At 35.5% G+C, this 288,358-nt stretch overlaps 1 long non-coding RNA gene across 2 annotated transcripts; it reads right to left on the bottom strand.

Annotated features, from left to right (window-relative positions):
* Nucleotides 1-22,081: 22,081 nt before the first annotated feature.
* LOC145673832 (uncharacterized) lies at nt 22,082-186,562 on the bottom strand. Of its 2 annotated transcripts, none has more exons than XR_014128827.1 (5): nt 186,023-186,562; nt 154,125-154,350; nt 147,941-148,087; nt 137,313-137,577; nt 22,082-22,470 (listed from the first exon to the last, which is right to left on the bottom strand). It is a non-coding gene; the product is annotated as an uncharacterized LOC145673832 (long non-coding RNA). The 2 variants fall into 2 exon arrangements; XR_014128826.1 differs by lacking the exon at nt 22,082-22,470 and adding an exon at nt 32,124-32,574.
* Nucleotides 186,563-288,358: the final 101,796 nt, after the last annotated feature.

Below are 288,358 nucleotides of genomic sequence, written 5' to 3' on the forward strand. Positions count from 1 at the left end.
AAAACCTCACGGACGATCAGACGGTCATCCAGACCATAACGCACACAAATATCATTCACACAAACAACGAAAACACCCTGGATTAAATCACAATTTACTTATTTTTTAGAATACTAATATATAAAAAAATAACGAAGGGAAATGAACACAACACTTAACACAGAATATGTGTGATGATTTTCATCACTGAAATCAGACTTTGCTTTTCTAATGCACTGTAGCCCTTTATATATATATATATATATATATATATATATATATATATATATAAGATTATAATTAAAATTTCACTGCAAATGCTTCTCTCACACCTTGACGCACTTGGGGGATTAGCACTGGGGGAAAAGTTGCCGAGACAATCCCACGTAGCAATCCAGTTGCTGCGCCAAACAATCCTGAAGCGTAAAGACGAGTCTTCAGCAAATTAAAAAGGAAAGTTTCCAAAGTAGAATGCTGATGTTGGAGGGCGCGTATATAACTGACATGTACGCACAAGGTCTGCGAACCTGGGACTTCACTAGTCAGGGCTAGCCGTAAGAAAACGTCCTTCACCGGTTAATAGCTTGTGCCCCTCAACACAAAATCAGACTTAATTCCCGACGCAATGTGCGTGGTGGCTGCACAAAATACCGGAGTCAAACTCCCTGAGCGCCAAAGCTCAAGGTACGGGTTGCAATGGTCAACTGAAGAGTGTTGGCAGTTCATTCCAAAACCCACTCAGTTAAATAACCTGTGTGCACATGCAAACAGAATACGGAAAATAATTTATGTTAATTTTAGTCAAGTGCCCACAATGCACGAGACACAGCGATAACTCGGGAGTGAGAAAGTATAGATAAGACGCTGCAAAGCAACGTGACCGGCGTCACTTGAACATCTGGTCAGCCAGTATTTCTCTAAACTACCGCAATATTTCCATAAGCGATTAAAGAATGCACTTAGTTCAGTTCCCAATAACTATAGAATATATACGGTGCATATAATAAGTCAGGGAGAAACACTGAAAAGGTTTGTCGCTGACAAATTTTCTCACCGGAAGCAATGTTTTAAATATATATATGAAAAAGCAATGAAAGACTTCTTTGTTCAGTTGTGTGGGAAAGAAGCAATTCCCACCGAAGAAAGAACTGATTTGCGTCGCAGAATAAAGTATAAATCGAAAAAATAATCACTGTCTTTACGAAATATACAGAGTGTCCACAAAAATACTTTTATAACCTGGTGGCGGTTATAGTATTTATCTATATGCAGTATTGTATGCTCTTTATAACATAACATCGCTTACCGGTGATGTCAGCTGACCTAAAAACAATAATGTATACTATATGTTTCCATACTGTAAGCAAAATAACGTGATTTGCATTGACAATGTATCATTATACAGAAAACCTGGCAATATCTAAAATACTAAGCGCCATGTTTCTCAATCCAAAAACCACCACCACCACGTCCGTGCGCTATCTCCACTTGCAGTGCGTTGTTAATCCCGCTGATCCGGGGGTAGCCCACCCCATTGCCGACTACACTTATTTTATTTTTTCAATCAGCGTCATCTGTTTTCCAATCGCGTGCACAGCATTAGTGTGGCGTGGCATACCACGTATATGTGGCATGTGAAACTTCCGCCCGCTGTTATAGTCGGATGCCGCACGCGCACACGGCCGAGCACGGTTTCTCGTTTACACCCGCGCCGGGAATATAAACGGTTGCGCGGAAAACGCCGCGCAAAACGGCTTCACATTAACATGCTGTTCTTAAGGGACAAGTTGTCATATTTTTCGTACACACAAAAAGTGTATCTTGCATATCTTATACCCGTAAGCTGTATACGGTGTGCAGTGACACTCAAATGTTTCCCGGCCTATTTACAAATATCAGTATATATATGTATGTAACATGTAAAATATAAATGAAAGCGTTTATGTTATCGTACATATAAACTTCTTATATTTTTCGCTTACTGTCTGATAATTCCATTGATATGACCTATTTTTAAGTATGGCTATATTTTGTTACAATTCTACTCACATGCAGTATTTTTCAAGTATGATGATATTTTGTCACAATTCTACTCACATGCACTATTTTTAAGTATGATGATATTTTGTTACAATTCTATTCACATGTCTTATTTATAATCTTGATATTTTTCGTACTAGTGATATTTGTAAATAGAGGAATTAAGATATAAATAGTGCATTCAAATATGTTTATTTTTACCAGTTACATTCTTATAAAATATGTCGTATATTCTTTAAGTATTATGTGAAGTGGTTTCACTTTTGTTCGTTTTATACTGAAAAGAAAATTTGCACTTTGGAATCTTTAACCATTTTGCTTTTTTATTCGTATTGCATCTACGCGTACGTAGACATTATTATTACTGTATACCGGTCATGCTCCAATATTTACTATACCGTTTTTTGCTCTCCTAGTTTTATAATAAACGCCCAGATAACTATCGAACTAATATACTATTAGTATGACATACTTCCTTCATATCAGTCAACTGATAAACTAAGTAGTACAAAGATACAGGAACGTACGCAGGGGGTCCCCCGAAATTTCGATTTGTGTGTAAATTTAACCTAATTTTAGGGATGAATTTGAATATAAAACACCCTCATATTAAGTTTGGCCACCTACCGAAATAAATTTCTGCATACCCTACTGCATACATATTATCTGTTAGCAACAAGATGAAGCAAGCTAAGTATAGTTTATTTCAAACATTAAGTGTCACCTTTTACCTTAATAAGCAAAGAATATAATCATATAGCTATCCGTAAATACGATAATACTGCATTCTTTACTTGTTCAAACAAAAAGGTAACCCTTCAATGCATTAAAGATCTCTCTCTCTCTCTCTCTCTTATTACCACTGAGAGCATATTTTTTGCTCTTAGTATTCAGGAGATCCCCCAAAAATTTTTACGGTAGGGATCTAAATGAACTATAATATGGGTGAATAGGATCCCCCTAATTTCTGCCGGATCCCCCTTACATTTTTTGAGTTGATTACTGGTTTGGTATAACGCCCAAGAATTATAATTTATTTCTTACTACAGTTGATAAATGTATTCTTAATCTCTAACTCAATATATCACTTATTTCAACAATGACTTATGGAATCCAGAGATTCACAAATAATCTGTACTAATTTCTATTGTGTTATTTATACTTTGTATTCGTATTCTTGCGAAATCAATTTTAATTTTGTCCTACCATGTGTGGCTAGTTCTTCCTAATGCTCATTTTTCATTCAAAATTCATTTGGGTACACGACATGGCTACCTAATTCTTATATATAGTTATCCATTTCATATTCCTTTCCCTATATTTCAGAACAACATACATGATTTGTTAAGCTTGAAATTCCTCGACAAGAGATTTTTAAGTGAATAATAGAAGTCCATTCCTTTAGTTTACATTTAATTTCTCCTGGATGTGATTTTGCTATGTTCGTACATATTTCAAACCACTTCGTATTCCAACAGCGTCTATATATTATTATTTGATTAATGTTTATCATTTGATGCAGTGCTACATTGCTCACATCTGCTGCTTGTGGTCTCTCCACCAGATTAACTTAGTTCTACAGTGTTTACTTATGGTACATGAGGTCTCTCCACCATGCTGATTCAGTGGTAGAGTATTTCCTTGTACTACTTGAGACTTCGTCATTTAATCTTCAGCATGCTGACTCAGTGATAGTGATTTCTTGTGCTGCTTGAGACTTTCTCATTTAATTTGCACAGCGGTCATCCCAGATTTCCCTCTGGGGTGTTCTTACTCATTAAATTTTGAGATTAAATTCCACTTGATTTATCTTTCATCATCAATAATTTCTCTTAATCAGTGAATTGCTAACCTAATTAAAATAAGTAACTATATTGCTTATGAAACATTCGATTCCCGGCGGGAGCTCATGTGGTTCGGATTCCACGTTAATCAGTAGGTCCACGTCTCATATAGCCTCGCTGCTGAACGGGGCGCTAAACCAAAATCAACTCAACTGCTTATGAAACACTGAGGTTCAATGCCGCTTTCACAAAAGTTCTCCACAGACATATCTTTAGTCAACTGGATCTTCTTTGTACTGCGAGATCCATCTTAATATTGTCCTCCCATCTCCGCCTAGGTCTTCTCTTTTACTGGTTAAAATTTTGAAACAGTTTACATCCTACCTACATGACCTGCCGAACGGCATCTCCTAGATTTGATGATCCTAACAATAGTAACTACATAATTCATCGTTATGAAGTTTCCCTATTTTCCTTATTCTTGGGTGAAAATATACGTCTCAGAAATTGCTAGCATACTCGTTATAATTGTTTAACTAGCACTAGAGTGACCCACGTAGCGTAGTTGCTAACGCTAACGCTTTCGGTGCAAGCAATCCCGGTTTTGATTCCAGGTGGGAGCACTCGGTCGAAAAAGTGTAACAGCATTTTCAGATCGGCCATCTTGAATGAGGTTTTCCTGGGTTCTTCTCATTTACACCAGGCAAATGCCAGGGTGGTACCTAACTGATAGGTACCCAATCCTGCACTTTCCACGGATAGTGTGCTCACCGAGGGACGTCATCCCTCAAACGTGACGAGCTCAATGTCCATAAGATACCTTGATCCCAAAAATCTAAACTCTACATCCTAACTAGTACTACTGATATCAACTGTTACTTCTCATCGAAACTATGTTCTATCTGTAATATACATTTGCGCAATATTATACACCCTCACAAGCTGCCAAAATTATGAAATCACTGAAAGTATTGATAATATCTAAACTTTTTTGTTCTGAACTGATCAGATTTATCACTTTTTTCATTAAAAGATTCTAGTTTGTTTCACAAATCCGCGTTCTTTTTTACACCCACATTTCTTCAAATGAATAAATTCTCCCATTGAAAGGCGGTTATATTTTTTTTTACAAAGAATGTAATAATTTAAGTAATTTACTCACTGATCACACATTTGCTTTGGATTATCATACGGTTTGATTGAAGACAATATTTTTAAAACCGAAACATATTTAGCGTAACGACAAACACGTGATCAAGGCACTGTGTTATCCTACCTCTATAAAATTTAATGACTCACAAGCTATAGCTCACGAGGGTAAGTAAGGATCAAACTCAAATTCATTTCAACGGTCTTAGGATTTCCTTATGAAAGTTCAAACATACTCTATAACGATGAATGAGTCGAAGCCAGAGAATACTAGTCTTTACAGTTCGAACAAAAACACATACATATCAGGAACGAAAATATTTTATTTAATTATTAAAGAAAGAGAGAGAGAAAAAGCATGACATCAGATATTCAAGTGCATGGCCAGCATGATTCGATTTCAGTTTCTGCTAATTAAACATTGTGTTCGTCCAACACAATAAGAAAAGAAAAAAAAAGCTTTTTTAAAAACGAAAGTGTAACATAAGGATTTTTTCTTACAACAGCGCAAGTGTGACAGGACACCATGTGATCTGCATATTTCGAGTTCAACTATCTATATCCGTCACTTGCAATACAACAGGGATCTGTGAAACCCTGTCAGAATTTTTGCTGATATAAGAACAATACGACGGAAACCAAAGAACATATTTATTGCATGCTATATTTTTACTTAAAAGGCAATGTTGAATACTATTCAAAGAAAAGCTTACCCTCGAATCTAGAAATCATGTAAAAAGCGTTACAAAGTTGCTCCTACTACCAGTACCACTTTTCATTTTTCTTGAAAAGAACCAGACATTCCAATACAATAGCTGTCTTCCTAAAACCAGCTCATAGAGGGGTGCAGGAGTTAGAAATGAGGAGTTATTCAACTCACAATGCTTTCAGCTAAATTTTTTTTTCAAACTTACAAAGACCTTCAACCTTAATGCTATGAATGTGAATCACTTCTAAATCAAAACAAAGTATCTTTTCGTTAGGAGCAATAAGTAAATAAACAATATTTTTCATTTAATTTAGTCAAATGTTTACAGTTTTATGTAATAAGGACGGTCATCACCAATTTCAGCATTTGATTTTCTTTTCCTTTTAAAGGACATCCATCTTAACTGAAAATTATAAGTAAATAAAGTAAATAACCTTTTCCTTCCCTCATTTCATTAGCTGAGCATTTAACGTACATTGCGAAAAATGTTTCCTATAAATCAGGTCTCATATGCTTACAAATCAAAACAATAATAATAATAATAAAATTTCTTCATGTCAACATTTGACAAAGATAAAACCGACTTGAACCAGCGGTCGGGTTCGAATCCTATGTAATGCTGTAGGTACATGTCTCATATAGCTTGGCTGTTATCATCAGATTCTAAGAGGAGTCAAAGTTCTGTAAAAAGAAACAATCACCTATCCAATATAATTGTTCACTGTATTCAGTCACACCTGTCTAGATTTCTACACAACAATGTCTTTATTGTTTTCTTAATCGCTTTATGACTGTGTACTTTTCATGTCTGTAGAGCCGTGCCGGCCTTGGGGAGGTTTCTGGGGGAGGTGGTTTTATTACCCTGTTATTTAGGTGCTTAGACGGGTTCCTGGAAAAGGTTGAGTGTTAGGAGGGATGGAGTAGTTTCTAGAAAAAGGTTGAATGACCTGTATTACATGATTTTGATAGGGGTTGCTTCTAACAGCTATGCTGTGATCAAATTAATTATTTTCTATTCTTTCATTTTTATAGGAAACTTATTCTTATTTGTATTCTACTAATAAATTACTCGGGGCAAATTGTATTGGATCGTTTGCTGTGCAAACTCCTTATTTGTTGGATCGTATGTTAAAGCATATTCCATAGAACAATCTTTGATTGTGATCATATTAATTCTGTCGTATTATTTAATGCGATCATTTGCATAGCAACTTATATTTTGATGGATCGTTTGCTGTGCAAACTCTTTGTTAAATTTGATTGTGATCATATTATTTTTTCCCAAATCGTATGCTAAAGCATACTCGTTGTTAAATTTGATTGTGATTATATTATTTTTTACCAAATCGTATGCTAAAGCATACTCCATACAACAATCTTTGATTGTGATCATATTAATTCTTTCGTATTATTTAATTCGATCATTTGCATAGCAACTTGTATTTTGATGGATCGTATCTTTTTTTCATTCTTTCGCTTCATTAGAAGCTGATTCTTATTTGGATTCTCCTAATAAATTAGTCGGAGCAAATTGTATTTGCGATCCTATGAAGAATGTGAGCATACTAAAAAGCTAGTTGTTAAATTTGATTGTGATCATATTTTTTTTCCAAATCGTATGCTAAATCATACTCCATAGAACAATCTTTGATTGTGATCATATTAATAAATTTGTTTTTTCGTATTATTTATAATAATACTCGTTGTTATAAATTGGAGGGAATAAACTTTATTCATGCGGGACACATTGTGGATTCTCCGTCTGAAAGACATCGTGTACGGAATATGTATACTTCGGTACGATACGCCATTATAGTACATATACAGAGCGTGGTACTTTCGCTGGTGAACTCAAGACATGAACTGAACTTTTCGCGCGCTTTTTGGAAACTAGATGGGCGAGAGTGAAAGATGCCGTTGTCGGGTAACAGGTGCATGTTAACACATTCGAGACGGAGCCCGCCACGTAGGCGGGCTATATTTTTTTGTTCAGTGGACGGAGCCCGCCTACCCGGCGGGCCCATGGTTTCGTTACTTTGAATGGCCAACGCATGTCCGTAGGTGAGTTTCAGCTTCTCAGTTATACTTTGTGTTGCCTCAAGTACTTGTAAAAAAAATCGAGATGGCAGTGCGACCAGTCCAGAGTGAGAGACTGTTTCCGCGCGAATTTGTCAATTGTGCATCAATCGATCAGCTGTGATTAATTGCTCTTGCTGTTTAGTAGCTTCTTTTTATTCATAATGGACTATTTGGGCGAAGAAGGGATACGAAATATACTATACCAGATGGATTTGGATTGTGGACCTGAAATCGATGACTCGGACAATGACCCGGGTTACGTGGACGATGATATTATGCAAGTTCTTTTTTTTAATTTATTTATTCGGCAATAATTGGAACAATAAAGTTTTGGCATGTGGACAAAAGTCTGTGTTTGTAATATTCCACAATATACTGCGATGGTGTGTTCAAATATGGAGCTATCTATACGGATAGACAGTGGCGTATTTAAAAAAATATTTGAGGGGGGTTGAATTAGAAATGTTATTTTATAGAAGTCGCGGATATTTTTACGTGCCGCGTGGATATTTTGTCGTACCAATGTTTCGAGTTTACAGGCATTGATAAGAGAGTTTCGTGCATCTGCCTGTTTATAGCATTTCTCTAGATAGATAGTGGAGTGTCTAGAAAATATTTTCTGGAGCTTTGGGGAGAAATATATTTACCCGGAATGTAAAGTCTGTGCAGCTAAAGGCAAAGTTTCCACAGTTAAAAGGGTACGAAAAGAAACAAGCTGGGAGTGTGCTCAATGTTGTGTAGTATGTATGCAAGATTATTTCAATAAATACCATGAGAGAATCTTATATGAAAAGTAAAATGACATCAGTTTATAACCAGACAATTTTGTGCATGTAATGCGTGTAGCATTCAAGTGCAAGGCTAATTACTAAAACTTTGAAAATAAATGCCTTGTAGATGAAAACTTTTGAACCTCCAAATTTATATAGGTTGTATCGGTTTTGATTGATTACTAATAGAATAAAAATAAGTATACTCCAAATAAATACTTGTCCTTGTATTTGTGAATTGAATGAATGTAATATTTTTTTGCAAGGCGAATTACTTGTTTGTTATAAGGAAAACGTAATATACAGAATGGACCATATCAACATACAATAGGATATATAGAAAGTCGACATCATCAACATACGTAACTTCCATATCTTGGTTTTATCGGTTTGATTTATTTGCAGCACAAATCAGCCTTGCACTAAATTCTTAGGGTAAACTAATATTTGGCAATTTCAAGATATCCAATCACTGTAAGGTTCTTGTACTTCATTATCAATGATGTAACTGCTTGTAAAGGTTATTAGTACCTCAATATATGTACCTCAGTATTCAATTGTATTGTTCGTCGGACTTTCTTATAATTGCAAAAAGGCTCATTTATAACAAATAAATAAAAATATATAGATATGAACAAATGATTTGAGATTTGTGTATTAAACAGACCTAAGTGTATATGCTCAGAAATGAAAGTGTTTTTAATTGTATTCTTTGTAGCAGATTTTTTTACAAAATTTCAAAAACATGGCAAAACCGCCGTCCTGAGGTAGAAACCACGCAAAGAGAGCCTCCGACTCGAATGTGTTAAAACATGAAGACAAATACAAAGGGAAACCGACGCCGTGTCGAGTACACATCACAGAGTGCCGACAGAGTAATAAAAACAAGTTTGGCGCCAGGGTAGGTGAACACAAGACATTGTCGGTGGAGAACACAAACAAGATTGAGGTTGTGGTAGGTAAACATGCTGAATCATGCCCCTGTGCTAATTGGCAAAAGAAAAGAAGTTTGGCGCCAGGGTAGGTGAACACAAGACATTGTTGACGGTGAATACAAAGAAGATTGAGGTCGTGGCAGGTAAACATGTAGAATTATACCTGTATGCTAATTGGTAATAGAAAAGAAGTTTGGTGCCGCGTTAGGTGAACACAAGACATTGTCGACGGTGAATACAAAGATTAAGGTCGCGGTAGATAAACATCACGGAATACCGACAGAGTAATAAAAGCAAGTTTAATGGCATGGGAAATGAAAATAAAACCTTGTCAGCGAAGAATACAAAAGAAGTTTAGCACCACGAATGGTGGAACATGACGTGACACTGAACGGAAATACAGAAGTACTGTTGATCCTGTTGAAACATGAAGCGGTACTGAATGCGAATACAATAGAAGATTGTCACATTGATATGATACCGAATGCAAATACAAAAGAAGTTATGCAGTATTAACTGTGTTGACCCTTTTCTTTGTACGTAGATGACATCTGATTGATTAGTACAGGATATGAATAACATTATTGAGGGAATACCGTTGTAAGATGAGAATGATCGTGGCACAGTGTAAATAATTTGATGATGTTGTTTCAATAGAATGTTTGATCAAATAAATGATAAACGAGAACATAAATGGAATGTAAGTATATGTTTTCTCCGTCCCTTATACCTATGAAAAATTGTATAGAGAATTGGGAAAGTACATGTGAAAATATTTTAAATGATGTAAGGGAAGTGTTTTAAAGTACCATGTGATATGACGTCAAAATAAGTTTTCCTTATATATGGGGTATGATGAGAAGACTGGCATAGTATCATCATCCACTCGTCAGCCAGTATAGTACAGCGAGAAATTCAACTTTGCCGCGAAGTAGATTGGGATTCTTTATTTGACTATGTTGAATCTCCCAACAAAAAGTTCAAATCGAATAGAGAATCTCCGGACTTGTTTATTGATGAAGAAACTTGCTATTTTTTTCCGGCTTCCCAGATGTTATTATAGAGGAAGAAATTATTGATTTAAGAGAAGACCCAATACTAATTCCAACTTAATCTGTTGGATCAAGAACACCTTCACCAGTACCAATAGCAGGAACACCGGAGCAAAACTTTAAAGTTCCATCGATAAAGTGAACACTAGCTGAAGAAGATGAAAAAAGACCAACATGTCCTGATTTATTTAATGAAGAAGAGGAGGAAGAAATTTGTTCTTCAGTGAGATAGATGAGTGCAAACCCAGCACACCATCATCAACTGTTTCACCGCTGGATTTACCAACTTCACCCCGAAACACCCCACTGGATTTGCGTGTGCAAACGAAACAGTGCCAGTGCAACTGTAGTAGTGACTTTGTAAGTGAAACATGTGTTAAAGACAGTATTTTATAGTGGGAACCGAATACACTTTTACTTTGCGTGGGATGTGTCCTAAACTATTTCAATCAGTTTGGCCACAGGTGTCTTCTTGTGAATATATTAACTCTTGAAGCAGAAGCATGGAAAATTATGGCCAGCAAAAATGTGAGAGACAAAGTGTATGAAAATTATGTGAAATCGCATCTTACTAACAAAAGAAATGAACATTTATTTAATGAAAACTATGACAACTTATTAAAGAACCAAATTATACTGAAGGACTAGTGGACATCTTATTAGAAAAAGATAGAAACGCTGCAAAGTGATTTCTTTTTTGTATATAATATTATCTGTATATATTATTTTCCATAGTTGTGTTTGTGTGTGTATGTCTATGTGTTATTGTGTTTGTACATATATATATTATTTTCTATACTAGTTTGCTTGTATATATCTTTATATTAAAATAAATATATACAAATTTTATTTCTTGGTTTTTATTTAATAAAAAAACTTCCCTAAATAAAAGGTATCATTGGTATTTTACAAGGTGAAACTTATTCATGCTTTCTATCGTTTACTCTTGGAAACTCGTTTAAAAATTGGTATTTGATGAGTGTTTTATATTTTTCTTGATATTTACTAATACTTTGAAGTATTTAAAAGTTTGATGAGTATTTTAGATTGACTTCTTTACAAGTTTGCGATTTTCGAAACATAGTTTGCGATTTTCGAAACATAGTTCCTCAAAGTTTGTGTAACAAACAAACATACCTTGAATAAGAAGAGTTTATGTAACGAAAGATCCACATAAATAAATAAGAACGGATTTGTGCAACAATTATTTGATGGATTACACTCTATGAGTATTGTGTTAACAAAAGTAAGCAGAGTTTTTGCAAGAATTTTTAATATATTCACAATCATAGATTGTTCAGAGCTTCCACAGAAAGTTTTCTTAATATATTAACAATAAAAAATTAACACCGACTTTGCAATGAGAAACGATTTTCTAAGTTCACACTTAAGTGTCCTTAGCATTTTACATAGTGATTATTTAACACTACATAACTATGTTGATGTAAGAGTATTACGGTAAGTAAAACGAAATAATAAAATAATAAGATTGTTCAGCGAGTAAATTTTACAAGAGAATAAAATATTAACATTAAAAAAATTAATACCGACTTTGCAATGGCAAAGGAGAATATATATATATATATATATATATATATATATATATATATATATATATATATATATATATATATATATAAAACAGAAACTGATCTAATAATGAATTTAAAAAACTCAGTTATATTATAGTGTGATTTATATACTTACCTTACAAAGTGCAACAAGTTTTCACATACGTGTAATATAAAATGCAGAAAAGTGTTTTTACAAACGCGAATCATAACATGCAGAAAGTGCATGTGGTATAAAATGCCGAAAAGTGTTTTCAAAAACAAAATACAGAAACGTAAACTCAAATGCAAGTTGTCAAAATAAAAATGTAATTTTCAAAATTAAAAATGTAAGTTGTCAAAATGAAAAATACAAGTTTAAAAACAAAATGTATCTTACAAAAATGAAAATGTAATTTTCAAACTTAAAAAATGCAACTTGTCAAAATGAAAATGCGATTTTCAAAAAGAAAAATGCAAGTTTAAAAACAAAACGTAACTTACGAAAATTAAAATTTAATTTTCAAAATTAAAAAATTCAACTTGTCAAAATGAAAATGCAATTTTCAAAATTAAAAATGCAAGTTTAAAAACAAAATGCGACTTGCGAAAATGAAAATGTAATTTTCAAAATTAAAAATGCAACTTACGAAAATTAAAATGTAATTTTCAAAATTAAAAATGCAACTTGTCAAAATGAAAATGTAACTATCAAAATTAAAAATGCAACTTAAAAAATTAAAAAAATACAAGTTGTCAAATTTAAAACGCAAGTTGTCAATATGAAAATGCAATTTTCGAAATTAAAAAATGCAAGTTGTCAAAATTAAAATTCAGTTTGTCAAAATGAAAATGCAACTTTCAAAATTGAAAAAAAGTTTAAAACAAACTGCAAGAACGTAAACTAAAAACGCAACTTTCAAAATTTGAAATGCAGCTTGTCAAAATGAAAATACAAGCTTAGAAAACAAAATGCAGAAGCGTAAACTAAAAATGTGAAGTTTTTTTCACATGCTTGCATTATAAAATGCACAAACAAATTTTATGCACGCGGATCATGACATGCGGACTTCTTTTACAAAAATGCGAAAACTTTAATTTTTGTTATAAAAATGCGAAAACTTTTTTCATATGCAAATGTTAAAATTTTTAGTTGTATGAAATAATTTTCAGAGAAAATTTAAGTACGATAATGTAAAACGCATTTACACATAAGAAAGCTTTAAAAACATGCATCTAAGAAAATAATAAAAATGAAAACAAGTAATATACAGTGATAAAATTTTATTTGCAAATTACAATAAGATATATATTTTACATACAGATACATTTGTGATTTTAATAATGTTAACATTCCTTGATATACTGTTTAATACAATCTATACTTATATTAGTATATGTACAATTACATGTTGGCCAATTTATTGCTGAAAGTCTTTTATCTCTTGCTTTTGTTAATTTATACACTTTGTTTTTATTATTTTGTAATTGATTAACAGAAGAGCTTTTATTTTCCATTATTACTATTTCACAAGTTTAAAATTGCATATTATATTGTAAATCTTTTTGTAAGAATAACTCTGTAATTAACTGAATATTGTCTTTGTTTAACAATATGTTGTATAATGCGTATGTAAATGTCTAATCATCAATTTCAATATCACAATGCATTGTTGCAAATTCTTCATATAAGTCGTCAAAAACCTGCACATTAACCATAGCACGCCATGCATTATAGCATAACATATCATAGTCTAAAGTAATACACTGATATTCATCTAAATTAGCGCGGTTTTCAAACTAACCGTAACACTCAAGTTTATGCTGTGGTTTCCAGCGTGCAATACATAATAACACGCACTGTTCAACTATAGAAAAAGAAGAACACTGATATTCGCAATGGTCGAACACATTTAGGGAAGGACATTTGTACTTACAGTATGGATTGTTGATACACATTTTTATCGTGTTCAAGATATGCTTCTCTTAAATCACAAATATGATAATCATTAAATGTAATCTCCTGATATGTATAGTTAAATTTGTTTATAAGATGTGGAATAATATTTACGTCTATATATTTTACATGAATCTTTAGATATTGTTTTAATATTTCTTCACGTGTTGATTTCTTAATTAGGAAATTCCACACAATAGTATTTAATTCTTCATCACTTTCACTTACACATTTATGCTCAGTTTCTTTCTCACTATGAATTGCACAAGTTTCACAAAGTAATGGTTCAGAAAGTTTATATTCTTCTAGTAACCGTTTTACACAAACTTCACTTACTTCATTAGGAGTACAACCACACTTCACATCATTGAATATCAGAATGTCATTAGAAATTGTATTTTGATCTACCACTACTACTTCCTCTTCAAAGGGTATTTCATTTGGGTATCTGAAATTTGTCTATACACAGCATCGTCTATGATAATTTCTTGTGTTGGATAAATAATCTTATATTTCTCAGCGTCTTCTTCAGGAATGTCAGGATCATTTGGATGTACAAGAATAATTCTTTTCTTTCTCGAGTTCAAAACGTTTTTCACGTGGTGAAATATATTAAGACTTAACATGTTTACTTTGCGATAAGGAAAGATTGGTTTCAATTTCACCTTTCCTTTTCTTATTATAAAAAGAATATGTTCTTACTTGTTTAACATTATGCAGGTCTTTATTTATTTTTCGCTTTGCATCCGCTGAAACAGCTACCTTTTGACTGTACATCTTTACAATGTATCAGTCACTTTATGTGTGCTAGTACAAGTACACGCATGCGCGGGATTTATAGTGCAAGGGTAGGACATGCGCGAAACAAATGCGCAGAAAATAAGTATGAATATTTTAAAAGTTTTTCCCCATTGCAATATTTGTTTACGTATAGAATTAGATTCTATGTATTTTAAATATCAAAAATATTTAATTCGCTACGTCAGACTAACTGCACTTTTATTTTGATTGAATATAATAATTTAAGAATTACATTAATTATATACATGATCTTATGAAAATATAGTGTGAGAAAGCATGATTTTTATTCATACAAATTTAGTTGGGTGACAATTCAGTATTTGGATGTTACAGTACTATATCCATGAGTAATGTTTCATGATACAACACATATACACAAAGTAAAGAAATATACATGTAACAGTAGACATATACGTGTAACGGTTGACTTATGTCGCACGTGTATGGAAGAAGGTATCAATGATTGCACACGTTGCGACGCCGAGCGTGCCTTAACAGACACATATTGTACCCCAGAACTTCATAAAGCGTTAAAGGCCGGATATGAAATTCTGCAAATTATTGAAGTGTGGGAATTCGAACTGTTCGGTTCTGAGGATCGTAAATCACCTAGTTTGTTCCGTGACTACGTGAATTCTTTCCTCCAAACGAAGCAGGAATCTTCAAGATTTCTACCTCGTGTCAAACCAAAGGAGACAAAGAAAAATACATGAAAGAGTATCATGTACATGAAGGAATAGAATTAATGGAGGATAACATTAGGACGAACCCGTGCATGACACAGTGCGAAAAACATTCTACACTTCAATGTATGGAAAATGGACATAACGATTAGACTTACTGCAAAACAAAAAAGTCTTACTTGCTGTTAAGGCAATGCCATGCTACGGGTGTGAGGGTAAACACTGTATTATATGTAAAGTTACTGCAGATGGTATTTTTGCATTTTGGCTGTGTACCGGCTATTGTATTGAAAAGTTGCAAGTCCGCAAAAGATATTGTTGATATGTACCGTGTGAACTTCTTTCGTCAAGACAATATGCTGGAAGCAGCGCGTGAAAAATTTAGGGAATTTGTGTCTGCAAGGAAGATTACAGGCTTAACTGATGATGACTCCAACGAGTTATTGGGTGTTTTTCCGGGGGCTAGTACGAGTTTTGCACCAGAACATAGTACATGTTCTACATTGGAACCTACATTGTATGGTGCAGGCAAATGGGATTACTTTCGCATTGTCAATAGTAAAACTACACACTATCCTTATTTTGTTCTGCGTGGAAAGAAAGTTAGCATTGAATGTATGCGCACTAGTGGTATCGAAGACCCGCAAACATATGTTCGCTCATTATTCGAATTTGTACAAGAGCATACGCTAAATGACGTCGATGATGATATGTATATCGGTATTACTATTAAAAGTTCCGCGTCAAAATTAAACAAACCGGTGTACATGACATGACGTCCTAAAAAGGAATTGAACCCCGATATATTGTTCCATCCATTTGAAAATGTTTTAAATAGTAATGAACATTTGGAAGGAAGGTGGATCCACATTGCTAACCCATGCAAGGGAAGGAGTCAAACCCGTGGATCAGCCAAATATGAAGATTATGCAACGTTTTTGGAAAAGTGTGCCATCCCAATGGAGAAAAATGTCTATTGTCTTCTAAGGCTATCATCCTCAGAATGGGTAGGGCTGATCAGCGTCGTAACTACGTGTACGAATTAAAGAATCATTTTCAGCGAGTATTAAAACAGGCCAAGGAATTGTGCAATGATGCTGATGTTACTATTGAGCATCAAAATGGTTGTACTATTGCTGATGCGTAAAAATTCCAAAACAAACTAACCTCTGAATACCAGATGGTCATTTATGAGAAGAACAAAATGAGTTAAGAGTATAACATATCCGTGAATTAAAGCTGACAAACAATATTTACATCTTGTATGAGGACACGTATGACCAATTGATAACTAACATACATAAACGTTTGGGAGCCAATGGTTTCTTTTTGTGGTTATTGTTTGTAGGATCTTAAATGTATTATAGTGAACATCTTACTATCACTTATTTAGTAAAAATTGTCTATTCATTCTGACATTATGAAACTTTTAACAGATGCTAACAACTCCTCAAGACTTATAAACACTTATTTCCCAAAATAATTCTAGCAGAGGAGTATTTTTCAATATTTTAAATTGGGTTGTACAACGGGGGACACTTCTAAATGGTACAGCCATATGGAGATTTACGGCTAAGGTGTACCATTTAGAAGTGTCCCCCGCTGTACATAGTTTTCATTTTGTATTGGTGTTAATCAGTTCTTCTTTTGCAACATTTACCACTTTCTTCGCATCATTATCAGAAGAAATGTTTAAAATTATCGCACTATACTGCTGTATACAGTAACTATTTTCAACTTTCTTAGAGAATTACAGCAGTTATTAATAGATTCATTTGTTATCAGTTTTTACGCTCACAGAAAAAAAACCAAGTCATACCAAATCCTTTTTACACTTTGTATGTGTAATACACCTACAGAATACTGACAAGATCATTCAACGAAACACAGTTCTATCATTTGATGGATTTTTTCAATCGTGAACACATTTCAATTTTTTTTCTATTCATAACATTGTTCTTAACTTAAAAAATCTTTTTGCAAGAATATTTTTATCAAATGTTTAAGAAATGTATCATTGTGAACTGTTGCATAAAGTACCGTCATGCATCTTCTGAAACTGAAGCACAATTTCATCTTGCATTCGTTTATATCCGTAATAAAACTCATCATATTTGTCTTCAATATATTTTTTATCTAACAGAATACAGTTATGGTTTATTTCGCTCTCTTGTACATTTACTGCAAGGTACCAAACTTCTTCTTTTAGATTCTCACATTTGAAACGTATTTATTAAACATTGAATGCTTATGCGAATGTTATTGCAGTAACAGAGGCACACGTCTTCACTGCTAATTTCATTAGACATTTTTCAATTCTAATCTTTAGCACTGACAAAAAAAGAGATGTCTATTCAAACACTTTTTTTGAAAATATTGTCTTTTTATATAAAACAGTACGAAGTTTTACCATACTGCTTGAAATACAGTCACACATAAATTCATCCTTTCTTAACTGCTGTATTTATTTACTTTACTGACTTCGTTCTAGAACTTTCACCCGATCTTTTATTGTTTTATTTTATTTGGAAGACTTACTTAAAACAGGTTTGAACAAGTATGACCCTGAATCTTGCAGTTTGTATTACCAATAGGGTACACTCTTTCATGAATATGTTCACTTTAAAAATACTTTTCTAAGTTCAATGAAATATTTTGCGACCGAATATTCACATTTCCGCTTTCACAGTATTCACTTAATTATTTTTCAACGTATTTGTGTTCACAGGACGAATTCACATTATATGGTGAACCAGTAATATTATATTTTAATTTGTTTCCGTTTTAATAAAGATTATCCCACATATACTTTAATATAAAGCATTTAAAAGTTAAAGAAGAGGTTTCAATATTGTCTGTCTACTAGATTCTCCTATCCTTAAGTAGTCTTTGCACTTCTCATTTTCCACTATTGATTATCTTAAGCTGTACCTATTCATCATTTTCTTACTTTTGACAAATACTTAAGTCTCTCTGATGCTGAGTTTCCTACTTGTCCACACTCGTCCCATCCTAATAGCCACTTAAGCCTTAGCGGTTTACTCCCCTTTCTGTTTGCTTTTGGCATTGCCTGCAATACAATACGCTATTTTCTGCGTAAAATTCAGCAGAGTTGTCAACCGGATGGGGGTAGTTGTTCTACAAATGCACAAAAGTATGTGCACAGATAACTACAACAAACAATACCTGAAAATAATACTGGTCATAGGCAAGATCAAATGGTAATAATAAATTGTTTAAGGATCTGGGAAGTGAACTTTGTGCCGGACAATATTGTGTTCGTAACTTTTCTTGGGAATTTTCCCGCTTTCCCTCACAGTTTTCTTTATTTCATCATTTCCTTTAGCCTAACCGACATAAAAGTGGGACGTAAAACTCAAAGACTTCATTTATTTCATTGTTTAAGGAGAACGAGAATGTTTGTTGGCATTTGTTAGTGTAGGTTGCGAATATATCTTGCACTTGCACTTGCTGTCCAAATCAGCTATTGTGCTACAAACTCATACAAATTCTCATATTCAGTTGATAAATCTCCGAATGCTAATATTGATCACAGTGCAGTACACTTTTTATAGATAAATAGATACTGAGACCTTCATAGCTAACATGTCCTTAAATACTGATAAGCTCAAAGAAAGAAAGAAAAAAATCTAATTCATAATAATATTTATAGTAAACTGGGGAAATTATAAAAGTTTCCAACATCACCCTCTGTCCCCTATCCTTCTTACGTCCAAATATTTATTTCATGAAATTGGATTTTTTTACGGATAAAGTGTAGTATATCGCCTATTTATCTGTTTTCTCAAACATATATGTTGTACAATCAAATAGCTTTATATGTAATAGGGTACACATCTCCGATGTGCTAGTTTGTGATTCGATTCCCAACACTCATGTTTTCCTTCATTTATTCACCGTATATCAGGTCTAACTTTGAAGTGCTTACTTATCATTATTTAGTGTTCAAACAATTTTAACAAGGAGTCTGCTACGCATATGCACTCTAAAATAATACGAAAAATTACAGTGAGAACTATGAAATTGTTGACAAATCTATCATTAGGTTAGCCACAGCTACGTATTGCTTATGAGGAATTCAATTGAATCTGCAGATCAACATGTTGGGAAGAAATAAAATGATGTGAACTATCAAATTGTTGTAGAGAAAGATAGAAACATATATCGCAAAACCATGAAGTTTATTGAATACAAACTTTTTGTAGACTGCATTGGCTCAGTGGTAGTGACATCCTCTCCCTCTCTCTGTACTTCTCTCTCTTCCTCTAAATGTATATTTTGTTTTGTTTTGATTGTCGGCATTATTTATTTCTCTTAGCTTACATAACATAAGGAAAGGAAAGGAGATTAAACTGAATGATCCATGTAACTTAAATGATAAGGCAGTCAGAATAATTCCAAACACTATAGCTAACCGCTTAGCGAACATGCTTTTACCATGATAAACCTGGCTTAGTTCCCGGCAAAATGGTTGATTCCACGTCCCATATAACCTCACTACTAAAAGTAATAAGAATAGTTTCTCTCTTTGTTCTCTAATGTCAAGCTTGCCTATGAGACGAGACGAGATGAAACAAGAGTTTGTATGGTTAAGCGGATAGCACACATGTCTTTGACATCTAAATTTTATTCGTACATACATTTTCTAATTTCACTTTCCATTTATTTAACAAGTAGCTCTTAATATGTTCATAGACTTCAGTGGTTCGAAGCAATTTTTATCGTGTCACAACTTTTAGTATTTTCGAAAACTTTTTACAACAATTTTTTAAACGTTAACACTCAAAGAGTGTTCTGAATTTGCAAAAAGCAAATGATCCAATTTAAAATAAATAACACAAAAGAATTCAAAAGCTGAGTTTTAATAAAAACGAAATAACACAAAAGCAGAGCTTGAACTCTTAAAAATTCAAATCAATCCGTCAAGATAAAGTTGAAAAAGCAGATGATCCGATAAAAATCATAAGTCAAAAAAATCAATAAGTAATAAAAGGATTCGATTCCCAAGTGGAAGGTTTAAAAGAACTTCAAAGTCTATCAGTTTACTGTCTAAGGACTACAAAGAAAATAGCTTTGATGATGGTGAACAGGATGCTAAACTCCAAACAAATTCATACATATCAATGACTATCTTACGTGAAGTATTCCTTAATCCTACCACGCAAATGTGATGTCAAATAAAATAAGATCGTTTCCACATTACGCTCACAAATTCAAAACCAAGGGAGGTTTATACCAATTAAATGTTAGAATGAGACTAGACATACAACTTATACCTTAACGTTCTGTCTTCATGAATACATATTTTCAAACTAATTGTTGAACCAAACTTCACCTTAGATGGATGAGATCCCGGGTTCGATCCTTGGCCAACTAAAATTATGGCTGAAAATATCGTGTCTGTAACTTTTTTTCTTGAGCATTTCTCAGCGTTCCTCTCACAGTTTCTTCATTTCACCATTTGCTTTATTCTTACCAAAATAATTGTAGAGTGTCAGATTTCATTTCATTTTAATACACAGTCAAGGGAAATCATTTCAATACATAGCGAAGAGAGAACACTAATTATTTATTTAACTAGTAAAGAATCTGATTTCAAATTTCAATATAAGACAGCAGTGGGTCAGTAGTAGTTTTTGCAGTCGTTGGGAGTACCCCAGTTAGACTTTGTAGTGAACAACATCGTGTCCGTGAACTTTCTTGAAGTTTTCCACTCACTTTTTCAATATTTTCTTTTTATAAGACGAGACAACATAAAATCATTCATTTTTCATAATTACTGTCTCCTTTAGCCTAACCAACTTTAAACTTTGATTAGTTTACCACAAGACAAAGATAAATATTACTGGTGAAAAATCAAATAAGCAATTAGCAATAAGAAAATACTGCTTCAATTCTCTCTCTTTTCAATTGTTTTGAAATCTTCAAGGTTTGTACAGTATAGTTCCGTGTACAGTTTGTTTTCTATTGAAAAAATCATGTAAGTACCAATTAAAATTGTTTCATGGCTAAGTGGTTAGTATGATCGTCTTGGCTAACTGGATAGTACATCAGTGTTGGACATTTAATTTTTTTATTTGTACGAAAACATTTTCTAATATCACTTCCTAATGTTCACACTCATCGAGGAATGGATTCCCGGAGATAGGTCATGTAGCAACAGATTAATTCTTACGAGGAATGTTATACTAAGGATTTAGAAAAAAATAGAGCCTTCTTGCTGAAAGGAAGAATAAACTCAAAATTCAACGATTCATAAAAAAATAGAACTTGCAATAATTTTAAGTATATATAAAAGAAGAAACCTTATATGTTTTGCACAAAATGAATTTTCATTACATATTAGTTATTGAGACTATTATCAAAATACCTCTCCACTGTTAAAAAGTTAGAAAGGTTTTAAAAATTCATAGGAAAGAAAACACAAATTTCCCAACACCCATCCAACAATACACAATTTATTTACAAAATATTTACATATATATATATATATATATATATATATATATATATATATATATATATATATATATATACAAATATTTACACCCCACAATTACTTCACCCCCTCTTCCTCTTCCTCCACTTCCTCTTCCATCACTTCTTCCTTTTCTTTTTTCTCTTCCCTCACCCTCCCCTCCAAATCCCACTTCACTCCTAAAATCTTCACACTTGATTCTTTCTCTTTTTCTGATACATAAAGTTCCAATATGATATTATTCACACAGTTCGAACATGTGTGCCACTTTCCCTTATAAATGTTATTAATGCAACTGTTAGATAGGAAGTATGATTTTCTCTGCCCTCTCTCTTGTATTTTTGTGTACAATATTCAATACAAGTCATGGGGGTACTACAGGGTGATGGTTTGATTCTTTTTAAAAGAAATATTCTCAATTTTCTTCGGCATTCCTCTGAATTACAAGATGATGCGAATGGTTGTGGGTGCCCTTCCATTTTTCTGCAAAATAAAAAAAAAAATAAAAAATGTTATTAGTACAACATATTTTCACCAAATTATTGTTTTTAATGTGCACAATATATACTTAATAGAAATAGTAATTCTGTTATTCTGTCCACGTACGAGAATCAGTTTTTTAGCGTACAAAAAAACTATAAGAATATCTTTAGTTTGCAAGAGCTATGTAGGATTCTGGGATAGTACTTCATACATTTTCGAATTCTCAATAAATCTGTACAAGCAAACTATCTGTGCTGTGTATGATCCAAGCCTAATTCCCAATAAAATGTTCATATAATTCGATTTGAGCGTTACAATTCTCAAAATCTATAAGAAATACCGTTACTAAAGTGCCGTTAAACTTAAGATCAAGTCTAGTGTTCCCTCAGAATGTAATCGCTAACGCTCTCACATTCAGTGCGAGTAGTGTTGTAAAAAAAACGGTTTTTTTTCTGTGAAGTTTTTTTTCAATAAAAAACATCGTTCTTTTTCATGTTTTTTTCAAATGACTGTTTTTTTTCTGGCAACCATTATTTATTGATTTATGTTGCAGATAATTGAAATAATCAACAGAACTTGAGTCGAAGCCCTCGTAACTTACAAATCGTTCGTTTGTTTTTACCTATACTAGCAAAATTGTGTGATTATTCCTTTCGCATCACAAAGACACATCAAAAAAGTAGCTAACAAAAGACAATAATTTATAAAAAGTTTAACTATAGGAGGTATGAAATTCTAGCGAAATTGGTATGACAATTGTTAGTACATTAATTTCAAATATTAGATACATATTATGTAAGCACATGTGGAGCCTATTTTATTCATTGTTTCAAAGAATATAACAATAAACAATTCAGTATACATGACATGACGTACAAAGAAGGAATTGAACTCTGATATATTATTTCATACCGTCTTAAATACTAGGGAACACTTCATTTTCATGGATTCAGTAACTTTTTGGGATATACACTGCAAATCCCAGTAATAAAAGGCCAGTACGTTGATCTCACTACACACCCTGCTGAACAACAACATATACTGTTCTTGGAAGGTCAATAAGAAATATGACAAAATGCATAAACAAAAAAGCATCCGGAACGCTACTGAAGAAAGCAGAAAAAATAACCACTGACGTGAATGTAGAGATTCAGGACCGATGCGAGTGCTGATGTGAAAATTTTTTTAGTTGGTACCATATATGAGATTACTTAATTTTGTCATCATTACATAGATACACTTTCTTATTTAAAAAACTGTTCAGTATTTTTACAGTGTAATCAATTATAACAACACTTGTTTCACAAACTCTGCTTATGTTCTCTCGTGTTATTTATAACACTCGATGTTAATTTTTTAAATTTCTAGTTATATACGTACGACGTTTTCAAGTATATACCTTATAAAATCTTTTTCTGGGAATATTTTTATTAGTTCATTACTAAATTCATCATTTTCAATTGCCTTTTCATATGTATTAAAACATTGTCGTAATGTTGTGAATGTTTTTCCATGGGATTTCTGAAACTGTTGTAAAATTTCATCCTGGATGTCGATATCAGTAATTAAACATATCACTTTTGTTTTTAAAATATCCTTATGAATTACAAAGCATTTATGTATTGCACTTTGTTTATAATTGTGTGAACACACATCGAACAGTAACAAAGTTCTTCTCATAGGATGCCACAAATGGAACGTTTTTATTAAACTTTGAATGTTAATATCATTATTATTATGGCATTCGCACACGCAAAATGTTTCATCCGACATGATTTGTCTTCTATTCAGCAATACGTAGAAACAGTTTTCAAACACAATCTTTTTCTTTTGTATTTACATATATACACAAGCACAAATACGGGTAAAACTAAGGAACTGACATACTAATTTCATGATTTTAACGCTGTATTTATATATACATCTTGTTATGACATCATTGAGCAAGTTTAGCGGAAACCCCAATTAAAAATATGCAACCAATATCTTTCATTCTCTTTTAAGACCCCGTTTTAGAATGTAATCTGAAGTTTTTCTTCAAGAACTCCCTTTTTAGAAGTCTGTAACGTTTTAAAATTGTTATTCAAATGGTTATTGAAATGTATTTTAGCAGTATCAGTTTACGAAAACTTTATAGCATATACTTTTTCTTTGTAAGCGCACACTACTACTACTATTATAAATAATAATAATAAATTGGTAACCTTAAATTACGAGAGTTATTTTTGAATAACTAACTGTATGAAACATTGCATCGAGCTCTCTGTTAATTTTTGCTAAATTACATCAACTGCTTTATTGAAAAAAGAATTTAAATTTGGAACTAACTCACTGAAATAATCTTAACAGTAAGCACAACGGATGTGGATATGAAAACAAGTGTCCGTATTAGAACACCGCACGTATGAATGAAACTTCTGCTACGGGAAACATACAAGAGTAAGACAGTCAGGTAGCATATATAATACTAAAGTTAGAAGCTCGTATGATAGCGAATTAGTAAATATACTAAGGATATATTCTAATTTTAAAAAGAAGAAAAAAGAAAATACTTAGACATGTACATGGGATAGAGAAAAAACGAAAGACTCCAACTACCATGAGACAGAAATACAGAGCAAGGTTAGGTGAGGTTAGGTTAAGAATAGAATGAAAGGGAAAAAACAGAAAATAGATTTCTAATAGACCAACAAAAGCATAATAAACAAATATCAGCAAATACCTAGATATTTAGGGAAATAGACATAAGAACAGAAATAGACAGCAACAGACGAAAGAGAAATAAACAGAATACACATACGTAAAGAGATGGAAATAGACAGATAGCTAAATAGTCATGAAGAGAAAAGGAAATAAAGAAGGCGGGAAATACACATATAGTCATGTAAGAAGAGAGGGTGGTGAAGAGAGGCAAAGAAGAAGAAAGAAAATCTCCAAGTTGGAGCGTCCACTCAAACGAAAAAGGCTAAAATGTTTGCGTTATGGCTTGCGTGATCACACTGTAACGAACATTACACAGACTGAGACGTTGTCGTATTATAATAAAGATAGAGAATTTTTGGTTTTCGAAATCTTTGTAAGAAATATTAAAATGTTTGTATGTATAATTTACCGTTTTCAGAACTAATACCTGATGTACATCTTGTCTTAAATAAATCTTGAAATGGTGATGTGTGGACTTTGTATTAGTACTTCTCATGTAATAAGTCTCAAAGGGTATGAAATTTCGTGAAAAGTATCCGTCGCCATTACATACTGATTCAATGTGAAGTTGGAAGACTGCTTGCAGTGGTTGATTGACAGTTTTTCTTATTACTATATGTTCTACCTAGCAGAAAAGAGAAAACAGGCAAAATTACGGTGGCTACAAAATCCGAATGAAGTAACTACACAAAATTTCGCAGATATCAGGCGGGAAACTTCCAAAACTTTTAGAACAAAGAAACGCGATTTTTTGAAAGCTAAAATTAAGGAACTTGAAGATAATAGTAAAAATAAAAATATTCGGGACATGTATAAGGGGATCAGCGAATTTAAGAAAGGCTATCAACCTCGTGCTTATATATTAAAGAAAGCTGACGGAACAGTTCTCACTGATACGGATAGCCTCTTAAATAGATGGAAAGATTTCTTTGACGATTTGCTGAACACGCAGCCAAAAACTAATACGCGTGGAGAAAAGGAGATACACACCGCAGAACCGTATATTCCAGAACCCAATCGAATAGAAGTAGAAGCCGCTATAAAGAAATTAAAGAAACACAAATCTCCGGGTGTGGATGAAATTCCGGCTGAGTTAATTTTAGCTGGAGGCGAAAAATTGTGGAACAAGATACACAAACTCATTCTCCTTATCTGGAACAAGGAAGAATTGCCACAAGAGTGGAAAGAATCAATCATTGTTCCAATTCACAAGAAAGGCGACAAAACTGACTGTAATAATTATCGAGGCATTTCTCTTCTGTCAACATCCTATAAAATCCTTTCAAATATTCTATTAGCAAGACTGACCCCATACGCAGATGAAATTATTGGAGATTATCAGTGCGGATTTAGACGAAATCGATCAACTATCGACCAAATATTTACCATTCGCCAAATACTCGAAAAAAAGTGGGAATACAATATCCCGGTACATCAACTATTTATTGATTTTAGAAAGGCTTACGACTCGGTTAGAAGAGAAACATTGTACAACGTTCTCACAGAACTTGGAATACCGAGAAAGCTAATTAGATTAATTAAGATATGCTTAAGTGAATCCCAAAGTAAAGTCCGGGTAGGAAAATTTTTGTCCACGAGCTTTCACGTCCAAAATGGCCTGAAACAAGGAGATGCGTTGTCGCCATTATTATTTAACTTTGTTCTGGAGTACGCTATAAGGAAAATCAAAGATAGCAACCAGGGCCTACAGTTGAACGGTATTCACCAGGTTATGGCATATGCTGATGATGTAAATTTAATAGGGGATGATAGGAGAACAGTAGAAATAAATGCAGAGATCTTATTAAATGCTTGCAGGGACATGGGTTTAGAAGTAAATGCAGAGAAAACTAAATACATGGAAGTGCGTCGGGACCGTAATACGGCAAATTGTGGGGGCGTTAAAATATTAAATAATACTTTTGATAAAGTGGATACTTTCAAATATTTAGGATCAATATTAACAGATGAAAATCATATTCACGAAGAAATTAAATGTCGACTAAAAGCAGGGAATTCGTGTTACTATTCGGTTCAAAATCTCTTGTCGTCGCGAATTCTGTCGAAGAATTTGAAGCTTAAAATATATAAAACGATAATCATGCCTGTTGTTCTGTATGGTTGCGAAACATGGTCACTTACTCTGAGGGAAGAACATAGACTGAAAGTATTTGAGAACAGGATCCTGAGAAGAATATTCGGACCCAAGAGGAACGAGAATGGGGAATGGCGGAAACTTCATAACGAGGAACTACATAGTTTATACGGCTTACCCAACATTGTTAGGGTCGTCAAGTCTAGGAGGCTTAGGTGGGCAGGTCATGTAGCTAGAATGGAAGAAAGTAGAAACGCTTTCAAAGTCTTGACTGGAAGACCCATAGGAAAACGACCATTAGGAAGACCTAGGCGCAGATGGGAGGATAATATTAAGATGGATCTCGCAGAGATAGGAATACAAAGTAGAAACTGGATGCAATTAGCTAAGGATAGAAGTCAGTGGAGAGCTTTTGTGAACGCGGCACTGAACCTGCGGGTTCCATAGGCCATAGAGTTAGTTAGTTAGTTATATGTTCTACACCGTTGCTTTCCATTCTTTTTAAACACTATCACATGTTTAATGATGATTTTAAATTTCCATAAGAAATGTCCTTCAGTTCCTTGATGGTATCCATACCAACACTACAACAGTGACATACCAGATTGCCTAACATCAGAGGATAAAATCGAAAGCAGAGTTCAGTCTAATTTTCTCTATAATTTTGACAAATATACCTCTAGGTTACATTGTATTTCTCATGCACTTGACATCCTCCCGCGTACTACGTTCTATTATATAATCCACGTAACTGCACTTCCTCAACCAAAGTGTATTGAAATTCCGTGAATCAAGTTCCACTATGTTTTCCGTAACCAACAATCCTATTCTCACATGTTCCATTCCCACTCTTTCTTGTCTTGTGACGTTTCTGTAATTTACTTGCGACGTATATGAGCACTTTATCTGTATCCATGAAAACTCGTAACTTCATTAAATTATTTTCAATCTTTTGCAATTATTTATCCACATAACAATAAATAATATATGTATATATTGCAAAAATAAATAAAATCGATTCACGTTACAAAAAATATAGAAACCGTATCACGGCTTCACCCCCCGGACCTTTAGTGCATCAGTCAACCATTTTACTCGTTACTCCACAACAGAAGCTAACACGGTTTAATATCGAAGTGTGGTACCCAAATTCTTGCCCCGTGCTTGTACAATAAATATTTTAATTACGATAGTACATGGCTTCTCTTATTACCAGCACTGTTCTATAAAATTCGCTAACCTCATAATATAAATTTATTTTAAGTGAATTATGACTACACCAATTTTCTCTATCATTTTGACAAATATACCTATAAGTTACAACGTCCTACCACTCCGAAAAACATATATACACTCCTATGTTTTCTGTAATCAACAATCCCGTACTCATGAACATAGTAAAATTATTATTATTTTCTAACGACGTTCTATCCCATTCTCAATTAACTTTATCCTGCAAACACTCTTGCGACATCCTCTGAAAATTTACTTCTGACAGTGCTTAATCTATATGTTATAATAGCCATGAAAATTATTTATAAACAAACTTCCACGGAATAAAAAATAAATGCGATTCACCTTACAAAAATACAAAGAACAAATTTTCTATCACAGCTTGAGCGAGGATCGAAGCCCGGAACTTTAGTGCATCAGTCAACAGTCTTACTCGTTACACCACAACGGAAGCTAACGCGGTCTAATAACAAAGCGTGCCACCAGGTAATTATCGTATCAGCATTTATTTTAAATGCAATTTACTAGTGTTTTCCTTATTAATAATATCAGCTTATATTTCTGCTTTCAATATAATGATCATCTCACATTCGGTGTATGGATTTCTTTCAAACATGGAACGTTCCATGTTTTTTTTATTACTATGTGTTTAAAAACTTGGAAGAGAAGTTTGTATATTAAATATGTTTCAATTAATAAATTTTCTCACCACATGCAAACTAAAATGTTCATCCGCTATCCAAGTTTCCTAGAAAAGGATACAGTACATTATTTAAATAAATATTATTAAGGTTCCATCACTGCAACCCACACCCACCTTCCTTTTCATGCCCGAATTAGTTTCATGAAATTAGAATTTATTTGTGTGGATCTGTATTCTCGAACATATATGCTGTACGAACATTTATCCTCATATGTGTATATACATATAATACTAATACTCTGATGTGGTCCCCCTTACACTTACGTTTACGTTCATCCACCTGTCAAAACTTATTCTTTGCATCCAATAGATACAAAATTTAAGTCTAGTTCTTGTATACTTTCTGACTTTAAGTTCTTGAGACCATTCATCTTGCTACCATGTAATGGTTTTAGCTATATGGCCTACAATATCTGTCAACCCTAACTTTGTGGTGCACTGTTCAAAACAGAAAAGGATTTCCAAAGAATCATCACTATGTTAGGTATAACTCGGTACTACTTTCAGGAATTCAGTTTTGATTAATTCTCGAAATAAACGGTGTAAGCTATCAAATTGTTACAGAGAAAAGTAGACGGTAAGAACCATAAAGTTAAGTATATTTAAAAATTTTTGCAGAGTGTAGTGAACAGCCCTTAGTTGCATTGGCATTATCCATTTGTTTTAGCTTAAAACATAATCAATTCCAATAAACTGAATAAAAATTAAGTGTTAGAATATTGAAGATAATTCCATACACTATCATACTTCATCTATAATTAACCGCACACACCTTAGTATCTAATTTTTATTTGTAAGAGAGTTTCTATTCCATCTTAAGTTATTGAGAGTTTGATTCCCGGGTGCACTTATTATTTTTCACGAAGAAAATATTCTGAGAATTTAGAAAAATAACCGCGGTGCTGAACATCATCATTAATACTACCATTAAAATCTGAAGTTCTTCTTTGGGGCACCAGTGGCTCAGTGGAAGAGCGTTCACCTCTGGTGCTTGGGGTTCCACCATTTATTTGAACATTTTCATGACAATCATCAGGTTTGCATTCTTTTATAATTGTGGTGGACAAACACCGTGTGCGTGGGTTTTCTCAGGGTTTTCCCGCCACTTTCTATTTGTTTTTCAGAGTTTTCATAAAAGCTATAATACAAAAAAATCACCGTCTCCTTTAGCCTAACCGACGTAACAGTGGGATGTAAAACTCAAAGATTTCATTTCATTTTTCAAGTTTTTTCTTAAATCCAACTGGATAAATGGTATATCTATTATCAATTAACATTCAAGTTATAATTTGTCCTTCTACACTGAAACCCTTCATGTATGTCAACCATACTTTACCTTAGATAGAGGGATATTTAACCATAGTTCATTTAGATGGATCAGTGTCATCTCAGTTTTATTCCTTGACCAATAAAATTGCAATAGACATTATTGTGTTCTTTTACAAGTTTTCTTGAACTCTTCATCCTACTATTTCTTTCATCTTAAAAACGAACTTTTTAAAAAGTGATTTCATATAAAATAGCCTCGGTACATAAACGCAAAATGTTAAATCCGCAATTTCAAACCCAAAAAAAAGATACCTAATTATTTATTCAACTAATTAAAAAAACTAATCTCATTGTATATTCGGAACTGTTCCCTGCCAGCAAGTAAATTTTAGCGTTCGCACGAGAAAAGTTTTCGATTTTCTTTACATTGTCTGCATAAATATTCTCGAGGTTCTCCCGTTTCCTCCCAGTTTTCACTACGTGTATTTTATTCATTCATCTTAAACTGATCTGCTCTGAGTTAACCAAGAAGTAAAATTCAAAGATTTCATTTTTTCTTTCTTTTTAAGTTTATTAGAAGTATATTTTCAGATATGCTCTGTAAACATTCATCAAGAATAAAATAATTAGTAATCAAAAACTTTGTTTTCCATTAATTATCTTAAAAGTGATGAAAACACAACATAGCAAATCGTGAAAGAAATAAAAAGCAAAGCCGTAAAAGACATTTCTAATAATATTCCATTATGAATCTGTAACCTCATTCCTATAGAATATCAACTAAATTTTTCTGTTTCTCATTAATTCTGACCAAGAATTTCAAATAATCCCGATTTTTTAAAAAAGTATTAGTTTATTTTCTACTGCAGAAACAATAGTAAGTATCTAGTGGTTAGCGCATTAGTCTTTTACAAGTAATTTCTATTTGCACAAAACACAGTCTGGTTCCCAATGCGAACTCATGTGATTCGAACTGCTGATAAAAAAGTCTTGCCTGCTGACTTTTAACTTTGGGTTAAAACAAAAAGAGTGATAAAATATTTTCAATAAACAATTAAATAATGGCTAAAGAAGAGGAATAGTGAGTTAGTTTCACCCTACAATTGTATATATTGGTCAAAGAAGTAGAGGGGAATCAAACTAGTTACTCCTGAAACTCAGGTGCAGTTTAAAAAAGTTTTCCTTGGTGACTTAATTTTGGGTTAAAACAAAAAAAAACTGTAATAAAATATTTTCAATAAACAATTAACTAACAGTTAAAGAAGGGAATCAGTTTTAGTTTCACCCTACAATTGTATATATTAGTCAAGAAAGTAAAAGGGAAACGAACTAGTAATTGCACACACTGCAGCAAAATTAAAAAAATTCTTGCCTGCTGTCTGTTAACTATATAGTGCACCAACCTTTCGTAATGGAAAAGCCTGACGTTTTTCTTTCTGCTTCTTTTTAAAATTCTAACAACAATTGTTATTACTCTATTATCAAAATAACCTTTTATTGCTGAAAATTCATCCTTGCGTTCTTCAATACTTTGCAGTTAATAAAAGACATCTACATTTTCATTACACAATATTTACCGATATAACTTCAATATGACCAGCAAAAAAGTTACACATTTATGAACTTTGTTAGGAAGGTTTAAAAATTCAAAGGAAAGAAAACTCAAATTTTCCCTTCACCCACAAAAACATTCATTTATTTTACAATATATTTACAAATCTTTATAACACCAGAATTAGTTCTCCCCCCTCATCCTCTTTACTTAGTGCTTCCTTCTCTTCCTCTTCCATTTCTTCTATTGATCCCTCTCTTTCTTTCCACCCCCACTCACGCCCCTCGAAATCCCAAGGTAGTCCTAAAATTTCTTTTTCTCTCAGTTTTTCCTCTATCATTTCTCATTATTATGCTTGCTAGTTCAAGGTTAACACAGTTGTTACATACGTGCCATCTTTCTCGCGCCTTTTTTCGTGTACATTCATGTGAAAAAAACCGAAATTAATTTAAATTCTTTATTCTCACATTGATCATGATAAAAATCAGCTGCTGTATATTCTTCAAATTCGATTTCAAAATTGCTAACTTTTTCTTGAGCCATTATCTTCTGCAAAATAAAAAAGAAAGAAAAACTAATTACAAGTTATTTTCAGCAGAATGGTATCAATTATAATTATTCTTTTAATAAACACAATATATTCCTAGCTTGCAATACCAAATCTGAGGGGGGCTACTTTATTGTATTTGAATTGTTGCTAAAAGCAATACAAAAAAGTTTTCTTCATATGTCTCAGCTAAACTCTCATAAAAAGTTAAACTTCGTGTAGGTCCACGCTTCATATAGCATCGTTGCTGAAGGGGACGGTAAACTCAAAATCAATTCAAACTTCACCATTGGTAAAGAATTACCATATATGTGTTTCATTGTTATCGCAGTTCGAATTTGTTTTCCAATGACCATTAATAGGTTCATGTTTTATATAACCACGCTGCTGAACGGTTGGTTAACTGAAATTAAGTTACCATGTACCGCTAATAAATCTTACAATATGTTCTTGAATAAAACCTGCCACGTAAAAGACCCGGGTTCAATCCACAATCGATAATATTTCCGTGTTCAGTGCTAGCGGGCCCGGGTTCGATTCGCGGTGGTTCCGCATAGTGTAATCGCTAAGGCTCTCTCCTTTGGTGGAAGCGGGGTTAGTTTCAATTTCCAGTGGTCCCGCATAACGTAACCGATAATGCCACCGCCTTTGCTGGAGGAATACCGGGTTCAACTTCCGCTAAAAACTAGCGCTCCCCTCGAGTGCTGTAGTAGCTAACGCCCGTGCGTTCGGTGCAAATGAACCAAATATCAATTCCGGTAAGGCATTCAGGAAAAAAAGTGAAAGCTTTTTGCGTCAACCAACCCAAATGAAGTAGATTGGTTACTTAACTACGAGCGCAATTTCCCCCTCCACCCCCTAACTACCAAAAATTACAAACCCGTCACTGACCACTGAACTTAAATAAAGAAGATGAGAGCAAAGTAGATTAGATATTGTACACTGCGCATATGCTTTTATGACACTTAAAATCATAAAAACTTACATCTAAAAACTTCATCTTAATCTCCAGTTTATAAGCTTTCATTTGACACTTGAATCATGAAAATCCATTAATAATTAGCTTTAAAAACTCAATGAGAAGAAATACATACAAAATACTATATCTACTTCGGAACAGGTGATCTGTCACTGATTCATTTGAACGATTCCAGTACCAGGACAGGACCGTCCAATCCGATTCTCTTTCCTTCTGTTCACGCCAACATACATATATATACATTAGCCTCTTCCTTTAACAGAACTTTTTAGCTAGCAGCGGACAGGGAGCGCTGTATATACCGATGACGTCGTATAATACTTGTTAGACAACGTCATATATACACATTCAAGTACTCTTTTTGTCTTCACCAAAGGGAGCTGTACTGATGACGTTGTATAATAGCTGTTAGACTGCGTCCCTGAATTCACAAAAAGTATCTCTCGAGTTTCTTTCTCTCCTTCCTTCCCATCAACACTCAGTGATAAACTACATGATATGAGATACCATCTATTGAGTAGGTGAGTAACTTCTTGATCATAGCCATCTAGCTGGTAAATATAGCTAAAACATTAAAGTTCAAAAAAAAGAAAAAAGTCAGTGTCTCCAACTCAATATATTTTTTTCGGAACGTTCCAGGATTTTAATTTTTCAAGATATCGCTTTAAAACATATCGGGATGAATTCACCCCATTACTAATAAATATGATAATTGTTAAACATGAGTTGGCAACACTTGCAGACCCACCCCCAAAATAACGTTATTATTTAATACCTCGGCCCCTAATTAACCGATTTTCAAAATTCAAACGACATTCGATAGAGAAATAAATTTACCATGTTCTGAATGTATTGTGGGTTGCATACCTCTAAGGATACTATTTCGAATTTGTTATATCCGTTGTTTATTAACCGATTTTCAAAATTCAAACGGCAATCAATAGACAAATAAATTTCCTATCTATCGAATGTCTTATAAATTGCATAACTCTGAGGATATAATTACAAAAAACTGAAATAAATATCTTATTTATACATGTATCTTTAAAATTTAAATGACATTCAAAAGTACTGCTTCTCCTTATGCATTGTGAATGTGTAAAGATCTCAGTTTTATGGCTTTATCACCATAAAACACTTAGAAAATACTTAAAATTACAAGTTCGGATATTGATAATGGAATCTTCTGTTAACCTCGTTCTCTATAGGAAACAATGACTTCTTAAACTCTGTCCACTGATCGTAATTCAAGCTGAATAGACAGCCGTTAATATCAAAAACCACTTGAACTTCGGTTTGCACATTTTTCACAATTACATTAAACTTATTAGTAAGAATGAACTTTTTGGGGGGATCCATTTTTAAACACTCCATTTTTTACTTATGACAACATATTTTTGTTCATTTTCGTTCATTTATTGGATTTACATACAGAACTCAACAGTTGGATAATTACCTTTTAGACCAGTGTATTTGATTTTTGTTCCATCTTTAACGATCTCATCAATCATTTTATCTGTTAAGTGTTTTGTAAATCTAGGTGGAAGAAAAGCCTTGAACTTCTCACACTCGATTAATATGCTCTTTCCAAACTTAGTTTTAATCTTTTCCATTTTCACAATCTTATATTCTGTATTTAATTCTAATTCTCTTAATCCAATAACCTCTTTTTGTTCAAGACTTCCAAGCTTGTTTAAAAAATCAACGTGTTTTGCCATCGTATTTATTATATAGAAAATCAATCTTCAATTTTTATCCTCACCAAAAAAGATTAATCATTTTTGTCAATTTCGTTTGATGGAAAAAATTCCATAAAACAATCGTTAATGAAAACAGTTTGAGGATGCAAGGGTATCTTTTCGATACCCTTTAAAGTCGCTTATGGCTAACTGATAAAGGGCCAGTGATACTGGCTCTTAGATTCTTGAACCGTAAGCGGTGAGCAAAACGCTCACCCTTAAAATCTCTATATGTCCGTTGATATTTTGTTAACTATCTAAAACTCTTCAACTACTTTCTCATTCTTGGGATCATATGTAAAGTTCTTTGGCCCAATTAAAATCGCATAACATATAGTATCAGCAGCCACAGCTTCTGCAAAGTCTACAACAATCTTTATGTTTGTTCTCTCATTTACCGACACATTCTTCCTCTTACTGCAATTAATCACATAAATTGGTCTGTTATCTATAAACTCTTTAGGGTCATAGTACATTTCGGTGTTGCCACATGTTATTCTCTTAAATGCAGTATAATCTTCGTACATCTTGAAATAATCCTTGTTAGCAATATCTAAGTTTCTTGATTCTTTTGGAAATACCTCATTCCTCCCATTCTTAAGATAGATATTCTTTACCTTACAATGATCAAACTTACTTGCATCTGCTGTTTGTTTGCCACTTCTATCAGTTTGGAACATTACAACTACGAAATCAGGCATATCAAATTGTCTAGAATTAAATTGAGTAGTAACATCAAACTCCAAGAAAGAACCTGTAACAGTCTTTTGAACACATTGATAAGTATGGAATGAAAACATGATTTTTGGTTCTTTAAGAATATTCAACTTTAACTTGTTTTCGTAATTAGATTCGTATTCAACAATAGGCATTCTTATCTCCATACTCTTTATTGTTATTTTTCCATCATGAGGAGGTGCTCCTGATCCAGTCCATTTGTACAAAACATCGTTATTGTTGTTAGCTTTTGTAAATGTTATTCTCAACCCACCTTTCCACATAACCTCTTTATAATCACTTAAGAAGCCTGGAATTAATCTTAATGGATACAAAACACTAAAGTCCTTTCTTAGACCAAGTTTATCATCTGTTTCAAATCCTGCTTGTTTTAGATATTCAACTTCTGGTTTGGAAATCTTTAATGTTCCGACAGCTGTAGATGTTATTCCTGGTAGTTCAATCTTATCTATAACAACTCCATGCTTTCTAACCTCAATTTGAGAAAAGAAGAATGGGAAGAAGTTATCTACAAGTTTTATAGTATAATTTGCGCCAAATGTTCCTCCAACTGATGCACCAACAACCTCAAAAGTCATATGACAATCTGCTTTGTGTGGATGTATAAAGCCATCGCCCACATTGAAATCAAACTCAATATCTTTGTTAGCTTCATTCAAATTATTAAATGTTCTTGTGTTAGCTTTAAAACTCTGTAACTCGTAACTCTCAACACTATCTATTTATTATAAAGAAAATCTTGAAACAACGCTTTGATGGGATATGTCCATAAAAGAATCATTGGCCCTTCACATGTGAAGGGCATATTAACAATCAAAAAGTTATAATCCTCATCCCAAGTTAACCTTAGCATTCATAGCAGTACCAACTCCAAAAGCAGCTAACCGTTCACCAATTGGCGCGTCACTACTAAATGCTCTTTTCCATGCTTTAGTTTCTAGTTCCTTATCTGCAATATGTCTCGACTCTGTATCTTTATTGTCTCTGTAGTATATATCGTGTTCTTTACAAGCCTCATCTAATGGGTTAATACCTTCATCACCTCTCTCTAACCTTTCTTGAAGCTTAGTCCCAGGCCCGCAAAATCTAAAACCTGGAATATGTAATTCAAATGGGAGTTTATTAATCAAATCATTTACTAATCCTTTCCCAAGCTTCTCATCATTCCAGAATCGTGGTGGTAATGTATTTAAGATCTTAATCAAATACCCTATACCTTTTGGATCATTAGGAACGAATTGTTAAAGCTTATTATTAATCATACTCACTATACCTACTTTCTCATTGTAAAAGTTATGATTACCAGCCTTTTCTTCTCCATCTATAACTATTAGCCGATCAATTAACTTTCTCACATCATCCATCCATATATATTCTTTAGGTATCTCTGTATATTGTTTAATTCCTTCACCAGTCCTTTTAGGTGTCATGTTCTTTTTAGGAGTTGGGGGTAAAGTTGGTTCAATATAATTATCCCAAATAGGCTTGATAATATTAATGTACTTTGAACCTCTACTAGATGCTACCTTTTTATCTCGATTATATTTTTGGAAGGCAGCATCTGAGTCTATTATTATTTCCTTGTACTGTTCAAAATCGTCATCATCATAATCTTCAATGGTTTTACTAGTATTCGTCGTTAACAATTCCCATAGACCTTCTGTTCCTTTATAAGTTTTACCATTAATTATCAAATCATCACCATTCACTTTAACTTCCAAATTTCCTATCTTGTTTATTATTTTTCCATCTTCTTCTACAGTTCTTATTCCAAACACAGCATCATTTCTTTTACTATTTCGTCGCAATCTTACCAAATGACTGTGCTGTTGTTAAACGTTCTACTCCTTCCACTTTGTCTTCAATTTGTTTTCTCATTTGTTTTATTTCTCCCGTTATAGGCGTATCACTACTACTTGGAGAACTATCATAAGTTATCTTTTTAGGTGTTTCTAGTAGACTGGGATCTATTGAAGCTGTCTTATGTGCAACTGGAACAAGTTCAGTTATTAGATTTTTATTTTGTTCTGCTACTTCTTTGATCTCACTTCCTAAGGTTTGAATAGCATCAATTACAGGTTGCTCTTGTGTCTTAAACTTATCATATATACCTGCTCTTTCTTTCTTCCAAGATTTGAAGCCCTTTATCAAGAACTCCTTCGACTTAATATTCTTATCAATTTCTTTCTCATCCATTTATTGTATAGCAAACGAACGTAAATAAACGCCAAAGAACGTCGATAAACGTCAAAGAACGTCAATAAACGTCAAACGTTATAACGTCAAACGTCAATAAACATCAAACGTTTAAGAAGTGTTTTATCTTGTTCCTATACTTACCATTGTTTACCTTCCTTGTCATATCAATTACTATGAAACCATAATCTTCTTGCCAACATTTTGAACATATCTCTTTAAATTTATCATAAGGCATATCTCCTCCAACAAACTCATTATACACATGTTTAAGATTAGTATCATCCTGTCTGAATATGCATAGGAAGTTAACGTTATCCCTTATAAGCTGTTTAGGTACTTTTGAATATGTTTGTGCAAGATAGAAACAGTCTAAATGTCTATGCCTACCTCTTGTAAAGTAATTTCTAACAGCATCTTGATTCTCCAAAATGTAATCGTCAAACACAACAACAGAGTATTTTTCACATTCATCAATAGGTACAATAGAATCATTACCGCTTAAGAACGTTGCTATATGCTTCTTAAACTTTAGTTCTGCCTTTTCAAATCGATCTTTTAACTGCTCATACTTTGGCTGATTCATGCTTTTAGAATATATGTAGAAGTAATTATTGTTTAACCAACCTGGCTGTAATAAGAAGTTAAATAACAAAAACGTCTTACCAGACCCAGACGAACCCACTATAAGGCATCGAACATCATCAGGTATAAGCTCTCCATTTCTTTTCTTAGCTCTTGTTTCTTTTATCATCTCTTTTACATCCCAATTAATAGTTTTCTTACTCATTTATTATAGAGAAAATCGTTCTTTACAGACGTCGGGAAAATCGATGGCTGTTGTGTAGATGTTAAAACACTTCGGTTGTTATCCATCTCTTAAACTCTTTGGTTTTGGGCTTCTTTGATGATAACACTAAGGAATACAGACCAGATTCGTTGATGAAGATTGTATGAGGCTGTGAATTGACAGGTAGCGTTTCCTGTACAACCCCCTTTATATGTGACAGTTGTGTTTTATCATCTTCGTCTACATGATCTTGGATGGCGTTTCTGGGCTCTCCTCCATCAATCGAACCAAGCATAGTCCTGAACGCCACAATAGAGAAAATCATCTCTTTTATGATCTTATATCTTTAAGTTGTTCTCTGATCTTAAGCAACGTATCTTTTATATATTCGCCATCCATTTCGCCATTTAATGTTATTATCATCTCTAACTGTTCTTTAAATGAGTTAATACAAGTGACAATGGTTTTATATTCGTCTTTTGTTTTGCTTATGTTTAACTTCGAAGACAAACCTGTTATTATAGCACTTCCAGTTGCAAGAGACGTTGTTAATATTGAGTAAATTGTTACAGGTATAAAAATATTAATAAATCCAGTTGTTGCAGAAAGTATGACTGATAACGTGATCAAAGAGTAGTATGCATATTTAACAATTCGTAGTTTTCTCTTTTTCTTCTTTAAACTGTATTCTAACTTTCGAATGACATCTTCTATTAACTTGATTACTTTCTCTCTTGGAATATCTCTAGGTAAATCAAACTCGTTCATTTATTATATAATAAATGGCTAAGGTATTTAAGCTAACGAGTGATACTTCTGTTTTAAAGAAGAAACTCCACTACGAATTAGACAACAGGAACAACTATTTAAGTATAGGACTAGTTGGGTTTTACAGTACATATCTAACTCCAAACATAACAACAGAAAAAAACAGTTTCTCATATGGTGATAGACAAGTTTTTATACCAGAAGGACAATACAACTTAAACAGTCTTAATGAATATTTAAAATCTCAATCCATCAACATAACATTATCAGAAGATCATTTAAGAAATAGAGTTAAAATTGAAACTGATAGTAATGATGTTACAATTGGGAGTATAGGCACTGTCCTCGGGTTTAATGTTTTTGAAGTTTTAGAAAAGAACAAAACACATATTGGAAGTAAGTTGCCAAAGTTTCATCCGTTTGATACTATAAATGTTCACTGTAATATAGCAGATGGCATGTTTGTTAAAGATACAGAATACACACATAGAGAAACAGGAATTATAGCATCATTCAAAACAGATGCTGAGTTCAAACATAGTATTATTTACGAGCCTACTTATCCATTATTTTTCCCTATATCCAAAGACAAGGTTGATAATTTTGAGATAAGGATAACAGATGAGAATGATTCCTTAATTGATTTTGGTGGAGCAACAACAACTGTACTTTTACAAACCAAGATTTTCTCTTAGATAAATAGGAAGATGTGTTCTATTAAAGGTTGTATGTTTAGTGTTCCTTATAACGAACTAAAGGATTTAAATATTGATCATGTATTAACAAAGAAACAACTTAACGATAAATCTAAGAAAATTAAAGAAGGTAAAGGAATGGATTTAACTTTAACTACTGCACAAATGAAAAAGATTAAGAAAGAGCAAATTGGCGGTTTTATCTTTACAATTCCAGCCATTCTAGCAGCTTTAGGAGCAGTTGGCTCATTAGCAGGTGGTGCAGCAGCGATTACTAAAACTGTACTGGATGCTAAGAAAAATAAACAAGAACTTGAAGAACAAAAAAGACACAATATGGCTATGGAAGAAAAGCAGGGAGCAGGTAAACCAAAGAAGTCAAAAAACTAAAACCATTGACCAACTTCGATATAGAGAGGTTGGCTAAAGAACTAAAGATAAAACGATTTAGAGGTGTATTTATGAGTGATGAACTACCACAAAAACCCATTGTACATAAGTGTGGTATAGTTAACCTTGATAAATCAGAAAACATTGGTACTCATTGGATATGCTATTGGAAAGATAACAACATAAAGTACGTGTTCGATTCTTATGGTGGTGTTCCTCCTAAACAACTGGTACAATATCTTGGTACCGAAAACTTCTTTTACAATGACGAACGAATACAAGACTTTAACTCAGTTATATGTGGTCATCTTTGTGTTAAGGTTTTAAATCTTCTAAATCAAGGGTATTATTTTAGCGACGTTATGTATATGATTAAAAATGATTAAGCGCTTTTATGGTTTGTATCCATAAAAGTTTTGCTTTAAGATAAATATGGAAGCTATACACAATAGATTTTTAGATTATTTTGAGAAGCATGAGGATGAACTAGATGCACTAGATAGATATAATTTTTATCAGTATTTTCAGGATGTTAGCGAGATAGACTTAAAAGATAAAAACAACGTATATAATGTTATTGATTTATGGAAAATGCTAATACCAAAATTTTTGTACACGGAAGAAGAGTTGGAAAAGTTACGTCCAATAATTACCTTAAAGGACTTGTTGTCGAATTATAGCTCTAGACCATTACAATGCAGTAATTGTGGTAGTAAGTCATTAACAAAAGGTATGAGTAGTTACATTTGTGATAATTGTTCTGTAGAGAGTGGTTGGGTTTACAGTACTTGTGAAGAAACGAAAGCTGCTTGTGCGAGAAAACCCTGGTACGATACTATAAAAAGATTTAAGTTACAGTTATCTCGTTTGCAAGCTTTACAGGATAGAATTGTACCCGAAGAGGTGCTCAAGGTGTTAAATGATGAACTTAGAGATATACCAAGAGATTTAATATCAACAAAAGATGTTCTAGAAGTACTAAAGAAAAACAAATACACAAAATATTATGATGATGTCTATTTAATACATTATCACCTTACCGATCAAAAACCATTAAAATTACAACATATGGAGGAGACACTTATAGACGACTTCGAAAACTTACACGAGGTCTTTAGGGAGCTGTATCCGGAAAGAGTATTGTTTATTAACCTAAAATGTGTATTGCACTATCTGTTGAAAAAGCATGATGTTCATGTTGATATTGATTTTAAACACTCACCTAAACAAATAGAGATGGTAAAGAAATTTTTGAAAAACTAGGATGGACATTTTCAGTATAATAAATGAGTATGGATATATTTGGTAATGTTAAAGATAGAAAAGGTGATGTTGATATTAGTGAAGAAAAATTAAAATTGTTGGAGAATTTAAATGATGTTGTTAGCGTAAGTCAACTTAGGTCAATAGAAGCCCAATTAGAGAACGATAGAAAACGATTTGAAGATGCATATGAACGTTACAAGACACATACATAAAGAAAGAAGATATTGAAAAGGTTAGGATGGATACTACTAGATTGATTATGCAAAAAGAAACCATGCCTCTACTATATCGATTAAGAGCTAAAAACGTTAAGGAGCCAATCTTTAGAATATTTGATCTCTCTAATGGTTACAAATTTCTCTATAATGGGAAAATAATGCACATGGACTTAAGTTTAGATAAATACTTTCTAGATATATATTTGGGTGATACTTTGATTAAAGAGATACCTTTTGACTTTAAGAAGAACGATATAATTACGATTAAAGCAAATAAAAATTCTGCTATGGAGGAAGGACAATTATTGTTTGTTGTAATGTACATAGAAAGAGAGCTTTCCTAAAGACGTTTGCTATATAATAAATATGGATATCTTTGGTAATGTTAAAATGACATCAGAGTTAGATAATACAGCTGTGAGAAAAGATATTGCTATGTTAAAAGAAGAGCTTAACTTCATCAAACGGAGTTATGTTATAGAGCTTCATAGTCGATTGATATCAGAAAATGTTGAAACTCCGTTCTTTTTAATACATAATCTATCTATCACATACAAATTTCTTTATAAAGGTAGGATAATGCATATAGAGTCATCTTACAATACGTATTATATAGATATATATTTAAATGATTCTCTAGTTGAAACTTTTCCATTGCACTTTAATACAAATGACAAATTAGCAGTTAGACCATCTAAAGATTCTGATCTGAAACATGGTAAATTACTATTGCTTCTTATGCATGTAGAAAGAGAAGACGAAGATAGTGATGATGATGGTGAGAATGTTGATAGCATAATATTAAACAGCGATAGTTATTGATTTTCTATATAATAAACAGGATGTATTGTGTTAAGTGTAAGAAATCGACAGATACGAAGAAAGATACTATTAGAATTGAACAAACAAAGAATGGAAGATATCTAAAGAAAGGTATTTGTTCTGTATGTGGTGTTACTAAAACCCAATTCGTTAAAAAGCCTGATTGACTAGAAGAAGGTAAAGGTGTTAGAGAAGACATTATAGAAGAAATTCACAAACCATCTAGAAAATACTTTGACAGATTAAGTGTAGTTATAAAAGGTATCGATGATCTTTGGCAAGCTGATCTTGTAGAAATGGATAGCGGAGTATTAAAAGGTGTTTCCAAATTGAATAAAGGTTATAAGTATCTGCTAACGATTATAGATGTGTTTTCGAAATATGCGTTTGCTGTTCCTGTTAAAGATAAGAGTGGTAAGAATGTTACAGAAGCATTCGAATCCATATTAAGAACGAGAAAACCTAGTAACTTACAAACAGATCAAGGTAAAGAGTTTTACAATAAAGAGTTTAAGAAGTTGATGGATGAAAATAAGATTAATCACTACTCAACCTATAGTGGTAAGAAAGCTTCTGTTGTTGAGAGATTTAATCGAACACTTAAGCAGAACATGTGGAAAAGGTTCACGACACAAGGGAACTACAAATGGATAAAGATATTACCAACACTAGTTAAAGAGTATAATCATCAAATTCATAGAACAATTGGTTAAAAAGCCTATAGAAGTTAATAAGAAGAATGAGCGAGCAATATTGGAGAAAGTGTATCAAAAAGAATATAAGCGTGTTAAGCCTAAATACAAGTTAGGTGATCATGTTCGTATAAGTAAGTCGAAAGGGTTATTTGAGAAAGGATATACACCTAATTGGTCAACAGAAGTATTTGTTATTAGCGAAGTTATTCCATCTAATCCGCCTACATATAGAATTAAAGATTTAGAAGAAGAGGATGTGCAAGGTAGATTTTACGAACCAGAACTATTAAAGGCGAAACATAAGGATGAATACTTGGTAGAAAAGGTGTTGAGAAAGAAAGGTGATAAAGTATATGTCAAATGGTTAGGTTTTGATGATTCACATAACAGTTGGATAGATAAGAGTAATGTTGTAGTGTAAATATAAATGTTTGTCTTTTATGGTTATTATGCCATAAAAGGATAGTTTAAATGAGATAAGGGGGTAACGAAACGATACCCCTCATAGCATATTTCCGGGGTCGGTATTTTCGACTGTGGAAATTATCAAAAAATAAGTGGACCGAATTCGGGCCGATAAAATTATTAAAAATTAGCAACACAAAAAACCTCGAAGTCCCTGGCGGCCACTTCAGAAACTCATCAATACGTTGAGTTTTTGCTGGCTTGGATGTAGGCCAGCTAATTTTTGAATTGATAAGATACTACGATTAAAAAAGCGTAGGTTGACTTTCCAGCAGACGCTCTACTTATCAAATAACAGGAGGAGGCTGGTAACGAAAATGAAGATAAAAATTGAAGATTTCTATATAATAAATATGGGTACTATGGATAGTCCTCTTAGTTTAAATGATATTTGTTACGAGCAGATTAAAGATGATTATTGGTACGGTTTGTTTGGTGACTTTAGACTGATTATAGATAAGAGTACAGGATACTTCAATGCTACTAAACTGTGTCAAGATGGTGGAAAAAGGTTTGATCACTGGTTAGAAAATAAAGGATCAAAAGAGCTCATAGCATACATTTCCAAATCCGGTAATCCGGGTCTAGAAATTATCAAAAAAGTAGCAGGCGGCAAAGGAGAAATATGGAATGAAATAAGAGGAACGTATGTTTGTAAAGAATTGATTCTAGATATATCACGATGGTTATCTCCAGAGTTTTACCTTAAATGCAATCAAATCATTATCGACTATTACACAAAAGACTTTAGACAATATAGAGAAAACCAAGAAGAATTGCAATCAAGAGTAGAAGAGATAGAACAAGTAATGGAAAGATTAAAAATAGAAAACGAAGAACAAGCACAAGAAATATCAAAACTCAAGTCAATAGCTGCAGAACATACAGAAGATCCAGGGAAAGTACACAAACTAGTTATTGTTAAAAAGAACCTCACGGCTGGTCAGCTTCAAGACATAGTAGACAAGTACGACACAGACAAACATGATCAGGTTAGGCGTTACGAGTCATACAAATATTGGGTTGGAAGGGTTCAGCAGCGTAACGTCAAGGCAAGACTCCAGTGTCTCAAAGAAAAGTACCCAAGAATGTCAGTGCTATCAGAAACCAAAGATCCAAACTCAGTCAACCTCCTAAACAAAGTCAAAGAAAAATACAGCTGTGTTGTTTCGTATGGCTGTCACGTGGATATTGAAGGAGAAGACGACGAGTTTATTGTTGACTTGTTTTTGAGTATAAGGTTATAAGTGTATCACGTATTTGTAGTTATTGAAAAGGTTTTATGGTTTCGTCCATCAAACCTAACTAAACAAGGGAACTAAACAGTTAGCCTTACTTACATAGAAGTTTGGTCAATCGCATCACACCGTTTAAAAAATGAGTACGGCAAACACCAAGATTCCAAATACGAATGGATCCAGTGCTTAGTCTTAATGACATTTGTTACGAACAGATCAAGGACAACTATTGGTATGGGGTTTTTGGCGACTTCAAGTTGATTATAGATAAGAACACTGGATATTTCAACGCTACTAAACTGTGTCAGAGTGGTGGTAAGAGGTTTAGACACTGGCTAGAAAATAAACAATCTAAAGAACTAATAAGGTATTACGATGAGAAAACCGACTGCCGGAATTCCGGCGGTCGCTCTTCCATTTTTTATTTTTCAAAAGTAACAATAATTAGTGAAATTATTAAAAATTAGAATCGCATCCTTGAAGGTAGGCAACCGGTTATACATGAAAAAATAGTACTTTTTCAAAGCCGGTGCGGGATATCTGGCGTCGACTACGAAGTAACTGAGGATAATAAAGATTCTAAAGAGTTATTAGATTACTACAACAAACTTCGAAGTTCCTCCGAATGTAGGAAATTCAGAGCTACAACTGGGGTCTACCAGCACTGGACCCCTTTCAAACATACAACTTTTATCGGGCCGATGAAATTATCAAAGAAAACCAGCTTCCCAGTTTTATAACAAGAAATTAGGTGGAGCAGATCTGCACCACCAAAACACAAGTGAGTATTGTTTCAAAATAAACAATCCAAGGAATTGATAAGATACTATAATGAAAAAACCGGTAGCTGGAATCCCATCGGACGCTCTACTTATCAAATTGTGGGGATGACTTTAAGATTAGTAAGAAGTAAGAAACTGCTTGAATATTATGATAAAAAAAATTAGCTGAGTCGCTCCAAAACAAAGTCACATACAAACAAATCAAGGTCCCGTTTTCCAGGACATTGTCAAGTGTCCTAATACACGCGTTTAACGAAGAAACACAAACAAACTCCCGAACGGAAGATTTTCCGGTTGCAAAATACATCATCATCATGACACAAAACAAAACATCAGAAGACAAGCTTGTTTCAGAAAAAATAAGAAGCGACATATGCATGTTTGAAAGGGGTCCAGTGCTGGTGGACCCCACGAAAATGAAGTTAAAAATAAAGATTTTCTATATAATAAATATGGGTACTATGGATAGTCCTCTTAGTTTAAATGATATTTGCTATGAACAGATCAAAGATAACTATTGGTATGGTATTTTTGGTGATTTCAAGTTGATTATAGATAAGAGTACGGGATACTTCAATGCTACTAAGCTGTGTCAGAGTGGTGGTAAGAGGTTTGATCATTGGTTAGAAAACAAACAATCAAAAGAATTATTAGATTACTACAAAAAACTTCGAAGTTCCCAGCATGCTGGGGAATTCAGAAACTCATCTTACACAGTAAAACTAGCTGGTAACGAAATAAACAATCTAATCTCAGGAACATATATGTATAAAAAGATATTTCTCGCTATTGCTTTATGGGTATCACAAGACTTCTATGACAAATGCTATGATATTATCGAAGACTATTTCGTTTCTAATTTTAAACAAATTCAACAAGACAATGAAGAGTTGCAAAAAAGAGTAGAAGAAATAGATCAAACAATGGAGAGATTGAAAATTCAAAACGAGAGCTTAAAAGAAATTGCAGCACCATATACAGATGATGTTTCAAAAGATAATTGTCTAATCATATATAAGAAGAACAAACCTAATGATCCTTTCCCTTATTATGCTATCAGATGTCAAAAGAGAAGCCTATATAAGCCTCTTAATGAAGCAGAAGAAAAATATCCGAATCATGTAATAATATACGAAAAGTTTAGAGATCCTAACAGTATTAAGCTATTCAACCTAATGCAGCAAGAACTAGATATTCGTAAAGGTAGGGGTAATGAGTTTTGGACGCCACTATCAGAAGAAGAATTGATTAAAGAAATTGATTGTTTATATGATAGGTAATTATCTGATAATTAAGGTTGATTTTCTATATAACAAATATGGAAGCACATTTTGATTTATTACATGATAGACTTGAACTAATTCATCATGATCTTAAACTCTTAGCAACACTACTAGAGAAGCAAATACTGTTAAAGGAAAAAGAGTTATTAGTAATGCAACAAAAAACATCTGATTTGAGTAGTGATGATGAATACAAATATGGTAGTGATGATTATGATGATGATGATGATGATGATGAGTAAGTTTACAAAAATGATTTAATTTTAATATGTGTATATGTGACTTTGATGGGTTATTCCCATGAAAGCCGTGTTCTGATACAACGCTTAATATGTAGACAATGGCAGGAGTGTACAATGTTAAGCGTTGTACTAGGACAAATGAAAATGAACTGAAATAACCCGGTGAAGAGTACTAACGAAGATTTTCTATATAATAAATAAGATGAATAATTATAATAAATTTACTGTAGTAGAGTTAAGGCGCCAATGTAAAGAGAGGGGAATCAGAAGATACTCCCGATTAAGAAAAGCAGAACTGATAGACCTTCTTAAACAACATGATGATGGACAAAGCAGAAGGCAGATTAGAGATATATTTCCCTTTAAACAAGAAGTAATTGAAGAACCAAGAATCAAAGTTGAATCACAACCAATCGATGTAAAACTTAAAAGCACAGCATTCAAATCAAGATTAGAAACATGGAGATTTATAACAACTTATAAAGAACATGATCCTCTAGAACTATATATCAATTCAACATCAAAGGCTTTAATAAATAGATTGAACATCAGCTTACAAAAACATGGATCGTTAAAGGCTAATCTCCTAATAAGCTGCCAATATAAGAAAGGTAAAGAGATTCAAGACATTTACTTCAACATTAATAACAAAGAGGTATTCCAATCAACCAATCTAAAAGAATTCATAAGTGATGCTAAACAAATATTACGAGCAAGAATGGATGAGTTCCAAGCTAAAGGTTCTGGATGGACTCTTACAAATATAAACTACTTAGAGTTAGCTCTTAATAAATATGCACCATATAGAGGATCATCATATATAGAACTACCAAAGGAAATCAAAAGAAAACAAGCAGTTATCAATGTAAAGAATAAAGATGAAAAGTGTTTCTTATATTCAATAGCTTCTGCATTACATCCTGTTGAAAAAGATCCTCAACGACCACCAAAGTACAAGCAAGTTGTTAAAGACTTAGAAACAATATTAAAAGATATTCATTTTCCTGTAAAACTAAGTGACATCCCAAAAATTGAAAGACGGCTCAATATATCATTTAACGTTTATACATATAGTGATGATGGAAAATATACAGTATACGTTTTATATCATACTAAAAACAAGAAAGACATCCATGTGAATTTATTATATGTAAAAGAACAAAATAAAGACCAAGTTAAAACACACTATTGTTGGATTAAAGATCTAAGTAGATTAGTAAGCAGTCAAATAACTAAATGGAGAGCTCGAAAATACTTATGTGATAGATGCTTGTTATATTTTTACTCACAAAGTGCATTAGTTAAACACGAAAAAGATTGTTCCACTCACGAAGCTGTTAAGATAGAAATGTCACCGAAAGATACATACGTTGAATTTAAAAACTATCAATTTACGATGAAGTTGCCATTTACAATTTACGCTGATTTTGAATGTCTGCTACATAAGGTTATGGGATGTAAACAATGTTATCCGGAAGATGAGTCATATACCAAAAAATATCAACAGCACAAACCATCTGGGTTCTGTTACTATATTGTAAAAAGTGATGGAAGTAAAACTAATCCTGTTGTGTATAGAGGTAAAGATACGGCAAAAAAGTTCATAAGAATGTTAAAGAAAGAAGCTAAACAAATATCAAACATATATAGTCAAAATAATGAACTACCATTAACACGTAAACAGATAAAGGAGTTCAACCAATCCGAATCCTGTTCTTACTGTAAAGTAAAATATACACCAGAAAACCACAAAGTTAAACATCACGATCATATAACAGGAGAGTTTGTAGCTGCATTATGTAACAACTGTAATTTGAAAGTTAGAATACCTAAGTTCGTACCAGTGATTATACATAACTTATCTGGATATGACTCTCACTTGTTTATAAAAGAGCTAGGATGTAATAAAGAACAAATAGAATTAATACCTAATAACGAGCAACGCTACATATCATTCAGTAAAAAAGTTGGAACTATCAAATTAAAATTCGTAGATTCATTTAGATTTATGGCATGTAGTTTAGGCAAATTATCATCAAACCTAACGAGAGAACAAATGGTGCACACACAACACTTCTATCCTGATGAAGAACAATTTAACCTTGTAACAAGAAAAGGTGTTTATCCGTACGATTATGTTAACAATTGGGATAGGTTTAGAGAAAGAAAATTACCACCAAAGAAAGCATTCTACAACAAGCTTAACAACACACATATAAGCGATGAGGATTATAAGCATGCAAAGAAAGTGTGGAAAACATTTAAAATTAAGAATCTCGGACAATACCATGACTTATATCTAAAAACCGATGTGTTGTTATTAGCAGATGTGTTTGAGAACTTTAGAGAAACATGTCTTAAAGCTTATGGTCTCGATCCAGCTTGGTATATGACAGCACCAGGTTTAGCTTGGGATGCAATGTTAAAGATGACAACTATAAAACTAGAGTTATTAACTGATTACGATATGGTATTGATGATAGAGAAAGGTATAAGAGGCGGGATTAGTCAATGCTCAAAAAGATATGTGAAAGCAAACAATAAGTATATGGAAGATTACAATAAGAATAAAGAAGATTCTTACTTAATGTATCTAGATGCCAATAACTTGTATGGGTGGGCAATGAGTCAATATATGCCGTATAAGGGATTCAGATGGTTAAGTGAAGATGAGATAAGAGAAATAGATTTCACAAATATACCTGATGATTCTGATACTGGTTACATATTAGAAGTTGATCTTGAATATCCTAAAGAATTGCATGACTATCACAAAGACTACCCATTAGCATCTCAAAACATGTGTCCACCTGGTTCAAAACAATCAAAACTCTTAACAACCCTATATGACAAAGAAAAATATGTAATTCACTATCGAAACCTAAAACAATGTCTTTCACTTGGATTAAAACGTATCAAGATACATCGAGTAATAGAGTTCGAACAATCAGATTGGTTAAAGAAATATATTGATTTAAACACGCAGATGAGAACTAGAGCAACAAATGACTTTGAAAAAGACTTCTATAAGCTCATGAACAATTCAGTTTTTGGAAAGACTATGGAGAATATTAGAAAGAGATGTAAACCTATAAAAATAGAATGTGATCCAACAAGAGTAGAAAAACTAATTGCTAAACCAAATTTTAAAGATAGAATTATTTATACTGAGAATCTATGTGCGATCATAATGAATAAAACAAAATTAACTTTCAATAAACCAATATATGTTGGAATGAGTATCTTAGATCTATCGAAATATTTAATGTACGACTTCCATTACAATGTGATGAAACCAAAATACCAAGACAAAATAGAAGTATGTTATACAGATACTGATAGCTATATATATCATATCCAAACAGAAGATGTGTACGAGGACATGAAAAACTACATTGATTACTTCGATACCAGTGACTACCCTAAAGATAACAAATATAAGATACCACAAATCAATAAGAAAATACTTGGCAAGATGAAGGATGAGATAAAAGGTACAATCATAGAAGAGTTTGTAGGTTTAAGAAGTAAGATGTACAGTATAAAAGCACCTCAAATAGATTTAACAGATAAAGACTTTAAAGGTAAGTTCGATAAAGAAAAGTGTTGTAAGAAGGCTAAAGGTGTTAAGAAGAGTGTTGTGTATAAAGAACTTTCATTTAACGAATATAAGGACTGTTTGATTAGCCAAAAAGAATATTATAAGAAGATGAATTTGATTAGAAGTTATAAGCACGATTTGTACAGTATAGAAGTAAATAAGCTAGCTTTAAGTTGTGTAGATGATAAGAGATGTGTTTTAAAGAATGGGATAGATACTCTACCATGGGGACACTATAAGATAGAAGAGAAATAGTTTTAGATTATAAGTTTTTAGATGTAAGTTTTTGATTTTAAATGTCATAAAAGCATATGCGCAGTGCAATTACCCAATCTACTTTGTGCTATCCTTCTGTGTTAAAGTGTAATGGTCAGTGGCGGGTTTGTAATTTTTGGTAGTTAGGGGGTGGAGGGGGAAAGTGCGCTCGTAGTTAGGTAACCAATCTACTAAATGATTTTTTTTCTTATTCATATAAACTACTATAGGTTACAACCCACTTCCTTTCCGAATACTGTAGTCGTCAAGGACCCCTCAAAACATAACATGTTAAAACAGTTTTCTATACCAAAAAATCCTATATTTCAATGCTATTGCAAAAGTCAAATAATTCAAATTGTTTTCCTAACAACAAACATTGTTTATACATAATTGTTTATTTTAAAAAGTGGAAAACGCATTCACTTCATATGTTTACGCTCTGTACTTTAATTTTAATTCCCCCTCAATTGAACAAACACTATATAACTGATTCCAATAACTATATTAAATAAGTGTCTTAAATGCATTAATATTACATGGGTTCTTTTTTTTCATGAAATACTTCATATTAAATACTATTATTATTAATATAAAAAATTGGTACTACTCGTGACACCTAGCGATAGAATTATGGTTTAGTACAAGACGAGCTGTTCTAGAGTGATGACCCGTGTTGCACATTCTCTATAATTTTTATATATTTTAAGGTAAAGTATAATATTGTTTATTTCAATAAATGCTATATTTCTTTTTTAACCAATAGTTAATATTTAAAGAGGCAAAACATGTCAAATTTTCTCTGTCCTACCTATAATATTAAAACATTTTAATATCCCCATAAATAGGCGTGTATTTTCTGGTAATCATTTCGACCATTGGGGTGAGTTCTATGATTCCGGTAGTACAAGTATAGGTGGAAAAAACTTAGTATAAATTTAAACTATAGGTTAAATAAGTGCTTTACTTTGGGAAAACCATCTAGCATAATAAATAGTCTTCATTGATGGAAAAGTTTAGGTGCACTACCTAACAATACTGATAAAGCTGCCCTTTTTCAGTGGAAAAGGTACGGTTCGCTTTGCGGAAATTATTTAGCAAAAATAAATAATCTTTACTAATGGAAAGTCTAGGGGAGACTAACAACAAACACTTGCATAAACACATTTCTCTTAGCGAAACGTGTATCATCACGGTAGCTTTCTCCTAACAGCATTTCATATGATTGAAATACAAAGTTCCATATTACAAAGGGAGTTCTCATCAGTACTTCTCCAAAGATATAACACTCATAACGCAAAATTTAATTTCAATTATTACTAAAAAATTCAGTTGGAAATGCAATATTCATAACACAAGTCTGAGCACAAAAAATTCAATGCAAATCCACGTTAATCAAAATTACTTACAGCTCCTCCGTGGCTAAGCGGTTAGCGTATCGGCTTTAGCGTGGGAGGCCCGGGTTCGATTCCGGGCGGAGGATCATGTGGTTCTTATTACTTTTGATGCATAATGATATTCTGAAAATTTAGAAATAGCCTCGCTAAACTCAAAATCTATTATTATTATTATTATTATTATACAAATCTTTCTTGTGAGAATACCCACGTTCAATTCCTGATGTGGGGTTCATGTGGTTCAGATTCCACGTTCAGCTGTACGTTCATGTCTCACATAGCCTTACTGTTCAAAGAAGTGCTAAATTCACAATCAAATATATTATCATTATTATAACCATCTTTCATGTAGGAAACCCGAGTTCAGTTCCCGGGGTGAACTCATGTGGTTCGGATTCCACGTTAAAAAAATGAAATCTAAGTTTTACGTCCCACGGTTATGCCGGTTAGGCTAAAGGAGACGGTGATAATGAGTAATGAATGAAATGGTGGAATGAAGAAAGTGGGAGGAAACGGGAGAACCCCGAGAAAACCCACGCACACGGTGTTTGTCCACCACAAAGTTCACTTGGCGGGGACTGGGATCGAACCCGGGACCCCAAGCACCAGAGGTGAACGCTCTACCACTGAGCCACCGCGGCCCCCGGATTCCACGTTAAGCTATACGTTCACGTTTCACATAGCCTTCCTGTTCAAAGAAGTGCTAAATTCACAATCAAGTATATTATCAATATTATAAGTCATCTTTACTGTTGAAAACCTAGTTTTCATTCCCGATGTGAGCTCATGTGGTTCGGATTCCACGTTAGGTTGTAGGTTCACGTCTCACATAGCATCGTTGCTAAGAGACGCACTAAAGTCAAAATCTATTATTATTATACATATCTTTGATGTGGGAAACCCATTTTCATTTCCCGACGGGTACCTACAAAATATTGCCTCGCTGTTAAAAGGTACGTTAAATTCAATTCAATTCAACTTTGTATGAAATAATAACATTCACTTCTATCACACGTAATACAATAATAACCTCGAAACAAGTTTCTCTTAAAATATAGTTTTCCCATATTTTTTTAAAAAAATACTCTGAAAGAGAAACTAATTAATTGGATAATCAAACAAAAAACTAACTGTTTTAAGTTCAAACGGTCGAAGTCAAAAAAACAGCGGAAATCCAAAACTTCAAAAAAAAAAAAAAAACACGTACTGACTTAGTATAAAAAAAGAATGGATAATAGGTAATGGAAGGTTTTTATGATCCTTTATTTCGTTATTTGCTGGGGGATAAGAATTTCAAATTTTACTTTTGTATGTCCATCATTTAATTATTTTATTGCGTTTAATACGCAATGCTCGCATACACTAGATGTTTGTACTCTTGTATTCTAAGGGCATTACTCTCTGTACGCAATCACTCATTGCAAGTCAAAATTCGCTCTGACTAATGTACCAATATCGTATTTTCGTGTACCAGAGGACAGAGATTTATCTCTGACTAACTTATTTTTCAATTCACTATGTGTATTACAAAGCAATAAACATTGATTTATCTCCAAGTAAGATAGTGATAAAGCATTTGTCATATCTTCCTTGTTTGTGTTCCAAGGGACTAAAAAGTATTTTCGTTAATCGTGAAACATCCACTTATCTTATTTAGTCTGATTATCATATCAGATTGTTTACATGTTCTCATTCAAAAATCAACATGAGGGAGGTCAAAGCGTTCGTATGATACATTTGTGCATGATTTCATTCTGCGTCCTCGTGATTCAACTGTTTTTTTCTCATTCTGATAAATATTTAAGTTCACTTAGATATCGGTCATGTCAATAGACAACAAAGTTCATATGATGTATATTTGTGCATGTCCTCGTGATTCAACTGAGTTTCATCATTCTGATAAATATTTAAGTTCACTTAATATATCAGCCACGCCAGTACAAAGGTGATATGACGTCAGTACACCGTGACGCTGCCTATCTCTCTCAGAAGTCATTTCAGTTCGTTCAGTCGATGGAGAAGGATGTCTCTGCACTGTGGTCCGTACCAAAAGCGGGTAAAACTTCAGTTAATGTCTTGAGTTCGCCAGCGACAGATGTACGAGAACAACGCTCCGGCTTTAGTATACTCACATATTGTTCGAACATGTTATACATGTGACGGATTAAAAGATACGATCCATCAAATAAAGAAATCCCGCATGAATAAAGATTTCCCTCCCATCTTCACACAATGTTCGAATAGGTATTATGAGCTTTTCTAAGTTCACACAATGTTCGTATGGTCCCTGCAGGGTCAGGAGGCGTCACAAACCACGGGAAGGGTCCCTCGTTCGATTCTTCATCGCGAGGAAATTAAAAATACATAAGCTTGGGGGATTTCACATAGGTATAATTTCATTTTTAATTCATGGGGGTCATTTTTCTACAGGTGGTCCCTGGAGGGTCATCAACTAATCATAGATTCCTTTGAATAGGTTGTGATGATCCCTCGTAAGCCATGGGGCGTTACAAGCAGGGGTTTTTCTATGCTCACACATTGTTCAATATGTTATTTTAACATCGAGTAATATTTTACATATTACGAACCAATAAAAAAGCTGGGGGTCATTTTCAACAAGGAATCATGCAGTAGGGATCATCTACTGTGATCTTGGGGGTCATTCCACTTCCTCCAGGAAAAAAACTTCTGCTACCTTAACCCAATTTCATCAGTCACATGATTGTGGCACACTAGTTAACATATCATATCAATAGATTATGCCATTATCAATCAATAAACATTTGATATCTCTTATCAAAGGCGGCAATCTGTTTGTGGGATAGAAATTTCAATACTTCTACTATATACCCATGTCTTATGTTAGGAAATGAACCCGTGTATACGCCCATATAACCATATAAGGTAACAGAACCGCATCAAAGGGGATAAAATGGGCCTAAATCCAAACACGGGTTGTACTGAAATTTGGCAATTTTGTACCCCTAAAAGGGACGAGGTGGACCACCCAAATTTATAATAATCTATATTAGGGTCCTATACTATAATACCAAATCTTTAGATTGGGTAATTTCCAAAATTTAAGGGGTGGGTTAATGTACCCCTCCCAAAATTTTAAAGGGGTGCATCAATGTACCTATGTTCTATGATAGGGAATGAACACCTATACATGACCATATAACCATATAACGTAATAGGACCACATCAACGGGGATAAATTAGGTCAAAATCAAACACGTGGTACAACGTATTGCTTACGATTATAATTTGGCAATTTTGTACCCCTAAAAGGGAACGAGGTGGATCACCCCTGTATATCAGGGTCCTATACTATTATACCAAATGTTTAAATTGGGCAATTTCCAAAATTGAAGGGGTGGGTCAAGGTATCCGTCCCAAAAATTTAAAGGGGTGCATCAATATGCCCGTGCCTTATGAAAGGGAATAGACCCCTGTATACGCCCATATAACTATATAGGGTAATAATACCTCATCAAAGGGGATAAATTAGGTCAAATAACCCGAAATTTGACTTTTTGGCAATTTTTTACCCATGAAAGGAAACGAAATAGACCCCCAATATTGATAGAGGTACATACGCTGGTCCTAGGCTACCATACCAAATTTTTAGATTTGGCAATTTCCAAAATTTAAGGGGGTTAACCTATGTACCTCTGCCAAAATTTAAGGGGTGGGCTAAGGTATTCCTGCCAAAATCTAGAGGGTGTGGTCCTAAGTACCCCTAGGTCATTGACCTTTGACCTATGACGTCACAAAAATTTTTGCTGAATCGACTAGATATAACGGGGGCCTACTACTCCAGATTGAATTGGAATCGGAAGCTGAAGGGATTGCAAAAGACTGCATCTCGATATCTCTTACCATTTTGCTCTACCGGAAATCAATACTGAAACAGGAAGTAATTATAAAATTCAACCACTTCCGGTTTCGGCAGAGTGTTGCTTGTTGTGATGGTATGTTCTCCTGAAAACTTGAATTGACTACAGAAAACTGTCTGTCGCTACATATAACCATTTTTGTTCTATGGCGATAAATGTTGAAACTGGAAAGGTTAATTTTAACCACTTCCGGTTTGAATAGAGGATTAGTGGAGAACGTATAACCTATTTTTGGGCAGCTGAATCAGTTAAAGAAAAACGCATCTCTATATCTCTTACCGTTTTTCCTCTACCGAAATCAGTAGTAAATTTCAACTACTTCTCATTATGGTACAGTGCTGCGGGTTGTGATGGTATGTTCTATTGAAACCTGGGATTGTTTACAGAAAAGCACTTGTTGTTAAGAGAATTTTGTTACGTGGCGATAAATATTGAAACCAAAATTCGTTAATTTAACCCCTAACGGTTCACTAATTTTTATGTATGCTTCCGGTACTACTTGCAAAACAACATATTCACAGACTACTTCCCGCGTGAGATTCACCAGGGAGCAATAGCTGTTCTACCATCGCACAAATAAGCACAACAATACCTGAAAATAATACTCTTCAAACGCAAAAGGCAAGATCAAAAAAATGTGTAGCAAAATGGTAACGAAAACTCGTTAAGCGTTAAACCGCTTCCGGTTTCAAAAGAGTGTTAGCGGTGATTGACCTATTCTTGGGATGTTGAATCAACTGAAAACAACCTCATTTTGATATATCTTACTGCTTTTGCTCCATGAAAATTAAGTATAGAAACCGGAATAGTAAACTTAAACCACTTCCGGTTCTCGTAGAGTATTGGTGGTTGTGACAGTATAGTCTCTTGATATACTGAATCGATTGCAGAAAATCGCTTGCTGCTATGTACTACCATTTTTGTTCTAAGTGGTGAAACCGGAAATGACTAATTTGAACCACTTCTGGTTTGAATAGAGAGTTAACAGAGGAGATGGAACCTATTCTTGGGACGCTAAACCGATTGAAAAAATAAAGTATCTCGATATCTCTTATGCCTGTTTTCTGATGCCTGTTGACAGACGGACGGACAAAGGCGTCTGTAAGACTTCCGACCCTTGTGCATACCATAATTTGGAAGTCTAATAAATAATTAATCTAAGAATTTCAGCTCAATTGTTTTATGTAGCCTTCTTAGACGTACTTTGCACGAAACGAAACTCCATTCTTTTGACACTGTCAACTCAGTTCCAATACGTATAATAATGGTATTAGCTGTAAACAGGGTATTAATTAGGCATGACCAATTCCGGAATTTTTACTTTCCGAAATCCGGAAAGTAAACTCGGAAAAATGCTGGAATTTATAAAATTACAGATTCCGGAAGAAAATTCCGGAATTTAGAAAAAATCCGGATTTCGGAAAAAAACCGAAATTTAGAAAAAACTCGGATTTCGGAAAAATTCGGAAATTTAGAAAAAATCGGATTTTGGAAATCTAGAATTAAGAAAAATCCCGTAATTTAGATGATTTCAGATCTCGGAAAAATTAAGGAATTCAGAGAAAATTCTACACTTCGGAAAAATCCGGAATTTAGAATATTTCGAATTTCGGAAAAAAATCCGGAATTTAGAATATTCCGAATTTTGGAAAAATCTGGAATTTAGAAATTTTCGAATTTCGGGAAAAACCGAATTTAGAATATTCCGAACTTCGGAAAGAATTCGGAACTTAGAACATTCCAAATTTCTGGAAAATTTCGGATTTTAGAAAATTCCGTAATTCAGAAAAATCCGGATTTCGGATTTTTCCGATTTACTTGATTTCTAAATTCAGGAAAATTTGGCCATCCCTAGTATTAACATTTGGAAACGATGCACTTGTTTTGAATGTTTGTTTAAAAGCAAAGGAGAAAAATTCTGGTACTTCTCGTACAAATATGGTGACTTCCCTCATATCTGCAGATTAGGTATTGCAGTGATGATTTTCAGGGGAAGTCTGCAGGTATGTCCCATCCGGAGCTGCGAAACCCCCTGGAGCAATCTCCGATCATGATCAAAAAGGGTTAGAAGTATTTTCGCAGCATTACTTTTACCCCCTGTGTAACGGAATTCCCACCGGAAATTGTCTAAAGTAACTGGGATAGTTATGTCGCTCAGTGTAAACATTTTGCAAAAGAATAAGGAAGTAATTAAGAAAAATAATATTAATTTTCCAACAAGTATTTGTCGGGCCTCATTCAGTATCGGATTGCGTCAACACAATCCAAAATGTGCGTTTAGTTCATCATATTCAATACCGCATGGTGATTTTGCGATGTGGGTGACAAATTTCGCCTTTTAAGAATCATTTATCCTCCGCAATTTTACCCATACACTCAGTACTGTATCAAAAGTTCTTAAAATCATGTTTCGAGTTGCGTTGTTATTCGCAGTATTTGCGAAGATGAAAACGGAATGACGATATTAGTTTCGATTTTAAACTTGGGTTAATGAGTTATGTATGTAAATGATAAGTTATTTTGTCATGTATTTTATTTCTTTGCTCCGATTTGTATAGCGACACGTAAACCGGGTAAATCTTCGTTCTTCCCACCGGTTTGTTTGAGTAGCAAATTGGTGGCTCTCCGAACCCCAGCAAGAAAGCCATAAGTAAGTTGCATAATGTATCACACTTGGAAAATACACTGTGACATTTAAAGTGACAAGCAGGGAAGCTGCTTAGTGTATAGCATCCGTCTTCAAATCCATTATGTAAAGAAACTGTTTCTGGAACTAGTTTACTATCAGTAGTATATAAAAAATGTCATTAAGTCGTACTCCACGTAGGGAAGTCCCTATGCAAATAAACAATATAGCTGTACTGGGTAATCCATCTGTGGGTTCCACGTCTCTAATCTATCAGATTGCTTATGGACAATTTGGACACTCATATGAAGCATCACCATTGTGTCACCAGAAGGATATTGTGTATTTAAATGGCCGTCAAAGGACATATTTGCTTGACGCAGAGATTTGTAAGCATGATGACATTGAAGCGATAATGGAAAGTGCAGAAGGATTCCTGTGTGTGTTTTCCTTGGTAGACAGGGAATCTTTTAATGCTGTGGACAGTTACATGAATCTCATATTGAAATTCAAGGGAGAAGCTACTCCAGTTATTTTGATAGGTAACAAGAGAGATCTGGTACAAAGAGAAGTTTCGTATACAGAGGGTGTGAAGAAGGCTGCTGAATGGAAGATACCCTACATCGAAATTTCAGCCAAAACTAGGGAGTTTGTGGATGTTGCATTTCGATGGATAGTCGAAAAGGTTGCGTATCAAAAATTAGTAGAATATCATTTGGAACTGGTTTCAGAACGTGAGGTAGAATCAACTGGAAACGTCAGTTCCAGAAGTGAAGACACCACAAAATGTTGCACCATTCTTTGAAAATGCTAACATAGTTTATAGTATAATGCCCTGTTTCGTGTTATAGTGGTGATTGCGAAATACAATTTGTCTCAGTATCGAATGAACTGCAACAAATGTAAGTAAGGTTCGTGAGATAAGGGAACTGAACGGTATTATTCCCCGAAATTATTAACTTAATGTCAGGCAACTTGTTATATGGAACTGTTTTACTCGCCATTTTCTCTATCGCCGACTGTATTATGAGATAAATTGGATTCAGCATTACTGTCGTTAATGGCTTTACGAGACTATGAAATGTATGATTCCGTAAAATGGGTAAACTGATTTTTAAGATCAGTTCTAAGAAGGAGACTTCGGAACTGTTCCGAAGTTGTTTGGAACTGATCCGATGATCAGATCATTATATGATTCATTTATGTTGTAATTATTCTGTCAAACAGCTAACTTAAAAATTCTTGTCTTGATCACTTGACCAAGGAAAGAGGACATAGTTTGTCGAGTGTCATTTGGAAGTTACTGATAACTACGTTCAGAAAATGTATTCCAAATGTAGTCAGTAAACCTATACAGTTTGTGTTATTGTGTTTCTCTTGTGGAATGTAGTGGATGAATTTATGGTTAAGTTAAATGAACTGGAAAAAAATCGAAATACCATTCACGAATGTAACTGATTATGTACAACTAGTTTGTTCACTGTTCTCCTGGTACTAAAATTGTATTTGTTGTTACTTTCGTATTATTTCTGCATAAGTAGGCCTGTGTAAAATGCCAAGCAAACCATTATTATGAGAAATGCGTTTTGTGAATTCGGTTTCGATGACTGAAAGTTGAATAGCATTGAAAAGAAAACATCAACTGTTCCAAAAGTTACAGAATGAAATTATTCACAAACGAAGCAGAAACCTCTACACATATTTGTTGTAACCCTTGTACCCTTTTCTAATACCGTAATGTAAACACTGGCAGTATTATCTTTGATTGATTGTGTAAGCTCTTGAGAGAAGTCACATTGGTGGACATTATAATTTTCTCGCTAGAAAGTAAGAAAAAAGACCATGGGTAAAGCTAGCTTGCCATGTTGCAAGACTCTTTTAGCTGACCATAAAAAGAAAGTCTTGCAACCCTATAATATTTCTCCATGTAAACATGGTCTTGAAAGGGATATGCAACAATTTTTTTCATCTTGCACAGAGTCAAATCAAGTGTAACTTTTTGGGTTTGTTGAGTGCTACCTGCTATCGCCCTTCCACTGATATATAGAAAAAGAAAAGTTTCCCAAACGACGGATTCTTCACTATTTGTCGACTAGAGTGTATTGCTGCATATTTGGAGATAAATTTGTTGCTTCCAGAAAATTGTGCTACGTAAACAGTAAATAGAGGGATGGGGTTGCAAGATGTTACAATGACAGCTGTAAGATTTCTGCAGCATGGCAACTTAGCTTGATGTAATTCTTGTACACAAGAAATAGTACATTAAGTATTTCTTACCCTTACTTTGTAGCGATAAGACAATTTTTATCAATGTGACTTACCTCAAGGGCTGGAATTCTGATCGAAAAATATGTGTTAGCAAAACTACACCATATGATTACATTCTTGGCTTTAGATTAATGATCATATATGCAGAAGAATATTCACATACGAAATGCAGTAAATAGCAAGTTTTATGTATTTATATGAGTTGTTTATAAATATGATTAAATTTCTATATTTATTGTAATTTAGGCTGTAACGACTTCTAAATAACGTATTTTTTCTCAAAGATAATATATTTCACTATTTATGTAGAACTAAGTTCTTAATATGTTTTGAAATTTACACTAAAATGTGAAACAAAAGAGAATATCCGTGAAAATAGTTACTTTCATATTTGTTTGTGTTTCTTTATAGTTTAAAAAATGTAATTTAATATTATTTATTGTTTTCAGTATTGTTGCTTCACTTGAGTGCAGGTAAAATAAATTTTTATTGTGATCCAAGACATTGTCATACAAATTAATTAATTACATCTTAAAATCTTAGGTTTTTGACAAAAGTGGTTAACGATATATCCTAAAGTTTCCCGTCAGTTTTACTTAATTTTATAGGGTTAAGTTCCAAAGTTGGTCATCCGTTTCTAGCAAAATTTACCGGGATACTCGTTTGTATGCTTGATAACATAGAAAAACAGCGACAGTTTTGTTTATTTTTTTCATATAACTGATTCTAAACATGGAACTATCTGGCAAGCGGAAGGAATTACTTGCGCAAGGTTACCACATGGTAGGATTGTGGGAAATAAGGATTTGTGTTGTAAACATGACTGCAGGTTAACAGATTTGTTGCCCTGGATGTGAGGTAATAGTAATACAGTTTGTGAAACAATGTAATAATCGGAAAAAATCTATTAAAAGTATGTGGAAGTCATTGCTTAATATATCTAAGAATGAATTGCATAAAGTAAGATAAGCAAATAACTGCAAAAAAACGAGAAAAAAGTTGTACTTTTCAATGTAACGGTAAGTAAGTAATATAATCAACCGGGCTACTAACACACCTTCACTCGCTATCGCTCGCTCGACATGACTATGCGAATTGAATATTAAGGTTTGATCAAGTAAATTAAAGTGAAAACTTATTATTTTTAAATTTTCGTAAATTTTATTAGACTTTTGGTAGAAAACTAGGTGCACGACCAACTTTGGAATGAGTGTCATTTTAAATATTAAAAAAACTCGTGATCAGTAGTGATAAATTTGGTTAAAAGGGATAGTGATACTTACAAAACAGTGAGTGTTAAGTAGGCAAACTGCTGCTTGCATGATTTTTTTTATGTAATGCAGAAATCTGAGTGCTGCCGGGCAACTGCATTACATCAAATCGGCTAAGAAGTGTCCATGCACATTATTGGCCTAAATGAAGTGACATAGAAACAGTTATTTGTTTTCATTTACTAGAATTTTGTAGACACTGGCTGACTTTCTGAACTTTTCACATTCTTTAAGTTATTCAACAGAGTTTATTTTTAAAAAAGTAACGGAAAGCATAGCGAGTATCCTTATGGAATAACAAAGGAATAATTTTGGATTTGACGAGCCAGAATATTTTGGTTAAAAATTCGTACTTCCTCACTATATTCTATGTATTTTCTGTTAGGTTAGGTTAACTTGGTCTTTACTCTTACTTCCTAATTACATTTTGGTAACATCAACTCATTTCCCCAGTATTTTTTTACTAGATTTTTGCCCCCCAAATCCAAAACTGACCCTAACAAACGTTCATATGTAAGGCCTTCGCTTATTTAAAACGTTCAGATTATATCAAGATGAAATCTTTGAGTTTTGCGTCCCGGCTAGGCTAAAGGAGACGATGATGATGAGAAACGAATGAAATGGTGGGAGGAAACGGGAGAACCTCGAGGAAACCCACGCACACGGTGTTTGCCCATCACAAAGTTCACTTGGTGCAAGGTGGGATCGAACCAGGGACATTATGCACCAGAGGTGAAAGCTCTACCAGTGAGCCACCGCGGCCCAGAGGTTATATCAAAGTAGTGGGCGAACACACTGTATTTTTTCTTGGAGTTTAATAAAATTGGATTTACTATTTTGTAGTCCATTGCATTTACATTATTCTGTCATTTAGTTGTTTACTTGAGACAGATATACGAGAAATCTTAATTTTTGTGCTTCACTCACAGGAGAGGAATCGTCTCATATCTGTCCAGTTTAGCAACTTTTAGATGTTAACGATGAAAGTGCCAGAGAGCCTTGAAATTATCTGACTGAAGAACAAAATAATTTGCAATACAAAATAAGGCTGTTTATATTTGAGTCATATATCCCATAGCTTCTATCAGCTGTTACATATGTACACCAGAATTGCGACCACATAATTAACACTTTGTTCTTCCACCTTTTGCTCAGAGGGCGGCCTGGATACGGCGTGCAAAGATTCTTGTAGTTACTGATATGTTTTCACGGGGATCTGACACCATATATTCCTGATGGCATCCTACAATGAACCCACAGATGTCGGTGCAGGAGTCATGGTACGAAGACCTCCTTCTGCAATATCCCATTAATGTTCTATAAGATTAAGATTCGATGAGTTTATTGTATTAGAGGTAGTGGCGAATACTTCAAATTATATGCCCGTAGCCAAACTCGCTCTATAAAAATTGCTTCGTCAGTACCTTAGGATTCTGAAACATGTATTTTTGGATAGTGCACATGTTAGTTCCTAAATGAAGTCTTGACCCGACTACGGTAGGTTGCATACTTTTGGAGGTACGGATCTTTAAAGTACATTTTTTCATGTTTTCGACAGCCTATAACTCCGAAAGGAAGCATTTGTGCACCCAGGTTAGTCTATATTTTTTGTCTTATCTTGGTGTCAGGAATTACCTCCCAAACGTTGTCGGTGTTGTTTTGAAACATGTGAACTGAAATCTATCAGTTTTACGTCCCACAGATGTACCGTGTAGGCTAAAGGAGACAGTGATGGTAAGAATGAACGAAATGGTCGAACAAACGATGTGAAAGGAACGGGAGAATCCCGAGAAGATCAACGCAGAGATGTCAGTCCACAACAAACCCAACTGGCGCGAGCTTGTAAGAAGCCAGGCACCCCACGCACTAGAAGTGAACCCTACCACTAAGCCACCGCGGCACCCACATGTGAATATGGGTAAGCCATGACTCTCCGACGAGTTAGCAGATGATAGATGCCGGGAGAGATGGCATTTTATTGCGACGGAACCTTCTTCACTCGATTCAAACCTTTAACAGGGGTCAACCTACTTGCGTTGCTGCAACGAAGCAAGCACGATTACATTCACATTCTTGTCAGAGGACCGCTGTACTCAAAATGCTGACCACAGGAATAGCAAAAATACCTGAAAATGGATGAGTCATGTTTATGCTATTCGTCGGTACTGATATGTTAAAATGGCATCCCCCCATATTTGTTGACAGCTATCGGTATGTAAAAAGTGTAATTAACAGGCCTGGACGACTCGTAATTACAGTTTTCAATGTCAGACAGTGACACAAGACAGGATTCTCTCTAATCATAATCATTTTCCATTGATGAACTGTTCGAGACTTGAAAGCTAGGAGTTTGAATTAGCGCACAATTCCTAATTGAGTTGACCTATTAGAATAGTTTTATCTTTTTCTTTAGATGACAATGGTAGAGCTAAACTGTGACTTGGAGAGAGAAAGAAAGTATAAATAACATATGAAGTATACACAGAGTTAAAAATGAAATGAAACGGTTAAGAAAGTTATTTCTTTGCAACAAATGGTTCATAAGCTGGTTTTAATAAACGTGCTTCTACAAGCTCTTCATTTAGGAGATACATACAGGAGCCATTTGTGCTGAAATGAGAAGTCTATAATTTAAGATGTAACTGAACGTACAAACATCAGAAAAGAGCCGCACAAACGGAGTCAGTATTATAGAATCCTACAACACCAAAATTTTAGGCAAATTTAAGAAAGCACAACGAATTTCCAAGGCTTCGAATGTTTGTAAGACAAACAAGAAAGCATTAATTAATGAATGAATGGAGGAAACAATCGATCTAAACTTATTTCTACACAACAAATCCTCTGTAGGTGTGAATTTAATAACATAAAAAGTGTGAAAAACTGATTGACTGGACCAAGACTCGAGCCCGGGATCTCTACCATACGAAATCACAACCATCAAAAGGTGCTCTCAATATATGGACACTTGATTGTCAAACACAGTACCTAGGCTGTGGTACAAACCATGTGGTCTAAGTGGAGAGCACCGACTGCAAGAATGAGAGAGTATTTGGCTGTTCTGGAAGACGGACTGGGTAGTGTAGTGGACAACGCATCGGAACGTTATGCCGGAGATTTCGGGTGCGAGTTCCGGTCCAGTCGATCACTTTCTGACTTTTTATACTAAAGAAAACCTTTCTCATTTCGTGAACCACATTCCACTGATCTTTTATATTTTTTAAAAATAAATTCTTCTTTCTTTCCTGACATTTTCCCATATTTCTAGTATCTAATCAGAGTGTCTAAGCACATGTTTATTACAACAATTTAGTCCACCTGTTGTAATGAATTTTCTCCATCATCGCATTTTTTTTCCACACCCTAAGCACACCTGCAAGTTCAATATAGTTTGCATTTTAATAATTTCCCAACAGAAGTTGCAAAAGCAAAAATTTAACTGATCTTCACCGAAAGTAGAGACTACTAATACGGGCATACAATTTTAAAAGAAGCAGATCAGAAGATTAGAAGAAAGTTTCCCTGATCCTACTCACTCATAAAACTTCCGCTTTCCTTCCAGAAGTTCCGAAACAAACGATTTCATAATACCAAAGCCATCAAGCATACATAAGAACATTTCCAAACATACAAAGCAATCAAATGCATACAAACTAACGAAAGGATTTTTTTTTAAAAAAAGTGATGAGTTTTTTTTCTTTCTTTCTTAAAACCGAAACTTAGGAATATTTGTTTCATATACACAGTTATCATGGACAAAATCACATCTACCTGCATCCTTTGCGCAACTGATGATTGCAAGAAGGACAAAACTAAGATCACTCGTTGACAACGATGGAATTCACTCTCTTCAACTTAACACGTCTGTTAATCGACGAGCGGCAACTATTACGACAGCTTCTTCTATGTACTTTTTTTTTCTAGAAATCACGAATGGATTCGAAGTACAAGGAATTAAATGTTATAATTTGAAATGGTGAATACAAGAGGGAATTCTTCTGCCTTCGATGTTGTAGAACAGGTGACTGCTTTTCTGACGGCAACTTTTTTTTTTTTTTTTTTTTTAAGTTTATCACTCCTTTTTCAGTACGAAGGCTATACGAAACGTAGACTTACGGTTTAAAGCGAAATTCGAACTTGCGTAACGCGTTCAATGTCCTCCAATCGGAACCAAGCCAGAGACCAAGAGCACAAGAAATGCGCGCTCAAGTCACTAGACCAACGGAGAGTGCTCTGAGTGTAAGCATTACTTGACTTTCACTAAACTTTTGTGTTAACTTCCATTAGTATATGCGCGCCACGATAGTTCAACGGTACAGCGTTCAAGTCTGGTACGTAGGATCCCTTTGTATTGTACAAATATCGTGTGCGTCGGTTTTCTCGAAATTCTCCCGTTTCCTTCCACTTTCTTCGCTTCACGATTATCATCAATCTCATCATCACAGTCTCCTTTAGCCTCGGTCCATAATATTGAGACGTTAAAGTAACAACGTCATCAGCATATTCTTATTACAATAAAAATTGTCTTCAACGGAATCTTTATTAAACGGAAATATTTCATGGTCCCATGAATTTACTGGCAAAGATCGTGTTAAATTCCCTTCATTAACAGGAAACTATATTACGGAGACAAGGGAAATCAAAATAAGACCCCTAACGGAAATTTTCAAGTTTCGGGATGCAGTATTTAGAACGCTTTTAGACATCCAATGAGAAGTTAGATATATTTTTACCAAAACAGACAGTAATGTGCAAACCAAAGCAGACACGAAGGAAATTATATGGAAAGTCTGAAACAAGAGGAGGTGGCGAAAGAAGAGAAAAAAGGCATTGAGTTGGAAGGAGAGTGTAGGCTAAGGCTTATCACGATTTTGTTAAAAGAGCCATTTCCATTTTCCACTGAAAACCCCTACACCTGTACAGAAAATTGACATCGACCAATCAACGTAGCTTTTTGTGCTGAAGAAAAATATACCTTAATCATGAAGCTGAGTCAACGATTTCGAAAATTATCGCATGTTGAATTTAACATTAGAGTATACGGCCAGAAGTACCTTTTTGGATTTTAGAAGAACGATAAAAGATAGAAATGCAGTTTCTACGAAGTTTCGAAAAGACAATATCAAGACACATCCAATGGTACTAAAGCGGGTTTCTGGAAAGTTCCGGAACATTGCTTAAATCGGATGGAATCAGTTGTCTGTTACTCAAGCGAATGAATCCCACAAGTGTACGTTGGTCAGATACATGATCGAAAATGTAAACAGATGTTAAATGCTAGACATCTCTCCAAATCGTGCCGACTGAATCAGTACCGCACCTAGTGGATGACACGAGAATCGCAGCAGCCATTGTTAATTGATACTTCTCGCGAAGATACCGATCGAGAGAAAATTGACTTAGCTGAACATGTGCTTCATCGAATTGGAAAACGTAACCGACTACATCAACCTGTAGACAATGAGCAGATTTAACCGGAAAACTAGAGCATTCATAGAACTTGATAGTAGTCAGCTGCCGGAGTTTCCAACATTTTCGCTTCTTGATCTAACCAAGTTCCCATACCAGTTGAAACACACAAAGTCATACTACTACAATCACGCTTATGAATGGAATTAAATGTTCTATGTTCGCAAGGAAACTCACAATTCATTGCTAACTAAATAACACCTTAATGTAGGCGAGCCATTACTAGTGAAAGCGAAAATTGAATAAAGACACAGCAAAACAACAAAGTACATTCTTTAAGTGTTGATTGACTTGTCCAAAGCTGGATCCGGAAGTGTCAATGAACATTGTTGCCAATGTCGTAATGGTCTCCGTACAACTCTCACCTGTGTGCATGTGACGGCTGTTATTTGGTATCTATCCTAAGGACGTTACACGAACTTCGGTAGCCAGACAGCATGGGAGTTCTTACAAGACCACTTTCCAAACTCTGAATTACCTCCTTACGTAGAAGACGATGTTCGTGACGGGGAGAGCGCCGAATGATATTTGTAATACTCTGCTGACAAATCCCACACCTCGATGCTACCACCCTTATATTTATGACAAGATAACAACTACCTTGCTCTGCGATACGTTCATCGTATTAACTATGTATCTCTTTAGTTAGTGTATGAATTCGCTTTTAGCTTTCTCGCACAGATCATAACTGCTTTGACTGCAAAACTCTCTTTCAAAAGTACCGTTACAGAAAACGCTGCATTACATTATCCGATTTGGATTTTGTCTTAACCGTTTTCCCCAGTGTTCCAATGATGAAAAAAAAAGTGCTAACTTTTGCTCAATTAAATCGGTTTCAACAACGGAGATCTTTGTTTTTATTATTGTTATTATTTTAAAGTTTGAAATAGATGTCACTGAAGTAGTAGTAGTAATAGACGTCACTAGAGAGCAAGGTGTGTACTGAGAGGAGAAATGCTTGTTGCATATATTTCGGTATTTCTTTCTGCTCCGCCACGTAAAGGAAAAGGTGGGTACAATTTTTGTATTTTTATTTAGAACTCCTCTTACTTTTAATATATAAGTAATAAGAGGTTACTGAATTTCATAAAATATTTGATTGAAAGTTAATGAAAATCAAACATAGGATATGACGTCATAAGTTCCAGAGTTCCAAAAATGGAACACCAGACTCAAGTAGGAGTACGCATTAGCTGCATTCTCTATTGAAAGATCTGCTATTTTGAGCAGGTTTACATTGATACTTAGGCCTTTTTATAAAGGGATTAAGTTCACAACTAAATGTGTACAGAATTGATTCAACATGTACCACTCTCATTTCTAGCTGTCCGCTGAATATGCTACACTATTGAAAGAGTAAGAATTTCATTTGGCATTCCATTCAAACATTTTCATAGTATTCCTTTGCATATCAATTAGATACAAAGTAGCATTTTTTAAAGAATAATATGTGCATGCACCCTTGTAAATATTTTAAAACAGGCACTTCCATGCGAATAAATGAGGACTGTGTAGATAACTGGCCTACAACACACATTACAACTTCAGATTACCTTAGATTAGTTTGCTTAAGAAATAGTCCGATGTGAGGAATGGAATTTAGTAACATTTTGGTTTTCCACTTAAGAAAATACGTTACACATATGGTGATCCAGTTATCGACTCCATTGCCGAATAAGCGATATATGGAGCACAATAGTAATTGTTCAGATTTTGAATGCTTTTTGTAATAGTTTTCGAAATAATTCGGCAGTTTCTTCAGCAGATTGTATCTTTGTATATACACAGAGAGTTAACTGTAGAAGAGAACTTGACTTTCTTGGAGGAAGATAATGACTTTGCTGAAGCCGATATCTACATTATTCCTACTGAAAATTTTGCTGATAATGCTGAGGATAGCGCAGATGAAAGCTGGGCTGCCCAAGAAAAAAGTGCTAATAGTACTGCCAAACATTGGTGCCTAATACAACAAATATATGGGAGAAGTAGATCGAATGAAATAGAACCTTGTTCTATAAAGAATATCAATGAAGTCTAAGAAGTGGTGGTGGCCGGTATTTGCTTTCTCCATAGACACTGCTCTTCACAATACTTGGAAATTGTACAGAAAGTTTGAAAAGAAAGAAGACGAAAACTATGACCATCTGCATTTTAGAAGGGAAATAATAGTTATATACATGTGGAAATCTACCTACAGTTGGTAGAAAACCGATAACATCGAAGAAGAACACCTAAATCAGTCAGATATGATTCTGAAGGACATTGGCTACTGCCACAGTAAAACAAGAATGGTTTGCAATGTTCAAAAAGAACACTACGAAAATGAGTGGGAAGTGCAAGGTAGTACCTTGGAGTGAAACTGAAGCAGTGAACTGTAGTGAGCAAGGAGATACTTGGTTATGTTTTATATTACATTTTGCACAAAACATTTTAAAGTTACCGTAAGTTCTTTTGTTAGTATACGAAATGTTGATAGATGAAAATAATATAGTTTTCCAAGCACATTTGTATCTCAAGTGTATGTTATTTTTCTAATAACATTTGTATCTCATATAGAACGTTAATATAAGATCATGAGATATTTATTACGGTATAATGTTTCAAGAAAAAGACCCCTCACTTTAGCCTGGTGTTCCAGTTATGGATCAAAGTTTCTCATATCAAAACGCACCCTTTCGTGCCTGGTGTTCTAATAATGAAACATGAGATATTTCAAGGTTATCAACATTGCATGTGAAAGAACTATACTGGGGGTCTCTTTTCATCTTAAGGACGAAAATAATGAAGTTTTAACTAAATCGGAAAACATGAAAAGAAAGAGAGAAAAAAGGGGGCAAAAGAGGGTTAATATTGGAACTGGCTTTTAGTAGATAAGTCTACTTTCGAACACGATTAGGAAATTACCTCGCGATTTCAACAATGTTCCAGAGCCTTCGGGATACCTCCTCTAGTATCATTAGATGTGCCTTCATATCGTCGCTTGAAAAATTCCTAAGAACTGCGTTTCTATCTCTTACTGTTCTTTTAAACTTGAAAAAGGTACTTCTGGCCATATACTACAATGTTAAATTCAACACGCAAGAATTTTGGAGAGCGTTGACTCAGCTTGATGGTTAGGGTACTTTTTCTTCAGTACGAAAAGATACGTTGATTAGTCGATGTCAATTCTGTACAGGTGTAAGGGGTTTTCAGTAGAAAATGGAAATGGTTCTTTAAAGGAACTCCAACATTTACCTTACGTCGAAGTGACACTGATATTCTTAGCATGGTTTCTCAGGTTAGACTCTCTGTGGAAAGTTAAGCAGACAAGCAGTGGTGTTTATAGAAAACCCTCACTGACTTGAAAAAATTAAGTACACGTGCGTACTGTATTTTTCTGTTCATTGTATGTTTTGCGTGTATTAATTCATAGTAGGAATACATATTGTAAATTCACTAAGGTACGTACAGCGTATTATTTTATCAGTATGTCCATTATATGCACGCACTTTTTTCTTGCATAGGTCTACCTTCGTTAACCGGAAGTTTTTGCGAGTCCCGCTCGATTATAGTAAAAGGGTCAATCCATCTGAAGTGGTCCAAAAATGGTAAAAATGGTTGCTTGACCATCTCCGAAAATTATAAAAATTTGAGTGTGACGAACCACATGTATGGAAAGGTCAATAACATCATTCACGTTGTCGTATGTACAAGTGTTCCTGAATGGCGGCGTGTTTATTGTCGGTGGAGTGCCATTGTTTGCATTTGCAAGCGTTTACGAAAAGTACAGTTGCTCAGGACGTTGCACGCTTTCCAATGCTCCTATATTTCCTATTTTTCCTATATATTTGCGTCTCTTCCTATAAACTCCTATATTTCCTATTTTTTAACGAAACCTCCTATATTTTTTGTGGCATTGCTACTTCCACTTCTGAAAATAACATAAGGAAATAAGGTGTAGGTTGTTGGGCCTTTTGTCTCCACAGTAGGGTGATTGAATGGAGACTGCACTGTGTTTCATCCTTTCCTGGTCATTGTCTAAAGATAATTACACCAAACAATATACGTTAGCGCAAAAAGTATTCATACACCTACAAAATGAAATAAAGAATAAACTAGTTTCGTCATATTCATTAAAAAGTTTTATAGAATAGTGATTTTAAAGACTTATAAATAATTTATTTATATTACCTTCTGCGCTATCAAAAAAGAACATGGCTGATGTTAGTGTTGCTCAGGTAATGATTCAGACCGCATCCTTGAAGATGAATGAACTACAAAAAATTCAAGACAAGCAGAGCAAAGAGAAATGGAAGATGGCAATTAAGCATATTCAGGTACTTAAGAAAATGAAACGGTAAATGATACTTTTGCTGTTGTATATATTTCCTTAGATGCAAGTTCTGTGTGCAAATATGTATTTAGAAACTTAACAAACCAACTCTTTGTATCATGTATTTTGTGATTTTATTTTATGAATTTTATGTTGATTTTTACAACTTATGTATATTATTTAAAAAAAAATGATAGGATCTTACAAGTGATGAAATTATTCACATCTTGGTGATGTATAATAACAAACACTGATTTCCTGATGCAGATCTTTTTTACACTTTCCTTATGGTGTTGCTTAGTACTGGTGAACTACAGAAGGTCAATTCAACTAAAATGGCCGAAGTTTGTGCGCTCACCTGCTCACGACAATCTCCACCAACGGTTGTGCTTGATGGGGTGGCCACGAGCTTGGACTATCGCCCTGCCACGCAGTTTCCACTGAAGTAGTGCGCGTCGAAGGTGTGTGAGGGGAATTGTAGACCACACCGCTTGACAAGCTTTCCAGAGCCCCGCTATGGTGATCGGACACATTTGCGCGAAGCCTTGTTTCAGTAGGCAAAAGACGCAGAAATCCATTGGCGACGCATCTGGTGACTTCACAGGTATGGACTAGAAGGGTATAACACATATACCAGTCTCCGTGACCATACGCCGATAATACGCGAACCTTTCGGTTGTCCCTGCCATAAACTGTGGTATGTGCGTTGTGTATAAGGGTTCCATGATGTTCGTTTGAATGTAGGCTGCATTTATCTTATCCTCGGAATTCACACGATGTGTTGGCAACTTCCCACTGGTGCAGAAACCTGCCACCACCATGAAGCCTTTCGAAAACTTCTCGCGACATTCACGGCCGAACTCGCCGCGGCCTTTCGCATCATGCGATAAATAAAAAAATGGCCCTGAGTTTATTGGTTTCATCAAGGTAGATCCAGGCTTCATTCAGAGTGACAACCCACTGCCATTTGTCACCTGAGAGGTACTGTTCATACAACTTTCTTGCATTCGTGAATTTCTCTTGAATGTGTCTTGGTGATAACTTATGCACCATCAAATTATGATGTTTTTTCAGTCCCAAATTGTCCTTTACGATACGACACACTGTGCTCTGTGATATCCTGCATGAGGTGGTAAAGTTGCTTTGGGTGGGTGGATTCTCCTTCACAACTGACGTCCTGATGTTTTTCACAACGTGTGGTGTCCTGGCTGGACATACCCGTTTCCTTTCCACTCTCACGACTTGATCTTGATATTTAGGACCGGTGCTTTTACAGCGTGGCTTACCCTTGCTATTGTGCGGCCGTACACATTTTCACAATCACTGACGCACTGAATTGTGTATCGGAAATTGCACATATGCACCCTTCTCAATAAGGTGTCACTTTAAAAGACTTAATAGATGTTCACAATAACTTCTACACAGCGTTGTACGTGACTCGGTACTGGATTCACAGACTACTGACTTCTAGTTTCTTCTACGCTGTGCTCGTCATAAGCTCTGTAAAATTGGACACCTTAGGTGAATTGATCTTTGGTACGTACGACAACACTAAGAAACTCGTATAAAATTTTGCAACAAGATAATTACCCATTTAGTTATATTTAGAATACAATGTATGTTCATATAACAATTGGTGTCATTTCCAAGTGATATGTTTTTTTTTTATTTCTACCTATTGGATAATTGAGATTTTCTTTTTGATAACTTCACGAAACCTCCTATATTTTTTTCGTCGTGATCTCCTATATTTTTTCCCCATTAGCATTGGAAAGCCTGACGTAGGTATCAGACGAACTCAAAAAAACGGATGCTTAGAGGAGAAACTGAGGTATACGGAGAATATACACTCTTGCTTCTAAATAAATATGCAGAATTGCAAACCAATACATCAAATCATTACAAAAAGTACAGAAAATTACATTTTTAAAGGGACTGTATTTTGGAATGGCATAAAGTGGTGGTTCATAAGTTTTGTGCTGAATATTATTACATGAAAAGAGCCTGTACAAATAAACCACAGCTATGATACTACTGGCACCATTGATTTATGGGAGTCCGAAAGTTGAAGTTTGTGATTTTGATGCCATGTTTGAAGCGCAATATCTCAGGAGGGCAAAGAGCTAAAAATTGTTGCTTAGCCGCCCCCCCCCCCAAAAAAAAATCTGTATGTGAATAAACTATTGCAAAAAAATCGTGATTGATATTACCTGGAGAAAAAAGTGAGGACATGTTAAAACCGCAAAGAAAGCACGCGCGTGACAATGATCGTAGCCCGGAAAAATTTAAATGTTTTGATATGTCTATGTTAGATCTAAAAATCTACGCATAGTTCAGCAATTAGGCCCACTTTTGTTTGCGTTCAGTTGTGCAAAAGCTTGGAAGTGGCGTTTGTTCCATCTTTCTAGCTCCATCATCATTGCCATGTTTATATGGTAAGAGGGTTATCTCCCCGTTGCACGCACGACACCCATTGTCGAACTGGACCGCGTTATTAAGGCACTTAATGTATCAGCGAAGTATCATTGAAATTCAATCTCAGTTACGGAAGTTAATGTGTTCACAAGGTTGCGTTACACATTTTCATCCTATGCTGCTGAAAAGGGCGTATTTGTGAAAATAATTAAAATCACTGTTGTGTCCCTTCTCTCCTATAGCATTACAGCAATAGCTTTCAGTACATGTAATTACAACAAGTTCTCGCAATTACATGACTTAAGCAGTGTTGCAAACTTCAGCAACATTTATCATATCTCCGGAACGGTTTGAGATATGGAAGTGCCGTGACCATTAAAATAATTTACACATCCATTACAAACCATACAAGTAACAAGATATGATACTTATCTCAACATTTTTTCGAAATAAATGCTTTCAAAAAATTAAAATTTTCAAGGTCTGGTAACTTCGTTCCTATTCATTCGAAACAAGTCATACCATGACCATGGTATCCAACACTAAAGTACTTTCGATGTGCATTATCCTGCACATCTCCGTTATGCTGTATTTGCGTTAGAGACTTTCGAACTTTAGATGTTTGTGATGCTATAACATCCTTAGTTTGCAACACTGAATAAAGGTGGTATTTTAAGTTTACGTTTCACACGTTGATTTGAAATATGTAATAATCTAACGTAGTGCCATTTGAAATGAAATGAAATGTTTGAGTTTTACGTCCCACGGTTATGCCGGTTAGGCTAAAGGAGACGGTGATGATGAGAAATGAATGAAATGGTGGAATGAAGAAAGTGGGAGGAAACGGGAGAACCCCGAGAAAACCCACGAGCACGGTGTTTGTCCGCACGGCGCGAGCTGGGATCGAACCAGGGACCCCAAGTACTGGAGGTGAGTAGTGTCATTTGAGAAAATATAACTTTGTATTGGGTTGACAACACTGTTTGTTGAGTCTTTCTGTTTAATATATACAAAGATACCCACTTTGTTATAGTAGCTTCGTGCAAAGTTTCGCTTTTCTCTCTCTTTTGGTTTATCCGTTATAGCGGATGGTCAAGATAAATTGTACACTCTGTAAACGTGGCAATAATCATGGAGCTAGAAAGATGGAACAAACGTCACTCGCAAGCTTTTGCACAACTAAACACAGACAAAAGCGGACCTAATTGCTGAACCGTAAGTAGTTTTTGAGATCTGACATGAAACATATAAAAACATTTAAATTTTTCCGGGCTACAATCGTTCTCACGCGCGTGCTTTCATCGCGTTTTTAACATGTTCTCACTTTTTTCTCCAGTAATATCAGTCACGATTTTTTTTTTTTTTTTTTTTTTTTTGCGAAAGTTTATTCACATACAGAACTACTTTCTAGCCTAAGCAGCAATTTTTAGCACTTTACCCTCCTGAGATATTACGCCCCAAACATAGCATCACAATCACAAACTTCAAATTTCGGACCCCCATAAATCTACGATGCTAGTGGTATCATAGCTGTGGGTATTTCTGCAGACTCTTTACATGTAATAGTATTGGGCACAAAATTTGACACCTCCCCCCACACACACACTTTATGTCACTCGAAATAACAGCCCTTTAAAAATGTAATTTTCTGTATTTTTTCTAAGGGTTTCATGTATTAGTTTGCAAACCTGCATATTTATTTAGAAGCAAGAGTGTATGTTCTCCGTGTACCTCAGTCTCTCCTCTAAACATTCGTTTTTGTTTGGAGTTCGTCTGATACGTACGTCCTGAGCAACTGTAGTTTTCGTAAACGCTTGCAATTGCCAAAAATGGCACTCCGCCGACAACAAAGATGGCTACCATTCAGGAACATTTGTACTAATGACAACCTGAATGATGTTATTGACCTTTGCATGCTCAAGGTTCGTCACACTCAAAGTTTTATAATTTTCGCAGATGGTCGAGCAACCACCTCTGGACCACTTCGTATGGATTGACACGAAGACAGGTTTTACTGTATTATTGATATTGTTTCTTGTTTACTATTTTATTATTGATTATCGTTTATTTCCATGTTTGTCTCCATCTTTCTATTTTCGATGTTTGCGGAAGATTTAAGGTGTTTTTTTTTCCTTTAGAGGTTTTCTCAGTTCTACTACATAGTGACTGAGAACCCTAACGAAGGTTCTAATATAAATTACACGAAAAATTGATTTTAGAGACAGGCATCGGACCCACCACATTTTTCAACACACAGCGAGCAGAGTTTAACATTTACTGGCACAATTTTGTTCAACGATTTTCTGCTATGTTTCCGGCACTAGAGAAGTTCTATGGTTGCTGATATTTAAATAAAAAAAAAGTGACACGTGGATTTCACAGGCCTCGTTTGAAACTAACTTAACACCATTCAGGGACTTATACAGAGACCGAAACAAATGATAGTCTGACGGTGCCAGGTTTGAGCTATACGGTGGATGCATTATAACCTCCCAGCCAAGTTCTCTATATATCTGATGGGTCGTTAAATATGTATGCGGTCTGGCCTTGTCAGTCTGGTATAAGACCAGGGTTCCCAAAGGGGAATTTGATTTTTGTCAGGGAAATTATTGAAAAGTTATTTAATGTGAGGGAAACAACGTAATCGTTCTCGATAATGAAAATGAAATTTGTTTTTAAGTTTTACGTCCCACGGTCATGCCGGCTAGGCTAAAGAAGACGGTGACGATGAGAAATGGATGAAATGGTGGAATGAAGAAAATGGGAGAACCCCGAGAAAACCCACGCACAAGGTGTTTGTCCACCATAAAGTTCACCTGGCGCGAGCTGGGATCGAACCAAGGACCCCATGCACCAGAGGGAAACGCTCTACCACTGAGCCACCGCGGCCCGCAATTTCTAACGGGTCGTTAAAGATGTATGCGCTCTGGTGTTGTCAGCGAGGTATAAGACCAGGGTACCCACAAACCTCGAAAATCAGGGAATGTCAGAGAATTTGATTGTCAGGGAAAATCAGGAATATTACTGAAAATTTCTTTAATGTTATGGAAATTATTGAAAAGTTCAGTAATGTGAGAAAAACAAAGTAATCCTTCTCGAAAATGAAGGCAACTTTGAAGTAATAAGGTTATTTGGGATTTAGAACTAAGTCAATACAACAATATAGAATAATAGGTTACACATGCATTAAGTTATATTAAGGGGGCCGCGGTGGCTCAGTGGTAGAGCGTTCACCTCTGGTGTATGGGGTCCCGGGTTCGATCCCAGCCCCCGCCAAGTGAACTTTGTGGTGGACAAACACCGTGTGCGTGGGTTTTCTCGGGGTTCTCCCGTTTCCTCCCACTTTCTTCATTCCACCATTTCATTCATTACTCATCATCACCGTCTCCTTTAGCCTAACCGGCATAACCGTGGGACGTAAACCTCAAAGATTTCATTTCATTTCAAGTTATATTAAGGTATGTTGTGCCATGATCTATGGTTAGTTCTTAACTCTGAAATCAGTTGAGTTACAGCATTTTCAATCCCTTAATGGAGACAAAGTTTGGCATCTCTGATCTTCTGAGCTGATATAACTTTTCAACAGATTGACCGGTTTATATATAGGGTGTGCGTATATTCGAACATAATTCTTAAATACAAATGCACCGGTTGTTTCACATAAACTTCATGAGGATATAACAATAGTATTCGGAGCTAAACCACGAAACTTGTCGAGGGCCGAGGTGGCTCAGTGGTAGAGCGTTCACCTCTGGTGCATGGGATCCTTGATTCAATTCCAACTCGCGTCAAGTGAGCTTTATTATCATTATTATTAAATATTCTGCCTTTCGGCACGTCCTGGGACTAAAGAGTTTTTTTTCTTTTTTCAATTTTAGATTTAGGCCTGGAAATGTTTTTTTCCACGTTTTTCGATCCTCAGCTTCCTCTTTTAACTCCCAATATTTTCTCCTGTGTCTCAAATCATTGATCAGCTGTGTTCTTCTTCCTATTCACCGCTTTCTGTCCATCTTTGCTTCTATGGCGATATGAAAAAGACAATCTCTCTGCAACATCTGTTCAATCCAATTGACCTTCCTACGAAGGGTGGTGGCTAGCAATGTCTTCTTCCCTCCTATCAGTTTTAAAACATCTTCGTTTGTTGCTCTCTCTGTCCATTTTATCTTCTCCATCTTCCTCCAACACCACATTTCGAAGCTTTTGTATTTCTTCTCTAACTTTCGTAATGTCCAAGTCTCTGAACCATACACTCCAATGCTCCATATATAGCACTTGATCAACTCCTTCCTAAGTCCAATATTAAGCCTGCTAATTAAGAGTTTTTTTTTTTTTTTTTTTTTTTGAATGCTTCTTTCACTACGGCAATTCTTAACCCGCTCTCTTTGCTACAGTAAGGATCTCTTGTCAAAATACTTCCCAGATACTTGAAATTCTTGACCTCTTAAAGTTCTGTTTGTTCTACTCTGGCCCGTAAGAGCGCATTTCCTCGGGATATTCTCATGACTTTCGACTTTTCAATGTTGATTTCCATTTGTTTCCGTGTGTCAACTATTTTGTCAATCATCTTCTGTAGTCCTCCGTGGTCACGGCGCTGACTATAGTGCATCAGGCGACTGTTTTGTAGCTATTTTATAGAAGACAATTTATATATTAAGATCAGTTATTAGCTTTATTGTCTGTAACCTTAAATTCACATTGCAAAACCCCGAAAATATTCTTATAGATCAAGGATTTTGAAACAGATATTATAAACCTAGGGATATGACCAATCTTGGAACGTATCTGCATGTTAACAAGAACCGCATTCCGATAGTTATTAGTAAAATCAAATTAGTGGTAGGAATGTATTGCTGCGTCCCACTGTACTTGACGAAGAGCGTCCCTTAAAGAACGATACTTTTGAAATGCCCGCCATTTCTGTTCTAGTAAGTTGGCAGCACTGAGCGTTATACGATTCTCATCTGTTGTCTTTATGGTTAGTAGTCACGGAGCGCCGAATAGCGCATGATCGTCGTCTGTTTTCTGTACGGATAAGGAATGTAGTGCATCACGACGGAACAGTGTGTTGTTATAGTGAAAACTTATCCTCCTCGGTCCCAGCAATTTTTTGGGGTAGAAATGTTATGTTCTAATATTATAGTTACCTTCGGTTGTATACCCTGTTAGCCAATTTTCAGTTATTCTTTGTTATATCTTTGTCATTTGTCCGCGCTGAGTGCATGTCGCCTATAGGCAACAGTAGTAATCGCCCCACTTGAGGCAAATTTGGACTTTGACCCCGACCTTTGTGACGTCATAGGTCAAAGGTCAATGACCTTAGCCCAGGGTCAATGACCTAGGGGTACTTAGGACCACCCCCTTTAAATTTTGGCAGGGGTACCTTGGCCCACCCCCTAAATTTTGGCAGGGGTACATAGGACCACCCCCCTTAAATTTTGGAAATTGCCAAATCTAAAAATTTGGTATGGTAGCCTAGGACCACAGTATGTACCTCTATCAGTATTGGGGGTCTATGTCGTTCCCTTTTATGGGTAAAAAATTGCCAAAAATTGAATTTTCGGAGGTTTTTGACCTAATTTATCCCCTTGGATGAGGTGTTTTTTACCCTATATGGTTATATGGGCGTATACAGGGGTCCATTAGCTTTCATAACATATGGGTATATTAATGCACCCCTTGAAAAATTTGGGAGGGGTACCTTAGCCCACCCCTTAAATTTTGGAAATTGCCCAATTTAAACATTGGGTATTATAGTACAGGACCCTAATATGTATCATGATAAATTTGGGTGGTCCACCTCGTCTCCTTTTAGGGGTACAAAATTGCCAAAAATATAAACGTAAGCAATACGTTATATCACGTGTTTGGTTTTCGGCCTAATTTATCTCCTTGGATGAGGTCCTATTACCTTATATAGTTATATGGGCGTATACAGGGGTCCATTCCCTTTCATAAGACATAGGTATATTAATGCACCCCTTGAAAAATTTGGGAGGGGTACCTTGGCCCACCCCTTAAATTTTGGAAATTGCCAAATCTAAAAATTGGGTGTGGTAGCCTAGGACCATAGTATGTACCTCTATCAGTATTGGGGGTCTATGTCGTTCCCTTTCATGTGTAAAAAAATTGCCAAAAATTCAAATTTCGCGGGTTTTTGACCTAATTTATCCCCTTTGATGAGGTGTTATTACCTTATATGGTTATATGGGCGTATACAGGGGTCCATTCCCTTTCATAACATATGGGTATATTAATGCACCCCTTGAAAAATTTGGGAGGGGTACCTTGGCCCACCCCTTAAATTTTGGAAATTGCCCATTTTCAACATTGGGTATTATAGTACAGGACTCTAATATGTATCATGATAAATTTGGGTGCTCCACCTCGTTCCCTTCTAGGGGTACAAAATTGCCAAAATATAAACGTAAGCAATACGTTATACCACGTGTTTGGTTTTTGGTCGATTTTATCCCCTTTGATGAGGTGTTATTATTCTATATAGTTATATGGTCATGTATAGGGGTCCATTACCTTTCATAAGATATGGGTATATTTGTGCACTCCTTTAAAAATTTGGGAGGGGTACCTTGGCCCACCCCTTAAATTTTGGAAATTGCCCAATTTAAAACATTTGGTATTATAGTACCGGACCCTAACATGTATTATGATAAATTTGGGTGGTCCACCTCGTTTCCTTTTAGGGGTACAAAATTGTCAAAATATAAACGTAAGCAATACGTTGTACCACGTGTTTGGTCTTTTGGCCCAATTTATCCTCTTGGATGAGGTTCTATTACCTTATATGGTTATATGGTTATGTATAGGGGTCTATTCTCTGTCATAAGACATAGGTACATTAGTGCACTCCTTTAAAAATTTGGGAGGGGTACTTTGGCCCACCCCTTAAATTTTAGAAATTGCTCATTTTTATATATTTGGTATTATAGTACTGGACCCTAACATGTATTATTATGATAAATTTGAGTGGTTCACCTCGTTCCCTTTTAGGGGTACGAAATTGCCAAATTTTACTACAACCACGTGTTTGGTATTTTGGTTCAATTTATCCCCTTGGATGAGGTCCTATTACCTTATATGATTATATGGTTATGTATATTGGTCCATTCCCTATTATAAGACATGGGTATATTGATGCACCCCGGGAGGGGTACCTTGGCCCACCTCTTTATTTTGGAAATTGCCCAATTTAAACATTTGGTATAATAGTATAAGACCCTAATATATATTACTATAGATTTGGGTGGTCCATCTTGTTCCCTTTCATGGGTACGAAATTGCCAAATTTTAGTACAACCACATGTTTCGTTTTTGACCTAATTTATTCCCTTGGATGATGTCCTATTACCTAATATGATTATATGGTCTTGTATAGGGTCCATTTTCTATCATAAGACATAGGTACATTGATGCACCACTTTAAATTTTTGGGAGGTGTACCACAGCCAATCCCTTAAATTTTGGAAATTTTTCAATTTAAGCATTCGCTATCATAGTGCATGACCTTAATATGTATCATGATAAATTTGGGTGGTCCACCTTGTTCCCTTTCATGAGTAAAAGAAAAAATTGCCAAAATATAAAGATAAGCAATATGTTGTATCACGTGTTTGGTTTTTGGCCCAATTTATCCCGTTTGATGCGGTCTTATTACCGTATATGTTTATATGGTCATGTATATAGGTTCATTTCATAAGACATGAGTACATTGATGCACCCTTTAAAAATTTGGGAGGGGTATCTTGACTCATCCACTCAGTTTTAGAAATTGTTTAATATAAGCATTTGGTATCTTCGTACAGGTCTTCAATATGTACCACTATAAATTTGGATGGTCCACATCGTTCCCTTTCATGGGTAAAGAACTACCAAAAATCAAATTTCGGAGGTTATTGACACCTATTTAGCACGTTATATGGTTTATTACCTTTATATGTTTATGTTCTCTTTTAAATTTGGGAATTATCAAATAACAAAATTTGGTAAACGTTTTCTAGGACCCATTGGTGTTCCTCTTATGGCCAAATATTCAAAATTTAAAGGTTATTGACCGGCTTTATTATTGAATAAGTACAGGATTTATTACTTTTTCATAAGACACAGGTGTATTTGTGTACCAATCTTAAATTTTGGGAGGGGTACATTTCTTATTGTCATATCAATAATTGGTAATTGTTCTTTGGGTAAATCATTGTGAAATATGAGTATGATCACGTGATCAGTTATTGACCTATGATGGGATTAGGAGTCCAGGACATTGGTACATTTAAACTTTGTAGGATAATTTGAGAATGCGTCATTGGTATTGATTATTACATCCAAATATAAACGTAAGCAATACGATGTACCACGTGATTGACCTTGATGAGGTAGTGTACAGGGATACATAGCTAACCTTATTGAATCTTATGACTCATAGTCTTAAGGGAATATATGCTACAACACTGGCAAAGTTATTGTTGATGCAATTTGATTGGTTGATCACTATCTTTCGTGCAATCTGATTGGCTGATCACTATCTTTCGTGCAATTTGATTGATTGCTGATTTTCAAATCTTTGCTGCATTCAGTTTTAAGTTTTGTTTAACATTTATTTGAAAATTTTTTGTTTGAAAGCTTTTGTTTGAAAACTCTTGTTTCAAATTTGTTTTTGAATTTTTTTGTTTCAGAATTTTGTTTGAAATTTGTTTCAAAATTTTGTTTGAATTTTTTTGTTGCAAAATTTTGTTTGAAAATTTTTTGTTTAAATTTTTTTTGTTCGAAATTTTTGTTTTGAAATTTTTCGTTTCCAAATTTTTTTTTCGATTTTTTTCAAAATTTTGTTTGAAAATTTGTTTTGTTTCAAAATTTTGTTTGGATTTTTCGTTTCCAAAATTTTAAGTTTGTGCACTCATTAGTAAAGAACCGGAACTGTTTAGAATAAAAACCTCTGGCAACATTGTGGTGCAATAGTACACGTCAGAACACGATAATGCAACGTCATCAGTTTTGCATCATATATAAGTATCGTTCGAGTTAGTATTCATGATAACGTCATCATGGCTACTTGTCTGCAGTTTCTAAACACACGTGATGTGATGAAATCATTTACCAAGATTACTGATTTACAACAGAATGTACCTCATAGAATCTTAGCTAGCCAAAAAATCCCTACAAAGTTTGGATTAAGAATCGTAGTGAAGCTTGAAAATGATAAGAATATAATTTTACCAGCAAGATATTTTCCCATGGAGGCATCAAAACAAGAAGAACTGCTGCGTTTCTTAAATACTGGATCTGTATCTTTATGTTACAAAGAATTCTTGGGTCGAAGTCATCAATTTGAATTTAGTACATAGCCAGATTCGTCAGCAATTGTGATGAAATCATGAATTCAAACGTCAGCACATTAGACATAGTTGTATGAATTTGGTTGGTCAGCATGACGTCAGCAACTGTGATGAAACCATGAATTCAAACGTCAGCACATTCCTTTCCTATAACGTCAGCCGTAGTTCTATAAATTAACCAATACACTGTCATCCCACGAAATCATTTGAGCAAGTGCTTTTCAGGAGGAAAGATGTGTACTTCTAACGATAAAGAGTTCATCTTCGCAAGCTATTATCCAATAAATATATTTCAAACAAAACATGTGATGATTGGTATCAGTGCTAGAACATTTGAACCAGTGATTCGATTGGGCAAAGCAGAACAATTTGGTGTACAACTGACCTGTGAAGAATGGCAAATATTATGTTCACGAATCGACCAAATGAACGATTGTTTTCATGATGAGCTAAATGTGACCATAGTCAAATCATTAGGCTCAAATCATGAAGTGGTGCTACGTACAGTCCTCGAAGAGAAGATGGTGCTGTTACGTAAAAAGAGTACATTCCATGTCCCTCACAACATGGTGTATCTAACGCAAACAGAATGGAACAAATTCATCAGCGTATTTCAGTGTGTTAAACATGCAGTGGAAGTGTGCAACAAAACAAGTATATTCCTGAAAAAGTACTATTTTGAAAAATGTGTTATGCATATTGTACAACATGTATCTAGATATTGTGATGGTTGTCAACATCGTTCGTGGGTGCATACCTGTATTGATAAACAGTTTATTTGTGATCAAATGGACATTGAGTTTCCACCAATTGATATTGCAATAGACCTTAAAAGACTTCAATTGGAATTAAAATTATATGCTAAAGACAAACTAGTGCAAGAAGTTCAAAATACATTGTATCGACAATATCCAGATCATATATCTGGTATGGATGTATGTGGAGTGTAATAAAATGATCCATTTGAATGAATTGTGTTTTTTTCATTTCAAGTACAACCCTATGTTCTGACGTGTACTATTGCACCACAATGTTGCCAGAGGTTTTAGTTCTAACAGTTCCGGTTCTTTACTAATGAGTGCACAAACTTTTAAAAATGTCAAACCAAACTTTGAAACAAAAAATTTCAAACAAAACTTTCGAAACAAAAAAATTTAAACAAAAAAATTTGGAAACGAAAAATTTCAAAACAAAAATTTCGAAACAAATTTTCAAAGAAAAAAATTCAAACCAAATCTTCTTCTAAGCAGTTCCGGTTCTTCACTAATGAGTGCATAAACTTAAAAATTTGAAACCAAAATTTTCCAAACAAAAATGTTCAAACAAAAATTTTAAACAGAAAAAAAATCGAACATTTTTTTAAACTAAAATTTCAAACAAATATTTTTTTTAGTTTTGAAACGAAAAAAAATTAAAAATTTCAAACGAAAAAATTTCAAACAAAATTTTGAAACAAAAAATTTCAAAACAAAAATTTTTTTAAACAAAAATTTTGAAACAAAAATTTCAAACAAAAATTTCGAAACAAAATTTTCAAACTAAAAATTTCAAACGAAAAAATTTCAAACCAAAGTTTCAAACAAAAAATTTCGAAAGAAAAATTTTTAAACTAAAATATCAAATGAAAAAAAATTTCAAATCAAAGTTTCAAACAAAAATTTCAAAAACCTTTTTAAGTGTTAAACAAAACTTAAAACTGAATGCAGCAAAGATTTGAAAATCAGCAACCAATCAAATTGCACGAAAGATAGTGATCAGCCAATCAGATTGCACGAAAGATAGTGATCAACCAATCAAATTGCATCAACAATAACTTTGCCAGTGTTGTAGCATATATTCCCTTAAGACTATGAGTCATAAGATTCAATAAGGTTAGCTATGTATCCCTGTACACTACCTCATTAAGGTCAATCACGTGGTACATCGTATTGCTTACGTTTATATTTGGCTGTAATAATCAATACCAATGACGCATTCTCAAGTTATCCTACAAAGTTTAAATGTATCAATGTCCTGGACTCCTAATCCCATCATAGGTCAATAACTGATCACGTGATCATACTCATATATTTCACAATGATTTACCCAAAGAACAATTACCAATTATTGATATGACAATAAGAAATGTACCCCTCCCAAAATTTAAGATTGGTACACAAATACACCTGTGTCTTATGAAAAAGTAATAAATCCTGTACTTATTCAATAATAAAGCCGGTCAATAACCTTTAAATTTTGAATATTTGGTCATAAGAGGAATACCAATGGGTCCTAGAAAACGTTTACCGAATTTTGTTATTTGATAATTCCCAAATTTAAAAGAGAACATAAACATATAGAGGTAATAAACCATATAACGTATTAAATAGGGGTCAATAACCTCCGAAATTTGATTTTTGGTAGTTCTTTACCCATGAAAGGGAACGATGTGGACCATCCAAATTTATAGTGGTACATATTGAAGACCTGTACGAAGATACCAAATGCTTATATTAAACAATTTCTAAAACTGAGTGGATGAGTCAAGATACCCCTCCCAAATTTTTAAAGGGTGCATCAATGTACTCATGTCTTATGAAATGAACCTATATACATGACCATATAAACATATACGGTAATAAGACCGCATCAAACGGGATAAATTGGGCCAAAAACCAAACACGTGATACAACATATTGCTTATCTTTATATTTTGGCAATTTTTTCTTTTACTCATGAAAGGGAACAAGGTGGACCACCCAAATTTATCATGATACATATTAAGGTCATGCACTATGATAGCGAATGCTTAAATTGAAAAATTTCCAAAATTTAAGGGATTGGCTGTGGTACACCTCCCAAAAATTTAAAGTGGTGCATCAATGTACCTATGTCTTATGATAGAAAATGGACCCTATACAAGACCATATAATCATATTAGGTAATAGGACATCATCCAAGGGAATAAATTAGGTCAAAAACGAAACATGTGGTTGTACTAAAATTTGGCAATTTCGTACCCATGAAAGGGAACAAGATGGACCACCCAAATCTATAGTAATATATATTAGGGTCTTATACTATTATACCAAATGTTTAAATTGGGCAATTTCCAAAATAAAGAGGTGGGCCAAGGTACCCCTCCCGGGGTGCATCAATATACCCATGTCTTATAATAGGGAATGGACCAATATACATAACCATATAATCATATAAGGTAATAGGACCTCATCCAAGGGGATAAATTGAACCAAAATACCAAACACGAGGTTGTAGTAAAATTTGGCAATTTCGTACCCCTAAAAGGGAACGAGGTGAACCACTCAAATTTATCATAATAATACATGTTAGGGTCCAGTACTATAATACCAAATATATAAAAATGAGCAATTTCTAAAATTTAAGGGGTGGGCCAAAGTACCCCTCCCAAATTTTTAAAGGAGTGCACTAATGTACCTATGTCTTATGACAGAGAATAGACCCCTATACATAACCATATAACCATATAAGGTAATAGAACCTCATCCAAGAGGATAAATTGGGCCAAAAGACCAAACACGTGGTACAACGTATTGCTTACGTTTATATTTTGACAATTTTGTACCCCTAAAAGGAAACGAGGTGGACCACCCAAATTTATCATAATACATGTTAGGGTCCGGTACTATAATACCAAATGTTTTAAATTGGGCAATTTCCAAAATTTAAGGGGTGGGCCAAGGTACCCCTCCCAAATTTTTAAAGGAGTGCACAAATATACCCATATCTTATGAAAGGTAATGGACCCCTATACATGACCATATAACTATATAGAATAATAACACCTCATCAAAGGGGATAAAATCGACCAAAAACCAAACACGTGGTATAACGTATTGCTTACGTTTATATTTTGGCAATTTTGTACCCCTAGAAGGGAACGAGGTGGAGCACCCAAATTTATCATGATACATATTAGAGTCCTGTACTATAATACCCAATGTTGAAAATGGGCAATTTCCAAAATTTAAGGGGTGGGCCAAGGTACCCCTCCCAAATTTTTCAAGGGGTGCATTAATATACCCATATGTTATGAAAGGGAATGGACCCCTGTATACGCCCATATAACCATATAAGGTAATAACACCTCATCAAAGGGGATAAATTAGGTCAAAAACCCGCGAAATTTGAATTTTTGGCAATTTTTTTACACATGAAAGGGAACGACATAGACCCCCAATACTGATAGAGGTACATACTATGGTCCTAGGCTACCACACCCAATTTTTAGATTTGGCAATTTCCAAAATTTAAGGGGTGGGCCAAGGTACCCCTCCCAAATTTTTCAAGGGGTGCATTAATATACCTATGTCTTATGAAAGGGAATGGACCCCTGTATACGCCCATATAACTATATAAGGTAATAGGACCTCATCCAAGGAGATAAATTAGGCCGAAAACCAAACACGTGATATAACGTATTGCTTACGTTTATATTTTTGGCAATTTTGTACCCCTAAAAGGAGACGAGGTGGACCACCCAAATTTATCATGATACATATTAGGGTCCTGTACTATAATACCCAATGTTTAAATTGGGCAATTTCCAAAATTTAAGGGGTGGGCTAAGGTACCCCTCCCAAATTTTTCAAGGGGTGCATTAATATACCCATATGTTATGAAAGCTAATGGACCCCTGTATACGCCCATATAACCATATAGGGTAAAAAACACCTCATCCAAGGGGATAAATTAGGTCAAAAACCCCCGAAATTTGAATTTTTGGCAATTTTTTTACACATGAAAGGGAACGACATAGACCCCCAATACTGATAGGGGTACATACTGTGGTCCTAGGCTACCATACCAAATTTTTAGATTTGGCAATTTCCAAAATTTAAGGGGGGTGGTCCTATGTACCCCTGCCAAAATTTAGGGGGTGGGCCAAGGTACCCCTGCCAAAATTTAAAGGGGGTGGTCCTAAGTACCCCTAGGTCATTGACCCTGGGCTAAGGTCATTGACCTTTGACCTATGACGTCACAAAGGTCGGGGTCAAAGTCCAAATTTGCCTCAAGTGGGGCGATTACTACTGCAACATGGGGACTCATACAAGTGTGGTGAAGGATGTACAAAGACTGTTCGCAAACTCCCTGGAATATTTGGTGAACGTAGTCACAGTCGACTTATTTGGTTCATTACGTTGACTAAACATTCCACGGAGTTTGCGAACAGACTCTGTACAACATGCACCACATTTGTAATAAGTTTTCACTATAACACGCTGTTCCGTCATGAGGCGGGCCATTCCTATCCTTACACAAAACATGAAAATTTTGTAACGTCCAGTGCTGCCAACTTACTAGGACAGAAATGGCGGCATATTTCAAAAGTTGTATTCTTTATGAAATACTCTTTAGTTCTGCAGTGTATTTAAGAAACTGAAAATACTGTAATTTACAAGTTACTTGGTGCCTTTATCTTACAAAAGAAGTTTTCTGAATTTATAAATATGTGTGATGTAAGATTGATGGCACAAAGTTTGCCAAGAGTAACTAAGGATGTTAGGTTATATTCATTATCAAGCACATTTCGAAACACTCAACTGCCCTGTACCCAAATCAATCTTCTTAATTTAAGGGTATATTTTCCTTAATAGTTCAATCGTCACGGCGGTTATGATCGCGATCCTATCCTCTTCTAGCCGGGAAATCACTAATTTGGCAGGTTTTCTTCTTGCCTGTAAAAAAAAAAAAAAAAAAAAAAAAAAATATTCCCAACATACACTTACATAAGTGTAACACTCGGTTAAAATAACATCAATCCAATGTTAATAAAATTGATAAGTTCTTGTTGGGAAGTAACTTCAGCCAAGACTTCCTCAATTCTATTTAGAGTGGATTGATGTTATTTCAAGTAGGTGATATAGGTCATGATGCCATATTAATGGTTGCCCAGATCGTGACCATGATCCCGTGTGGGCTGAAATATTGAAGAAGATAAACTCATAAGTTAAGAATATTGGTTTGGGTACAAGGCAGGCAACCTTTCATTATGGCGTACTTAGGCAGAGCAAACAGAGAAAAGTCAGTTTCAACGTATATACACAAATGCATAAGTTTAGTTTTATCTTCGATCACAAAATCCTCAATATGTTTTAAAACAAATTACTTTGTGATACAAACTAGAGCTTTGTAGAGAAGTAATACGTATTTCACGATCGTCCATCTGAATTTTTTCTAAATGAAAATTGTTCAACAAGAACTTTACCAGGAAACTATAGCGTAGAAATCTCTATCACAGACATCAGCTTACTCGACGAAAAATTCTGTGTGAGAAAATTATTAAGGATCATTTCTACGGCAGTAGATTTCATGGTTATGATCTCGTGTTTTATTTTAACAATATGCATTCTCACAATATATGTTTCAGCATACTTACAGGTATAAGAGCGTAAAAAGCAACAAGGTAAATTTGACTCTAAAACCCAGAGTTTTCTGTGTAGCTAATTAATTTTTAGTATGTTGCAGATACCAAGGAGAGGAAAGTCTGACGGCAATTACAGTCTTCTACGATAAATCGTCTGGTACATGAATCGACACATGTTTAAAACAACTTGTGTACGTACTTTCATTTACATGTCCAATATTTAAAGTGCCATTAGCTGATTTGTTTCGATGTTTCCTGATACTTTTTTCAGCAGATCGGGAAACTCACTGACAATCTATGTCACTTCTCAAAATGTACTGTTGCACTATTTTGTATGCATGAAAATGTAAAATCTCTTGTATTAGAAATGAAATCTTTGAGTTTAACGTCTCACAAATGTGCTCTTTAGACTAAGGGAGACGATGATTAAAGCAAATGAATGATGATGGAAGAATTGGTGGAATGAGAAAGCGGGAGCTCCCCGGAAAACCCATGGATATGATGTTGTCCACCACAAACTTACTTGGACGGGGATCGAACCAGGGATTCCACGTACCAGAAATAAGCGCTTTACCACTGAACCACCGTGCCCCTCTCTTGTATTAGAATCCTTCTTTCTTTCGAAATTGTTTATTACTGTGAAAAACTTATGGAAAACACTTCTCTGAACACTTACGTAATTAATTTAAGTTCGTAGAAACTCACTTTTAAAACGCACTTTGTTAAAAAGCTGTTATAATCTTAAATATTAACACAAATCTTAAATATTAATCTTGAATAATAACACGAATTCCTTGCTTTTAGTCGACATTTAATTTCATCGTGAATATGGTTTTTTCTGTTAATATTGAAAAGTGTGTTCGCATACTGCCCAAAAACTATTTGGTATCCTATAAACGGTCAGATAAAAGAAATTTTAAAATTGAAATACACAAAACAAATTGAGCACATATTCAAATAAAACAGAACCTACCATTAAAAGAAAATTGTCTCTTAGAGCCTCAGATATGTGTTCAAACAACTATGTTACTCACGTAGTAATGTTTTTAATCAAATTTTCTACAATATTTCCAGTGAAACATTTGATTACTCTTTCTCAGAAACACACAATGACTTCAGTTCGTCTTACAATGCGGTCTTAACTTTGTTTTTGTGTCTCAGCAGTGATAATTATGTATACTGTGCAGATTTTTTCGATGCTTATGGCCGTCTACCATTCAAGATAGGAATACATTGCCTTTAGTATTTTCCTCTATTTATATAAATAAAAATGAAAGTGACTACGTTTGTAACTTAATAACTGTTGAACTGATTTCAATCAAATTTTCAACATAGGTGAGTTTCGGGCCTGGAATGGTATTTATCGTTTTACTTTAACCATGGAACTTAGGGAAAGGGGAGATATAGGGTGGCACAATACTTGCCTACCAAGTGCAAAACTAATATTCTCCGCAATTATATCGAAAAATTTGACAAAACCTATGTGAGACATTATATACATCTGGTGGTTTGTAAACTCCTTAATTTTATTTTATTTATTTTTATTTGTTTATGTATTTTTAATGAAGTCAGCTAAAGAATGTGATTTTTTTTTAGATTAAAAGGAATATTCTTTACACAGGGGTATTCAATTTTGAGATAACATTGTGTGATATCTTTCAAATTGATGGAAAATATGTTAAACATCTTGCAATATAAATGACAGGATACGTATAACAGTAAACAGAAGAGAAAGCTTAGTACTCACTGCAATATTTATGAACAAACTAAGGAACGTTTCCGAGAATGACGATCCTCTTCATCAGGTTCAACAAATCTGAAAAATGTTACGAATAAAGAAAAAAGGGGGGAGTGAAAAGTGAAGGGGTAAAAGGAAATTTGAAGCGCGTGCAAAATTTCACGTCACAAAACACGCAACACGTTCCACGTAAATCAACGCAGCTACTCACTAACGTGCTTGAGAGATACAGAGTTAGTCATTCTATACGACAAGACTAGCACCAAAACCATAGGCAGTGTTCCAAGCCAGGAAAACTCTCCTCACCTTCTCTACAACGGAATTTCTATATAGTTTCTGTAAGTGGGTCCGCATAGTTATCGTTAAGCCACAGGTAATACCACTTCTCTTAGTGTAGTGTGTGTAACTTATTACCAGAATATGCTGAGAAAGCTGCCAGTAAGTTATGAGAGAATTGTAATCGTTACATTCAAAAATTTAACAAAATCTATTTTATTCACGACAAGCAACCGAAAACTTATTATAAGTGTCAGAGAATCAGTAAAAATTATGACATAAAAGTCGGTCTCAATAAATAACAATTTTTGTTTCTCGTAACATACGCCTTCTTTTTTCGCTATTTCTTCCCTGTATTAGCATATTATCAAATAGGCTATTGATTTATTTTAGTAGTACTAAGTTGAGGCCATCGGAGTATTTCTATTGTTTTTTATTTACTAACTGAAATACCCATTCTTCCCATGCGTCACAGAAAATATCTATGTAAACAAAGTGAACAATGAAAGGAAAAACTATCGGTCATTTTCTACTACTTTTACATATCCCAGTAAGCGCCACTTGAAACCCCCTGGTTCGAATTAAAAATAAAAATAAAAAAACGCATTTGGCCTCCAGCCAATGGGGGCTGTATTTGGAAGTCAATGTATGTGGGGGTATCACCATTCATCTCAGCGACCGCGAAAACTATGGATTTGAGACTAATATCGGTCATTTTGGATTATTTTTACATGTCACGGTACCCACTTCTCGGTGACCCCCGGCCCACAGTTAAATGGGATGAATTTGGAAGTTAATGCGATCGGAGTTTCATCATTGATCTCAGCGACCGCGAAAACTACAAATTCGGCACTGATATAGGTCATTTTCTACTTCTTTTCCATATTCCGGTAAAGCCCCCCCCCCCCTTCCCGAGACGCTCCTGGTTCAAAATTAAAAAAAAAAAAGAAAACGCTTCGTCTTGGTCTGGGGTCTGGACCAAGGTACCCGTGACCCAAATTTGGCAACTCTCAGTCCACTCGTCTGGTCCCCAGGCCGCACACAGACAGACAAGCAAACTCTTAATTTTATTTTATTAAATTTGTACCACAGTTGCTCTCCCTAATTTGTAACGTAAGAGGCATAATAGGAATCACGTGCACAAGAACAAAGGTCTCAAACTCATTCTGACTCCGTCAACTTTTATTTTGAAATGGAATGAAGTTTCTACTTTTTACATCCGACCTTTTTTTTTTTTTTTTTTTTTTTTGCTCCAGATGACTAATGATTAAAGTGAATGATTATGAAAGAATTGGTGAAATAAAGTAGGAAGAAACGAGAAAACCCCTATTAGAAAAAAAAAGAAGTTTTCTTCACCACAAAGTGCTGTGTGAGAAAATATCTAATTATGAAGTTCTTAAACACCTCCAACATTAAGTTACTCTCTATCTCTAGTAACATAAAATATGAAAATAATACTAAGGAAAGTGTGCTCATAAGTTTCTCTACTTTTTATTACATTTGGAAAGTAGTACTGAGTACAATAGTTGTAGTGTCAATGAATATAGAAAAATGTCCTTCAAAAAATGATACAGGAGAAAATAATCCCTAGCTCTGAATCGTAGAAAGAAAAATGAATTTGGACCCAGCTTGCTGTATTAACAACTTGGTTTACGGGTAGTAACTTCTTATTACCAGCGACTCAAACATGCTAGTTGTCGCCCGGGGCTCTCGTTTGCTCCGTTTGCTCCCCTCCGCTAGTTACTTCACTGGTTATTACTCCTGTGGGAAGTCTTCCAGTTACATGGGATGTGTCTTCCGGTAGAAAGAGTGGTAGTAACTGCATGCAGTGTATTCATTGATTTAAAAAAGTCAGGAACTTATGAACAACTTTTCAACGTTTTCAATTGGAAATTTGAAGAATACATTGGTTCTTCCTCTAATGTACGACATAAAATGGTGTTGCATTTTTAACTAGCATCAATGCAAACAATAAAAATTGCTTTAGGACCTTACGAGGAACTTTTCAACGTTTTCAATTGGAAATTTGAAGAATACATTGGTTCTTCCTCTAATGTACGACATAAAATGCATTTTTAACTAGCCTCAATGCAAACAATAAAAATTGTTTTAGGAACTTACGAGGAACTTTTCAACGTTTTCAATTGGAAATTTGAAGAATACATTGGTTCTTCCTCTAATGTACGACATAAAATGGTGTTGCGTTTTTAACTAGCCGCAATGCAAACAATAAAAACTGTTTTGCGGGAAGATATTACTCTGCAAAGGTATTTGTACTGCCTATGTCAAAGTATATGGCATAAGTTCAAATCTCTTGGACGATATTATCTCATGAATGAATATTTGAAACAATTTTGCCGCCAAAATGATTATCTAGCATTTCTCTTCAAGGACGATGTGAAAGTTGGGCAGTTATATATACCTGAATTTTTCCTCAAACAAGCAATGAGTTGTTAAGATTATTTTGACTTCACTTTTGTTAAAGAGCCAGAAGATTGGGAAATAAAAGAAATGTAAGCTTGAGAAGGGTTGCTCCGCGGTTCTTTTCTTAATATATTGTAATATTCTTCAAATTCAAAATACAGGGTGGCCAAAAAGTAGGTATACAGTTCCGTACTGACCGGTTCATGGCATTTTGTATAATTTACTTATTATTATCCATACAAGCAGTGACTTACAGTTTCTTTATTATTTGTTTTAATCTCTTTTGACTCATACCTTAAGCTTGGAACAAACAGAAGAAAATAAACTACTTATCTTAATAAACTAAAATATCATACTTTATAGGGCTGTATACCTACTTTTGGGCCACCCTGTATATAAAACGGTAAGTATGTCTGTTTTACTGTATGGTTGCAAGACAGGTAGCTCATTTTTGAGAGATGAACTCAGACTGAAAGTATTGGAAAATGAAATCCTAAGGTAAATATTCAGAGTCAAGAAGGACAGGAATGGTGAATGGCTGTAACTTCATAACGAGAAACTACATCATTTATACCGTTTATCTAACATCATTATGATCATTAAGTATAGAAGGCTTAGGTCATGTAATGAGAATAAAAGAAAGTAGGAACGTTTTCAAAATTTTAACGGGAAATCCAATCAGAGAAAGACCAGTAGGAACACCTATTTGCAGATGACAAGACAATATTTAGATAGATCTCTGAGGAATAGGATTAGGATTTAGGATTTAGATTTCTGGACTGTCGGCATCTACGGCCAGTTAGCACTTCACAATTTGAGGGATGACGTCCCTCGGCGAACACACAATCTGGGAAAAGGGAAGGAAGAAAGGATTGGGGAAGGAAGGAAGCGGCCTGGAACCTATAAGTTAGGTACCACTCCGGCAATTACCTGGTGTGAATGAGGAAAACCCAGAAAACCTCATTCAGGGTGGCTGGCCTGAAAAAGCGTGTTACACATTTTCGACCGAGTGGCTCCACCGGGAATCGAACCCGAGACCGCTCGCACCGAAGGCGAGAGCGTTAGCGACTACGTTACGCGGGACCACAATCGGAGAAATAGGAATACAAACTAGAAAGGATCAAGTTGGCTAAGGACATAAACCAATGGAGAGCTTTTGTGAATGTGGTTCGACAGATCGAGATTATTATAATTTTCTCATTTTTTTCTTAAATTTCATTGAACTACTCACTGAGGAAAACAATATTTTTTTATTTAAAAAAAATTAACAACGTGTTACCGTTTCGCTAACTCTCCAGTTTGGCTTCATTAGAAACATACTTTCTTAAATATTATGATTTTCTCTGTTCTTTTTCTTAATATTCTTTCTCTTTTTTCATATCCCTGTAGTATTTCCAAGAAGTGGTATATAGCCCTTCCCGCTGGTCTAGTGGCTGGTACGTGTGCCGTGGGTGGACGTGAAAAAAGGTTCAATTCTTGGTGGAAAAGGAAAATGATAGTAATTTCACGATCATTCAATTTCATTATTAATGATCCGTCTCCTTTAGCCTAAAGGTATAATTATGGACATTTAGAAACGAAAACGAAATTATATCTATATTGCAGGGTTGTTTCGTTTGGACCATTTTATCCAGGGTCATTTTTGCAGCTGGTTAGCAAAACTGAGGGGCTTTTTTTTTTTTTTTTTTTTTTTTGAAGCCCTGCTTTCCATGTTTCTCATTGCGTATATAAGTCTTCAAATGAACTACGACGTCGTAGCTTATATGACAAATTGGACAAGAACAAAGGACACTGTTTAACATCCCATACCTTCAAGAAAATAACAAACAGAAACTCTAATATTATTCTTTGAAGATCTTTAAAAATAAAAAGGTAGGGTTGGTTTCTGAATTGTTAGAAGCATTTCGAGAGTGCTTGGACGGTCGTCTTTAAAACTCGTTTACTTCCACCTCATCTGAAGAAGTTATTCCGAAAATAGAGTGAGCGTAAGACCAGAAATACTGTTCCGTACAGGCTAATGAGTATTGTAACACAGAATTCTTTAATAGTCTCCATATGAAATTGAATTCGTGCTCAAACATAGACAAAAGACAGGCGTAATACTTCTCTGTATGACGAAGAGGCACAGATTTGACAAGATTTAAAGGAGGCTAAATAAAAAAAAAAATTGAAAACCTTTGATCTTAAGCAGTGATGGCCAATTTGTAACGCACTGCGGGCTAAGAGAAAATAAAAACTATACTAAACTCCATCTTCGAGGAGACAATTCACTTGAATCTAAGTAAGTCGAATATGTTGTTCTATTCTGGAAATCTCTTTTTCTTCTTTGAAAAACTTTAATGTCCTACGATCAAGCACAGAGTCTCAGGGGGGATGGTGATAATGAGATGAATAATAATGAAAGAATGACGAAAGTAGGAGGAAACAGGAGATCCCCGAGAAAAAAAAAACATGCACATGGTGTTTCTCCACCACAGAACCCATTTGATGGAAGGTGTGATCGATCCAGGGACCACACGCGCCAGAGGTGAGCGATCTACCACTGAGCCACCGCGGCCCCTATCTTGCTTCTTGTTCCATGTATGCAATCGATTACAGCCTACGAGCTAGGAACACTTGAGATGTTAAAAGAAGTAAGACGAACTCAACAAAAGCTACGTACAATCTGAACGCCCGGAGATAACATTAAGGTGTTCGAGTAGTAGTACCGTAATATTCTACGGCAGTTACTTCTCATGCCTTTATGTGTAACTTATGGAAGTCGTTCCTCTCTCCCTTAGAAAACACAATTTCAAAGTAATGGTTGATTTTGACTGTTCAGAGTGCATTTCCGGGAAACAAGCCTTTCTTGAATTCGCCTTCACTACCTGGAAGGTATAATTTGAAATTTGAAGGCGCGCTGGCTCAGTGGTAGAGCGTTCACCTCTGATGTATAGGGTCCCTGGTTCGATCCCAGGTCGCACCAAGTGGGCTTTGTGGTGCACAAACAGCGTGTTCCTGAGTTTTTTCGGGGTTCTCCCGTTTCCTCCCATTTTATTCATTCCACCATTACACTTATTTTTCTTCATCATCGTCTCCTTAAGCTAGCCGGTACAAGCATGGGGCGTAAAACTGAAAGATTTCGTTCTCTCTCTTCTTCTTCTTCTTCTTCTTTATTTTCCAATTCAAAAGTAACTGTAGGAAATCTGCATAGTTCTAAAACTCGGCCCTGTACAAACAGCTTTACCTCGTAGGATAGACTTGGTAACCAAAATGACTGAACAAACTATTTTCACAGATAAAAGCAAAATCTCGATTCAGGTATATTACGGTGACGAATTATACTCTATCTGCTATGTAAGGAAAAAAAAAAACGAACAAAGTGTTCGGGCCGTGAGCCGCACTTTGGACATTTCTCTGCAAGTTCTAAGAAAAAAAAAGAAAGTCGAATAACTTTTGACATTTCTGATCAGCTGATTAGTTAAACAAACTTGTGTATGGAAACATTGACTCTGTAGGTCAATGTCAGGGTCTTGATATTCGTTTGTTTAAAGTGATTGAAACGCCATCTATCTTGTGTAATCTACCCGTAACTATTACGTTTCCATTAGAATGAAACGTGAGGTAAGCAGGAGTAGGAGCTTAAAATTTTTGTTCGTCAAATTGGAAAATAGTGTAATGTAATTTCGGTATGGTTTTCGGCCTAAAGTGCTCCTATACGTAAGGTAGACGGAAGTAAAGTGTAAAGTTTTGTAAAGTGAACAAGGATATATTATTCGGCGAGAATTTGTAAGTACAAAATTTTAATTTATTATTTTTCTCTTTTTTTGGCCCAACTACTGCAAGTTTTTGGTGACTGGTATGTCTTTGATCACTATAGTAATCATATGTCGTTAAATATTTGGGGAATTAAATTCAGTTTAAGAGTAATTTGATATAAGAAATCTTCCAAAAGAATAATTTGTAAATTCCATTTAGATTATTGGAAAAGTAGAATGCTAATTTTGAATAATTTCCGGACTACCAGTCAAAAATGGGAAAGGGTTAAATTTGGTTTGGATAATGTTATTTATGTAAGCACCTTTCTTTTGTTACTGTTAAATTTATATTCATGTTGAATTATTTATATAATAAATTGTTAATGTTGACGGAGAATTATAATTTATCTGGAAAAGATTACTTGCTCAAATTGTTCCGCATTAAGGGAAAGATTACTGACCCTTTCATAGGTAGTGGTTTACTTGTTTTCAAGATTGCCGCTACAGACATCACTGATCCAAAACATTTCCTGATGTTTCGTTCTCTTACGAAAGACATTACGGAAAAGTTCCGTCAAAGCAAATGAAAGGTGAGAAGAGGAGGAAAGAGCATAGATGCGTATTCTTTAAAAAGTACCCAGAATTATGAAACTGTGAACGTTTCGGGAAAATGTTATTGCCTTCTTCAGCTCAGATTCTTTCAGAAAATTAACGATGTCTGTGAAACTACACCTCGTTGATAATGATCTAAATATGAGAACTCTTTAATTCCAGTAGTATTTCTTAAAATTTTCTTTGTACAGTCAGCGACAAAAGTTCTTTCCCTTTGATGTAATTAGTTTCGTAAATAACTTCAGAATGGAAGGAAAATTTGAGTACAGTTTTCAGTAAATTAAAAAGAATAGAATTATCTGTACGTTTCTGCCATACCACCATTATTCCCAAAATAAGTTTTGCCAAACGGAATGAAATTTTGTTGGTGACTGTACCTATAGACTCCTCTTTATGAGCACTAACCGATGTCTTATAAAGCTACGATGAGAAAGGGTCAGTAATCCATAGATCTCATTCAGCTGAACAAAGTGATATCGGCGAATGGAAATCCTCATGTGTAGTTTACGAGAAAATTGAGAAAAACAAATTTCTCTGTAAAGATAAAAAATTATGCTGTATGGGAACAACGCTATCTATTAGCGACAAACTAATACTCAAGTATACTCTCATCAAGCCCTCCATTATAACAGTAGGAAATGACATTACATTGTCTGGCGTCGGCATTAAGCCTTAATCAATGGCATTACATTAACGTCCCCATTAAACCTCAATCAATGACATTTAATTGTTTGACTTCCCCATTAAAACTCAATTAACCAATCAGTGGAATTTAATTGTTTGACGTCGCCATTAAACCTCAATCAATCAACCAATGACATTACACTACACTATTAAATCTCAATCAATGACATTACTTTGTTTGATGTCCCCATTAAACCTCAATCAGATTAAATTGTTTGACGTTCCCATTAAACCTCAATCAATGACATTTAATTGTTTGACGTCCCCATTAAAACTCAATTAACCAATCAGTGGAATTTAATTGTTTGACGTCGCCATTAAACCTCAATCAATCAACCAATGACACTACACTACACTACTAAATCTCAATCAATGACATTACATTGTTTGATGTCCCCATTAAACCTCAATCAATGTGATTACATTGTATGAGTAATGAGATATAGCCCAACATTATAATTAACTCTTGAGTTTTAATTTCTGTTTAACTGATAAAATATTCAAAATTGATATATACATCAATCGAGTTGAAAAAAGTCATGCTTGAGAGTAAATTTCTACGCGTAGTCTTTGAGAAAATCGAAAAAGAAATATTTTTATCTCGCCAAAATTTTATCGTTAGTTGCCAATAAGAACTGGTAGTTTTTATTCTGTTGGGAAAGATTATTTATTTATGTACTGTATATGTAAAAAATAAATAAATAAAAATAAACACTGTTAAGAAGCATATTTTCTATATTGTAGTTATTTCCCCTAACGCTGACACATACTCTTAACAATGAGAGATTCCTTAGTTACGCACATACTACTTGCAAACGTAATTGGTCCAAGAAAATGACAAAATGGAACTTTACCTAGAGAACGATGTTGTTTTCTGACCTGCATATCTAAAATCTGCATCTTTACTCCAACGGTTACCTGGGGGGCACGGTGGTTCAGTGGTAGAGCCCTTACCTCCGGTGCGTGGGGTCCCTGATTTGATCCCCGACCAAGTAAGCGTGTGCGTGGGTTTTCTCTGGGTACTCCTATTTCCTTCCACTTTCTCATTCCACTAATTCTTCCATTATCATTCACATGCTTTAATCATCGTCTCCCTTAGCCTAAAGGGCATATTCATGGGATGATAAACAGAAAGAATTCATTTTCTCCAACGGTTACCATATTTGGATTGAAAGAAACTTAAATGTCTTACATAATCAGAAACCAATTTGTTTTTATCTATGTCTTTAGTTTACTATTTTTTCACTAAACCAACCGATTACTGTTTTTATGTTCACTAACCTTTAGATCATGTAAATATATATATATATATATTTGAAAATGAAATGAAATCTTTAAGTTTTACGTCCCACGGTTATGCCGGTTAGGCTAAAGGAGACGGTGATAATGAGAGATGAGTGAAATGGTGGAATGAAGAAAGTGGGAGGAAACGGGAGAACCCCGAGAAAACCCACGAGCACGGTGTTTGTCCACCGGCGGGGGCTGGGATGGAACCCGGGACCCCAAGCACCAGAGGTGAACGCTTTACCACTGAGCCACCGCGCCCCCTATATATATATTTGAATTAGATACACGGAACAGGTGCTGTACAAATTAAATCTTTTTTCCCGTCTGCTCCATTAAAAAGTTTTATCTCCCTAAAAGTTTGAGTATTCTTCAAACACTATAAGTAAAAACCACACTGAAGGACCATGTTAATTATTTTAAATCTATAATTTTCCTACTTCTTTGGTACCGTAAAACAGGTTACTTCGGAATAATTTTAAGTATAAATTTAAAAAAAAAACGAAAAAAATTGTAATATCCATACGAAACTGGTTACACACAATAACATCAAACCTTCGCTTTATAAATATGACTATAAATGAAATGAAATCTTTGGGTTTTACGTCCCACAGTATGCCGGTTAGGCTAATGGAGACGGTGATGACGAGTAATGAATGAAATGGTGGAATGAAGAAAGTGGGAGGAAACGGGAGAACCCCGAAAAAACCAACGCACACGGTGTTTATCCATCACAAAGTTCACTTGGCGGGAGCTGGGATCGAACCCGGAACCCCAAACACCAGAGGTGAACGCTCTACCACTGAGCCACCGCGGCCCTAAATATGACTATAACTTTACTATCCGAACACTATGTACTGAAATACCCCTCCCTCGTGTCTGCCCCAATGTTACCCTATCAACTGGAGTAACTTTCGGACAAGTCATGTTTTCAAGGAAGTTCCACTGAAAGTTTCAAATGTACTACTATTATGCTTCCAGAGGGAATTTTTATTCTTAATTATATTTTCAACAATCTTGTTGAGGGTATTTGTAAAAAAAAATAAGTAAAAATAAAAAGTTCATAACAACTGTTTGAGAAAATAAATGCAAGAAAACATAACTAAGAAAGTATAATGAAGACATAAAAGAAAAGAAACCAGTATACAAATGCTACAACTAAAACGAAAAGAAAAGTGTCCGAAGTTCATTCAGCGTAGAGTAAGCACGTAATTAGTTTACCAAATAAAGTCACTGAATATTCTTCGGTGGCCACTACGTGTATGGGAATTTATGATTAAAATCTCTTATTTGGCACGTACTTCAGAATATCTTCATTTTCTTTTCGTTTCCAATAATTACTGCATTTTTAAATGATGCTGAACCAAACAAAAATGTTCATAGTGTTTTGGGTAATTTATCCGGGTTACAGTTCATCTTTATAGCTTGTTGTAGGATTCCCTGAAATTACAGGGAAAACGATGTCTTCGTTGGAATCAATGTCTGTGTTCTCGAGGAGTCTGAGAGTACTGTCATCAGATATTGCGTAAGAACTCCTGAGTAGAGATGCAAAGAAGCCGGCTTTTTTGAATCGATGTTTTTTTTTTACATAAAAAGCCGGCTTTTTTGGAAAAAAAACGAGAATTTTGGAAATTTTGGCTTTCTTCATTTTCAGGATTTTTCTATCTAAATAGCTTTCTTATAGTATATTCTATAGTTAGATAAGAATTCCATGACCTAAATGAGATATTTCGCCCTGAAATTCACCATCAAGATGGATGGAGCACATGTTTTACGAATTAAAGCTAACATGAAGAATGTAGTATTTGAGGGCAATTTTAGAGGCTATTTAACTTTATTTTAACTTTTGAGTTATCGACATCTTTTTTCTTCTCTAGATCATTTTAGTTTGTCATCCGTGTTTCATTTCTAAGAGCTTTTAGTACTCTAGCTTCTAGCGCAAAAGTTAAACTTGCCCGTTTTTCTATTTATCCGTCAAAGCGTACGTTTTTCAATATATCCGTCAAACCGTACTTCCACATTCCTGTTATACTGTAGCTGTGAAGTGATTTAGCAATAATTATCCGGACACAACCTTGAATACCAATTTATACAAATAATCAGTAGCGGATTTAGAAAAGTACTTTAGGAGGGGTTTTCTTATTGTTTCGTTTCCTAAAAAGTCCTAATTTTATTTGGGAGGTGCTTGAAGTTTCTAGTACAGGCATAACTAATATTTCGTTTCGTTTATATGTTTAGCAATAATCTTCCGGATACAACCTTAAAAATCATTTTATACTGAGAATCAGTGGCGGATTTAGAAAAGTATTTTTGGAAGGGTTTTTCTTACTAATGTTTAGTTTTTCTAAACATTCGTAATTTTTATTTGACTGGAGCTTAAAGTTTGAAAATGAAATGAAATGAAATCTTTGAGTTTTACGTCCCACGGTTATGCCGGTTAGGCTAAAGGAGACGGTGATGATGAGTAATGAATGAAATGGTGGAATGAAGAAAGTGGGAGGAAACGGGAGAACCCCGAGAAAACCCACGCATACGGTGTTTGTCCACCACAAAGTTCACTTAGCGGGGGCTGGGATCGAACCCGGGACCCCTAGCACCAGAGGTGAACGCTCTACCACTGAGCCACCGCGGCCCCCAGCTTAAAGTTTATGAGTAAAGGCATAACTAATAGATATTTCGTTTGTTGCAGACATTCCGTAACTTTGGGGAACGGGCTTCAGTCTGAAAGACCGCCCCCCTAACCTTCGCAAAACCGTCACTGCTGGTAATTAGTAATAATAACGATTTAAAAACAATAAGAAAGGAAGTCGGCCAACTCACAGTGCACGCACTATTTCTACATTCACAGATGGAATGAACACAAGCTTTGTGAGAATGATCGAATATTGGTTGAATCCCAGACTTCCCGATAGAAGCGCAAAAGCTAATCACTCAGTCATGTTTGTTGTGCAGTTGTATTTAGCTTAACTTAAATATATTCCGTAGTCCTATTTTTTTTGGGGGGGGGAGGAGTTCAGTAATGATATCTTGAATCCCTCTTGTTAAAAATTCAGAAAACTTGAGGATTGGGTAAACCGTGATGGTGGTTATATAAAACTTAACTGTAGAATTTCAAGAATATACAGAACCAAAAGCTCTAGATGTGCAGCCTCTAAGTGTATCATATAAATCTAAGTATTTCTTTTATGTTTTATTTTGTTTCAAAAACAGGGTATGGAATATTTTGAAGTAAAAATATTACATACTATTTTGCTAGTTATTTGTGTATTTTTTCAAAAGAAGTGTTTACTTTTAGAGTTGGCTGGTTTACACCAACTTTTTTTTAAATAACTGGTTTAAACCAAAAAAATAAAAAGAATGAAAAATGCGAATCGTGTGAACTTCACGGTGACGTTTTCAGATATCAAACCACCTGCAATAGTTTTATTTCCCTTTCACCTTTTAATCAAGGTGTCCCATGTTCAATTCTCGGTCGAACCACAACCCTTCTTTCATGCATAAACCAAGTAGAGGTTCGGATGTCACTTTAAGCGAAAGTCTTCTCCTTGGTAACCTCGGTATTTCGTAAGGATGTTAAGCCTAAACATACGAAACAAAGCAAATTGTATATTTCTGCATGCCTAAATGCCTGTTGTTTTATAAAGAAGCCAAGATTGCTTAAATATATTGATAGAAATTGGCAAAATTTATCGATTGCCTACGTAGCTTCCAACATTAGCTTGGATTGGACTTTCAATATTATCTACGTACTAAATTTGTAATTTAATAACTCAGTTTTAGCGTACTGATTATGATAAGTTGACCTTTAAATTTTACATGCATAGCAATAACAGGATTTTCCCGTTATTGTCTTACATTTCAAGTAATGACGGGATTTTCCCGATGGCTAGGGTGGGAGATTCTCAATTTAAGAAATTTACTGACCGGACTTCTTTAAGCTTATGGGAGTTCTTCCGGCATAACCCCGCTGTTGCATAATAACACCAAGGCGAAAGAAACTTATTTCTGTGAATATGTAATATAAATGCATAAAGCAAAAAATCTAAATCAAAAAAGCCTGGTTTAAACCAAAAAAGCCTGGTTTAAACCAAAAAAGCCTGGTTTAAACATCCCCCAAAAAACGGGGTTTTGGCATTTTCAAAAACAAAAAATGAAATCTTTTAAGTTTTACGTCCCACGATTATGCCGGTTAGACTAAAGGAGACGATGATTATGAGAAATGAGTGAAATGGTGGAATGAAGAATGTGGGAGGAAACGGGAGAACCCCGAGAAAACCCACGAGCACGGTGTTTGTCCACTACAAAGTCCACACGGCGCGAGCTGGGATCGAACCAAGGACCCCAAGCACCGGAGGTGAACGCTCTACCACTGAGCCACCGCGCCCCCTTTTCAAAAACAAACCATGGTTCTTGCCAATTCTGCTTTTTTTTGTATATAGGAGGTTAAAAAATTCTTATTATATACATTGGTTAATCCTGTGGAATTCATAATGTAAATATGTTGAAGAAAAATTGTTTGAAATATCTTTTCGAAATTCATAGTTTATTTTCGAGGTTTTATATTATTATCAGCATCAACCACTAATTAAATGATTTTTTGTGTTATAGAGAAGCGAAATAAAGTCTGCTTTATCAATTTAAAGCAGAATTTTGAAAAAAGCCCAAAATTTCCCAAGCAAAAGAGCGAAGCAGAAAAAACCGAGTTTTTTTCCGAGCCCTTGCATCTCTACTCCTGAGGATGAAAACGAACTTCTACTGTCATTGGTTTCCGTCTCAGTTTATGTATTTTTCTTCCCCATTCGCTCAGAAGCTCGCCGTGTGATGTGGATGTGCACTGTACCGATACGCTTTTACCACTGCTGCAGTCCCCCTCCCCATATTTGCTTCTCATATGTTAAGAAGAGACGCTTTCTCCAGCCAAAACGTTTAAATTTTCTCCGGATATTTCGCTGAGATTAAGTCATTGCTGATGCGTTTCTCCTGTCATCATGGACGATGGTAGCCTCCGTAACACTGCATGACAAGTGTCATGAACTTACTTTGAAACCGTATAACATTATTTCCCGGTTATCGACATATGTGATATACGAAGGTACTCATTAGGACCGCGGTGGTTCAGTGGTAGAGCATTCACCTCTGGTGGGTGGGGTCCTAGCTCCCGCCAAGTGAACTTTGAGGTGGACAAACACCGTGTGCGTGGGTTTTCTCGCGGTTCTCCCGTTTCCTCCCACTTTCTACATTCCATCATGTGTTTCATTTCTCATAATCACCGTCTCCTTTAGCCTAGCCGGCATAACCGTGGGACGTAAAACTTGAGATTTCATTTCATTTCATACGAAGGTACTCAATATTCATCTTGGGTATCAGTTCTAGCAACAGTTGCTTCACTCTCTGTATCTGTGAACGAAGTTTCTTAACAGTAGCTCAACCCTGATCTATGCGCAAAACATTTCAGACTGCTGTGCTTCCGACAAACCGTTCTCCAGTAGTTCCGGAAGTTCCAATTAAGAGAGCAACAGAGACTTGCCTATCTAACAGGGACATATAATTCTACTTTCAGCGATAACAGGGTATTCCATACCATACTCAACATGCAAAAATGTGTGTTTCAAGGTTACCCTTGCTGTCTCAAAGTGGTCCCACTTTACGGCAGTGAAATGTTAAAGCCTCGAAAGTATACAATTCCAATACAAAATCTGAATAGAAGCACACTCAAAGCACGAGATTTTTTAACAATATTCGTGCATTATTATCACGGACAATTTGCACAGAACTGAGTATGTTCTCCATAGCACACGAACAAAGTAATACTGGCGCGTCCAAACCGTCCTTACACGGCTTCAAAGGAAGCGGAACACTATTGAAGGAAACCACATGTTTCTTTGTTACATCAGAAGGATATTTCAATAAATCCTTCCAGTTAAGTGTGATTTTCAGAAAGAAAGTGATGCAATTTTCACCTCCTTGCTCACTGATTCTTGAGTGTAGTCTAGGCAAAAAGACATTGCGAATGTGCTTTTTGATTTCTGAGCTCTGTTATAATTAGCTTTTTCGTTATTTTTCTTTTAATTGTTTTTGTTAATTTCTCATTGTTTTTGTTACTCTTTATTATTATTATTATTATTATTATTATTATTATTACTATTATTATTATTTTGATAGTTGATCTTTATGTGGGAAACGTGTCGAGACCTTGGGATACAAATTAAATAATTCTTACCACAAAACTTGCTGCACATGATCTTTCGGATCCCAAACAGCATCGGCACGTCCGGATAGTCGAAGAAGAGAGTAACACAAACTTAAACGAAGTCAAAGTCAAGCATTTGTTTGTAATGTACATAATTATGTCGATTTTTAAAAAAATCAGAAACAGCTAAAATTATGAATTTACACAGAAAAGTGGTGCGAAAAATCACACAGAGAGAGACAGTTATGGAAAAAAAAAGAAAAAGAAAGAGGAACGTGAAATTTAATAAAGTGGACGATTTGTCGTGTGATTTAATTAGGAGAGAAATTTACCGATTTTTTGCCAACTGTGGGTAAACTGTTGAAATATTTGAAAGCAGTATTTACCTTTCCCTATGAGGAAACAACACTCCAAGTGTTTCTCAAAAAGTTGGATATTTTTTTTTTTCGCTGCCTTTAAAAGAGGAATATGGTAATGAATCGGCTAGGAATGTTGCTTGGCGGTACCGATACCTTCAAAGACTAAATGAACTTCGGTCATGAGGCTATGCTATTGCTTTCCTGGATGAGACATGGTAGGACACCCATGACGTCGTATAAAAGGGCTGGGATGACGGTAAATGTAACTGTATTTTGAAATTTCCATCAGCACGAGGCATACGCACCATGGTGTTCCATGCAGGAACTAGTGAGAGTGGGCCCGAATTGTCTTTATCTATTGGCTAAAACCACTGGTGATTGCAAAGCTGATAACATGACGAAATGACCTCACAAGTGTACGAAAATTGTTTATTACGAAATCTAAATAACAAATGTGGTATTGTCATGGATAACGTGAGCTATCATTCGCGTCTACTGGTAAAAACTCCATCAATGAAGAGAAAATTACAAATCCCGGTACTGAAATTTGTCCTCATAAAAGCTGTACTATTAGAAGCAATAAAATCGGAATATATATCTATATCTATCTATCTATATATATATACACACACACACATATATATATATATAGATAGATAGATAGATAGATAGATATAGATATAGTTAGTGGATGTAGAGACTTGCACGGGCCGGGCTTAGGCCGACTCTGTTATTTCTTTGGGCCGGGCCGACACTGATTTCTCTTCAGGTTGGGCCGGACTGGGGCCGATTAATTGCAATTCTTTAATAATTATTGACTTTCGTTAAACTATAATTGGAATACAGCAAAACGTTGAAGAAGTGTGCCCGTGAAAAATGTTACAAAGAATGCAATCGCTATTTAAAGTTTGTGTTGCTTAGCGGCCCCACTTTTACTATAAAGGATTGCAGGCATTGCGCGGTAAATTGAGCTCTGACCTTGACCTTCACTGAACCCAAAATATGACAAGAAGGGGTGGGAAAGTTGTGCTTGTTGCTAAACAATGTTGCCATCTTTACTTTACTATGCTTTAAATCAATTAAGTTAGATTTTTGTTACAGGAAATGGATTTTTTGTTCTCTCGATGACAGGCAAATTCTAGGAGGCAATGGTACCATTCGGGAGGCAAGCGTCAGGTTTTGAACCAGAGTTTAGAAAATGGTTCTGAGGGTTAGGTCAAGTTTAATACTATATTTTGAAAAAGATTGGGGCTCCTACCAATTTTTTAAAAAAATTATTTGGCCGGGATCGGGCCAAAAACTTAAAATTTATCGGGCCCGGGGTGGGCTTGGGCCAAGAATTTTTAAAAACTTATCGGGCCGGGCCGGGCTCGGGACGAAAATCTCCAAAACTTTTCGGGCCCGGGCCTAGGTACATTCGGGCTCGATTGGGCTCGGGCCGAAAAATTCGGCCCGTGCAGGTCTCTAAGTGGATGAACTTACAACTTCATAAGGACATGAAGTGTTACGCCTCTCTCCCTAAAACTGTACTTGAACCCCACTGAATTTGTACTGGTTCGTCTGGAATCTTTTGTGAGAAAGAACAATGTGTCTTCTATGTTGGATACCACTGTGTGTCAATTATTGCGGGACGGAAGTGAAAAATTTGACTCAACTTTGGTTCTCGTGAGTCACCCTACAATGAAATTCGAAGAAACCATGAACCACAATAGAGACAGTAGGGGACAATGACGACGATGGGTAAAGGTATGCCGGTTTATTTATATGCATGTTAGTAGAACTTTTAAATTAGGTGCCAGTGTTCTTTGAAAATAATTATTATAATGTTTCTACGTTTCAATTCGTATATGAAAAAAATTCAGTCATTAGTTTCATGATGTGTGCTTATTTACTCTTAAATGTAGCACCACATTGTTAATATCGTATAATTTCCATAATAATAACGTTTGTGCGAAGCAAACATGTTAAGTTGTTCGCCCCGTCCCTCATCCGCCTCCTCCCGCTTCTCCTTCCAGTACAGGCACCAGTGCTGCTAAAGCGGAATGAGAGAAAAATTTAGAATTTTTCATTACTTCCCCAAGAAGTCCGTCCTTGATCCACCGCTGTCTATACTACTATATTGGATTACTTTAACCCTTTTCCGACTGTCGGGATTTTAAGTCCCATTTTCTTTACTCATACACTATTTGTCTTGTGTGCGTTGAATGGTGTTGTTGACTGACGGAACTTGTTGGTACTGAGCGGAGAAAATACAAAGAAGGAATAACAGAAGATAGAGACTCTTCGAGACATTGCAAATGTAGACAAATGTTTAATGTCTGACATATCTTTAGAAGCTCTTGAAGTTGTGTTTATAGTAATCGTGGTAAGCACGTTGTCTTGTCTTTGGTGCTAATTTTGTTGTCGTGCAGGAAAGATAAGGCCTTAGTAATTTTTACGTAGTTTTAGAATTATCAAAAAAGAAAAACTTATTTGGGTTTTCTGATGTAACTTTGGTTATGAATTTATTTTTACGTACTTCTAAGTTCCGCCAGGTGGCTAGAGCATGTAGATATAGCAGGGAAGAGATCCTGTGGAAAGATGTTAAAAAAGTCGTCGATTTTTTTCCTGAATAATGCTGAAGTGAGTTTCTACAGAAGATATAGAAGCATTTTTCCTTCTGATGTTGAAGAGATCTCGAGTAATGAATCTGAAGATGGACATAATGAAAGTGGTGATATGGGTGCCAAAAAAGCATTTTGCGGGAACTTGACATGCAGACGTAGATGACAAGGAACCAACAATGGGACCTTCGCAACACAGTCACGGTCACACTCAAAGTGCACAATGTCGAACGTTCTTCTTTGCTCAAATGAAAAACAAATTTTTGTTAGTATCATCCCGATTAGAGTGCTTAGATGCTTTAGAATTGCAATCTTTAGCATAATAGCTATATAGAAACAATGAACCAATGAGCAAGTTATAACTAAAGATATCCCTCAGAATGTAAGTTAATCAACACTCTTTCTTCCACCCGCAATAGTTTTATATTTATTCTACATATATTTTATTGTTATTTTTTGACGTTTCCATTTTTGAATGACGTCACCGATATGTATGCAATTAATAAGTGGTGGACTTCGGTCGAAAAAGTGTAGAAAGCTTTTCAAGGCCAACCATCCTGAATTAGGTATTCCTGGGTTTTCCTCATTCACACCTGGCAAATGCCGGGATGGTACCAAACATAGGTTCCAGACCGCTTCTTTCCTTTCCCAATCCTTTCTTTCTTTCCTTTCCTCAGATAGTGTGCTCGTCGATGGACGTCATTCCACAAAACGTGACGGACCAACATGGCCATAAATGCCGAAAGCCCAGAAATCTAAATCCTAAACCAGTAAGAAAATGAAAACAATTCTGTAGCATTTGCATTAACCTAAAGGTATATTTTTATTTACAAAATAAATATGGAAGTGCCACCAACCTTTTTATTTTTTACATCAGCAACCTTTCCAAATACATATCTATCTATCTATTTATCCATATGCATATATGTCAAAGCCTAACCGCCTGACGGGACTTCTGAGTCCCGTCTCCCATGAGCATTGTTGAGCAACAATAGAAGCAAAATTTATTTTTATGTAGTCTAATACATCCTTAAATTATTTTATTTCTATATCAAATTATAATAATAAAAATATAATACAGTTGGAAAAGGGTTAATGATTATTATTATTATTATTATTGATTTATATTAACATAATCTATCCATTGTTAGTATATGTTTAGCGACGGTAGCAACACATCAGCTCAACACCATACACGTGCAATTTATGGCTTGTGTAGAGTATTATTTAGGAACGCGGTTAGGGTAGAGATGCAAGGGCTTGGAAAAAACCCGGCTTTTTTTAAAAAAAAAACGGTTTTTTCTGCTTCGCTGTTTTGCTTGGGACATTTTGGGCTTTTTTGAAAATTTTGCTTTAAACTGATAAAGCAGACTTTAATACGCTTCTCTACAACAAAAAAACTCATTTAATTAGTGCTTGATGCAGATAATTGAAACCTCGAAAATAAACCATGAATTTCAAAAAGAGTTTTTTAAAATTCTTAACATATTTACATTATGAATTCCAAAGGATTAACCAAGATATGTAATTATATTTTAACCTCTTATATACAATAAGTGCTTTTAAAAAAATGATACACAGATAGCTAGCAAAATTGTATGTAGTATTTTTACTTCAAAATATCCCCCCCCCCATCTTTTTGAAGCAAAATAAAGAAAAACATAAGAGATATCTGCACATCAAGAGCTTCGTTTCGAGTGGTTCTGTACATTCTTGAAATTTTTCAGTTAAGTTAATATTTCAGTTGTATGAATATTTCGAACAAATTTTTCACTGATTGATCACATACGTAATAATCTGTTACCACCTATCAGGTGCTTCGGATTTTCAAACTCGGCAAAGCTCCAAATTCTGTAATGCACTGACTGTTCCTTAAGATTGTTGAGAATCGGGAAAGTATCGAAGTTTCTGTTCATGGATCATATACGTAATAGACGGTTCATCTGAGCGTAGGTTTCCTAGGCTGTAGAATATATAACCACCATCACGGTTTACCCAGTCCTGAAGGTTTCTGAATTTTTAACAAGAAAATTCAACATATCGTTACGATTTTTTTATTTATTTATTTATTTTATTTATTTATTTTTTTTTTTTTTTACAAAAAAGGAAAACTACGGAATACATTTAAAAAGAGTGGAAGAACCAATCATTGTTCCAATTCACAAGAAAGACGACAAAATTGATGTAATAATTATCGAGGCATTTCTCTTAACATTCTATTAATAAGATGACCCCATACGCAGATGAAATTATTGGAGATTATCAGTGTGGATTTAGTCGAAATCGCCCAGATATTTACCATTCGACAAATACTCGAAAAGAAATGGTAATATATTACCAAGTACATCAACTGTTTATTGATTTTAGAAAGGCTTACAACTCGGTTAGGAGGGAAACATTGTACAATATTCTTACAGAATTTGGAATACCGAAAAAGCTAGATTTTTTAAGTGTTTCAATGAATCCCAGAGTAAAGTCCGAGTAGAAAAATGCGAGCTTCCACGTCGAGATTAGCTTGAAACAAGAATATGCGTTATCGCCGTTATTATTCAGCTTTGTTCCGGAGACGCTATAAGAAAAATCAAAGAGGGCCTAGAGTTGAATGATATTCACCAGGTTATGGTGTATGCTGATGATGTAAATCTGATAGAAGAACAAACGAAAGAAATGCAGAGGACTTATTAAATGCTTGCAGGGACATGAGAAAATGCAGAGAAATCTAAATACAAAAAAATTCAAAGGATCGTACTACTGCAAATTATGAATGCGTTATAATGTCAATTAATACTTTCGACACAGTGGATACTTGCAAATATCTTGGATCAGTATTACCAGACCAAAATCATACCCACAAAGAAATTAAACGTCGACTGAAATCAGGAAATTCTTGTTATTATTCAGTTCAGAATATTTTTTGTCGTTGCGAATTCTGTCAAGAAATTTAAAGTTTAAAATACATACAATGATAATCATGCCTCTTATCTTTATGGTTGTGAAACATGGTCGCTTACTCTGAGGGAAGAACGTAGACTGAAAGTATTTGAGAACAAGATCCTGAGACGAAAATTCGGACCCAAGAGCAACGGGAATAGGGAAGGGCGGAAACTTCATAACGAGAAACTACATAATTTATACCGTTTAAAAAAACATTGTTAGGGTCATTAAATCTAGGAGAGACAGGTGGGCAGGTCATGTAGCCAGAATGGAAGAAAGTAGGAACGCTTTCAAAGTTTTAACTGGAAATCCAATCGGGAAACGTCCATTAGGAAAACCTAGGCCCAGATGGGAGGACAATATTAAGATGGATCTAGCAGAAATAGGAATACAGAGTAGAAACTGAATTGAATTGGATAAGGACAGAAGTCAATGGAGAGCTTTCCAGGCCATAGAAAAAAAAAAAAGAAAAAAAAGAGAGAATACATTTAAGTTAAGCACAACAAACATGAGTGAATGGTTAGCTTTCACGCTTCTATCGTAAAGTCCAGCATTCAACTCCGCATTCGACCATTTTGACAAAAGATTTTCGGCAAGGTTCTAGAACACAGGTCCCCCTTCCCACTGAACTGTAATAAAGACAGAAAACAACGTGCCCTGCGGGGCTCTAACCCGCCTTCACTCGCTCACGCTCGCTCGGCAATACTATGTGAATTAAATATTAAACTTTGGTACAGAAAAGAACCAATCTAGCTATTAACCTATATGGGGGGACCTGTGTTCTAGAACCTTCCCAATTTTTTCTTAATTCCATTTATGAATGTAGAGATAGTGCGTGTACTGTGAGTCCTGGCTGTCTTCCTTTCTAATCGTTTTTAAATCTTTGTTATTACTAATTACCAGCAGTGATGGATTTGCGAAGAGGGTTAGGGTGGGGATGTCTTTCGGATTGAAGCCTCTACACCGAAATTACGGAATTTCTAAAACAAACTAAATATTAGTTTTGCCTTTACTCATAAACTTCAAGTTGTCCTCAAATAAAAAATTAGAAATTTTTAGAAAAAACTAAGCATTAGTAAGAAAAGATCCTCCCAAAATACTTTTCTAAATCCGCCACTGATTATCAGTATAAAATGGTCTTCAAGGTTCTATCTGGAAGATTATAGCTGAATATACAAACGAAACGAAATATTTGTTATGCCTGTACTCCTTTAAGCTCCTTTTAAATAAAAGTTAGGAATTTTTAGAAAAAACAAACATTATTCAGAAAAACCCCTCCCAAATATTTTTCTAAATCCGATACTGATTATTTCTATCAAATGGTATTCAAGGTTGTGTCCTGAAGATTATTGTTACATCATTGAACAGCTACAGTATAACGGAAATGTGGAAGTACGCTCTGATATATTGAAAAACATAAGTATAATTATGTGCTAGAAGCTACAGTACTAAGCTCTAAGAAGTGAAACACGGATGACTAAAAAGAAATGATCTAGAGAAGAATAAAATGTCGATAATTCAGAAGTTGAAATAAAGTTAAATAGCTTCTAAAATTGCCCTCAAATACTACGTACTTTATTGTTTAATTCATAAACCATGTGCTCCATCCATCATGATGGTGAATTCCAGAGCGAAATATGGCATTTAGGTCATGGAATCTTATTTAACTTTAGAGTATACTATAAGAAAGCTATTTAAACAGAAAATCATGAAAATGAAAAAAGCCAAAATTTCCAAAATTCTCGTTGTTTCTTCCAAAAAAGCCGGCTTTTTATGTGCAAAAAACCAATGATTCAAAAAAGCCGGCTTTTTTGCATCTCTAGGTTAGGGTAAATTCTCTGCTTGAGTACAAACGAAGAGGGCTGAGGACCAATTGAACGCGGCCAGTACGATTAATGGCTAACTCTGATCTACTCAAATGATATATATAGAACGATTTCCGTGTATTTGGACGAATAAAATACATGAGAAGATTAATTTTGCAGTAATTGGCCAAATATATTGAAGAACTATATCACTAACCTAATGTTTTTTGTAGAAAATATAGTTTGATTCACAGTTAATAAAAGGAGTGTAGGTCCATGTACAGCCGAGTTTTATGCTACAGTTCTCTGCCTGAAGCTTAACTTAAAATTCAAAGAAGTTCGAAGGGTGAGTTTGAGTTTTGCGTCCTTGTTATGAAGATTATGAAGGACGGAATTTGTTATTAAAATGAGCTCCGAAGCACGACTGGGGCTAGAATCTGGTACAGTTGGTTGGTCGTTCCCGAACACATCACCTTTCTTCCAACAGAGCTGAATTCTAGGACTACGTCACCAGCCGGGGCTTGAAAAACGAAAACTGTACAACTGAACTAAGAATGAAACCCGGGTCTCCTATTTATTATGCAGGTACATTAATCACTACGCTACCCAGTACGCTTCATGATCAGCCACACATCTAACACTACTGACGTCGGTCTCAACCAGTGATGAAGTTTTCGATCGTTGAAATGTATCTAGGAACAAATTTTACAATATTATTAGGGCTTAACGAATAAGAAAGGTCCAAACATGAGACATAAAACAATCGATAGATCTTGCTGTGCTGAAAAAATTATATGCGCCAGTATAAAAATCTGATGTGTAGTTTCCGAGAAGATGGGGGAAAAGGAATTTCTTTGTAAATCTAAAAATTGATATACCAGAACCATGCCACTGCAATATACTCTCACTTAGTTTTTTTAATTATAGTACTAAGCAAGATGACAATACATAATGTTGTTAATGTAATGTAGTATAAATTATCATAACTCAAATTTAAAGTTTTGTTTAACCAAGATATTGTCCACATATAAAACATATATCACCCGACAGATCACATCAAGCTGAACAAAATACCATTTTTGTAGGTAATTTCTCATGCATCGTTTTCGAGAAAATCGAAAAAAAAAAACCGTAGCGGTAACAAACATGTCATTCGTTGTCAATAATAATTTACCCCTTTTATTTTGCTGCAAGAAATTATTTACTTATGTACTGTATATTGTAAAGTTCTTCATGCGTGGGGATAGGTAGAGCCTGGTAGAGTAAATTAACAGTTCGGAATCGTTTCCCACTACCGGTTTTTATTATAAAAAATCCTCTATAAGCAGTATTGTAGAGAAATACTACAATAATGTAATAGATGGAGCAGCCTAGGGCAGGATATCCACAGAGCTCCGAAGCAAGCAGAGAGGGTTGAGTCACATGACTCCGAGTAAGGTACGATATTGAGGTTAGGAATCCCGACAGAGCTCTGAGCAAGCTAAGCGCGAGGAAGGGAAGCCTAGAATTCCCACGCAAACTAGAAGCTTTGGGTTAGGTATCTACTAGAGCTACGGGCAATGTAAAGAAGGGGTGACCAATCGCAGGTTGTGGTAGCTGTCCATGGAATCCTCTCGGTTATATATGTGCTGCTGTTATATATGTGCGGTGAGATGATGGCGCTGCTGTTCCCCCGTCGTCATGTGACTGGGAGTGTCGCTGTTGTCTCCGTCGTCTGCAACTTCAGTACTCCATATTAAGATGGTGGTTGTTGTTTATAAATCGGAGCACATGTTGGATGTTTGTAAACACAAGCACGTGCTACATTACAATATGTAGCAAAATACTTGTACATTGTTAACTACTGGATTCCACTTATGTTTGTTTGTCACTTCCTGTTCGTGACACACATGCTCTGTTACGCACATACTTGTAAATCCCATATTAGAAAGGGTGTCCTATAAAGAATGCAACTTTTGAAATGCCCGCCATTTCTGTTCTAGTAAGTTGGCAGCACTGAACTTTACACGATTTTTATCTGTTGTTGTTAGTAGTCACGAAGCACCAAATAGCCATGACTGTTCTCTGTTTTCTGTACGGGTAGGAGCTCTATGCACTAGTTATAAGAGAGGTTCCTTGCCTGAGGTAATTTCTCGCAACGGTGACGTGAATTGGCCACCCCATCTTGTAATTTGGTACCAACAAATCATGATCGCTTCCGTAGCTCAAGGCCAAGATCAGCGTGTTATTTCGAACTACAGGTGCAAAATGCCGAAAAGTTATGGAAAATTTTATCCAAAGAACGACACTGCCTGTAGAGTCGTGGAGGGCATTTAATGAAATGAAATGAAATCTTTGAGTTTTACGTCCCATGGTTATGCCGGTTAGACTAAAGGAGACGGTGATGATGAGTAATGAATGAAATGGTGGAATGAAGAAAGTGGGAGGAAACAGGAGAACCCCGAGAAAACCCACGTACATGATGTTTGTCCACCACGAAATTCACTTGGTGGGGGCTGGGATCGAACCCGGGACCCCAAGCACCAGAGGTGGGAGGGCATTTAAGTGACGACATATTTCATACATAATCGCAGGTAGCATACACTGCTAAAATATGTAAATTACTTAATTTTTCATCAATAAATTTGTATATTATTATGCACTCAAAAGTTGCGTTGTTTATGGAACACCTATTATCATGTCCAAAGATGACACATATACCAATTGATAGATCTCCGTGAGCTGAAGGAAATGCTATGAGAGTGTGTAAATCCACATGCGTAGTTTCTGAGAAAAAAAAACTATTTTTGCAAACCTAAAAAAAAATTATGCCATACAATAGCCACGCCATTCATTAAGATTAAATTGATGCTGAATTATAGGCTCATCAGTCTTTTCATTATGCCAATAGCAAGACGACAACAGACAGCATGGATCATTAGTTAAAAACAATTAACACCTCCAGCAGCCGCAACAATGCTCGGTACTGAATAGAGTCGCTACTTCATACAAACATACTCTTATGCTACTATAATAAAAAAATCAAGCGTCATTCCAAGCGAAACCAATCAAGCCCAAAACCTCATGGTGTCAGATTTTGGTGGAACTTCGTGCACATGTAGACCTCTACGAGAGATGATCATGCATCAAATTGTAGCTCTGTACCGCCCGTAGTTTCAGAGTACAGGGTGGTAAAAAATTGACAAAGTTGATTGTTTTTGTAGAATCTTGTTAGCTTCAATTGGTCATATCTTCCGTAAATATTGAGCTAGAGAGTAAAATAATAAACCATTTTCAAGAGGAAAGAATAAGGCTACAAGATGTCAAGAATATTTATTTGAAAATCAAATATTTTCCGGTAAATCCCAGGAAAATTTTGGATCAGTGATATCTCAGAAAGTGACCATTTGATTTCCTTGAAATTGGGTACCAAGATACCCCATATGTCCGGCGTAAGTGTGCCAAATGTCAACTTGGGCCAAGAATGTGCCTGGAGTCTACAATGATTTTCGTGTGACCATGTCGGGAGAGACACCTGGGGTGCCAATGTGGCAACTTGCCAATTTGTCAATACTGGTGAAGTAAGGTGTAAGAAATATTTCGCTATTACTGACATGCTGGAAGTGATCAATTGTCGGTAGTGCCTGTGTTGAAATAGTCGACTGGCTTCTTCAATCTTTTTGTTGCTGAGCGTGTACGCACGGCTAGTTGCAGTTATGGGATCAACAAGAGAGATTATGTCACAAGCAGACAGTGAGAGCACATGTGACATATCTGGATATACAAAGGAAGGTGCTGGTCCATGAGGTCTCAAAAACACAACTTTGCTGTTTCATGTATCTCGTCGACTTGCAGAATACAGGTAAGCTACCAGAAACTACCATAGGTGCAAGTAACAAAGCCCCTGATTCTATCAATGGTAATGCCAGTTTGTGAGCCAACTGCTGCAATTAATAACTCTTCCTTAAAGTCTGGTTTAGAAGAGTATTGCCTCATTGCGACCTTTCTTTGAGCCACAGGAACCACAGAGTGAAATTTACGGGTTCCAGGAATCTGTCGAGCTGTATCACATATTTAGGTCAATGCAATATACTACGATTGGTAATGGAATGTGCCGAAGATCCCAACAGGATTACTGAATTACAGATTGCACCAAAAAAAAAAAAAAAAAAATACTGCTAGATCAGTTACACTTTAAAGACAAATTGGTAAGTTGCCACATTGGCACCCCAGGTGTCTCTCCGACATGGTCACACGAAAATCATTGTAGACTCCAGGCACATTCTTGGCCGAAGTTGACATTTGGCAGATTTATGTTGGACATATGGTGCTACCTTGGTACGCAATTTTAAGGAAATCAAATGGTCATTTCCTGAAATATCACTGATCCAAAATTTCCCAGGATATCCCGGGAAATATTTCATTTTTAAATAAATGTTCCTGACATCTTGTAGACTATTCTTTCCTCTTGAAAATAGTATTTTTTTTTTCTCTCTAGCTCAATATTTACGGGAGATATGACCAATTGAAGCTATCAAGGTTCTACGAAAAGCATTAAATTGGTTCATTTTTTACCACCCTGTACTCTGAAACTACAGGGAGTACAGGAATACAATTTGGTGCATGATCATCTCACATAGCGGCCTACGTGTAAACCAAGTTTCATCAAGGAAACCGCTACATCAATCCCTAGATGACTTCGAACTGAACGAAATGACACCGAAATGTAATTTCTCAAAGAGTATGTCGTTCACTGCCAAAAAGAACTGAATGTTTGTATTTTCCTCAAGCGGAATATTTGAACATTGGGTGACAAGAAATAACCCGTACAAAGTTTGGCGTATTCTGCCAGGAATGTAGTGTCCTGTAGCCAAATAAGTGCTGTAGCCAAGTTGGATTCTTGTGTACCAGTACAATGCTTTTTTCTGCTTCCGCACGTGGATTTTTTTTTTTTTTTTTTTTTTTTTTTTTTAGAATGGCAACGCAGGGAAATGTTGGAACTATTACGTCAAGAAATGCATCAATGTGAAATTGTTCGTTTGCTTGTTGTTCCAAAAACGACAGTTTCAGACGCAGTTCGCGATTTCAGGAGCTCGGCCATGAAGGCGACCATTCCGGAAGAGGAAGAAAGCGCATCGTCAGCACGTCCAAAAATCGTAAGATCATAAAAAAGCGAGTAAAACGAAATCCGAAGGTCTCCGCGAGAAAAGTCACTCGTGGAACCAGGATCAACCACTAATCGGTGTGGAAAATGGCAAAAAGGGAGCTCAACCTTAAGGCGTACAAGCTCCACAAAGTTCAACTGCTCACGGACAAAAAGAAGGGTCTGCGACACGAACGATGCCGCCGTCTCAATCGCTGGGCCGCAGATCAGCGACGGGAACGCATTCTCTTCACTGTGAAGCAGGTACACAACCACCAAAACGAGAGGAACTGGTCCGCAGAGGCTCGCGGTACCTCAACCATCATCGAACAAAGCCAAAATCCGAGGTCCGCATGGTCTGGGGTGGAATTTTCGCAATCGGAGAGACCCTTGCGGTGTTCCTGGATCAAGGGGTTAAAATCAACCAAGAGGTGTACCACCACGAGGTTTTCGAGAACGTGGGCCAAGCGAGACTTCGGCGATACGGAATCTACTTTCCAGCAAGACTCCATGGCGGTCCACAGGGTGAAACGGACGAAAGACGGATACAGAAGCCATTTTCCGGACTTCATCTCGTCCTGGAAATGGACGTCCTACTCGCCGGATCTCAAACCATGGACTACGGTGTGTGATCGGTTTTGGAGGCAAGGCTAGGCACTACATGCCACAAAAGTTTGGAGTCGCTGCAGCAATCCCTGAGTTGTGAGTGGAACTGATTGTCGCCCGAGGACCTGCGGCCCATCACCGAACGTTTGAAAGCAAGTTTGGACCTCTGTATCGCTGCCAAGAGCGGAAACTTCGAAACCAGCTGAACATGCTGTTGCTAAATATCCATGCTCTTGATATTATGTGCTGTTTTGCAAAACTCTTCCAGTTTAATAAATATATGGTAACAAACATTCGTCCGGGTTATTTCTTGTCCCCCTGTATGTTAAAAAAAAAACTGTTAACTAGCATCTTGTGAAATCCCTAAGTTTTCTAGGTCAGTCAAACCTTTAAGAAAATTGCAGTAAGCAAACTTCGCAATGCATAAGATATGCCATTCTGTTGATATACAAATACACTTATCAAGTTTATTCCATATCTCACAGATGTTATACGTGTTCACCTTCGCCGATACAGCATACAGATAATTCATTAAGTCCTACATACATGCCAGCATATCACAGTCTACCAGAGCCTTTGCAGCTGTGGTACATTGTTAAGATCCTGGAGCTTGACAGAGAACGGAAGCATGGGGATTGGGGGCGATGGCTCAGTGGTAGAGCGCTTATCTGGTGCGTAGTATTCCTGGTTCGACCCCCGACCAAGTAAGTTTGTGGTGTCCATGGGTTATCTCCGGGTACTTCCGTTATCTCCAATTTCTCCATTCCATCAATTCTTCTATCATCACACTCACTTGTTTAATCATCGTCTCCCTTAGCCTAAGAGACATAATCATAGGATGTTAAACAAGATTTCATTTCACTTTCAGAGAAAGGAAGCACATGGACAGGACCCTTCACAAATCTCCATAAGAAAACACAGCAGATTAAACCCGGAGATTGGAGTGACCACCGTATTAACGCGCCATCTTCTTCTGTGTGTCCCGTTAACCTTTGTCGTAAATTTCAAATAAGATACACTAACGCATTTTCGTCGTAGTAAGCAGGACAGCAATCTCTCAACAAATAAGTGTCTCTATATGACTGTAGTAGCAGCTACTTTGTTCATTATCTTTTGTTCCATATGGTTGCGTAACATGGTCGCTTACTCTGAAGGAAGAACTGAGTGTATTTGAGAACAAGATCCAGAGACAAATATTCGGACGCAAGATGAACGGGAACGGAAAATGGCGGAAAGTTCATAATGAAGAATATTTAATTTATACCGTTTATCAAACATTATTAGGGTCATAAAGTCTAGGAAGCTCAGGTAGGTAGGTCATATAGCCAGAATGAAAGAGTAAAAACGGTTTCAAATTCTGACCGGAAATCCAATCGGGAATCGTCCATTAGGAAGACCTAAGCGTAGATGGGAGGACAGATGGATCTCGCAGAAATAATACAAAGTAGAAACTGGATCCAGTTAGCCAAGGATAAAAGCCAATGAAGAGCTTTCACGAACGCGACACTCAACCTCAGGGTTCCATAGGAAATAGAGTTGGTAGGTTAGTTACTTTAGCAGCTACTTTCTCAAGCAACTCAGTGCAGTCGCGGTTGCTCTTGAAAATAATATGATAAACTAATGAAACTGTGAATTGTAGGAGCTTGCGATTCTTTTCATTCTTTTAAATCTTTTCATTCTTACTCTTCACCAATTTGAATCTAAACTATAACAAGTGATTTTTAATCCTAAATATCGTATTTAGAAATAAATAAATAAATAAATAAACATACATTTTTAACTCGAGACGGGTTAATTTACTCCTACACAATTTACTGGTTTGTGCTCTAAGCAGTAAGGATTGTGTGGGAATCCTAAATAGCATATGTACTGCACTACATCAAAACGGAATAATATTTACGAGTTATCGTGGAATGTTTTCCAAAACGGGTAACAAAGGGAGAATAATAGGAAGAAGTATTATTCTCGGTTGATTATAAACGTAACTAGTAGTGAAAAAATTAGAATGCAACAAAAATTAAATATGCGATTTATTCCTTCAAATACATATATATAGGCCACTTGGGTTCCACACTGGTAAGGCACTCTATGTTAAATGAAAAACCAGTGTTTCCAGTTCAGCAGGCTGTTCGAACGAAACATAAGGACACGCAACCCAGAAAACCGCATAACGATTTTAGGGTTAGGTGGTAGAGCAGCTATGGCTGAACCTCGCCCGCTTCAATAAAGACATTTTCATTTCATTTAATTTCATTTTCCGACAATGCTGTATTCTCGGTATGGTGAGCGACCAAGGAAACAACCTACTAAACTGGCAACATTGCTTTTTCATCTAACACAGGGTGCTTTATAGTGTTAAAGCGCTCTATAAAGCGCTAAAGACTCAAACGGTTAATGCGTTTGGAAACATTTCTCCATTTTAGATTGAAAACGACCAACTTCCAACAACTTTCCTTTCTTTCCATTTCTTTGTACACGTATCTTTAGTCATAACAGAGTTGGCTTACAGACCCAGACTTTTGATATACCTGGTATATATGTAAATATATACGCATCACCATCCATTAAGTTCTCCGTCTGGTCTAGTGTTGTAAAATTTCCGGAAATTTTGAACCTGCTGGTATAAAACCGTTTTTTCCGGTTTCTTTCCGGAAAAATTGGGAAAATAACAAAAATCTTTGTATTAGGTTAGTTCTACTAGTAATGGAACAGTTTTTTTTTTTCAAACGCGTGAAAAATATAAGTTGAGAAATATGAATATTGTGAATATTTTAAAAAAAGAAGCATTCGAAAATAAAACTCTTGTAATTATTCTTGAAAATTAATAGTCTACACTCATTTTCTTTATGTGCCTTTTCGTCGTTTACTCCTGGTTGTGCATTAATTACAGAACGTTTACAATTGCATACACATCTACTATCACGAAGCGTTTATATTGCAACAAATAGGGCTCTAGAATGAAACGTAGTTCTTTATGTCTTCTTTGATCTGGTGAAATTTTGTTAATTTTAACCAAATTACTTCTCAAAAAAAAAGAGCAGTAGGCAAATTTCAGTAACACTCATGCACTAAGACACAACGGTGCCGACTTCCCAAAATTTCTGTGGTGCATACCAATGGCGGGACGTGTTAGCCTACATTTTTTAGGGAAGTCTCGATATATGATAGATTTGTTTTTGGTTAAAATCTTTTATGAACACTGAAATAAAGGGCTATGCTGTGAAAAAGCAAACTATACCGGTACCATAAGGATAAGTTGGGCTGCTCTACCTAGCTCAGTCGGTAACATGGCTGACTTAAACGCAAGAGAAACGGGTTCAAACCCGGGTCCAAACTAAAAATCTTGTGAGTGCGCCCCACCCATAAGATTATTTGTGTGGGTGTCGGCGCCCCGGAGCACCCACGTAGTCGGCGCGCATGTTATGACATATAATTACTATTATTTAATATTGAAATACAGACTTTAATATAAACTTTATGTACAAAATTTTGTATGTAAACAAACACGTGTTTTCTAGTGCGACAAATTATCTATCTATATATATAAAAGAGAACGTACAAATCCTTTGTCCGCTCATCACGCTAATACGGCTGAACCAATTTCTTTCATTTTTGGGGGGTTATTAGGATTTGGACCCTAGATGGTTTTTATCATATCACTTTAATTTTCAATTACCAGTGTCTTGAGATAATTGACCATTCAGGTGTCCATTACGTACAAATCCTTTGTTAGTTCATCATAGGTATAAAAATAAAACGTATGTATATGCAACCCGCATGACCGTGTCACTCGGCGGGTTAACATACATGACAGGCGTTATAATGGTTTTTATCATATCACTTGAAAGCGAAAAAGTAAAAATTATCTAAGTAACAAAGTTTATTGCGTTCGGGGGTGACCGCAGCGAAGCGGGGCGGGTTAACATAAATGACAGGCGATATAATGTTAACATTTACTGCAATCTTCTATGGTTTTTATCATATCACTTGAAAGCGAAAAAGTAAAAATTATCTAAGTAACAAAGTTTATTGCGTTCCGGGGTGACCGCAGCGAAGCGGGGTGAACGCTGCTAGTATGTATAAAAATGAAAGTGACTATATTTGTAACATAGCAACTCTTGAACCACCAGACTGATCTCGATAAAAATTTACAACATATTTTGTAGATAAGGTTCGGGCCTGAGATGGATTTTACCATTTCACTTTGAAGGTGCAACTTGGAGGAAGGAAGTGCGGATATATATTGAAAATTACCGATCCTAGTGTCGAACCCATAGTTTTCTGGGTTGCTAAGGTGAACAGTGACATTTCCGATGAAGCTTAAATTCAAATTCAGCACTGCAACTTGGGGGAAGGGTAGGGGACATATATAAAATGATCGAAAATGACCAATATTAGTGTCGAGTTCATAGTTTTCGGGGTTGCTGAGATGAACAGTAACACTTTCCATGCTGTTTAAATAAAAATTCAGGCCCGCAATTTACGGGAGGTGCAAGGGTATATATAATGATAGCCGATATCAGTGTCGAATCCATAGGTTTTCGGGGTCGCTGAGGTGAACAGTGACATTTTCGATGCCGTTTAAATCCAAATGTATTCCTTCAAATTGGGGGAAGGGGGAGATATATAAAAATGATTAAAAATGATCGATGTTAGTGTGAATCCATAGTTCTCAGGGCCGCTGAGATGAACAGTGACATTTCCGATGCAGTTTAAATCCAAATTCAACGCCGAAATTTTCAGGTGGGGGAAGGTAGTGATATATTAAAAATGATCGAAAATGGCTGATAGACTATTATTGTCGAATCCATAGTTTTCGCGGTCGATGAGATGAACAGTGACACTTCTAATGCCATTTAAATCCAAATTCAGTACCGTGAAATGGGGGCAGGGGAGATATATATATATACAAATGATCGAAAATGATCGATAATATACATATACCACATTGACTTGATCCCTAGTTTTCCGTCGCAAGCGCTGCTGTCGGCTGAAGGAACTCCACTCACATTCTCTCGCTTAGCAACAGCTGAACGCTTATTGGCTCAACACGAGCGTGAGAGTTTTAGTTCGCATTTTTGCCACGGCTCAAGACATTTTGGCAGCACAATAGTGTTGAATCCATAGTTTTGGGAGTTGCTGTGATGAACAGTAACACTTCCGATGCCGTTTAAATCAAAATCCATCATCGTAACTTGGGGTGGGGGAGAGGGGAGAAATATATATAAAAGTGATCGAAAATGACCGATATTAGTGTCGAACCTATGGTTTATGGGTCGTGAGATGAACAATAACAATTCCAATGCTGTTTAAATCCAAATTCAGCGCCGCAGCTTTGGGGAAGAAGGGGTGGATATATAAAAATGATCGAAAGTGGCCGATATTAATGTCGAAACCATAGTTTTCGGGATGGCTAAGATGAACAGTGACACTTCCGATGCCGTTTAAATCCAAATTCAGTCCGTATCGTAAAGGGGGAGCGTGGCATGTAAAATTACTTGAAAATGACTAATACTTGTGTCGAATTCATAGCTTTTGGGGTCCCTAAGTTTATTGGTGACAGTTTTATTGTCCTTTATACCCAAAATGAAACGTATTCTCTCTGTGCGAAGAACGGGTATTCTGCTAGTCTTTAATAATAACGAACGGAAGTTTCACATGTTAAATTCTTTAATATATTTGTCGCTGCTCAAATTTTCAGAGTTGTGCGGTGTATGTGTGTATATGTAAATAAAATTCTCTCTCTTTTAGAGTTGTTCGAAAAATACACAAATAATAACGAAGGATTTTTATCAGGAATCAGACAACTAAAAAGAAAAATTAAAAGCTGTTGATTTAAGTATTTTTCCAGCTAGCGAAATACGCTGTATATATGCTGCAGACACATTGCAGCAAATAAGATTAGCATCAGGTGAAGAAATAATTTTTAAATTATATTTTCCGGGTTTTGCCAATATTTCCGAACAAAAGAATTTTTCTAATGGATTCAAAATTTCCAGAAATTTTACACAGCACAAGGAACATACGTATCTGCATAAAAATATATATTTGATTTTAACATATTGCTATTAACAAAAATTATTCTGGTTCTGTTTTTCAACACTTCCCTGTCATAAAACGGTAACTTTATAAGATTACTTAAGATAATTTAAATGCGCCTATATCAATTAATCTAACTAGGGTTATATTTTAGAATCTTTTGTAGCCATAACTCCATTCTATCACTGTGCTAAATTTAAAGGAGATGTACAAATATATTTCTTGCCACAAAATTTCCCTATTCTAATACAAGAAAGATAACTACTCAATTATCTTAACTGTAAACTAGTAAATATAAAATAATTTTCATTATAAAAGCATAATGTAGTAAAATATTCGGAAATTTCAAAATTTCCTAATTTTTCGGTTTTTTTCCAAGCTCGGGAAAAAAACGGTAAAAACTGTTTTTTTACCCAAAATTTCCGGTTTTTTCTCAGGCCTTTACAACACTAGTCTGGTCTAGTGGATTGTGCGCGCCTTTGATGCACGTGGTCTGGAGTTCGATTCCTGGTGGTAGAGCATTCAAATTTGAACGCTGCACTCATGCGCTACTATTATGTGGTTCCAGTAGCTTTGCCCTGCCCTGAACCGGAATAAAGATAAATTTTGCTGGTAGTGATAGCTCTAGCATAGGTTGTTGTGAGTTTTCCACACGAATATTTTATTTACTTCATAAAACACGTTATAGCTATAACGACTGTCTCATCATAAAATTAACCTGCACCGAGCAATACAACGTCACCCATAAGATATGACCGTTAAAGGTAATAAGACTCGACTAGAACAAAAGGTAGAGTACAGGTATGTAATGAATTTTTATTCGAATCTCTATTGTAAATGTGCACCATAGTAGAGAATTACTTTTTTGTGCACCTAGCACAGCTTTGGAGGCAAGTTTTTTTTTTTTTTTTTTTTTTTTCATAAAATGTTTTTACAGCTATAACGCTTATGCACTCCTAATGTTACTGTGTACGCAAGGAAAGGTGGCTTCTGACAGTTGCGTAGAGCACGTGAAGTATTGAAGGCGCTGTTGCCAGAGGTTCCGCAACAGAGACAGCAGCTCTGGCTATAAACTTAAGACGTTTAGCAAGTCGTCTCAATTACCGGGGTCAGTGATCTTCGTTGCTTAGAAATGGCGTGAAAGAATACTGCTGTGATTGGCGAACAATCCTCCCTCTCGTTTTGTTTACAACATGTGCAGCTATCTGTCAGAGGCCACCTTTCAGTGACTCGATAGTAACTTGCACTCAAGAATGCAATGTTACCTATAGAATACAATGTTTGAAGGTAGTGGAGTCGATTATGTCAAAAGCCAGGATATATATTAATACATTTTTAATGATACCGTCTCAAATCTATTGACTCTCTAGAGTTTAAGAAATACATAATTATTAAATTGAAAAATAACATACTTAATAAATAAATAAATAAAAACTTCTCTGTCGCTGGACAATCTTGCCCTCCCGAAATAATGGTAAAATGACGCTACTGATTTGGGCCGTATAAATATTCGAACACACCAAACTAGTTTCGTGCTAATGAGAACAGAGGTAATTAATATATTACTTAATTATCTTTCTTATAGGGCAAATATCAATTGCAATTGGCGTTTAGCATCCCTTTCAGAAGCGAGAATATATGAGACGGTTCTACAGCTTAACGTAGGATTCGATCTACATGAGCTCCCGACAGGAACATTTACTAGAGGAACCAGACATCACATTTCAGTCATACCCACATTGCATGGAAGCTATATCAGCCAGAAAGTTCGAATTATAAGCCACTGACAACTTTCGCCAATGGATACGAAAATGGTATTCGGACAAATTCCCCCCAAAAGACACCAGGTACGACATAATCCCCTCGTGAAAAGATGCGACTAGGACAATATCTTCCCGGACAAAATTCCCCCCCCCCCTCGGAAATGTAACTTTTAATGAAGCTTCTGTCACTTCCTCAAGGGACAGATCTGTCATCAACATTTTAGAACCAATAGCATTTTAATATTTTTATGAAATGAAATCTTTGAGTTTTACGTCCCACGGTTATGCCGGTTAGGCTAAAAAAGACCCTGATGATGAGAAATGAATGAAATGGTGGAATGAAGAAAGTGGAAGGAAACGAGAGAACCCCGAGGAAATACACGCACACGGTGTTTGTCCATCACAAAGTTCACTTGGTGGGGCTGGGATCTAACCCTGGACCCCAAGCACCAGAGATGAACGCTCTACCACTGAGCCACCGCGGTCCTTTTAATATTTTTAGTCAGAATAGTCAACTTTTAATGAAGCGCAGGTGAGGCACAGTGAACTTTTAATGAGGTGCAGGTGAGGCACAGTGAACTTTTAATGAGGTGCAGGTGAGGCACAGTGAACTTTTAATGAGGTGCAGGTGAGGCACAGTGAGATTTAATGAGGTGCAGTTGAGGCACAGAGAACTTTTAATGAGGTGCAGGTGAGGCAAAGTGAGCTTTTAATGAGATGCAGGTGAGGCAAAGTGAACTTTTAATGAGGTGCAGGTGAGGCACAGTGAGATTTAATGAGGTGCAGGTGAGGCAAAGTGAGCTTTTAATGAGATGCAGGTGAGGCAAAGTGAGCTTTTAATGAGGTGCAGGTGAGGCACAGTGAACTTTTAATGAGGTGCAGGTGAGGCACAGTGAACTTTTAATGAGGTGCAGGTGAGGCACAGTGAGATTTAATGAGGTGCAGTTGAGGCACAGAGAACTTTTAATGAGGTGCAGTTGAGGCAAAGTGAGCTTTTAATGAGATGCAGGTGAGGCACTATTAGCAAACTTGCAAGAGAGAAGAAAGAAAGAACCGCAAGATTAGTCTTATCTAGCTAATTAAAAATTTACTCTTCTCTGAAATATCCAATGGTAAAAATCTTGCTTGTTAATCGAATCACTTAAATGAATAATCCACTAATTTTCTTTTTAATAATAATAATAATAATCTCTCCACTCTAGCCTGCCAGAATTTTGCTTACGACGTAAGAGAGCCGCTTCTAGCCCGGATAGTTTCAACAGAATACCCTCTTTGCTTTTTATCTCTTAAGTATTACTGTCTTTTTTTGAATTTTAAAATTTTGAGTGGGAGTCAGTCTGGGATCTGAATTCAAAGCCTTTTTTTTTTTTTTAAAAAAAATTATACGTTATTTCATTAGGTTTCTTTCTGTTCTGCCTAATGACACTCCAGCACTTTGTAACATGTTTTTTTTATGTAATCTTATCTTTAGGCAGAACAGGAATTCCTGTCCTGCCAAACTCTCTTTCTTCCTCATTTTTTGGAAAAAGGGATATTTAGATTTAAGGGAACTTAATACTAATTATTTTCCCGACAATTGCAGTTGCTTTCTGGACCTCTTGATTTTCTTATATCATCTCAGCTTCTCTGAAGTGAAATTAGCAATCATAGATCACCATTATTTTTACTACGAGTATATCTACGCGATATATGTTGGCCATCTACAACTTTACCGAAGAGATCTTATCCTTCTTGTTGCGAGCGTGCAACTAACTGAACAGTAACATAGCTAAAGACATATAACTGCTCTTGCGAAAACGTGGATTAATTTTCTGTCATTACTTGGAAAATTCTTAAAGGTAGTAATAGAAACATTTGTATTTTTTTAAAAGTGACTTTTGATATTAAGGTAAATCAGTCAACATTTCCTCGTACAGAAGTTGAAATATTAAGAATAATAGTAACACAAATATAAGAATTGGAACAATACGACATAACATATTAGGTTGCATATTATATAAGCAATTACGGATAACCATTCTTTTACGGTATGGGTAATTTTCCGATTTTTATCCTTAGCCTGTTTCTTAATAGTTTTCCAATAACTATTTGTCAAGTTACACAAAGTTGAATATAACGTTCTTCTTCCTTCGTTAGTAACAAATTGAGTCATGCCCCCCATAAAAACAACTTGTTAGCTTTATCCCTGAATGAATATGTGTTGGTTTCCGCATACGTTATGTATTGTATATCACATTAGTAGTCTGGAGATATATGTTGATTTTTTTTGCTTACACTTATTGATTCTATTACAATATACTTCAAATGGGTCTAGGACGTTGTTTTGGTGTAAGGGCGTTTGGCTGTAAGTGATGTTTTGGTGTATATATATATATATATATATATATATATATATATATATATATCTCCAGGATATGATCAAGAGAGGGGCTAAATCATAGTTTGCCCTTTATCCAGTGTATACCTGCCCTTGGATCCGCCCTTGTATATATATATATGAGAGCACTAATTAAGAAAAAGGGAGAATTAGTTAATATAGAAAATATAAAATAAATCTTAATTTTTTAAAAGCACTTTGAATTTTGCAAGCTTATACGTAAATTCAATTGTCTATACTATATTACAGGCATTTAATCGAAGCTATTTTATAAATATGATTAGGTATTACTTCTTAAATGCCTTTCCACTAATAAAGTGCATGCAAATTTAGCTTCAAATTCAAATAAAATTTACCTCCTTGTTGACAGAGTCATATATGACAAAAACCTTTATTATGCTATAGTTTTCTGCTTAATGGTCATAAAATGAAAGAAATAAGCCATGAGAAAAAATCTTACCAAATATGAGTTGATAGACATTAATATAGTAACATTGAAAGAAAGCAAAGTCTAGATTTTTAATCTTACACTCATAGCAGACTATAGTTACTGCACCATAGTGTATGGCACATTAGGACTGTTTTTACTGCAAAACTTACGTTACAAAGAACAATTTTTTGAGAAATTTTTCACGGGAGGTTTATGCTGAAGAAAGATCATATAGTAAGTAAATTTTTTGAGCATGATTGATTTTTCGTAATGAATTACAGTGTACATATTCTCATTTCAGAGAACTTAATTTAAAGGTTTCTGGAATGCTATTTGAAAATCAAGAGAAAATGGGTACTAATAAATTTCCCTCAAATTGAAATATCCCTTTTGCGAAAATTAGGCAGAACAGGAATTCCTGTTGTACCTAAAGATAAGATTACATAAAAATTGTTTTACAAAGTGCTAGAGGGTCATTAGGCAGAAGAGGAAAGAACTGTTTCATTCTGTACTTAACTTATTTTTCTTTTAATTATAAACCACAAAATACCCATAAATACATAGTACGGGTCACAGAACACAATTAAGATATTCACAAACAAGATGGTATTCTTCCACTTGTTGACTTCTTTAAATGGTTCACAATTGACCTGGTTCTTTGACGACCTCGAATGGTTCACAATTGATTAAATAACATGCTGATAAAATTGTCATATATAGTAACTTCATTATTGAAAGTCTTTCTTAGTAAAAATGGTAATAATTCTTACTCAATATCAAGACACCCGGTAGAACATAATCGCCCCGTGAAAAAATGCACCTACGACAAAATTCCTACCTGAAAAGTAACTTTTAATGAAGTCTCCATTACTCCCTCAAGCCCTTCTGTTCAATATACTTAAAAAAAAAAAAAAAAAAAAAAAAAAAAAAAAAAAAAAAAAAAAAAAAAAAAACGCACGATAATATTTGCTGAACTTGTATCCGGAACAAAATGGAAAATTGTTTAGGAGCAATAACATCGGATAATGCGGTGACTAAGGTTTTAAAATCCATTGGGCATAACCGTCTGCCGGATGGCACGAAGATTATATTTATATGTTGTTTATTTGTACCTATGTAGACAGCGAATCTCTGGGAAAAAGCATCCCTTCTACAATTAGTGCCTATTCTTTTAACTGTATTTACACATTACCCATGAGTGTGATTTTATGGCGATTATTTCATTTCTGGTTGAGAAATTTGGGTATTCAATGGAGTGAAAACATAGGCTATACGTCCATATTGGCCACAGCAGAAGGGTATTACTTTTTTTTTTTTTTTTATTTGGTATAATCATTTCATTGAATATATTAATCTGACTGAAGACAGTTTATAATTTCTGTTTGCTTAACTCTCAGGTCTCCACGAAACAACACAGTATGAAGAAACGTGCCGGTTCGTCTCATGAAGTCCCTGCAGTAATATTTGGAGAAAGTCTAAAAGGGACATTGAAGAAGCCATGACATTTTTGCCTAAAGAGGAAAGTGTGAAACTGTTACTTAGGCGACAACGTTCTGTTAGGTACCTATATGGACCGGATTCCTTACACGAATTTGTAATTGACCAATAGTAGACCACGACGGGGACGGAAGTGCAGGATTTCTCATTTATGATAATGGTCTAGAAAGTGCGAACAAAATATTGATTTTTGCACAAGGTATGTTTCTGCAGCTATTGCAGGAACAAGACAGATGGTATATGGAAGGGATATTTGAAGTTGCTCTCAGAGATTTCCGTCAACTTCACACTATACATTTCAAGAATTATACAATTATTTTTCTTTAAAAACATCTATCTTGCACCGAAGAGAGTGATAGGGAATATTGATATACCAGCTACGATAACTGTGAAAGAAATATTTGGAGATGCAACGGAAATACTAGGGTTCTTTTTCATTTGTGTCAATCAGCGAAGGTACCAGAGGCGTTAGAAAAGATTCTGTGAAAGCTATCAAGGGCGAGAAGTGTCTCTAGAAGATTTTCTTGTAAGTGTCAGTCAAATTGCAAGAAATCGTTAAGAGACCTTAGCGAGGCAAAATTAAACTTAATGGACGACCCAATTATAATTAAGTAGTGACTGGTTATAGCATACTGAATATATGTATGTTAATTTTTATATTATTTTATTAGTGTACCTTTACTTTTTAAATTAGATGTATATTTTCACTTTTATTCACTATATTGTATACTTTTATTTGTTCCATCATTTTGTAAAACTGTATGACGGCACTACATATTAAAGCAGTTTGAAAAGTACGCTTGAATAGTCGTGTGACTTGCTGTGAATGCTAGGTCAGCATGTTTCACGAATTTTTCGGTGTGCTAATCATTTTCTTCGGAGGCGAAAAAAGTATACGTAATAAGGAAAATATTTTTCTGGAATAATAGAGGAGATATGACGGTACTGGCTGTGAAGATGTCAACTTAAATTATATGAGTACATTATTATTATTAATTAATTAATTAATTAATAGTTACCTTCCCAGGGGGAATTTGTCCTAAGCGCATTTTTTGACGGGGGGGGGGGGGGGGGTTATGTCCTACCACGTGTCTTTTAGGGGGGATTTCGTCCGGGAAATTTTGTCCTACATTCTACGAAAACACATGCTCAATAATTCCGTGTTGCTTTTCATGCATCAGAGTTAGAAGTTTCTAAGTCTTTCCAATCTTTAGAATGCATTAGTTTACACTACCATCGGCAGTTAGTGTCGTTCCACTGCAGAAAGCAACCAATTTGTGCTACGCCGTTACTACTAGGTAGCTTTGCAAGTATCCCCGTCCAGCACAGAGCAAAGTATGAGGGCCCGCCCAGGGGTACGTCCATGGAAGTAGGGTTAATGACTACGTACAGATACCAACTAGTGATCTTAATGTAAACTTAACCCACAGCGGAAAGTTACTACGAAGTTTATATGACGGAAGATTCCTGTAGAACAGCAAGTAGTCGTTACATGGAGGCACCCGCATTCTATATCTATGCCAGCACAGTGAGGGTAAAACTGGAGAGTTGCTGACGTGATAAATCTTTTCAAGAGGTAAAGTATTCTGCAAAATAAAAATGTACGCTGATAACGCTGTACATATTGGCTCCTGTGTTCGTTGGTGTTTGTTTGAACAATTTAGAACTTCTGCGTGATGTGGCTGCTATGACCGAATGCGAATATGGCTTGTATGATAAATTTCTCTGATAAGTGTGCCTAAAGTGACCGTTGGCGTATGTGTTCAATAGCTTATGTGATCAATTTTGTGATGTAGCGTGTATTTCATGTGGCGTCTCTGACCTAGACTTGAATAAACACGGGATTAAACTAAATTTGAGCTTCTTGTCACTACAACCTTTAAAAGGATCAACAGACAAAATACGTTGAACTGCACAATTCACAGAAAGCTCACTAGCTTCCACCAGCATTATTTCTGCCTTTTAATAACATTTATGACGCTGGTTCAATACGAAAATTCTGTAGCTCCATCAGTAGTTGAACTATAAGGCACACGCATTAACCATTCGAATATACCTTGCAGTATTAATTACTAAACTATACTGCAGCAATTAATTTAGTAAGTACAGGAAAGTTATTTTAACTAAGTAATACAGAGGATATTCTCCCCGCTAAGAAATATACATAAGGGTTCGCGAACAGCTATTGAGAATTACTGCCGATACAGAAATTTTAACGCAGAACATAGTTTGAAGTTCGAGAAATAGCTTACTTTAATTTCTGCATTAATTTCCTCGTCTTGGTACTCTAATTGTCACAAATTATTTTTAAAACAGATGTATCTAGTTCAATTCTTCACCTTCTGCATCTTCCCAGTGATGCGAGGCTATATTAGACGAGGATCTAAGGCTTAACGTGGGATCCGAACCACATGAGCTCTCGCCGGGAATCAAACCTGGTCTTCCGCGTCGAAGTCCCGTACGGTCAACCATATAGGCACGGGGGAACCCTAGGAGCTACTTTTGAGTGGAACATTAGGTATATAACAGAAATAAACATTGTATGGGTTCGCCATGAGATGTAGAAATATTACTAACCTGGCAGACTATGTTAAATCTCTCTCTTTATTACCGGGAAACATTCAAAATAATAGAAGTTAAAAGAAAAGTACTAATAAACAGGCCATAAATCGTATTTACGTACATTTTACAAAAGAGAAAGGACAGGAAAGAATGTGTCTCATCGACGTTGATTAGTCTCAGAAGAATTACTCATTTTACGCAAAAATATTATCCTTTATTTCCTCAACAGCATTTCATATTTAACCATAATCATCATGATAGGCAGGTCACTTGCTGCAACTGGAAAACTTTTATGCTCCACAGTCTCTTATGCTTTCTAACCTCTTCGTCTTTACGTACGAAGTTTTGTTTTGATACCGTCCATCAATTATGGCTTCCTTCGCCTCCTCTCTCTCTTTCCTGCCACCATATCCTCTAGCATGTCCCTCGTGATACAGTTCCTTCTTAGCCAATGTCCCAACCAGTTTCTCTTCCTCTTCTTAATAATATTTAAAATGTTCGTTTCTCCCCACATCTCTAACACCCTCATTTGTTTTGCGCTCGACGCGACTAAGTTTCCTCATTCCCACATTTCGACATCTGTCAGTCGTTTTTCATCATTTTTGCGTAATGTCCATGTTTCTGACCCATACTGTACAATACTCCACACGAAGCATTTCATGAGTCTTCTTCTCATTTCTTTATTCAAGGTCTCACAAAACAGACTTTTCTTCCTTCTAAAGGTTTCTTCCGCCATTCCTATCTTTGCTCTTATTTCAAGTTCGCACTTCATGTCATTACTAAGAATACTACCCAGGTATCGAAAACTAGTCACTTGTTCTATTTGCTCCCCTCCTACTTCTACAGTATATTTGACACCAGCCGCTTCGTTCCTATTACCATGGCTCTTACCTTTGTAACATTTACTTTCATCTTATATTGTTCACAGTCCTTTCTCATCTTATTGATTTTCTCTTCAGATTCTCCAACAAGTACTATATTATTTGCAAACCGCATACATATTTATTTAACACTAAATATAGAAACATTTAATAAGACCAACCTATGTACCACTCGATACTACAGCTCGGAATGAACCTTAGCCTCTTCTGCTATCAGCCTCTATTTTTCTTTACTCATTAATCATTATCGTTCTACTGTCAATTACCTTTATCTTTTCCAAATCTTCGTTCACATCTTCCAAACATTTCTTTTTGGGACTTCGTTTCTACTTCTTGTTAAGTAAACTGTTCTTCTTATGACTTTCCTCGGCTCGCCTTCATCCTGCATTCTTTCCACCTTTCCGTATGTCCCATTGCAGTCGTGCTTTTATATGTGTTGTAAAATTTTCTACTAGAATTATTTAATCGAGTTCACAGTTATATTGACTTCATCATGTACAACTTCTACTAGCGTGAACATGGTTTCAACAACTGAAAGTGAGAGAGAGAAACAAAAGAGTAAATTAAAAAATTCACGGTAAAACGTTAATACAAAATGAAAATATGAAAGAAAACGGCGTTTATTGTTCACTTATTGTGTAGCTGGATAATATAATAAAGTAGTGTTACATACGAGCATATAGTACAACAAAACTTTAAGGTCTTCTGTAGTGAGAAGAAAATGTGTGCTAAAATAATGTCATTAGGTCATTAATTATTGAAAGCAATTTACGTATACTGATTATTCATATCATACTTGTTTGAAGTCTCTAGGACATTCAGTAAGTCAGGTTTACTATGTAGCTATTTAAATATTAAAGTCGCTACAACTGTACAAGGTATGATCAAAAAGTAAGGTGAATGTAGCTGCACAGCGCCATCTATCGATGTTGTATCCATTTCAACTAGTAAGCTCGGTAGCATAAATGCTTTGGTACAATCAGTGTCGAGATCGAACGAGTTGTGAAATGGTAGTTGGCTTCCAGAGGCAGAAGAGTGAGGACGTGTTAAGATTGTCTGTCACGCGCCAACATTAAGTTTTGTTTTAAGCTGCAAAAATTTGCCAAAGAAGATCACGAAAAATCAAAATCAGTGTATGGCGATGAAGCGGTAGCATTGGAGACTGTTTACAAGTGGTATGAACGATTCAAAAGTGGCAAGGAGTCGGTTGATAACGAGTAACGATTGATACGTACTTTGGCAACAAAAACTAGATGAAAATGTACAAAAAGTGGCAGACATAATTTGTTCAAACAGGCGAATGACTATTCGAGAGCTTTCCAAAGAACTAAACATCTCATATGGGTCCGTGGAAAGCACTTTAACCACCGATTAAATGGACAAATGGCATCCTTCTTCACCACGAAAACGCGCCGTGCCACATCTTGCTTTTGGTCCGCGAGTTTTTGGCCGAAAAATTATTCCTGTCTGTCCACATTGGCTGTGTTCACCAGATATCGCACACCCGGTGGAAGAGTGTTACAATTCGAAAAATGGAAATTTTGAGTTATCGTCGCTCAAAAGAGAACAGAGACAGAGAAGCGAGCTCCAACTGGCGGTATTTTCGCATAAACGTAACTAAGATTAACTTCTAGATGGCAGAAATACCAGTATTCCAGGGAGCGATTTTGATAGAATAATAACTTTCCACAAATGTGTAATTTTGACTTGTAACAGTCTTCCACCGGACGTGCGATATAACATGACGCGACATCTGACTGTTCGCAAAAATTAAAGCCGTGCTTAAAGGAAACGTTTTGACACTATTCCTGACATTGAGAGGACCACGATAAAGCAACTGAACGCCCTTGCAAAAGAAGCCTTCCAGAAATGCTTCCATTCATGAATTCAACGTTGGTTAAGTGCATTGCTAGCCAAGGACAGTACTTTGAAGGAGATTAAATCAAATTCCATGTAAGCTCATTACGTTGCTTCTAATAAAATTATTCCCCGTATTTTTTTTTTTTTTTGATCACACCTCGTACTTCCTAAAATTGAAACAGATGAGCAGAACACACTTAATTCTTTCAGCAGTCAACCTGTTCCTCTTATCTCTTCACTGTAAAGACGTAACATTGACTTTTTTTTTTTTCCAAATTGTGTTGTCAGTGACACAAAGTACTGTACTATAATAATCAATTGAGCAAAATTCATCATTGGGCTTTGTTGTATTTTAAAAAATCGGAGCAAAATTTGTGTTCTCTAAACGAAGCAATCCCAATTACTCGGGACGTAAGATCACCGTATCTTGCACTAATGGTCTGTATATTTTTCTCTAGATCATTCTATTGAATATTCTAAGCGAATTATTTTCACTTTCTGTCAACGTTCAGATTTCTTCACTATAGGCAGGGACGTGAAGTTTTCGTTTTAACGATAACATCGAAAATTTGAAAAAGGCAAAGTAAACTCTGTAGGTACACCTAAATATATGATAGAAGGCCGCATTTGGTGTTTTGAAATCGCGAAATAACGCGAATTTGTTACTTTTTTAAAAAAATAACACCGAAATGCACTGCATAAGATGATATATTCGCGAAATCGTCATGTTGGACGGTAATACTAATAAAATAACACAAGTTTCCTTTGCAATAAAATGTGATTCACGGAAGACCGTCAGCCCTGTTATTTTTAGACCGGTTGGTTAGTGAATGTTTGCCCCCTAAGATTTTGCTGCCTGTGCTCTTGAAGCAATATCTTTGCCAGCTTCCAACGTTGATTCTGAAAGATACTTTCAGAATACAACCTTAAAGAAAAGAAGGTGGAAATATTGACAATTTTGTCCTTTGAAAAATAGGAAACATTGAAGAAACTATAAATTCGCCATTACGTGAAAATGTGAGTTGATAATGATGTGAATTGCGTTTTAGATAACTACCATACATAGTGAATTGATTTTTTTTTTTTTTTTTTTTTTTTTTTAAGTGGAGAAAACGTTAAGAAACACTGCAATGTTGTTTTTAGTCGATATATGTGTTCAAATCATACATTAAATAAATCGAAGTTTAGGAAGGGTATCGAGCCACTTTTTTCCAGATGGTAAATCCAAAAATATAATTTATTCCTGTAAATTTAAGATGCCAAAATTTAAAACTTTTCCTTTAATTTTAAAATTATATTTTATTTTAATTAGCTTTCACAGACCACTTTCTTTATGTTTACAATATACTTGTTTTTCGAAACCATTACAAAATAAAGCAAATAACACCTATTTGCTTATATTAAATCGCGAAAAATAACACCGATTTCAGGGATAAAATAAAACGAAAACTTCACGTCCCTAACTAAGGTAATAACTAATCTTATTAACGTCGTCTTTTACACTGCCACTTTTGGGTCTTGTGATATTATTTTGACCAAACTCGCAAATGCTTTATTTATAAACAACTTTTGGAACAGATTTGAATATCATTTTACGGTACTTAATGGACTAAGAGAATGCATATTAAACAAACAAGAATTTTAGGAATGAACAAAGAAAAAAAAAAAAAGAGATGATGATTCAAAAGATTATCTTGGCGATAATTAGTTTTTGCATCAGGGGCCACAAAATCTTTGAATGGCCCCTAAATCGAGTTTTCGTAATTTTTACGGAATAAGCACATCTACACTATATGTAGTTCTCCAGATATAAGGCCTACAAGAAAGTTTTTGATCAAAATATATTGGATCTTGGATCACGGGCTACAAAATCTTTGAACGGCCCCTAAATCAAATTTTAGTGTCTTCTACAGAATAAGCACATCATATTGAGTTGAGTTGAGTTGATTTTAGTTTAGCGTCCCTTTCAGCAGCGAGGCTATATGAGACGTGGACCTACTGATTAACGTGGAATCCGAACCACATGAGCTCCCGCCGGGAATCGAACCCGGGTCGCACATCATATTGAGTTAAGTGATAGTTTGGGTTTGGCTACACTGTATGTAGTTCTCCACATACACAAAGCCTACACGAAAATTTTCGTTGAAATATACTGGATCTTTTGATCATAATATTGATCTTGAACTCAGTTGGTTCTTAAATGAGTTGCATATCAATATCTTATCATTTTACACTATTTTTCAAAATAACAAAATGTACAGTCATGTTCAAAAAATGTTGACTACCCACTTTGTTTTCAAAGGCCATATTCCGGTAACCGCTCGCACCGTATTGAAATGCTCTGGATCTAAGTTCTAAAATTTTATTAGCGTTTAACGTAAAATAATAATATCAAATAAAAAACATGTTCAAACATAGGACATGTAGTAATTACTAGTTCTTATTAAGTTGAATAAATTATATAGGTCAGTGTAAAAACTCACGCGTAGTTTCGGAGAAAAATCAACAAAAACGAATGTTTGTAAACCTTAAAATTGGTGCTGCAGAGAACCAAGCTACGAATTCCTCTGAAGCTGATAATGAACTACATCATTACTGAGTTCGTCAGCATCACACTGGTAAGGTAACAGTACGCACTGTGCTTAATGAGATACAGATCAAATTTTAAAATAACTCTTACACTTTAATTAATTGTCTAAATTCAGACAAAATATTGGCAAGCTCAGGAAATGTTATGATCAATTTCATAACAGGTGACTGCAATTCCTTAAAAAAACTTTCACTTCCTAGCTTTCGGCTCTTCCCTCGATCCTTGGTCACGGAGATTGAAAACAAGAGACAGAATACTTAAAGATTTTTTTTTCATTCTTTTTCCTGTTATTTAACCTCCGTGATTAAGACTCCAGGGCAGAGATTGAAAGCTACGAAGTGCAAGTTATTTTCAGGCATTGCAGTTACGTGTAAGTACAACAAATGCCCAAAGTTGACAGATATATCAGTTGATAAATGAGAAGCTAAAAAGAAAAAATAAATAAAAATAATAAAAATATAAAAACTTGAGGTGTTAAGTACCTAGAATTCAATAACACACAAGGAATGAAAAAGTGCCTGGCTGGCCCGGGACTCAGGCCCAGGACCTCCGGGATGTCGTGCCGATGCATTAACCACTACGCCGTCCAGTCTGAACCCAGAATAGCTACTCACTCTCGATGTCAGTGCTCTTCACTCAGACCACGTGACTTGCACCACAAACTCCTGCTGTTCTTGGACAATCCAGGGTCCATATATTGAGAACACCTTTTGACGATTGTAATTTCATATAAATTAATAAAAGCACGATTTTTTCACACCAGATCCTCAGTAGGTGCGAATTCAATAACATACAAAGAGTGAGAAACCAAATGACTGGACTGTGACTCGAACCCACGATCTCTGGCATACCTTGCCGAAACGGACTGAATGTTCTGGGAAGCAGAGTTGAGTTGATTTTAGTTTAGCGTCCCTTTCAGCAGCGAGGCTACATGAGACGTGGACCTACTGATTAACGTGGAATCCGAACCACATGAGCTCCCGCCGGGAATCGAACCCGGATCTCCCACGCCAAAGGCGCGTACGCTAACCGCTTAGCCACGAGGGAGCTCTTCTGGGAAGCAGAATGGGTGGCGTAGTGGTTAATGCATCGGCATGGTATGGTGGAGGTCCCGGGTTCGAGTCGCAGTCCAGTCAGTCATTTTTGTGTGTTATTGAATTCGCACCTAGAGAGGATCTTCTGTATAAAAGAAAAAAATGGTTGTTTCTTCCCGTTTCTAGAATTAGTTTTGAGAAAAGCAATTTTTTATACCTAAAAAGCATGCCGTTTGTTGTCAATATTGATTGAGAGTTTTTATTCTGCTAGATTTATTTATTTGTGCCCTGCATATGTAAAAAATATAGTTACCAAACAGATTGTATCTATTGTATTTTGTGTTTCTCTGAAAGTAATACAGATACTCCTAACAATGACACACTCCTAACAATCACACAGAGACTCCTAAGAATCACATACATACTCCTAACAATCACACAAATACCCCTAACAATCACACACATACTCTTAACAATGATACAAATATTCTAAACACTTTACTAACATTCTACATCTAAAGATTTTACGTAGTCTAAGTTAATCAACATTTCTTTGATTTAATTCTGAGAGTGCAGAACTGTTCAGAGTACCTCGTTTTTTCTTTCTTTTTTTTTAAACAAAAGTGTACATAGTATGTCTGTTGCTTTCGAATGTCGTCTTTCCAATATCAAAAAATGAATGAAATTAAATGAAAAACTGAAAACAAATTAAATCTTTAAGTTTTACGTTCCATGGTTATGCCGCCTAGGGTAAAGGTTACGATGATGATGAGAAATGAATGAAATGGTGGAATGAAGAAAGTGGAAGAAACCGGAGAACCCCGAGGAAACCTACGCACACGGTGTTTGTCCACCACAAATTTCAACTTGGCGTGAGCTGGGATCGAGCTAGGGACCCCATGCACCAGAAGTGAACGCTCTATCACTGAGCCACCGTGCCTCCTTTTAATTTCAAAGTTATTACCGATTCTTCATACCTACATAAGTGTGGAGGTATCTCAGCGAATACTGTTGCAGAATTGCTCGAGAACTTAAATTTGGCAGCATCGCCCCAGCGTATCTAACATTTTGCCCGTCCATTATCTAAGGCCATAAAAGGTAAGTCTGTGCAAAATTATCGAGATTATAATTACTCTTTCAATGTTACAAGAATACGTCACAATTTCTTCACTCTTGTTTCTCAATGTTGATTATTTTCCTAACTTTGAAGGTCTGAAACCATAGTTTAACTGTTTAAATAACTAGAAATAGGGAAAAGTTAAATTATCGAACATTTTATTAATATTTTCTAAAGTAATTATTATCCCAAATAATTAACATTTTGAAATAATTACCCTCGAATAGTAAAAATGTACTAACAGTACAAAACAATTATTAAGATAAACTCTGGGGAAGACAGTAGAGAGAATCACGCGAAATATTTTCAAGTATGGGATATGGATAGCCACAATTAAAATCACCGTTACCCGTGAAGATGTTAACAGATTGACTCCATTATCGAACTCTACCGAGATAATAAAGAAACAAAAGTACATATCTTTTTGTTATAGGCAACCTTAATTTCTTTGTTACTGTGCAAGTTGCATAGAAGCTAGGGAATATTTATATTTTAAATGGGATATCGATAGTCAGCATTATTCATCATTACCCATTAAGATGTTATTAACGGAATCCTCGAGATAATCGCTCTATATAACAACTGCTTCGCAATGCTGTAACGGGTTTCAACTAAAAACCTGAACAAGTTTGCTGAAACACGAAAACACCCATGAACTGCTAAGAAAAATTAATGTGAGGAAATAAAACATGATATGTGAGCAGAGATGCAAAAAAGCCGGCTTTTTTGAATCAATGGGTTTTTTCACATAAAATGCGGCTTTTTTGAAAAAAAAAAACGAGAATTTTGGAAATTTTGGCTTTTTTTCATTAACATGATTTTTCCATCTAAATAGCTTTCTTATAGTATATCCTATAGTTAGATAAGAATTCCATGACCTAAATGCCATATTTCGCTCTAAAATTCACCCTCAAGATGGATGGAGCACATATTTAACGAATTAAAACTAACATGAAGAATGTAGTATTTGAGGGCAATTTTAGAGGCTATTTAACTGTATTTTGTACAATTCTACCATACACACACACACACACACCACGAACTAGGAAATCCGTACTGTGTCAAGCATTTTGGTGCGGAACATGTATCAAAATGATCCGTATATGTAATTCTGCAACATGGAAGAACAAAAGACAAACGGGAAGTGGACGAAATGTAAACAACATGACAAAGGAAAATAAATTGAAGAAACTGTTTCAGAACACGGATGACGTGAGCAGGAATGACGATGCATGCAAAACCAATTGCACCCAACAATACATCTTGTAAACCTAGAAATCAATCGGTATCAAAACCAGAAAGGAGCAAAAAAATTGCATCCTATACGGAAGATCAAAAGACCCGCGCCAAGTGAGCTTTGTTGTGGACAAACATCGTGGATTCTCCCGTTTCCTCCCAACTTCTTCATTCTACCATTTCATTCATTTCTCATTATCAGAGTCTCTTTTAGCCTAGCCGGCATAACCGTGAGACGTAAAACTTAAAGGTTGTCACTGAGGTGACAAGCAGCAATTTCCCACCAAGTTGCTCAGTCCACGGAGTTGGCTGCCATAATTTTTGAATCACAACCGAATGAATACAAATCAATTTCCAGGACAATGGATCTCGAAGTTCTTTTGTACTACTGGTCTACTACAGATGTATGGTGCAAGATATAAATAACATTTGGAAATCCGATTCTCCACTAAGCTACTAATGGGATGTTGCCTAAAAAATACCAGATCGTCACGTTAAATCTATCATTCACGTTTCAGTATTTGGTTTCTGTGCAAGTTTGCTATTATAAGCTTTTTTCCAACCCTGAAACTCATTCTCAGAATTCTTTTTCTAATTAGCGAATACGTACTGTTTCTTTATACTAGCATTTGTATGAATATTTAGGTGAAGTTCTGTAGGTGACAAACCTAACGAGGTTGACTGGACTGGTTGAGTAACATGACTATTTGCGGTGCATATGCCGAAAAATCTGTGTGTTTTTCCTCACAAAATACACGAAACAATCGTGAAATGTTCGAATGCTAACGTTTCACAAGGCTCGATTTCGAGGACAATGCTTGACTTCAACACCACACTTAGCCATAGCTTCCTTGAACTTCTTACAAGTAAATTGTGCACCGCTGTCAATAACTACTGAAGGAACTAACGCTAAATGCATTAAATAATTTTACAGACATTTGATTATATAAGTACTCCTGGCACCTTGTAGATAATATGTCTGTAGAAATGCGTATAAACATCAAGGACGGTTAACAGAAACTTTTCCCCCTTTAGGTCATCGAGGCGGACGTCCATATAAATCACATGATTTCAACTCGTTCTTCTGCACTGCTGCGGCTGATCTTATAGGAAAGACAATGGGTATCTTGTGCAATTTTGTCCTACATACTTGGCAGTCCCTTATGTGATTACGTATATCTTTATGCATGAAAGGCCAATGAAATCCTTAGAAATTAACGACAAGCATTTGTCCCTGCCAAAATTACCCATTTCATTATGATACTTCTTTAGTATGCTGGGAAGGTACTTCATTGGCACGCAAATGAACGAACGATTTGGAAAATGAAAATAGCAAATCTGCAATATCCTGTTCCCTATTTGATACAAATCTTTCCGTTTTCTAGTACTAGGGGGGAAAATAAAATCAGAACTGTTATTTTGTCTATCGTCATTAGAATTCCTTTCTAGATAAGAAACAACTAAAGAAAAAATGAAAGGAAATATTTGTTTAACGTCCCACGATCATGCCTCTTAGGCTACGGGAGACGATCATTGAAGCAAGTGAATGATGATGGAAAAATTGACGGAATCAGAAAGTGGGAGGAAACGAGAGTACCCCGAGAAAACCCACGAGCACTATGTTGTCCACCACAAACTTGTTTGGCACGGGATGGAACCAGGGACCCCATGCACCACAGGTAAGCTCTACCACTGAGCCACCGTGACCCTCTTCACAAATAACCAAAGAGAACTGTGTACCTAACTGTTGTTGTTTCGCGAATTCCTCTACTGAAATATCCGCCACATCGGTATGCAAAGTCTGCAGTGCGTGTGTACACAAAATTTTGTGTTCAGGTAACGGGAAAGCATGCGTCAGGGCATCTGGAATTTAGCTTTGTGACCCAGAAATAAATTCTATCTTGTAGTCAAAGCATTGTAACTGCAAAGTCCAGTGTACCAATCAATTACTCCAATGGCATATCTTCTGCAGATAAATGTGACTGTTATGAACGAATCTAATGACAAATGATTAACCTTCTAAATATGTTTCCCATTTGTCTACAGAATGGACTACAATGAAAAACTACCGGTTCCCAGATTGTCTAGCAAGATTAACAATCAAATAGCGTTCAGCTTATGTATTCTATTACACGCTTTTCCTCGCCATCATATTGATGAAGGACAGCTGTAATTGCCCGTGGTTTTGCACCAGATTGTACATAGAAAACTAGCAAAGTCAGGAAAGAACAACATCATGTCCTTGGTAACTTCCTTCTTCAGAGTTGAACGCGCACGATCATGTTCATGTGCCCATTACCACTTGCGTCAGGCTTTCAGTAACAGAAACAATGATGCAGTAATGGTCGAAAAAATTGTCAATGAACCTTCGATGCCAGGAAAAAATACCTAAAATATGTCCGAGTTCTTTCACGTTTGCACAGGATGGCAAATTGGTAATGGGCTCCATACTTTGTGGGTCTTTGCGAAAATCCTTTGCTGAAATTAAAAATCCCCCCCAAAATTTGTTTCTGCTCCCCCCCCCCCCAGCAAGAAAATAAAAATTAGAAAAAGTGAACATTTCAACAAGTCTCATCCCTGAAACTTTTATTCCTTCCAATAGCGTATTTAAGTTACGTAAATACTCTACAGCATCTACGCATTTCACAAAGTAAATGTTTCAAGAATAACTGCAACGCATGATTTAGTTTAAGGAATTGGAACAATAAATGGTGCCTGTATCTTTTATTTTATTTTATTTTTTAATCTGACTTAATTTTTTGAGCTGCTTCATATGTTCTGTGGGCAGCTAAAAAATATTCAATGCCTCTTCTATGAAATATAGCAGATTTTCCTGACTGTCGGCATATTTTGAAGCAGTTCTCTGATCATTTCACTTTCCTTGACTTTCAAGGTCAATGTGAACCATGTAATACGAGCAACACTACACTCTCATCTTCCTTTTTTTTCCTTTCTTTCTTTTCTAATACATGTTTTAAATCGGAAAATCTCGTTTTTATCCACACTGTTCCACCACCAAATAATAAACAGAAAAAGGAAAGAGAGGGAAAGATTTACCTTTTTCGCAAGCAGTCAACTATCAATCACAAGGAAACTTTCTAACGTCTGTTCCACTTTCCTATGCAATTGAAATTTTAGGCCCAAAATGGGACTAGTTCCTTCCCTTGGAGTTTATCACTTAAATTCAAAAGTTGAAAATGGCACCTGCAACAACATAATAACTTTATTTATTTTCTTACTTATACACACAAACAGAAGAAAATCTCGTTATACATACATATCCTAACTATACCTAGGTATATAAGACTACATGAGCTCAACTCATAGCACACCTCATGGCACTCATAGCACTTTTTTATACTACCAAGTTGAACATGCACACCACATGTAAAATATTCTACCATTTTACAAACAGTGAAAATTTTAAAATTACGTAGGCACGTAGGCACAAGCGAAGATGATTCAAATTAACAAAAAATTGGTTACTTTGCAATATATTCTCCCGTGGGAAAACTAAATGTTCTCAAAACGTATCGGAACAAGCTACTTTTGTCCTCAGTAGCAAGGTAACATTAAAAAAAAGGAAAAATGGATGAGAGAAATATGGTAGTGAAAAAGGAATGCATACGACCAGATACATATAATGTAAAAGATAGGTACTAAAAACCAACGAGCAGAACACAGTGGCTGAAAGAAGAATGAGCTGAGTTCAAAGAAGCGCGGTGTCTATGCTACGTCACTATTGCCAGATCCAAAATATGCACCAAGGGTAGGTACCCAGATTTTATCAATACTACCAAAATCCAGATTTACAGCTGGTTTATATTTATGAATAAAGAATGATTCTTTAATCTCTTTTTTTTTTTCTTTTTCTTCCTTGAACTTATCACATTAACCTGTTTCATATCGTATGTTGTTTTAGGTGAAGTGACAATCCCGACATACTCTCCTCTTGTAACTCTTTTGATTGTCTAATGTGTTCTTTAATTCGAGTCTTAATATATTACGTTCGGTTTGACCTATACATAAAGCGTCACATCCAAACTGAGCCTGGTAAATACCCGACCTATTTAGTGAATCAACAAAATAACCTTTAAAGCCGGTGAGATGCTTTTCTAAGGAGTATATTGGAAGCAAATATATTATGCTTTGCAAGAATACGTCGGATTTTTGTCGATACTAGTGGAAAGTAAGAAATTAGTACCCAAGATTTCGTTTCTTTGGGAACAGTTGTTCCTAAAGAAACATTTTTTCACTGTGGAAATTAGCTTGTTTACGTCTGGGAACTAAGATCGTATCTCTTCAGAAATTCTGTGAAGGTCATGACCGATGTATGTTACATGTGTCACTTTTGGACACAATGCCTTTAAAACTTGCCCACCTGCCAATGTATAGAAAGCTGCATCTGTGAGAAGTATAAGGAACTTACCTACCCTTTCACTACCTGGCCACAAAACACTTCAATATCAATATCTATATATATACACCCTCCCACCCACCCACACACACACACACATACATACATACATACATACATATACATATATATATATATATATATATATATATATATATAGATATATATATAGATATATATATATAGATATATATATATATATATATATATATATATATATATATATATATATATATATATATATATAGATAGATAGATATATATATACATTCATAAGGCATAAAATATGACACACAGGTAAATACTTTTATCCTGAATTGCACGTAACATATTTAAATTTTTCTGTACATACTTACTGTTATTTTGTTCGTTACAGAGCTCAGTTACGTAATAAATGCGGAACCGGACACCATTTGCAGAAACATGTACTAAAACCAGAAGAGAACCTGGAAGATGGATCGGGCGTGATGGTCCCATAAACTGGCCTCCGCGATTACCGGACTTAAAACCACTGGATTTGTTCCTTTGGGGTAATGTCGAGGACTAGGTTTACCCAACACAATCGAACGACATCGCAGAATTACCGAAGTCATAATATCCATTCGACACGCAATGGTGAGCAACACATGGGTGGAATTGTCATATCGTCTGGATATCCTTCTGGCAACGAAAGGATCACACGTAGAAATATATAAATTGTATAAGCAAAAACTTGAATATGTTACATGCAATTCACAATAAAAAGTGTTTGCCTATGTGTCATATTTGATGCCTTATGAATATTTGTAATCACGGAAAGAATTCTGGAACACCCTGCACATATATAGTTTTACCACCAAGTTTGAAGAACTTTTCCTAATACTGAAATAGACAAATCCATCAGGACCTTTTTGAGTTGAGTTGATTTTGGGTTTAATGTCCCGTTCAGCAGCGAGGCTATATGGGACGTGGATCTACTGATTAACGTGGAATCCGAACTACATGAGCTCCCGCCAGGAATCGAACCCGAGTCTCCCACGCCAAAGGCGCGTACGCTAACCGCTTAACCACGGAGGAGCTCCATCAGGACCTTTTTCTAACTTGAAAAATAGAACTAAATTATATATTTATTTTCAAATTGGTTTAAGTTAATTATTGCTACACAGGACTACAGCTGGGCCGACTTCTCATTCCTTAGAATATGCTTTTGCTGGAAGGTCCAAATATAACGTGTATGCAGTGGCGTATTTAGGGGGGGGCTTTCTGGCTTAAGCCCCCCCCCGAAATCTTACTATAGTAAAGTATATGAAATATCTTTCAGAATTTTCACATTTTCAGGCAAAGTCCCCCCCCCCCGCGTAACAATATCGTAAATACGCCACTGCGTGTATGTAATATTGAACTGATCTTATTCTACATCCAAATAAACGACGTGCCGCACGTCGACCTATACTCTCAGACGAATAAACCTATACTTTAAGAAAAAAAATGATAAAGCTAGATTGTTTTCATAAGAAAACGAAGTGTAAGACAAAATCTTTAGGCCACATGAATCATTTATCCGCTAAACAACTATAGTTGTATTAAGAAATGTAAAAATTTCTGTCGAATTACGACTTTTTTCTTTCTTTTTTGTTAGGGAAGTGAGAGGGATCCGTATCCGGTGGACCACTTCCAACGATGCATTCCTGGTTCCAAACACATATGATTCAATCATTCTTTCTCTCATCACGGACGAGTCTGGCAATATTTGAGTTGTTGGTTTTCTCCAGTTCTTTGCATAGTATCAAGTGAGGCGAACCTGGTTCATTTGAATCTACTTTCTCAATAACATTTCCTATATATCCACCGCATGAATCGGAAGTTTCATCAACTGCTAAATATATTGGAAAATCACCCGTGTCTTCTCGGGTCTTCTGTAAAAGCCTATAAAGGAAACGTTTAAAAGTCAGTTAATAAAGAAGCCGTTTCAACTAAAAATTACTCATAGCAAATCAAAATTCTGAGCAAAATCATTAGCTGCAATGCTCTCCTCCTTCATGGAGCATTTTTAGTTGTAGACTAATTTCATGTAGTAAAATTTTCGGTACTACTTCCGAGACCTTCAAAATAAAATACAAAAAAAAAGTATTACGTTCCACACACATGTCATTCACCATTTTTCCTGAAAGTATGCCATTCTAGATCACTTTTATTTATTTAGTTTTTATTTTTTTAACTAAACAAACGAAAGAAACGAACAAAACTGTTACGTGAAATTTCTGGTGAGATAAAAGATTTCAAATATCAATTACATGAATTATTCGGACCATGAGGCAAAGTCCCATACGTGCAAGGTTGTGAGCAGGGAAATATATGATTTACCTAGAGTGGTTCTTCCCGAGCAAGCAGAAGTGCATTGTTTGCTTGGTTTTCATTAACATTTACTTATCAATTTAATATCGCTGGTAACGGAGTCTGTAACTAACGTATAAGTAACTATTAATTTTATTCAAATATCGTTAGAAATATTGAGTAATAAAATGTGACGGATGGGTACCATATTGATTGTTTACATTTTGCTGCTCTTACGCAAACATGTACCGGATGATTTGTGCATGAGGAGAGATTTTCATTATAAAATGTTAAGTAGTTTGTTGCAATATAAAGTGAAATACAAAGAATTAGTTAGTATGGGCAAAAATTTTAAATGTTAAAGGGTAATTCTAGTTGTCAAATGTAATAATGTAGCCTCACTAAATGCAAATTTTAATTTGTGATTGAACTAATTACTTGGAGTGGCCTTGTGGTATGTATGTATAGTAACGGAATGAGCTTTATGCATTAACTAGCAGCGTTCACCCCGCTTCGCTGCGGTCACCCCGGAACGCAATAAACTTTGTTACTTAGATAATTTTTACTTTTTCGCTTTCAATTTGGAGTAAATGTTAAAATTATAGCGCCTGTCATTTATGTTAACCCGCCGAGTCACATGGTCATGCGGGTTGCATATAAATACGTTTATTTTTACCTATGATGAACTAATAACAAAGGATTTGTACGTATGGACACTTGAATGGTCAATTATCTCAAGACACTGGTAATTAAAAATTAAAGTGATATGATAAAAACCATCTAGGGTCCAAATCCTAATAACCCCCCAAAAATGAAAGAAATTGGTTCAGCCGTATTAGCGTGATGAGTTCACAAAGGATTTGTGCGTTCTCTTTTATATATACTAGCAGCGTTCACCCCGCTTCGCTGCGGTCACCCCGGAACGCAATAAACTTTGTTACTTAGATAATTTTTACTTTTTCGCTTTCAAATTGCAAGCGCCTGTCATTTATGTTAACCCGCCGAGTCACGTGGTCATGCGGGTTGCATATACATACGTTTATTTTTACCTATGATGAACTATGGAGACTTGAATGGTCCATTATCTCAAGACACTGGTAATTAAAAATTAAAGTGATATGATAAAAACCATCTAGGGTCCAAATCCTAACAACCCCCCAAAAATGAAAGAAATCGGTTCAGCCGTATTAGCGTGATGAGTTCACAAAGGATTTGTACGTTCTCTTTTATATATATAGATGGTAAGCATGTTAATAGTACAGGAATATTCTCGAAAAGCTATTTACATACGAGAAGTAGGCGGATGCTCTTAGCAATTAGTTTAGCAGGAGCGCAGCAGAGGGGCCAGAGCAGAAGCGAGGGTATGCATTTCTAGGGAGCAGGCGCGTCAGTGATGGTGAGTGTATGCATAAGCGAGGTCGTTTACAACGGCTCACTATAAGTCACAGTACCAGCTCCGGAGCCATCGATGGATTTGGGGGAGATACTACGTGCCATCGCATAGAGTAACGTAGAATAGACATTTGTAAAGTAACATAGATTAAAGAAGAAAATTAGCATACAGTAAGGGTACCATCAACGAATAGCACATGTTGAAATAGAGTAGTATAGAACGATTAAGAAGTAACAGAGTCCAGTAAAGTTGCATAGTAAACTATAGAACAAGATAGGGTAGAAAAGCAAATAATGGAAAAGTGTAGATTAGCGTAGAATAAAGTGCAGTAGCGTAAATTAGAATAGGCTGCCAAACAAGAGAACACATATTCATGAAGTATGAAATTCTTTTAGCAGGAAATGCACTATTACTGCCTTAGAATGTGTTTCTTAAGAGAGAAGTTGCATTAATGGATGAAGATCGACTTTAGAAGGGCTGGGCATAATTACAGCGTGTGACATACGGCACAAAAACTACAATACATAAAACACGATTTAACATTAAAACACAAAACAACTTGTGCTAGGTGGCCACTAGAAAGCACGAATGCTATATGACCAAGTCGGGACAGGAGCGCCGCAGGGGAGCCCGAGCGGCAAAGACGGGTTGCGTCCGTAGGGAACAGGCGCATTAGTGACGGTGGGTATGTGCGTTCACGAATATTTACTTCCAATATTATCTTCTGCATGCGTGGAGATTCCATATCCTTGTATTATGTGTATTATTGGTTCATTCTTATTTAGGGAGAGGGGTAACATGGTACATCATTGGTTGTCAACATGTCATGTTACCATTCTTTCATTAATAAGATACCTATAATACATATAACACAAGGATATGGGATCTCCACGTGCTCCAGAATAACCACACCTGCGTTGTAAAGTATTACCATGAGCAGCTGCCTCTATAGCCCACTCATAAGGGAGGCTCTGACATGAACACGTCTTTTTTACTAATTATGTTTACTTAATGGAATGAAATTGGCTGCCTGCGTCCAATTTTGTTTACTTCATGCAGATGCATTAATACTAGCAACGGCATTTGTGTACAACTTGAGACTTACAATTAGAACTTACCTCAACAAATTTCGTCCAGATAATTTTCCTTCAGACTCAACTCATCGGAGATTCTTCTTTGGCAATACTTGGAGAGGAAATCTCTAAATTGAGAATTCTTCTTCGCTTTTTGCTTGGTAAATGGTGCCTTTAAAGTCTGATGACTAAAAGTGATCTTTTGCTTGATTCTTATGTGTGTATCTGTTTTAATATGTTGAGCTATTTGAAACTCCTTTCCACACGCCACCTGGAATTAAGAAAGAAATAAACACTTATAGCAATTATATTGACAGCTATTTATAATGCATATTGTTGAGATCTTTAAGTACGAAGCTTCTACAAGAAGTAGTCTAGTCCTTGCGGCAACATGTGTTTGTGTGTCGCATGTTGTTTGAACATTCCTGACGACCGAAGGATGGACAAGAAAGACGCTTCCGTCTCTTTAGTAACCGAATAAGTGAGTTTCGTTTCACAGTCCAAAACTACAGTAAATTTCCAAACTATATAAATTTTAAACTAAACCCGGAAATAATAGTAGATTTACAACTTTTGGTTGTAATAAAGGAATAAGGTCAGAGATAAAACTTATTCTTGGGACGATAAATCGATATCAAAAAGCCATTTCCCGATATCTCTTTCCGTTTTTGATCCATGCAAACAATATTGAAACCAGAGGTAGCAGTAAATTTCTACCACATCCAGTTTAATAAAGAGATAGGTGTGGAGACGATATATTATCTTGAAACGCTGAATCGATTCCCGGAAAACACTTGTCGCTAGGTATTACAGCTTTTGATTTATGGCTATGAATGCCGAAACCAGAAGAGATCCATTTTTAACACTCCCAGTTTAGATAGGAACTTGTCGGAGGTGATGGAACCTATTCTTGGGAAAACAGCTTGTCGATATTTCATACCGTTTTTGCTTAATACTTGTTTACAGACGGATGGATATAGCCGTCTATAATACTTCCGATACTTATGCATAGCATAGGCTGGACGGACATAGCCGTTCTATAAGACTTCCGATACTTATGAATAGCATAGTTCGGAAGTCGAATAACTATGAATTGGTAGTATTTGCAGTGTGCGAATTAACCGCTATCGCCAGAGAAGGGGGGGGGGGATAAGTCCTAACTTTTAGCATTTTTTAGTATTAGACTTCCAATCTGTGCTACACATAAGAAGCGTTAGTCGAACTCTTTAGTATGATCCGAAAAACGACTACTGTTAGTATGTCGCTAGAAACGACTCTACATAGAGTCCAATAAGTTTAAACACAGTACATAATGTTTATATACAGGGTGTTAAATAAATGTTTCAGAATATTTTGGGAACAGATTCCTCACATCAAAACACAAAAAAAAAAGTTAATATGGATCTGTGCTCAAAAGTGGATATTTTCGGAGTTCTAGAGCGTCGAAAACGTGAAATAAGTGAAATTTAAAAGTTCATAGCTCCACTGTTTCGTAACTTTAAAATAAAGAGAGATTTGTTGCTAATTTGAATAATGATTATAGGGTATTGCTTATTGTTTATCCTCGGTAGAAAGACAATACTATTTTAGATGCATTTTGATTATTATTGAAACATGTTATATAGAGAAGAAGGTTACAAACCAATAAATATAGAAATTATAAATTTTAACAATTTACGCCTGTCATGGATAGTTTGATGGTATAGGCTGAGGTCCATACAGGCTAGATTCCAATTTTAGTGGCCGACTATGTTGTTTTCACTGACTGTCAAAATCACTGACCAAATAACTGACCCTTTGTTTACGATTTGTTTAGTTTAAATACCCTGTTTTTGGCTTTTCACCTGTATAAGTTCCTTACTTTGTATTTTGACATTTTACTTTTATTTTTAGATTTCACTTCCTTGAAAGTGCGTTTACGGAACCTCAGCCTGTTTGTTTCTTTTATTTTTCATTTTAAAAGTTTTTAATATACATTGATGAGTTGAACTTACATTACACCACTACTATGGGACCTATCGTAGTCGGGTCAAGATCATACCAGGCATCACTGAGGAACTGGTATGTAAACTATCTAAATATCGATGTTGAAGAATGTTCCAGTACTTGCATATCAATTTTTAGAGAGGTGGGTGAAGAGTGATCAAGTACTCCCAAACAGCCTTTCTAAAAAATGATTGTGCAAGTATCGGAGGCAAGTACAAAGAGAGGCTACGAACCTAACTCAAAAACCATCCCGACAAAAGGAACACTTTCTCTGTGTATGTGTGTGTGTGAAGAAAGAACAGCCTCTGCGTTGTTTTTCTGAGCTTAATTGTTGAATTTTCCGCTGTGGTAAAGCTCCCATTTCGCTAAACTTGACAAATAATATAATAAAATATAAAGTTTGTCCAACAATGAGCGGGGAATTCAAAGAAAAGCAGTAAACTCTAAAGTTTCCCTATAGCCTCTCTCCGAAATTAAACGCATAGATCTATTATTTCCAATTCGAAGTCATTTTCGCTTCTAGTTTAGTAGTGACGGAGTTCTTGTTCTTTGTAGTCGAGGAAGCGCATTTTGTTTTGAAGTGCGAGAGTCTCATAGGGACAGGGCCCCTTCCTCTCATAGAAACAGTAATCTTTTGTCAGCGTAGATCTTCAAGAATTATTGGTCTCGGTTATTCTTTCCATCATTGTGAAAAATGGCGAAAAACAGTGACGGTGTTCGATATAGTACTTTTAAGAACTGGAAAATCTATTTGGATCCACGTGGTGTTTGGTTAAACTGTGAATTACGAGGAGAAAATGTGAAATTGGTGTAGTGTGATCTGTGTCCCAAGAATTAAAACTTTCTTCGTGGAATCCGTAATTTTAACTCTTCCTTTATTAACGGCATTACGGATAGTGCACAAAAAAAAATGCGTGAGACACTCAAAATCCGAAATGCGTGCCATGTCAGTAAATAACACAAAGAAACCAAAATCAGTTCAAGATTTTCTTTGTAAAACTCCAGTAGAGCGAGCTATCATCCGTAAGCGATGTGACATTAACACGCGTAGAGAAACTTATTGCCATTGTGCACAAGAAGAGATTGGATTTAATACATTTTCTAAGCTGAAAGAGCTTGAAAACCGCCATGGTGTTGATTTAGGTGATACCATAACGTGAATAAATGCGAAGAATTTACTTATTGTATCGCAGAAGACATGATAAATAACCTAAAAGGCAGCTTGGTAAATGTTAAATATATGACTATTTGTTGTGATGGGTCCACAGAAGTTAGTGAAACTGAAAGATTTTTTTTTTCCGTTGATAGTGAGAGCTGCAAGGTGGAATTCAAGTACTTGAAAATAGCTAAATTTCCCTGTAATTTGCTGCAGGAAATCTAAATTTAATAACAAAGACTCCTGCAGAGTTCGAAATAGAAAATTATACAAATAAACTTGTTGGGTTTTTGGCAGATCCGTTAATCTGGGCTCTAGGAAGGGTGTAGCGACAGAATTGAAGAAAAAATGCCCTTGGTTGCTTACAGTCCACTGCCTCAGTCACCGCTTAGGATTGAGTATTAACGACTGTGTCAAATTGACCTACCTTTCAGAAATACTTAGTTCCTCACAGGAAGTGCAAGATTTTTACCGCAAAAGCCCCACTCATTTAGCTCAGTTTCGGGAGATGGCTGTATTAATGGGGAATGAAAATTGTTCAGTGCCAGTGACCAGGGTAGAGGAAGTGCGATGGGTTTCTTACAAAAAGCAGACCCTGGATCTTCTGATCAAAAACTATGGGGTACTTGTGAATCAGCTCGAGACATTTGCTACTCAAAATTCATCTCATCAAATCAGTTCTAAATTAGTGCGGTTGGTTCGAAAACTTAAGGTGATCTGGTACCCCTAGCAACCTTGAAAGTTAGCCCATTTAAAAAGCATAGCAAAGTTTTTCACTATTTTCTTCTTTATTATTAAAGTTACAAACGTCAAAATTTGAACAAACCTAGAGGAGACACATATCTATGCCTTGTGTGTTTTAGATTTTGAAATAAAACTTTAATGTTGTTGACTGTTTGACTTGTTGGATGTTTGATGTTTGACTTTAAAAACTTGGCAACGCAGCTGTAACCCTCCCACTCAAATTTTGAGCTGATGCCTGCTTTTGTTGAAATGTCTATTGACTCCTGTGTGAACCTCCTTGTCCGCGTCTAGCGGTCGTCTTTCTGCCTGTCCTTCGAGTCGTGGTTGCTTGAAATGTGAATATCGACGGATAATCACTTTATGAGTGACAGCAGGAGGGATAATAGCACAAATATCTGTGCCGTGAAAAGACAACGGAAAGCGAGATATTCCAACCGACCGAGGAAAAATATCGCACGACTTTCGGCTTCAGAAACATAAGAAAAGAGAAGAAAGAAGTGCTATTGTGTTTTATATTTCTGTGGTTATTTCTTGCGTTTCTATGTAGCTTAATTTCTATACAGTATTTAAATGTTGAATGAAAGATGATAAATCGAACGGTTGATAGATAAGGTAGACAGATAGAAGTAATTTATATATATATATATATATATATATATATATATATATATATATATATATAGAGAGAGAGAGAGAGAGAGAGAGATAGATAAGCATATAAATGCAGAAAAAAATATTTCCCAAAAATGATAAACAGCTAGAAACGATATATAGGACCTAACACACCAAACTGAAGTTCTTGAAAAGTACGTACATTAGTAAAGAAATACTTTCAAACAGTGGCGTACTTCAAGAGGTGTTGGTGCAGGTTGTAATCCCTCCTTTCATATACTATTGAAATGAGAAGATTTTAGCTTTCATCTTGAATCAACAACAATCCTCCTGTGTAGAGAAGGGACTTGCATATACGTACGACGACACATCACAATGTTTAGAAAATGTAAATGGGTAGAGAATATACACACCCAGGCAGAGGTCCCTATTTTCCCCTCAAGGTTACTATTCTTCCCATTTGCTGTCCTCCCCCCAAATTTACCATTCTTTATTATGACAATTACTTATTTAAAAATGTTATTCATGTTGTTCTCCTTCATACTTAGTGTTCATCAGTCAGTGGCTATCGAGCTCAAGCACCCCCCCCCCCCGAAATAAATTTGTTATATTCACAACTTCATTAAAATTTGTCGGCACCTAAAGGAAAAATATAAATGCTTATTCTCGTATTGTGCAAACCCCTCCTCGAAACAAATTCCTAAATATGCCACTGGTGTTCATAAAAGCATTATTCTCGTATAATTAAAATTCGATTGTTCCACTTTCAATGACAAATTATGCACCTCCTCTAAAAAAATTAAAATTAAAAATAAAAATCATAGGTGCAATCTGTGTCCCAAAACCTAACTGTGGGCACCCCTGTAATCCAGAGAAGGTTAGGAAATTGAAATTTCTTTGTTTAAAATCTTTCCCAACCCCATAAACACCCCCTAACACCAACCAAACTTTCTTTACACAAATTCCTGGAGGTAACAAAATATACTGCTTCCTTTGCGTTTCTGTAAAAATATGTATCACTATTCTAAATGCTCCCCCTCTTGTGTTTTGAACACCTCACAAAATAAAATTCCCAGCGTACTTACTGATTAAACGGGAGACTCAGGTGAGATACCCGATTGCAATACGTACTCCCATGCGCAAAAAAAATTGCGCGTATACTGTGACTCACGATTTTTCTCAATTATTTCATTTTCCTTATGTTTATGGGTAAAATTCAGTTATTAGTATGTGGAGATAATAGAAAGCAATCCATCTAAGGAGATATTTCCAAAAAAATATAATAAGATAATAAAAATATAAGCAAAAAACAAAATTATGTTCGGTTTTGTGTATACTGGCAATAATGTTTTCGAGGGAATTTTTGGAGCAGCACAGCACGATTGTAGAGGGAATTACAGAATTGGTAACAGAACAGTTGAATCAAGGAACAGGAAATTGGAGTAAAATATTGCATTTATTGGCTTAAATCTAGGGTGTAAATTGTTTGCCAAATATAAATTAGCTTCTGTAACCAAGATGTTTAACGGAAATATATAAACAATGAGAAAAACTGTTGTCTTAAGTTTGGAAGTGACATGCTCTATAGCCATGAGCATTTATTTCTTAAGAAAAAGATAAGCAACAAAAGAAAGTCTGTGTGGTGAAGTGGGTAGAGTGACGGACTAGTAATTCTTATACTGTTTTGACCCCAGATCGAATCTCATCCGATCCTGTTCAATTTTTTTTTTTCACGAAATATTATAGAAGTGTATAATTTGTATGTTAATAAAAACTGAAACAATACAATAAAGAAATAACTTTTTGTTTCCTCTGATGACGTATTTATTTAGAATTAGTGTACTATTAGTAATAGCCATTGCTTTCAGTTTATGCTGTTATATAGCTTCTTTTATCATCCTCTTTTCTTGAAAAAAAAAATGTCTCCAATAAAGTATGAAAACTATATATAGACAGAAACAGACATCTTAGTATCAAACGTGATTTATCGTGATGAAATAAACAAGTTTCCCGTTATTAAAAAAGAAAACTATAGAAAATCATTGAATTTGGTCTTTAGGTTTTTAGCATGCTATATATATTCTTTATAAGACTATACTTTATAAGGCAAGATGTGCGATCATATCCACAAATTTAGCTAGTGGGTGAAAGATGTTTTCGGCACAAATATTTTACAGGTCTAGGTGCATGAAACACCAATACGCCATGGTCTTGACCTTCGTTTATTTCACATTATTATCCGACATATCATAGCAGGTAAAAAGCAGCATCAATTGGCAAGAAAAACTGCAAGTTGTGGTCTTAGTCTGTTTTTGATGCTCCGGACTCGATCGCCTAGCACGCCCGTCTATACCTTGACTCATACGTCTATCATTCAGTGCAGGCACATATCCAGCTTTACTTTTCGGAGGGGGCCCGACACGAAAGCACGTAAGCACGTAATTCTAATGTTTCAAAAATATCAATAATAATAATAATAATAATAATAATAATAATAATAATGCAACGGTTCTGTATTTCTCTTAAACATTTCTTACTTTTCATTTATGAACCGGTCAAACTGCATTCTAACACAAACGAAATCAAAAACATATTTTCTAGAGACATGTAAGGAAAACTGTCTGCTACGTATATCACATAACAAAAATAGCAAATGGCAATGAGTGTATCGTTCTAATACAGTAATGTTATAAACAGAACGGAAACGAAATTGTAATCCCATTTAAAAGTGTTCTTTAATTCCACCTGGTATCAATGGCATTACGGTATATTCTTACAAGTAACACTCCGATTTTGATAAAATTTGACAGGCAGATACTACACATAAAATAAACGAATACATGTTTTTTTTTATTTTCTGCGGAAAAACGGTTTTAGGGGGCAAAAGCCCTCACCCAAAATTTTGAAAGTTAACGCCCGAAAGACAAGAAAAAAAAAGTGGACCAAAGTGAACGAAATTGTGCACAGATATGACAGACGTAAAATGAAGGAATACGTGTTTTGTATTTTCCTGGAAAAACGGTTAGGTGGGGCACAGAGCCCTCCAAACCTTTGATAATGAAATATCAAAAGTGCTAGTAACAATATGTCTGATGTGTGTAAAGGACGAAGAATTCCAACGACACTTTGTGCATGGACAATACGCAAAAACTAAACGAATACCTGTTTTTTTATTTTCTGCGGAAAAATGGTTTTAGGGGACAAAAGCCCCCATCCAAAATTTTGAAAGTTGACGCCCGAAAGGCAAGAAGAAGTGAACCGAAATGAATGAAATTGTGCAAAGATATTGCAGACGAAAAATGAGGGAATACGGGTTTCGTATTTTCCTGAAAAAAAAAGAAAGAAAAACGTTTGGATGGGACACAGACCCCTCCAAAACTTTGATCGTGAAATATCAAAAGTGCTAATAATAATATGTCAGAAGTGCTTAAAGGACATGAAGAATTTGAACGACACATTGTGTAGGGACAATACGCAAAAAACAAACGAATACGGGTTTATTTTCTGCGAAAAAATGGTTTTAGGGGGCAGAATTCCCCACCCAAAATTTTGAAATCGTGCATAGATATTCTAGACGTAAATTGAGGTAATTGTGTTTCGTATTTTCCTGAAAAAAAAAAGAAAGTGGTTGAGTGGGGAACGGACCTTCTAAGCTGATGATTACGAAATATTAAAAGTGCAAATAAGTATACGTCAGAAGTTTCTAAAGAGTATGGAGAATTGCAACGAAACTTCGTATAGGGACAATTTGCAAAACAATAAATGAAATGCGTTTTAATTTGTACGACAAAACAGTGTTGGGGCCTAGAGCCCCTCCAAAAAAAAAAAAAAGTAAATATTACCGTAAAAGTGCAGGAAGGAATGGACCGAAGCAAATAAAATTGTGTGTAGATATTGTATAGACTGTATGTAAAATAAGGACTTTCGTGTTTTTAAGATGTCCCTATCAATTTTGGCACATCAACAACAAACAGGAAATTAATCGGCACGTGTTTTTGTTTATGCGGAAAAACATTATGAGGGTTAAAGTTGCCTCGTGATATACTACAAAATACGCTAACTGTTTGTGCTTGTTGTTGATCTGCCAAATTTGAAGAAATCTGATGGAGACGCTTGTGAAACACGAAAGGCTTTATTTTTCATATCCAATATCTACAGACAATTTCATTCGCTTCGGTCCTCTCCTTCCGACACTCAACGCCTCGGTCCACTCAACAGTTTTTTTTTTTTACTTTTCAGGAAAATACGAAGCACGTATTCCCTCATCTTACCTCTACAACATTTGTGAACAATTTCATTCAGTTCGATCCATTTCTTCTTGCCTTTCTTGCGTCCAATTTCAAAATTCTGGGTGGGACCTTTTGCCCCCTAAAACCGTTTTTTCGCAGGAAATAAAAAAGCCGTATTTGTTTATTTTTTGCTTATTGTACTAACACAAAGTTTTGTTCCAATTCTTTGTGTAAATTTAGGCACTTCTGGCATACTGTTATTAGCACTTTTGATATTTCATGATCAAAGGTTTGGAGGGGTCTGTGCCCCACCTAGTCGGTTTTTCCAGGAAAATACAAAACACGTATTTCCTAATTTTATGTCCGCAATATCTGTTCACAATTTCGTTCACTTTGGTCCACTTGTTTTTGCCTTTCGGGCGTCAACTTTCAAAATTTTGGGTGAGGGCTTTTGCCCCCTAAAATCGTTTTTCAGCAAAAAATAAAGAAGCACTTATTTGTTTATTTTATATGTAGTATCTATCTGCCAAATTTTTATCAAAATCGGAGTGTTACACTTGGGAAGTGTTACTTGTTAGAATTATGACAACAACGCATTGTCCACAGTTTGGACACTGACTCAAAGTAATCTGACATAAAAGAACCTCAAAAGGGAAAAAGAAGGTTTATTAAAAAGTGCTTGAGGTTTGGTAAGGGACAGCTTCCAGGACCTCAAGCTGGATACGTCACTGAGTCAATGCATTGTATTTGTTTCTTGCAAAACATGACAATTAGATGCGTAATATGTAAAATTATATCATAGTTTGACTTTTAATAGGTCTTTCCTTAATACATCCATATTATCCGGCGTTCTGCCTGCCTGTTTCATGTCGGATAAGCGAAACTCTACTGTATTTTCAAAGATAGCATATACACAGGGGCTAGAGGTCTGCACGGGCCGGAATTTTTAGAACGGACCCGGCCCGTCCCCTTTAATTTATAATCTATAGGCATTAGAGGATTAAGGGCGGAGCCAATGGAGCCCAGGCTTCGGGGCCCCAAGCTCAGGGGGCTCTTTAAAATCTCTCTGTTTAATACTAAAATATAGTAATCAACTTATTATATTATAGGCTTCAGACCGATGCTATTTTTTTTCCGCTCGTTACGCTCGCGGTATCGCTAGATTTAAGTCTTTCTATCAGCAGCATTTACCTGTTAATAATGAATGCAATTATTTAATTGTTAATAATGAATTTAACTAAACTAATTATTCTAAACTTGGAGCACATTCAAATATTACAGCATAGTTCTCAGTAGTTCCATAAGCCTATGAGGCTGTGGAAGGCAGAAAAGAAAATTTATGCACTGGAACTATTCTTAACATAGGGCCCCCTTAAAACAGTCGGTTCTAGGTCCCCAAAAGCCTTAATCCGCCCCTGTCTATAAGCAATATTTCACGAAAAGCTGGTATTTTTTAACAAATGTATTCATAAAGTAGTCCCTTTCTCCTTTAAGTAATTTCAGAGCCCACGGTGTTTAAGTGGTAGAGCGTTCACCTCTGGTGCATGGAGTCCTTGGTTCGATCTATGCTCGCGCCAAGTGAACCTTGTGCTGGACAAACACTGTGCGTGGGTTTTCTCGAGGTTTTCCCGTTTTATCCCACTTTCTTCACTCGATCATTTCATTCATTTCTTATCATCACTGTCTCCTTTAGCCTATCCGGCATAATCGTGGGACGTAAAACTTAAAGATTTCAAATCATTTCAATCAAAAAACAGTTGCAGGAAGTATGTAATTTCGAATAAAACAAACTACTATATACAATTCTGAGTATATTATTCTTTTATGAAATTCTCGCGAACCTTATTTCTAAATCGAAGGGTAAGAAGACTAAATTCACTCTCTTATTATTATAGATCTATTTCAATTGAAGCAGTTGGAATAGTTGAAAAAAAAAACATACCCTATATTCCAGTGTGCCACAATCGGTATAACGTGGCACACTGGTGTGTCCAGCAAAGTGAACTGTGTGACGAAAACTGTTTCCTATTATTTGCAAGAATATTTGTCGAGCTTCTGTTATTATTATTATTATTATTATTATTATTATTATTATTATTATTATTATTATTATCATCAACGATTCTTCCATGGATCAGCTGTCTGTATACGGTTAAGCAACCACAAGTATCACATTGAGGGAATGAGTATAATTATTTACTTTAATAGTAATACAAAATCTATTTGCTTGTATATTCTACCGGGAATAAGTGCATCCGTCTAGAAAGCTAGGACTAACAACAAAGAGATCCGAAGTTGTGACCACACACCGCCCCAAATCGTGAGTGCCACAAGTTCCCTTCTACGCCTTAGCACAATAAGGGCTGTTGCGTTCTGGGAGAGAGAGAAACAACTTAATTCCATTGCAGTTATATGCTTATTAAATGTTAACTTATATTTATAAATTATGTAAGTGATCGTATCGTTTTCTGTTTATTATTATTATTATTATTATTATTATTATTATTAATTCTTATTATTATACATTTCTTATTACGTTGATTGCCATGTGTATGGAATTCCATACACACGGCTCTCCTGTGCAGTAGAGCGTGATTATTTTCCATACGCAAACAATGTAGATATTCCAAGTTTGTTGTGTTCGTTCTATAGCTGTGTATGTAATTAGATACATATGGCGTAGAAATCAAAATTTAATGTCCATGCCACGTATATGCAAAACCATACACAAAGACATTTATGAACAAAGACATTGAGTTTGAGTTTAACGTCTCGCTCAGCAACGAAGCTATATGAGACGTCGGCCTACTGATTAACGTGAGCTCTCGCCGGGAATCGAAGCCGGGTCTTCCACGCCAAAGGCGCGTACGCTAACCGCTTAGCCACTAAGGATCTCATGAACAGAGACATTTAAAACAAAGGCGAAAACAAAGATGTGTGATGTGATTTTGAGTTTAACGCCCCTTTCAGCAGCGAGGCTATATGAGAAGTGGACCTACTGATTAACGTAGAATCCGAACCACATGAGCTCCCGCCGGACGAAAACAAAGGCCTTTGGAATTGACAATAATCGTTTGGACATTTCAGTCGCACCTACCTAATATTAACAACATTTCTACGATAATTTCGTAACATTGTATTATTTCTTTTGTTGATTAGCTTGGTTAGGCTTATTTAAACACTTTTTTCTTTGCACCGACGTGTCACATCTCTTGGATGAAAATACACTAGCTCTCACTGGAAATCAAATCCAGAACCAATGCACTTGAACCATTTGACCACAACAAGGCACATTTAAAAAGAAGTTCCGATTTTGTTCGGAAAATTGTGATTAGGTGTAACATTAAAAAATATATATTTAAGAAAGGATACGGAGCAAACGCACTGTACTTTCTCGCTCGAATTTTTTATACTGACTTATGTTAGGATGTAACTATTATTGAAACATTTATTTGGGAAATTGCGAATAAAATAATGTTTTGGAAAACTTTGCTAGAAGAAACTTCAGGCCCAAAAGTAAAGTACCCATTAGTCATATTTTCGTTAGAAATAACTTGATCCATATATTAGAATTATTAAGCATATAATTGTATGTGAACTATAAGCAAAAACGACTGAATAATTTCTGAGAAAATCATGAAAAAAGTCACCCCCCAAGAATAAATTATCCCTTGTGGATCTTTTCAGGACAAACGAGCTATGCTATATTGTTAGTGTTTTCGTAAAACATTTATTTATGAAATACGAACACAATCGCCTGAGTCGTTCTTGAGAAAATTGCAGGGTAAAACTTACTGTCAAAAGTAATATACCATTTCTAGTTTTTCCGGATGAGGGAATTATACCATATAGCTAGGTTATTTGTGTCACATGTATTTATAAAATATGAACAACAAACATCTCCTGAGTGTTTTTTAGGAAGGTCATCGGGAAAAGCTTACCCCCAAAGGTAAACTCTTCTATCTGTAATTTTGACAGTATATCGAGTAATTTTTAAGCAAATCGTCGGGAAAAAATTCACTGTCAAAGTATCTCTTTTGGATTTTTCTTTTCGGAACAAGCGAGTTATACCATATTGTAAGATTATTACAGAAAATATTTTACTGAAATTAGAACAAATTTGTCTCAGTTATTACTGAGAAAATTGTCCAAAAAAATTCAACCCTTGAGAAAACCACTTCTTCTGTATGTTATCGGAATAAACGATTTATGCTGTATGTTAGTTTATTAATGAAATATTTCTTTACGAAATATGAACAAAATTGCCTGAGGCGTTAATGGGAAAACTATCGGGGTAAAGCTCACCCTAAGATTAAGCTACTCCTTCGAACGAGTTGTTTGTTAGGTTATTAATGATACGTTTATTTATGAAATGTGGTTGAGGAAATTCTGCAAAAAGAACGCATACCATACAGTAAATTACACCATATATATTTTTTCAGAAAAATTATTCATATGCGGTGGAGATTCGTTAATAAAATATATATTTATAAAAAGTAAATAAAATCATCACAGCTTTTTTTACTTGAGAAAATTGAATTGTTTTAAATTTTAATCCTTCAGTAAATTACCCTTACTTTTAGATGTCGAAGGACATAAAATTCGATAGATAGTATGTTATTAAAACGTTATGTCTAGAATTCGGTCCAGATACGTTGAACAGTGTGGCCTCTATTTGAGTGCGTGTAAAAGCGTGACGAACCGAGAGACGAATAGATGGACAGACGTCGAAAAAACATTTTTTCGATATGTAGGAGCCATGTAACTTGAATTCATTGAAATCTGTTATTCGGTTTTTATAACTATAACCACACTTTCTTCTTTCGTCGCTCGAATGTGAAAACGAATAGGCCTACACCGACACGTAATGTGATAATTTGTAATCCCAAAAATATAATTTGTTATGTTTAATGTGTTGTCACGCTAGAAAAAGAAGCTTATGCATGTTAGATCATTTTATTATCAGTTTTTCACGCTACTGTATAATTCGTCGGAAGCATTCGTGTTATTCACAAAGAGAGCTGTAAAATTTAGTTTTGTTTAAAGAAAGCATTCTTGATTTTTTTTTTACACAGACTTGCACTTGTTGCACTTGTTGATATGAAACAAAAGGAGAGAGAGAGAGAGTCAATACTCTAAAAAGGAACACACACACACAGAAACACTAGAACAGACAACGAGCTATGGCTGTGATTGTGTTCGCCACGCTGTGTGTAAAGCTGCAGGTCGCGCTTGTTTTGTTTTTTACAGACGCACTCGCAGTGAGTTGAAGTTTGAAGTTACTTCTGCTGTGTCAAAAAAAAAAAAAAAACCGGAGAGGGAATGATTAAGCATACCATACCATAAACTAAAAACAATCGCTATTAGTAATAAATAGTAAGCTAATTCTAAATAAATACGTCATCAGAGGAAACAAAAGGTTATTTCTTTATTGTATTGTTTCGGTTCTTATTAATATAAAAATTATACATTTTCTACAATGTTTTGTAAAGAAAAAAAAATTGAACAGGATCGGATGGGATTCGATCTGGGGTCAAAACAGTATAAGAATTACTAATCCGTCACTCTACCCACTTCACCACACAGACTTTCTTTTATTGCCTCTCTTTTTCTTAAGAAATAAATGCTCATGGCTATAGAGCATGTCACTTCCAAACTTAAGACAACAGTTTTTCTCTTTGTTTATATATTTCCGTTAAACATCTTGGTTACAGAAGCTAATTTATATTTGGCAGACAATTTACACCCTAGATTTAAGCCAATAAATGCAATATTTTACTCCAATTTCCTGTTCCTTGATTCAACTGTTCTGTTACCAATTCTGTAATTCCCTCTAAAATCGTGCTGTGCTACTCCAAAAATTCCCTCGAAAACATTATTGCCAGTATACACAAAACCGAACATAATTTTGTTTTTTGCTTATATTTTTATTATTTTATTATATTTTTTGGAAATATCTCCTTAGATGGATTGCTTTCTATTATCTCCACATACTAATAACTGAATTTTACCCATAAACATAAGGAAAATGAAATAATTGAGAAAAATCGTGAGTTACAGTATACGCGCAATTTTTTTTGCGCATGGGAGTACATTTCCAGGGGTATTGCCTCGCACACTTCACCACACATCTTTTAGGTGAGGACTGTTAATTTTATGCAAAGATTGAAGACTATAAAGAAATGCATTCCAGTGAAATTAACAATAAACAGAGAGACGGACCACCGAGAATGATTTGGAATCTAAAGATGTGGGGGGAGGGACATGTTTATATGGAGACTGACATTGTCAGAGGAAGAAGTCTACATCTGTTCTACGAAACACAACACTACGCGGATATTATTATTATTATTATTATTATTATTATTATTATTATTATTATTATTATTAGGGGCTATATATTTAAACCCGACCAACGAATATTTCTGGCTACGCGTATGCCTTCAAACATAAGTGAAAAACATTCTTGCGTATCTTATTTTATCCTGTCGGGATGGTATAGAGACTTGCAGTCGTCACTCAGGGTCGCTCGCCACCTCCAATGGCACAAGCACCAGTGCTGCAAAAGTTCAAGTCTGTACATAATAAAACTAAAGTAACCTTAAGTAGCAGTGTTACAACTCACCGCTACCCCATCCCTCAGGAATCCATCCTGGATCCGTCCCTGTGTCATCTGGAGTCGAAAATATGTCATGTGAAAAGAAAAGGTATGAAAAATGTTATCTTACAGCCTTTTGCGTCGATTTCCTTATAACATGGGGTGAACTTAGGTAATTTCGTCACCGGAAATTTCGCCACCGGAATTTTCGTCACCTAAATATTAGCATGTAGGTAATTTCGTCACCGAAAATTTTGACGTAGTAAATTCGCCACCGGTAATTTTGTAACCGAAAATGCTCAGTGTCTTATAGAACATGACACAATGAATAAACTCGAAAAAGTTTTTGAAATTGCATAGATTATTAAATAAATAGTTACAATAGTTACATATTATTTTAAATATTATGTCTGAGATAAGAGAGAAAATTTTCAATAATTCTATCACAGAAATATTAATTAGCATGGAAAGTTTGTCACGGTTATCTTTTCATATTTCTTAAACTAAGTAGAGACAAACTAAGTGACCAAAAAGCTTACCTGATCAAACTTGGAAAGCAATTCAGTTGGTATTGTACTCTGCAAAATCGAAGTTTCGGATACTCGACGCAAGAACAAACACCAGTAGAAGATCATAATGCCAGCTTCAGTAAATGTTAAAAGCACAGGCAAAATGGCCCCTAATGAGTTTGTATATTACTATTTACACATTTTATGTTTGCCAATATCAAAATTTCCAAACAGAAAATAGTAAAGAAAATGTAAGTCGTTATAATACCATAAGCGTTTTACATGTTCATTTTCTACTGTGCATCACATTAAATGAAACACCAAGCAAAAAGTCTGTCAAACTTTTAGTTCCAGCGTTGTACGCTAAATACAAAGACTGGAGCCGTTTCTCCAAAGTCTGAAACTTTTTTTTTTTTTTTTTGTTGTTGTTGTTGTTGGCCCACAGCATCTTGATGAAGCATAGTTGAAACCGTTGCTTCATCTTGTTGAATTCCACGAATAAACCTCCAAATAGTTGGGTGGGATATTCCTACCAGTTGATGAAACTTCTGGTTCCACGATTCACAAATATTATTTGTCCTAGGATTGTTGTTCAGGGTGGCTTAGTGAACATTCCAGGTGTCTGGAGGATATAGAGGGGCACATTGTGTAAACGAATATTTCCAGATCGAGCTTTAACACGGCGATATGTGCCAGACACGTAAGTACTATCAGAACAGTCCAGAAGTTCCCGCTCTTCCTCCAAAGACTCTTGTATTAATCGATGCACATGTGCTATGGGAAGAAATGCCAATCAGTTAATTTTCTCGCAAAATAGACGAAAATTTTCATTGCTCTTCTACCGTTCTGTGAGCCCAAGCTTTTCGACCTTCCTTCATGTTGACTGAGTCAGGTGAAAAAAAGCAACGCTGTACACAAGTTGAATTTCCAAAAGTTGCTTTTACAGCCTGCATTTCCGCTATCTCGAAATCCAATAACCACAGGGTCCGGATATTCACTAAATTCACTTCACTGATGTACCACCTCACGAAACAGTTCTTCATATGAATTTTATGTCTTGCTCTGTATTAGGCCGTACACCTAGTAAAGGATGTCTCACCGCAAATAATATATACTTTTTTTTTCTTTTTCTTTTCAGGAGCCATTGAAAAGTTCCCTTCCATCATCTATGTTTCACTTCTCAATAGCTCCATAAGGCTATATTTAAAGGAAACTTCCAGAAATATATACGTTTTTCTTCCTTTATATAAATGTGTTTTCTTTACATATATATCCAATAACAATTTGCCAATGTTTATTCAAGGGACTATTGAAAGAAGAATATTATATTTCTACTATTGAGAAGTGAAACATGGATGGTGGACACGAGTTGTTTCCAAAAGTTGCTTTTACAGCCTGCATTTCCGCTATCTCGAAATCCATAACCACAGTTACAGGGTCCGCATATTCACTAAATTCACTACATTGATATATCACCGCACGAAACAGTTCTTCATATGAATTTTGTGTCTTACTCTGCATTAGGGCGTACCGTACTGCTCAAATACCGTAACATATAGGGCTTTTTTTTTTTTTTTTTTTTTTTTTTTTAGGAGCCATTGAAAAGTTTCAGTCCACCATCCATGTTTCACTTCTCAATAGGTCCATAAGGCTAGAAACTTCCAGACATATTTATACGTTTTTCTTCCTTTAAATAAATTTGTTTTCTCCACATATATGCAATAACAATTTGCCAATGTTTACTCAGAGTTGAAATATAGTATTCTTCTTTCAATAGCTCCTAAAAACGATCATTCGTTTCACATGACAGTTAACGTGGAAGAAGGTCCAAGAGTTTGGGCTCAGAGAATGGTACAAGTACGATGCAAATTTTCGTCCAGTTTGCGGGAAAATGAATGGATTGACATATCTTCCTATATTTGTTTGCTATTTTCTGTTCTAAAATTTTGATATTGGCGAAACTCTTAATATTTGTAAATAGTGATATATAAACCCATTAGTTCCCATGTTGCCTGTGCTTTCAACATTTGCTGAAGCTGGCATTATTTTCTTCTACTGGTGCTTGTACCTGCGTCGAGTACCCGAAACTTCAATTTTGTAGAGTTCAACACGAACTGAATTGTTTTCCAAGTTTGATTAAGATAACGTAAACTGTTTTGGTCATTTGTTTGCCTCTATTTAGTTCAAGAAAGGTGAAAAAATAACCGTTACAAAATTTCCTATATGATAATATTTCTGTGATAGAATTACTGGAAACTTTTATCTCTTGTCTCAAATACGATATCTAAAATATGTAACTCTTTATTTAATAATAATAATCTATTTTGATTATGCTGCATAGTTTTGCTCCAGTTGAAGATTAAAGAAAACAACTTCAAAAACTTTTTCGAGATCATTCTTTGTACTTTTATTATGCTCTAAAAGAAACCCGTGATGAAATTATCGTGACAAAATTTTCGGTGACGAAATTACCTATATGGCAATATTTTGGTGACGAAATTACCGTGACGAACTTTCCGGTGACGAAATTACCGCCGCCCACTTGGGAGAGGTCCGTCCTAGTGTGCTAATTGACGAGAGGATGCCAGGGATTTCTCCTCTGAGAAATCTTTATCCCCCTGCAAGAGAAAATTTTCATCCCAGACAGGGATAACTTTTCCCCTATCTTACATGTGTGATGGCTGGGTGCGTATATGAGTGAAATTCATCCACCCTGGGAAAAATATTCAACTCGCACACTGACCCGTCCAGTTATCCAATTTTTATATAAATTTTTTAGCCCCTCAAACCACAATGCATCCGTATGACATTGATACGGAGACCTAGAATTGTTACGATTGCCTCCCTAGCATATTTATGCTCCCAAACTTCAGTGGCTGGTTCCGAGCCTGGTCAACAAGGCTTTCACAGGTATTACATAATTTAAACAAATTTGTATAATGCAAAATAAATTTACTACTAAATCATGCTCAATTTTAAAATAAGTCAACATCATTTAGTTACAAGAACATAAAATGTTGCGTGAGCCGTTACCCAGCTTTATCAAACTTGGTTCTCTTCTGTTCGAACTCACAATGAAAGTTTGCACAAGATATTTCACACGAATTTGATCGAGGGTGTACTTATGCACATGATACAATCTCACAGCGTTCAGGCGCCTTGCGAAATCCATTTATTAGAAAAAAATATAAAATTAGGAAATGCTAGTGTGAACATTACATGGATCTATATTTTTTTTTCCTTCTCCACTTCCAGGAAAAGGGAGATATAGACATTACACATGGGTATACGGTAATTTGTAAAATATTGTTTTGTCACCGGATATATGCGCATGAAAAATGAAAAAAAGTTCTAGGTCTAGATAGTATGGAAGTGGCCATGTGGACAGGCAACAAAGAACGAAAGTGATTTGTAATGCCCACATGCCATTTCACTTGATCATATTTCCCTCAGAAATTATTCATGTAAATATCTTTCAAATATTTCTGAAGAGAGGGTTTTGACCTCGCTTTCAAAGGATAATTTTGTCCTAGATTGATTCCAACAATATTTTTTCTATAATCTTTCCGAAAGGTCATAAACTGACATCTATACTATGTTATTTTGCGGAAATGTTAAGCTGACAAATGACAACTACCCTTCCAGGAATTTGCAGAATGAAAAGAAAGGGGGAAAAAAAGGGAGACAGATGAGAAAAGAAGGTTTTGGTTTTACCGCTGTTTATGAGTCACCTGATTGGAACAACTTGAGCGTGGCAGAGACCTAAACTTGCCGCTCGACTCAGGCGGAAAGGAAAAACTATACCGTCGCAGGGAATTCAGGTCTTACTGTTGCCATGTTTTCAAAGTTAAAGATAGAAGTTTCCTTAATGTGTTTTTTTCAAAATCTAAAGCACACAAGGCATAGATATGTGTCTCCTCTAGGTTTATTCAAATTTTGACGTTTGTAACTTTAATAATAAAGAAGAAAATAATGAAAAACTTTGCTATGCTTTTTAAATGGGCTAACTTTCAAGGTTGCTAGGGGTACCAGATCACCTTAAATTGGCAAAGTTTATCATGTGAGTACTATTTTTTAAAAAAATATACTGAATCACTTTTCTAAATTCTCTCATGCGTTGCAAAGGGATGATATTGACATGTTATACGCTATGACCCTTCACAAATGTTTATACACCTCTCTAAATGATATGAAATACGGTACTTTCTCTGAGCCTCTTAAGACTTTGAAACAGTTGAAGGGGCCTCCGAATCAGACAATTTGAAACTTGAAGGGACAGCGCTGACAAATCCTAATATATAATATATATTAACATATATATTATGATAACTATATAATAATAATAATAATAATAATAATAATAGTCATGAAAAATATCCAATAAATACGAAACTAATTCACAATTCAATTCATAATGTGTGGACTTGTGAAGTACTTTTGCATTTATTGGACTTCTCTTATGAATCTATAATTACTCATTATAGTACACAAAAAGCGATACAAAATTTACAAATTGAAATTTGCATCGCAATTTACTACACAAAATGTAAATTAAAAAAAAAAAAAAAAAAAAAAAAGTTTTGATATGTGTGTATTTTAATTTCAGGTACTGAGCTGTCTGAATTCCGAAGAACCCAAATGTATTCAAAAAGCTGAACGCTTGAGGAGCTGAAAACATTACGGGCGAACTTGCATTTATCAATGCTCATTTCAACTCAATTCCAAAGATCATAATGAGGTTAGAAAAGCGGGGGTTAGAACTTCCTAGTGTATTTGAGCTGTTTGAGTCAATAGCGAAACAGACCCCATCAGGACCAGTTATACATGTTTGTTCGAAAAGCAAAGTCAATAGTCGCAAAAAAAAAAATCCTGGTCTAAAATTCTTGTCTCATGTAAATAACGTGCTCCTGGGAACACGAATTTCCAGATTTATCGGCTGCTTCTTTGAAATACTATCCCTTAACGACTTGTGACATGGAAAGAACATTTTCGACCTACAGAAATGTTTTGACTGACAAAGGCAAATTTTTTCGAAAAAATAACGAAAAATACATAGTTTTATATTGTAACATGAATGCAACAAGTATATGTACTTCAAGTATTTTTTTGCTAAGATGTAATAAAATTTCCCATTTAATTTTAGCTTTTCATTGCTGCAAATTTACCATTTTTAGTGCATATTTCCTTATTTTCCGTGCATGTTTCCGTGATTTTTAGCGCGTATTTTGCTGTTTTTTTTTCTTTTTTCTTTTAGTACAAATCAATCCGAAGTCCCGTCATAACATAAGTGAAACGAACGGGACAATGCGCATACAAAGTACCTTACAACCGAGACTCTGTTAGTCTCAAATATCATGATCGCCATATGAACAGGGTTCCTATTGATGTGGAGAAATCTATTTCCCTGATCTTTGGCAGGACTTCCATGATGGGTGTCAGATGATGTTGACACAAATAAAATAAGGAAAAAATAACGGTGAATATTTACATATCTGAACATTTATTCTATAGAGAATTGCTCATAAGAAAATTGCACTTACCTCCCATAAACATCTGAGCAACATCCCATACTGTCATCATTAATACCTACTCACAAACGAGAAAAACACTAATAAAAAACAAATAGGTATTATAATGGTTGGCTAAGCTGAAATTGGTGTCCAATTAAATGTTAGAAAAAATATATTCTATAAAATTTCCCTGATATCCAATCTTTTTCCCTGAGCTTCCCTAACCTGGACCATTTTCCCTGAGTTTTCCCTGACCAGGAAGCCTGCTGAAGTACTTGAAGCACGTAGGAACACGGGATTGAAAATTTGACTTTTTCTAAAGGGTTTTATTCCGAAAAATTAATTAGCTAAGCCTCACATGCAATCACGTCTATGGTTTCCCACAGGCGTGTAGGTCATATTCACGGCAGCAGTTTGACATCACAAACCGTTCCAACGGCATGAGAAAATGGGTATACATTTTTACACCGTTTACAATATTTTATTGGTGGGAAATATTGTCCCATAAAATTTATCTAAAGTGATAATTGCTTTTTTTTTTTTCTCCAATAGTATTAGAGCCATAGATTTTGGTAGTTGTAATTACAAGTATTTGCATTTCGTAATTTTAAGCAGTGTCGCTTCCTTTCTTTCTTTTATTATTATTATTATTATTATTATTATTATTATTATTATTATTATTATTATTATTATTATTTTTTTTTACTTCCGGAACAATTTCAGATATCAAATTGCTGTAAACGACATGATTTTTTTTACATTTTATTTTATTTTATTTTATTTTATTTATTTATTTATTTTTGGCTATTGGGAACTATGTAAGTTTTGGATGTGATACCTAAGGTTTCTTTCCGGAATACTCCCTTTTTAATAGACAAGCAAATCTTCAATTTTATATCACTTTTTCCTACTGATTTTAAATACCGGTACATCGTATCATGACTATAGTATCTGACAAGAAAGTACTTTGTATATGCATTGCCTAAACCGTCTCAATTGCGTTATTACTGTTGTAGAGGCCTCCGAAATTTCGATGTTTGTGATACTCTAGCATCTTTTGTTTGCAACGCTGAATAAGAAAAAAATTGAAATCTTTGTGTTTAACGTCCCAATATTATATTGGAGACGATGATTAAGGCAAGTGAATAATGGAAGAATTGGTAGAATGAGAAACGGGGAGGAAACGGGGGTACCCTGAGAAAACCCACGGGCACAATATTATCCACCACAAACTTATTTGGAGGGGAATCGAATCAGGGACCCCACGTACCAGAGGTAAGACCTTCACCATTGAGTCACCGTGCCTCCAACGCTGAATAACAAATGTGGCTTTATAAGTTTTAGTTTTCGTGTCGTTCTGGAATATGTAATAATCAGGTGAAGTTATTTAAACCATAAAACTTATGTTGTATAGGCAACACTTATCTGATGGTATTGAAGAGTATGTCAAATAATTTTCCCTATCGATGCTTGCATCAGACAAGATTTCAGCTTGTCTAACTCACAACGATTCATACGTATCCTAGTTCAACGTTATTCTGAGATTTTGTAACTTCAATTTAATATTCTCCGACATCATACAATGATGAAATTTTGCAAAGTGACGTAAGTTGAAGGACAATACAATGCGCCACTGTTAGTTCTAATATTAATACTGTTCTCTGCTCATTACATTTCCTATTTCTCATTCAACCAAAAATTAAAACATTATGACATGCAGGAGATCTTTGTAAACTACTTTCAGGTTGTGAAAGTACGATAAATTTCGAGATCTGGTAGAACGTAAAAATATTTTACAAGTAAAACCATGGTTGCTGTACATCTCGAGATACGAAATTCCCTGACTTTCACAGGTTTTCCAGGTCCAATGCGTAAAACTTCCACCGTTACTATGTCAGAAAAATGTTACTTATAATTCTCCAGTATTCTAATTATACAGAAAGGACATAATTTTACACCCAACATCTAAAATGAGATTTTCAGTGAACACACTTTGATGTGAAAATGTTCATGTAATAAAACAAGCAACTTACTTTTTCCTCTTCTTCTAACGGTTTTCTTGGCGGCCATATAATTATTTAACACAGAATACTTTTTTGAGAAGTTTTAGTTTTATGATTTTACTAGGCATTACTCGAGAAGACGGTTCTACCAAATTTTGACACATTTCTTACATGTACAGGTCAGGTTAGAGATTTGTATTTCTTTTAGCAGGGCATGCACTAAATGATGAGCTCCACTACTACTTGGAGATTGACTTCAAGAGGACTCAGTATCAATATAGTGTGGGAATATGGCATGAAAATTACAGTGCATAAAACACGAACCAACTTGTGCCAGGTGGCCACTGAAAAGCACGATAGCTATCTAATCGAGTCAGGGCAGGAGCGCCCGAGCAGTAGCGAGGAGATGCTTCCGTTGGGAACGTGGGGTAAACACAAACGAGAATAGTGGAAGAGACATACAGTACTTTCACTATCACTTAAAATTCATTTCAATATGCTGGGCACTGACAATAATAACATATATTCACACTCTCATTCCTTCACGATAAATGTTTTACATCGGATTTTACCTATAAATTTTATATTTGATAGAACCGTCTGCTCGCGTGAACCCTTTTACTGCTGTCACACTTAAAACATTAATTTTGTACTGCACTATACGTGTTCCTAAGGAACTGCACCTCTTCATATCTCTACAAGCACTTCTCTCCAGCACACATGAAACTGTTTAACACCAATAAAACACACAAAAAAAGAGAGGAAAAAAGAAAAGAAAAGAACTGAATATTAATGTTTAAGATTTTTGTAATGTGCGAATATGGTCTTCAAATAACAGTGCTTCTTTCTTCGTTTCAGCAACCACTTTCCTCTTCTTTTCTTCCAAATTCTTCATTAGTTCACTTCTTCGTTTCTCCGCCATCATAAGTTTTCTCATGTTCGTGTCCCTCCTGTTTCTCTCTGCTCACGGCTTTCGTGGTATCTCGCTCAGATATTCCTCACATAATGGATCATATCCTTTGTAATTTCTACCTTCTCAACATTACCAGCATTCTTTATTCTTTCCCATACCAGACACTGTGATTCTTGAGATAAATTTCCAATTAAGCATTTTTTATTTACTGAAGAACCTCTCTCTACGGCAGCATTACCATGCGAAAGTACGAACATAATTTTAAGGAATGACATGACTTCTGATTCAGAAGATGCAATAACACTTTTCCAGAATGTGTTAAGTTGGGTTGCCCTTGAGTACGGTAGTTATTCGTTTCTCCAAGAAACACTGGCTCTGAACACAGAATTTTAAATTTTCTTTCTACTGTATCAGCAAACATTCTAGAAATCCACTTATCAACAAACGTCTCAAGGCAAGAACAAAGTCGTTTCATAGCAATTTCTGGGTTTCTGCATATTACATTGGCAGGGCTTGAACAATCTTGCTAGTAAGTACTAGCCAGCCAAACAATCTACTAGCCAGACCATTTTGCAGTCAGTGTTTATCAGGGTTGGCAAAAACCATGGTTTTTATTGAAAAAACCAAAAAACCATGGTTTTTATTGAAAAAACCAAAAAACCAGGTTTTTTGGTTTAAACCCGTTTTTGTTTGGTTTAAACCAGGTTTTTTTGGTTTAAATAATTTACTCTATGTATTTATATTAGATATGGACAGAAATTAGTTTGTTTCGCCTTGCTGCTATTATGCAACAACAAGGTTATGCTGGAAGGGGTCACATAAGCTTAAAGCGGAATCCAAACCGCTTCTTGACTTACATCCAAGAGAGTTGAGTTGATTTTGAGTTTAACGTCCCGTTCAGCACCGAGGCTATATGAGATGTGGACCTACTTATTAACGTGGAATCCGAACCACATGAGCTCCCGCATTACATCCAAGAGAAATTGTCCATTTGGATACGAAACCACTAATTGGTCACAAATGCGATTGCCGATTCACTCACAAAGGACTCCTGATAAAAATACGTTGTACTGGTCTTTACAAAGACCTACTTGTTAATATAATTGTCAAGAGTCATTTCAGAAGGACAAAAAAATAAACAGTTACACAAGTAAAAACATTACACAGAATTATATATAAATCGGGAAACTCCCACCTTAGCCAATGGGAAAATCCTGTTACTTAAATGTATTTGTGTGTAAAATTTTAAGGTCAACGATCATAATCACTACGCTAAAACTAAGGTATTAAATTACAAATTTGGTATGTAGATATCATTCAATAAAATTAAAACAAAGTCAAATCCAAGTTGATGTTGGAAGCTACGTAGGCAGTTGATAAATTTTGCCAATTTCTATCGATATATTTAAGCAAGCTTGGCTTCTTTATAAAACAGCAGGCATTCATTCAAGTAGAAATATATAATTTGGTTTCTTTTCGTCTGTTTAGGCTTAACATCCTTATGAAATACCAAGGTTATCATAGAGAAGACTTTCCCTTAAAAGGACACTTCAAATCGCTACTTGGTTTACACTTAAAAGATGGGTTGTGGTTCGACCGAGAATTGAACACAAGACTCCTTGATTAAAAGGTAAAAAGTAGATGAACGTAATGTGGATGGTTTGATATGTGGAAACGTCACCATAAAGTTCACACGATTTAAACATTTTTCGTTTTTTTTTTTTGGGGGGGGGGGGTTAAACCAGTTGTTTTTTTTTTTAAAAAAACCAGCTGGTTTAAACCAGCCAACCCTGGTGTTTATACTCGCCGAATGTAAAAAAGTACTTACCACTGGTATGCAGGCGACTGGATTTGTCAAGCCCTGTACACTGGAATCACAAAACGACAGACTTGTGGTGAACTGAAATTTCAGAACAGTCTTTTCAAGTAATTTTGTGCAAAACACTGCAGACATTTCCGACAGTTTTGTTTGAAAAGAAGTATATCTTTCGAGGAAACATTTTCTTATTGCTTAATAGTATCACAAACACCAACCATATTGCAAGTTAACACTTTTTGCACTAACCAAGTTCTCCGAATCTGTTATATTAATCTTAGCAACATTTGTAGTTTTAAACAGTACATCGTGTTTAGCAAATCTATTCATTGCAGATGCCATTATTCCATAATTCTTAAAAAAAGAAAGGAATCATGAGATGTACGGCCTGAAATGCCCTTAAAAATGGTTCAACTTCAGAAGCAAGCAGTTTTAAAAATGCTAATTTTGGACAAATCATATATATATATATACTTTCGTAGCTTGAAGATTTTCGTTCTTCCTTCTCTCTCTTAGGTATTTCAACATACTTATTAAGTTCTTAAGAATTTCTAAGATTTCGATCATCAACTTCAGTCTTTTCAACCCAACGTATGATATAAAATTTCTTTGAAAATTTTGTTGAACCAGTAAAGGACACAATCTGTTCTTCTTGTTGGTACGTTTTTAAATACATTATATAAAACTCTTAGAAAGTCTACGATAATTCCACTTTTATATCCGTTTTAGTCACGCTGTGTAGACCACACGTTCCAAACTCCAAGACAACTGGGCCACCATCTATATACTTAAGTTCCCCAAAAAAAAAACTTAACATTACCATTTCGTCCATCCATGAAGACCTGCAAAAGACGTCTCAAGTGAAAAGACTGAAGCTTTCTTTCCTCTGAATCCGTTACTCTAGAATGTCCTAAGAATGATGATCCAAAACACTTACTAACAACCTGATCTTCCTTGTTACTTCGCAACCTAACTATAAAGCTCATTTGTTCAGTTTGGCTTACTTTTTTTTTAAATTTTCATCAAATGAAATACTAAAACAATCACTATTATATATATATGGCTGGTTCCAGTGAATAACCGGATAAGTCGACTATTTTTGAAAATTGAGATTTTACAGGTATAAGCTTCTTTTGGTGAATTCTACATTGTGTAGAAGCGGCTAAGGCGAATTCATAAAATTTGAGGAAGTTGCAGCATTTGGTTATGTCAAAATTAATCAGGTAAATGCTGTAAAATTTACCTTTAAACTGCTCTCCTGTAAAATTTACTTTTCCTGACTTACCCGGTTATTCACTGGAATCAGCCATATATATATATGATTGCTTTAGTATTTCCAGTAATGGAACAACCAGCCATTATTAAATATATATACAGGGTGGTAAGAAACTATTTAAACAAACTTCGGTAGCTGATTCCCGACACCGAAACCAGCAAAAAAGTCCTGTGGAACTTTGATCAGTGAGGGAAAGTTTCGGCGATATAAGGTGCCGAAAGCGTGGAAAAATTAACTTCAGAGGGCTGTAATTCGAAAACAGCGCAACGTAGAAACTGCGGTTTAGAACATGACACTCGAAATCATACCTGCTTGATTGAGAAATGTATGTTTCAAACCTCCGCAAGTTGTCTGCGAGGGATTCGTCAAAGGAAGGTAGGGATTACTTGCCAGGTTACAATTATTGACGTCCAGGCCAAACCGCCTACGCTGAAAATTGAAACTTGGCAAGTTCATAGGATTTGTAACGGTAAGATTTTACTTTGACTCGGACACTGACTTAATCGGTTCTTATAGGGTGGAACTGTTTGTGCCTCAGTCACTTGTTGGAACTGTTTGTACCTTTAGTGCTGTCACATGGTATATAGTCACTTTTCACACATATTTATTGATTTAAAAAAGTGATTTACTCACATTACGAAACATAGCTGAGTGAATGAAGGGAGTTACAAGCTCCGGAGGGCCCGTTTTATTCCACCCTTACCTACATGATAACACCACGTGAGATTACGTAAGGATCGGGTGGTGCAACTTCCTAAACTGCTCCGGAAACCGGATCAGATAAATCGGTTACGGTCACTATCCGTGTCAAAGTAAAAACTTGTCTTTGTAACATACGAGAAGGTACAACTACGGAATGATTTTTTGGAGATTCGACGAGAAAGGAAACTTGGTATTTGAACTAAAATTCGGCATGCTTGCAGGTTTATTAGGTACGAAGCCCTAGGCCAGCCGTGTGGGGTAGGCCCGTATTTAGGTAAGTGCTATTCTATGCTCGAGCACAGGGCGGCAGAATTTGGAGGGCGGCTAAATTTAGCTTTTTAAAAGATTAACAATAAAGTCATATTTAAAACTAGCAACTCGCTGAGTCCAACACCACTGCGAGAAAATATGTTGTGTTTAATTCGCTCTACTTACAGTAGTTTCTAATTAGCTCATCTGATTATTTTTAAAAAATCATCCTCTCCCACCCCCAACCCAAGGGTGAGGATAAACTTGAACATCATGAAAATTGATACCGTTAAACTCAGCGATCTCAAAAACTATGAATTCAAAGTAATACCTGTCGTTTTTGATTACTTTTAAAATCTCGCCCCCTCCCTGGAGAGTGGAATAGGACCTCGAAGTTGAATTAGATTAAAACTGTCACTATTCACTATTTATCTCAGCAACCCCAAAAAGTGTGACTTCAACTTTAATATAAGTTGTTTTCGGGGGAGGGGGGAGTGAATTTTGTGCCGGGACGGCAAATTATTTAGAGCACAGAGGCGCACAATATATAAATACGGGTCTGGTGTGGGGATAACGTTTATTATCATATAATGTTCCAACCTGGGAATCCCGGAAGCTAAGAGACATGAAACTTGATATTTGAACTGCAATTCGGTACAGTTATAGGTTTGTGAGGTGCAAAGCTCTAGGCCAAATAAAAACGGGGTCTAAGATGCAGGGTTGGCTGGTTTAAACCAGCTGTTTTTTCAAAAAAACCAACTAGTTTAAACCAAACAAAAAAAGAACGAAAAAATGCTTTAAATCGTGTGAACTTCATGTTGACGTCTCCACATATCAAACCATTCGCATTACGTTTATCTACTTTTCACCTTTTAATCAAGGGGTCCCGTGTTCAATTCTCGGTCGAACAAGTAGCGACTCGAGGTGTCCCTTTAAGCGAAAGTCTTCTCTGTGATAACCTTGTTATTTCATAAGGATGTTAAGCCTAAACGTACGAAACGAAATTATATATATTTCTACTTGCCTGAATGTCTGTTGTTTTTTAAAGAAGCCAAGGTTGCTTAAATATATTGATAGAAATTGGCAAAATTTATCAACTGCCTACACAGCTTCCAACATCAGCTTGGATTTGACTTTGTTTTAATTTTATTGAATGATATCTACATACCAAATTTGTAATTTAATACCTCAGTTTTAGCGTAGTGATTATGATACGTTGACCTTAAAATTTTACATACAATTACATTTTAAGTAATGACACGATTTTCCCAATGGCTAAGGCGGGAGTTTCCCGATTTATATATAATTCTGTATAATGTTTTTACTTGTGTAACTGTTTATCTTTCTGTCCTTCTGAAATGACTCTTGACAATTATATTAACAACTAGGCCTATGTAAAACTCAATACAACGTATTTTTGTCAGGAGTCCTTTGTGAGTGAGTCGGCAATTGAATTTGTGACCAATTAGTTCCGGTTTCGTGCCGAAATGGTCAATTTCTCTTGGATGTAAGCCGAGAAGCGGCTTGGATTCCGCTTTAAGCTTATGTGGCCCCTTCCAGCATAACCTTGTTGTTGCATAATAACACCAAGGCGAAACAAACTAATTTCTCTCTATATCTAATATAAATACATAGAGTAAATAATCTAAACCAAAAAAAAAACTGGTTTAAACCAAAAAAACCTGTTTTTTTTGTTTTTTCAATAAAAACCATGGTTTTTGCCAACCCTGCTAAGATGGATCTAATACAATATACGAAAACAAACATTTAACCTTATATTTTTCCAGAAAATGTTAAGTATTCCCTGATTTTTCCAGTCGATTTGAAATTCCCTGAATTTCCAGATTTTCCAAGAGCGCAGTAACCATAAAAAATAGTTATTTCCTAAAAAGAAAAATATACGTACTGAAATGTAAAAAATATTTTTTTAATAATGTAACATTTAAAAGTCTATTTATGCATAGCTCAGAAGAAAACCATGGGGAGCGCTCTCATATTACGTATTTGTAATCTCAATTGGGTAAGTCTTTACTTTGACTCCAACTGTGACTTTAATCGGTTCTTATAGGTTCAGTTACTTCCTGGAACTGTTTGTGCGTGAGTCACTTGTTAGAACTGTTCGTGCGTGAGTCACTTGTTAGAACTGTTCGTGCCGTTGGTGTGACGTCTTAGTTCATATTTTTCCCACTAGGTGTCTGTGTAGTCATAGGGTAGTTGGTTAATGTGATGTCACATGTTCTGTGTGCATGTATGTGTGTGCTGCTGTTTGTGGCATGCGGGAAGCACGTAATTGAATTGGTTGAATTGAGTTAGAGAAAACCTATCATAGGTGTGGTTTAAACTGAAGATATTTTCGGCGTATTGTAAAAGTGGACGTTTATTGGTTTCTTGTTTGTAATAATAGTAAGTGTGCTCGGTTTAATAAAACGACGTGTGTGCGGAAAGGAACATTTGTCAGTAATGTTGAGTATTGTGCATGTGTTCTTGGTATCTTATTTTTTCGTGTGTGGAATCAGCAGTTATGAGTTCATTATTCATGAGTGTTCTCCTATGGCGAAATGGTGAGTGTTTTCTTTTTTTAATTCATATTATTTTTTATTCTTGATTTGTTTTGCATTTGAGTATTAGGCAAAGTATTTGGTTTGCTGCTGCTTGTCCTATTGTCTTGTTGAGATGTAATTTTTTTTTCTTTGTCATGCACTGATTTATGATTAGAGACGAGTGTTTTTTTTTTTTTTTAATTTTTCCCTTCTTATCTTAGCTTTATAGTAGTGATGTGATTATTTATTATTATTTTGGATGTTTTTGTGGTACTTGAGCGGGGGGTTTGGGGGGCGGTAGCCCCCCATTTAGATCTGAAAATTCATAGTCACCGCTTCACCTGAATTGATGTTTAGTAACATTGTGGCCCTTGTACTTATAGTATAATTCTTAACATCGTATAGTAACATTGTGGCCCTTGTACTTATAGTATAATTCTTAACATCGTACATTACTTTCACTGTGTTAGTAATTGTAATCGGATCACATGAATCGGTTGAAGTCACTGTTTGGCTCAAAGTAAAAATTTGCCCTAAATTGATTGTACGAAAACATACTTCAAGCTTTTCATCTTCGTCATGCAGAATTTTTTTTAAAGTAAAGAAGTAATTTCCTTAAAAACAGAATTATTTCTTCCTATTTATTTTATTCTTGGGCCGCGGTGGCTCAGTGGTAGAGCTTTCACCTCTGGTGCATGAGGTCCTTGATTCAATCCCAGTTCGCGCCAAGTGAAGTTTGTGGGGGACAAAGACCGTGTGCGAGGGTTTACTCGGAGTTCTCCCGTTTCCTCCCACTTTCTTCATTCCACCATTTCATTCACTTTTCATCATCACCGTCTCCTCTAGCCTAGCAGGCATAACTGTGGGACGTAAACCAAAGATTTCATATGTTTTATTCTTAACGAAAAGTATGTTTTTTTTTTAAAATTTTGTTTAAAAACTATTTATCTATTAGCTCCCGAAAAACGATCATAATTATTTAAGCTCAATAATAATTCATCCTTCGCACTTTTTTTAAAGCTAGCCAAATTACACTCTTTCAACATCCACACCGTATACCGAAAATTCAACAGTTTAATAGAAAGAAAAAAAATACTTACTTATTTATTTTCGTTTCCTTAACATGTAAACTTCTGAAAACACGCTATGTGAAAGTTTTTATTTATTTTTTTTCGACATTTCAAATTTTCGATGTGAAAGTACCGGTAATATTTTTTGCTGACACAATTTATAGTTTCCATCTCTTTCTCTTATGATTATAATTTTTCACCAACAAGCACGAACTTGTGCAGTCACTGCCAAATGCAATAAAAAACAGACTTAATTCCATTTTCTTAGAATTAATGTGAAAACAAAAATTGTCCAAGAAAAAGTGCAAAGGGTGGATGCAAGTGCAAATGTTTGTGAAACATAAATAATTCTGTACGCTGTTGTACTTGCATGAACACTGTTAAACTCTAATTAACAGAATGCACAAATGGTTTAATTTATAAATGAATATGTAGTTCTTGTAATAGATGACACCAAAGAATTCGCTTCTCTGACTGAAACAATTTTTAACACAATTATAAACAGAGCACGCTTTCTTTCTCTTTGGTGTTCACTGCTTGGATTTACCACTAGATGGTAGTTCAATTAGTTATTTAGTGGTGGAGCAGGGTTGCCAACCATACGATAATTTATCGTGATATACGATAATTTAAGCCTTAATACGATATACGATAATGCCCTTGCGATAATAGGTGAATATACGATAATTTTAGAACGTACATATTTTAGCAGTTTTTGAATGTGCAAATAAATTGTAGGTGTGCAATAAAGAATTACAAAACACATTTTTAACAGTCATTCTCGCCAAAATAAATCAATAACGATTTGAGAATTGGTAACCCTGCATCTATCACATTTACGTGGAGGTGGCAATATTGTTTGTTCATGATAGATGGCTCTATTATTCCCTTACGTGAATGTTAGCACCTTTGTTTGGATGTGAAAAACAAAGAAGTTAGAATCGTTCTGTGGCAAGTGAAATTACGTATCCCGTAATTACTTTGCGTAATTAAGTATGATAAGGATAGTGACACCGATTTGGAGTTTGACACTGAAGATTACTAGGTAAGTTTATTATATATTATTGCTATTATTAGTAGTATTATACTTATTTCTACAATTATCACGCCTTTAACGAATATACGATAATCTTTTGTAATATACGATAATTTTAAGGACGAAAATCGATAATTTTGCTCTTCGAGGTTGGCAACGCTGTGGTGGAGTCAGCTGGGTGTGGAGGTCGTCTGCTATAAGTGTAACAACTAAAATAAATATATCGAATAATAGCGGATTGTACTTTATATATTTATTACTTATGAAATTGAGAATGTAATATTGATTGATTACATTGAGATATTATATTATCTCAGTAAATTTCTGTTTAAATGTTTTTAATATGCTGAAGTATAACTATTGGGGATTCCCCACTCTGCTTTTATTTTAATATTATACGCTGGTTTAACTACTGTTCTTTAGCGGTGTTTTTAAAACAATTTACGATTGGTTGGTAGCAACGAGCCTATATGAAACGTGGAGCTACCGTTTAACGTGAAATCAGATCTACATGAGCTCCAACCGGAATCCAAACAATTTTGTTTCACTGCAATGGTGTAGATTATACAGTGAAACCTGTTTTTAGCGGAATCGAGCGGGACTCGCAAAAATTTCCGTTAAAGTCAGGTTTCCGCTTAATGGAGGTAGACTTTTTTTTTAAATACATGCTTATAATGAACATACTAAGAAAATTTTGTACGTACGTTGTACGTACCTTTTTCAATTACAGTACTTCTTTCTTCTATGAATTATTACACAAAAGTTTAAAATTAATACAAAATATGCTATGCACATGCTTTCTTTAATTTTTTTCCAGTAGTCAAGCAGAATCTTCTGTATACATTGCTGCTTAGCTACTCGACTTTCCGCACACATTTTAGCCTGAAAAACTACACTATGTAAATTAGGGTTATTTTTCCGTAAGACAAATTGTTGCAGTTCCTTTAAACTTCTGAGAGTGTCTGAATACATCTTTATCCTACACTCTTTTTCGAACTCGGTACCGTATTCCTCTTCTTCCTACACCTCGTCTTCTTCTTTCCGTATGATTCTTGATTAAGGTGAGGGGATTAAGGACAAATTGTGGGAGTGAATATGGGTAGTGGTTGGGGAAGGTCAACAATGCGCGGAAAGATTTAACAAAAGAACGAAGAATTTATCGCAGACATGTAATGTACATATATTTACCCTTTCACAGAATGTCTAAACATTTTCTAAACGCTGTAGTCCGGAACTCAGAATTTTCCGTTAAAGGATTATTTTGCTTTCCGTTGTCCGCATAACACAGTTTCCGCTTAATGAAGGGACTTTTACACGTTTTGCACTCCAAAATTCATGGGACCGAAAATATTTCCGTTTAAGACAGTTTTCCGTTTAATAAAGGGTCCGTTGAAATCAGGTTTTACTGTAATATGTTATTCAGAACTCCTTCGTGGGTAAGCGGTTACCGTACGCGCCTTTGGCGTGGGAGACTCGGGTTCGATTGCCAGCGGGAGTTTATGTGGTTCGGATACCACGTTAATCAGTAGGTCCACTTCTCATAGAGCCTCGCTGCTGAAAGAAACGCTGAACTGAATTCATAGTCACAATAATTGATTATTCCACAATTGTTTATAACAAAACTAGATCCTCATACAGTGGACGATTTTTTTTTTTTTTTTTTTTTTTTTTTTTACGAATGCTAATTAAGATCCTGAAAGTTGGATTTTCAAATGCTGAAAACGCTTGAATGGGTCAGAGTGCTAAACATAAGCAATGGCATACTCAGAATTTTCATCAAAGAAAGTTCAAGCACTTAATCTCTTTAAGAAGTAATTTTTGTATAAAAATTTTAATATAGTAAAGTTTATTTTCCTGTAACATCTTGTACAAGGTGGGATTGAAATCCCGAGTCCCCTGGTGTACGCCACTGCTCATGAAATAATGTCAAGTAAAAAATAAATAGCGACAAGTGCATAATATATGAATGAAATGATATTTCTAGTTTTATGTTTCACTTTTAAACCCTTTAAGCTAAAGGAAAATCTTTGTTTCGGTTTAACATCTCACAATTATGTCCATTAGTCTAAGGGAGACGATTCATTAAGGCAAATGAATGTTGATAGAGACATTGGTGGAATGGGAATGTGGAAGGAAATGGGAATACCCGAGAAAGCGCACGTACACGATGTTGTCCACCATATAAACTTACTAGGCCGGGGATCGAACTAAGGACCTGTCCACCAGAGGCAAGTGTTCTAGTACTGAGCCACTGTGCCCCCCATTTAAGCTAATCTTTAAACGCCCACCAGAGATTTGAACTAAATCGAAGACCTTGACGTTGGAGCTCCTAATTACCACAGAGTCATGATTGATACATTGTTGGAAGGCTTATAGAACATCCAATGAGGTAAGATTTGTGACATTTCCCGCCCTATTCCTAGAAGAAGAAGAAACAAAAAGTTCTAAAAATTTGAAAAAAATAGACTTTGGATGGCCCTGGCAACCATTGCATTCACCCTACGCTGACAAAATTATGTTAATGTGTAGGCAACACACTTGTGATAGTAATATAAAAAAGTCGCAGTCATTCCTGCAATACAAAGCGAAATAAAAATTCAGAACGAAATTGCTATGAAAACGCCCTGTATATTCTTTTCGAAGGGCTGTTGCAATCCTTCGCGTTGGCGGCCCTGGGACTCCCATAATTATAATAGAGTTATGATTGATACATCCTTGAAAAGGTTGTTGAACACAGAGTCCAACGAGGTACGGTAACCATTGTACAATTCCCATTCTGAGTTGAGTAGATTTTGAGTTTAACGTCCCGTTCAGCAGCGAGGCTATATGAGACGTGGACCTACAGATTAACGCGGAATCCAAACCACACGAGCTCCCGCCGGGAACCGAACCCGGATCTCCCACGCCAAAGGCGCGTACGCTAACCGCTCAGCCACGAAGGAGCTCGCAATTCCCATTCTATTTGTAGAAGAAGTCTTATGTGGAATCATCCTTAAAATAAATGTAATTTACGTTAAGAAAAAACTGAGACTCAAAAATGGCCGAAGTCTCCCCCCCCGTCCTCCCCCATATAAGCAACAAGTACACATACAGGGTATTACCATGTAGTGGACTTCTTCATTGCATCACATACCGATCTCTATGGGTGTATCTCCAAGGGGGAATGGTCTGCTCCCAGAAATCTGATGTAAAGATTCCCTACTTCCGATTGAGTACCTATTTACTGCACAACTGTTTAATCTAGGATAGAAATACTCACCTATAGCTGTTGAATTCCACTGTACTATCGTAATACCGTAATAGTAAATCTGAGAATAGATCATTATTATTAAGTATTCTGCCCTTCGGCAGGTTCAGGGACTAAAGAGTTTTTTCTTCTTTTTTAATTTTAGATTTAGACCTGGAAATGTTTCTTCCATGTTTTTCATGCTTCCTCTTTTAACTCCCAATATTTTCTTCTGTTTCTCAAATGGTCGATCAGTTCTGTTCTCCTTAATATTCCTCGCTTTTCTTCCATCTTTCCTTCTATGGTGGTATGAAGGAGATAATTTCTTCGCAAGATGTGTCCAATCAAATTGGCCTTCCTACGAAGGATGCTGGCTAGAAGTGTCCTCTTCTCTCCCATCCGTTTTAAAACATCTTTGCTTGTTGCTCTTTCTGTCCATTTTATCTTGTCCATCTTCCTCCAACACCACATTTCGAAGATCTCTAAATATTTCTTCTCTAACTTCCGTAATGTCCAAGTCTCTGAACCATACAGTCCAATGCTCCAGATATAGCACTTGACCAACTTCTTCTTAAGTCCAATATTAAGCCTGCTAGTTAAGAGCGATTTTTTCTTGTTGAATGGTTCTTTAGCTATGGCAAGTCTTGACCTGGTCTCTTTGGTGCAGTAAGTGTCTCTTGTCAAAATACTTCCCAGATATTTGAAATTCTCGACCACTTCAAATTCTCTTCTAATCTGGCCCTTAAGGGCGCGTTTCCACGGGATATTCTCATGACTTTCGAGAATAGATTACAATTATTATTTTGTACTTTACTTCCTTTCTTTTCTCTTCCCTCAATTTTTCTTTTAACAACTTTCCACTTTTGTCCTTGCTCAAAATTTCGGGTTAGGGACACGTCCCCGTTCCCCCCTTGGCTACGTCCCTGGGCACACGTACAATAATAAATTAATGAAATGCATTTTCTTAGTTATATTTCCACGTTCCAGTCGTTTAGGCCAGGGATTTATTTGTAGCCAGGGAAGCCTGGAAATTTCCCCCCTTCTAATTTTTGACTTTCTTGTCTCTTACTTCAGTCTTCCCAGAGAAAATACCCCTTCCATAGGCTATATGATCTGTTATAACGTACAATAATTCAACTCCACGTTTTAGTAGCAATCCTTTATTAAAATTCCCCCCTTCTACAAAATCCACAAATAAATCACTGGTTTAGGCTAAAGAGACGAATGGTTAATAGAAGTAGATGATTATTAAAGCATTGGTGGCATGGACGTCTCTGGCATGTTAACCCCTTTACTTAAAAACCCGAGGTACGTCGGGTTTTTAATTTTTACAATAATTAAATACCCGAGAATGTTTGAGTATCTTGAAATATTCTGTAAAATATCTTTACGGTAGCATCATTTCAGACCTCGCCAAGGTTAGGGACTGGCCACCTGCGTAAGGGTTTCACATTTTTTTAAAATATATATGTATATTTTAGTATATAATTTATAAAAAATCATGTGCTTCTCAGACTCATAAAGCTTGTCCCCATAGTCCTTCCCAAATGACACCCCTGTTTCTTTAAACTACGAATTTGCATGTTTTGTTATATGGTACCACTAAAGAAATTTTCATATACTTTTGCAGCCTTCAAACACAAACTGCATAAACTCGATGCGCGCAAGAGTGTTTACGGATTGGTGAAGAGGTAAATTGTTTCGTCTCTTCCTGTGACATTCATGCTACAGCACGTGCATATAATCCTATTGCTGCGACGTGGACAAGTCTTCTCACTCTGACACCACCACCAACCTCACGTGATACAAGATAGCCAGTTGATACAGTGTTCGAAGTGGGGAAAAAGTAGAGGTAGTATGTTTTAGTACGATTTTGACTCGACATACCGGCTATCTAAATGTTGAAATACACTGAGGGTATGTTGCCTAAAAAAATTGCATTTCTATTTACATAAAGACTGAAAACCATTAGAGAGCTTCTCTGTAGTACGGGGGAGGGGAGATGGAGAGACTTTGATCCCCTGCCAACAACTTTTTGAAAAAATAAAAAGCTTCCCCCTATCTTGTACTATACAGAATTATACACAGAAATGCTCATAAACAGAGTTTCTATGTATTGAATGTATTGACAATTTCTTGCGGAAAAACTCCCGGACTTCTCACCCGACTGAGGGATACTTCAAAACCCCTCGGAAGATCCGTCCCCCACATCAGACAACCCCCTAAATTCTCCCATGCTCGAATCACGACATATATATATATGCATTAAGGCAAGAAGACACACACATATATAAGAAAGAAACAATTCAATGTGGCACATCAAAATATAAACTACATGAACTTCTTTGAAAACACCTCATCTTAAAAACAAAAGTAGGCAAAAGATAATAAAAATGTAGATGTTGTCAACTTAAAAATTATTTCTACGTAAGAAATAACATATTTTCATGTGCACAGTTATTTGTCAATTATTGTGTATAAAAATGGAATTATTAAAGGTATTTAGCGCCTACTCTCTAGTGACGGTATGCCTTGATCACTGAAAAACCAGAGGCAGTATGTCTTCATCACTGGAAAACCAGAAGCGGTATGGCATAGCACCACTGGAAAACCAGAGGCGGTATGGCATAGCACCACATACCGCATCACTTTGACCACTGCAATATCTAATTCGCCCTTCTCCACACTGAGCGACTGAACAGCTTAAATCACAATAAGTTATGTCAATGTTATCAAGTGAAAGATTGAGAGAAGACACTGGAATTTAACAGCAAGTATATTTCTCCGTATGGGAAGTTATTTGTTTTTCGTCTACCTCATCATTATCATAGGTATTCTGCCATTATTGAGAGGTTACTTGCTGCAACTGAGAAGTTTTCATGCTCCATGATCTTCCGCTAACTCCTCCGTCTTCGCGTGCGATTTCTGTGCTTTGATATAGTCCATTAATTGTAGTCTCCTGCGCTCTCTCCCTCTCTTTCCTGAAGTCATACCCTCTAGCACGTCCTTCATGATACAGTTCCTTCTTAGCCAATGCCCCAATCAGTTTTTTTTCTTCTTAATAATAATATTTAAAATTGTTCTCTTTTCCCCCACCATTTCTAATAGCCTCTGATTCGCTTTCCGATCGAACCAGCTAATTCCCTCCATTCTTCTCCACATCCACATTTCGAAAGCTTCCATTGTTTTTTCTTTCATCATTTTTGCGTAATGTCCATGTTTCTGACCCATATAGCATAATACTTCACACGAAGCATTTTATGAGTCTTTTTCTCAACTCTTTATTTAAGGTCCCACAAAATAGTATTTTCTTCCTCCTAAAGACTTCTTTCAACATCCCCATCACTTCTTTCAACATCCCCATCCTTGCTTTTATTTCACGTTCGCACTTCATATCATCACTCATAATACTACTCAGGTATCGAAAACTAGTCACCTGTTATATTCTCTCCCCTCCTACTTCTATATTTGACACCAACCCTTTTGTTCCAATCACCATGCCTTTTGTCTTTGTAACATTTATTTTCATCTTTCGTCTACGAGTATTACCTAAATCATTCAGCAAATCCATAAACATGGATTGTAGTTCCCCCTTTAATTTCTATTTTAAGGGGAAAAGATAGAACTTAATGAAAAAATAGAACAATAGAATGTGAAAAAGAACATAAATAAAAAAAATACTATTTACAGTATGTGCTTTATCGCATTCTACAGCGTGCGAACATAAATAGTGACTTCAGTCGTAAGAATAAGTAAATAAACAAATAGTGTGCACATTCTATTCTATGAGATGAAAATTAATCTGATTTTCACAAAGCTTTGCACTCCTTGTAAACAATGCAGACTGCAGTGCACAAATGTTGCCAACTAATTAAACAAAAAATGTTATATGCAATTTTGTGCTAAGAAATGAATAAATAAACTGAAGGGGGAAAAACAATGAGATTAAAAATAAAATGGCATGGGCTTGTGATAAGAGGATCAGGAACCATTTTCTCTCGTTTGCAGTGGCGTACGCGCTGCTCTCCTGAATCTTTGAACTACTATATAAACGCATACACGCATCAGGAGGAAGAAGGGCAGAACGTTGAACTTCTTCTACCAGTGTAAATTATAACTAAAACTTACTATCCCCACTCCTAACGCATCCTCTAGCTGAGAATCTACCTAAAATGTTAGGATTCAGAGCCACTATTACACGATGATGACAGTGTTCCTACTAGCAGATCTATGGTTGGATGGATGGATTAAAGTTTATAGTCCCCTTCAACAACAAGGTTCTATAAGATTTGGACCTACAGCCGAACGAGTGATCCGAACTACATGAACTTCCTCCGGAAATCGAACGCGGGTCTCCCGCCCGACGACGAGTACGCGGATCATATAGCCACAAAGGAGTTAATTATCAGATCTAGAAACATGTCCAGTTGTACTCACGACTTCTATTCAAAATTGAGCTTTTGGGGGGCCGCAGTGGCTCAGTGGTAGAGCGTTCACCTCTGGCACATAGGGTCCCTGGTTCGATTCCAGTTCGCACCAAGTGAACCTTGTGGTAGACAAACACCGTGTGTGTGTGTTTCCTCTGGGTCCTTCAGTTTCCTCCCACTTTCTTCATTCCAACATTTCATTCATGTTTTCATCATCACCGTCTCCTTTAGCCTAGCCTGAATAATCGTGGGACGTAAAACTCGAAAAATGTCATTTCATTTCATTTCAAAATTGAGCTCCTTGTACGTTTCCATTATAAGCGAGCGAGTGTTTGGAACAAGCAATTGTTCATTCTACAAGAACTTGAAAACTACTGAGTTTACTTATTTATTGAATAGAGAATTTATTATTTTATTTCCTTTGTTATACGTAATAAAATACCTATAAAATATATTTTGAATCCTCGTGACTTATCCTTTCATTTGATATCTAACAGAAAAGTTACGCCATAAACTAATATCAGTCATGAGAGTATGAAGACTCTATCGACATCTTATTCAACAAATTCCAAGAATATTTTTAGATTCTACATAGGAATAAAGACACATTATTTAACATGCACATAGTACCTCCTCTTAATTTCACTGCAGCCAGAAAAAGAATAAGACTCAAAAGTTATGAACATTCCTATCCAATATTATAAAAATTCTTAAATGTTGAAGATTCCTTTGTACATTATTTCATTTCTGGCACCGAATATTCGATTTTTGCATCTTTTAAATGGTCATTTATTCTGATCGCATTTTAAAAAGGCGACATACAAATTATAACTGAAAAAATTAGCCTCATATTACTTCGTAGTGAATCACTAAAACAGGTTTTATCCTTTTTAACTTCTCTCTATCTCCCTCACGCTCTCTCTCTCTCTTTATAATTGACTCATCTCTAATGAAAGGTCAAACAAAGATCTGAAATATTATAAGGAACTATGTAGTATCTTCAATAAGAACGGCGAGTTCACCTGATTTCTCTTTTTCATTTTCTTAGCCCATTTTCATGAAATGACACAACTGTTTGACAACTATTCTTTGTGAAAAACTGAAAAATAACTATGAGTTAGCAATATTGAAAATGAAACTAATAACAGCTTATTCTTCCATGAGCAAATAGTACACAACAAATGCAATGTATTATGGTAATTCATGTATTGTTAAGGCACAGTAAGAACATTTAGGTTTCGACTCAAAGTATGTATCTATATGGGATCGAAATCTTGAACCAAAATCGAATTTCTAAGGGAAAACTGTTACAACAAATGACAAAACACAAGAAGTGCGCGCCACAATTTAAGGATGTCGCCCAAGGAAGCCAGCAGGTTACCTGCTGCTCCGAGTTATTCTGTTAAACATAAACAAGGCAAACCCGTAAGTGCAGAAGAAAAGCAAATACTTTATCAAACGATATCAACGCTGTTCAATTCACTTGAAGAAAATTAAGACCTACAATAGCTAATTTTCATGTTCTCATAGAATATTTATTTACTTACTTTGTAGTACTGAAGTTAGTATTTGCACATTCGCATGCTAAGAAAGCACATCAATAAATTGAACTAAAGGGGGAAAAGCATCATCTGTTTTTCATGGATATGCTTAATGATTTAAGTAATAGATGAAAAAGAAATAATCTTCCATAATGATAAATATGCTTGCTGTTACATACCAGCGCCATCTCTTTATCGTTCAGTTGATAATTTGACATAACTCATTGTAATTTCATCTATGATTACAGTTTGGAGAAAAATAACAATGTTCAGTTGCTCTTAAAGGAGGGGGGATTATATAGTATTGGGTATTTTGCCCTATATCACGGCAATGGTGTGAGTTTGAGACGAGTAATGTACATCACAGTAGTAGAAATACATGCACGTGCTGCAGCAGAAATATTGCGGGAAACAGACGAAACAATTTCCTCTTCACCAATCAGCAAATAGTCGTGTGCGCAGTGATACAACATCAAGTTACGCGGTTTGTTTTTGAAAGGTGCAAAGGACTGTGAAAAACGCTTTAGTTATTTAAGGCCTCATTATTTTTCAAGTGAATAAACAACTTTGATACTGCCTGGTAAGCATTTCCTTTTGTCCTGCACTTACGGAATTTGCTTTGTTTATATACTTATAGCTTCACAATATTCTATTACCTTGCAATAGTTCGAATTTTCTCTGTGGTGAAGCGCAGTGTTGCCAACTGTAAGGGTATATCCCTAAACGTAGGGACATCTTCACGTCTTTGCTCATCGTAGGGACGGATTTTGTAAATTGGTACGAAACGTAGGGATTTTTTTTTTTAAAAAAAGGAAATTAGTGTATGAAAATAAAGTACATTTAACCGTCATATGGTAATATTTAGAGACCGGATGTTAGGCAAAATGCCTATTCTTTAATATTAAAGATATGATCAAAAATAACGTTTTAAAGTTTATATAGGGGGTTATAATTTCGATTTAATCCAATTTTATTTTGCCTATTTTGCCTATTTCGACCTTTACTGCATAAATAATTGCTTTAGTGCCTAATGTTGCCTATTCTATGCGTTTTCTTCAAAATAAGCCTTCATTGGGAAAATATATAATTTATAGGGCCTATAACATAAATAATACATACATATATACGTATATTAGGTGTTTGTAAACACAAGCACGTGGTACGTTATAATATATACACAGGGTAAACTTCAAAGATGTGCACATACTTCCGAGGTGATTAATGATATCAAAAGAAGACAAAAAGTCCTCTTGAATGTCACGAATCACCTCCCAAAGTATGTGCATACTTTTATGTCTCGTTCCAATTGTCAGGATTCGATTTTCGATTCCAAGTTGTCTCCCCTGTTACTCGTATACGACGCGGAATTCTACAACATGCAAGAGGACTTTTTGTATTCTTTTGATGTCACGAATCACCTCCCGAAGTATGTGCACATCTTCCAGGTTCACCCAGTATGTGGAATGCATAACAAGCTTCATTTTTATATATACAATAAAAGAAGATATTGACAAAGAAGTATGTTTCTATATTCTTTGAGCATTATTTATGACTTGAATCTATTTTTTAATGATATTGAGTATTTATCTTCATTATTTCGAGCTACATTTTAGTGCCTATTTTACTGCCTATTTTTTAAATGTTTAATGCCTATTTCCTAGGATTTTCGTGCCTAAACTTCCGGTCTCTAGTAATATTAGTTAATGTTGTTGTCTTTTACACTATCCTGACAACTTCTAATTGCATCTCGGTCCCAACTTTGGTTTGGATTGATTCAGGCTCTAACATCCAAGGAAATGGAAAATACCCTAGAAAACGAATTGATTGTAACGACTTCGTTCAATGACAAATGACGCTAAAACTAAGAGAAACGAAATTGGGGCCACAGATCCTAAATTCACTTTTATTTATAAATACCTCCCTGAAGGCACAATTAAAAAGCTGTAGAACTTTGACCATGACAGAATAGCATATATCTCTGCACAACTAACATAGAGTAAAGTTTCTCTTTTTCTTCACGATATTTGAACCCAGTGGTATTGGAAAAACGCTCCATATAAACTACAAGGGAGACCCGGGTTCGATTCCTTGCGGGTGCTCATGTGGTTCGGATTTGACGTTAATCAGTAGGTTGCGTCTCTTATAGCCTCGTTGCTGAAAGGGCTCAAAATCAATTCAATTCAGTTATGTGAAATACAAGCATGCCTTTCAATGTTTCTAGAATACCATAAAGAATGGGAAACATCAGTATGCATAATTTAGTGTAGCAAACTTATATACAATGATATTTGTAATGCTATATTCTGTATTAGTATTCGTGTTAAAAATTTCCGTAGGGACTTTCGATCAAAAATAGAGACATTTTAACTTCGTTATAGAGACTTACCCAAAATATTGTTGACAACACGGGCGTCACGCCATGCTGAATTTTTGTTTCCACAATGAGCTGGCTATCATCAATAGTCTAGTCATATAATTTTACTTTGCAAATTTTAGGGTAGTTTTGGTATTTGGTTCGTTTACGTTAATTGGAGCGTTGAACAAGAATTTGAGATTTGCCACCTCAAAAATGCGTTGGAAAAAGATATGAGAAAAGTAACCTGAAAAGTGAGGTTTTCCTCTTTTAGTTGATTTTACTCTTCCTGGGCATGTAATTTTGATATATATTAATTATTTCTTTATGTTGTTTATTATATATAATAAATGGATTGTAATAACTTGAAAAAATGAGATCAATGTTTATGTAAATACCAAATAAATTCTTGACGAAAGCTTTTTTTTTCATGGCGTGTCTCAATGATCTTCTGGGGTTAACTTGAAGTTGATGGCACCGGATCAATGGGACACAACTGTGTTTATATGCATGGAAATAACATCAATCTCAGCTTCATCCAACTCAAGGGATAGTTCGGCTGTTGCTGGTTAATCGAGATCTTCCAAATTATCTTCATCATTGGCGAAGTATGTTGTTTCTTGTGGCTTGTTCTCGCAGCAGTCGCCACAATTAGCGTGGATGAGGAAACACTGGAGCCCAAATTTTCGACAGCCACAAGATTGTCTGAAGCCCGCTCTTGCATTTGCAAGAAATATTTTTCAGTAGCATTTGCGGCACGGATGGGAAGGGAATAAAAGAGTCATCACAGCGCTGAGTCTACTCTTGGTTTCCCCCAACTGCTGCTTTTGGGATCCTTTTGAATACCCAACCACTACTGGACTTGAAGATACCCACTGTACGAATGTTGCTGATTCTGACATGGTAATGATGCCAGATTCGATGTTGTTTTAAATATAGTTTTAACGTATTTCTGATATCTCAACTGGTTGAGTGGGGAGTAATTAATTCTTTTATGATTGTATATACAACACCTCAATAACTGTTTACCTGCCCTAGGAATGGCATAACAGCCATCTTTCTCATTTTTGAATCAATCAACGGCTGAGTTAAGCCAACGATGTTGGAGTAGCGTTTTAAAAATTACAATTCGACGGCTTAGTGTCATAGCAACGTATCTACAAAAAGTTAATTTTGCAGAATCGCGAAAAGAAATTTGTTTTTCGTATTTGATTTTAATTTTTGATAATCTAAAATGCTTTTTATTTTATAAACCATTTTTTACAAAGAAGATAGACTTATAATCATTTCACAGAAAGCAACATTCGACAGCTGATAGTTTCAGAAATGTTCGTATCTCCATAAAACAATATTTTTGTATATATCCCTATACGTTCCTTTGACACTAAGCCGTCGAATTGGCCTCGGTTGAATAATGCAGAAATTGAGTCACAACCATTGAAAGCGAAAAAAAAAAACAATGTACAGGGCTAACATAAATGATTTATTCATTTTGAAAAGGCTATATTTTCAAAAGTATTACACGTACACACATGGAAGGTATACGAAAAGAACCACAAACTCAACAAGTTTATACACCTTCTACAAATGTTTAATATGTACCCTTTTGGTGACACGACACACGTCCAGACGATACTCGCATTGCCAAAACCTCGCCGCCCAAAATCTCGCCGGGCCAAAACCTCGCCTGCAGCTTAATAAAAATTCAGTGTAGTATAACAATATCTGCTGCTTTTCTTATAAGTAAAAAGAAAAAAAGGAAGGAAGAGCGTGGTGTGGTGAGAATAGGGGCGCTGAATTCCACTTCGCCCTGGGCGCCGAAATCTCTAGCTACGGCTCTGCACTCCCCCTCCCTTTTGTTGTGCCGACAAAGTGAAATTATAAAAGACATCCTAGGCTCGAACTTCATCTATCTTGAAAATTTGATTGAGATCGGTAGGATGGCTCAAGAGGTATAATGTAACAAGCATAGTCATTTAATTTTTATATATATAGATTTCCAAAGTATGCATTAGAATTTTTCTTGTAATTATTTTAATGTACTTATGTGTTATTACTAAATATATACATATAGTAATATATAGAACATTCTACATTGAAGAAATCGTCGTGAAGAGGTTTTATCCTGACGACATTTCTTCCCAGGCGACACTACGTCTCGCTTAATTTAGACCAGGCGAGATTCTGTGTCGTGAGATCATTACAACGAGGTTTTGGTCAGGCGAGATTTTGGGTATGGCGATATTTTGGGGCGCGAGGTTTTGGACGGCGAGGTTTCGACCCGGCGAGATTTTGGGCCGCGATGTTTTGGGAGGCAAGGTTTTGGCCAGGCGAGGTTTTGGCTCCGCGAGATTTTGGCCCGCGACGTTTTGGGCGGCGAGGTTTTGGCCAGGCGAGATTTTGTCCCGCGAGGTTTTGGGCGGCGAGGTTTTGGCCAGGCGAGTTTTCGGCCCGGTGAGATTTTGGGCCGCGAGGTTTTGGCCAGGCGAGGTTTTGGTCCGCGAGGTTGTCGCCGCGAGGTTTTGTACCCAAACCGATCAATATTAGTGTCGAATCCATGGTTTTCGGGGTCGCCGAGATGATAAATGATCTTTCCGATGCCGTTTTAGTCGATGTCATTAACCTATAAACTACGGGATATTTTGATTTCAAAATATCCTGTTTCTTGTCTTAGCTACGGATATTTCGATTTTGAAATGGTAATAGAATAACTTTTGTAACACGTTTTGTTTCATGTGTCTTCGATAAATAGGAGTGAAGAAATGGACTTCTTTGTAAACCCTTACGAAAAGGCTTTAAATGTAGTTTAAAGGTGAAAAGTAAATTATCTCCGTAGTTTAAAGGTTAAAGAATTTACCTCCGTAGTTAAAAACGAAAACAGCATATTTCACGGGTACTAAATACATGAGATACGGAGTTGTGCATTTAAATTTTCATTTCAACCCAGCGATGCGGGTAATATATGCTAATAATAAATAAAAATGAATCTTAATGACTTGTTAAACTTAAGAAATATATGATAATACATACACGAAACACAGAAAACCTTAGTAAACATAATAATATCGAGAGTATATGGAATATCACCTAGTTCTGTACGGCGATTACTGCCCTGATTGGATCCTTTCTGGATGACGTAGCGTGCAGAAGTAATGACCAAGGTGGTTAAAACACAAGACTAAATATTACTACCATAATCTTCCAGCTAGATTGTACAGCTTTATCGCATGCATTGACTTAATTTTATGAACCTATCTAATAGCAATGATTTACAATAGTTTATTTACTTTTTTGAAAACAAGAACTGCTTTCAGGATATTTTAAGTTAACCAACTAACAGAATTGACCAAGCGGAGGACTTTTCTGGTAGCATAACAATGCAGCAATTTTGCGTTTAATGAATCGTCGTAGTCAATCCGATAATTCAGTTTTATTCTTTTTACAGTAATTTACAGAAAGATATGGTGAGCTATAGAGTAGACCATGTTTCACTATGAATATAGTGGTAAGACAGAAAATAGCACGTAATGTCCTTTATATTTAAGGAGTTTATTTTAAAAAGGAAACATTTCCATTTTCTTTCTTTACTTTTTTCCTTCTTTGAAAATTCATTTTTAATGGTTTCTGAAACTTTGTGATGAGTTTCATAGTCAAGGAGCAGCCCTAGGGAGTCTAGACTCACTCCGAAAATTAAAGCGAGAAGGAAAACATCACCAATAGAGGATTAACTAGGAACTTTTACATTAACTCTTAAAAGTAGCAACAGTTGGATCCTTCCTGAAATTAAGTTTTTGGCTACTGGCGTGTAGTAGTGAGATATAAGTGAAGATATTATCTTTGCTTTAGTGCACGGTTACTCTATGCGTTCGCAACGCGTCTTTGTACCTCATGCGTTGGAAGATGCTAACCATGTATTTAAATGTGGGTGGTTAATCACAAACGCGAAAACAATGAAAACGCGCAGAATACGTCGGCTCAAGCGCATTTGATGCGTTTCGGAACAATAAATCGTCTGCTGTTTCGGAATCAGTAAAAAATGTCTAAGAAAGAAAAAAGGAGAGAAGTGTTGCCAGTGAAATTCTCCGTGCAGTAGTCTTTGTCTATTAATGGGATGCACTTTAATTCGGCGTTTGAATCGGCGTGTTTTATTCTTTACTAGAAGAAACTGCAGCTAAGAGCAACACTTCTTCCATAACCATCATATGTTTTCAGAAGAAACCAACTGAAACAGGCCTTTCTGATTCTAACCTTCCGGCGCGGAAAATGAAAAAAAAAAAGACCTGGAAACCCTGACTGTCTCACGGTATGATTTATAACTCTGGCAGAAGTAAAATTACCGAGTAGCTACCTAGGTAGCGTTCGCTGCGGGGGATAACGCATCAGAAACATATTCACGAGTAGCTATAGACTTAGATTCTGAATAGATTGCTATAAATGCTTCCCACTATATATTCCTGTATTTATTCTTTGGCTATCAACGTTGGAAGAAGAAATGATAAATTTCTATCGCTTTTGGTTTGAATAGAGAATGAACGATGGAAATAAAACCAAGTCTTGGGATGTTAAATTGATTCCAAAAGGACCACTTTTCATAACTTGTAACAGTTTGTGGTCTATGGTGATCCATGGTGAAACCAGAAATAGTTAATTTTAACCACTTCCGATTTAGCTAGACTTAACAGAGTAGATGGAACATTGTCCTTCAGATGCTCTGTTGTGTATGACTTGTTCACATACACTTTGTCCGTCAGATAGCTCCACAGAAATATTGGTGTAGAAATACGGGCACTCGGATCAGAAGTGCTGATCCCCGTCATGAATCATGTGCTACATGGGGCCCGTATCTGTGAAGCCCATAATGGCGAATACTTACCTGAGGTTATATTTCACACATAAGTGTGAACATCCTTGATCTGTAAGTCTGTGAAATATCAGTGGAAACTAATGATAAATTTTAAAAAAAAGTTATCCATAGCTATAGCCCCTTCGTGGCTTTTGGCCCACCTTGTAGCAAATTTCTACTATTTCCAATTTAGTAGAGAGATGCGAGTAAAAATATCATTTTCTCTTCAGACATTGAGTCAATCAGAAAAAAACACTGGTCACTGTATACTTAGTATTTATTGTGTTTGTTCTGCTGCGACGGAAATGGTAAATTTCTACCACTTCTGGTTTGAACAAAGAATTAATGGAGGGAATTTCACCTACTCTTGTGATGTTGAATCTACTGAAAAAAAGTGCTACTGGCAACCTGTGACTGTTTTTGTTCTATGGCGATCAACGATGAAAACCGGAAAAAACAACATTAATTAGATTTCTTAGCAACGTTATTTGGCGTAGTCTAAGGTCGAAGCTACTATCTCAAAGTGATGGCTAACCTTTCAGTAAGCTTTTTGATACTGAAACATTTAATATTCAATCGTATTTAGATCAATTCGATAGCTTGTGTGTTGCAGCAAATGTCAAAAACGGAGAAGAGATATCTCATTTTGTTACCAATAATGTGAACAAGAGACTTCAAAATTGTAAAGAACATTACCTGGTCGTAACATCTAAAAGATAAGTCGTTCAAAGAGCTGAATGTTATTATATTAAAGCAGTTTGTTGAGATAGGAAATATCATTGCAAAAACTATACAATTCCTTGAGGAAGTCAGAGGCTAAAATTGAAGATTTGGAGAATGACAAGGCGAACGTTAAGAAGAACAAAGCCGAAGAACAATTTGTGATTCTGATCATAATATTGCCAATTCCGATTTGAATCTCAAGTTTTTTAAATTTTTATTTACTTTTCGCTTCTCTGAGAACTATCACACGTCGTACGCTCAGGGTTGGGTAATTACGCGTAAAAAAGGTTTTTTACATGACGTGTAAAATACGCGTAAAAAAGCGTAATTAACGTAAAATACGTAAAATACGTAAAAAATTAGAAACAGGTCCACAAATTAAGAGAAAACGTTCTACGCGCTGAGCTTTAAAAAAATTCTTCCTAAAATTGCATGGAATCTAGCTGGATTTTACAAAACTTAATCCGTAATCATAAACTGGGAATTTTGTATTGGCTTTGTAAAGTAGCATTGTATAATACGGATTGCATGCGTGACTGTTCAAAACCCATTTCATCATGTTTCATGTTTTAAGCCCTCTGTAATCGAGAAAAGTTTTATGCCAGAGAAGCCGTGGGAAAAACTATTGTGCAATACAACAACAATGGTAAGCCTTCGTGGTCTCCATTTGTGACGACTTTCTGCAATGTCTGAGAAAAGCATCACGAACAAGTAGAGGAGTTTCTGTTGGAAAACCTCGGCCCTTCAGGAATAACTAGCTACCAGCAATATCGGGGAAAATGTGGAAAATTTGAAGAACTTATGAAGAAGGGAATTACAACACCACGCACATTCTGGTATTTCGCTACTCGGCAGCATAAGGAGTTGTCGGAATTTGCTATGAAGTTACTGAACATCCTAGCATCTTCAGTGCAAATTAAAAGACTTTTCTCAAATTGGTCCTTTGTCCATAACGTCACAAGGAACCGGCTCAGGTTCGAACGTTCGAAGAAACTACTTCAAATATACTACACCCTCAAATTACAAGACCACTCAAGTTATGAAGATAAGTGTGATTAAGAGTATTGTGTTCGAATTGTACTAAACTATAATGGAAATGGCATGTAACATTTTTTTTAGAATTAAAATAATGGCTAAGTTTTAAATGAAATGATATACTCAGTGTTATTGGAACCAAGTTAAATATATTCAGTATTCGAACTAGGCAGAAAGACAAATTGTTTCTTTCCAAAATCAACGAAGAAACAAGTAGTTCAATATTCTGTTGAGTATTTACTTCAGTTTTGTCTATTTATTATGAGCATGAAAAATTTCTACATTAAAAATTCAAATGATAGTCAAGTGTTAAGGGAAGTAATATATTTAGTGTTGTTGTTGGACTTGAAAGAAAAGAGCAAAATAAATGAGTTCATTCCGAAAAATGTAACTTTTATATTTTTTCAGTTGTGTGTGTTCAAAATGAGAATCTAATATGTAACTTTTACATCGAAAATTCAATATCTCCCAGTGCTAAGTGAAGTGGTATATATAGTATCGTTGGGACGTGGAAGAAAAGCAAATCAGTTTATTCTAAAATTTCATTATTTCAATATTCTGTTCAGTATTTTTTATATCAGTTATGTGTGTGTGTTAGTGTGTAATATGAAGGTGAAATGAGCCTAACAGTCAATCTCTTTTTCTTTTCTAATAGAAGTTTCAAAGTATACTGAAATGTTTCGAGTTTTATATTAAAAGCTGCAAAGCTATAACAATACATTGTTATAATCAAAAGGTTACTTGATAATTTCAAACATATCCGAACCAACACATATTTTTAATGTGTGTGCTTATATGTTGGGTGGTTGTGCTTGTGTGTGCGCTAATAGGTGGAAAGTAGTAGTGGGCGGGCGAGGGGCTATCCAAAATTATCTTTTATTACTATGATTTAGCGTGAAATCATTGCTTTCAAATATAATGTTTAGAAGGTAATAATGTTTTAATGCTTAAATAAGAAAACTAAGCTTACAATATAACTGACTATTCAAAATGATCTTAGTTTTAATGAAAGTATTATAGTTTTCTACGTCTTTCTGCGTAAAAACCTGGTTTTCTACATGACGTATATTACTAGTAAATTACACATAATTTATGTAAAATACGTAACAAGGAAATTACCTTGCCAACCCTGCCTACGCTCCCATGTGGCATTTATTGTTTCACCTACATTTAATATTCTACATTATACCAGCTTTGCTTCTTAGATGCTATAATTAAATAATAAAATTCGTTTGATTTTATTACTTAACTAGCTGAATATACCTATTCTTCGCATAGGTCAAATAAAACATCTGTGTAAACAAACTGAACAACGAAAAAATATCGATTATTTTCTACAATTTTTGCATATCCCGGTAAACACTCCCTGAGACCTCTGGTTCGAATTTAAAAAAAAAGAAACCTCTGGCTCCCAACCGACGGGGGCTGTATTTGGAAGTCAACGTCTATGTGAGTATCACTATTCATCTCAAAGACCGCGAAAACTATGGATTTGACACTAATATTGGTCATTTTAGATTATTTTTAAATATCTTGGTAACTCTCTCCTCGCAGTTGACCCCAGGCTCGCATTCGATGGTAGCTGAATTTGGAAGTCATCGCTAATGGAAGTATCACCATTAATCTCAGCGACCATCTCGCGCTGTGTGGACTTTGTGGTGGACAAACACCGGGCTCGTGGGTTTTCTCGGGATTCTCCAATTTTCTCCTACTTTCTTCATTCCACCATTTCACACATCTCTCATCATTACCGTCTTCTTTAGTCTAACTGGCATAATCGTGGGACGTAACACTTAAAGATTTCATTTCATTTTTTAAATCTCAGCGACCGCGAAAAATTCGGATTTGACACTAATATTGGTCATTTTGGTTAATTTTTACATGCCTCGGTATCTCCCAGTGACCTCCGGCCTGCAGTTGAATGCGGTGAATTTGAAAGTTAATGCGATCGGAGTTTCACCATTGACCTCAGCGACCGCGAAAAGTATAAATTCGACATTAATATCAATCATTTTCTACTAATTTACATGTCTCGGTAACTCCTCCCCCCGCAGGTGACCCCCTGCCCGCATACAATGGTAGCTGAATTTGTAAGTCATCGCTAATGGAAGTGTTACCATTGATCTGAGCGACCGCGAAAACTGTGGATTTGACACTAATATTAATCAGTTTGGATAATTTTTACATGTGTCGGTATCCCCCAGTGACCGCACGCCCGCACCCGAATGGAGTGAATTTGCATCGGAGTTTCACCATTGACCTCAGCGACCACGAAAACTATGAATTCGACACTAATGTCGGTCATTTTCTACTACTTTTAGATGTCACGGTAAACGCTCTCCCTGAGACCCCCTGGTTCAAATAATAAAAAAATAAATAAAAACGCTTGATCTTGACCAAGGTACATTTGACCAAAATTTGGTAACTCTCGGTCCACTCGTCTGGTCCCCAGACCGCACACAGACAGACAGATAAACAAACTCTGTATTTTATTTATATTAGATTTAAATTAACTCCGGAAAGCACTTCACACAGAAAGAAGCCACCAAAAAAGTTACCAAATTTGATGCACAGATAGATCTTTACCAGATCAGTGTACAAATTCGTTTTTTTTTCTATTTCCGTCTCAAGAGTGGACTCGATAAGGTCAAAGTTTATGCACGTTCTCTCCCGGCTTACTTCTAAGTACGCCTAACCGGTATGCAACCCACCTTTCTTCTTTGATCTGTGGGATTACATAACAGCAAAAGAGAAAATTACTCGGGAAATAGAAACATCGAAAAGGTACAATTTTATGCACCTTTCATCTCGGCTTATTTGTAAGAACGCGTAGCTCGTATGCAACCCACCTTATTTCTTTGATCTGCGGGGTTACATAACAGCAAAAAATAAAATAACTGGGCAATGGAAGGGTCGAGGAGGTCAAATTTTATGCACATTTCCTTCCAGTTTATTTCTATGTACGCCTACGCAATCCACCTTATTTCATTGATCTGTAGGCTCACATAGCAGCAAAAGATAAAATATCGGGGCAATGGAAGGGTCGAGAGGTCATATTTTATGAACCTTTCATCCCGGCTTACTTCTAAGAACGCCTAACCTCTATGCAACCCACATTACCATTTTGATCTGCGGGTTTACATAACAGCACGAGATAAAAAAAACGTGCTTATCGGACCTGTCTTTGAATAATCCGTCATTTGCTACAAGCATGATAGTTTTTTAAAATTTTATTTTAGGGTATACTTTTAATCTTCTGGACTAGTTATTCTGAGGAAGCTGTTGTAGTAAAAGAAGAAGAAGACGAAGAGGAAGAAAGAAAATTTCATTGAAAAAGTGTCACTGCAGAAATATTTTTGTATGTTTCTGTGGAGAAATTAGTTGGTCGTTTTTGCTATTATTCTGTTATAGTGACAAAAGTAAGTAATAAGGGCAAGGAAACATACCTAGAAGAAGAAGATATTGCTTCTTACGTAATGTATTCTGGTGATAGTGATTCAGATTGTTCATTCGCTGATGTATCATCCTCCAATATGGAAACTTCTGAAAAGGAACAGCCAGATAGTAGTGATAGAATAACCTGGACACGTCATCGTAATCTTGTATGTCCCTATTCACCTCAGCGACATTTGGAAAAAATGGTTTCAACACTAATATAAGTGATTTTCGATTAGTTTTACGTGTCACCTTTTTCCACCCCCAGCCCTAGGATTCTGCCCGCTCCATTCCGATGACGGACGACCATGGACAGCTTTTGGGTATAACCCTATTCACCTCAGCGACCTTGAAAACTATGGATTCGACACTAATATTAGTGATTTTCCATTATTTTTACATATCACCCTTTCTCAAGCCCACCTCTTCCCCTGGGAACAAGGCGTGCCTTACCTACTTAGATTTCATTTACAGGCTTTAGGTCATCATCGTACAAAGTTTGGTTGAAATTTTTGCATTCCTTCCAGAGTTATTCTGAAACATCTCATGAAAGAAGATTAGAATAAAAACAATTTTATAAAATACCATTTACAAAACTATGGAAATTAAAGCTTCATTTTACTATCATTTTAAAGAATGAGTCAACCTTGCTTAAAATTGCACATCCGACATGCAAAAGATCCTGGTCATTTATTATCATATTTCAACATAAAAGATTGGTTCTTTGAATTAAAAAAGTATAACTAAAGATACTCTGAAGAGACGTAATAACAATAAAATCAAGATTGGCGGCTAGATCCCTTGTCATAAAGTTAAAACAGTTTAATCTTTTAAGAACTGCTCTGTTATTTCTCTCCCCCCCCCCCATATGCTCATTTAAAATTATTGTAAGACATTGACATCCTTCTCATTCGCGTTTTGAATTTAATGCTACCAATGTCGATATACTCCTTACACTGTACATGGACAGTCTCATTAATATATTTTTCTAGCAGTATTCGCTACTATACTTGTTATCCAATACTATTTAAATAAAGTGTTTATCAATAAATTTCCTTCTTTACTATAGAGAATGAAGTCCCTAAAAACTTAACCAATATTCATACTCATGTGAGTAGTAATCTTTTTTTCATTTATAAAATAGTAGCCAAATTGTCTTCCCGTATTGGTTGTCTTCCCGTGGAGTTAAAAAAGCTACAGGAATTGCGTATTAATTGCCACGAAAAAAATGGCCCAAAATTAACCTATTGAAGCGCCACAATTCGAGCGTACTTTCATTTCTTCTTACAAGGGCTCGATATGTTAATCAGCCGCTTTGGAGCTAATTGAGATAACATTTCGCAAAAAAGAAGTCCTTCACAAGTTATTCTTTAATTGCACAAAAATCGACAGTTCCTAAAATATTTTTTCTTTTTTTCTAATAGTAACGAATATTTTGATTTTTTGAGTTTAAAATCCTGTTCAGCAGCGAGGCTATATGAGACGTGGGCCAAATGATTAACATGGAATCCGAATCACATGAGCTCCCACTGGGAACCGAAACCGGGTCTCCCACGTCAAAGGCGCGTAGGCTAACTACTTAGTTACGAACTAGCTCAGTAAGGAATATTAATTAAAAAGAGAGTAATAAGAAGCAACTTCTACCTTTTCCATTGTTTTGCAGTGTAATATACGAGTTTAGGGATGCATATATACAATTTTGTATATACAATTAAATTTAATGAATTCAACATAATTCTAGGTTTTAGGATTATTTTGTATAACTGGAGTGTGTAGTAATTCTAAGATTGTTGAGTTTTGATATATTCCAAGAAAGTGAAACTGTACCTAATGGCAATGAACATGTTTCGGAAAGCTGCAAAAACATTTCTTTAAATGTCGTAGCATATGCTTGTAGTATTTACTGTTTTTCTAAGAGTAATAACACATATAATAGCATGCGTGGAATTAAAAATATAAGTTGTTCCTTAATTCCCAGTTCTTATATAACTTTTGCAAAACAAGCCTCATTATTCATTACTATGATTATTTCATTAATATTATCCTTTCTATTTATTTGTTTTGCAAATTTGTTATTAAATAATCTGATCACAGAATTTTGCAGACATAATTTTAAGATGTTCACGAGCAAGGAATCAAATCTCTTCTTACACTTTCGTTGTTTAAGAGTACAAAGGGCTAGTACCTACTTGCGTTGTTATTGTCAATTTACTTAATAAAATATGAAACACGATATACCGTATTTTAACTGAAAAACGACAATATCCTATTAGTTATACAACCTTTCGTCAAAGAAAGTGTTAGAAGCAACCATCAAAACTAACATTGATATACAAATATTCAAATCATGTCTTGCCCCTAAGCTTTAACGTCCAATCGCCGCCACTGATAATAAATATTCACAAATATTATTTCAGTGAAAGCTGGATATACAAAACAACTGAAAAATCCTACTTCCTTGAGTCTATCATACTATATCATGCAAGCAAATTAGTGAATTATATATTTGTGTTCTCTGTATAACGAAAGTGGTTATTTTATGCCTTTAAGCCCAGCGTTCTAAAAAATTATGTCCAGCGGGACAAGGGAAATAATTGTTTCTTCAACCCCAGAACAGGTCGAACTTAAGAAATTAAAAAAATATATATATATTTATAATTGTTAATCGTCTTAAATTTAATTTCATTTAATGGTGCAGCTAAGCACATGCATTCCTCGATGAGTCACTGGCATTGGCTTGAAATATCAGTTGCGTAGTTCTTTTACAAGGCAAGGTAAGCTCACTCAAGTGGCGAAAACAGGTAGCGCTGTTACAGTGTTGCCAGACTCACGAAACGCGAGAAACAATCGACCGTTTTATTCTCCCAAGAATCGTACACCAAAATTTCTTATGGAATCGCTTTGTTTTTTTAAAACATACATTACTTGTTTCTTTTAACTGCACCCTAACATGTTTACTATATTGTTTAGAAATTACGCACGATGAAGTAGTAAAGCATTGTAACAAAAAAGAAAGAAAAAAGAAAAAAAAATCAGCAGTTTGTCAATTTTCAATCTTAATTTGTCATCATCTTCCAAAGAGATGTCGACACTATTACATGTAGGGTGACAACAATTTTAACAGCAGAAAGTAAGCCACCTAATAAATAAATATAAGAAAAACTTAGTTTGGAATCAATTAATAATTTCATAGTAAAACAGGGACTAAGTGAAATTGTCAAACAAACAAAGAAAAAAAAACAATGCTTGTTGTGTACAGGGGCGCATTGACAACCATACGGCCCACCATAATACACTAAGCTGAGGGTCCACTGTATTAGTGCGTTAAAAATGAATTTGACATTATTTATATACTTTATCAAATATCAGTTTGTTTTCTAACCCAGTGATGGGCAAACCACGGTTCGCGAGTCAAATGTGGCCCTCTGAAATTTTCTACCGGCCTGTGAGATGATACCTAACCTGATGAATGACAAATAATAATCAATTGTTCAAACGTACATTCTACTTACTTGCCATAAAAATCTGAGCAACGTTCCGTACTGTGATCATTAATGGTTGACTAAGCTGAAATTGATGAACAATTAACGTTAGAAAAAATATATTTTATAAAATTTCCCTGACTTTCCCTGATTTCCAGTCTTTTCCCCTGAGTTTCCGTGACCTGCACCATTTTCCCTGATTTTCCCTGATTTTCTTGATTTCCCTGAGCAGTAGGAACTCTTTAAAGCAAGTGAATGATGATAGAAGAATTGATGGAATGAGAATATGGGAGGAAACGGGAGTATCCCGAGAAAACTCACGGACACGATGTTGTCCACCACAAACTAATAACTTGGTCGGGGATCGAACAGGTACCCCACGTTCCGGAGGTCAGAGTTTTACCACTGAGCCACCGTACCTTCTGCTGGTTCAAATAAGAAAGATGCAAGTGTTATAATATTTCTATTGCTTTACCTCCCTCAAAATCATTTCTCAACTTTCTTCCAAGAGAGTTTGACAATAGTTTGCATTGCATTATTAATCATCTACTGTTGTCCAACACAAGGAAACGTACGCCACGGCGGAAGGAAAAACATGTTAGATTTTACAATTACGCCAATATCAAGATGTTAGGTGCTATTGTGCCCCCCCGCCAAATACTAGATCTAGAAACATTATGCTAGGAATGGCAACACTGATATGTTTGCAGCATCTAAATAAGAGCTCAACAAAGACATAAATTTCAAGCACGTGATGGTCTCTCTCTCTCACACACACACACACACATGTATATACGCACATACAACACCTCCTAGAACTACATACAAAAAGATAATAATCTGGGACCCTTCCGCGAGGCCAGAGGGATCAGGTGTGTGAGAAGGAGGGATGTGAGCTTTGGAATTGACAAACAAACAAGCATCAGACTGCGGCGCACTCTGTTCGGGGAACTCCCGGCTTCACGAGCGCGATATTGTTCATTACAAACTCACTTTGCTGGGGATCCAATTATGGACCCTACGCTCCAGAGGTACTCGATCTACCGCTGGGCCTTCGTGCCCCAGCCTGTGTGAGTTCGTGGTGGACAAAATAGTTTCCGCGAGTTCCTTCAAGGTTTACTTTCCCCCAATACACCAGTTTATAATTGTAACCTATCATTCCTCCCAATTCTCATTCCACTAATTATTTTATAACTAGCTGAATATGCCCATTCTTCCCATGGGACAGCTAAAACATCTATGTACACAAACTGAACGAAAAAAAAAAACATCGGCCATTTTATACTACTTTTAGATACCCGGTAAACCGCCCCTGAGACCCCTGGTTCGAATTTAAGAAATACAAACTCCTCTGGTCACCAGCCGATGAGGGTTGTATTAGGAAGTCAACGCCTATGGAAATATCACCATTCATCTCACAGACCGCGGAAACTATGAATTTGACACTAATACCGCAGGCTTTAGAATGCTAACCAAAAAATATAGGAAATCACGGCGAAAAAATATAGGAGGTGTCGTGAAGCTGTGAAAAAGGAACATTTCAATTATCCAATAGGTAGAAATAAAGAAAACGCACATGCAAATTACACCAAGTGTTATATGAACATACATACCACTCTAAATATAACTAAATGGATAATGATCTCGTTGCAAAAATTTATACGAGTTTCTTAGTATAGAAAATGCAGAAATAACGATGGAATACTGAAAACTCTACGAAGAAGACGCAGAAATACCGTTGCACCCTTCCTGGAACAATTATCTGAAATGTAAAATAAAGTATAAAATGTAAACATTCTGCAACTGGCGCTTTTAAGGTCAGATTTGACTATCTGTAACATATTCTACAATTATTTGCCTACAGTTAGTGCAAAATGTATTGATACATCTAAATAAATTATTTATAAGTCTCTAAAATCACCACTCCATAGAACTTTTTAATGAATATGACGAAACTAGTTTATTTTTTGTTCCATTTTGTAGGTTTATGAATACTTTTTGCGCTAACTGTATATTGTTTGATGTAATTAACTCTAGACAATGAGCAGGAAAGGACGAAACAGAAGAGTCTCCATTCAACCACTCTACTGTGGAGACAAAATGTCCTCAAACAGCCCCACGCCTTATTTCCTTATGTTATTTTCACAAGTGGAAGTAGCAATGCCACAAAAATATAGGAGGTTTCGTTAAAATGTAGAAAATATAGGAGTTTATAGGAAGAGACGCAAATATGTAGGAAAAATAGGAAATATAGGAGCATTGAAAAGCCTGATATCGGTCATTTTCGATAATTTTTACATGTCTCTGTAACCCCCCGCCCCGGTGACTCGTGGCCCGTAGCCGAATGGGGTGATTGCGATCGGAGTTTCACCAGTAATCTCAGCGACGGCGAAAACTATGGATTTGACACTAATATCGGTCATTTTGAATTATTTTTACATGTCTCGGCATTCCCCCTCTGGTGATCCCCGGCCGGCAGCTGAATGGGGTGAATGCGATCGGAGTTTCACTATTGATCTCAGCGACCACGAAAACTATGAATTCGAAACTAATATCGGTCATTTTCTACTACTTTTACATGTCCCGGTAAATTGCTCCCCCCCCCCGAGACCTTCCTGGTTCGAATTGTGAAAGAAACACTTCGTCTTGGTCTGGGGCCTGGACCAAGGTACCCGTGCCCAAAATTTGGTAACTCTCGGTTTACTCGTCTGGTACCCAGGCTGCACACAGACAAGCAGATAAACACACAAACAAACTCTTCATTTTATTTATATTAGATTATAACCTATCCTTGATCCATCTTAATTATTCTACAGGGCATCACCTTGGAACGTAAAAGAATAGATTTCTCTCCTTCAACCACGAATAGGTTTGATGAAGCCCTAAGCTATTGAAGTTAATGGAGGCCATTTAAATGTGCAATTGTCCTTTATCAATGAAAAATTGTCACTATTTTTGTGTGGAGCAAGCTAACAGGAGGGGTCTATTACTTACATCATAGGAGCTCATACAACACAAAACACTGTTGCAGTATGCAGAGTCCATTTGTTTGTTACCATTTCTTAAAGTTTGTTACCATTTCTTTCCTTAAAATTTTTAAGAGGGTCTCCAAGGGAGCGGGAGCCTAAGATATAGCTTGTATAGTTTATACGTAAACCCGGCATTCATCTATAGTCACAAAATTTTCCGTCTACTTTGTCAATCTTTTGCATTTTTCATTATTAAGAGAGTTTAATTGTTAGCACCAAGTTGTTAAAGGATAAAGCATTGTTTGCCGTCTACTGTGGAAAAGTGCGGAATTAGGTAGTTAGCGTGTAGGAGATGTAAAAGGACCACTTCAACAAATAATTAGAATAATGCATAAAAGTAAATAAAGGCATAATAACTTAAATACAATGTACGATGTTAAGAATAATTAATTAAATATATAGTAATGTGCGTTATGATTTAAACAGTTTGATTTTTTTAGTTTTGCCCCCCATGTTTATGTCCTATGAACTAAAGGAGACGGACGATTAACTGACGTGAAAGATACTGGATTGGTGGAATGAGAAAGTAGGAGGAAACGGGACAACTTCGAGAAAATCCACAGACAAAAGTGAGTGCGTCCGTTAACATATAACACGGAACGGTATCAATTTGTAATTTAACATTCGATGTTGTTTTTGAAATAATTAAAAACCAACAGTGGGGATAAGTTTCCTACGAAAATATGAATCCCTTATAAAATTTTCGGATATAAAGAAATCTTGACCATAGTGAGTGCATTCGCTACGAGATAACACGGATTGGTATCAATTTATAACATTTGATGTTGTCTTTCAAGTAACCAAAAACTGACCGATTGTTTAAATTTCTTAGAGAAATATTACCAACTATCAAATTTTTGGATATTAAGCTATCTTGGCCAAAGTGAGTGCTGCCTTTAACAGATAACACGGAATGATATCAATTTGTAACGTAACATTTGATGTTGTCTTTGAAGTAATCAAAAACCGACAGGGTGTATAAATTTCCTAGGAAAATATTACACCTTTATCAAATTTTCGGATATAAAGCCATCTTGACAAAGTGAGTGCGTTCAATAAGAGATTACACGGAATGGTATCAGTTTATAATGTAATATTTGATGTGTTTGAAGTAACCAAATACCTACAGGGGGTATAAATTTCTGTTGGAAATATTACCCGCTATCAACCCGATAAATCAATCCAGACAAAACTGAGTGTGTCAGTTAACAGGTAACACGGAATGGTATCAGTTTATAATGTAACATTTGATGTTGTCTTTGATGTAACCAAAACGTACAGAAGGTATAAATTTTCTATTAAAATGTTACCCCCTAACAAATTTTTGGTTATAAAGGCATCTTGGCCAAAGTGAGTGCGTTCATTAATAGATAACTCGGAATGGTATCAATTTATAATATTTGATGTGTCTTTGAAGTAAAAAAGACCAACAGTTAGTATAAACTTCTAGGAAAATATTCCCCCTATCAAATTTTCCGTGATAAAGCAATCCTGACAAAGGGGAGTGGGTCAGTTAACAGATAACAGGCAACGGTATTAATTTATTATTGCAACATATGATGTAGTCTGTGAAGTAACCAAAAACTTGCAGAAGCTATAAATTTATTAAGAAAATATTAACCCCTGCAATTTTCGGATATAAAGGCATCCTCAAAAAAGTGACTGCGTTCGATAATACATAAGACTTAATGGTATCAATTTATTGTTTAACATTTGATCTTTTCTTTGAAATAAAAAATCGACAGGACGTATACATTTCCTAGAGAAACATTACGCCTGACCAAATTTTTGGGATATAAAGCCTTCCTGCCCAAAGTGGGTGGATCAGATAACAAACAAGAAGGAATGGTCTCATTTTATAATGTAATATTTTATGTTTCTTTTGAAGTAACCAGGAACCGACCGGGGAGTATAAATTTCCTAGGGAAATATTACCCTTATGAAATTTTTCAATATAATGTAATCTTGACCAAAGTGAGTTGTTCTGTTATGAAATAAAATTTAGAAGCATCAATATATAATGTTACATTTGATGTTGTGTTCCAAGTATCCAAAAACCGACAGGCGGTTAAAATTTCCTGGGGAAATACTCCCTCTATTAAATTTCCAATATATTGACTTCTTTACCAAAGTAAGTGTGTCCGTTAACAGATAACACAGAATGGTAACAATTTATAAACTGACATTTGATGTTTTTGAAGTAACGGAAAACGGACAAGGGGTATAAATTTCCTAGGAATATATTACCCCTTATCAAATTCTCTTATATAAAGCCATCTTGACTAAAGTGACTCCGTTGGATAAGAGTAACATGCTTGAATGTAGCTAATTTAGCATCATCCTATCTCTAAATACTTTCACAGAGAATAACTCACTCAAAAAGATAAAACGAAACTTTACTAGACTGGGAGAGCACGAGTCAGTTCTAGTAGAAAGGTTAGGTAAACAGGTGTAACTATTTATCTACCGGTGTGTTTAGGCGAGCTAGGCAATGAACCTAGAGTCTCAAAATACACGTCAAATAGGGAAATGACAGAACCTCGATCTAAGCTCGCCAGCAGTTTCTGGGCGCACAGGTCCCGGTTAGAGCTAAGCTTGAAGAAGTAGATGACAAGTTCCAATGAGGCAACTCTGACCGTCAGTTTCCTAAGTCGACTAGCAATTATGGGCAGACCCCTGGCTGTCGGCAAGCTTTCAGAAACAGAGTGCCAAGTTAGCCACTGAGACAAGGTACGGAAAGTAGCCAAAAGAGTAGGAAGGCTTCCGGAGAAGCCGAGAGAATGAGAAGCAGAGTGACGGCAAGGATTACTAGAATTCCTTCCAGGGAAGTTTCTGGACTAAGTCGTACCTAAGACATTGCAGATTCCGTCTAGATAGCATGACTTTGAGGGCGCAGAAACAAGGGACCGAGTCCTACAAACGAGATGAGAACATATGGTTTTATGGTTCTCTATCGGCTTTGCACTCGGCATCAATTTACGTGTCGGGCGCATGGATGTATCGTGTGCAGACATTGCACTAGGACCGTGGAGTCAAAGGTTGGGCATGCTTGGCAGCCTGAAAGTTCAATGGAGAGGACCCAAAGTTAGCAGCCTGAAAAGAAAGGTGATTGGTTTGCGCAAGACACTAAGAGCAAAGTCAGCTGAGAAAAATTCTTCTCCGTGGGGCGGAGAAAACAGCTATTGGAACACTTCATGCTTCTAATATCAAGATTCTTTTTTAACGAGGTGCCTGGGAGGCGCTAAATGATGAGAGAAGATACTGTTGGTGCGCATGCTTGTGTGTATATGCATCATGTGCTTCGTGTATTTGTGTGTTGCCCTCAAACTCAGGCAAAGTGGTTTGCATCGAGATGTAAATAATCATACGTAATTTAACTTGAAAATATAAAACATGAAAGATTTTAAGTATTAAACATGAAAGATTTTATGTATGTTTCAACAAAGGATCTTCTTCATATAAGTTATCTTTAAAAGGTGATAAAACATATATAAACATCTGCAGTTTGAGGACAGAAAAATAATCTTCTTAGAAGCAAAAACGAAAAGATTTTTAACACACAGATTATATGGACTTCTTTAAAAGTCTTCTACCACTAATAATAATAATAATATAACTAATACAAAGATTACACATTTATTATACATAGAGACAGACATTTCCTCGGAAGCAGCTCGATAAGTAGCACTGAGGGCTGGAATATTTAATTGGATACCTGCAATGATTGTTGGTTTGAAACGTATAGTTATATTGCAATCAGTATTACACCATTTGTCTCCATGTTTACAACAATTAAACTTAAAACTATAATGTGCAAAAAGGAATATTAAAATAGTAAACATGATTGTATAAGTCAAAATAGAACATGAAAATACATGATTGCTTTGTTTCATTTGCCATTCTTGTTCATTAATTAACCTTTCAACATCCTCAACACGATGGCTGGTATACTGCAAATCGGTAACCTTGTGTATAATATGATTAAAAGGTAAAGTAAGTTCCATATCCTTAATATTAAGCTTTTACTTTGAAAATATGCAACAATCTATACTATCATTCCGCAGCGGAAGCAAATCTTCACTTGCATTGTTAGTTACAAATATTTCTTGAGAACTGATCAAAGAATTTGGACCATAAGTTTTTACAGTTTTTATCTAATGTGAATTTACCAGTCTTATGAATCAAACTAGTTTTTGACACATGGCTTCCACACGTTATTGTTAATTTTTCAGGGAATGGCGAAGAAAATAGCCATTCGTTATTGTCTAAAGAAATCCACAAAATCTTCCTTAATTCTACAGTGTGTCGATTACAATCTGCAGGAATTGAATTAACAAAATTAATAAGATTCACTTCACAGTCTTCATTATTATGTGTAGGTCTCAATGGAAATGTTTGTTTACACACTTTTGAAAAACTAGTTAATTCTTTACAAGTATTAAAACTATTTTCATCAATTTTGCATAGTATTGTTTAGATACTTCCATAACCAAAAAGGATTCTGAGGTTGTATGAATAATTAAGTGTTACGCACAGGTACCATAAACACAATAGGAAATAATATTGACTTATACATTTTAAACCTTAATCCATCAGTCAATGGGAAACTAACTACATAAAAAAGGTTTTTATGATTTATGAACACATCCAGATCAACAATTTTTAATAATGTATAACCTATTGAAGAGCCAGGTGAAATGGGTAACGACATACCTTGTGGAATCACAGAGGCACTTAATTTAAAATGTTCTAATATCTCTTTAGGAGTAATGACATGAGGAGATTAAATACCAGATTGAGTATTTGGAGTGGATTGCAGCAAAATTTCAAATACAACATCTAATTCATCTGACATGAGTGAAATAGAATGTAGATAGTTATCCTATTCGTCCTTCACTTCAAGTGCATTTATTGATTGCATAAATATTGGACTACGAGCATTGATTTCTCTTTTAACATTTCAAACTTTTTCTAAAATTTGTTCACTACGTTCAATAGATAACAGAATTATTATTTTTTTCAAAGTTGCTGTAACAATAGTCATTGATTTTTTACTGAATTTCAAAAAGAATTATTGTTCATTTTCTAATTTACTAATTTGTTCTGTATAGTAATTAGCATCTTGTGAATCTAAACTACGAAACAAAAATTTCGATGGTTCACCAACGAAATTAAATATTTTTCTTTTGTTTCTCCCCTTGGTTTTAACAATTTGAATTATCATTGAATTTGTTTGCTCAACCTTGTGGAGTTTTTGGATAAGTACATCTAATCTTGGTCGTCGTCGAGAACGATCAGAACATATAACCCATAAAGATTTTTAGTAATATAATCAAGCAAGCAGACAAGGGGAGAGGAGGTCTCATGTTTGCTGGGAACAAAAATGGAAACTACATTACTTACTAATAAAATAATTTTAACCTATTAGCATGAACTACAAGAAATTTTGTTTTTCTTTCAATGGTATAATTATTACCTGTAACTTAAACTATTTTGTACGGACCGACCCACTTTGATCCTAATCTTTTGGATCTTCCTCTTCTAAAAAATTCATCTTTAAGCAAAACTTGATCTTCTATTTTAAACAATTGTTCTCTATGGGAGACTGTCTTATCATATTGTTCTTTGTTCTTAACCTTAGCTTGTTTGAGTTTTGATTTAGCTAACTGGTAACTGTTCTGAAGCTTCTGCCTTAGTGTTTTGAGATAATCATCATGCACATAATTTATGTCGGTTGTTTGTTTTTGTAATATACCAGGGATGTTAGCCATCCGGCCAAACATCAACTCTTGTGGTTTATAAATAGTTACTGAATGCGGAGTTGTATTGTTGGCGAGAGCAGCGTATGGCAAACAGACATAATAGTCCAATTGGTTTTCAGACACATAATGCCTCAGATACTCAGCATGACATATGGTTTGTTTGAGGGTGGGAAGCACTAGAATGTAGTTTCTTAATTTGGAACATGCGTTGCATTTTCTTGAAGGTATCGCTCAAACAATTAGTACCCTGATGAGTTAAGATGGTTTGGGGTACACCGAATACGCAAGCGAATTTTGTAACAAAGGCTTCAGCTACTGTTTCGTCATCTTATTGCAGTAGGGGAATGGTTACTAAGTATTTAGATAGTTCGTCTTTGCATGTTAAGATGTACTTGCTTCCGAGAGAACACTCATGAAGCGGCCCTACAAATTCTAAAGCGCATTTCTCGGAAACTACGTCAGGAGTGTTGTGACAATCGTTTGACATTAGGCTGGGTGAGTTTGTTCTTTTGACAGGACTCACACTTTTTGATGTGTTCTTCAAAGTCGGTGTTTAGTCTTTTCCATGCTTTCGGATTGGGGATACGGACAAAATCTCGCGGCCGAAATATCGCCGCCCAAAATCTCGCCGGCCAAAACCTCGCGGGACAAAATCTCGCCGGGCCAAAACCTCGCGTGGCCAAAACCTCGCAGCCCAAAACCTCGCCGTCCAAAACCTCGCGGGACAAAATCTCGCCGGGCCAAAACCTCGCCAGCCAAAACATCGCGTGGCCAAAACCTCGCTGCGAATGGAATTTTTCTTTATAATTTACCCAATGAGATTCTCAATATGCAATTCCACATTACAAATAATAATAATAATAATAATAATAATAATAATAATAATAATAATAATAATAATAATAATAATAACAATAATAACAATAATAATAATAAGAAGAAGTTACAAAACATCGTGTGCGTGGGCTTTCTCGGGTTATTCCCGTTTCCTCCAACTTTCTTTATTCTATCATTTCCTTCATCCTGTTTATCTACGTCTCCTTTAACCTACAGGGCATAATCAAGAGACGTCGTAAAAACTCATATATTATTTCATACTTTCATAAATATTATTAGATTTTTGCTAAAATTTTAAGTTTTTGGATGTTTCAAAGTTCACGAAACTAACCCCGTTAGTTACCATTACTTTCCTTATGCAGACTTTCTTTCCCTATAACCAGTTTAAAAACATCCTGTCGCCCAACCTTCACATTGAAATCCTCTAATACAGAAATAAAATTTTCATATGGTATCGCGGGACTTGGTCAAATACCCGTGATACTTCTTCTGAAACAGCGTCTTTTATAACGTCATCCTCATCATCTGTTGGAACATTTACATTTTGGTCAGGCGAGATTTTGGGTATGGCGATATTTTGGGTGCGAGGTTTTGGAAGACGAGGTTTTGGCAAGGCGAGATTTTGGCCCGCGATGTTTTGGGCGGCTAGGTTTTGGCCAGGCGAGATTTTGTCCCGCGAGGTTTTGAGAGGCGATGTTTTGTCCAGGCGAGGTTTTGGTCCGCGAGGTTCTGGCCGCGAGGATTTGTACCCAAACCTTCGGATTGATATTATTCAATTCTAAGTATGTATAACCGCCACCAGGTTATAGAAGTATTTTTTGTGGACGCCCTGTATATTTCGTGAAGACAGTGATTATTATTTTCGATTTATACTTTATTCTGCAACGCATATAAGTTCTTTCTTTGGTGGGAATTGCTTCTTTCCCACACAATTGGACAAAGAAGTCTTTCATCGTTTTTCATATATATATTTAAAACATTGCTTTTGCTGAGAACATTTCAGTTAGTGACTAACCATTTCAGTGTTTCTCCCTGACTTATTATATGCACAGTATTTATTCTATAGTTATTGGAAACTGACTTAAGTGCTTTCTTTAATCGCTTATGGAAACATTATAATAGATTAGAAAAATATGGGCTGACCAGATGTCCCAGTAGCCGAAGTGGCACCAACTGCGTTGTATTCCAGCCCGTTATCTGTACTTTCTCACGCCAGTGTTATCGCCGTGTCTAGTGCATTATGGGCAGTTGACTAAAATTAACATAAATTGTTTTCCGTATTCTGTTCGTATGTGCATACAGGTGAGTTAACCGAGTGATTTTTGAAATAAACTGCCAACACTTTTCCGTTGACCATTGCAACCCGTAGCTTGAGCTTGGATGCTCGAGGAGTTTGACTCCAGGTCTGGAAGATGCAACCACGCATCTCGCGTTGAACTTCAAACATAAGTTGTGTTAAGGGGCACAAGCTATTTAGCCGGTGAAGGACGATTTCTTACGGCTAGCCCCAATCAGTGAAATCCCAGGTCCTCAGACCTTGTGCGTTTAAAATGTTACATACGCGCCCTCCAATATCTGTATTCCATTGTGGAGATCTTTTGTGTGTTTACTGAAGATTCACCTTTACGCTGCAGGACTGTTCAGCGTAACAACTGGATTCATCGTGGGACGATCCAGACAACTTTTCCCCAGTGCGAATCCCCCAAGTGTGTTAATGGTGTGAGCAAAGTATTTATAGTGATATCTGAATTATAATCATATATATATAGAAAGGGCTATATTTCCCGTAAAGGGCAAAACGTAATTTCAGCGGCAAAATTTATTAGTGTCCAGTGTTGTGTTCATTTCTCTTCGTTATTTTTTTTTCAAAATAGTGTTCTAATAAATAAGTATAGTGTCATTTAACCCAGTGTGTTTTCGTTGTATGTATGAATGGTGTTTGTGTGCGTTATGGTCTGGATGACCGTCTGATCGTCCGTGAGGTTTTCGAGACGAGACACCCGAACCTCTCGGCGCCTAATGCTCATCTCATTATTGAGACCGACGAGCTTTTTGGGAAACAGTTTGTAACCTTTCTTGGAGAGGTCTTCGTCGTCCTGTCCAGGTAAGTTAAAGTATCAGGAGTATACTTATTGGTAACACCACGAGCCGAGGACAGCGAACAGAACTACAGGCGGTTACAAATAAATAGCTGCCCGAACATGGACCACGCACTCCTGATGGTTACAGATAAATGACGCCCGAACAGCGACTCGAACACCTGTTGGTTACAAATAAATGGCCGCCCGAACAGCGACTTGAACTCCTGAGGACGATTACAAATAAATGCTGCCCGAACATGGACCATGAACTTGAGTTGGTTACAAATAAATGACGCCCGAACTACCGACCCGAATCGAGACCGTTGGTGCTCGAATACTCATAAGATAAATATTTTAATATATCACTTCTTTTTCAGCTCAGTACCAGTAATCTGAAAAAAAATCTCTTTCAGGTGATTTTAATCATATGTTTTGGTGATAATATATTTTATTCTAATCATACGTTTTAAATTTTACTTTTGTCCATAATGGAACATCAGAAAGTAGATATTATAACTAGAATGTGTTCACTTCTCGAAGAATCGATGAGAGACAATAAAAAGAATTTTGCTCAATTTAAAGAGAATTTTGATAGGTTAGAACGAAAGCTAGATAAAAATAATGAAGAAATGGAGAGATACATAAAGGAAAGTAAAGTTGATTTTAAAGACAGCTGTGTTGAGTTTAAAGAGAATTGTGCTCGCTTGAAAGAGAATCTCGTTGAGTCAAAGAGTGGATTAGGTCAAAAGATAGACGCTTTACGGGACGTGTTTCGTGAAAATAGTCAGCAAACTGAAAATGCTGAAAACAAAACACCGGAATGTGAACCCCAGTTACAGTCAGATGTTCCTACTGAATACGAAACACCGGAATTTGAACCTCAGTTAGTGACTGATATTCCTAGTGTAAACAAAACATTGGAATTGAAACCTGAGCTACAAACTAACACTCCTAATGAAAAGGAAACGCAGGAATCTGAACTCCAACCAGAGACAGGTAGTCTAAACCATCCTCGTAACAAATCCGATAATGATTTTATTCATTCAGTATCTAGCAACACCACTTGTAGTATCAGAAGTAGTGAAATCCACGAACATATGATTGTAGACGACAGAGGTCGTAAGCGCACAAAAACAACTACCACAAACTACAGAGAGAAAAAGCTTAAACGAGGTCACAGTTATGATAATAAGCAAAGGTACGAAGATCAGGTCGTAAACAATACAAAGGTTAAAGGGAATCAGAACCAAGACCGCACTCGAAAAGACAGTAACAGAAACAGAAGGAGTCGTAAATCACGGCCACGTAGCCTGAGTTATCACATACTAGACAGGAACCGCAATTTGTGTGACATTAAGCATAGATTTGTACGGAGAGGTAACCACCGTAGAAATAGACGAACAAACCGTAATTATCAAAGCAGAAACAGTAATCATAGAAAAAAAATAACCAAGACTTTGTGTGTTGATACAAATTTTTCTCCTAGGAGAGCGACGCATTTCTAAGCGATAAACATGTATTCATTTTCTTCCTTTTTGCTTTTAGTTTTTGATAGAACACCTGGACACGAAAAGAAGAACTACGCATTTCTTTTAAAACTCCTTTTTGCTTCCAGCTTTTAACTGTTCAGCAAAGAGCAGATAACACGATTTTCTTTATTTTTCTTGTTTTGATAAGGCAGTCGCCAGACTGTAGAACCACTTGTGTTTATGGTTACGAATAACGGGTGATATACAGCTGATTAATTCTTTTCCTCTTTTTGTCTTTGCTCCGTGTAGCACTTCATACCTCAGTCAGCTGTGCATTTGTGTTGCAAACCTTATCACTGACTTACTATTAGTTTAATGTTATTAATTTTTTCTTGTTTTCATTTCAGATGTTTGAATTTAGATTTTTTTTTTAGTAAATAATTAACGTATCACATACGTAGGGAGATTGCATTTATCCAAAAGCAATCTTGAACTAGTGGCGCAGTTCCGTATTCCTAGCTAGTGGGAAGATATTTTGGCGTTATAATATATATATTTTTATTGTTTTCAAATTAAAAAAAAAAAAATTTTTTTTAGAATCCCTTCCCACTTTCCAAATCCTTAAACATGTTATCATACGTATGACTCACAATTAATGTTTGATTTTCTTTTCAGAAAAAAAAAAAATATCGAGATGCCCAGGAAGAGAAATTTTTTAGTTATTCATTATATGTACACTTGTATATTTATGATTAAAACTTAGTATGTAATCTCATGCGTAGAATATGAAACTTTACATTTATAATCAACGTTAAATTTCTTTTCAGTGTTAATCTTAAATTTTCGTTTTCATTTTGAAGTGTTTACTGTAATTTTATTGAACCTCATTTACGTCATTTACCCGATTTTGACTTTATTTGAATTTCCAGGATGTGACATGATATATTTTGTTCGAAGAGAAAAGTTTAGAACGGAAAGTAGGCTAAGCCTTAAACGAGTGATAACAGGCATTTCCTTGTTAGCTAATAGCGAGTGTAGGAATGTCATGTGAATAGTATATTCTCCGAACGAAAGCAGTAATCTTTTATTGTAGAAGGAACTATATGAACAGATATTCTGATGGTGAACGGTCGTTTTTCCCCTCATATTAATATATATGCGGAAATATGTTTAACTTCTATATTTTCTTGTAATTTCTAATTAACATTTTTTTTCGTCTTCTCTAGACCACTGAACGACCGTAGGGGAACTTCTTCGGGTAGGATATTTTATGGGGATAAATATAATTTTTTTTCAGGGAGGCAATATTTCCTGGAATTGCAGATCTCTTGCAAAAATGGATGTGGCTAATCCATTGGATATTCCATAGCTAACTGTATTTTCGCCATCAATCGCAAAATATAGTTTTCATTTCCCTTCTTCTTTTATAGTAACCCGTAACTAAGTATGCGTATTCTTAGGTTAAATATTTTGAGTATATTTTGATGTCTAGTAACATTTCAGTGAATATTTTAATGTTTATGAATCGTAACTATATTGTGTACTTGTATGCTAATGTGCTATAATGTTTAGTTTATACATTAATTTTCAGAAAATTATATTTTAGCCATAGTATGTCCCAAAATTATTTGGAATTTTTTAGTAAAATTGTTATTGTTATGGAGGATTTTTTTTAAAAAAAAATCAACATGGCCAAAGGTTTTGAAATACAGACCTTTAGGTTTCAGCCATAACAAACAGTATGGAGGATTTCCTTCAGAAATCAACATGGCCAAAGGTTTTGGAATATAAATCTTTAGGTTTCAGCCATACTGCAAATGACGGATGATTTTCTTCAAAAATCGACATGGCCCATTATTTATGAGGTTTCAGCCGTCTTAGAGATATTGATATAGATCCCGAAAAATAAACTTATTTTCTTTTTTTCCGACAGTATGAAGCAATAACGTTTTTTGAGAATTACTTTCTGTCAATTATTTCATATGCTCGATGACTGAATTTTGATGTGTTAATAAGACCATTTTGAATATTTGTAGCGAAGATGCCTAAGGAAGCTCGTTACAACTGTTTTGTAGGGAATTTTATCTTGATGTTTCAGACCGACCAGAGAGTTGTAATGTCGTTGACTATATTCTTGTTTGTATCTCATGTTTTTCTCTTAATAGGTCTCACGTGTTTTGTCTTGTAGAGACATTTTACGGTGCTACGAGAGCATTTGTATTTCGTGTGTTTACACATCTTTTTCCAGGTGGATGATGTACGTTATGTTCCAGGGAACATACGTGTATTTTACTGAATATTGGTGTTGATATTTCAGTTATGTATAGAAACATTTTGTAAGTGCCTATGGTCGCAGGCCTTTCCACGTTTCTAGTTTTTTTTGCCTCGCAGGTGTCGATGGCATATTGTGTGTGTAAGTACGTGTAGTATTACACATTTTTCCCACCTATGGTTTTGGTCAATTCATGGCGTAATGACCATTTATTTTCAGGAATGTTTGGACTAGTGAGTCAACTTCTTGACTTAGACCTTCGAAAAACTTGGATCAATATTGAATAGTTTTCAACACTTTATTAATAAATTCTTTGCAGATAATACCCATCTATTCTGATAACCCTACAATGTTTACGTTTTTGGAAGTGAACAACCATTATTCTAGGCCTAAGCTAATAATAACTTTGTTTCAGAATAAAATCATTTGTTGTATTGAGCATTATCGAACTAAAGTCTCGACGAGCAGATGGCATTTGATCTTATGGCGTGCCAAATTTTCTTCATACATGTCAACGAAATCACGATCTTTTCTTTGATATGCAGAATCATGCTTATTTCTTGGAATTACTATGAACGTCAATTTTGACACTTAAGTTTATTTTTTTTTATTTTTGAAAAACGATTTTTCGTTCTTTTCTGTCAAACAACACGAGGCACAGTTAAAAAAAAAAGGACATACAGGTGAAAATCTTATTTTGTTTATATATTGCCAGTTTATCATGTGTTTACATTTCCATTCATTTTACTTTTCAATTATTTTCATATTTTTCCAAATATATATTATAGTAATATCGAAACTTTAACAATAATTTTAATATTTTAGTACCTTTAACATGTTTTGCTATTTGCTTATTCATTCATATTATTATATTTTAAATACAGATATCAGTATATTTACTAATTTTTATTGAGATATTTGATAATTCTTCAAGTCGATGTTTTCATGAATAGTTATCGTGTGTGTATATTTATTTCATATTACACAAAATAAAGTGATCGAAACGGAACACTTAAACATTTTACGAAAAGAATTTATTAATGTTAAAAAAAAAAAAAGGATTTAAATAGCCCTATAACGTATTTACTTCATATTATATCAAATAAAGTGATCGAAACGGAACACTTAAACATTTTACGAAAAGTATTTGTATTTAAAAAAAAAAAAAAGGTAAGAATTTTAATAGCCCTATAAACGCTTTCTGCGAACTTAAAAAAAAAAAAAAAGTTATCATACAGGTGTTGTAACCGTACTTCGTTTCTCACACCAGTGTTAAAAAAAAACAATCTCCCCTTCTCCCCTCATCAACTCATCGTTGGAGAACTATGGAGGATATTCAACACACAGTTTCAACATGTGAAGTAACAGAAGATAAGGAAACTCAACTGCACCAATTGTTCAAGAGGATCTTATTACTTCATGGAACACTTGGATTGGACATTGCTCATGCAGGAACCTCATCATATTGTAGTGAGTGAACAAGATATTTAACTATTTCAATAGCCCTTTTTCAGGTGAAAAACCATTCATCGTTTATACACGTAAGTCTCACACCATATGACAGTGTTGCCAACTAACTTATTTTAAAATTTTGGTGAAAAACCTAATTTTATTCATACTTCATCATACGGCCAAGGGTTCTCAACCTGTCTACGTGTGCACTTAACAGGTCGTTCCCTTCCGGACCCCAAATCTATAACCGCCACCAGGTTATAGAAGTATTTTTTGTGGACGCCCTGTATATTTCGTGAAGACAGTGATTATTATTTTCGATTTATACTTTATTCTGCAACGCATATAAGTTCTTTCTTTGGTGGGAATTGCTTCTTTCCCACACAATTGGACAAAGAAGTCTTTCATCGTTTTTCATATATATATTTAAAACATTGCTTTTGCTGAGAACATTTCAGTTAGTGACTAACCATTTCAGTGTTTCTCCCTGACTTATTATATGCACAGTATTTATTCTATAGTTATTGGAAACTGACTTAAGTGCTTTCTTTAATCGCTTATGGAAACATTATAATAGATTAGAAAAATATGGGCTGACCAGATGTCCCAGTAGCCGAAGTGGCACCAACTGCGTTGTATTCCAGCCCGTTATCTGTACTTTCTCACGCCAGTGTTATCGCCGTGTCTAGTGCATTATGGGCAGTTGACTAAAATTAACATAAATTGTTTTCCGTATTCTGTTCGTATGTGCATACAGGTGAGTTAACCGAGTGATTTTTGAAATAAACTGCCAACACTTTTCCGTTGACCATTGCAACCCGTAGCTTGAGCTTGGATGCTCGAGGAGTTTGACTCCAGGTCTGGAAGATGCAACCACGCATCTCGCGTTGAACTTCAAACATAAGTTGTGTTAAGGGGCACAAGCTATTTAGCCGGTGAAGGACGATTTCTTACGGCTAGCCCCAATCAGTGAAATCCCAGGTCCTCAGACCTTGTGCGTTTAAAATGTTACATACGCGCCCTCCAATATCTGTATTCCATTGTGGAGATCTTTTGTGTGTTTACTGAAGATTCACCTTTACGCTGCAGGACTGTTCAGCGTAACAACTGGATTCATCGTGGGACGATCCAGACAACTTTTCCCCAGTGCGAATCCCCCAAGTGTGTTAATGGTGTGAGCAAAGTATTTATAGTGATATCTGAATTATAATCATATATATATAGAAAGGGCTATATTTCCCGTAAAGGGCAAAACGTAATTTCAGCGGCAAAATTTATTAGTGTCCAGTGTTGTGTTCATTTCTCTTCGTTATTTTTTTTCAAAATAGTGTTCTAATAAATAAGTATAGTGTCATTTAACCCAGTGTGTTTTCGTTGTATGTATGAATGGTGTTTGTGTGCGTTATGGTCTGGATGACCGTCTGATCGTCCGTGAGGTTTTCGAGACGAGACACCCGAACCTCTCGGCGCCTAATGCTCATCTCATTATTGAGACCGACGAGCTTTTTGGGAAACAGTTTGTAACCTTTCTTGGAGAGGTCTTCGTCGTCCTGTCCAGGTAAGTTAAAGTATCAGGAGTATACTTATTGGTAACACCACGAGCCGAGGACAGCGAACAGAACTACAGGCGGTTACAAATAAATAGCTGCCCGAACATGGACCACGCACTCCTGATGGTTACAGATAAATGACGCCCGAACAGCGACTCGAACACCTGTTGGTTACAAATAAATGACAGCCCGAACATGGACCACGAACTCCAGCCGGTTACAAATAAATGACAGCCCGAACATGGACCACGAACTGAGGACGGTTACATATGCTTTAATTTTGGCAATAGTTCGATGAATACCTTGGTGTCCACCAGTAGGAATGTTGTGGAAGAATCCTAGCTTTTGTTTCTTCATGAAGGGGAGAAGGTTGTCCTTCTGAATCCAGATAAGCAATACGACTCAATGCATCAGCATTGGTGTTCCGGAGGCCGGTTTGTAACCAATTTTAAAATTATACTCCTCTAATTTGATTCTCCATCTTAAAAGTCGACTACTAGAGTATTTCACACTAAACTCCCAAAGTAAAGGTTTATGATCTGTCACAAAGATTGTTTCTTTTAAAAAGATGTATGGGCCAAATAATTTGGTGACGTGATCTTTTATTGACCTATGATGGATCAGGAGTCCAGGACATTAGTATATTTAAACTTTGTAGGATAATTTGAGAATTATCAAAATGAAATTACGTATTTGATTTTAATTATTCCCGCCAAATATAAACGTAAGCAACACGATGTATCATGTGATTGACCTTGATAAGGTAATGTACAGGGATTCATTTCCTTTTCAAATTCGTGGAAGTTATCAAATAACACGTTTCTAGACAACAGTTGGTTCTGCTAAGGTAAACAATTGACCTAATTTGGACCTAACAACAACTACATGTAATTATATGATTAATTATAAAACAGATATATCGAGAGAGGTACGTAAGACCATTCTTTAAATTTGGGAATTGTGATAAACACAATTTAGTATCAGGCGCGAAATTTGAAACAATACTTTGAACTTTAGTCATAGCTCATAGTCTATGATCATTGGTGGTGGTTGATTTTACCTAGAGTTTTCAGAAATCTGATAGCTACCTTATTGAATCTTATGACTCATAGACGAAAGGCAATACATGCTACAACACTTATAAATTTAATCACAAGGTGATGTAATTTGATTCGTTAATCACTAGGAAAATTATTGTTCATCACTAGAAATTTGATTGGCTGATCACTATCTTTCATGCAACCTGATTGATTGATCACTATCTTTCGTGCAATCTGATTGGCTGATGATTTTCAAATTTTTGCTGCAGTCAGTTTTAAGTTTTGACTAACATTTATTGATTACAGTCTAAAAATCTTGGTTTGAACACTTTGGTTCAACTTTTTGCACTCAGTGATAAATATGATCAAAACAGTTTAATTGTTAATCGAATAGTTAAAAACCGGATAATGTTTGACGGTTAACCCTGAAACGTGAAATTATTTTATTTGAATTTTTTTTTCGTTTGAAACTTTTTTGTTTGAAAAATTTTTGTTTCAAATTTTTGTTTCAAAATTTTGTTCGAAAATTTTTGTTTGAAAATTTTGACATTTTCTTGTTTCAAAATTTTGTTTGAAAATTTTTGTTTGAAATTTTTTGTTTGAAAATTTTTCGTTTGAAATTTTTGTTTGTAAATTTTTTTGTTTCAAATTTTTGTTTGAAATTTTTTCAATTTTTTTTCGAAATTTTTGTTGGAAAAATTTTTTAGTTTTTGTTTCAAAATTTTGGTTTGACATTTTTTAAGTTTGTGCATTCATTAATAAAGAACCGTTTCGTAACTGTTTAGAACAAAAACATCTGGCAACATTGTTTATGATGATGCAATAGTACACGTCAGAACATGGGGTTATACTTGAAATGAAAAAGAAATAATTAAAATGGATCATTTTATTACACTGCAATGGTTAATCACATACATCCATACCAGATAAAGGATCTGGATATTGTCGATAGAATGTATTTTGAACTTCTTGCACTAGTTTGCTTTCAGCGTATAATTCTAATTTCAACTGAAGTCTTTTAAGGTCTATTGCAATGTCAATTGGTGGAAATTCAATGTCCATTTGATCACAAATAAACTGTTTATCAATACATGTACGCATTCACGAACGATATTGACAACCATCACACCATTTATACATATGTTGTACAATATGCATGACACATTTTTCAAAATAGTACTTTTTCAGGAATATACCTGTTTTGTTGCATACTTCCACTGCATGTTTAACACATTGGAATACATTGATGAATTTGGTCCATTCCGATTGCGTTAGATACGCCATGTTACGGGCTTCATGCAATGTACTCTTTTTACGTAACAGCACCATCTTCTTCTCGAGGACTGTACCCAGCACCAGCTCATGATTTGAGCCTAATGATTTGACTATGGTCACATTTAGCTCATCATAAAAATAATCATTCATTTGGTCGATACGTGTACATAATATTTGCCATTCTTCAAAGTTCAGTTCTACACCAAATTGTTCTTCTTTTCCCAATCGAATAACAGGTTCAAACGTTGTAGCACAGATACCAACCATGATATGTTTTGTTTTAAATATATTTATTGGATAACAGCTTGCGAAGAGCAATTCTTTATCGTTAGAAGTACACATCTTTCCTCCTGAAACGCACTTGCTCGAATGATTTCGGGGGCTGGCACGGATTTTGCTGACGTTTGCATTGATGATTTCATAGAGCTATGGCTGACGTCGAATGTGCTGACGTTTGAATTCATGATTTAATTACAATTGCTGACGCCATGCTGACCAACCAAATTCAGAAATCTGGATGTGTACTGAATTCAAATTGATGACTCCTTCAAACGAGTTTTTATAGCATAAAGATAGAGATCCAGTGTTTAAGAAACGTAAGAGGTCTTCTTGTTTAGATGCTTCCATGGGTAAATATTTTGCTGGCAAAATAATATCCTTATCATTTTCAAGCTTCACTACGATTCTTAATCCCAACTTTGTAGGGATCATTTGGCTAACTAGGATTCTATAAGGTATATTCTGTTCTAAATCAGTAATCTTGGTAAATGATTTCATCACATCACGTGAGTTTAGGAACTGCAGACAAGTAGCCATGATAACGTTATCATGAACACTATCTCGAACGATGATGCAAAACTGACGACGTTGGATTACCATGTTCTGACGTGTACTATTGCTTCATCATAAACAATGTTGCCAGATGTTTTTGTTCTAAACAGTTACGAAACGGTTCTTTACTAATGAGTGCACAAACTTAAAAAAAGTCAAACCAAAATTTTGAAACAAAAACTAACAAAAATTTTTCCAACAAAAATTTCGAAACAAAAATTTTCAAAGAAAAAATTTCAAACGAAAAAAATTCAAAACAAATTTTCAAACAAAAATTTGAATCAAAAATTTACAAACAAAAATTTCAAACGAAAAATTTTCAAATAAAATGTTTCAAAAAAATTTCAAACGAAAATTTTCAAACAAAATTTTTAAACAAAATTCAAACAAAAATTTGAAACAGAAATTTTTCAAACAAAGAGTTTCAAACGAAAAGGTTTTTAACCCAAAAATTTCAACTAAAATAATTTCACGTTTCACGGTTAACTCTCAAACATTATCCGGTTTTAGCTATTCGATTAACAATTAAATGGTTTTGATCATATTTATCACTGAGTGCAAAATCTTGAACCAAAGTGTTCGAACCAAGATTTTTAAACTGTAAAATGTTAAAGAAAACTTAAAACTGAATGCAACAATGATTTGAAAATTATCACCCAATCAGATTGCACGAAAGGTAGTGATCAATCAATCAGATTGCATGAAAGATAGTGATCAGCCAATCAAATTTCTAGTGATCAACAATAACTTTGCTTGTGATTAACAAATCAAATTACGTCACCTTGTGATTAAATTTCAAATGTTGTAGCATGTATTGCCTTTCGTCTATGAGTCATAAGATTCAATAAGGTTACCTATCAGATTTTTGAAGACTCAAGGTAAAATCAACCACCACCAATGATCATAGACTATGAGCTATGACTAAAGTTCAAAGTATTGTTTCAAATTTCGCGCCTGATACTAAAATTTTGTTTATCACAATTCCCAAATTTAAAGAATGATCCTACGTACCTCTCTCTCTATACCTAAGTCTTAGAATTAATCATATAATTACATGTTGTAGTTAGGTCTCAATTAGGTCAATTGTTTACCTTAGCAGAAACAACTGTTGTCTAGAAACGTGTTATTTGATAACTTCCACGAATTTTGCTGTACACTACCTCATCAAGGTCAATCACATGGTACATTGTGTTGCTTACGTTTATATTTGGTGGGAATAATCAAAACCAATGACGTAATTTCATTTTGACAATTCACAAATTATCCTACAAAGGTTAAATATACAAATGTTCTGACTCCTAATCCCTCCATAGGTCAATAACAGATCACGTGACCATACTAATGTTTGACAATGATTTACAAAAAGAATGAGATACCACCCAATTTTAAGAACAATTACCAATTATTAATTTAACAATAAGAAATATACCCCTCCCAAAATTTAAGATTGGTACAAAAAAGGTAAAATAGGTCAATAATATTTAAAATTTGAATATTTGCGCATAAGAGGGACACCAACATTTACAATGGGTCCTAGAAAACGTTTAAAGCATTTTGTTATTTGATAATTCCCAAATTTAAAACGGAACATAAACGTATAAAGGTAATAAACCTCTGTATGGGTAGTTTTTTACCAATGAAAGGGAACAAGGTGAACAACCCAAATTTACCATGATACATATTAAGGTCCTGTGCTATAATACCGAATGCTTAAAATGGTAAATTTCCAAATTTAAAGGGGTGGTTCAATATACCCCTCCCAAAAATTTAAAGGAGTGCACCAATGTACCTATGTCTTGTGATATGAAATGAATCCCTATACATAACCATATAAGCATATAAGATAATAGCACCTAATCAAAGGAGATAAATTGGGCCTAAAGACAAACACGTGGTCGTACTAATTTTCGACATTTTTTTACCTCTAAAAGGGAGCGAGGTGGACCAACCAAATTTATAGTGATCTATATTAGGGTCCTATACTATTATACCAAATGTTTAAATTGGACAATTTCCAAAATTGAAAGGGGCGGGGCATGGTACCCCTCCCAAAAATTTAAAGGGATGCATTAATATACCCATGTCTTATGAAAGGGAATGGACTCTATACACTCCCATATAGTGTTGCCACGAGACGAGACGAGACGAGACTTCAGGCTGTCTCGTCTCGTGTCTCGTCTCGAAAAAATGTGCTTGTCCCCTCTCGTGTCTCGTCTTGAGAGGTTCTGTCCCGTCTCGTCTCGTTTGTCTCGTTTTGTCTCGTCTTGTCTCGTAAAAATATAGCAGCATACCATGGGAACGAAAGTAAAATGTAGCAGACTGCACCATGCTAAAGAAGATACAACTAAGTTATTACCCAGAACAAACAAGACAAGAAATGTCACGGTAGCTACACCGTGAAGCATCCACCTCTGGTGTGCGTGGTGGTCGGTTCGATCTTGGCTAGTATCATATGAGCTTTGTGGTGGACAAACATCGAGTGTGTGTCTTTTCTCGAAGTTGTCTTGTATCCTATCACTTTCTTCATTCCACTAATTTTCCCATCATCATCTATTTGGAGGGGGCCAAAGTTGCCTAAAGGGCTTAAAAATAAATTCAAATAAGCTCACAAGGTAAGGGCAAATAGTTTACAAGATAATATATCTCTGCTCTTAGTTGTGTGAGGCTTCTCGACCCTGGCTTTTTTTTACATTCTCAAACGTTGAAATTTGTTTCACCAGTTTTAATACACGAATATACAGTAAATTGCTCATAGGTACGTCGAAAATAAAGACATTAATGTCAAATAATGTTTACACGACAAGCAAAGTTCGATGTAAAGGTGTCACAATTCTCGACACTACCGTATACTATCAGCCCACTTGCTTTATAGTGTCGGTATGTATTATATATCTATCTATCTATCTATCTATCTATCTATCTATCTATCTATCTATATATATATATATATATATATATATATATATATATATATATATATAGATAGATAGATAGATAGATAGATAGATAGACAGATTGATTGATTGATTGATTGATTGATATGTGTGTGTACACTTTGATTTAATATATTCCAGCCTTTAGGTTTCACAATGTTAACCCATACCAATCCAAAAACTACTTTCCATTTTAGCATGTTTAGATTTGTTGCAAATTTTTTAAAGGCTTGGAACCAATAATTTTTTGAGTAATGAAAAGTATTTGATTGAAATTTTATAGGTTACTGCACAGTAAGCTCTACTTAAAGTGCCATAGTAATTGGAGCTGAACGACACTTCGGAGGAAAGAATGCTTGAGGCCAGTATACACCTCCATGGTACAAATCTGTCCCCATACCCGCGGGGTGTGTGCCCCTATATGGTGGTTGCCCCGTTTGTGTAACAAACTCATGACAGTACACCCAGATTAGCTAGTGGTCTAAAGAAATATTTTGGGTGGCCATTTTGGATTAAAGTTTCTTATATTGTCGTGGTCTATTCGTAATCATACAACGTACACCTTCATACCAAGCCGAGTGGTCTGCGGCAATAGACCATTGGCTTGAAGGCCGCGGGTTGAGTCCCGGAGGGGTCATGTGTATGGATTTTATCAGCATTTGTTTTTCCCTATTGTGTCAGGGTGCGAAATCGAACGGGATAAAAGGATTTCAAACTGAAAAATTGGGAGAGAATATCTTTGCCAGGTTATTTTCATGGGAGTAAGGAATTAGTAAAATATAAGATATGCATTTTATAGCAGGGTTAAAAATATGGTTTGGGTATCCTATTTCTTTTCTGCTAATTATGTTCTTCAATGTTCGAATTTTGATCATTTTCATATTTTCTGCTTTCAACGGAGTTCCATGAATATTATACGAAATGTTCTTTACACTTTTCAGGTTCTAAAGGTATTATGCGCCTGTAAGAAACCATTTTTGAAGATAATTCAGGTCCTAATGAATATCATTCACTAGGAAAGGGAAGTATTCCCCTCCTCTCAACATGGAAGCAGAGGGCAATTTCGCACTCTGGCCAGATCAAACATTTCCGCATAACAAAAGGAAGGCACCCCTGTAAAACCTCTCACCTGCAATGTTATTGCTGAAAGCAAACAATTTGAAGGTTTCGTGGACAATATCTTTGCTTTCTTTGTCCTTCGCCCGCCTTCCAAACGAAGAGGTGAATTTTACAACATGACTGCTGTAAGCGAGCGATTGGTAAAATGGTAAAAGTGTGTTCTTATGTGCGTGTGTGTGTGTGAGAGAGAGAGAGAGAGAGAAGAGAAAAAGTTGCAAGATGACGTAGGCCTACTTCAATTGCCGTTTTCGGTTCACTTAGCAAAAAGAATACCGCCACCAAAAATAAAGACAAGTATAGTCTGTAGCCTGTGATGAATGTAAACCTTGCCCACTTTTCAAATTTAATAGATGGTGGTGGTAATTCGGTTTCTTGAGCTTGTAAAAATCTTCCTTGTCTTTGTTCCAGAAATGAAAAAAAAAAATGAGAATTCCACAGTTTACAGCAAGGGGAATTTGGGACAAGAGATTAAGGATGATATTTCTGGAAGCTCATGTATCACGATTGTTTCATTCAGTAGACAGAGGAAACTTTTCTATGAAGGCTTTCCAACATCTTTTCTCACAAAGGGGATTTTCCTTTTACAATCTATATGACCACTGGCAATTTCAATCTTGGCCATTCTCACCAGCGTTTTCATTTTCGAGACACGAGACGAGACGAGACATTTCACGAGACGTCCCGTCTCGTCTCGTGTCCCGTCTAAAAGGGTTCCGTCTCGTCTCGTGTCTCGTCTCGTTTACGAGACGAGACGAGACAAGACACATGAAATGTCTCGTCTCGTGGCAACACTACTCCCATATAACCACATAAGATATCAATACCTCATGAAAGGGGAAAAATTAGGTCAAAACCCCTCCGGGTTAGATTCCCGGCGGGAGCTCATGTGGTTCGGATTCCACGTTAATCAGTAGGTCCAAGTCTCATATAGCATCGCTGCTGAACGGGACGCTAAACAAAAATCAACTCAACTCAACTCAAAACCCCTCCGAAATTTGACTTTTTTGCAACTTTTTAACCTTGAAATGGAAGAAGGTGGACCATCCAAATTTATTATAATACATATTAAGTATCTGTACTATGATACCAAATGTTTAAATTTGGCAATTTTCAAACTTGAAGGGGTTGGCCAAGGTACCCCTCTCAAAAATTTAAAGGGGTTCATTAATATACCCATGTCTTATGAAAGGGAATGGACCCCTGTATACGCCCATATAACCATATACGGTAATAAAACCTCATCAAAGGGAATAAATTCGGTCAAAAAACCCGAAATTTGAATTTTTGGCATTTTTTTACACATAAAAGGGAACGAGGTGGACCCCAATACTCATAGAGGTATATACCCTGATCCTAGGCTACCACACCCAATTTTTAAATTTGTCAACTTACAAAATTTAAGGGGGTGGTCCTATGTACCCCTGCCAAATTTTAGGGGTGGTCCTAAGCACCCCTAGGTCATTGACCCCGGGCCAAGGTCATTGACCTTCGACCAATAACGCCACAATGGTCGGGGTCAATGTCCAAATTGTCCTCAAGTGGGGCGAGTACTGCTAATGTGCACTAATTTTTGTAGAACTTTGCAACTTATTCCTTATTGAAAATTGTTGTTCTCAATATATTTGTATACACACACGTTCTAAGAAAGAAATTGAGATGTCACTTTATAAACTCGCAGTAAAAATCTTTAACAACATTCTGTTTATCTTTGTTGAACATGCCATTGATATTTAGTTCTTCAGCTAAGTCAAACTAGCTTCAGTCAACGCTTCTTTCACATTGAGGCGGCAATTTTCCCGTCGCCGCTCGCGGCAGTTTGCCATGTGAGAAGTGTATCCTTTCATATTACGCGGCGTTTCGCCGCGAATGTAAAATATGCGAGCAGGGTTTCTGTGCAACTGAAGAAACAAAAATCTTGAGATTCTTGTCGTGTTCTGGTGGTTGCAATGGACAGACGCAAAAAGTGTCTTCTACTCGCCTTGTTAAGACAAACAGAAAGCCAACAAAAAAGTAAGAGACACATATGGGTTTCCCCCCTTTTTTTCAGAGAGTAGTGATATCTTGTAGGAGATTTTTCTATACTGTTTCCACAATTGATAGACTTGAGCAAAATAACGGCCGCGTTCTGGATATTTAAAATACCATTCCGGTATTAACCTGTGGGAAAACTAGGATAAAGTCCTTTCAGGATAGCCGATGGTTGAGATCTATTCCAGAATCCCAAGTCAAGACTCAACCACTGACCGCAAGGCTGGTCTGTAGGTATTATTATTATTATTATTATTATTATTATTATTATTATTATTATTATTATTATTATTATTATTATTATTATTATTATTATTATTATTATTATCATTATTATTATTTCTATATTATTATTATTATTATTATTATTATTATTATTATTATTATTATTATTATAGTATTTCGGGTTTATTAATTTGTTTTAAGCGTTCCGACTATTAACTCAAGTCTCTTTAAAGGATTGCTTTAGTCCCTGAATTTAAGGACTCTTCAAGGAAATTACACCCATAAAAGTGTTAAGATAGTTATAAAATATATAAAATACTGTATATTTTTGAAATATCACATAAACAATTCTCTTTTGCTTTGTTAAGGTTCATTACAGTATTATTACTAAAATCCGGATTACTATGTAACAAAATATATATAGCAAAATAGTACATAAATATATAGCAAAAATACCGTAAAATATGTAATATTGTTGAAAAATTTGATAATATATATATATATATATATATCACAGTAGCGTAGCTAGAATATTTTTCAGGGGGATCCAATGAAGGGCCCAAGAAAATTTTCAGGGGGCCATCTCCAATGGATGAAAAATTTTATTCATGTATGTAGTTTGTATATATATATATATATATATATATATATATATATATATATATATATATATATATATATATATGTGTGTGTGTGTGTGTGTGTGTGTGTTTGTGTGTGTGTGTGTGTGTGTGTGTGTGTGTGTTTCAAAGTGAACGTTTCCATCTTGGTTTTTTCCACTAAAAAGAGAAATACACTTTTACAGGTAAAGAAAATAACTTTTATAGATTCATAGCTCTACTTAAAAGAGGATCTTTCTATTATTGTGGGCAGCAGCAAACTTATCAACAACTTGTTAGCAATTTTCTTCTCAATATAAAGTAATCCTAAGTTTTTCAACCTATCATCAGTCATTGAATTGCGTATGTATTTTTAATCTTTTCAAACATGAGAATGACCTTTCGCATGTAGCACTAGAAACTGGTATAGCCATAGGTATTATATTTAGCTTGTAGGTTTCTAGGAATGTGCTCACCGTAGGCACAAAAAGCTTAATGAAATTCATCAAGAAATCAAATTTGGTTTTGTCTCGTCTTCATATAACTTAATAGTGTTTGGAAGGATTTTGAGTTTATATTTGAATGTTTCCAAATCACTGCTGGCCATAAGGCTGGGCCATAGGCTCGGCAATGTTGTAATTTAAAATGTTTTCACTTTTTTATGTAAAGCGGTGATTTTGCTACATGATCCAGAGCAGTTTTCCGTATCAGTGATTGCCTGATCAATGGTAGATAGCAGTGGCGGCTAATGTTAGTGTTGCAGCGTTGCGCAACAACCAAAGTATTTCAAGAAAAAAATATTATTGTCAATAGTAGTAAAGAACAGAAAAAATACTTTTTAATACTTGCATATATACACTTTAAAAAACATATTTTTTACTTCTGTAACTGTCCGTTCCGTTAATCCGTTTTACAAAGCGAAAAATAATCCGTCACAGAGTCTCTAATTTATACTGTGTTGCAGCGAGCATACAACGACCAGATTCCTTCAGCGCGCCAATTGGAGCAAATGTTAAGTCTCCTTTCCCCTATCTCAGAAGTTAAAGGGGCTGGTCGTTGCAGTGCTTCTGCAACACAGCACGGTTTCCAGTGAACAAGAAGGTTTTTCACGCTAAATAAAATTTCTGAATTTTCTTTCACTAGCAATTAACAAATGGAATTTGTTTTTATGCATTTATATTTTTAAATTACGGGACCATACTGAAGCAAATCAATATAATGACAATTAAAAAAAGTGATTGCAGAATTGCAAAATAAGAAAGAAAATATCTAGTAGAGGAGAGAACAAATGAAAGTAGACCCGCATTTACAAGCTAATTTTTACCTTATATTGATAATGAAGGCTTCTTCTACAGTAATTTGTGAATCAAATATTAATAAGTCAGTATGTAGAATCGCCCCCTCCTCTGTGGATAGTATTTTAGTATAAACATATTTCTTTTATAAAATAAGTATATTTTATATTCTTGATAATTTCCACATAAAACTGTATGATGGGGAACGCCACATTGAATTTGGGACTAGTTAGCAATGCTCAGGGGCGTAGCCACGAGGGGGGTCCACCGGGTTCGGACCTCCCAAAAATTTCGAAACTTGACTAACATTTGTAGACTTTCTTAACGAACTAAATTTGTTTAACAGAGAAATGATTGATGTAGGCTAAATATTTTATTTTACGCCTCATCATGAACTCTTCTTTTCTTATAAAAATAATCGTTCTATCATTTTTTCTAAAAATATAGATGACAGTAAGTAAGAATTACTAATCGTCTTTTCGGGTGCAGTATAAGACAGGTTCCATATTATGTAGACGTATTGGACCTCACTCAAATACTTTGGACCCCTCCCAGTTAACATTTCTGGGTGTAAGACTGGCAGTGCTGTTTGTGTTGATGTTCTTTGATTTTTTGGCTTCTGTTACATGCTGATCCTTCATCTGGCGGTTTTGAGGTTTCCTTTCCAGAACATATCACATTGGTAAGCATTGTTTTGCCTCATGTGGAAGTATATTGTGTTCATCGTGCATTGCGTAACAACCAAGACGGATGATTTGGAATGTAATTTTTTCTTTTACGCACATATGTGTGTGTGTTGATGTATGAATATGTGACATTCGGAATTCATATACCAGTACCTATTTTGTATAAGCTGTTTTGGTTTTTAATCATTAGGTTTAATTTTATTGTGTGTGCTTTAATTCTGTAAATAACCTACAAATTCTGAATGAATTGTATACCATGACTTCTGTAAATAACTTACAAGAAACATTGACCAGCTTTCAACTGAGGAAAAATTTGCAATTAAGGCTTAGACAAAACAAGCAAAGGGCAATTCAAGATAGTGTTCGAAAAAAAAAATCCAGTTTAAATTTACAGGATATCTTATGGCAATAGCGTTGTTTGCACCAGATACATTTTGTCAATTTATTTTAAATTTGTGAATAAAGTGTGTTCAATGTACATTTTTTTATAACACTAATCTCTGCTACGAACTCTCTTCAGTCAACTCTGAAGAGGAATTCGGATCACTGTCAGAGACTGAGTTTGCTAGAATGAATCGTTCGCAATAATCTAGAAAAAATATTTAGTGAATCTACAAACCTTCTGAAATTAATATTAACTGTACCTATGGCGTCAGCAAAAGACGAAAAGTTTTTTTTCCATATGAGAAAGAATTGACACTTTCAAGGAATTGAATGTTCCAACAAAGGTTATCGCCATTGGTTATGCTTTCCATCGAAAAAGACCTGACAATAAGAATACTAGATTTCAACCAGCATGTATTAGACAGACTTGCTCCAATCAAAGAGAGGAGAATGAACTTACTAATTAATTAAGGTGATTAATCGGATAAAATGTTCTGCATTTTTTTATTTTTTAAAAACAGATTTTTTTAAAAAAAAAATTTAACATGTCACATAGCATTTGCATCTAAAGTTATGCTGATTAATCAATGAGTCAACTTTATATCTTCTGTCTCTTATCGTTCGTACTGCAACATCCGAAACCACAATCCACCGGCCGCCACTGGTAGATTGAAAAATCTCTCTTAGTACATTATTTTCAGAAAATTCGTTTTCTGTATCTAATGAAGGAAGAGATTCATTTGTGATATTTCGATTGCAAATGTCTAGTTTTATTCCCACAAGAATCCCCTATAACCTATCTGTTTCCGGCTCTGGAATTCAAGACCAATTTCTTTGCACATCTCCAAACATTCTTCATAAATTTGTTCGAATGTTATTCGTTGAGAGTCGTATTCACCAGACCTCATTTTCGACAGCGTTTGAACTAGTGAATCTAGAAGAATCAAACCTTCCGACGTGTCTGCATTTATTTGAGATAATACGAAGCTCAAAGTTATAGCATGGCATCGGTCTTCTAAATTTTAGCAGCCCGAAAATATTCCCTCTTGTACAGATCACACTAATTTGCTGGATGAAATGATGGAAGTAAATAAACATCATAAGTTTCAGATCTGTTTTAATACCGCAGAACAATATAAATAGTTGTTTGGTGGATAAACTGTTATAATAATAATAATAATAATAATAATAATAATAATAATAATAATAATAATAATAATAATAATAATAATAATAATAATAATAATAATAATAATAATAATAGTAAAAAGTGATGGACAAGGACAAATGTTCTTAAGAGACAAACGTCACACAATCTCAGGATCTGAACTAAAACATGACACTGATTTCCCGTCTCGGCCTACTTTAAATTTTGAGCCTTGCTCTTGAAACTTAAATTTCACTTTAAAGTAAACTGCCTGTAATCGACATGTATTCTTAAAATTCCGATTTCACGCTCTAAAAATATGGTAGCTTAATCAGTGATGAAACTAGACAATTGGAGCACGGGGCAAATTTTGCAATTAGCATCCCCTTGATCTACATCTATACCAATTAACTCACAGATTAGTTTGCTGGCTCCCAGGACAACTGCCCTGGTTGCAGCCCCTTGTTTTGGTCTGGCCGTAGTTCAATTATTTTTGGCTACTTTTATCCTTGAAGTCTAAAACTGAGTAATGAATTTGACTTTACTTTATTAAAACGATGAAGTGAACACACTTTGAAGCAAAAAGAGGAAATGTGTGTTCCTTTTCCTAATATGAAACAGTATTACAAAAGCATTTCAATCGGAACTCCTAACAGCGAAAGAAGTATACGGAGCCTTTTTCTTCCTTTCTTTCGTTTGTTTACCTTCTCTAGATTTTAGAATTTGACGTGAATTGAAATACACAAACACTTCACACCCACACCGAATGACCAAAGATCAGCGGTACAACATCGACTTAAGATTCGGAAGATGGTGAGATCGATTGATCGTGGGTAAATATTTCGACTGAGGAATTACCAAGATTCTTCCTCAGCGTCGCTAGAAAAATGTTTATAACTCAATTGACTGATTTCCCTCATTTTTGTTCTCTGAGCCTCGGATGTTTCAAAGCCTTAAAATAAATTCAAATGTAGTTGAAGTAACTTATCCTGTAGTCGATGCTAAATTAATATTGTTATTTTGAGGCTTAATTTTCTCAGAAATACATATTTTGACGAAGAACAAATATAAATCTGCGATAAAATTGGGTATTCACTGAGTGAACTTACTGAATGAAATATCTGCGGACCTGCCCCACAAACTCCTGATATCTCTCTGATTACTAAACATCAGATAACGGAATGATACAACCTGGTCAGGGAAGTAACTACCTCTTTTACTACTGCCGTCAACAAGTTGAATCATCTCGGTATCTTACCTGATGATTAGCAATCAGGAGATTGTAGCACTAGCTCTGTGATAAACTTAGGAATTTCTCTAGTAGTAGCATTTTGGGAATTAAGATACAGTTAAATCGTTTAAAAGAAAACTTCTGAACGATTTATTTACAAAGAATCACTGAATTTTACCAGATTTCTCCAGTCTTTAGTTAGTAGTACAGGCCCACTAAGTGCTGACTCGTTTTACCTTGGAGGTCACTAGTTATCATCGTAGCAGAAGGTTTCTACAGAGTTGCCAGTGGCCAATGGCCAATGGAGCGTTAGGAAACTAGACGTATTAGAGACAAGACCACAAGGTAGTCGAGAGTAGAACCGGTATTAGTAGCAAATAGTAGGTGTTGGTAGTATTCAGTATCTTAATTTTCTCAAACGATTGGGATACTAACAACAGAGAGATTGACAGAAATAATAAAAGCTTTAGCTCTCTTCTTTTACTGTATATTAAACAAGACGACTCCATATTAAGATAATAATAATAATAATAATAATAATAATAATAATAATAATAATAATAATAATAATAATAATAATAATAATAATAATAATAATAATAAATAAAAATTAATAATACCAAATTATTTAATGGATGCTATGCATTTGTTCTATGTCGCCATAATCAATGGAAGTTAATTACTTAGTGTACGAATTATAATAAGCACTATACGAAGACTTCTTTCGTCCAACACAAGTGTAATGTTTTACTGCAGTGTATGCTATTTGTAAGTAAGCATTTCATATTTTACTATGACTTTCAACATTGAAACGAAAGAGAATGCCGACTGATTTTGATTCTTTCTTTCTGGTTCTTTGTCGAAAACAAAGAAGATAACCAGATAAGGGCCAGAGATTAAAAGGAATGTTCAGATGATGAGGTCAATGCATGCATTTTACATATTTCGATGAATTAATCTTGCTGTACTACAAACAAAAACGACCCTGGAACTATTTTACTCGGAACGAAAATTATTGCATTATATACAGTATTCTGCAGTTGGCAACTCTGTTGTCGAGAGATATTTTGGTAGTAGTTTCACTTGCGGCCACTACCAACTCAACGTTTGTCGACCTATAGTAATATCACTCTGTGTGTGTGTGTGTGAGGGGGGGCACTAGGGGGGCCAAGAATTTGAGCAAGGGGCCTGGCTCAAATATATATATCATTTTTGGGGCACCAGAAATTTATAGAATTAAAAGCTCATTTGCGCAGCGCTGCCCGCACATTTATCCCAATCTTTTATTATATAGAAGAAAATAATTTGTATTGTGATTTGGATTCCTTTTATTCAACGACCTATGGATTCGACACTTCGGTAGTGTAGGTCGTTTTCGATTATTTTTACATGCCATTTTTCCCCACATATATTGTATGTAACAAGTTTGGTTTAAAGCTCTCCAGGTGTCCTAGGCTAGAACATAAAAACATACACAATCACACTTCACACACACACACACACACACACACACACACACACACACACACATATATATATATATATATATATATATATATATATATATATATATATATATATATATACGTAAAACACACACACATCCATATTATCGCAACCACTCTCTACTCTTTCCTGGCAACATTTGCTCCCTTCTCCAACACCCAAGCGGCAGATCGCCGTCTGTAACGAGCTCCATTGCTTGTAATCTCTCGCTTGGCTATACGCGGCAATCTTCCTTGCCGCTTTCTGGCAGAGAGAGGTGGCTGTTTTTCCTCGCTGCGTAAATTTGCTTGCAATGTGTTTCTACCCTGCGCGCCAAATGAGGACTGTTACCGTGATAATGGTATTAAGTTATTAGCTAACTGTTTCACACGACATTTAAGCTCTTTTTCATACATATTGGGGAAAGTATTTTCGAATCTCCTAATTTACGTGAATACGTAATTTCATTGCTTGCTTTCGTTGTGACAGTCTGCGTGCAGAGAACTATTTGGGACACCAAATCTGAGTGTTATTTGAAGTGTCCACTTGCACTACGAACCGGGAAAAATGCCTGAGACGTGTGGCCTGATAGTAACAATTCAACAACAAATAACAGACGTAGATGTCAAACTGTAGAATTTAACGAAAAGTGTTTCCTGTAAAAGTGGTTTCTTTTTCAATAATACTTCCAGAGAAATCGAAATTGATACCACTTTCTAATTTTGGGGTTGACCCCTTTGGAGGTATTCTCGCTACGCCACTGGGTATGGAAGCATCATCTTTTGATTCTTCACAAACGATTTGGTCATTCAATTTTTTTTAAGTGTCTACGTGCACTACGAGCTGAGAAAACTGCCCAGGGGTGAATCCTTGACCGACTTCTGGGTTGGGGGGGGGGCGGTGGGTTGTCATACTGCTACTTTTAAGGGCTCCAAACTTTGGGATGGGTTTTATTTATATATATATATATATAAAATAAGAAAATTTCCTCTTCCCGATCGTTCCCCCTGGATCCGCCTCTGCCTGGGGCATCTGGTCTGATAGTAGCAATTCAACAGCAAATAACACATGTAGATGCTAAACAGTAGAATATAACGAAAAGTGTTTCCTGTAAAAGTTGCTTCTTTTTCAATAATAGGCCTACTTCCAAATAAATCGAAATGGATACCCCTTTCTATTTGAAATTTTACAGTTGACCTCCCGTGGATGTATTCCCGATACTCCACTGGATAATGAAGCATCACCATTTGATTCTTCGCATACGATTTGTTCACTAAATTTTTTGATTGATGTGTCTACGTGCACTACAAGCCGAGAAAATTGCCTGAGACGGGTGGCCTAATACACCCTGTATATTTGACGGTTTCTATTCTAATTGTAGTCTGATGATGCATGTTTCACTCCAATTCTCCCCGTTCTTATATTCTAGATCCAAGAGCCGAATTGTTACCAGGATGATAAATTTAGTTTTGATGATTGACAAATAGGTGAGTTTTTATTTTCTATTTTACCATACTGCAAACTTATCAACAAAATTACAATTTAAGATTATTGTCTTAATGTTGTACAAATTTCGCTTTAGCAGGCATCATTTCTAGACAAACCAGTAAAAGTGATTGGGTACAGTGGAAAGTAAACCTCTTTCGTGAGAAAAGTTATTGCATGGTTATCCGGAACATAAATCGGATCATCCTTGTCTAGCGTACGGCTTTTGCGTTATGTGAGTCCGCAACACTGCGACTAAAAACATTTTTGCTGCTGTGAGTTGGCAACGATATATCTTCAACTGTCATTTTTAAGCGTCACGACGCGACACGACGCGACGCAACGTTTAGAAGTGCTACGTCAAAGTCGGAATGGCCTTGGGATGCAATTATGAAGAACACAGCAAGCTGTAAGTATATTCCTAGAAATATATAGGTTATAAGAAATGAATATTACGTTTCTTATACGTAAATGCTTTTAATTTCACAAATATTAGTGTTATTGTGCAAAAATAATTTGTATTCTCTTTAGCGTTCGGAACCACGTGGGAATATCAGTGCATGCAATGAAATATCATTGCCCACATGGAAAAATGTGTCTAATTTTTAAAATTTAAATATTTTTTTAAAATTTCTCTTGAGTTTAATGTGTCTTTTGAGCACGGATGCAATGTAAAACATGTATCTGCAGTCTATTGTGGGATAAAATCCACTCGAGATTGATCTCTGTATCACGTGTGAAGCAAGTATGTCCTGTTTGGCTATTGGTCGTCAAAATGTGCATTGTTGTTCTGATTGTTACTCTAGCTGTTACACAAAAAAATATATCGGCCTAATCTAATATGGACCCATATAGTTTGAAGTAATAAGCTCTGTGTAGAGTTTAAGTGTTTGTGCGTTTTAGTGTAGAAATAGTGGTGACAATTCGTCCAGTTAAGTATTTATTCATTTGTCTTAGCTTGTATTCACAACACGCAGTATGAAGAAAATATTAGCTCGGTAACGCTGTTAGATTTCGAAATACTCTGTGAAGTCTGTAGCATCTACATGTAATTCTCAGTGCTAAAGATTCGAATTTGATTTCTGGATTTCTCGTAACTATAGGCCTATTTCGAGTTTGTTAATTTAATTGGGAGTTTTTAATTACCCATTTTAGCGCCGATGCTATATAAAACATAGGCCTATCGCATAATGTACAATCTGAAACATAAGAGCTCCCACCGCAAATCAAACCAGGTGTGTAAGCTCCTTTGTGGCTAAGCGGTTACGGTATGCACCTTTGGCGTGGGAGACCCGGGTTCGATTCCTGGTGGAACTCGTTCGGATTCCAAGTTACTCAGTAGGTCCACGCCTCATATAGCCTCGCTGCTGAACGGGACGTTAAACTCGAACACGGATCTCCCTCGTGTCTAAGCGGTTAGCGTGCGCATCTTTGGTGAGGAGACCCGGGTTCAATTCCCGGAGGGAGCTGACGTGGTACGGATTCTACGTTAAGCTGAAAGCCCGTGTTTCATATAGCCTCGCTCTAAGAGGGACGCTAAACGAAAGTCAAATCAATCAAACTCCAATAGCCATATAGTTGCGAGAGAACTTTTTTCCGTCCCTGTTGGTCTAATGACTAACGCGTACATCTTTGATGTAGGCTACTTGGTGCCTGGTTTGATTCCCAGTGGGAAGCATTAAAAATTTGGACAGATTACTGTGGTTCGGTTTGTAGCTTCAGTGCTAGAAACAGTGTTTAAGCTTCAACCAATTAACAAAAGAAAGGAGCTCTTCATGTCTTATACCCTTGTACCAGGAAATGAGCGTTTTAACTTCAAACAAGCAATTCGCCAAAAATTCTTGGTTACCTGGCGGCTTATGTGGTATTATACATGACAAGTTTATGTATGTTTTAATCTTAAATTTTGTACGTTTCAACATTTCCGTAGTAGCTCAAGTCAGTCTGGCAGGGCAGGGTAGGGATTTTGTTTATTTATATAGCACGAAACATACAGTAAGCTTGACATTGTGTTGCTATGTTTCTTTTTTAATTTGTTCCCTAATTGAAGAATTTAGTTTTCATTTTATTTAGTATTTCTTCTCATACGTTTTGCGGCTAGCATGGACGCCTTTGATGTGAGTGGTTCCGGGTCTCTTTCCCAGTGGGAGACCATTAAAAATTTGGAAACTACGATGATTCGTATTCTGCCTTAAGCTGTAGGTTTACGTCCCACATAGACTAACAAAGAACTTTCGCAAACTGTTGCATTCCGGCAAAGTGTGAAATTTTTTTAGTTGAAATTATACCTACAATGATCGAATACTTTTTTTTTTTTTTGCGGGAAAGCGGTTTAACGGAGTATAAGCACCCCCCAAACATATTGTCAGACGAATGTGATATTTTGTAATTGCGAACGAGGGACGCTCAACTTTAAAAAACGAAAACATTATGTTGAGCAACGTGGTAGTTCATGTGATTCGGATTCCATGTTAAACTGTAAGTCCACGTCTCTTATAGCCTGGGTGCTGGAAGAAACGCTCAACTCCAATTCAATCCAATTATATTAAACCGGTTCGTACCGGTTGTTAAAAGTTTCTCTTCACCTCTAGATTTAGTACCTTATTAATTAGGCTATAACAGTAATTCTCTAGTAGTATCTTTTGTTGAAAATCGGTATACAAAATATCAATGTACTGATGTTACATGAATGAATCATAGTCACTATTGCTAGTATCATTTAAATAAATAAATAATAATAATATAGTAATAATATTAATAGTAAGTTAATTAATCACAGAACCGGTTGTGAAATGATTTGAATGACACCGCTGGGTTTACTGTATTGAAAAAGGAAGCTATGTTTTTAGTTTAAGGTTCCACGGTTATGCTCTATGACAGTTAAAGAAAACGAATGATAGCTAATTGGAAATTAATAATGGACTAATTAGTAGAAGTGAAACAACCTGCGGGAACGATGTTATCCTCTACAAACTGTGCAACCGTAGCTAGTTGAGGTGTGCAATATGCCACTGAATTACCGCGTTTCCCTAACTAGTGTGTTGATTATCAAGGAGACACGTCTTATTCTTAACCCTGATGAGAAGTGTTTCTGGTTTCATACCGAGAGCATAAGAGTTTGTCACGGACAGCATCCTGTCCTTCAGTCAGTTCCCACGTACTTCCCATCACGCGGGACACGGTGCCTAAGTAGAAAAAATAAATGAAATTCCTAGGTTTATGCCTACAATTATGCACTTTAGAGTGAAGGAGACATTTCATTAATTAAAATGAATGATCGTGAAGTGAGAATGTGGGAAGAAACAAAAGCTCGAGAAAAACCACGGGCAGTGTTGAATAACACCAACTTCCTGGGTTCGAACTAAGGACAATATTTGCACCGAAGATGAGGCAGTACCACCTCAGCCAACATGTCCCCTTTCCTTTGTTGACGGTGGTGTTGTTTTCAAGACATATATAACTTTCTTCTTCCGAAAACTAATAATAAGCAGGGGTTAAGCTGGTTCAGTGGAAGACGGACCACGGTGGGTGGCTCAGTGGTAGAGCGTTCAACTCTGATACACGCGGTCCCTGGTGCGATTCCAGCTCGTGCCAAGTGGGCTTTCTGGTGGAAAAACATCGTGGGAATTTTTTTCTCAGTTTTCTTGTTTCCTCACACTTTTACGTTCCACTATTTTATTCATTAAGAGTAATCATCAGCAGCATCTCCGTTAGATCGTTGCACAATCGTAGGACGTTAAACTAAATATTTTATTTCGTTCGATTTCAACTACCTTTGATATGAGGGGTCCCAACTTCGATCACTGCCTTTATGAGTTCACCTCTGGTGTATCAGGTCCTTAGTTCGATCCCAGCTCGCGCCAAGTACACTTGTGGTGGACAAACACCGTGTGCATGGGTTTTCTCGGGATTCTCCCACTTTATTCACTCGACTATTGTATTCATTTCTCGTCATCACTGTGTCCTTTAGCCTAGCCAGCATAACCGTGGGATGTGAAACTGACATATTTCATTTTTTTACAAGCCTTATCAGTCTGTGGTGAACAAGAACGTGTCCGAGGTTTTTCTCGGGATTTTCTCATTCTACTTTTCCTCATTTTTTGATAGCTATTCACTTTCGTTAATCATCCGTCATATTTAGTCAATACGGTTTAATCGTGAGACGTATCATGCTTCATCTACAATTACCGTTACACTAGTTTAATATTAGAATATATTTTTTACAATTTCAGTGAAACGATGATTAAGTTTTCCATTTTAATTTGTTATTAATGGCATTAATTAAAGAATTTCACTTTCTGACGTGTTGTGCATCTTACTTCAGTATTTTATTTTGTGTTAAGTGTTACATAATTCAAACTGAAACGTTTTAAGTTCAAAGTATACTTTAGTGTAAATGATAAAACCTTAAACCATTACGATTCTTGGAATTTTGCACCATCTTGGTTGATTTGTATTGACGTTTTTTTTTTTTTTTAAAGTAATAAACGGAAATGTTAGTAGTTTGGTTTACCGCTTTTAAATTATATCACCTACTTTTAGGTGATAGATTAGAATCTTCATTATTCGATTAAAAAAGTACCAATAAAGCTTTTTACTCCAGGATTTTTTTCAAGCCTAGGGGCATTGTAGAACACGTTCCGTGTGCTTTCACGCCTTTCTGCGTCGAGACATAGGGTGTGTTGACGTCATAACTTTTAAAAAAAATACATTTTGTTATTCCTATTTTTATTACTTTTGGCGTATTTACTTTCCTATGCAGAACATTAAAATTTTGCACATACATTCAGCTCATCATTTGGTATTTTTCAGATTTTTTTTCAGATCTCTCAGTTAAAACAGGGGGGTTCAGATGGGTAAAAACTTAGAAAAAGGATATTTTTATTAAATGATCGATTTTCTCGCGATTTTACCACCTCAGATGTGATGGAGAAATGCGAATGGTATCGTTTGAAAGTCTGTTCTATTCTGAAGAGAATGATGTACGAATCATGATCCTAAGATAAATAGCGGTAACGCTGTAGCTGCTTGACTGAAAGTCTATAATTTACCTTTAAAAAGCCAACATTTAAAAGGGTTACTGGTTTCTAACTTAAACCTATTCAAAAGTCCCTCAGTTTGTTTAACATTTCGATTATATATATAAATTAATGAGAAAAAATATGGCCCAGAACTACACAGCCTTAAAGTGAGTGTAAAAAAAAAAGTAACCGTCAGTGGCGTAGCACACTTTTGCGGGCCCCCCCGCAAAGTATAGAGAAGGGGCCCTAGTTGTAAAGCCGACAGAAGTAAGGTTGAAGTTCTACTTCTTTAAATCTTTATTCATCGGAAGACTTCGGGGCCCCCTATACCTCGGGGCCCCCCCGCACTGCGGGGGTTGCGGGGGCAGTTGCTACGCCACTGGTAACCGTCAATAAATAGATGTCTCCCTCTTTCCCCCCATTTTTTTCAAGGGAAACGTTACTATTCTTATTAACTTAGTGAAATCCAATGGATGGCTATTGAAAACTTGGCTATGAGATAAAATGAATAACGAATTGAGAATATAAATAATGTATTTTTAAATTACGATGAGTAGGATTGCCTATGCGACAGGACTTGAGTTGAAGGTGGATGTCATGTCTCGGAACTGAAAGTAATGTCCCGTCTTGGAAAGTATCTGTTTGTATTGGCAAGGTTGTGTCTCATTCCGTCTTGTCTCGTGTATAACTCTTAAATAATAATAATAATAATAATAATAATAATAATAATAATAATAATAATAATAATAATAATAATAATAATAATAATAATAATAATAATAATAATAATAATTATTATTATTATTATTATTATTATTATTATTATTATTATTATTATTATTATTATTATCTTGAAGGCACTATTTAAGTAAACATAGACGAAACTTATACCATTCGATTTAACACTGATGTTTGTGTGTGTCTGTCTGTTGATTAGACAATAACTTTCGTAAACAGTGTTCAGTTTTAATTTACGGTGCCTTATACTTTTCCTGTAGATATATGAAATGAATTTATTGTTTGGTAGGTTAAAATACATCAAGGATACAGTTCAAAAAGTAACGCAGTTTTTGAATATTTTTTAGATATACCTTTTGGCCACTGTTGAATATGTACAATAGGGCGGGACGAAGAAGTCCAAAATTTTGTTTTCAAGTCGTAGTACCGCGGAAATTTGCAAATTGCTAAGACTAAAAGGAGTAACAATAACAAAGAAAAAAATTAAAAAATAAATAAATAAAATAAAAAATTGAAAAATAAATAAATAAATAAGAAATCGATTTATATGTTCCGATCGCACATGTATTCTAAAGTTTCCTGAAATTTATAAAAAATCACATTTTTACAATAATTTATGACATGTTTAAATTAACATCTTCCCGAATATGATAACTCAAATTCCCCTGTACTTGAATCGCAGAAATTAATGTTTAAATATTATTTAAATCCTTTAACATCTTCCAGTCGCGTATTGCCTTCAATATTAATTACATTTTGGAAAATTATTTACAAATAAAGGTAGATCACAGTTCAAGGAAAGAAGTACTCACAACTTACATGTTTTCTTTCTTTATTGAATACAAGTTTAAATGATTAAAAACAAATTGTTTTAGACCATAAGTAAGATAGAAAGTTATCGTAGAAATTTGTATTTTTAAAAATTTTGGCAAATTTTAGAGCACATGCGCGACCGAAACATATAAACTGATTTTATTTCGTATTATAGTCCTATTACTCTCCCCAATTCGCAATTTTTCCGCGGTATTACGACTTGAAAAAAAAAATCAATTTTTTCAACCCACCGTAATGTCCAAACATGTCCTGAAGTGTTGAATCAGTAAATTAAAAAAAAAAAAAGTCTAGAATGCCTGCAGAAACTTGTTATTATTAACTGCCCGCAGAATATTCTAAGTGTACCCGAAATTCAGATGTGTCCAATGAGCATGGGAGGACAGAAGTGACTTCTATACAGTATTAAGATACTTTACATAATATCGTTTATACATTTTAACAAATTGTTTCTTCCTACATGCTCATTTGACACATGAGAGTATAGATACATACTTGTGAACATTGTTGGAGATGTTAAGTAATAATGAAAGTTATTACTTTAAAAATGTGCAAACATTGATTTATCGTTTGCACTATAATAGGAGCAAATGAACCTGAAGTTGCTAATTTTTATTTCAGAACTTTCGTAAAAGAACGCGATCTGAAGCGGTATGATATACCGTTTTCTTATGGTTCTCAGTTATCCTTACTGTTCCGAATTGAAAAGAATCAAGAATAAGAGGATGACTTTACTTCATTTAATTTACTGAAAAGGTAAAAAAAAAAAAAAAAAAAAAAAAAAAAAAAAAAAAAAAAAAAAAATCGGTAACTTTAGCACAAATTCTCCAGTTTCTATTATGGATAGCGTGTGTTTGCGTAAAACAGAAATTAGTATAGGGTTGGAATTAGTCAAAGACAAAGGGGTTATTTTACTCCATAATTAACATATTAAAGAATAACTTTAAAACTCTGGCTGATTTTAATGGAATTTTGGATGTTGTTTCTTTCAGGTTTCCAAATAGGAGCATCATTTAAAGTTGAAATCATACAACAGTCAATTGATGCATTAATACTTTTTTCTTTCTTTTTTTTTTTATTTTAAAAAGGTCACCTTTAATATTCCTAGAAATATTTTTTTGAAGCCTGGAGTGCTTTTCTTTAAGGTTTTCTACTCAGTAAAAAATGGTTGTGTTAATTCAACTCAATTTTAACACAGGGCAGTGGTTCCAGCGTGACTAAGGGGTGTGTTACATCTTTAACACACAACCGGTGTTGAGTCGTGCCGTAAGCGTTAATGAACCACAAAATTACTCCCCCAAAATATGTTAAATCGCCTATATGCGTAATGTGTTTACATTATGCTCTGTCTAAAAAACACTTTAAACAAGTAAAAAAAATGTACTCGAGTAGCGTGGGTGCACGAACCACAAACCTTCCAATTACTAGCCCCGTGCTCTTCCGACTTGGCCACGGAGGCGATGAAGAAAACGTCGCTTGTAGAGGGATAAATTGTTGAGGTCTTTTGAATTTGGCTAATCAGAGTGTTCCTTTAAGCCGCGTATATTCGATGATAACCGTTCGGGATAAGATAAAATCTGCTCGCCATGTAGTTTTATAACAAAAGGACGACTGTGTATTTACTTTATTTTATAGTTCTTCTATATTCACTTTCAAATGATCGGCGACAGTTGCCATATAATAAAGTTGATGCGTTTGTTGCTTCTAGTACACAATTGCTTACAAAAAGAAGCAATAAATGCATCAAATGTGGGAAATGAAATTTTACGTATACCTGGATTTGTTTAAGTATTTCTTTCTACTGTGTTTGTCTGTAGCTTCAATTCATAGGCTTTTATAATTAGATGCCCAACATATTTGGCAATAACGCAGAAAACAACACCGAAGATTCTACACTTGTGTTAATTTAACACACAGGTTGTGTGTCATTTCAACTACCGGCATTTGACACACAACTCCAAATGGAGAGTGAGTTGTTCTAACCACTTGTTTGTGTTATATTTTAACACAATCGTGTTAACACATAGGCATGTCTTTGAAATAACACAACGATTTTTTACAGTGTAAAATGAGCCATTTCACTAGGTTGATACAAGTTAGGGACAAATTAATATTTCAAATTTAAGAACACTAATTTCTCTCGAAAAGCCTTCGCCTCGCTATACGCTATTGGTTATAAAAACTTTTTAAAACGTATTAAGTAACTTTAAAAAAAAATAGCTCTAATAAGCAGAAAATAATTCATTTTTATCATCTGTAAAAAATAACTTGTGTAATATGAAATATAATTTCAATAGTAATTTCATCAAGCAATAATGAATTATTGCTTCGTGGTAGTAATTCATTATTGCCATGAATTATTTGGCTTCGTATCGACCTCAAGTTTTTAAAGATGATAATAATGACTTATTTCTTGTTTTTCAATGAATATCTTTCTCTTAAGTTTGTATAATTTCTCCAGTTTCCGTCATCCCAGTAGTTCAGGTAGGTACCCAGACTAAAGGTAAAGCAGTGGCTTCGGTGGCTCAGTGGTAGAGCGCTTACCTCTGGTGCACGGGGTTTCCGGTTCGATCCCAGCTCGCGCTAAGTGAACTTTGTGGTGGACAAACACCGTGTGCGTCGGTTTGCTCGGAGTTCTCTCGTTTCCTCTCACTTTATTCTTCCTCCATTTTATTCATTTCTCATCATCACCGTCTCCTGTAGCCTAGCCGGCATAAACGTGGGACGTAAAACTCAAAGATTTTATTTGATAAAGGTAAAGCAACACGTCTCGAGTAGGATCTCACGTTGAGGTGTACATGCACGTCTTATATAGTGTCGGTGCTAAAAAAGGTGCTAAACTCCAATTCAACTAGAGGGAGAACACGTTACCTTCCTATAAACTTGCATTTCCTACGAAAAATTCATGAAGAAATACTAAAAGAAAAGATCTATTCGTTACAGAATAAGCATGAACGTAACACATAAGTAAGATATTAGCACTGTTGCTTATGTTGAGTTTGACAGTCTAGCTTCAAGTGCTCTCATGAGATTCTAATGTAATTTACCTGGAACTTCTACGAAAGTGTAGTATTTCAAAGAAAAGAAGAATCTTAAAAATCAGAGCATCTATGTTGGAGTTTGAGTCTTTGTATGTCAAGTGTGCCCCTTCTGATGCTGCTGTTGATGTGTGTTTTCCCGTACCTCGCTCGAAAGAGGAGGCACAAGTCGCTGCGGCCGAAATTTTTCAATTGTTGGATGCGGAAGCGTTGCCACAATGAATTATTTCACGGACTTTCACGGAGGTTCTCGAGGTGGAGTTACAATGTTAATATAAGGTGTATTCTTTTTTAATTAGGCACTGCAGGAAATTTGAATGTTTTTTTTCTAAATATAATTAGTTGATCATGAAAGTTTTAAAATATTTTATACGTAAGAACCTCGTTGTGAATTGGATACTAGATTAACGAAAACTACACCAAATTATGACCAACGCTTCTCGATTTAATTGCGAACATACATACATATATACACACAAGTACCTCTTTTTCTTTTTAAGTCAGGTAAAACTTGGTTACGCTTCTTCTTCTAGTTTGGAATAATAAAATTGAAACAACGCAATTTTTAAGTTTCTAAATCGTCACAATAGTTTTTAACCCGCAAATTGCCGTATATACTGTTTCAACTTCAAGAACATATTGCAGGCTAACTTACGCTAGAAAAAAGAAAGGAAAGAAAACGAAATATTTGAGTTTAACGTCCCACGTTTATGCCCTTTAGGCTAAGGAAGACGATGAATAAGGCCAGTGAATAATGATGGAATAATTAGTAGAATGAGAATGTGGGAGGAAAGGGGTATTTAAGAAAACTCATGGACACAATGTTGTTTACCACAAACTTGCTTGGCCGGGGAGGAACCAGCGACCCTACGGACCAGAGGTAAGTTCTCTACCGCCGTGCCACCTTGCCCTCGTGGAAAGAAAGAAAAGAAGAAAAAAATAAATAAAATTTCATTAATATGTCGTGGGTATCGCTGGAAGCTTGAAAGTCGCTGCTTTATTTCTTGGGTTTGAAAGAATTCGAAGGCAAGTTCTTTGACAACTAGTGTTATTTTTTCCTTACGAAAGCTGTTATTTGTAATGCACTATGGCGTTATTCCTACTTAATGCTTTTCTAAAATATTTTAATCATCATTGTTAATGTTGTATATTGTTCTTAAATCAGTATTACATTATTCGTTTAAATGCATCATTTTGTTTACTTATAGGAAGCGGACATGCCAGACTTCTCATACGCTATGCATCGAATTATATAATTTTCTACAGCGTACAACAACAACACATGAGGAAGCTGATCCAAACAATTCATCTCTGTATCAATAATGGACGAAGCAAACGTCTTAATATCTGCACGGATAATTATGTGAGTATTGATTCATTTTGTCTTTGCGCGAGAAAAAATCTTTAGGTTTGGTCCCACGTTTACACTGTACAAGAAGAGAGACGGTTTTTGAATGATTATTTACAATTTTAAAATAAGTGTTGGAATAAGAATATTGGAATTATTCGGAAAAACTCACAGACACTATATAGTCTACCAAAAACTGTGATGGCCTGGCATTGCACACAAACCCCAAGCACTAGAGGTTATCACTCTGCTACTAATGCACATTGCCTCTAGTCTGTGAGCGAAGTTTCAATCTATAACTGTTAAACTTTAGTGTGATAACGTAACTATTTTATCTTCGGAAAGAGGGAGCAGGGTAGCTCAGTGGTAGAGCGCTTACTCCTAGTGCGTGGGGTCCCTGATTCGATCCCCGGTCATGTACGTTTGTGGCTCACAAGTTCTTGTCCTGTGGGTATTCATGGGTACTCCCGTTTCCTCACACATCATCATTCCACCATATTCTTCCATCATTATTCTCTCGCTTTAATCATCGTATCCCTTAGAATAAAAGGCATAATCATGGGACGTTATACTGAAAAATTTCATTTCATTTTTTTTCTTCGAAAAAAGAAAAAAACTCAGGAGTAACGTTACGGCTTCTCAGTCACCGGTGGTATTTCGTTCTGTTAATCAATAAATATTTTGGAGGTAGTACAAACAACAAGGATCATTTGTTTGCAATAAAGGCAAGAACCAGAAATGAGAATAATCTATCGTAACTTTCAACTGAGCAACGGGAGTTTCCCGAGTACAGAAGACCGGAGTTTGATGGTTGTCAGTTTGGAAGATTACATCACTCCGTTACAGTTGATCACTTGTGGCCTCACGGAAGGGCTTCTAAGTTTTTTCTTTTTTTCTTTCTTTCTTTTTTTTTTTTTTTTGTACACGTGTGTGTGAGGAGGTTACGTGCTTGAAGATTTCTCTTTCTTTCTTCAGCCACTATTTACATGATGATGTCAAACACTCAGGGTTGCAATTCCCAGTATAACGGTGCTAGATATAGCATTTTTACATGTACACTAGCGCCTAGCATCTTGGTATTGGCATAATTTTAAAATCTTAACATCTGTTTGCTTCCATGGTATTCGTTTTGTGTGTGTGTGTGTGTTGGAGCACAGGTAGTTAATTGACCCAAAGCAGGTTAATGTCAAAGCTTATTAGAAGATAGTTTATAATTGAATTTGAGGGAGGCAAAGAAATAAAAAGATAAAAGTAAACACACACATCTTTCTTATTTCAACCAGAAGTGTCCTTAACCTTTTAGCGTCCGAGGGAGAATCCTGAAAATTTTCTGGGTCTTTGGTTAATTTTGGTCTGTCGGTCCACTTCAAATCGTAGCTTTTGAAAAGAATCATATTAGTCTTGTAGTTTCGAATCAGACCTCACGTTTGCAGAGAACTCACTGTAGCCTGAAATCTCAAAAAGTTGGTCAAAAGTTAAAAAAATTGATTTGAGAATTTCTAGGTGTTAGGTGGTATAGTAGAAAGTTTGAAGTATCAAATTTCGTTAAAACATCCGTCCTTTTGTTCTACCTGACGGATGGACAGACAGTCATTGAAAAGCGCCATTTGACCGGTTCGAATGTAGTGAACGTGAATGTGAAAAAAACACTTTGATTGAAAGTACGATAACTTTGTCAATTTTCAACATTTGTTTTATTTTTAAAACGGATAAAATGGATGAAGGCACGTAGAGTTCAAATCTAAATAACTTTAGCAGAGAAAACAATTGGAAGTTATCGCAAATCATCATTTAATTAACGAAAAATAAAGAAAAAATAATACGAAAAAGTAGATAAATGCAGAAAAACGGTTGTGAATTCCGCATAATTCTATCAACATATTGATTTTACAATACACGCAATACTATAAGCTAACAAAATTCACAGAAAAACAGCTGTACGTAGGCGTCCTTGCAGAATTTATGCACGTGTTCGCCACAGGAGCGGATCCAGGACAGACTTCTGAGGGGGGCGGTGTGTTGTCATACTACTACATTTAAGGGCTCCAAACTTTGGGATGGATTTTATTTATATATAAAAAATAAGAAAATTTCTTCTTCTGGGGGGGTGGGTGGGAGTGATCGCCCCGATCGCCCCCTGGATCCGCCCGTGGTTCCCCCAATAGATGTCAAGAACCAATTTTTAACAATTATTAGTCATTTGAAACTATAGCAATAATAAATATATACGTGATTTTGCTATATTGCAGTTTAGTTCATGACCATTTTGAATGTTGAAAGTCTTACTTTGTAATTGTTATGAGCGACCTAAAAAATATGATGAAACTAGTTTTCAGCTTATTCGGAGATTTTTTTTTTTAAATGTACCCGCCATATTTGATAGGTCATTTTGATTCTTTTATTTTTTCCTCATAATCGTTACCAGCGACCTTAAAAATATTATAAAACTAGTTTCCAGCATATTTGGAAAACTTTTAAAAAGTTTCGCCTGCTATACTAGATACGCTGTTTTGATTTTTTTTTTTTTATTTTTGACATCATAATCGTTATCAATGACCTCGAATGCGTACACATTCGTAAAATCATGCAAATTGAAAAAGTTTTCATATCTTGACCAGCTTTTTTGGATTTCAGCCCGCTCTGAAACTAAGGACCGGATTAACCCATCTGGAAGCCCGGGGCCGGAGAAAATATGTGGCCCCTACTGACTTCGCCTAATACTTTTCTGTGAAAGGACAGTAGGCAAGTTAAGGGAATATGTTTCATCCGTTTGGTCATATTTTATTTTATGATGATTGTATTTTTATGATTGCCAGTTGAAATTTTGATCAGAGTAGAGGCTCCTCTGCACCTGGAGGCCCGGGGCTACAGCCCCCTCTAAGCCCTCCCCTTAACCCGGCCCTGCTGAAACTCAAGGAACGCGGTTATTGCTTTATATTGAGTTTATGCCTTGGTTGAAACATCTCCCAGCCCTATTCACCAGTTTTATTTTCCACCGACGATAGAAAAGAATAAAGTACAATAATCGTGAAAACAATCGAATTCAATAAACCCTATTTCAATGCATTTTCATATTTAGTTGTTCCTACATTCCGAAAAAGTGACTTCGATATTTGTCCGTCTGTTTGTTTGATTGTTCGTCCTGATGTACACCTGCCTAAATGTCGTCTCGTTAACGCAGTGGCACAGGCTCCAAGTCTCACAGAACCGTGGCACCTGTTTTATAATTCTACCAAATTTTTCATAACTCTTCAATTTTTCCAAAGATACACTAAAATGTAACATTTGTATTGAAATTCACAATATACCCGTTTAATATGCGTAATACAAAATAAAATTATCATCAACAAAATTTAAACAAAAATTATTAGGTAAAGATTTAAAATTTAACAAATGGGTCTCTGAGACTAGGCGCCAGTGCTCAAGTCACACTAACAGGCGCTAGTGCCGCCTGGTTAATTATCCGGACCAAATTTTAAACTTAAATTTTTTGATACTTTCCAGAGAAGTGTTCTATCCCCTAAAATAAGGGTAGTTTACTAAGGGTGAAAATAAATGATTGTGATTTCCAAGAAAACGGCTGTGATGATTTTGTTTATTTTTCATAAATTAACATTTCATTAACAACCCTATATAATAGCATAAGCCGTTTTTCTTTGTTAAAACTCAGAAGGGTAGTTTACTTTTGGAATGAGTTTTTCTCGGACAATGTTCCTGGAAGCGATTCAGGTAAAATTGTTGATATTTCATAAATAAATATTTTATTAACAAATTTATAATATAGTATAAATCATTGTTCATTATAAAATACACGATGAATAATTTACTCTTGGGGAAGAGTTTTCCTCAGATGATTATCTTAAAAGCGACTGAGGTAATTTTGTTCATATTTCACAAACCGTCAACAATTTGTCGAAGGGTCGTATCTCAAAATCTCACATTTTAGACGTACAGAAAGAAATTTAAATCCACAGAGGAGGAAAAAGTTAAATATGCAATAACTGATCAATAATTCCACATAATTATTATCTGGATTAGATGACGAGTTATTACATGTTCAACCGCCTTCCTGTCCATATAATTGTTAGTTCTTTTTTGTGTCTGAAAAAGTGAGATTTTGAGATACGACCCTTCGTCAAATTGCTGAGGAAATGTTTCATTAACGAACTTACAATATGGTAGTATAAATCATTTTTCATTTCAAAAACTCACAAGTAGTAGTTTGATCATGCAATAAGTTTTGCTCAACACAAAAATTTTCCGAAAAATCCTATTATAATTTTGTTTTTACAGAATATTGTTTTTGTAATAATTATAGCGTAATATAATTAGATTTAAGAAGTGAGAGCGAGAAACGTTAATGCGGTTGTCCGTACCCTTGATCATTTTTGTGGTGTGGATAATGTTTTCTTTTTTTTTTAAAAAAAAATCCTTCCAACTGGAATGAATGAAGTTATTGTTTGTTTCCATCTTCCTTTCTCTCACTCTCTCTTCTCTCTCTCTTTCTATTGACATATTAAAATTGAGGTAATATATTTACTTATAAGTTTGTGTGTGTTTAGTGTTGAAAAGCGATTTGTGTGCTTGGGATTTGAATATCGAGTTTTCATTCCGTTTTCGAGTGCTCATTCTGTTATTCTTAATTCCGCGATTTTATACATTGACAATTCATCAGAAATGAAACAATATATGATCAACACAACCACATGACGCGTGATGGTGCATATTTTAAACCAAAACCGAAAGAAAACGCGTTAAAGATTCAAATCGAAAGCCTTAATCTTATGATTAAAAATACATATAGGAGTGTGAAATTATATTAAATTCAAGTGGTGGCTAAGTATTATAAGCGAAAACCCTAATAAAACATTCTGAATTGCCTATGATATGGAGGTGTCAATCGTATACCTAACAGTTCAACGAAGTTTATCGTTTTGTAGGCGTAAGTAAAATATTTTATTTGGGCACAAGAAGTCAATTAAGTTTATTAAGTGCTTTTTACCCAATAATAATAATAATAATAACTGTATGGCCTATGGAAGTCGGAGATTCTGTCTCTTATTAAGAAAATCTGTGTATTGACTTCTGTTTTTAACCAACTGGATCCAGTTGGTACTTTGTACTATTTCTGCAAGATCTATCTTAATATTGTCCTATCTGCGTCGAGGTCTTCCTAATGGTCGTTTCTCGATTGGATTTCCAGTCAAAACTTTGAAAGCGTTCCTACTTTCTTTCATTTTGGCTATATGACCTGCCCACGTGAGCCTCCTAGACTTAATAACCCTAACAATATTGGATTTACCATGTAAGTTAGCAGTTGCTTGTTATGAAGTTTCCGTCATTCCCCATTCCCGTTCCTCTTGGCTCCGAATATTCATCTCAGGATTTAGTTCTCAAATACTTTCAGCCTATGTTCTTCCCTCAGAATAAGCGGCCATGTTTAGCAACTATACAAAACAACAGGCATGATTATAGTTTTATATATTTTAAGCTTCAAATTCCTCAACAGAATTCGCGACGACAAAAGATTTTGAACTGAATAATAACACGAATTTCCTGTTTTCAGTCGCCATTTAATTTCTTCGTATGTATGAGTTGTCTGTTAATGTTGGGCTTAGATATTTGAAAGCACCCACTTTGTCTAAAGTATTATTTATATTTTAACGTATCCAATAATAATAATAATAATAATAATAATAATAATAATAATAATAATAATAATAATAATAATAATAATAATAATAATAATAATAATAATAATAATAATAATAATAATAATAATAATAAAAATAATGTCTGCTAAACATCGTAATTCTTAACTACAACTTGCACAATGTGCCGTAAATTAGTTGGCAACGCTGAAATACATGAAGAATTCGCTCTGCACTCCAGACTGCCAGAATGAAGTAGGGAATGTGTGCGTCTGATACGATCCTACGATTTACAGTGGAGATTACTCGGACGCGCATTAGGGCACAAGGTTATAGTGTTTAATTTCGTAGTAGGTAGCGCTACGCAGTGATGCTACCTCCAGCGAAATTACCTATTTCGAGAGGCAGCCTGACCACAATTTTGTTTATGTGGGGAAAAGGGAAAAATCTCTTAGAAGTAGAAAAACGTAAGATTTTCTGCAAGAAAACCAATATTAAGATGAATCTCGCAGAGATAGGAATACAAAGTAGAAACTAGATCCCATTGGCTAAGGATAGAAGGGAGTGGACAGCTTTTGTGAATGCGGCATTGAACCTCCGGGTTCCATAGGCCATAGAGTTAGTTAGTTAGTTAAGTATTATTTGACCTTGTGGCTTATTTTTATGAAGGGTATTGGCTCAATGGTAAAGGGTGTGGATTCCTGGTTCGATCCCCGCCCAGGTATGTTTGTGGTGGACAACATCGTGCTCGTGGGTTTTCTCGGGAGACACCCGCTTAATCCCAGTTTCTCATTTCACCAATTCTTCCATCATCATATACTTGCTTTAATCATCGTCTTCCTTAACTTAAGAGCCTGACGTACTCAAAACAATACAAAATTTACATTTTTCTTTTGTTTGCTTTTCATAAGTGAAAGGAGGTAATGACTTATCACAATCATTGATAATGATATTCTACAATAGAAAATATGAACTTGAAGAATTTCCAGTGTTGCCACCCATCGAAATCACAGTGTTACTATCATAACATTTCCCCCAATATTTAAGTTAAAGGAACGACTAGCGAAACCAACCTAACAGTATTTGATTATGTATGGAGTTGTCTTGGTATCCTGTGAACTATTTTTTAAATAACATTATTATTTAATTATAATAAATGTATATTAAAACCATTCTACTTATTACAAACTAAATACAACTATTATCTAAAAGTAAAACAGGTTTAGATTAGCGAGACAAATGCAGGGTTAAGTCTTCTGTCTCGGGACATTGAAGTATTTGAGAAAGTGTTGTATTTCTGTTTTGAAAGCTGTTCTCAGTACATAAATTAAGTCTTCTTCTTCTTCTTCTTCTTCTTCTTCTTCTTATTATTATTATTATTATTATTATTATTATTATTATTATTATTATTATTATTATCATCTTTAGGTTCGTAATTGCCGGATCTATGCAGAACTATGGTTAAAATGATAAATAAATAAATAAAATAAATAAATGTGAAACATATGTATTGTGCGAATAATAAATAATACGTTATACTGGCAGAGAATGATATTTATTTTATTATTTATATATCTATCTTGGAATGAAACTATGTGCATCTTATAGATTTGAGGCCGAGAAAACAAATTTAAACTTAGTTTTGGTCCCGCACCCTCCAACTTTGTAGCAATGCCAGTAATTGACTTCATCCTATGCAAATGTATTACTTTTTTTAAGAGAAAATTTTGGACCTTGACTTCTGAGGCTTCCGTTCCTGCTCTAACTACCTTATTCTCATGGTTACTACATCATTATCTTTGTAATAATTTGTGCTTTCGAGTGATGCTACACAATGATATCCCATCATCCTCGAGTTTGGAGAAATGCGGGAAAATTCAGAAAAAAAAAAAATGAAATCTTTAAGTTTTAGCCCCATGTTTAAGCCATGCGGGCTAAAGAAGATGGTGATCATGAGAAATGAATGAAGTGAAGAAAGTGGGAGGAAACCAGAGAACCGCGATAAAACCCACGCACACGGTGTTTGTCCACCACAAAACCCACTTGGCGCGAGCTCGGATCGAACCAGTGATCCCAGACACGAAAGGAGTACACTCTACCACTGAGTCACCGCAGCTGCAAGAGTAAATTCGAGATATTTCCCACAAAAATATGTTGTTTAGCAATTTGGACGCCCCTAACGGGGCTTCCAGTATCACGCATCTGCTCCAAATGTACCCAAGTACTATTTATCACATTGCTAGAAAGTTTCATTGAAGTACCGTTAGTACTGTGAAAAGAAGAGTTCTTTTCAAAATACATATTGTATATTGCGACGTTTTAAAATAAAAAAATGTACTTAATGAACTTGTGGTTGTACCCTAATTATTAACTTCTAGCCGTACCCTAATTATCATATGGCGAAGGTTAGCACTCTCACTCATGTGGATGATTTCGATGCCAAATGGTCACTTCAAAATTGAAATTTTCCAAGAGTGAAAAGTTCAATATCTCATGTACAATTAACATTTCTGTAATGTTTGGTACAAAAGTCTTAGGTTTGAGGTCTGTAGTTTCATTATTTACTGTTTACAAAAATCTTTTAAGAAAGTGTCCTCTATATAAATGAATGGAAACATTAATCCGTTTTCTTGTTGTTTGGGGTTGGGCCCACTTGGCATGCAAGCGTTCTATATTGGACACTTGTGATCTTACATTGTAAAAAATCCATATCTTTGACAAGAGGTCATTATTGTTCAGAGACTGCCAGTGCTTTGATAAAACTAAATGGGATTAAATGCTGCACCACCGGACCAATTTTAAGAAATTTACCGGGTCAATTGAAGAATTTATTTTGATTTGTGAGGAGGTGAGTGAAAGTCAGGTGAGGGGATTAATTGAAGTTAAGAAAGTATCTGTTGTTGGTATTTGTTTTTGATGTTGTAAGTGGCACTGTATGTGGAGGCGGAGGGGACTATTTGGCGGAGAGGTACATTCATATGATTTAGTCGCGGAAAAGGCAGTGTGGGAATGACGCGTATAGTTCTACACGATTGTACACGATTTTCTACCCGAAATTGTAAAAGTTTGCACGTCTCTATTTTGAAGGTGTAGTCTAACCTAACCTAATATAACCTAATTTTGGCATTTTTTAAATGGCATTTAGTATCTACAACAATTCCACACGTTAGGTGTTTTATGTCATATACTATGTTTTGTGTTATCCTAGTTTATGTATATACCCATCGTCACTGACGCGCCTGCTCCCTACAACCGCACCGCCTTGCTGTCGCTCGGGCCCCTTTCGTGCGCTCCTGAGCTGACTCGGCTAGATACCATTCGTGCTATTTAGTGGCCACCTAGCACAAGTTCGTTAGTGCCATTTGAACAGTAGTTGTTACCGCGTATGTACACTGTGAAATCCTCCTAAAATGAATCTGTACAAAGGAATGCAAGTCCATACCCCCATCGACGACTCCGGAGCGAGTACTTGAGCCGGAGTCATTACCAAGTGATTTACCAAGGGAGGAGAAACTAAATAATAACCTTTTTTTTTTTCGGTTTCGTGGAAAAGTTTTGCAGGTCTAACCTAACCTACCTTATATAACATAATTTAGTCCATTTCTTACCTATTTACTATATTTTGGAAGCTTTTTTTAAAAAAATTTTTCGTGTTGTCCGGCGATACAGGACTAATGCCTTAAATAGATTTCTAAATTAGAAAGTACGCAGTGAGTGGTGTAATTTTAGAAGCTTCTCGGTTTGCATGAGGTGATTATGATGTTGACAAAATCTCGATCCGGTTAATTGGAGTCCGTGGCTGCTTTTTAGCTGAGAATCTAAAGTACGCAAGACTGGATCCACTGTTTAAGTGGAATTGAAACCCTTAATCTTTCTTTTAATTGGTTCGTGCGAGTTTAGTGATTCTTTTCAGCAGTGAGGCAATATGAGACTTGGATCTGCAATTGAAGGTATAATCTGAATCACTATAATACAGGGTTCGACAAAAAACCTCCCGTATTTGGAGAGGACACTGTATGAGTTGTGTTGGGGATATGGCGATAGAGGGGATATCGATCGATAGCAGTATACATACCATTTTAGTAGTCGCAGTGGCGTGGTGAGCGTCCTGTGTTTCTTGTGGAGGAGTATATTCGTAATAGTGGTTCAGCATTTCGTATTCCGTTTGGACTTGGTCGACATGATTCTGCTCCAGAGAAACTATTCAAGTTTGGTACCAAACTTAGAGCAACAGGTTGAACACAGAAAAACAAATCACCTGCTGGACCTGAATAAGTGCTGAACGCATTGGAGATTGCTGGATGGATATTCTCACACGCGTCACATTTTCGGGCGTCGTTACGGACCTAGGTCGGAACACCGAAATAGTTAATAGTACATTAAATATAAGACGTAGTTAATCTAAGTTTACAGAATACACGAAGACAAACAATTAACATTACATCATGACAAAAGATGATACTAATGCTAACTCAGACATAATAAAATTATTTCAACTCCTTCAATACCGTTTGGACTAAGAGACTACTGTGGCTCATTTGTAGAAAGACCACTTCTGATCCGAGCGGGCACTAATTTCATTCCAGGCCATGTGTGTTTGTTGTTGTCAACATCATGTCCGTGGGTTACCTTGGGATTCTCTCGTCTACTCCCACATTCGTATTCCTTACAATATTTTATAATCATTCACTTTAATTAATAATCTCTCTCAGTAATTAACGTGTGTTCTTCGCAAAAATAATAGCTTTTTTTATTTTTTCGCGTATCCATTGTCGCTTAATCCGCGCTCCCTAGAGGCCAACCAGCTTCGCCCTGCCGAACCGCAATAGATGTAATTCCCTTGCAAGTTTACAATATTTCGAAACATTAAAAAAAAGCATGTTTCTTGCTTTGCATGATTACCTAAGGCACTATCCTCTCGTATTTTCACGGCACATTCTCAAATGATTATGTTCAGATTCAAAAGATGCATGCAAACTTGTGTACCATAAAACGGTTATTCATTCAAAATAATAGGATCTGCCTATGCCAGGTGGCCACTACAAATAAAAATTATACATCTTTTCCGAGTTAAGTGAGGACGAAGATCGTTAGCTCGGGTGGGCACGCGTGCATAGCTAGCAGGCGCGAAGCGATGGTGGGTATACGGAAAAAATACTACTTATGTGAAAAATGCACCAACTTGTGCTAGGTGCATTGCCACCAATAGTTGTATCTACTCGGCGTCAGTGCAGAGCGCAGGGGTTTAGGCACGAAACAATGCTCCATGTACACAAAAAAGAGAGTACATACCAACCTGTGCTAGGGGACCACTAACAACGTCATTTCGATCATCCTTGCACTTTGTGTTTGCGAATGTCTTTTTGTTGTTTTCGCAGTGTTTGAACGTATATGCATACGAAGTAACTGTCGTGACAGAACACGTTGTTTTCATATGATTTCCTAGAACACTCGAGGGTTTGTGTTGGATAAACATCATGTGCGTGGGTTTTTCCAAGGTTCTGTCTTTTCCCCCACTTTCTTCATTCCACTATTTTATTAATTCTCATTATCACCGTCTCCTCTATCCGTGATTGTCATCGTATATTTTGTGATACGTACAACAAATATGTTGCTTTTTTCTTTTGAAGTCTTACTCGTTAGCCTAAGCTTTAAAATTCACAATCTGTCGATGCAAATAGAAAGCGTTGAAACAGGAGGTAGGTGTTTGAGTTTTATTTATTTAATTTTAATACGTGGGATCTGTTTAGCAGCCCGATTTCAGTGTCCGTTGTCCCGTACTACTAAAATTTTCTGGTGTTGTAGCATCTAATGTCAATTGTAGAGCAAACTCGAGGTAAGATGTTTCGAACTCTGATGCAAAAAGTTGAAATAATGGAGCTTCGGTGACAGTGAGCTGACTTCGCAGCACCCAATTAAACGAGCGCCGTCTGACCGACTATAGTAACACCCTTTTTCCTTAATGCTTTATATTAGCACCCGCAGATAGTGCGTTCTGAAGCATTCGCTAACGAGAAAGAGCCAAGAAAGTTGAGGAGTATAGCATATAGCTAACTAATCTTATGAAATCTAGTGTGGTGTTAAATATATAGCTTCTGGAAAATAAGTTATTTGAATATGACTCTACAATACTTCTTTTCAGTTACAAATTGTTTAAAGAAAACAGTCGAAACATTGAGATAACAAATGGAACACGCTCTATGTAAGCAAAATCATTTCCGCTATCACTGTACCAGGGGGAGGGTATAGAATAAAGGTGCAGATATTATTTTGAGGAAAACAGGCAAAAAAAAAAAAAAAAAGGAAACATACATATTTTTGTTATACCAACCAGAAATGTTCCAATCCTACTAACGTCCGAGGGAAACTGCTGGAAAATTTCGAGGTCTGCGGTCACTTCCTACATGTTTCTGATGTCTTGAAACCGTAGATTTTAAAAGTAATCGTATTTTTCTTGTACTTTTCAATCTGCCGTTCGCAGAGAACTCAAAACAGGGTTTACTACTGCCTTATATTGAGATGCAATCAGTAATTTTTGAAATATCTCTCCCTCCAACTCATCATTTTTAGTTTTATAGTTTCAGTGATACTTTAAAACTCTTCGAACTGGAATAAATGAAGTCATTCTTTGATTTCACCTTACATCTATATTTGAGCTTTTTAAATATTGAGGTTAGTAAATTCCAACTTTTTTCCTTTGAATGTTCGTTTCTTGATTTGGTTTTCAGTTTTGAATCACTTTCAGCAGCAAAGGTACGCAAAACGTTGACCTACAGCTTAACATCGGTTCCGAACCACATGAGCTCCCGTAGGTAATGGACCCGGGTCTCACACACTAAAGGCGCTACACTAACCGCTTACCCACGAAGGAGGTCTGGAATGTTTGTTGTCTTATTCTTTTCTGTAATAAGTGCATTGACATTTAATCATAAACTAGTTATAAATACCCGTCGTTGCCAAGAAATTATTCAAAACCTAAGTGAAAGGAGTAATTACCAGTCGTAATTCAGAATCGGGATAAAAAGAGACGAAGTGTCTATATTCCATTGCCCAGGGATTTATCTCTTACTGATATGTAAGTCCGCGGGGCAAATAAGTAGTATGGCTTGCATACGAGAAAGGCGTTCTTTTAAATATCCTACCTTGTATTTATCCTTTGCGTTTATACAGGCCCGCTAGACTAGAGTAGTGTGGGTTGCATATGGGTAAGGCGTTCTTTAACATAAACAGGAAAGAAACTTGCATTTATCCTTTGCTGTTATGTAACCCTGCGGAACAAAGAAGTAGTGTGGGTTGCATAGGGCAACTCTTCTAACTTTGTACTCCTATCAGTTAGTTGACCATCAATCATCAGTCAATGAGATTCCAATCCCACCACCACTACTATTAATCATATAATCACCACTGAAGTTATCAAGCATTTACATTTTCATTATTAAGAAAGTCTAATATTGGAAAGAAATTCTTAAATTGTAAAATCCTGTATTGCCGTGCAATGTAAAAAAAAAAAAAAAAAAAAAAAAAAAAAAGCGTGAAGTTGCTGACGGAACCTTAATGGAAGCTAAAGTATTGTCATTTCCTCTGATGTAATAGAACAAAGCATTAAGAATAATATATTAAAATAATTAATAAGAATGATTTAAAACCAGTGCATTAAAATAAGTAATGCAATAATTTAAGAAAATGCATTAAAATAAATAATGATTTAAATTTCACAGGTATTTGTGTATATTGTTATCGTTTTTGTATTGGAACTTCGATTCCACAATGATGGGTCCCACGCGATGTTTCTCTAAATGGTAAAAAAAAAAAAAAAAAAAAGAAAAAACTTAAGGGAGATAATAATTCCCCTTGAAAATTTTAGGAATTACTAAAAGCAGACATGCACCAAAATGAGTCCCAATGAAATTTTGTAATCAGAAAATGACATGAAATTAAATATTTCTGTTTGAATCCCACAATTATGAAAAAACTCTGTAAGTTTTACTTCAACGGTTATGTCTGCTAGGCTAAAGGGCACGGTGATGATGACAAATGAATGAAATGGTATAGTGAAGAAAGTGCTAAAAACCGGCAGAACCCCTAGGAAATACACGCACACGGAGTGTGTCCACCACAGAGTCCACTTGACGCGAACTGTGATCGAACCAGGACCCACGCACTAGAGGTGGACGCTCTACCACTGAGCCACCGCGGCCCCCTGTTTCACCATTATATCTGTTCAACTAATGGAGGCAGATGAATTTTAGCAAGTGAACAATGGTAGAAGAATTGGTGGAATGTGAATATGGGAGGAAAATCCACGGAGAGATAAGATATTGTCCAGCACAAATTTACTTGACCAGGGATCGTACCAATACCTCGCACCAGACATGAGCACTGAAGATTTGTAATGAAGAGTCAAATAGATTCATTAAGTTATATCGCAATAATGACTTAAGAATAACGTACAATATTAAAAATAATGTATTATAACCCTTTGGGGATCCTATGGTACAATTTGTACCATACGGGTGTTTCATGGTACATTGCGTTATAACATTTCTATTTGAGCTTTTTCGTCCGGTTTTTTTTTGTTTTGTTTCGTTTTTCAAGTCCAGAGGCATTGTAGAAGACATTACGTATGGTTTCACACCTTCCTGCGTCCAGACATAGGAGGTGATGACGTCATAATTTTAAAATATATTTTTTCTCTTATGAAGCCTATGTTCATGATTTTTTGGCGGGCTTATTTTTGCACGTAGAAGATTGAAATTTTGCACAAACATTTAGTCCACCAAGTAGTATTTACCAGATTTTTTTCAGATTTCTGCGTTAAAACAGGGGGGGTCCAGAGGGGCTAAAATTTGAAAAAAGGGATATTTAGAGCAAAAAATTCCTTTTTTCGGGAATTTCCCGCCTTAGATACATGATGGAGACACGTGAGTCATACAGTCTGAAAGGTAGTTCTATTCTGAAGAGAAGGTGTGCGAAACATCACCCTGGGGTAATTAGAGATGTCCCAGGAATTTTTTTACCTGAAATAATGGACTTTTGCGGTAATTTGGGGCATTGTGAGGATTCTTGATAAAATTTCTCCCGCCCTTACTATTCAAGATAAAAGATTGAAATTTGGTACACCCATTTAGTCTACCAAGTACTATCCATTAAATTTTTTTTGAGATTTCTACGTTCACACAGGGCCGCTGCAGAGGGGCCCAAAGTGTGAAAAAAAATCCCTCCGAAATTTTCCCTTTGACATCATTTTTCCCTCTCTTGGTATACGGTATGAGCATGCAGGTAGTACCATTTGAAAGCCAGCTTTATTCTGAAGAGAATGAGGTATGAACCATGATCCTAGGATAAATAGTGACGATGCAGTAGCTGCTTGACTGAAAGTCTAAAAAGTATGCCAAAAACCCAGGTACCAGAAAGGGTTAATCATTCGAAATAATGCATAAAAAATTAAAGATAATGCAGAAAATGACTCAACCTCAAGATTAATTGATTTTTAAGATTTTTAGAAACTACGTAGCCGTACCATGTCTGATGAAAATATCCTAATAAAATATTATCTTCTTTTGTTGTTTCTTGCAACCATCATAGTTATTCTGCCATTATTGCCACACCGCTTGCCGCAGCTGAGAAGCTTCCATGCTCCATGGTCTTCCGCTAACCTCTTCGTCTACAACTACGACTCTTTTGTTCAGATATCGGCCAATCAATTTGATCTCCTTCACCTCCTTATTCTCTCTCCTTCCACCATACCCTGTAGCTAGAGGTCTGCACGGGCTCGGACCGAGCCTCCAGGCTTAAGCTCGACTCTGCCCGAAGGCCAGACACGAGCCTACACAATATACACCATTTTGATTCCCGGCGGGCGCTCATGTGGTTCGGATTCCACGTTAATCAGTAGGTCCACCTCTCGTATAGCCTCGCTGCTGAACGGGACATTAAACTCAAAATCAACTCAACAATATACATCACTTCGGGCCCGGGCCGGACTCGGGCCATGAATTTTTAAATATGCAACCATATTTCTTGCGCCTTTTCGGGCATAACTTTGTAAATGTACTATACTTCGATGTTTATTGAACCGTTCTTTGTAGAGAACTTTTAAAGCGCAACTCCAAATTAAACCTCTAATTGCTGTAAATAAAGATACAATTTGCGTTAATTATTAAGTTTCTCTAATTCGGGCTCATTTGATTATCTCACGAGCTCGAGCCGGGCTTGGGCCTAAATGCTAAAACATATTTCGGACTCAGGTTGGGTCTCACATTATAAATTCACAGGCCGGGCCGGGCCCGGGCTAAAAATTCCCGGTCGTGCAGACCTCTACCTCTAGCACGTCCCTCATGATTTGTTTTTTGTGTGCAAAGTAGTATGGATTCACCACTTTACCAGAAGCTAGTTCGTGGCTAAGTGGTAAGCATATATGCCTTTGTCGTGGGAGACCCAGGTTCGATCTCGAGCGGAAGCTCATGTGGTTCGGATTCCACGTTAATCAGTAGGTCCGTGTCTCATATAGCTTCGCTGATGAATGAACGTTAAACTCAACATTCATTACTTTACACTTTCTACTTCAAGCAATATGTTCGATCTGGAAGTCTCAAGGAAACAACATACTATCTTTCATGAAAATTTGTTGTTCGTAGAAAAGTCATTAAATATGTTTCTTAAGATATGGTCCAAAATTGTGCTGTTAAAATTACTGGAATTATTGGAATATGTTTTCTATATTCGAAAAATTATTTGAATAAATGACTGTTTCGGACAAACAAAGTAATAAGCGCCACTTCCGGTGAAACTGAGTTACTATATTTCACATCAGCCGAATTGGCAATTGTCGTCAACCAATGAGTCCGCAGCGCGCTGTTGCCAAACCTCCGGTGAGTAAACCAGCTTTCAGAGAACGAATGTTGCATGTAGTAAACGAACTTCTTTCACTAATAACCATTGGTGCTATTAAGCCAGCTCCCTAGAACAGTTTCTTAAAATAATTCGAGTTCGCAGAATCGTTTATATATCCAGACACAACAGTAAATTTTACCCGGTTATACCCAGGAACAGTAAATTTTAGTTTAACTATCTTTATTTTAGAAATTCTTATAGCTACAGGGTTAAACATATGATCTCTCAGAACAAGGTATAAACGTTTATTTATTAATCTCAAATGCTCAGATATCAAAAATGAGAACTGAATCACATGAGTGTATTGGTGAGTGGTATTTATATTAGAAACGCATACATATCATTATCCAACAATTGTCAATCCATTATTGGGTTAAGGTATTTCCAATACTTTTGGCAACCATCTATCTTGGATAACTCGTTTCCAAGATATTCCCAGTGCTACCTAATTTCGTCACACCACCTTGTACTAGGATGCTGTGTAGGTCTCTGCTCGTCACTTGTGGTGTCCTGTAAAACATTTGTTTTTGTTTATTTTGTATGGTTTGTTTATTTGTTTCCGAAGAGTGTTATATCTATCTACCTATTCATTTACCTATCTACCTATTCATATATTTGAACAGATTGTTTAAAAAAAATTAGAAAAAACACCAATACTAATAACATGGAGTGTGTAAAAGCAACATGAATATATTACACTAATAACACCATCACAGTATGTCATTAATAATACTAGAAATACTAGAATATTACTAGAATATTTTCTGTTAGAAATATAATATGAATAATATATTTCGTTTGGTTCGAAAGTGGAACCAAATTAATCTAAATACACTTTGGATTTGTTGGCGTATGTAAGTCGCTTATAACCACATTTAAGATCCATGCCACGATCGAATTTAGGACCACTCAAACCGAAGGTCAGTATGCTACAATTTTATTTATTTATATACTTGTTTATTTACTTTATCCCGATTTATTTATTATTATATTTATTTACTTTTATCACGAAAAAAATCTAGCACAAGGAAACAACTACCTGTTGTACACCCACAGGCGTCAATCCCACCGGGGACGTGTCCCCCCAATATTTGTGAAATGGTTTTCTTTCCCCCTATATTTCAAGTAACTTAGGTCAACTATGACAGAAAAAAGATTCAAGCATGTAGCAGTTTGTACGTTCACAAAACAGTGTTAGACAAAATGGATATGAAAAAACACAAAAATTTGTTTCCAATTGTGAAAAAGGCAGGCAGTTTTTGGCCCTATGAAGGTGAAGGTGGAGTAAACTGGAAAGTAAAAAAAAAAAAAAAAAAGAAAAAAAAAAAAAACATTGTAAGGCGAGTTAACTTTAGCTTTAAAAAAATGAAAAATAATTTTCAACTAACATTTTAACTATACATTGTTGAGCCTCATTTGTATTAGTTGTAGGCTTGTAGGCCTAAAACCTGTTTTCAAAACTTTATTGTTTCTGAGTACTTACTTCACACTACCTTTTATCATTATTTTATTATTGCCGTACACGTGGTATCATTAACGGTTTGAATAAACGAACAAATCGCAAAGTGTATGTGCTTTTAGTACAATTTTGAAAAAAAAACTACTAAAAGATACAAATAAAGCAAAACTTTTAAAGATTTTGTTTGCCTGTAATTATCTGGGGAAGGATCCCCACATTCCTGGGAATATTCCACATACCGCAGTATCTCGGCAGTCTGTCTTCATGCCCCCCCCCCAAGTTTATATGCTGATGACGCCATCGTCTGTGATGCTAAACGTATATATATAGATATATATATGTATCTGTCAAGAGAATTTAAACTTTTTCGTAACAATGACTATATATATATATATATATATATATATATATATATATATATATATGTATGTGTGTATGTATGTCTGTTAAAAGAACTTTAAAAAATGTTCATAATAATGACTATGTCTGTATTTTCATTTATATTCTATAGTATCTGAGGAAGGATATGTTAGATATCCGAAACCGTTACATATTATAGTTTAAAATACAGTGGGTTTGAAGCTTTGGGCAGTTTTTCTTTTGTTAAAAGAAAGTATAAATGCATTTGTGAATATTAACGAAAGATTTGTAAATATAAAATAAAAGGAGAAAAGACGCATCCTAAATACCTTTTAATCACTTTTACTGCTTCCACTTAAACACTTTCGGCACTATTTGACCCTCTCTCCGATGCAGCGTACCAACTGAACGTCTTTTCCGCACTTCACTCTCCATAACGAACAATACAGTAAATACAATATTGCACACGACACATCAAATATTTTTAACATTTCAACAATATACAAATGTAATGGTGAATAGGAACTGAATCGCCCTGGTTTCTATACTCACTTCTGACACTTCAGACACACATTATCAAACTGGAAACAGAAGAAGAATGAAAATATACCCTGTTATATCTGTTCTAAACAAACGCACAAGTTGTGACTTTAAATCACGTTTAGTGACAGCCAACAAGGTACAGATAGTTGGGCAAAAAACAAAACCACACAGAATAATCAAACCCTCCGAAAATATATTTTGTTTTCTTCCATGCTTCCTAAAGAAACAGGGGGGAAAAGAACAAAGAGCCTTTTCATTCTGTTTTGTGAGCTTATGAAGTTATTTGTTATGAACGCTTTTTTTTTAAATATCAATCAGCGTATCTACAGTAAATAAGAAAAATGGAATTACAAACCAACTTTTACTGTAAAAATATTCAGCATTCGAAAGGACATTAGAAGCCACGTGCGAACTGTAAACGAATCAATTACAAAAGCTAATAATTTTTTATCACCAATGAGTGAGGAGTTTTATTATTAACAGATATTGGGCTGCTTTTTCCTCTTCCATAGATATTGATCTTCTGAAGAAACAGTTGATTTTCTTTGCGTGCCAACTGCATTTTTGTGATTTATGTTATTGCTAACTGAATTACTATCCTGATTCGTGTTCACTACTTACTATTCATCCGCGATTGAAATCTGTCTTTCTTGGAAGAAAGACAATAAAAACTATACGTCTGAATGTTAGTCATATATATATATATATCAAGGCAAACGAGCGAAGTAAGTGAAACATAAGATTGAGTGGAGTTGACGCAATGTTTCTCGTAGGTGTGGTCCAGGATTCAATTTTGCGATCATGCTTCTGTTAAGCAGTAGATTCGTGCTCGCATAGCACGAACAGTGGTTACTCATCGGTATAGCAAGAAACTATATCAATGAGTTTAAAACAAACATTATAAGGAAAATAACATTGGCAAGATTTGTCACTACCTTTCTTCTGGTCAAATGCGCGCGCTTTGGAAAGTTGACTCTTAATACTAAAAGTCATAAAGCCTAAATAAAGAAAGATATCGACCTGCATTTTTTTTTTTAAATAACTTCAATCATTTCTCTACATTTTTCTCGCTTTGCACCCCCATCTAACCTGAAAAATAAAGTTTCTCACTAGTCAACTTTTTACATATTGCATTGCAATAGTGTACGCACTTACTCTTAGATTTTTTTTTTAAATTCGAAAAGTTTTTTTTTGAATGCAAACTTTTCCAACATTGACACCAAATATGGTGTTAATACCTGTTTAAGTTTCAACTTTGTATCTCTTATAGTTCCGAACTTATGACGTGTTATATTTAACGCCACGTTAGAATTTACCATTAGTAAGATTTCACTGTTTCAATTTATTTCAATTTTTGAAAATTCTTCTTGATATGAGAAAAACAGATTATTTGATAGAGAATACAATGTTCTACAATAATCTATCCATATCTAGTAAAAAAAAAAACTATTTCTAAAATTCAGGCTAAGTTTGGCAACAATGGGCATAAGGAAAAGCATTGCCATTTACTCCTCTACTGCAATCTAAGGGTGAGACGCTCTATAGCTGTATGCTTTTTGTTTTTAGCCAATTCTAGGCAATGTCTGAGTTTAGCCATTTATTGATATATTGTGTCATTTTACTATTTTCTGAAAAGTTTGATTCATTCTCTAAGTGATAGTATTCTAAACCCCACTGCCAAACTTGATCCCCTAAAAGATAGCATTGATGGTCACATTGACCCCTCCCCGTATCTCGGTTACACAGTAGGAAATAAGCTCAAAACGTGTAAGTTTCCAGTAGACGGGTTGAAAAAAATCTTCGGGAAAGACATGTAGGTTTTAGTAAAGAACTTGTTAAAGAAATTCAGAATAGACTTCCTCATACTATAGACATCCTTAAGTGAGTGTCGCTTTTCAGAGCCAGAGAGGATTTGAAGCCAGTGAAACAGTCTTTTATTGACTTCTATTTTGCTTTCGCTCTGGGATTCGAAGATAAAATTGAAAATCAGTGGTGAATATGAATTTCGTGAAATGAGTAGATAAGCACAACTGCCAACTGTACGAGTTTAACAACTTAGATACGGGTGTACGGGTTGCTATTCAAAATGTACGGGTGAACTAATAATTTCGACACTGGTTATCTTTTATTGGTTGAAAGAAACAATTCGATCATTATTGTTATCATTTCGCAAAATAAATAAATAAAATAAAAATAGTTTTATTTGCCTACCCTACTGTGATCAGAATCTCTGCTAAACAGAATAAAAGAAAAAAAAAAAACATGTATGGATGTGTTTAAGTGAAATAAGGTTCTAATTTAACGAAATTTAATTTGAAGGACTCAAGCTGTGAATAGAGCTCCTTGGTGGCTAAGCGGGTAGCGTACGCGCCTTTAGTGTGGGAGATCCGGGTTCGATTCCCGCCGGAGCTCATGTGGTTCGGATTCCACGTTAATCAGTAGGTCCTTTCTTATACAGTCTCGCTGCTGAAAGGGACGTTAAACTCAAAATGAACTCAACTCAAGGTGTAAATGTACGGGTGAGCAGGTTTGAAAAGTTGGCAGCCCTGTAAGATGTCTAAAACTTAAGAATTTTTTGCAAGAAGCAAATGTGGCGGGCCGGCGGTATGCGTTTGCTTAGACCGGCACCCACACAAGAGAGTTTTGTAATTTACCAAAATACTTCTATTTAGTCAACCAAAGTTTCTGCAAAACACCAACTATAACTCGAGCGGTAAAGTTATACTGGAAACAGGAACTCAGCTAACAAAACAGTCTGAAGAATCTTAGTATTACACGGTAGCGTTGGCCGTGGCCAAGACTTATCTTCTAATGGAAACAATGGAATCGTTATCCTGATTAAGGTTTTATAACCAAACAATCCTTTGGGATATCTCTTGAAACAAAACTCGACAAATATGTTCCTTGCAGTAAGCCTGCAGTTTATTGGCTCTAAGCAGATTACAAGAACCAGAGCCGGGGCGATAGTGTAAGTACTGTGTCTATATATAAGAGAGTTTAACTTACGTGGCGACGTTCCAATAGGTAGTAAAAATAACTCACTAAATGTCACTGAATAAAACAAACTAACTGTAGCACTTTTCACAAATAAAACAAAACTGCACTAGACTGGGAGGGCACGAATCAGTCCTAGTGGGTAGGTAGGTAAGAGGTATACTATTTGATCTACCGGTCTGCGAACAGACATCAAATAGGGTAGGCTACCAGAGGTTAGGAACAGGTTACCGTTTGATCTACCGGTCTGCGAACAGACATCAAACAGGGTAGGTGTAAAGGTTACCGTTTGATCTACCGGTCTGCTAAGCAGACATCAAACAAAGTTGGTTACCAGAAGGAATTAAGGTTACCGTTTGATCTACCGGTCTGCGAACAGACATCAAACAAGGAAGGTGTAAGGGTTTACCGTTTGATCTACCGGTCTGCGAACAGACATCAAACAGGGAGTCACTATTTGATTACCGGTGCGTTTTAGGCCAGCTAAGCAATAAACTTAGAGTCTGTCAAAACACACATCAAATAGGGGTGCGACAGAACTTTAGCCGTCAACTTCCTAAGCTTGCCAGCAGTTTCTGGAGCGAGTCCGGGCTGAAGCGAAACTTGCGGAAGTAGATTGCCAAGTTCGGAAGGAAGTAACTTTAGCCGTCAGTTTCCTAAGCAGACCAGCAATTATGGGAGAACCCTGGCTGAGCCATCTTGCTTTCAGAAACAGATTGCCAAGTTACTGTGAGGATTAGGTAGGGTAGTACTTTGACCGTCAGTTTCCTAAGCCGACCAGCAATTATGGGAGAACCCTGGCTGAGCCATCGAGCTTTCGGAAACAGATTGCCAAGTACTGGGTAAACCAAGGTAGTGAGGTAGGTAACCAAGAGATTGAGTAGGCAGGCCTCCGTAGAGGCAGAGAGGTTTGAAGGCAGAGGGATGGACAACTAGAGACTTCTTCGTGATAAGTTCCTGAACTGAGACGTACCTAACGAATTGCGTACTCCTCGTAGCCTGCACGTCTCTGAGGGGTTCAGGAGAGGGACGTTGTCCGACGAGAGAGGCCAAAACATGCGTTTTTAAGGGCCTCGGTCGGAGGTGCAAGCGGCACCAATTTACGGTCTGTGTGCAAAATAGTAACGTGAGCAAACGTTGCACGAGGACCGTAAGGTCAGAGGTTGAGCATGCGTGGAGATCTAAAAAGTACCTAGGGCGGAGCCCGAGGGGGACCAGTATCCTGAAAAGAAAGATTATTGGCGTTGCACACGATTTCGGGTGCAGATGACCTCGGAAGAGTTCCACTCTGAGGGGTGGAGCGACTAACTATTGGAACGAGCCATGCCATTAACATCTAGATTGGCTAGAACAAGGTGCCTTGGGCGGAGCCAGGCAAAGATAAGATTTTGTGTGTGCGCATGCGTGTGCGTGTGATGTGTAGTCCTTGAGTTTAGGTGTGTGAGCCCCTTTCTCTGGAAGAATGAGATTACATCGAGATATTACAGAGAATGGTACAAATAGTATCTTAAACTATAAACATATACTAAACATAAAAGATTTCAAGTAATAAACTTGAAAGGTTTTTATACATAATGAACTCAAGACCCTTCGATAGTTTATCTTACTTGTTTTCGACCAAAGACACACATATATATTTAATGTTCTGAAGAACGAAAAAGAATCTTCTTTCAGAAGCAAAAATGACATTTTAAAGATACACAAACTATATGGGTTTTCTTAACAGTATTCTACCACTAATAATAATAATCTAACTTGTTAAAAGACTACATCAATATAAAAAAAACTAAGCTTCTGTATCGAACCAGAAGGGGAGAATGTTTATCTTAACTGCGGTTGACCTATAGGTCAGAAAGGGGGAACTCGGTGAAGGCAGACAGGATGTCTGGTTTCCAGCTAGAAAGAAAAAAAAAAAGAACACTCAACACGAATTTGTATTTTAAAAGAAGTAAATGGAATACGAATTCTGTTGCAGGTTTAAAAAAAATAAAAAAAAGAAATAATTGTTCGCAAAAAAATAGTTTGCGAATTTGCGGCACTACAGTCCTTCCTCCTAGGGAAAGAAAAATTTTAACTGTAAGGCAAAAATTTTTCGTACTAACTACAATCAAAAAAAAAAATTCCAAAATTAAATTTTTAACGATAGTTCCTAGACCTAGTAACTCTCTGATTGAGATGAGGTGAATCATCCTCTTGTGATTCCTCGTTAAAAGTTATTTCACCAGAAGCAGCTCGATAAGTAGCATTAAGAGCTGGACTATTTGATTGTACACCTGCAATGATTGTTGGCTTAAAACATATGGTTCTGATACAGTCTGAATTACACCATTTATTCCTATGTCTACAACAATTAAACTTAAAACTACAATACACACAAAGAAATATCAGAATAGTAAACATGATTATATAAGTCAAAATAGAATAAGAAAATACATGATTACTTTGTCTTATCTGCCATTCTTGTTCATTAATTAATTTTTCAACATCCTCAACACGATGGCTGGCATATTGTAAATCTGTAACTTTGTGTATGATATGATTTAACGGCAAAGTAAATTCCATATTCTTAATATTGATCTTTGAGTTTGAGAATATACAACAATCAATGCTATCATTTAGTAGTGGAAGCAAATCTTTACTTGTACTGTTACTTACATATATTTCCTGAGAACTGATTAAGGAATTTGGACCATAAGCTTTACAGTTTTTATCTAAAGTTAATTTTCCAGTTTTATGAATCAAAACAGTTTTCGACACATCATTTCCACAAACTATTGTTAATTTTTCTGGGAATGGCGAAGCAAATAGCCATTCATTATTATCTAATGAAATCCATAAAATATTTCTTAATTCTACTATACGTTTGTTACAATCTGCTGGAATTGATTTAACAAAATCAATAAGTTTTACTTCACAGTCTTCATTACTATGTGTAGGTTTTAACGGAAATGTTTGTTTGCAAACCCTTGAAAATGAAGTTAATTCCTTACAAGTATTAAACATATGTTCATCAATTTTACCATAATATTGTTTCGATACTTCAATAATCAAATACGGATTTTGAGGCTGTATAAAGAAATACTTATTGTCTTTAAGCTCAGTTGGAAATGGAATTAATTTATACATATTAAATCTTAAACCATCAGTCAAAGGTAAACTAATAACATAACCAAGAATTTTCTGATTGAGGAAAACAATGGATCTAGATGTTTTTATTAATGTTTAACATGGAATTTCATAAATGTCTGACTACAAGTATTGACTACGTTTAATAGACAACACAGTGTCATGAATAGTTTTCAAAAGACTATTTGATAATAATTAACATATGAAATGACATCTGATTTAATTATCGTAAATAATTAAATAAGAGTCATTGATAATTAACATCGGAAATACCAAAATGAGAATTTTTAGATTTCAAACAACCAAATTAAATTTATGAAGTTAATTAAATATTCCTCTTTGGTTTTTTCACCATGTATATATTTTTTTGTTTTGCTCAACCTTGTGGAGTTTTCGGGTGTTTACACTTAATTAAAGTTCTAGATGAGAATACCCAGAACATATAACCAAAAGTTTTTGTATATATATATAAGGAGAGAGGATGTCTCATGATGGCTGCGAACAAAAATGGAAACTACACTACCTACTAATAAAGTCTACTAATATTATCTACTAATAATATAACTTTAACCTATTAGCATGAACTACAAATATTTTTCTTCGATTAGCAATAGTACAATTAACACCTTTAACTTTAATTACTTTGTATGGACCGATCCACTGTGAACCCAATTTCTTGGATCGTCCTCTTCTAACAGATTCATCTTTAAGTAACACTTGATCGCCTACTTTAAACAATTGTTCTTTATGAGAGGCGGTCTTATCATATTGTTCTTTGTTTTTAACCTTAGCTTGTTTCAGTTTTGATCTAGCTAACTCGTAACTGTTCTGAAGCTTCTGCTTTAGGGTTTTGATGTAATCATCATACGCGTAATTAATGTCGGTAGTTTGTTTCCGTAATATACCAGGGATGTTAGCCATCCGGCCAAACATCAACTCGTGTGGAGTATAGTTAGTTACTGAATGCGGAGTTGTATTGTAAGCAAAAGCAGCGTATGGCAACCAGACGTCCCAGTCCAGTTGGTTTTCAGACACATAATGCCTCAGATACTCAGCAAGAGATCTATGAACTCTTTCAACGAAGTTAGCTTGAGGGTGGAATGCACTAGTATGTAGTTTCCTAATCTGGAACATGCGACACATTTTCTTAAAGGTATCGCTCATAAAATTAGTACCTTGATCGGTTAAAATGGTTTGAGGTATACCGAAAACACAAACAAATTTCGTCACAAAGGCTTCAGCTACGGTTTCTGCATCTTGTTGCTGTAGGGGAATGGTCACTAAATATTTCGATAATTCATCTTGGCATGTTAAGATGTATTTGTTTCCGAGAGAACTCTCAGGAAACGGCCCTACAAGATCTAAAGCACATTTCTCAAATACTACTTCGGGAGTGGTGGTCAAAACCATTGGAAGTTTGACATTAGGTTGGGTGAGTTTGTTCTTTTGACACGACTCACATTTCTTTATGTATTCTTCGACATCGGTGTTTAGTCTTTTCCAAGATTTCGGATCGATATTGTTCAATTCTAAGTACGATTTGATTTTAGCTATAGTTCGATGAATACCTTGGTGTCCACCGGTAGGAAGGTTGTGAAACTCTTTCAAAATCCTACTCTTTGTTTCTTCGTCAAGGGTAGAAGGTTGACCTTCTGGATCGGGGTCTAAATATGCAATACGACTCAATGCATCAGCATTGGTATTACGGACACCTGCTTTATAAACAATCTTATAATTATATTCTTCTAACTTAATTCTCCATCTTAAAAGTCTACTACTAGGATCTTTTACACTAAACACCCAAAGCAAAGGTTTATGATCAGTCACAAAGGTTGTTTCCTTTCCAAAGATGTATGGGCGGAATAGTTTGGCAGCCCAAACTATCGCAAGTAATTCACGTTCGGTTGTGGAGTAATTTCTTTCAGCATTATTAAGTGTACGACTAGCGTAAGCGATTGGTTTGTCTTGGCCAATTTGGCCCTGAGACAAGATAGCTCCAATTGCGACTTCTGAGGCGTCACAGGTAATAATGAAGGGACGGCTCATGTCAGGATATTGAAGGAGAGGTGGTGATGTCAATTTTTCCTTCAAAGTTTGGAACGCTAGTTCTTGTTTGGTTTCCCACTTGAATTGAACATCTTTCTTTAACAAAAGAGTGAGAGGTTTGGCTATATTGCTATAGCCTTCAATAAATCTACGGTAATAAGAACTTAATCCTAAAAATCCACGCAATTGCTTGACATTTTTCGGATGCGGAAAATGTAACACTTTCTCAATTAAGCGAGGGTCTGGCTTCAGACCTTGATCTGTTATTTGATGTCCTAAATATGTCACTTCCTTTCTAAGAAATTCACACTTATCAGGCTGAAGTTTGAGGTTGTAGGTTCGAAACCTATCAAATACAAGTTTCAATCTTGACATATGTTCCTTTAAGTCTCTACTATAGATACAACAATCGTCTAAATACGAAAAACACTTTAATCCTTGCAATCCGGATAGAACAATATTCATCATTCTCTGAAATGTTGCGGGGGCACCGCATAATCCAAAGCTCATGCGATTATACTCGTAATGACCATATGGTGTACTGAAGGCGGTCTTACTACGGTCTTCAGGTTTAATTCTAATCTGTTGGTACGAACTGGCTAAATCCAAGGTCGTAAAGTATTTTGATTGCCCTAACTGATCTAGTATTTCTGTAATATTCGGTAAAGGAAAGCTATCTCCAATAGTAATCTGATTAAGCCTACGAAAATCTAAACATATACGAATCTTAGGTTTGCCTGATGCATCCATCTTTTTCGGCACTATTAATATTGGAAAATTCCAAGGACTCTTGCTTGGGGAAATTATACCTTCATCTAACATCTTGTCGATTTGATTTTGTACTTCTGCCTTATGTACCTCGGGAATACGGTACGGTTTCTGAGTCACGACTGTACCTCGTTTGTCGGGATGAATGGGGATGCTATGTTCAATCACATCAGTATAGGAGAGTTTGTCTCCCTCTAAATAAAATAAATCATGATATTCTTCACAATGCGACAGTATTAACGCTTTCTCTTCTGGATTCAAATGGTCTAATCGCAAGTTCTGCCTAAGTAATTCTAAACGCGATTTTAACCCTTTAGTTTGGCTTGCATTGTCAGATTTGCTCAATGCATAAACACTATGAGATTTTGTCATATCAAGAAGTGGTTCAAAATCTAAGGAGATTGGAGGAATTTGTACGTCTACCTCATTTTCAGTCAAATTCAAAATGCTAGTAACACATTTGTTATCGGATGCTTTAACTATAGCGTCTGGCAGGAATACACCGTCTGCCAAAGTACGTTTGGACAAAAATCCTATCCCATTATTTTCAGTCTTAACTTCAATTAGCTTTTCAGTACGTGCTGGGATCTTTACTTTAGTTCCTACATCAATTTTCAATTCAGCTTGTCCGTCATACGAAATTACACAATGATGTTCAAGAAGAAAATCTCTGCCTATTATACCGGCTACATTAGGAGGTAATAAATCACTACGCATTACATGAAAAGTATGAGTCACTCTGTTCTTGCCTATTTCTAATCTAAGGTCTAATGTACCTAAAGTATGGGCATGAAAATTATTGAATCCATGCACTGGGGTGGAGTCACATCTATGTATCTTTCTTAACATTGACTCACGTAAATGGCTATACTTAATAAGCGATAGATCTGAGCCTGAATCTAATAACATTTCGTAATTCTTATTTAAATCCATCATTCGCACTTTAATTTTACCCTTTTCATCGATTATACTCTTAGTGGAACATTCGCATAATTGGGCGTAACGTCCAATTGTATCAGACTTAACAGAATTTCGATCAGGTTTCTGAGGTGGGGACACCTTCGTACAATTATCACTCGTTTGTTCAGTGGAACAAAGGAAAATCTTCTTAACATTATCATTCTGATTTCTATTACTATCAACACGTTTCTCTAATTTAACTCTGGAGGAGTTGTGTCTCGATAAACAACATAAAGACTTATTCTTGCTACAAGATTTTGGCTTGGTGCTATGG

The sequence above is a fragment of the Thermobia domestica genome, chromosome 17 (genome assembly GCF_964235325.1).
Source record: "Thermobia domestica chromosome 17, izTheDome1.hap1.1, whole genome shotgun sequence".
NCBI classification, from domain to species: Eukaryota; Metazoa; Arthropoda; class Insecta; order Zygentoma; family Lepismatidae; genus Thermobia; species Thermobia domestica.